We start from the raw sequence: 288,358 nt of genomic DNA on the forward strand, positions 1-288,358 counted from the left end.
CGCCCCTAGTTACGTCACTACCCATGCTTATACCTCCCTCATTCCTTACTATGATCCACCAGAGACCATATAATATTCTATTATATGGTCTCTGGATCCACAATGTCCTTACAGTTTTCCCTACCACACTTTTCTGTCACAAAAATCATCCGACAAATTATTAAATCCCATGTCATTCACGCGCAACCGCGAGTTCGACGCCTGACGCCTGGAAACGTGTTCATTTCGCCCCATATCAGCTCATTCCTCACCACTCGGTATCTTGTAGATTACGGATTGGGTCGAGTGTGCCAAATGGCATCGGCATCACTCGTAAGCTTTTGTAGACTAAAGTAACGGAGACACCCCTTCGTGACCAACTTGTGTTATTCCGGGACAAGCCGAATAGCGACTCTCGTTGGCATTTTGACAACTGGGTTTCGTCTAAGCACAAACAGGCATAGCTAAAAGAATATTGTCAACTCGTTGCGTAATGATTAAGGTAATATACCGCTCGATGCCGAGTTATAGTGCAGGTTACGGAAAGGGGCGAGTGGTGACGAATGGTAGACACCATGTCAACCCGTGACCTTCGTAAGTGTCCGTCACCTATTCGACCCTTTTCGTTCACTTCCGTCTTAGGCATGACTAGGTAAATTTGCTCTTAGTTTCACAGTGTTGACGTACATACGAAATGCGAAATGCAGGAAGGGAATTGCGAGAGAACGCCATGATATAGCGAGGGTACTGCAACTATAGCGACGGCACGCGAATGTTATTTCGAGGGGACGCTGTCATATGGCGAGGAATGCGATAGTGTAGCGTGCGATTGGACGTGATAGTATTGAGAGACAAAGTTATATTGCGAGGGACCCTTGTACGTTTTTTTAACCATGGCAGCTAGGAGATTCCTCAACAACGTGTGATATACTGTTTAATGCAGTGATGCTTATGAAAAGGCATTTGCCATGATATATTGCTTATGTTTCCTCCATGTCTTGCATTTCAGGTGGTAAGGAAAGCCATGTAATGTTGAGCAATTGTTTCCAAACACTAAGACGCACGCACGCACACGCGCGCACGCACACACACGCACACACACGCACGCACACACACACACACCACACACGCGCACACACACACACACACACACACAAACACACACACTAAATCTAAATTCTAAACTAATCTGCACAATAAAACTGCTACTGAAATAGATAAAGCAACTTTCGGCATGTGCCACTTGACAATCCGGGATTCGGAAGGCTAAAGTAATTGATTTTCAGGTCTATTGAACTGAATAGAACTTAGGAAAGCTTTTGACCTCACATGATATACTGTACACCGATGACGTAATAACACAAACATATGTGCTATATACATATGGTGATTGATCGATAACTGGACCAATCCTTTAAACTGGACGCCATACCTTCATTTTTTTCATTTAGAGCGTAACTGTAATATTGTTGTTAATTCTTGTCATTTGACAATACAAATATATTCCTTGATATAGATCCTGTTCTATTTATAATACATATGTAATGGACAATATTTAAGGGAACCCCCTGCCATTTCAGCTGTAAGAATACAACTCGCCTCAAAATTTGCATATTGCACATAGTGGTAACTGGCATGTGCCAATAAACGTCACGACCCGTGAAGATCCGTGGTAGAATAGGTCTTCAGCAACCCATACTTGCCGTAAAAGGCGACTATGCTTGTCACTAACGGGATCGGGTTGTCAGGGTAGCTGACTTGGTTGATGCATGTCATCGTTTCCCAATTGTGTAGATAGATGTTCATGATATCAATCAATTGATTGTCTGGTCTCGACTCGATTATTTACAGACTGTCGTCATATAGCTGGAATATTGCTGAGCGCGGCGTTAAACAACAAACAAACAAACAATAAACATCACAGCCACATGGTTCATTGATCGGCTGCAAAGAAGGTATGAAGAGGTATTATCCGGCAGCAGTCTAAGAGCATGATAGGTACGGTACTGGGAGCATCATGGTCTGAGTTAGCATCACATACGATAATAGAGGTAAAAGTCTGAGACCTGCATCACTTCGGTCTTTCCTCCCACATTTAGCTGACACTGGACACTTATAACTGGAGAACTGTTAAAAGCAGCGTTACACCTAACACACTCACTCACTCGCTCACATACGATAACAGGACGGATCTGATTATCGTTAATGGGAACGTGACTGGTCCAGTTATGTTGACCAAACTGTATGTGCAGTGGCCATCCCACTTGCCCAGTGTGGCTCAGAACTTGAGTTCCAAGATGACAGTGCACATCCCCACAGAGCTCGTGTTGCGGTCGACTGTTTGAGGAAGCAAGGGCTCACAACATTGACCCGGTCAGCCATATCCCCAGAAAGGTCAACGATTGAACATTTTTTGAATGTTCTGGGATGAAGGGTTTGCATCCGACCTCATCGTCCCAAGAATCTGCAACGGCTTGTGCAGGCCTCACAAGAGGAATGGTAAAGGATACCACGGAAGACAATCTTGTGTTTGTTATTCAGTATACCCAGAAGCTGATGTGTCTGCATCGATGCTTTCGGGACATGGGCCCTACTATGAAGATTGAATTCCACACATCATTTCTTTACATATTATTTCTGTATAAATTTAAATAGTGTTCCTGGTATATGTTTATGTTGTACTTTGAACCAAGTGAAGGTAAATGGGGCTTTAATGGGAAGTTCACATCACAGTAAACAGCTGTTTCAGTCACATCACAGTAAATAGCTGTTTCAGACACATCGCAGTAAAAAGCTGTTTCAGTCACCTCGCAGTAAACAGCTGTTTCAGTCACCTCGCAGAAAACAGCTGTTTCAGTCACATCGCAGTAAACAGCTGTTTCAGTCACATCGCAGAAAACAGCTGTTTCAGTCACATCGCAGTAAACAGCTGTTTCAGTCACATCGTAGAAAACCGCTGTTTCAGTCACATCGTAGAAAACCGCTGTTTCAGTCACATCACAGTAAATAGCTGTTTCCGTCACATCACAGTAAACAGCTGTTTCAGTCACATCGCAGTAAACAGCCGTTTCAGTCACATCGCAGTAAACAGCCGTTTCAGTCACATCGCAGTAAACAGCTGTTTCAGTAACATCGCAGTAAACAGCTGTTTCAGTCACATCGCAGTAAACAGCTGTTTCAGTCACATCGCAGTAAACAGCTGTTTCAGTCACATCGCAGAAAACAGCTGTTTCCGTCACATCACAGTAAACAGCTGTTTCAGTCACATCGCAGTAAACAGCTGTTTCAGTCACATCGTAGAAAACCGCTGTTTCAGTCACATCACAGTAAATAGCTGTTTCAGTCACATCACAGTAAACAGCTGTTTCAGTCACATCACAGTAAATAGCTGTTTCCGTCACATCACAGTAAACAGCTGTTTCAGTCACATCGCAGTAAAGAGCTGTTTCAGTCACATCACAGTAAATAGCTGTTTCCGTCACATCACAGTAAACAGCTGTTTCAGTCACATCGCAGTAAACAGCTGTTTCAGTCACATCGTAGAAAATAGCTGTTTCAGTTACATCACAATAAATAGTTGTTTCAGTCACATCACAGTATACAGCTGTTTCAGTCACATCACAATAAATAGTTGTTTCAGTCACATCATAGTAAACAGCTGTTTCAGTCACATCACAGTAAACAGCTGTTTCAGTCACACCGTAGAAAACATCTGTTTCAGTTACATCACAGTAAACATCTGTTTCAGTCACATCACAGCAGGACGAACGGAGTCAATAACCTTGTCCAAGGACACAACACACTGACTTGCATGAAATGGCCTCTTGAAATAGAAGAGTAGAAATGATTATTATATATAAGAGTTAAGACATACTGTTTCTCCTGCGCATGTCACTCTGTCAGAGATTATGGCTTTGCTCATGGAATACTCTGTATTGATGAGAATGGCCAAATTGAGGTCTTTTATTGAGGCTGAATGAAAGTTCTTTTCCAAGTAGTTGAAGGCTGAAGTGGGTTTTGTACATAACATCGTGAGCTTTGTGTTTGGTTTCTATTGAAAACCGGCTCCACCCTTCCCCACCCCACCGTCCCCTTTAATATCCAAATTCTTATAAAAGTTAGAAATAAGCTTGAAATATTGATCACAGCAGCAATAAATGACTTGTTGGATCTACAATACTTCCCAAATTATTAATGTTAATCACTCTGACTACTTTACTGAAGAATGTACAGCTTGTTGAAGTGACTGTTATTTCTCCACCAGACTATTATAACCACGAGCATCACCTCTGCCAAGATGAACCTGCAGCTGCCATGATACACTGACTCTGAACTCCTTGGTTCTGTGCTGCGTGGTTGGGGGCGGCCCTTGTACTATGCCCTGAATATTTGAGGAGTCTGTACCAGCAGCTGCCAGTTCTAATCTAAGCCATCTAGAAATAGTCTCCATAGTCACTGCTCGATCAGTAGCAATAAAACTCATACTAATAGCTTGTCCTCTTGCAATTACTCAGTTCTAGATAATTAAGTATCTTGACAATGTTGGGTGGTTGGTTGTTTAACGCCCACTCAGCAATATTCCAGCTATATGACGGCGATCTGTAAATAATCGAGTCTTAACCAGACAATCCAGTTATTGACATCATGAGCATCGATCCACGCAACTGGGATACGATGACTATGATTAATGATAATGTAAATGGTGTCATGTGACAACCCCTGTCTCTGCAAACACATCTTGACAAATGGCACACCATCAGATGCATCTGTTTGTGAAGAGGATGAAGATATCCTTGGAGGGTAAGACAAGTGTTCTCCATCCTTGCAGAATCAGAATCAGTGGAGATACCAACGTTCTTAATACAATTGGATACCAGTTTTTGCATGTGCCACCTCGGCAGTACCAACAGGCCCTCTGCTCTGTCCCCCCGTATCTTCTGCAACACTGGCCCCTAAACACTGAAGGGAGGAAAGACATATAAAGGGACAATCAGACAAATCATGGCTTGACTATACACTCAGGAAAGCTTCTTGCCCCCTGAAGCACTTTAATCACCTTTTGCTGCTTTCAAAGCATCATACTTTTCAATTTCCAACTGTGCAATAAATAGACAGTGGCCCAAAACACATAACTGTAACTCTAATAATCTCTGCAACATGGCAGATACATATACTGAACAACAAAAGTTCCTGTGACATGGAATAAGTTTTAATGCAAAGTTATGTTTTTTACCAAATCTGAAAACACTTTCGGTTTGCAACAGATAAAAGACTCCTGTAAGTGTTCAAATGGTTTAATTTGCCATACTGACTTCAGAAAATGCGTGATTTCATTAAAAAAACCATGAAAATGCCAAAATGTCAATTTACAAATCAATAGCGTGTGTGTCCACCTCTTGCGATGCAAGCAACAAATCTTCGTCTCATGGAATGAACCAAGCGTCGCACAATGTCCTGTGGGATATCTGTCCATATCTGCTGGAGCATGTTTCGAAGTTCCTGGAGTGTCTGTGGAACACGTGGTTGACGTCGAAGGCGCCGATCCATCTCATCCCACATGTGCTCGATTGGTGAGAGATCAGGGGAGCGAGCCGGCCAGGGGATGACATTCACGTTGTTTTGTTGAAGGGAATCCTGAACAAGTCGAGCAATATGAGGCCGGGCGTTGTCATGTTGAAAGGTAATGCCTGGGCCATGACGACGCAAAAACGGTAGAACAAGAGGGCCGATGATCTCGTCGCGGTAGCGCTCTCCATTGAGATTTCCCTCTACCACTATCAAACGCGTCCTCTGTCTTGCTGTAATCCCACCCCATACCATAACGCTGCCGCCCCCGAACCGATCTTCTTCCATGACAAAAAGATTGACGTAACGTTCACCTCGACGTCGGTACACTCGAATCCGTCCATCGCTGTGGCTGAGTTGAAAACGAGACTCGTCAGTGAATAGAACTTGTCCCCACTGCATGGCCGTCCAATGTAGACGCTGTCTGCACCACTGAGGACGTGATTGACGGTGGTTTCCTGTCAAAATGGGACGTCTGGTGGGTCTTCTGGCGACAATCCCTGCACATCTGAGGCGACGACGTACGGTTTGTGAAGATATTCGTCGAAGGCCAAGGATGCTTCTTGCAGTCACTGTTGCTGGCTGGAATCGATTTCGTAGGTGTGTTGTTCGAATCCAGTTGTCTTGTCGATTATTGGTTACGCGTGGCCTGCCACTCCGAGGATGGTCTCTGACTGCATTCGTCTGTTCGCCAATGTTGCCATAAACACCAAATGGTGTTTCTGTGGCCGTTAAATTGTCTTGCAACATCATATTGACTCGATCCTTCTTCAAGCATACCAATGGCTCGCAGATGCTCATTTTCGGACAGGCGTGTCATTTCGTAATGTTGAATAATTGCGTAATTTTGTTGTTTTTCTGAGTGGTTAGCACGATGCTAAACAATGCATATGGAATCCCGTTAACGCACACGTTATTATACCCATTCTTGGGTAGTGAAATGCATGGGGCTTGCATAAAAGTCAACTTCTGCATGGAATGCATGCTTTTCTGTAGCAGTTTTTGTGTCTTGATTCCATACATGTACTTTAATATTGGAAACCAAACTTTACTTGTTTGAAAAATACAATAAAATATTGGTGTCACAGGAACTTTTGTTGTTGAGTATATTTTGTTCTTTTTACAAATGTCCCGATAATTTTCAAGTCTTTTATTAACTTTGTTATCCATGAAAGATATAGTCATGTTCTTAGCCTCAATGGTGAAACCAAGGAACACAGTCAACTCGCATGGTTTTAACACTGACTTTTCAAAGTTTATCGAGAAACCAAGTTTCTCCAGCTTATATCTAGGGACATCTTCACTTTTCAAATATGATTAGGCTTGTCACTTTGTAGGTATGAATCATCTATGTACGGTGCTGACAGGTAATCAAGACTTTTAATCCACTGAAAACTGGCTTCACTGTTTTGTAAATATTCTTGGAGCAGATATCAACCCGAATGGCAGGTACTGATATTGGTAAGTAACACCTCTCCAAATAAATCGTAGAAACTTTCTGTCTTCAGAAATAATACTAACTGAGTAAAGGGCTTCCTTCAAGTCAATATCAAAAGGTGTAGGGCACACACCTCGTGTTCCATCTTGAAATGTGTTCTTTTATTCAATAGTTTAACCGCTTTAGATTCAAGATTTTGTTGACTTAAGATGGAGAAGGATGTTTGTCAAATACTCACTTCTTTCTTTTTCTCCCAGCCTTGTTCAACAATCCATTAATGATTCAACTTCTTTATCCACAGGTTTGAACACCTTGTACTAGTCAGCAATCTCACTGATACATTGGAATCTACCGGTATGGGCGCAGCTATGAGAGGTGACGTCACAACAACATTGTTAAGGGAGTTAAGCATGTCCTGCCTAAGGCTAAAATTAGCACAGTCTCCATTAATAACCACCTCCACGTTCCATGTCTCTTGATCAGGGTGCTACTGATTTAGTAAATTGTTTACTCTGGACATGCAAGCATCAACTTTTGCCATGTACTTCTGCTGCATAGTATGGATAGAAAGTAACATTTTTGTCATTAGTGCGCTCAACAAGAGTCACATTTATTTGAGAGCAATCTGGGTTCTCCTGTGCAGGGTTTGACCCATATTTACTTGTCACATTATCTACATGATCACAATATAGATTTCAGTCTGCCTGTCTCAAGTTTCCAAAGTTCTAGAGTTATAATTGTCATTGTTCAATCAAGAAATTATTAGAAGCTGCAGTATTAAAGTGACCAAGACAAGGCACACTATGCACAACACTGTTTCCTCACACGCAAGCTCAGGGGACTCACATGACCTGATGCTGAAGGAGAGTTAGTATCAAGACATCACTCTGTCACAAGAAATCAATAAAAAAAACACTGTAACTATATTGAAACTACGGAAACAACTTTTTATAATGTGTGAGCAATATTATCGTTGTGCAAGCATTGTCCATACAATAAATGGACATCTCCATGCTTCTCCTTGCTGACTACCTCATTGTGAACTGAACCCATGGGTTCAAGATTCTTCCCTTCAGTATTCATCCCTTACATGACTGAAGTGGGAAACCTGATGTACAGGACAAGGTTTGCGGGGAACATGACATTTACTGTCACCCGTTTGAAGCATACCAATAACTCTCTGCACAATGTTCAATACTCAGACATTGTCGCCGGTGTGAAATTGTTCCTCCTTTAAGAACCATTTGAGTCTGCACAAAGTAAAAACAGGACTATACTCTATGTCGTTAATAGAAACCAAATGGGTCTACAAACACTAAGAGCCCACAGTATCAACTAGAGAGTATAGTTCACCATATTGCTTTGAAACGTTTGGCCAAGCAAGAAACAGACTCAACTAAATCAGAAATAAATCGTGTGAAAAGCAGTTCTATACGAAGTTCGAGGAGTAACAGTCAAGATAGATATTATTCAACGATCACACGAAGTGTTAAATAGGAAGTTCCGAGATGTTGCAGAGCATATGACAGAAACTATGTCAAGATTATCTGGAAAACGAGAGCAGGTGCAACAACCTTATTTTCTACATGGAAAGACAATGAAGGGGAAACATGTACAGCTTGTAAAGAAATTGTGACACATTATGACAGAGAAGTTAATGTTAACAGAAACTATAAATATTCATAGAGAACTCACAGAATTATGCAGGGAAAGTTGTTATTGTGAGGTTGGCATATGAAAAGGTCAAACATCTTAAGTCCTTAAATGTGCAGGTCTGTACCTCAGTGAAGATGTCTCGCCCTTAGTAATACAGAAAAAAAGGCTTGTTCCCTTGATGATTCAGGCGAGGGAATCCGAAATCAATGCCTTTCGTCGTTGTATATCCAGAACTCCATTTATAATTACTCCTATGACGTGAGTGTAGACAGTCTAATAGTGCTGAAACTAACATGGACCTGCCTCAACAGAGGTAGGGCGCCTGGTCCAACAATGACTAACATATATTGAACCAAGTATTGAACTCAAAATTACAACACAGAAAATTAAAGGGCCTTAAACAGAAGTTAGCGGAGGATGACCATAGTACCTTTTGCATTAAGGGTCATATTATTAATGGGTTTATCGAAATTACGGAATAATGCATGGTGAGGATATTTCCACCATTTTAATATCATCAACATTGTATTAACAGAGGAGGGATTGCTCTGGTGATATCAAGAAGACATGGGTAGACTTTTCCGCTTCCATTTTCATTGCTTGACTTTGGAGAGGCTATTTTATTTGTATGTATATATATTCATCTGGAAAGATCCTCTGTGATACAAGGTCTACAAGGGAATATTTGATACGAGAGGCATTAAAACGGCATCAAACACTTTGTTCGTCAAATAATATTTACATTAAAATAATTTCCCAAAAATATTTAATCAACACCGGCATGTTTAAAACAATATGAACAATATTGGTTTCAATTCATTTCCTTTTTCACATCTTAAACCATGTTTTTGACTGCTATGGTACAGTGCGCGACATTAGATGGAACCCATCCTCTGACAAGGTGTCCAGGATCGGATGGCATTCCGGGATGTGCAGTTCAGTGATGTATTTGATGTGTTGAGACATTTGGTGACATAGTGTCCACAACATAAATACAGTGGCATCGAACATGTTAGTTCAACTTCACTGATGTACAAAATACCAATAAACTTAAAATGTGACAGTCCAGAAAATATATGTTTCCTAAATGTTATCCACGTGGCTGTGGCTAAAGAGGGCATACGTGCACTTTCCACTGTTTCCCACCGACTTTCCTCCGGTTCTTATCAAAGTTATTTCATCGAAATAGTTCGTTCTATGTTGTGGGTGCTACCATTTAGAACTTAATGTAACATAATGTGTGTGTTCCTCAGGTTGAAGTGTGGTATGATGATAATACCAACAACAGTGCAATACTGCTGGACATTTTGTCACATGTTTATAAAAAATACATAATTCATCACAATAAACAACAGGACCTTTATAAATCGTAGATTAATAAAACAAAAACATAAATATACATGAGCTTAAGAAAAGGGATGTACACATCTTAGACTATGTTTCCACTCAAACTCTGCAAATTATTTCCTTGCTTGGGAATCTCATATTTAGTATATCCGTTCAGAAATCAGGAATGTCAAAGAGCGAAAAGTTTGAATTTTCTTGTGAACAAAGCTGTGTCTTCCACTGTCATATGTAAAGCTGTTTTAGGACATGATGCAAGCTGAACATGAATGAGTGAGTAACTATTGCTTTACGCCATATGAGCAGTAAGGCAGCTACTCAACAAGTGTTAAACATCAGTAAACAGGTTCCATGTGCGTCTTTTACACATCTCACTTAAAATTCTTCGCAGCAAGATCGATAACTAATGCTGGTCGGTGACTTGTATTGACTGTGTAAGCACTTTGAACAATATTTAAGTCATACCAGGGCTTGTGGGCTTAGTGTGGGAGGAAAGTCCGAAGTGGTAAGATATTGGCACACCTTAGCATAGCGACCCCACCCACCACCAGACATATTGTTTTCAGAAATACTGTGAAAAATACTTCCTTTGGTATACTCCTACTGCAACCCAACTTTGTAAAAATAGCATCAGTACGAAAGGGGCATTAAGTGCAGGAACTCAAAGTTAACACATGTTGATCCCAAATAAATTTCTCTTACCCACCTAGACACACATTGTTTTCATTAAATAGTTTGAATACTTTCTTTGGTATGCACTACTCCTAATGCGACCCCACTTTGTACAAATAGCATCACCTAATTTCTCTTAGTTTTCTCGGGGCGGTCGGGTAGCTTAGTGGTTAAAGCGTTCGCTCGTCACGCAGAAGACCCGGGTTCGATTCCTGACATGGGTACGATATATGAAGCCCATTTCTGGTGTCCCCCGCCGTGATATTGCTGTAATGTTGCTAAAAGCGGCGTAAAACCACACTCACTCACTTAGCGTTACTGTTCGAATACCACACTGAACAGTTTTCATTCACATTATCCTTGGCTATTTATAACTACATTTACAAAATCTGCAGTAGATAATGTTACATTGGGAGTATTGTTATTGTAAATCACAATTACACTAAGAAAACTTAACAATCTAACGCTGCTTAACACTCAAGTCACACACTAACTGGTAACTGGCAACAGTGGCCAGCCATGACATGTATATTGCTGTGTGCCCTACCTCATAAACTTGTTATCAGTGCAGGGTCAGTCAAACAAACGGCCTGGGGGACACCTACTTGAGGCTAACTTCGTTACCAAATACAAAAACTAAGCCTTTTATCAAACGCACCAGCGACTCTGGTCGGTTGTACCTAAACACTGTTCAGTTAACATTTCCTTGCCAGTTCCTGATAGACTGTTCTATTTGTGGTAAATTGTAAAAATGGCTGCTGCCAGTAAATCCCGTAAATTCCTTCTGCACCTGAAACTGTCAAAGAGAGAGAATTTCCTACACGACCACGAACTCTATGAGATGATGCGCTCTCGTCAGCTGTATAATGTGCACAATGACCTCAGGAAAAAACTAGGACGTACTATCAGAGGCATACAGGATGCAGAAAGGGTCCATGTTGCAAACATTGAATCTCAAAGGATACTTTTTCTCCAACGAGCAGCAAGAAAGGCGAAAGCGAGATTGCGTTTGACAAGCGTAAACGAGAAATCGCCACAGTATTCGCCTGCAGTCAACAAAGGTGGATATAGTGTGGACAATGCCTCACACAGAGATCCAGGAATGGCTGATGTACTCAATCCTCACGAATACAGAAGCACAACCATATATCATTCCAAAATGAAGAAACTCTCTTGTGAAATGAGCTATGCTATGAATCATTCAGACAAAATACATGAGCAACGCTTTTCTACCAAGGGCACACGTTCATCCCAGCCAGAATTACATGAACGAGAATCGGTCAACTGCAACAACAGAGGACCGACTAAAGTTTATGAGAGTAAGGACACAGTCCATGAACTCTGTAAGTTTCAGTTGATGCGCAGTTCACGATTACAGACCATTCGAGAATATACGCAACTTCTGGACAAGCGAGTGCGTGAGTTCCGATGTGCCTACATAACAGACATCCAAAGAACTGCCAACTTACTAAAGTAGGCAACATTGATACACACATAGTTCTACTGATACAGTGTATATATGTATAACTTTTGGACCTATTGGATGCCAAATACATAGGTTATCAAGGTGTGCTTTTTCTATTGGTTTATAGTGAAATGTGTGGTAGATATGGATTGTATTTATTAAAGATATCAAATATATTTTAAAGACGCCTTGAATTCTGACAATTATATATTGAGACAGTTCACCACAATAATAAGGGGCGGACAGTTTGTTTTACTTGGTCAAAATGCACGTTGAGAAAGCTATGTGACTTCCTGGTTCAGAATCAACTGCAACAAGAATAGCATGAGGTCACCATAATGATTCACCAAGCCTCAATGTGTTACTGGTATTCTGCATTCACGGCCAACGTCTGTGGCCTCCAATGAGTAGCAACTATCACTTGACAAGTGCTAATGCAATATTTGCCTTGTAACAGTTTAATAATTGTATTCCAGTTGTTACATATTTTACCTATATTATTATATCTGTGTCACAGATTGTTGTTTCTTTTATAAAACGCTGTTGTGCTGGTTGGGCGTCTTTGGGGGATATTTAACATTGAAGGTGATCCTAGTTAGGTCATTGAGGTTAGTTACCTCTCCAAATTTATATCCCATATATCATGCTTTGGTATGCTTCTTGCATTAACGTTTGCACAGCCAGCACCCACAGTCTCTTATTGTTATGGTCTTCAGCAACCCGTGCTTGTTGCGACTATGTTTGTTGTAAGAGGCAACTAAAGGGGTCAGGCTCGCTGACTTGGTTGATGCATGTCATCGTATCCCAATTGTGTCGATCGATACTCATGATATCAATCACTGGATTGTCTGGTGATGACTCGATTATTTACAGACTGCCGTCATATTGCCTGAACATTGCTGAGTGCGGCGTTAAACAACAAACAAACAAACAATTCTTATTGGTATGCTTTAATGTGTTTGTGGCAAACAAAGTTATTGGTACTTCTAGTCTGGATTTAATCCGGTTTCTGAAAACACATGCTTATTTTATTAGAATTCTGAAACAGAATTCCCGTTGTTCTGGCCGTTGTTCGTTTGTAACCATTTTTGTACTTCCAGTTTTAATGGAATTTGTAATTACGAAAACAGATGCTGATTACATTTAAAAGCAATTCAAACGAGGAAGTATTGTGGCTGATATTGTGTGTACTATCAATACACATTAGATAGAATAACGTTTAGGAGAATGAAGGGGATACAAGTATACAAGTGCTAAGTCAAAAAGAATTTAGTAGAAGGAACGACAAATGCAAATATGTAATGATGTTATCAGCTTAGATTTATTGTATCTGGTGAACTCGAATTTACTTTATATATATTCCTTTTCAGATTTTACTTTTTTGAAGCAGGTGAATTGAACATAAAATACTGAAACATTTTTGTTGTTATTTTTTTATTGTTCTCCGGGATGTACTGGAGTTACATAAAGAGGTGAAAAGATGCATTTGAAGTATAAGTACAAAACTACAAACATTTTGGTGATAAGTGGACTTTTCAATAGTTGAGGTAATTATTTCCTAGCTAACATCATCAACAGTGAAAGCATTCAAGATGATTCTACTGTATTGGCTACAAAAGGAAAATCCAGATAGTTACATGTTTAGATGTACTTGGAAGTGGTTAAGTCCATTATATTTGAGAAGATTTACACTCACATGCATGCAGTGTTATATGAAACCTTCATCGAACAGACAAGAATGAGCAGTGCCTGTGTGGATATACCTTTTTTCACAAATACCCATAAAGTATTTGTTAAAGGTGCCTTAAACAAACAAAAACCAGATCCACGTTTTGTCTTCGCCAAACGCCAGTGCAATTAATTTGTTGAGTGTTAAGTTAAATTCATTCACAATTATAAGAAAAGATTCATTCTGAGCTCCATCAGATGTCACCTATTTGCAAATGTGAGAATATTGTTCAATAAAATGAAGAATTAAATAAAAAAAATACTATCCGAGTTTTTTAAAAGTAATAGGTGTATATTAAATGCAAAATATATAACTGCCCCACATATTAAATTCACTCAGAATAATAAGTACAATAACCGCAAAAACAGCGACAAAAACGAATGTATTGAACGTGCTTGTGAAATAGATATTTGTTTACGCCAGAGCACAATCTCAGTCGTAGCCCGATGTTTACAATTACAGGTCAAGTCAGAATGAAATGACTGACAATACTCGACATTAGCCAATCAGGAGACAGTTTTCTCGAGTTGTACAGCACTAGTTTCAAACTGGAAACTTCTATTCCAGACTTTGCTTTGAAAAATACTTAGACAAAATTCTCGATTCAAAATTTATAAACTGAACAAAAAAACATTCTGGAATGTCTAATAGATTTCCTAAACGGTATGGCTTTACTTCCCACGCCTATGTAAAGTCTGTTCAGATGTTTTTTTCCCTTTGAAGCGAGAGATAGACCGTGATTTTGACAGAATCAGTCGTAAAGCCAGTAAATGTTGTTTGCCTGGTACTCCGTGTTAACCTTTTCGAGGTTGCGACTGTAAGTTTCCTGATCTGGTAAGGGACCCTCTGAATTGTGGGATGAAAGGTCGTTCTGACGTGACCCGTAAAGGGATGTCCTCATTGGTTAGCTGTAGCAAGAACTGAGATCTGATTTTAATGAGATTGCACAGAGCATTGGTTTGCAGGTATATAAGTTGGAAAACTTTTAGGAATGAGTCCCTCAAAATCTTGCGGTCTCGACCTTGTCCAGCATGGTTACTTAAACCAGAGACCATATACCGGTATATGGTATCTGCTTAAACAGTATCAAGGTGTTCTCTTGCCAAACCTCACTTCAACAGTACATCAGTCCCTGTCTCAAAACAAGGTTCCTCCAGCACTGAAAGAAGTGCTGATCATGCCTGTACTGAAAAGGCATCACGAGATGGAAAAGTTCTTAAACACTATCGTCTCAAATCAACCCTTCCTTTCCAAGTTGATTAAGTGGATAGTAGCGACTACACTGCATAAACACATGCATTACAACAATCTTGAAATTTCCTGCAATCAGCACAGAAACAGTTTTGCTACGTGTACAAAATTACCAAGTTGGTAGTTGTTCAAGTTGCTGATTCCAGGGTATCGGCGATTCTGTTCTTCTTGGATCTGTAAGCATTTGACACAATGGACTACTCAACACTCATCAGGAAGCTACATTCGGAGAGGTGGGTGTTACTGGTGAGGCTCTATCATGGTTGACATCTCATCTTAAAGGACGCCACCATTCAGAGATAATTCATAATTCAGTGAGTGAGATCAGATACAAGCGAACTGAAATTTGGAGTGGCACGGAGATCTGTTCTTGGGCCAAAACTTTTCTCCATATACACCCTATAAGTTGGGAGAATTGCAAGATCACATGATGTCAGTTTCCATCTGTATGCTGATGATACACAGCTCTATCTAAGACTCAAACCATTGTCACCATCATCGGTTAGTGAGACATCCCAGAAAGTTCAATTACGACAAACTTTCTCAAATTGATGACAAACTGAAATCTGATCGAAAGTTCAAAACTAATGCCGCCCAAAGATTCAATTTCCCAATATAGGGGTTAAGGACAGTATTGTTCAACCAAGCACTCATGCAGGACATCTAGGCGGATCCCTGATTCAACATTCAGCTTGAGAAACCAAGTGAATAACATCTGCAAAAGTGCATACCATCAGATAACGAATATCCGACAAATCAGGATATATGTGGACAAAAACTCTGTCAAATGCTTAGTCCATGCATTCGTCACTTGAAGGTCAGAGTTTTAGTCTGGTCATTTTGGTCGAAACCTCAAGAAAATTGCAACAGAATTAATTCATACTTTATGTTATTTGGTAGCATGTCAGCTTTCAGGAAAAAAAAAGTCTACCAAAATCAACTCATGGGAATGACCTTTCTCAAGGTCACAAGATATAGGCCTATATAAGTCGTATTTTCGTATTCTTGGATATTTGTAGGAAGGAAGAGATTCAAATTTATTATAGTTTTCTTTCTAATATAACTAAATAAAAGAACAATCTGGGTGTACAACTTTTATTTACTTTATAAAAAATATCACAGGGACAATTTAATTCATTGTAATAGTTTAAGGTCAAATAGAGGACATATATGAAGAGTGGCCGAGAAGTTAAATGTTGCCATAGATTTTCAAATATTGGAATGAAGTCATACATATTATATTCAAATGTAAGATAATCACACTTCATATATCATTTTAAGAACTTAATGTACTAATTGTGGAGGAAATGATTTTGATAAGTCAAGTGTCCTTCAATACAAGTTTTACAATTTCGTACAAGTAATACTATTTTGTCCGTAGAAACGGGTCGTGGCAGAATGTTCCTTTGAATGAGACTCTGCCCGAATTGTGACTCGCGTACAAGGGGAAATGAATATCATATGTTCCAGTATACTTGTTTTAGATTTGAAAGAAAATTATTACCAAACTATTGTCGTATAAATCCCGACTTTTATAAACTCCGATGCTTATTCACAACTACTGATAGTTGAACACTCATTCGTGTAAGTAAGTATATTGGTTGCATATTTCAGAAGTTACATATTTTTTTTGTATAATGCCGCACTCAGCAATATTGCAGCTATATGACGGCGGCCAGTAAATAATCGAGTCTGAACCAGACAATCCAGTGATTGACATCATGAGCAGCGATCCATGCAATTGGGATCGATGACATGCATCAACCAAGTCAGCGAGTCTGACCACCCGAACCCGTTAGTAGTCGCCTTTAACGACAAGCACAGTCGCCTTTTACGGCAAGTACATATGATACTGTGATGTTGTTGTGCTAGATGTAAATAATATAACGTAGCTGTAGTCTCGAAAGATAATCCAGTAATAAAACACTTAGAGAACAATAATCATCTTTAATGTCAATTATATCATGTATGCTATTTCTCATATCACTTTAATACATTGTAATTTGTATGCGTATCATATTTGGGAGAGGCAAAATTTGCTTGTTTGCCAATCCCTCCACTTTATGGAAATAAATATGTTAATATCATAAAGAACTGGAACTTGGTAACGCATGGGTAGTTTGCCGACTATAGTCCATTCTGGTGAAAGGGGCCCCGGCGAAACTCATGTCAGCCGGTTATCTATTACTGTCGCTGACACGCTGAGTGAACACAGGCTATACTGACTATAGATTCAATTTGAGTATAAGTACAAGATAATCATAGACTATTGCATAGCATAGCAATATGGCAAACGCTCAAGTGAGTGAGTGAGTATGGTTTCACGCCGCTTTTAGCAATATTCCAGTTATATCAAGACGGGGGACACCTGAGTGAGTGAGTTGGGTTTGACGCCGCTTTTGACATTATTCCAGTTATATCACCGCGTGTCAGCTTAATGTGGAAGGAAAGCCCGAAGTGATGCAGGTCTTAGACGTTTACCTCTTCGGTGAAACCCATGAGCACGGGTATGGTGCTGACAAACCTAAAAACGTAATTGGGGCGAACCGGGATTCGAACCCACAATCACAAGTTTCTGGCGTGCCCAAGGGACGCAACTCTGCACAGCGAATCGCGGCGCCTTGGACGATTGGGCCACCCGTGCCCCCGAGAGCAATCTCATTAAAGGTTCATTCTCCACTAAGTTTGAATATTTACATAATTTGGTGTCTTTGTGTCATCAAAAAAATGCACGCTGAGTTATGTATGGCAAATTGTTCTTAAAATGTGTATGGTAGCCCTATATATTAGGAGCACATCAAAATCCACCTGTATTGATGATATGAAAGCTATATGATGACCAAACGTAACCTTATTTGTCATTATTTATCGTGTCACCGGTTACATGTATCTCAGTGTAAACGCCCTGGTGGGATTATTTTACTGATTATCTGTGACTGCAAGTACCTAGATTTGGATAAACATTGCAATAAATAAGTTTTATGAACAATTGAGCCGCAAATCCGCGAAGTTTGGAATTTTTTCACTTCAGTTTCTATGTCTTAACATACCCGACCAGATACGTTACTCTTTTTGAGATTCCTGTTAAGAAATACATGAAATCATTGGGGTATTGCTGATAGGGGGTTTGTGTAGGTTATAATATTGACTAGATCGTTGCAATAGCACTTGGGTATTTAGCTTGCGGTCAAAAGCACTGGTGGTCAATATTTTGCTGAGAAAAGGAAAGGTACTTGAGATTTTGACCAAATACGTTACCACAATACCAAATATAGAGCCACGTGTTACCGAATAACTACACTGAATAACTACACATACCACTTGGCCTTATTTTAAACATAGAAAAATATCTGACCGCTGGACCATTTCATAGTTTTTACATTTCTTTATTAGCCAAACCAGATACGTTCCAACCAGATACGTGACCAAAATCGGATATTTGAATTTTGCGCGTTAATGAGTCTCGGCAGCAGCGTGATTTGATGAGACGTCGTCTGCTAGCACACTTCCGGCTGTCAATAGAAATAACAAGACACAATTTGGCAACACTTGGTAAGTATCCATGTTAATCTTAACTACCTAAATGTCATCTTTCATTTGCACTGAAAGGAAGGTATACCTTACTTCTTTTGCAATAGTTTTGTCAACTGTTCCAATCACTAATTTGAAGTAGATGCACCAATTTAATTTCCGTTGAGGGGCAGTTATCCTGTGATAGACAACTGATGGTAACGTATCTGGTTTCACTGGTAACGTATCTGGAATCATTGGTAACGTATTTGGTTTAAGACAGTTACCAATTGATTTTTGGATTTTAACAGATTTTAAGATGATTTTATGTAATTGTGTTATGTTATATAATGTCAATGCTTCATTTCAGGCCAATCATGAGCAAGTCACGTGCAGAGATCCAAAAAGCTTACCGGGATCGCAAGAAGCAAAATGACATGACTTATATGGAAAAGGAAAGGCTCCGACAAACCAAATATCGGGTTCCTGTTGGCATGCTGTCAAAGGCGAAGTTAAAAGCTTGTTGTCTCATAGATAAAGAGTACTCCACGAGGTACAGGTTGAAAAAGCAGAAGCGCAAGCAGGCAGTTGCAAATGCAGTCAATGTTGTGGAACCAACTTCATCACATGGGTCACTTCAATCCAGCGATATTGACCAATCAGCTGAAGTCACCAGTACATCTGAGTCTGTAACTTCATCCACTCTGAAATCTCCACAGACAAGATCACGGGGGACAAACCGTTTGCTTGTGCAACTTCCATTCCCTGTGAGATCTCCGACTTGTATGCGACGATCCAAGGCACTGGCACGGGCAAGAAATGAAATTTGTAAATTGAAGTCTCAACTTGAAACCCATCAGAAAAGTTCAAGGCGTTTCCAAAAACGATATGAACGACTGTTAAAGCGCAAAAACAAAATGGTACCTGGATGTACTTCGGACAACAAAGAGGTTCTTACTCCCAAGTCCAAGACATTACATGACATTAAAAAGTCTGGGATTAGCCCCCGGTCATTGCCAAAATCAGTGGTCCGTCAGCTGCAGATTGGAAACTCATTGGTGTCAGAAATTAGAGCTGCCCACACGGAAAACACTTCACAGAAGCAAAGATCATTCGTCAACACAGTTGTTAGTGGCCGTATTGTGAAGAAATATAGATGTATTAGATACCTAACAAAAGCTACAGGCATAACACGCCATGAATTCAGTGTAACAGGAGGCAAGAAATTGCTCATTACATCTAAGCGTCAACGGTTGACACACTTGAAGATGGAACTACAAAATCAAATCACTTCTTTTTTGGAGAAGGATGAGATCAGTAGGTGTATGCCTGGGAAAAGGGATGTCACAAAATCAAATGGCGAGAAGAAACAAACAAGAATCTTGAACGATTATCTTGGTAACACACATGAACGGTTCCTGGCAGACTATCCTGATGTAAAGATATCCTATTCGGCTTTCTGTAAGATGCGGCCAAAGCACATCCAAGTCACATCTCTGTTATCAAGGAACAAATGCCTGTGCACGAAGCACCAGAATATGGCTTTAAAGCTCAAATGCCTCTCATCACTAGGTATCAAAACCTCGCCTAATCCAGAAGTTGTTGGTAGGTCGGTGTCTCTTGATGACATGAAGGACATGTTGACAGGTGTTCAAGATGATGTGCCAGTTGAATATGAGGAATGGAGAAGTGTTGAGGTTGGAGGCAAGAAAAAAATGAGAATAGTAAAGGTTTCTCAAAGCAAAGATCAATTTATTCAAATGATGTTACAGCAGTATCAGATGTTCTTGGAACATATTGCCCGTGTGGCTGATCAGTATAAATCTCTGCATGAACTGAAATTGAATTTACCGGAAGATCACATTATCATCCAAATGGACTTTGCAGAAAATTTCCTATGTCAAACTAATGATGAGATCCAATCAGCATACTGGAATGCAACAGCAGCAACAATCCATCCAGTAGTGATTTACCACAAATCAATGCAAGGAGCATGTGCGCACACCAATCTTGCATTTGTGTCGGATGTGAATCATCATAATCCATCGGCTGTACTCGCTATATTGAAAAAGCTAGTCCCACATGTTCACAGCAAATTCAGCAAAGCCAAAATGATCCACTACTGGACAGATAGTCCCTCTTCCCAGTACAGGAACCGGTTTATATTCACCATCATTTCACAGCATTTTGAACTTTTTGGTATAGAAGCTAGGTGGAATTATTTCGAGGCAGGCCATGGCAAGGGGCCATGTGATGGCATTGGCGGCACGTGTAAACGTATGGCAGCCCAAGCAATAAAGCAAGGAAAAACAACAATACAAGATGGTCGAGACTTCTACAAGTGGGCAAGACAAAATGAGAAATCAATAGAGTACCAATTCTACACTCAAGAGGACTATGATGAAGCGACGTTGTATCTTTCTAAGATGACAACTAAGCCTCTCAAAGGAACCATGAAGCTCCATGCTGTAAAGACCACTGGAGATGGTAAAATCAGCATCCGGGATACGTCTTGTTATTGTTTGGGATGTTTGCACTGGTCTACACCATGTCAAGGATGGACTGAACGTTCCCTGGTTGAACCAGTGAAAACCATCAACGATGTTGAAAGTGATCATGAGATTATTCAACCAAGTTCAACTGATGATGCTCCTGAATCAGATAATGTTGTACCCAACAATCTGGAGATTGTCCCACCATTCATTCCTACAGTTGGAGAGTTTGTTGCAGCTACCTACGACAACCACTGGTATGTAGGTAGATTTCTTGAGGTAGATGCGACCAACTCGGATGCTTTAATAACATTTATGTCCAAGCATGACGCCAGTGGCAAAACCCATTTGCAGTGGCCCTCAAAATCAGATGAAATCTGGATCCCATTTAGTAAAATAATCATGTCTGTATCCGAGCCACTGCCTGTTGGAAGGTCAAAAAGGTACAACACATTGTCAACTGAAGATTTCGAATCCATCCTTCAGTTTGTAAATACGAAGTGAACAAATGGATTTCGCAGCCAGATACGTTACCATGTGGTGTAGGACTCTTATTTTGTTAAATGCGGCACAGAATGTTTTCAACTTTTTTCTTAATACAAAGTGCCTAAAAAATGATTCATTTGTGTTTACTTGTTCCAGTTGCCATGTTACATACGTTAGGAATGGTAGATGTTAGGCCAGATACGTTGCAATAATTGACTTTGCCTAATGTTCGTTTGAAACTACTGTCTTGAATACCAAGACGTGAGTATTTTATACTAATGTGATTATAAAAGAAATACTTATCAGTTGAATTTTACTGTTATGGTTCAATATGTTCACTGTTATGTCTTACCAGTTAAAGCATTGATAATGACCAGATACATTACCGTTATTAAAACCATATTTGGGTCACTATTATTTCCAAAATTTGCTGATGACTTCATGTTTCATCATCGACATGATATTGAACTTTAATTTAATGGTAAAAACCATCACACTCTCAAGCAGTTAAGTGTGTCGCATTCATAGAGGAGTAGAACTTCACAATATCTGTAAAGTCACTTTTTTTCATTGAGAAAACAACAACCAATTCCTTGTAATTGCAAGCAAGGTAGCGGTCACTGTGGTTGTTCTTTCATACTGCAGTTTACAATTTTTCTGAAAATGAACATAATGAATGAATAGATGTACTAATTAGTCAATCAATACAATGTTCTATAAATACATAATGTAACGTATCTGGTTTTACCCTAAATGGAAGGGTCGACTTTGTTACATTGTATCTTTGGACATATCACACCTAGCATGCATTAAATTTAGCTCTGTAACCATTGAACCTTATTGATTAATTATGTTGAATAAAAATGAAGACATTCATAAGTTTCATCGTGGTCAATTACTCATGCATAATGTGCAACTTTAGGGGAGAATGAACCTAAAATCAGATCTTAGTTCTCGCTACCGCTAAACAAAGATCTGAGGACATCCCGTTACGGGTCACGTCAGAACGACCTTTCTCGAATTTTGACCGACCAGTGAAATGACTGACACTGTGGTTGTTCTTTCATACTGCAGTTTACAATTTTTCTGAAAATGAACATAACGAATGAATGGATGTACTAATTAGTCAATCAATACAATGTTCTATAAATACATAATGTAACGTATCTGGTTTTACCCTAAATGGAAGGGTCGACTTTGTTACATTGTATCTTTGGACATATCACACCTAGCATGCATTAAATTTAGCTCTGTAACCATTGCACCTTATTGATTAATTATGTTGAATAAAAATGAAGACATTCATAAGTTTCATCGTGGTCAATTACTCATGCATAATGTGCAACTTTAGGGGAGAATGAACCTAAAATCAGATCTTAGTTCTCGCTACCGCTAAACAAAGATCTGAGGACATCCCGTTACGGGTCACGTCAGAACGACCTTTCTCGAATTTTGACCGACCAGTGAAATGACTGACAAGAAATCGACATTAGCCAATCAGAAGGCAGCTTTCTCGAGCTTTACGACACTAGTTTCAAACTGGCGACTACGCTTCGAAACATATTTTGACGTATTCTTGATTAAAAAAATTAAAACTGATAAGAAGAACACTCTGGAATGGCTTATAGATGGCCTAGATTGTATGGATATAATCATAAAACCCGTAATTGTCGTTCGGAATACCCCGTGTCAAATATTTCGTGGTTGCATGATTAGAAAACACGTTCCGACTGTCACTTTCATGATCTGGTAAGCGACGCTCTAATTGGTCGGATGAAAGGTCGTTCTGACGCGACCCCTAATGGGATGTCCTCAGATCTTTGTTTGGCGGTAGCGAGAGTAGTAGATATTTAAGATGTATCCATCCACACATCTAAATTTGATGACGTCACAAGTGCACCTAGTAACCTCACGTGACTGATGACGTCACATAACCTTGACCTTGGGGTGGGGTGGGGTGGGGTGGGGTGGGGTGGGGTGGGGGGTTGGTGTTGTTGTCATGCGATCAATGACCTCGTATAACCTTGACCAATAACCTCGTATAACAGTTGTATCAACAAAGCGTTTCCGGACAGCTGAAAGGAAAAACACTTGTGTAAACACGAGATTGTTTTGAAAGGAAATACTTAAATCAACGAGGGCGTATTTGAAACGTGTGGTGGGGGAGGGATGTTGTCAACATCAATGCCTCATTAATATGCAAGATAACTCATTAATATGTAAATGTATAAGTGATGTATCAGGTTAATTGCATGAATACAGGGTCAACTGACCAGATGTAACCATGCAACTAATTACTCGAGCATTCCTTAACAAAGAACAATGGATAGTAATGAATATCCTTATATGGAAACTAAGGTCACCAATCCCTCATTAATATGCAAGATAACTGATTAATATGTTAATGTATAAGTGATGTATCAGGTTAATTGGATGAATACAGGGTCAACTGACCAGATGTAACCATGCAACTAATTACTCGAGCATTCCTTAACAAAGAACAATGGATAGTAATGAATATCCTTATATGGAAACTAAGGTCACCAATCCCTCATTAATAGGCAAGATAACTCATTAATATGTAAATGTATAAGTGATGTATCAGGTTAATTGGATGAATACAGGGTCAACTGACTAGATGTTACCATGCAACTAATTACTCGAGCATTCCTTAACAAAGAACAATGGATAGTAATGAATATCCTTATAAGAAAACTTGACATCGCGCGAGAAATGGAATGCTATTGCGACAGCATTTTGGCGACAGCATTTTGGCGCCTTTTTTTTAACCTTTTCTCCATGCGCATTCGGGGCTGCATCTGCTGAGATTATCAGCCCGGGAATAAGTGTATGATCTATGTCAATATGTGTTATAAAACTCAACGGTAGTGTTGAGTGACTGACATTTTCACTCTCACTTTGCTGACAGATAAGACGTCCGTTTTCAACATGAAGAGAGTTTCAGAGGATATAATTGGACCTACGGTCGCTTTCACAAAGCGTGGCAAGACCAAGTCGAGAAAAACATGTCGGAGAAAATCAATGGCATCAAAGGGGTCACCGAAGAGACTGGTTGCATCTAAGAAGAAAAAGATGACAACCAAGAAGGGGAAAATGACTATACTGAAAATACAACTCGTGTCGAATGTAAAGGCTGTTGTGAAACGAATCCGACCTGCCTTGAAGCATCGCATGGGTGAAGGGTATAAAGAATGGTTCAGACCCTCTCATCGGGCACTTGTATTTGATCACTATGGAGGTTACCACCTGTCCACACTGTGGCAAGAGTTTTACGCGAAAAGATAATCTAAAGAGACATCAGAAGCAGGTGCATAGTTCAACTCAAGACTCGCCTTCTCTTCTCCCTCCTCTGGATAAACACCTTACTCTTCCTCCTCCTCCTCCTCCTCCGGATAAACACCCTCCTCATCATCATCAGGAAATATCTCCTCGTTTGCTTTCATCTCGGGAGCACCAGCGTCACGGACGATACAAAGTTCCTTATACCCTCCAATAGCATCGTTGTTGGACCCAGTGGATGCAGAAAGTCGGTGTTTGTCTTCAACCTATTACGTCATGGATTCGTTCAACCCCTGCCCGACTGTATTGTCTGGTGTTATACTGTGTGGCAACCTCTTCAAGTACGGTTTGTTAAAGGAATACCTTACGATCTCAAAGATGAAAACTTCTTCGATGCCCGTAACCAGAACATGATGGTGTTGAATGACTTTTTGTCTGAAGCAAAGAATGACAATCGGATTTCCCGTCTGTTTACCCAAACCTCCCACCACAAAAATGTCATTATCTTTTTGCTATTGCAAAACCTCTTCCCGAGAGGTAAGGAATCTAGGGACATTGCTCTAAATTCTCATTATGTCACACTTTTCAATTCGCCAGTGGACAGACAGCAGGTGAAGTTATTCGCCAGAAGAATATTTCCTGAAGACATTGGTAAATTTATGACTCTTTATGAAAGGGCTGTTGAAACCCCTTACGGACACCTCACAGTGGATCTCAAACCCGGTACAAGTTAGAAGAATAGATTACATGTCAACGTCTTGACAACCAATGAAAATCAACCTGATCACAGTGCTTCCCAACAACAACAACAACAACAAGGGGTAAAAGATGTCTCTCTAGCATTAGACGTTCAGACAGGCCCTGACATTCGTGCTGATCACACTTCGACTTCCAAAGAAAGGTCTCTTAGCTTTGACGACGATGACGTTGAAACAGCATCCATCTCGAGTGACAACACAGGACCTTTTACCATGGCCACTGCGTGTACTGACTGCGGCGTATTGATAGACAATATGCACGATCTACAGCGACATATCAGATCGTGGTGTCCAGCAAACGACGACTTGAAATGCAAAAGAAAACGTCTCAGATACGAGAGTGACGACAACAGTGACGACAATTAGGAACGACTTCCTGAACAGAAAGGCGAAGGTCTCGCTGTCAAACGTCGTCGCAGGAAGCCGCCAAACACCGACGTGGATGCGGAGGAGCGGCAAAATGTTGGTTTACAACGCATCTGGAATCGCGTGAACAACATCAAGCACGACGGGATGAAACTCAAGAGGAAAAAGTACAGACAACAGGGTCGAACAGAAGAATGGATTGACAGAAAAATGAAACAGATGTGGGAAAGTGAATTGAACGACAGCCTCAATAGTGTCATAGAGTTCGCCCAATATTTTAGACAGGCGCCTCTATTTCAACCCATCCTAGACAGCCTGAGCGATATGGATCCTGGAACTGATCAATCTATTATCAAAAACAAGATCGCTCGTTTCACGAAAACTGTGATGAAAGACATTCTGACTCGTGTAGACATACCCGAAGCAGAAAGTGACACTGAATCTATCTCAGCTGCCGATGATGGTGATGACGAGCAGAGCGAGCAAGAATAAAAAACCTTGTTCTCATGTTACAACCCTTCAGTCGAGATTTTGTGTTACACGCAACAATGACACGGAAGAATCGGTCACCAAGTCGAGGCAAAGGAAGAAGTTTTGGACTTATCCATGTATTGAAAACACGACCTGTCATTACGTCAAAACAGATTTCTCTAAATGACAGCTTCCTGGCGTCAAAGAAACGCCTGGTCGTATACATCAGGAGACCGGTCAAGTTTGGACCTCCATCTATAAATGTCACAAAGTTGGTCGTCTCCATCAGGTGCATCCGAGTGGTGTATTTCATGTTGAGAATAAACGCTTTAAACTTTTCTAAAATCATTCAACCGTCAAGGTTATTAATTATTTTGAAAATCGTTGAAATCACTCGAACTCTACACTTGTAAAGACATACACCCTGTGCTGTTAATAAAAGCCTTATTATAGTTTATATTTTGTTGTTGTTTTAATTCATATTTCTATGATGTCATACATATGGTCAATATGCCTCTGGAAAGCAATTATCTCTGCAAGCCGATCACATGACAGTTTGCTTGTGTTTTTTTAGTGTCATACATTTACTAACACGAACTTGTCTGTCGTAAAACCGCACTGTTAACACTTCAATTCAACGAGAAACGTGAACCTACAGTGAGTGAGTGAGTGAGTGAGTGAGTGAGTATGGCTTTAAGCCGCTTTTAGCAATATTCCAGCAATATCACGGCGGGGGACACCACAAATGGGCTTCACACATTGTACCCATGTCGGGAATCGAACCTGGGTCTTCGGCGTGACGAGCGAACGCTTTAACCACTACGCTACCCGACCGCTACTCCGTACAGATTCACATCATAGATCCTTGGTATTGAATAAGTATCCCACCTCATTCGAGGTGCTCTGACGTCAGAACTTACAAAAAAAGAGCTATTTTCAACAAATTGTCACAGGATAGGTTTTCAATAGCCTTTTTAGGCAGAAATTTGATTGTTAAAACGAACAATTGTCCAGCTTGCCACTCAAGGGGTTAAACTTTTGGAACTATATTTAAATGAGAATCTTGCGTGCCTTGAGACTTTAGAAAATTGGAATCTTTGTAAAACTGTTTTGTGTTAAATATTATTGTTTAATCACGTTTGTATACATGCAACGAATAAATATTCTTGATATGAGTGTATTGTCATTTTTATTTATTTTAACATATACCAAAACCTGATACAAAACAGTCAATAAAGCTTGTGATATTCGCTGCAAGAGGTTGCGAGTTAAAGGTGATGAACACTGTGATGTGACATGGGGAAATAATAGATACCATATACAATAATTGGTATCAATAAACTTAAGAAATTTTGATTTGGTAAAATACAATGTATAACGCTTAAGATTGATTTTTTAAATTTTCCGACTCGCAGACGAACTCGCATTAGTTTTTTCCTTCAAAATCGAAATAGATGTATTTATTAAATCCCAAATAGTATGTACGGATGTTAATCAAGTGCTATTCGATAACTAAACTACGGAAAGATGCATATGAAAATCATGTACACGTTGCTGAGATGATCTCCTGACTTCTGAATACTTTTTGGAAGATATTAGACATAAACACAATTTATGAAAATTATTCTTATAACTGCAAATTAACACGAATATACTCTTATGCTGTAAGTAGGTCAAGGGTCATATGCATTCGGGCAGTGTTTGAAGTAAAATGCTCGAATTTCAACTCGTGAAATAGTCGTTCATTGGTTTCTCCTGTATTTACAAATACTCTGAATGAAGCATAATTGACACATACTTTGGAAGACATCCTCTCTCCGACTTTAATTCTCGTGCATAACACTGTATTCTCCCACCGAATATCATGTTTCCAACTTGATTTTGTTATAACGCACAGAGGCGAGGTTTCCAGCTAACACCCCTGAAATTAATGCTAGGCGTCTTATAGTGAGGGTAATAGCGAGTCGTACACAGGCGTGGGTTACAAGATTACAAGCAGTTTCGCAAATTGCTACTCACTTTTCGTGTAAACTGTATGATGAGATATGATTTTACTTGGTGTGCACAGGAAAAATATACTCCCCCTCCTTTTTTTATGTTTCTGTGACAACTACAGACACCCTCCAATGTAATAAGGACGTATTATTATATATTGGGTCAATGGGTCTGGTTTACAAATGCTAAAATCGAACTTGTTCTTTTTTTAAAAGTGCACAGTTAATAACAAGTTTGGTAATTGTAAGCCGAATTCATTGGCCCACTGACATAGTTTATCATGTTGTCGTAGCATTATGACGGCTTTGTGAAACAGCATCTAATTAAAACGGACACAAACACTATTCAAATTGCTTATTAGAGAGAGACCCGGCGCTTATAAAAGACTCGGCTCTCATTAGACACAGCATCCCGTGTGCGAAATACGCATCAGTCGGAAAGCGCACGTTAAATCTCCAAAGTAAGTAAGTAGACACAGCGGCCGGTAGCCAACCAGCATAGTACATGTACCTCTGCCACAGGCCAGCGCCATGTGACGATTCGTCACATCTTTCACAGTCTATTCAAGATATTGCATATGCTTTTCATCAGTTTCATGTTTGACAAGTCTGCACATTCTCATAAACAATTGTCAAAGCATGGTTACGGTTCATTAAGAAAGTAACCTCATACGTGAAAATCTACTTGTTTTTGCGTAGTTATCCTTTGTTTACATTGGTTGTACGGCTCCACGTGCTCTCATCGAAGCCCAACGGGGAGCTAGCGATACGGACACGGTTGTATCAAAGCCTCATTAACTAATGGCTACATTAAACCCTAATGATACATTAAATGCTTAATGCACCATTAGTTAATGGCATCATTAAAATCGGTTGTATCAAACGTTTATTAGCATATCATTATCTAATGATGCCTTAATGTAAGTGTCTTCATTAACCTGTCATTAAATTCGGTGTTTCCCCTAAATATTTCCCACAATTCCTTGACGTAAACACGTACGCGTTACTTCCGGTCGTCTGTCAAAATGGCATCGTATCCACCTAAATCTAGGAATAGAAACAAGATTTTCGACAGCTCCGAAATTCAGCTTATTGCCGAGTTGGTGGAGAAACACATCTCCATACTTAACAGTAAGTTGTGTAGCACCGTCACCCACGAAAGAAAGAAGGCTATTTGGGCAGAGATAACTTCCAAAGTTAACGCTCTCGGTGTTTGTCAGCGTACAACAAAAGAAATAGAAACAAAATGGACGAACATGCACCAGACGGCCAAAAGGGAATTCAGTAACAGACAGCTGGACATGAGGAAGACCGCGGGAGGGCCCTGTATTGCCACACTTTCCACGACGAGTGAAAAGATAGTGGACATTTACAAGGAATGTCCCAGTTTCACTGGACTCACGGGCATCGAATCGGACGATCTAGTGATGCAAATGGGTATGTCGCCTGCATTCAATAAAATATCGATACACAAACTGTTGTAAGTGTTAAAAAAGTACTTTACATGATACAACGAACAAGTAGCCTAATCAGCTGTTCATACACGTTGAACAAGGCTATGGGGAATCGGGTATTGCACATGATTTGATGATCATTAATCAAAATAAATGAAAAAAGAACATTTAACCAACCTTTTTGACAACACTTTCAATTAAATTGCCGCGTGTGATAAAATACACAGTGCATATTTACATTTGTAATGGTATTTCTCATCCGTTCTCCGACAGGCAGCCATTGTGGAAAGAGAAAGGGGGGGCAACTCTCATTACCCCTATTCCAAACCAAGAAGTTCATGTTGTGTCTTTCGATGTTAAGTTCAAATCTTGACATTCTTCGTCTCTAAATGCAAATTTTATGTGAAGCATTTATACTTTTCATGAGAGAATTTTCTTATGACAACGAAAATTGGTTGAAAAAATATGTCACATTATAGCAGTCATTTTTCTGAAGGTGGCTGCAGACATAAAATAGGCCGTGTCATCACACAAATATATCATACAATTCTAATGTATCATTTCCTTTGGTAATAAAACAAATGATAATAACCCTTGTGCCGTGCCTCTCCCGTTTTAACAGTGTAAAAATATTAATTATATTATTAACTGATGTTCAATAAGTGTGCAAAAAACTTTGTGTGTGCAGGTACGGAAGTCGCCGATGTAATTGGCTCTCCCTCGACTTTACACCTGTTAGCACAGGCTTTAGAAGAAAATGTTTGCGATGTCCCTACTCAGGAAGCGTCTGTGCCCAGTTGTTCCAGCACACAGATCTACCCAGAAGGAGAACTGTCTGTCGACGCATCTGCATTACATGACGACATTAGTACCATCGAAGACTATGTCCTGTTAATTAATACTGGAATCTTACTTCTTGCAGCAATGCTAACAAACATGTAGTACCAAGTCCTTTTCTCTACTCGCCCATCCCTTAGATTGAAACACTCATACTAATTTTGGCCTTTAACACACGCGTATATAGCGTAACATTCACTGTATATACACACGGAGACTCGCATGATCCAAAAACAATGTATTTTTTCAGGCCTTTGGTCCAGACTGGGGGGAAATCAAATCGTGTCACCAAGAGAAAGATCAAACAGGATGACATCACCAGACTGCAGTATGAGGTTTTGCTTGAGCAGAAAAAGAAAGTCATTCAACAAACCATTTACTTTGAACTCATGAACAAGAAGCTCCGATTGGAGTTGGATAGCTTGATGCACCATGAATGAAAACGACATCCTCATCTTTGAAATGTTACTAAGAGTTCATTAAAAAATACAATTAGTTTGATAGTGTGCTATACTGTGTTGTGTTGTATATTGTATAGCTTCAGTTGAACGAACGGGAGATAACTAACACTTCTAATAAATTGTTATCCATCTTCTACTTTATACTACATACAAGTAACCAAACAGTATCACTTCGGTAGATTGCTGGGTGCTCTTTACGTATGTAGCTGTCAATAACGATGAGTTGATGAGATAAGCCGATCAGTTAATACATGATTTCGACGAAATTTATGTAAACCATATTCAATAAAATTAATGTGATAGACTCATTGCTAAAGATACACAAAGAACCTTACATGCTCACCGTGAAGTCTTGGCGTTGTGCAACAAATTCAAACTCATTGTATCCGTGTAGCGTTTAGCTGTATTTTTTCTGAAGGGAAATGTGCACTGTGTACACTGGACAATATTTACGCAGTAATCTAAATTTTAGTTAAACAAAGCTGGGAAACTATATCCCTTTGATTCAACAGGAAAAGACAAAAGTGCACGCAAAAGATTTTGGTTAAATATTTGTAAGATTTATATTTGCACGCATTGGCAAATACATACTGCGAACACTGTCAACTTTTTTCTTCAGTGACAACAGATGGTATCTCTGCATTCTTCTGTATAGTTATGTCATAGTCCTAAAATCATTATAATTAACCCATAATTATAGTGGTCATATTTCAATATGTTTTGTAATTCTCTCAATATTTTATCTTACAGCTAGCTAAACCTAAATATATTTCTGTAGATAATGTTAGTCAGTTGCCATGCACGTAACTAACCGTCACAAACCAGTGACTCTGGATTATGTAACTCAGCCAGGTGGCCAGGCTAGGGTTATGCCCCAGGCTATAACATGCTGTGTTTGGCCGGACGCATCGTCATTTTAGTATCAGATAGGTGGAATATAAAGGATATTACGCGGTCAGTGCGCTCCGTAACTCTCGGATAATTGTAATTAATACGCCACGCATGTAGCAGATTTAGATCATAGTTTCAATATTAGGTAACTAATGCATTCTACAGAAGGCCTGAGTCCCTATTTATACGGAGTCCAGTGGCAGACACTTCACTCTGCCACGAATAAAGACTTCAAGGGACTCAGCAGCCTTCTCTCAGTTTTAAAGGTAAGATAACATTATTTTCTTGTTCAATTCTCCTTGCCTTTAACTTATATTATATCATGTGCAAGCAACTTTATATTTACCATGGTTTGTAATATTTAAGAATAAGTTATATGTCATTCGTTATACCGCAAAGAAACTTGAATGTTAAATTGTATGTGTGTGTTTATATAGATGTCAGTAGATTAGTTCACTTGTACAATAACTGTTGATATGCCAAGTGATAGATAAAGCCGTACATTACATAGCATGAGAAAGAGTACATTGTGGTAAATACCCACGGGTAATCTCACGTAAATACCGTCTCATACGAATATTGGCCATGCTAAGTCTATCATTTGGTTAAGCATTTACGGCATTGAAATTATACAATATGTTAAATACATTTGTATGTAAATACACGAGTAACGCTAGAATTCCGTAAATGTAAATGTTAACAGTTCCTGTATGAAATGTTGTAGCTAGTATAACATGAAATACCTCCCAGTCGCTTATTATTCACAATTCGTTTTTGTACCTTATTTATTAGAACAGTCCTGTTAAGAAAGTTTAAACCAGTCGCTATCAATTCATGTATGGTTGTCAATTATAAATTTAATGTAACAAGTCATTGACTACATCTATCTTGTAATGTAATATTGTTTAAATATCTCTCTCTATATATTAAATTTGACTCTGCCACGAATAAAGACTTCAAGGGACTCAGCAGCCTTCTCTCTGTTTTAAAGGTGATAGCCGAGTAATCAGCTCTACCAAGTTAATTCCCCCACTATCTTGGCCATTGTGACGTAGCAAACGGGACCACGCCCATACAAGGCAAAACGGCCCGAAACACAAGCTACGTCAGTTATATTAAAGCAGAGACAGTTTGATCATTTCAGTTAGTGAAATAGTGCCTTGTGATATAATCACGGATGCCCCGTCCATCTTCGGGACCTGTATATTGCCCTTCAATGTTACTGTCGTCCTCTCCATCAACATCCAGCATGGGTTCACGAAGAATTATCGCCAGATTATGCAACACAGCACAAGCACCTGTGAAATATACTATGATTGTTTAAAGGGTCTACAGTATTGTTATCATTCGATTCTTATGTTATATGAAGGAGTGTTTCCCACTGGTGTTAGCACTTATATATCGGTTATCTTCAAATTTATTTCATAGTTACAGTGTATATTATTATCTTAGTAAACTAACCAATGATGGTGCAAACTCTCTCTGGGCTCATCCTGATTTCACCGTGCAGAACATGGAAACGCCGTTTGAGCCACCCAAATGCTCTTTCTATGGTTGACCTTGTTCTTTTATGGGAAGAGTTGAATCGCTCTTGCTCGGGGCTAGATGGCTTTAGATACGGAGTCATCAAATACGGACGACATGCGTATCCACTGTCACCGAGAACAACGCCGTCTTGTAGAGTCGTATGGTGTGTTTCCAGGTGTTGCCGCACGTTACTCATCTTGAACACGTGGCTGTCATGCATACTGCCTGGCCATCTCGCCACTAAGTTAGTAAATTTACCTACAGAACGAGACAAATGTGGTCAGTGTTAATATAAGTCAATATTACCATCGAACTTGGTTCATAATGCAGCCACTGCAATATAGCTGAAACATTGCTTATCGCTGCGTTAAACAACAAATGCTGAAATCATATCATACTATAAAGATTTGTCTGATAGCTATTTCGTTTAACAACGTGAATGGTGTCAGGGTCGTAAACATATTGTCCTTGTGACTTTGAAGGGAGGACGTGTATGCTCCATGCACAGGTTTAACAGTGACATTTGATTTGTTATTAAAAAATATTTAACACACCTTGGCTGTCACACACTGCTTGAACGTTGATCGAATGGTAGCCTTTCCTATTGACAAAGGCAGGTTCGCTGTCTGATGGTGCCTGTATCCGTACATGTGTCCCATCGATACATCCGATGACTCCAGGAAATCGAGATATATTGTAGAATTCCTTTCTAATGTCGCCTATATCCCTCTCGGACGGCCAGGTAATAAACTTGGGCACAAGAGACGCAATGGCAAGGGAAACTTTCCTCACAACTCGTGAGGCTGTTGATTTGTCTATCCCTATTGTGTCGCCAGTGATTTGCAGGAAACTTCCACTTGCAAAGAAACGTAGGGCTACCAGAACCTGATAAAATGATTATAAAGAGGCTAATGATAGGTTTGACAAATTTTCAAATATTTCCATAATACTTATATCCACTTTGTTATTTATTTGGCTGCGTTTTCACTATTATGTCTCACTAAGTAAAGTGTTAATTATTGATATAAGATGTGCATGCTTTAATTAATTAAAAGGTTCTTTTGGCCGGAATCGAACACGCAAAACTGTTCTCTTCAGTGTGCACGACACATTTAGTTTAAGTCATTAGAGTAACTCCCCCTTATGAAATTGATCATGGCTGACAACGCCAAGTTGAAAACGTATCTTTCTGGAGTGAAGTGAAAGGGATCCATGAATTTACATTACTTTCAATTGTGAAATATATTTACAAGGTTGGTATCATTAGGCTACACATAAGACTTTACCAACACAGACCAGTGAGCTGACCCACGTAGAAGTGCGTTTCATTCATTGTAAAGATTGCCGCTATAAATTTGGCGCTATAATAATATGTTTATTTCAAACTAGCTGAGTTTCTAGTGACGACATTTACCTGTAGTTCAACACTAAGTGCGTGCGATCTTGCAAGATCGCAGATATATCCGATGCTTGCCTTCCCAAAACGGTAGCGTGCCCTTACTTCTTCATCGCTCATGGATTCGAGGTGTTGAGTTCGTTTTCTGAAAACACGGTCTTTCCTTGTGCGTCCTAAGCGTTCAAACAATATGTTCGCGGCCATGTTTGTTTTTAATGACACGCTAATGATGCCCCAGAACCTTCATTAAGTTAATGACGCGCTAATGACACCACGACGTCATTAAAACGTTAGTACAACTGGATTTACTGATGCATTAGTTAATGAAGGTTTAATGACACGTTAATGCATCATTAAAGTTTGATACAACCGGGTCACGGTCACTTTGGTGTATAAATATATATTGTCATGCAACTCACTGTCGCAGGTGCAGTAGCATATCTATATAATTATGCAAGACAATATGTAAAGCGCCTCCTCCCAAATACTTGCATTAGTCCGTTCTATACCTGTTCGCCCGATCCAAAATATTTGCAATTTCTATGTTACTGTTGACAGACGACACATTAGTCGCCATCTTGTCTTGACTATGTTACTGTCTATATAACCAGCAAAGGCGCTAAACCAGTTTACCGTAACGTCAAGGTGAAGGTTGTTTTGCCCAATACCGGTCGTTCCAGTCTGTCGCAGGAACGAACGGGAACCAGTCTAGAGCGATGGTCTGTTGTTAAGACCATTCCCCTTACCACTATTTAAAATAAGGATTTAATTACAGTTGTATTTGTAATGGTATTCTTTTCTAATGTTTGATGCTTTCAATAACTAAAATTATAAACAAAGATTATTGAATCAGATTTTAGTGACATAAATGTGTAAGAATTGCCTTGATGTAAGTTCACTAAACATATATGTTTGGTTCATATCAAACACTTGTTTGAAGGAAAGTATTATCTCAAAAGTCGTGTCGTACAATGAAAATAGACACGAGAAACGTTATTGTGTTTTTGTTCAAGTGGCTTAGCAACAGCATCGGATTATCCTACAATAGTCTAATAAACTTCTATAGTAATCACCAAAGATTTTGGGCCTACGTTTAGAATACAGTGCCACAAACTTTTCAAACACGTGATCATACCCTATGACGTAATTTGTAGTATTTTGTTGCCAGTCACACCGGCGAAACAATGCCTTGTGACGTCAGGGGTCATCGAGTGTGCATAAGCTCCTCCTAGTGATCTATCATCTCTACACGAAATGTCATTGAATACGCCAAGCGCTGTGGAGAGTTTTGAATATTTGTTTACAGCAAACCTCACCGCTTCCTACCAGAAAGCCGTACACGCATGCGCAAAATAACTATGCTAAAAATCATACCATACATGTATGTATTCTAAAAATAGTGTAGGCGTAAACCACCATGCGAAGTGTGTAATGTTGAGATTTAATTAAAGTAAAATGTTTCGATTTTGTTTCCTTTATATTCACGGGGTACAATCGTTGTTATTTAATTGTTATTTGAATTCCATCTGTCCGTTACTCACTGTTGATAAGTTGTGGATCCCGATAAGCTGCGGATAAGAGTAAATAAAATGCAGAACATGTATTTTGTTAGTTTATGTTTATGTGCACTTAGGGATGTTACTTTCACAATATGGTGATATAGAGGCGAAGTAATTTCAAGAAACTGAAGGTGTATTGATACATGAGTAGATATATAATACATATTAAGCTTTACCATGAATTTTATGTTCTGATATGGTTTCCATATCTTATAATAACAAAACCTATAATTGAATACTATTCGGTCGAGTTTTGACTTGAATTAGATGGGATTGCAATGCTATCTCATCTGTGATGATATAAAGGCAGCTAGAAATGCGTTACAGATTTTGCAATTTTCCATTAACAGTATCCGTATCAAAAATATTTCTTGATTTTGTAATCATTTGAACTGTATAAGAATTTTCTGGATCCAGTTGTTCAAACGATCATTAGCTTAATTAGAAATTAATGCAAATTTTATTTTCTCTTTATCTTGAAACTGCAACAATTCATTCAATTTAAACTTTTCATAGCAAAAAGACATCACTCAATCTAGATGTTAAAGTCGCACGTTTCGTTTCGTTTCCGGAGCATAACTCAGAAACCGTTCAATATTTTTTCATCAAACTTTGCAGGTCTGTCAGGTACATGCTGAACTGGTGCCTTTTGCTATTTAGAAATTTTAGAAATTTGTATTTTTTACGTTTCCATGGCAACAAGATGGACTTAGGTCAATTTCCATGACAAGTTCCACCTCGGTTAAAAAAGATTAGGGTTTGTTATAGATTAGGCTAATAATCGTTTGGACAACTCAACCCTGATACATAGGAAAATGTACTTAATATAACGAATAAAGTATTAAAATAAATTTTCTAAATAACTTTCTGAATTATGCGTCTTATTACTGCAGCAGCCTTTCCCCATCCTCATATCACGGTTTAACAGTGATCTCAAAGGCAAGTAATGCCGGAATATTCTAGAAAAGTGTCCTGAAAACGGCAAAAGTTGGCCTAATTGTCAATACATGTACTTCAATATTTTGTTAACAATGCGTGTTCTAGCTTTGAAGAGACAGAATCCGTAGCATATGAAAAAAACAAAACTCTATGACACTAGATACAACCAGATATACCTATTAGTAGAACCCTATCTGGTTCTACCTGGTGAGATATCACTATGGCACTAGATACGACCAGATATACCACTCAGCAGACCCCTATCTGGTCCTACCTGGTGAGATATCACTATGACACTAGATACAACCAGATATACCTCTCAGCAGACAAGCGCTAGTTTACGAAAGCACTTTTATTTTTTATTTATTTTTTATTTCGTTTTTCTCGTAATTCAAGTGGCTAAAAGGGTTATAAATGGGAACTAATATACATATATTATTTTTTCGGTGCATTAATTTTCATTATTATGCACAAGAATGTAGTTTGTTAGGGATATTTAGTGGTGCTGAACACATCCAAATGTCGCCAGTGTTAGGGTAGGTAACCCCGAACTCTACCCTTAGCCCTTAGATCCCCTTTACGATAAATCACCCCTTTACGATCATTAGGGTTTGGAACCCGTTTAGTGGCTATTAGATTACCCTGAGTCTATCCTTAACCCTTGGATCCCCTTTACGATCAATCACCCCTTTACGATCATTAGGGTTAGGGGCTAGGTAATCGTTTAGCGGCTATTATAGATTATATTGACCTTTTTCACACTTCGGTACTTCCGGTTTGAAAGCGAGGCTTGGAGAGCATCGCTGCTTCTGCAGGTAGTGTCAACACACAGGAAGTAATGGCTCACTGTTCTGTCCCATTCTGTACGAGCGATCGGAGAAAAGCAGCTTCTTCGGAATTGTCTTTTTTCAATTTTCCTAAAGACAAGCATCTCCGGAGGAAATGGATCGCAGCCATACGTCGAGATGTGAGCAACTCCTTCCAGGTAGGTGTTGTATATAGTACCTTTCACCCATTGTAAGTGCATTCAGTTAAATTTTGCATCCCCTGTGTAATGAGTTGTCTGCACATGCAGATTATCATGATTAGTCAGATGCTAGCTAGTAATATTTGTGCATAATTTAGAGATATAGTTAGCAATGCAAGTTTGCGTAATATGTTGTGAATGAGTCAATGAACATTATGTGTATGTGTATGGCACATCTACCAATGTTGTAGTTATATACTATACTGAGGGTTTTGTATTGCCTATTGGCCACATGGCAATGTCAGTTATCCATCAGATTAAGTCTTTAATGATGTCAGGTACTGCAGTACCTTTGAAGGTGAACACATATGTTCATAACTAATGTATCACATTAGTAGTTCACAGCAGATGTAAATACTTGATGTTGTATTCTCATTAGCTTATATTATGTACCCAGTTTGGTCTGTTGTTCAAGAATTTTGGGTCATTTTTTTTATGGGGGGAGGGTGTTGTATATAGTACCTTTCACCCATTGTAAGTGCATTCAGTTAAATTTTGCATCCCCTGTGTAATATATTCCGTATTTTCAAGGGTGTAAGTAAATACATGTTGAGTGGCTCGTCCACGGTCTAAGGGAAATCACTCTGTCAGTCCTCTGGAAGTTGTGCCGCTTAGCGCACTGTCAAATTGAATGCGCTTACGTCATTTGCTGACGTCATTGGCTGACGTATCTTTGTCAGCCATGTTTTATCGAACATAAAACAAACGTGACCCAAATTCTTTGTTGTTTTCAGTTTTAAGTCATTCTGAGTGAATGTGACCTGGGTAACATTTGGCGAGCGTGCCAGGATCAGAAGATTCTACGTTACCCAGCACTGAACAACATGGCGGAATGGGAAATCAAGTCCATTATATATGGGTTGAGTCCAACCCGACTGGGTGAGATCCTCGATCGACTAGGAGTAACAGTCAAGTCTACCGAAGATAAAGGACAGTTGTTGACAACAATAGAGTCCTACATTACTGATTGCAAGACAGATGAGAACAAAGGGGCTACCAAGTTAGGCCTACTTCTGACATTCTGTAAGGAAGACAGCATGCCTGTAGACACTGATTCTGGAGTTCATCGTTCCCAAACTCAAGCTTCTTGGAGGAAAGAATTCAAGGTACATGGACAAATCAACGGAAAACTGGGAATCAGCTTTGTTAATCTGGTTAGGCAAATAGATTCTGGGAAACAACGGGGCTATTCTGACACAGAGATTATTGATGGAGTTATCAGAGCAATTAGCACTACAGATCCGTTCCGTGGGTACCTGGAAGGAAACGACAAGTTATCCATACCTGTACTTCGTAAACTGTTACGATCATACTTTCAAGAACGAGGAGCTACAGAGCTATACCAAGACCTAAGCAATGGGGTACAGTCACAGAAAGAAGAAGCCCTAGACTTTGTTCTGAGGATGCTTGATCTCGGCCAGAAGATTCTTTTCTCTTCACTTGAAGAAGGTGCTGATGACATATGATCCGACCTTGGTTCGTCAGGTCACACGAAGAAGTATACTGACTGGTCTCAGAGATCCTATATTGGCTCAGGAACTGAAGAATTCATTTGGTAGGGACCCAAGTGATGAAGAGATTGTTACTCTGGTTAGTAGTGCAGTTTCTTCTCTCAACGAGCGAAATCGCAAACCAAATCAGCAAGTGTGAGAGGAATTCAAGCAGAAAACAGAACTGAAAACCCAAGTACACAGGTGAAAGATGATGCAACTCAAAGCCTGATTAAGGAACTACAAGCTGAAGTGGCTGCATTAAAGATGAACAATACTGCTCAATCAAGAATGGCGCAAAGGAGACCCAAGAGATTATGCGACAGTTGCACAAGTACCGGCAGGAGCTATTGTGATCATTGTTTTGCCTGTGGTTCAAGTGAACATCTGCAGATTGGGTGCAAGAAGCGAAGGCAAAATCGTCGGTCGGAAAACGGGAGCGAGTCAGTGATGTAAGGGGCCCTCTGACTCGTGTGGAAAAGACCCTGAATGTTAGCTGTTGTCAGTGTGAAAAGAACCTTGAAGGATCTAGATATCAGAAATGTTCTAAATGCCATACTACTCCCTACTGCTCCTACAGCTGTCAAGCTGTCCACTGGGACCACCACAAGAGGGTATGCAGTGCCATAAGTGGACTTGAGAGCAAAGCTAACAAGATAGATATGGGTGACACAGCTTCACTAACACTAACTCAGAAGCAGGAACTGGTCAGGCTAGTTGGTAAACAGTGCAAGGTACTCTGCCTATTCAATGGTATAAAAACAGAGGTCTTATGGGACACTGGTGCGCAGGTATCGATAGTATCACAGTCATTTCTCGACCAAAACTTCAGAGACAGTGAAATCAGGGACTTTCATGAACTTCTGGGTGAAGAACTGACAGTCAAAGCCGCCAATGGGGAAAATATACCATTTCTGGGATGGACAAAAGTGCAATTTCAGTTGTTGAGGGGAGACCCTAACAAATCCCTGAACGTTCCAGTTTTAGTCACAAATCTTACAGATTTTGATTGTCCAATCATTGGTTCTAATGTGATAGAACAGTATCTTAGTGATACTGATGCAGATAGTGTTCATGTGATACAGTCTGGTCTGCCGACAGTAGCTAAATCTAAACTAAATGCTATTGTAAATCTATTGAAAGAGGAAAAATCTGATATATTGTTTGAAGTTTTCAGCAGCAAGCAGGGTATCACAGTTAGCGCAGGACATTGTATGCGAGTGAAATGTCAAGTCAAGTCCAACCTCAAAGAACCGATTACAGCTGTGTTTGAACCAAGTAATGATAACTCTTTGCATGAAGATTTAACAGTTTCAGGATCACTACTCCACATCAAGAGAGGCACTAAGGCCAGCATTCCAGTCACTCTGATGAACCATTCTAGTCGGGACATACAAGTTAAGAGTAAAACACTTCTTGGAACTATCCAACAAATACAGTCAGTGACACCACTGAAACCACCAGACAACCTTGAGACCCCACTGCAGGAAGCAACTGAACGTGCATCGGATGATCCTCCATCATCACAGATACCAGTTACAGATGGAGAACTCTGGCATCCGCCAGTGGATCTTGACAACACAGATCTATCTGCAGAAGAGAAGGGGCAGGTACGTCAAATGCTGTATGAGGAATCAAATGTATTTAGTCGAAGTGATGATGACATTGGCACTATTACTGAACTGCAAATGGACATTCGCCTAACTGATAGCACACCAGTACAGAAGAGTTACATGTCTATTCCTCAGCCACTTTATCAGGAAGTTAAGACTTACCTGGAGGATCTTTTGCGCAAGGGGTGGGTGACCCCATCGTCATCACCATATTCAAGCCCACTTGTGTGTGTACGGAAAAGGGACTCGTCGCTGAGACTATGTGTGGACTTCAGGGCTCTGAATCGTAAAAGTATCCCGGATAGATACCCGATAATTCGTGTTCAAGATGCATTGAACAGATTAGGTGGAAACAGATGGTTTACTCTCCTGGATCAAGGAAAAGCATATCACCAAGGATTCATCCGAGAGGAGTGTCGACCATACACAGCATTCACCAGTCCCTGGGGTTTATATGAATGGACACGCATACCGTTTGGACTCAGTGGGGCACCAGGTGCATTTCAGCGATTCATGGACCAGTGCCTTCATGGACTCAGAGATAAGATATGCATACCTTATCTAGATGACATAATCTGCTTCAGCAAGGATTTCTCTCACATAGAAGACACATAGAAGATGTTAGGGCAGTATTACATCGCCTACATGAGCATGGTGTGAAACTCAAAGCTAGGAAATGTAACCTCTTTCGGAAGCAGATACGATATTTAGGTCACATGGTATCTGAACAAGGAATAGGAATGGACCCAGAGGATAAAGCAGCAGTTCTGAAGCTGAAAACGAACAACCCATCAACTGTTGGTGATGTCCGTAAATTGCTTGGATTCATAGGCTACTACCGAAAGTACATTCCTAACTTTGCCAGACGAGCCCAGTGTTTATTTGAACTGTTACGGAAACCCGAAACAAAACCAGCAAAATCTGCAAAGAACAAGTACAAATCTAAGAAAGGATCTGGTCAAGTGTCATCCAACTACAAGATTGAATGGACTAAGAGACATCAAGATGCAATAAATGATCTCATTGATGAACTCTTGAGTGACAGAATCATGTGCTATCCTGAATGGGATAAAGAATACATACTCCAATACTCCATGTTGACGCTTCACAAGAAGGTTTGGGTGCTATCCTGTATCAACAAAGAGCAGATGGGCAGTTGGGTGTTATTGCTTATGGTTCAAGATCGCTATCCCCAGCAGAAAAAAATTATCATTCTCATTCTGGAAAGTTGGAGTTTTTAGCTTTAAAATGGGCAATAACTGAAAAGTTCAGGGACTATCTATACTATTCACCCAACTTTGTTGTCTATAGCGACAACAACCCTCTGACGTATGTATTAACAACAGCCAAGCTGGATGGAACCAGACATCGATGGGTAGCTGAGCTAGCAGACTATAACTTCTCTATAAAGTACAAGCCAGGGAAACAGAACAATGATGCTGATGGACTAAGTAGAATGCCATTAGACTTCAATGAATACATGTCCCAATGCACAGAAGAAGTAAACCCAGATGTTATAGGTACGTCTATTCAGGTAGTGAATGCTAGGGAAACAAATGAGGTAGCATGGATATCTGCAATCACAGACAGTTACAGCAACTTAACAGATCTTGACTCATCAGCTGATGATTCAAAACCCTTCCAGTGCTTTACAACAAGAGACATTCGACAAGCCCAGAGGAATGATGATGCTATTAGTCCAACTTTACAGCTACTGCGCCGCAAACGGAGTAGGAGAGTAGGACGGGATGTTGTCCATGACAAGGCCAACCCTGAATTGAACTGTTTACTCAGAGAACTCAATAAGCTCATCTTTGACAAGAATGGTATATTGTGTCGCAAAACTTCAATCTTTGGTCTTCAAGAGAGAATTCAAATGGTGTTGCCAAAAGTGTACAGGTCATTGGTGTTGAAAGAACTCCACAATGACATGGGTCATCAGGGTATCGAGAGAGTGACTGACCTAATCAGGGAGAGATTTTACTGGCCCTTCATGCAGCGTGACATAGAAAGATATGTGACTAAAGAGTGCAGTTGTTTAAAGCTCTGCACGCTAACGTCGAACCCATTCGACAGAGGTGTCCATCCCCGTGCATCTGACGTCGAACCCATTCGACAGGCGAATAGCATAACAACACCCCAAAATAAAACTCGCCATATCTATTTACCAAGAAGGCTTTGCGTAGCATTTAAATTACGTATGACATGCATAAATGCTCAGCTTGCTCAATATCAAAACGTTCAGTCATTTATTTACCTCAAAAAGAAAATATCGCGAGTTAAAAATGTTTCGGCCAAACTTCTCGGCACACAACTACCAGAAACGGCCATTGTTGACTTTTGGCACTTCACGTTGAGCGGCATGCAGTCCGATATTTTCTTTATAATTTCATCATTTTTCCTATAATAATAATTTTTTGTTTGCTGACGAAAGGAAAACACTAATGTTCCTTTATTTCTAAAAATTAGCAACTTTCGGTGTAACTAATTGTAAACAAAAACAATCTGAATCGTAACATCATCGATTGGATGGAACTTGTACGATCATGGCAACGGCGGTAAACAAACAACTCTACAAGCATAGTTATCCCGTTAGACTATTACAATCATTTTGTTACATCTAACTTAATTTTCTAGAATTATTGACACGTATGTATAAATCTTTGTAAAAAGAATTTCATTTTTAAAGAGTTTTTTAACTTGAACCCGAGTAATGCTAATCAAGATGCTAAAATGAACAGCATAAACGCAACACTTTCAAAAGTCTGGAAGCTTTAATATGTATTCACAAAAATACAAAGCTTGATCAAACAGCAGTGATCAATTTGCCAAAGTTGAGTAATTGAGTAAATAAACTCCTCTCAGCACACAATGCACATTGTATAACACCGCTTACCAATAATACTACTGGGAGGGTGGGTGGGAAATAAACAAGCGTGCTGTGTCGTTCTGCCTTACGTGACGCCATGCATTGCCAGCTGCGCCCTCTAATAACTAGGGGGAGATAACTCTGAGCCACTTGGAACAAAGAATGCAAATTTGCGGTCTAAGGGGAATAACTCTTAGGTACACCGTCAAAATATATTTTAAATAAAATAACACGCAAATGATTTCGTTTGATAAACTTTCCGACACATTGACAAGCCGACAAACGTCAGAGATACGTTTGGGCGTGGCCTAACTCGCGATTTGTTGAGTTGAACAAAGTCAACAAACACTGCGAAAAATGACAAATATTGGATGATACGCAAAATCTGAACTGATATACATTCTAGGTAAACCATTCAATAGCAAAATAATGCATTTTACGAGAAATAATCAAAATACTTGCAATTTTAGCTATCATTTCTGAAACCGGAAACACGTACCGCATGTGACACATGGAAGCAAAATATGCAAAAGTTGGTAAGCTATCATAAAGAAATTCCGAAATAGATTCAAATTCAAAAGAAAATACATAATTTACTATATTTCGTCAACTATTTACCATTTATTGATCTGGAGAGCAGTCTTCACTCCTATTTGTTTCATATTTCTTCGTGATTGTCGCCATCAATTGTGTAAGTCTAAATCCGAAACCGTAATGGATTTCACGCTCGATGATTTTAATTTTTTTAATATTTTCTAAAAACGAACGCAACAGAGAGCGATACAACGTATTGATATTCCATAATAATAACATAATATTGTTATTGGTCTAACATTATAAAAAGAACAATTTAAATATTAAAGATGTTGTTGAAAACTTTCTGAGAACCTCCCGTCCTCTGAACCGATAAGATTTTGGTACACAACGAGGTAGGCTAGTGTAAATATATATAGATTCTAGGCTCCTAAAAATATGTGATTTTGTACCCAAAACAAATTAAATTTTACCCAAAATACTTTGTGAATTTGTACCTAAGAAAATAAGACAATAGATCTATAATTATATTTATGTTTTCATGTAGATGAACAGAACACATGATAAAATATTTCATCAAGTTCCAAATATGATTATGACTGTGATCCTTGAAATTAATTGTTTAGTGTTGAGAGAAAATTGACATCTTGTCACTGAAGGAGAGGCCAGTTATGTTGGTTAAACCTAAGTTAGAATGATATGTTTTGATAGGAAAGTGATATTATGTTAAGTTTAAGACACCAAATTATTGTATATCTTTGAAATAATTCTAGGTAGATCTACAAAATCACATACCCATTTGGGTAACAAATTACTAGAAATTTTGGGTACAAAAGTCACCACTGTACATTTCAACTGATTTTCGTGAATCAATGGGATAAAAAATTTCGTCTGAATGATTCCTTTTCTCATTTTTTCAGACAAGAATTTGTTTTACATAACAAAACAGGCAGATCTAGACGGATCACGTTTAGTCCTAAAAATGTGAAAAATATGGACACCTCAGAAATGAGGGCTTATAAGTATAATTCTACTTAACTAGTCACATGGTTTGACTTAGATCTAGGTCTATCTAAGAAAAGTCCTTATGAAAATCCTTTTTTTAATTTTTTTATGACACTGACATTTCTGGCACTTAGACAAAGAGTATTCAAGGAAAGACAGATATGTTTTTTAATGAAAATATGACTTTCCTTTATAATTCTTTTTTCATGATGACAGGGGAACTTTTATACACACCAGCTGAGGAAGTTGTGATACTGTGATTGCATACAAAGAAAAAACAGGTTGGAAGCAGTACCTGTATGTATAAAATAGACCACATAAGGTGAACAAAAGTAATGGATTGGCTGACTGGAAAAAATACATCTGGCAAGGGTAAACATGTACACAGGCATGTTTCTTTTCATTCCAACCAGAAGACTGAGATAGCATTTTCTAAGAAACCTATGGCAAACTTACCAGCTCATGTGCCACCATGGTTCTTGTGATTAAACAAACAAAAATGTCATGTACTGTTACAAGTACTGTTACTGTAATTAAATTAAATTAATTCCTATTAAATTATATTTCAGAATTGTTTTATTTGGAAACAAACCACATAATGCACAAGATTAATGTATATGTAAAGGATCTGATTTATTCATTATTCATGGAATACTAAAATTAAAATGATGACATCAGAGAGTTACTTATTCACATAGTTGATTTTCAGAGTGCAAGATAATAATTGTTAAATAAATATGTTTAAACTAAAGATAATAATTGAAGTTTGATCAGTTACACTGTGCTGATGCAAAGACTAATATTTACTGTCTCCACACACCATCATTGTGGGACAAATAACTATTAAAATAACTTAAAATTTTAAAACCTGTAAACAGCTGTAAATAATTAAACAATTACAAATCTATCATCAATACGCAATCATGGTGGTCTTCATATTTTTGAATAAATTTAGAAATCCTTCGTGTAACTGTTCTAGAATCATGCTAGAATCTATGAATGTATTCCCGAAAGGAAAACTATTCTAAATGTAATGTGGAACTAACACCGAAAATATGTACGTAGCATTTTATTGCTTATATATACCCTATCATATTCAGCAACGCGGGGATGTTATTTTGAAACACGTTTTGTCAAGTCCATTTTCGCGCACCTGTTGTTGAGGGTGATCTTGCTGATCGACGATATCCATAGACGTATTACGTGGGATACACTTGTTGTAGTGAAACTTATCAGCGTGTACATCGCAGAAATATGAATCATGTCACATTTATATTCACAACATTGAATGGTGATTCTTAAATATCAACAGAAGTTCAAAAAAAAAGATACCGAGAAACTTGCATGTGGCATGTTGATTTATCGTCTACCGTTTCCGGGTCACGGGAGCATGCAAGGTCAAACGGATTAACTATAACGAATTATATCGTCAAAGTCACATTTTTATTTCATGTTAGTGGTGATTACTGATACTGTGTATCGACTTATATCTTTGCTCTATGTGATAGGCGAACTATTTCAAAATTTACTGTAATTGTTTTGTTTCGAAAGCTTATCAGCAGACTACCCCTGTCTGTGACATCACATCCGGTGACCTTTGCACTTATTGAAATAGTGCTGTCAGAATTCACGATCTTTATTTTCATTTCTCTCTCGTCATATTTATTGGAATATGACGAATAAAACATTCTTCGATTGAGAAGATCGTCAACTTTCGCCAAGTTATATTTATAAAGGCAATGTAAACTTTGTTGATATTAAAATAGCAATAAGTTATGCGGAGGTCGGGCGAAGCGCGCCATGTTTGATTTTAGGACGTCTGCTAGCATCATGACACGGGTTGTTTATTTTTGTATATCGTAAATATTCAACTAAAAAGCTTGAAATTAGGATTAGTGAATATTTATAAGTCATTAATTGTTTCCTGCAAATTTTATAACATGACACGTCAGATTAACCCGAATATTCGTATTTCTGCAACCGACATGATGACCTCGAAAATTAAGTTATTTTTCTGTTTAACGTTTAGATAATAAATTCACTGAAATGGTTCATAATTTACCATCGCGCTGATATATGCCGATTATAAAACCCGAATTTTTACTCAATTTAAATTAAGATATCGGAGATATGATTATTGAAATCAATTTGCACAAATGTTACGATATTAAAAGGTTCCTAGCATGAAATGCAAACCACCTTCAAGCCATTTCATCAACAAGGCCAAACTACTAAAAATAGAATTTTAGATACTTCCGCTCTATTTTGGGTTCGCGCATGCGCGAAAAACGAGGGACAAACATTGCCATTTTGTCCCTCTTCCGCTTGTTAGAATCGTAGCGCGGTTTCGGATATTTTAACACGATGCCAGCTAAACACTGTGCGTATGGGATCTGCCGAAGTGACAACCGCTATACGGATAGGCCTGACATGGCAGGGATCCATTTTATTTTGTTTCCTAAGTTTCACAAGCAGCCTGAGAAGTGTACAAGGTGGGTTCGCGCCTGTCGTCGAGAGGGCTTTACGACGGACAAGGTCAACAAGTACACCTACATATGTTCAAAGCACTTTATCGGCGGGAATGGTCCTTCACTTGAACATCCCGATCCTATCCCGGCAACATATACATTTGATCAGGTACGTGTTATTATTTGTGTATTTTTTTCATTATAACGTCAGACACATAGATCTAGATCTATGTCGATACCACCATAGGTAGACTAGGCCTAGAAGGTCAAATTAATGTTCGATGTTCAAAGTGTTTACTGGATATGTCATACCACATTTTGTCAATTTGGTGAACAGTTTTCAGATTTAACAACTGATTTAGATTTATTTAATTAGGAATTATGACAACATTAATTTGGGTTCAAATGTCATGGAAAATTGATTAAAGCAACCATGTGAGCAATAAGTAGATTCTAGGCCCATGTTCCAAACATAGTGGCAGATTTGTGCAGTCCATATATTATTTTTTTTCTAGGTGGTGAAATTTTCTAAGAAAAGAAAGAGCCCTGTGGAGAGATGTCCCCTTCCATGTAAGGTACCCAGGTTGGAGCCCACTTCTACAGCAGGTGATGGCCTATCTTTACTTGCAGTGTGTGCAGCTGACCACCCATACACCTCTAGAAAGCACCTGGAGTGGCAGGAAACAGTCAATACTGAATTGGTATGGACCAAATTTTGTATTGCCATAAATGTATTACATTTGTAAAGTTTTTTTTATTTAAGCTGTAATCAGATGTAAAATGGGCTCTGCAATCATATTTAACCGTGTAAACAATGGTAAATATTAGATCCATATTTTGTTTAAGTAAAAAAAATTATGGTATGCAATTTTGGAATGTAAACCATTAATAATGTTATCCTAAAGGAATATTTTCTTTGAATATAGACATAGTTGCAAGTCAGCGTTAGCTTCAGCAGATAACTTGTTTATGAAAATGTCGCCTTACACCTAACCTTAAAGGGTTAGATTCATTAATGTCATTTCACCATGGCTAGATAATAAGCAGTTGTAATTTAAAAGTTATTCCCTGCCCTTTTCAATTTCATTGAAATTGATAACACTGTTTTCATTGATGCATTAAGCATTTAAGCACGTTGTGTGTTTGTTCACCATTTGTTTATCTTATTAATAGCAGCTGATGCAATCATTGTAATAGGTGGTATTATGGTATTGTTGAAATAATAGATTTTACAAGTATGACCTCAAGGCAACAGGAGGGGCGGTGGGGTAGCCTAGTGGTTAAAGTGTTCACTCGCCATGCCAAAGAATGGTCTCGATTCCCCACATGAGTACAATGTGTGAAGCCCATTTCTTGTGTCCCCTGTCGTGATATTGCTGGAGTATTTCTAAAAGCGGTGTAAAGCCATACTCACTCAGGCACCGGGAACTTACTTCAACCATGACATTGCCACTAAGATACAACAATTTCCTAACCATGCCTTAGATGTTAATGATCAAACATTATGTATCATTAGTTAATTTTTATGTCAACAGGAACAGAATGTCTGTGCTACTGGTGCTGACATAGAAGAGGCTACCTTGACTGAGCTCAGGTCCAGTGATGCTGCCTGCCAAGCAATGCCAACAACGAAGCATGAGTCCAATCAGACTGAGTTTGTGTGTTCCAGCATTCTGGTATCTAAAATTTATGAAAAGATGACAGCACAAGTCCCTGATTCAGATTGTGAAATAAGCAGGGATCTTGACAACAAAAGCTGTGATTTACTATTTAATAATTTGGTATCTAATAAGAAGAAATTCAAGTACTATACTGGCATGAAAACTGTTCATTTTAATCATCTTTTTGCTTCCCTTGGTGACAGTGTAAATGACATCTGTTACTGGCGTGGAAATAAGATAAGTTCCAGTAAACCTGGCAAGTGCCGGGTTTTATCAATCAAAGACCAGCTTGTTTTGACACTTGTCAGATTAAGGAGAAACTTTCCAACAAAAGATTTATCCTATAGATATAACATCAGTGTCGGTTCTGTTTCCTGTATCATTACCACTTGGATTCAGTTTCTGTACATGAAATTTATTACTTTGAAAGATCACATCTTTCCTTCTAGACATCTTATCAGGAAAACATTGCCATCTGTGTTTAAAAGCTTCAAAAACATCAGAGTTATTGTTGATTGTTTCGAAGTGTTTTCTGAGCGACCAAGTGATTATGGTGAGCAAGGTAACATGTACTCTCAGTACAAAACTCACAACACCTTGAAAGTTTTACTTGGTATTTCTCCAACTGGTGCTGTTACATTTTTGTCTGATGCATATGAAGGTAGCATATCAGACAGAGATATTATCAGGAAATCAGGCTTTCTGGAAAAAATTAACCCAGGTGATTTGATCTTAGCCGATAGAGGCTTCAATATCAAAGATCTCCTCATGAGCCGTAGAGCACACTTGAATATTCCTCCATTTCTAGGCAAAAGGGACAAGCTGACTCCTCAAGAAGATATCTTGACTCGATCTATTGCTAGAACAAGAATACATGTGGAGAGATCAGTGGGAAGGTTGAGGGAGTATCGTATATTAAACACAGTTATTCCTCTTTCAATGAAACACTTAGCGTCCCAGATAGTTTTTGTTATAGGAATGCTTTCCAACTATCAGCCACCACTTGTTAAATAGGGCATGAGCCCATTACCATGATTGAATTTATAATACATGTGATAGGAGGTACGATAATTCTAGTCCGAGTAGTTGTCGTTATCGGCTGATTATTTTTCAATATCTCATAAATACTACTTTTTTTTTACAATAAAAAGCGCACTAAAACATGTACATCATGAACCAAGTCATCACTCAGCATCTATCGCCAGGTTCCATTTGCGATGCCATATATCGGTGATCAATCATGACTTGTCACTACCTGCAGCAAGAAATAATAACAAAGAGTAATATTGCGCGTCAAATTTTTATTGACACCTCATGTATATGTCCACGGCTGGCGCTGGTGAACAATTTTAGACTCATGTCTGTTTCAGTTTTCACTGCGTCCTTATCAAATAGCTACTAATTAGTTAATCAGTTTTATTTTTGTGAATGTAGATGTTTGAATCATTCACAATTGTGATCTGTTCTGTGTCATAATGTTCATACATATTATCCCAGAAAATCGTTTTTGGAATCATGCTAAACTTTCTTCAAAGACATGCAGCCATCATCATATGAGCTTTGAACCACTTTAATATTTAACAGCATTGTTGGCTGTAGTACTTCACCTGTGTTATTACATGTCCCTGAAGGTGAGATGTATCGTCATAACTGTTATTAGAATACAAGGTATTACAATTATTTCACTGTTTATCAAGGTATTTTTCCCAACAACTGCAGCATGTATTGGAATGATCATTTGAACATGGTATTGTTGTACAAATTGATATGTCTGTCCTGGGAACAGGCCTGAAACATTGACCCAGTCTCCGTATAGGAGGTATGCACACTTTTGTACAGCGTGAATAATTGACATGTCAAGACTACAAGAGTAAACATTACGGAGGTATCACTCAGCGAGAAGTATGATTCGTGGTTATATTAAAAAAACTACACACTCACAACCATTGTTTCAATTGTAACAGTATCTGCATGTCTCCACTGATCTAGTTTATGATAAAATAATATTCCAACAATGTAACTATTACTTTGAAAATAGTAATAATGAAAAATATTAATAACATTACCGCTGTAGATATGCAAAACATTTTTATGCCTTTCAGCCCAACCATTTTGTCACCGCCATAATTGTTTGTTAAACTCTAAACAATGAAAAATATGTTCTGATTGTGTCAACTTAGTACTTCTTGTTCCTTGAAAACAATAAATGTTTCAGGAAGTCATTACTGGTTTTGTTTTCATGATATGATTGTTTCTATTACATATTATGTATTTTAAACTCAAATGTGTCCTTTTCTCCTTCCTGATTCTGAAGGTACCACATGCAATTTTGAATCTTCGTTACATATGTACGATTTATGACAGTACATGTACTTGCATCAGTAAGTAGTTATGCGACAAAATCTCTTCATGCTGTGTTGATCAAAGTTAACTTGTATCCACATTTGTGAAATACTTAGTCCATGAAGTATAAAAATAATTACAAATGACAGTACTTCACATTTTTGGTAATTTACATGGTTGTAAATCGAGGCAAATAAACACTGCGGAAATCTAAAATTAGTGTTTTTTAGTTATCAAATGTATTCGTAAGAACATAACTTGAATACAGTTAGTTGCTTTGCTAAAGCTGTACACCATGCATACTAGTTATTAACTTTCATCATTCTCACATTGCATATGTACAATTAGAAGTGAAAAAATGTTGAAATGTTAACTAGCTTGAATAATGAGAACAAGTACTAGTCCTCACCATACTAACTGGAAGCAAAGGTGTTTCACTTTCTTTATGAATGCAGCACAAGAAAAATATTCACCATAAGTGTGGTACGATATGGAGCTCACCTAGTATAATGTCAAGTTTACACATGAAGTATATTGTACTAATAATCATGACAACCTCACAGGGATACACTGTACAGTGTATTCAAAAAAAGCTGAATTATACACAGGGATGTGAGCAGGTTTTCCCAAAAGAGGAAAATTCTAGGGGGGTCTGGGGGCATCCCCCCCCCCCCCAGAAAATTTTTAAACATTTGATTGCATTTTAAGCAATTTCGTGCAGTTTGGACAACATTCACACCAAGAAATGTAAAAAGTCAATGGCAAAAGTCAATAAGTCAAATAAACAAGACGGCAGATGCAGTAAAATTTCGAAATAATACATCATGTGATTCAGTTCTATGATCAAAGAAATGTTGAAGTGAATAAATGTAACACACTGACCATTAACTTCTGTGTCTTGTTTTTTATGGACATTCACTCATGTTACATGTTTGTTATGCTTACTTGGACAGATCAAAGGGAAGTAGCTTTCTTGGTACTCTCATTTCAAATATCTCAGGAACTAGAATATTTTTGTAAAATATTTTCAAGAGGCGGTATGTCTGTTCCCAAAATAATTTATTGAAGGGTATTCTTTCTACTGACATACCCTCAGGCGACCATATTACAAAGTCACAAAAAGATTTTTCACAGATGGCCATTTGCATTTGACATTGGAAATAATATTTATGATTCCTTTTCAATTTCAGTCTGCCATTTTCGAAAGTGCTGCAAAATGAATAGTATTGCTTCTTTGTAAGTTTTTCTTTTGCCTCAGTTGGATTAATGTTTTCAAGTACTGATGGGCACTTAATTTCTAAAACACCATCAGCCACATCTGTACTGAGAGACTGTAAGATGCCATCAGGGCTACATCCTAGTTCAGGATACTTCGAATTTATCCAGAAACCACTTGCAAGGCAGGTAAATGTTTCTACATATTTTAATGAATAGTCTTCAAAGGCTTTTTTTTCATTATGTGATCCATACCTCATGTCAACAGTATTAAAACAATCAATACCCCATACATGTGATGATAACAAGCGATATCTACCTCGATCTGTGGATACCATAGAACAGTCTTTACAAATAGATGCTGTCACTCTGTACCACCTGGCATTATGCCACTGATCAGAAATTGCTTGACCCACAGTACCAGGTACTTCACAAGGGCCAACTCCATACTCTGAAATACTTTCTTTCACATTTTCAATGAAAACATCACATTTATCCATGAGATATAACTTCAAGTCATTAGACAATTCATAATCATCATAAGTAATTTCTAGGATACTCTGCCATGAAGTATTTGTATCCAAGGCAAGTGCAGTAGAAATGAAAGCAGTTGCAAAACTACTGTCAGCTCTGTGAGACTGATCTACAACAGGACATGGGTCATGATCAATAACACGGTTAGGAGCTCTCTTTTTGCTGTACTGCAAAGTGTGGGCAGGTTGTGGGTTTCTAGTTTTGTTTCGGGGTTTATTCCAGGAACAAGAGAAAGAAGTACATGAGGGTGCTGTATAGCCAAAGTTGACAGTATAATCCTCTAATGCAAACAACAATCCTGCAATGTGGCTACAACGTCCAGTGGCTGAACCTACACAATCACATGATGCATCCTGGATGACTGCAAAATTATCAAGAGTAACATGTACATGGTACATCATACCTAGTCTGTATGATGGAAGACATTCACATTTAAGATAATAATACTCATTTTTAGAACATGTTTGAATATTTTGTATGTGGCCACTCTTAAAAAAAGCTCGTCCCTTCTTCATTGGCTTTGCAGTGCTGAAGGTGTTGTCCTGATCATCATCATCACTGTCATTGATAGGAGTGACTTGTGGTAGAGGCTGTAGTCTGGCTGATGCAATGATATACTGGTATATATCGCCATATGAGAAGGTTGGTGGGATGTTGCCAGAAGGGAAGGCCTTCCATCCAGTGATAGGTGGTGTGGGAGGTTGCCTCACAGCCGAACACGGACTTGAACTGTAAAACAAAGAGAAAATAGTGCAATACACAATCATGACACATGTATCTATTTGGCTATATAATTCATGCACCATTGCAACATATTATTTTAACATGCAACCTAATATTGATGTCAAAATGCACTACCGTATTCGACGTAATAAGCGCCCAGGGCGCTCTCAAAATTAGGAATAGGGGGCTGTTATTAAAATATTATTTTGGTGAAAAAAAAACAGTTGAAAGATAAATTTCGTGGTTTATGCTGACAGGCTGAAATGTTTATGTACGACAGATATATTTTTCCAGAATTAAATTGCCCATAATTAAGGGTCCATATAACACACGAGTGTGTATTATACGCGAATAAATAAGTCTTGTGTACATTGATCAGTTGGAAGGGGTTCTAATTGGGATTGTTCACTTGCCAATATATTAGCAAATATCGCCGTGGGCGCTTATTGGAGCGGGGCGCTTATTACGTCGAATACGGTAAATGCATGTAAAATTCCAAATTTGTGTGTCTATAAGTCTAACCCTTGTGTATCCACACATCAATCTTGGATCACATTCAATACCTGTACAGTTTATTTACCATACTACATAACTAATCTGTGTTATTTGTAATTTGTCATGATTTCGTGGGCTTGACATTGTCACATTGTGGGTACTTCTAGATTGTGTGCAAATGTTCCTATTACGTTTCACAGCAATAATCCAAAAATAAACAAGACACGGGCAGCAGACCAGCCTGTTTCAACTTTGATATATTTATTGGACCAGGGGACAAGCTGATTTTGTTTGTTGCAACTGGGTTTTCATGTCAACATGCACCTGGTGCAAGTATAATCAACTTCCTTAAAACCGAGCTATGTGACATTGTAATCACATATATGTGATGCAAGTATTATCTTTCTTAAGGGACCAATTATTTGATTTAATTTGCGGGTGGGGTGGGGGTGGGTTCCTGGGATTTCATGACAGAAGACCCAAAGGATATTGTTTTCACAACGCCAATATTAAGACATGAAGCTTTTGAAAATTAAAATATTACGAACATTTTTATGTCAACCTGATGGAAAAATATTTTCGGATTCCTGTAACAAATTGTTTTATGAGTTGATTAATTCAATTACAAATGTATTTAAATGATTAATATAATTTTCTCAGAATAAATATGCTGTGAACAGTAATGGAAATTCCCTTACATTTTCTTTTTGGGTACTTTTTAAATGATGTTCCATTACAAATGTTGTTCACAATATTAAATCCATTTGACAAAAGTTAACAGAATTCAATGCCATTTCAATCCAGAAATGGAAATGCATCAATAATATTTCAACCCATTCTTACGCAGTCTTTGCATTTGGTCAAAGATAAAATCTGGAATTGAAACCTCATAGTTACCTGTTAAGAGATGCCAAAACATCTTGAACCTTTATTTGGTACCATTTCCCATTATCAATGGAAATGGCAATGTTCGTGTTCTGCTGAGCTGTGATGCACTCTTGACATCTGTGTGAAAACAATGGATAAACATCAGTTATGTTACAATTTCAGATATTGATTAATGAGTAGATGAATTCAGTTTCCAACCCCTGAGCATACTAGTAAATGATTGCATGATTACTTTCCATCTATATTATTACTAGTAATATTAGTCCAATCACTTTAATCATTGTTATTGGGTAATCATGATAATAGGATCAAGTTTTTTGCAGAGTATAGTAATATACATACTTTCTTTTTTTAAATAGCAATTTCATGAAGAATACTGACAAGATCAATCACCCCTTTAGGATCATTAGGGTTAGGTACCCGTTTTATTTCGAAAATGCCGAAATGCTCTTACTCGTGACCTGAAGCAATGGTGTCATATACTGAACCAGTTGTCATTTTGAAGTAATAATTATGCATATAAGTAAATAAATTAATTGTATACTTATGTTCACATAGCCCAAGTGTGTGAAGAAAAACACTACATAGAGATGAAAATGGCTATAAATTATATATTTTCGCGTGGAAATTTTCGTTGTGTGGGATTATTTATGCCTTAAAAAATCTGGAAAATAATAGTAATAATAACAAAAACGTTTGCATGTGTAAACAGAATCATTGACAGAGGTACATATAGTATTGGGGCTGCCAGACCAGGTTGTGGTCATCATGTGAGTATAATAAAAATAATATAGTAATTACCGGATTATAGCCCAAGCTGTTAGATTAGAAGGGTCATGGACGCATTAGGCCTAAGTGTCCATGAAATGGTGAAAACTGGAACAGTTATTGCCCTTTTTCAGACGAACGTTTAGTGCCCGAATTCTCTCATCCAGGCAAATGTCATGCTGATAACGAATACGACAGATTTCTATTATTCCCACATACATTTATGGAGTTGAAACACACAAATGTATTTCAGTATTATCCGTTATTAGCATAAACAAATATTACGGAAATCACTTCCGGTTTGGATTTTGATATGACGTCTAAATAAGACGACTTACCTTTCGACGAGTTCGGTCTTCCTTCCTGTCATCGGCAGGCCTCGGCACTCCAACCACCGTTTCAGCTGAACAACTGAATGTCTGTCGACGTCTGGATAAATAAACTGAGCTCCAGGGACATCTTCAGGCAGCAGAGACACGTTAAACAAAGGCGATGTAGAAGCCATGTTAATATGGATGCGGGTAAACGTCAAAACAACTGTCAAATAGAGGCGCGCGAAAAACTGCAATGTTTGTCCCTCGAAATATTATTGTGTATCACGTGACGCGTATGTGCACATAAACTGTGACGTAATCGATGAAATGGCTTATAACGCAATTCAGGTAAGTTCAAGAAAATTTACAAATTTTGTGTTCGCTTTGGTCTTAACCTTGGTATGATTGAAAACATCAGGATATTTTTATATAGAATTGTGTAGTTTTCTATCAGGAATAAATGTGCAAAATATTTCTTCAATTGGCCCTTGTTTAATGAGGCACCGACTGTTTGAAATCACCCACCCTCTTTAGAGCGCCTTATGCTAAAATTAATCCAGCAGGCAGGGGTAAGAAGTGTGAAAATAATTCAGCAGGCTAAAGGTTAAAGGACAAACCACCGACTTTCACTCAAAGAGCTCCGCTTACTCCTATCAGAACAACAGCACCATTCCAAATGGTATCGATTGACTTTGTACATCTTGAAAGAAGTTCTGGTGGATTTGAGTACATATTGGTGATATCTGACCATTTCACAAGGTTTGTGCAAGCATATCCTACACGAAATAAGTCTGGGAAAACTGCAGCTGAGAAAATATTCAATGATTTCGTACTTCGCTTTGGCTTCCCGGAGAAACTTCATCATGACCAGGGTAAGGAGTTTGAGAATGAACTATTCCACCATCTTCAGAAGTATTGTAGGATGGCTCGCTCACGCACAACTCCATACCATCCACAAGGAAATGGTCAAGTTGAGAGACTAAACAGAACGCTGTTGGGAACACTACCGCAGGAAATGAAGAGCAACTGGAAGGATCATGTGAACAAAGTAGTTCATGCTTACAACTGCACCCGCCATCAGTCCACCGGTTTCTCTCCGTTCTACCTTCTATTTGGTAGATCACCCAGATTGCCTATAGACCTTATGTTCGGTCTGAACCAAGATGAAGAAAGTAGGGATCCAAGGAAGTATGTGGAAAAATGGAAATACTGCATGAAAGAAGCTTACGAGATGGCAACCAAGAGTGCAGAGAAGTCCGCTATCAAAGGGAAAAGGAACTATGATCGAAAAGTGAGAAGTTCTGTTCTACTACCAGGTGATAGAGTACTTGTCAGAAACTTATCTGAACGTGGAGGTCCAGGAAAATTACGAGGATATTGGGAATCAAGGATCCATGTTGTAGTCAGAAGAATGTCGGACGATAGTCCTGTATATGAACTGGAAGCTGAAGATGGAATCAGTCGAAATAGGGTGTTACATAGGAACCTACTATTGCCGTGTGACAGTTTGCCGGTTGAAGAAGCTGTCACAGCTCCAACACCTAAACCTAGGAAACTATTACAGAAAAGAAGCGTGTTGGACAACCAGTCAAAAGGTAGCAGTGACAGTTCTAGCCCAGACAACATAGCCGTTTGCAGCACACCCTCTGGATCAGATAATGATGATAAATCATCACATGTTGGCAGTGAGTCAGATGAACAGAAGGAGGAGCATTCCAAACAAGTTACATCTGAAAGGGAAACTGAAGAAGAAAACAACTTGTCAACATCAGAAACTGAACATGGAACACAGTCAGACGTTAATGCGTCTGAAGGGACTGTACAACTAGACAGGCCGAGTGAAACAGTAAGTGACTCTGAACTGGCAGATGATGAAGAGGAAGTTGAAAGACTTGGACAACGTAGACGCATCAGGAGAACACCAAATATTCTGACATATGACACTATGGGCAATCCAAGATATGCACCAAGAAATGTTCGATTGCAACCTGTGCGCGTAACCATGTCACCAGCAACAAGATTTATGTGGTTCTGTCCAGCAAACCCATATCAGAACTTCAGTTCTTTTCTACAGAATTGTCACAGACCAGCGATGTACCCTATATGGTACAGATCAGCTATCCAGTGTTCCATGTGAATAACTCGAGAAACAGTAATGAGTTGTCTGCACATGCAGATTATCATGATTAGTCAGATGCTAGCTAGTAATATTTGTGCATAATTTAGAGATATAGTTAGCAATGCAAGTTTGCGTAATATGTTGTGAATGAGTCAATGAACATTATGTGTATGTGTATGGCACATCTACCAATGTTGTAGTTATATACTATACTGAGGGTTTTGTATTGCCTATTGGCCACATGGCAATGTCAGTTATCCATCAGATTAAGTCTTTAATGATGTCAGGTACTGCAGTACCTTTGAAGGTGAACACATATGTTCATAACTAATGTATCACATTAGTAGTTCACAGCAGATGTAAATACTTGATGTTGTATTCTCATTAGCTTATATTATGTACCCAGTTTGGTCTGTTGTTCAAGAATTTTGGGTCATTTTTTTTATGGGGGGAGGGTGTTGTATATAGTACCTTTCACCCATTGTAAGTGCATTCAGTTAAATTTTGCATCCCCTGTGTAATATATTCCGTATTTTCAAGGGTGTAAGTAAATACATGTTGAGTGGCTCGTCCACGGTCTAAGGGAAATCACTCTGTCAGTCCTCTGGAAGTTGTGCCGCTTAGCGCACTGTCAAATTGAATGCGCTTACGTCATTTGCTGACGTCATTGGCTGACGTATCTTTGTCAGCCATGTTTTATCGAACATAAAACAAACGTGACCCAAATTCTTTGTTGTTTTCAGTTTTAAGTCATTCTGAGTGAATGTGACCTGGGTAACATAAGCAGCCTGTCTGTCTAGTGGTACATGTGTAGAATCACGAAAAATGTTTATCGTCAGTTCACAAGAAGTCCGACTAATTTGTTGTATACAATGATACCACAAAATTATATTTCACTAAAAAATGACAAGAACATCATGTTCTAGGTAAAATAACAATTGTTTACATGTAATTTCAAAATTTACTTCAATATTTCGAGCCATTCGTCACCGATGATCTCTTGACAACATCATCACACGATCAGTAAATGGGTTGATATAAACAGACGGCAAACCTAATGTTATGTAAAAAATGTATTATTTATTTAAATGTTGATAATCTGGAGAAAGATTTATTTGAATGCAATGCCAGTAAGTAACACTGACACAATAGTCGACCTTATACTTGAGAAATAGTTATGTAATAAATATTTGTGGTTTGGGTCCTAGGCTCATAGATCTATATTGACTAAGCATGTCTGTCTCTATGGCTGCCTGAAAAAAATGTAAATATTATTTTGATTAAAGGATACTACAGGTTAATGAAATGTTATGGTTATGGTCCTTTTACTATCCTGCAAGTCGGGGTTATTTTCAGCAATCCTTGTACTGAAAATGTTCATACATTAAGGTAATATACAGGTAACTTCTACCTTATGTTTGCTACTTTTAACATTTTATGGCCATAGATTTTGTAATAATGGTTATCTACATATATGTTTTTTTACAGCTTCACTATTTTGAATAATAGAAACTTAATAACATTGTTAAATATGTTTATTGATGTTAATTTGTTTGTTTCAGATTGGTCGCAATATTACTTTTGTATGCTCCAACCACTTCAAGCAATGTGAAATTAAAAGAGGTCTGGGAGGGCACAAAAAGAGGCTTGTTCCAGGAGCTGTTCCATGTATTTTTACATGGAACAGTGCCACCAAGAGTAGACCAACCAACAAGGTCCAGGACAGAAGGTATTGATTTGACTATCTCTTATTATCATATCAATTATTACATATAATATACAGTTCACTAAAATAGTTGTAATCATAATTTGTCATGACATTAATATTTTATTAAATCATTCATTTCTATTCCAGTGCATGTACTGTACAGTGTGTGACACTGTAAATGTATTATGATTATAATAATGTATAAATATGTTATTGTTATTATAATGGCAGTATTGCTCCCAGACCTGGCGGGTAGCCAGGTGCGCGGAAGCTATGTCCGATTTTTTAAAAGTATTGATTTAACTTCGAAATTTTACTGCATCCGCCATCTTTGTTTATTTGACTTGACTAGACTTTTGTCATTGACTTATTACATTTCTTTGTGTGAGTGTTGTCCAAAATGCACCCAATTGCTTAAAATGCAATCAAAAGTATAAAATATTTATGTCAACCCCCCAAAAGTTTTCCTCTTTTTGAGGGAAAACCTGCTCACATCCCTGATAATATATTTTATGGTACCAAAATTACTATTCTAGGATATGCTTTATTTACGAGGGAATATGAAATGTTCCGTGACTTACACTTTTCAGGTTGGATAGCATGGACTGTGTACCAACAATGCCTACACCGGCTGACACTGCAGATCTGGCTTCGACTACGGCCAGTGACCCGACCCAAACGTCTACTCCCCACCCAACAGCAGATCATGATTACCATGAGAAACAACACGCCACAACTGAAGAAAAATTAGCTTCTGCACATGCAGAGATAAAACGCTTACAAAATTGTGTAAATGTTCAGTCTGCAAAATTATTTTCTATAAGGCGTTTCGCTACCAGTCCTGTGGACATCAATTTTTATACAGGTTTTGCTGATTTCAATGAGCTAGATCATTTTTTTCAGTGGCTCTATCCTACTGCTTCAAAGATGCAAACCTGGACACAGTTTCAGAGAGGCACTGATGTTGACAAACTACACTGTGGATTTCCATGTTCTTTGTCATTGTTTGACCAATTATTTGTGTTTCTCATTAGAGTAAGACAAGGTTACCCTCAAACACACTTGGCACATCTGTTTAATGTCAGTGTTTCAACTATTTGTAGAATAACTATTACATGGGCCAATTATCTGTATTTTTTGCTTGGATGTGTATGCATTTGGCCCTCTAGAGAAATGATAAATGAAAGAATGCCACCAGAATTTAAATGTTGTTATCCTGCAACACGGGTTATTGTTGACTGTACTGAATTGAAATGTCAAACGCCAACCTCTAGGGTTGTCAATTCAGAAATGTTTTCGCATTATAAAACCCACACCACTATGAAAGCATTGATTGGTATTGCTCCCCATGGGCCAATTACTTTTATCAGTTCACTTTATGAAGGATGTATTTCTGATAAGGAAATAACCAAACAGAGTGGTCTCTTTTCATTGTTAGAGGTAGGCGATGGAGTTATGGCTGACAAAGGGTTTTTGATTGATGATCTTCTTCAGTCTACTGGTGCTCACTTGATTATCCCCCCCTTTCTCTCAAAATCAAATGATTATCAGTTTACTAGAAACGATGTAGAAATCACACAGGAAATATTCAGACTACGTATACATGTGGAGAGAGCAATCAGAAGAGTGAAGGAATACCATATTTTTGATGGCATAATTCCATTAACCATTGTAGGATCTGTAAATCAAATTTGGACTGTTTGCTGTCTATTATCAAATTTCAGGGGTTCTCTTTTTTAAGTGATGCAAAGAGAAAACTTATGAAACATAACATGGCTAATGCCTCTGTACCGAGTCTGGTGACGTTGGACCATTACTTGAACCATGTCATCATGGTGTGTCATCTTGATAAATACTCATTAAACAGAAATGTGATAATTGTTTACTGGTACATTACTTCAATATGGTATAGTATGCAATCAGTTTTGCAAGTTCTTGTGTCATAGTTGAATGGCATGGTAATGGGAGAGTGGAAACATCTTTATTTCCTTGTATTACTAATACATTCATGCTGAAACAGTGCAACTAAAGTTTTCAAAACTGAAGTATGTCAATACCATAACAATTTGATCATTCATGAATATGTGTGTACATATCTTACCATGGTTACATGTCTAACACATTAATTGTCAATGTCTCATGTCAGAGAAGTAAAGAAATTCATCCTTCATGAAACACATGAATTACAATGTCACTTGGCTGATGTATGAATCACATCAGAACCCGATTACTAATGTAAAACTTCATTACCCATAAAAATAGACATTTACGGGTTGATATGTCAGTAGGGTCTGTCTGGTTTCCAACCGTACAAGCTACTTGTCAAATTACTTTCCATTCATTACATCAGTCAACTTGCCCCTTACTGATAATATTGTTTAGATTTTACCAAGGATGTAATTTATGAAATAGTTGAAGTAAAACAGATCCAACCTGGTTTTCATTTCATTGCAAAATTCCTCATTGAAATATATTCTCTCCAAGTGGTAATCATCTTTGCACCAAACAAAGAAATCGACCCACCTGGCCCCAGTGAGTAACATTTGACCCATTACTTGATGATAATGCTGGAATGTTTCTTTGAGCTTGTATGTACCTTAAGATGTTAACTTAAGGTAGTTGATATTTGATATGGATTGTGCAGTGGAACATTTGATTTCTAGCAAACCCCAAGGGTCACTCTCAGACGGGTCATATACCTGCCTGTCTGGTGAAGTGGCTAGATATGGACATGTTTGGTTAATGACAATTCCACAAGCATGGACATTAAGCTTCTGCAGCCTTGAATATGCCTCAGCAGCAGAGTCCTCATTCTCCATGCCATACTTCATAGCCTCAGTTTGTCTTTTGGATTTCAGTAGAGAGTCACACAAATGTTCAAAATTATCTTGTCTGGTATGCACAAATTTAAAGTTACTTGAAGATAGGCGATGTGCCTTAAGTTCAAACCACTTCTTTTGCTCACATTGATCTTGTGTTTCCTGCTCGTATAAAGCACTCTGTGTTGATGAAACTGAGTCCATCGAGAAATGTTTGTTGGTTTGATGTAAGTGGGCCATTTAGTTTGCTTTTAATATCAGGCGTTACAAAAGGTGGGGGAAAGGGGTGAGAATGGTTTATGATATGACTTTTGTTTATGTTTGATATAGGAGGCTGTTGAAGTGAAATGGTTGAACCTTTGGGAACTTGACCAAACGCAGATGGTACAAGAACTATATCACTCATATTCGGAATGATTGATGAGAACTGATTAGCCTTAGGATTTTGACCACAAATGTTTTTTAGAGTGGAAGAAAATTCATTATGGTTGATGTCTTTGGGCAAGGGATTGTATAGAGTAGACATCAAACCATCAAGGCGTCTTTTTTTTAAAGGGACAGGTTTCGCATTGGAAGATGATGAGTGAGTAAGTGTAGGAGAAGCAGAGGAAGTGTTAGTAGAGGCAGCAGATGTAGTTGAGGCAGCAGATGTAGTAGAGGCAGCAGATGAAGTAGAGGCAGTAGAAGAGGTAGTATCTGTTGATGACTTAGATGTAACAGATCCACTGGCAGGTGTTTTTATTTTTTGAACAGTGATTTGGTCTACCTTTTTGGCAAAAAGGCCTTTACTTCTTTGTGGAACATGCCATGTTTGTGGCAGCGATGTTTTTGACAATGCAGGTGGCACTGTTTTTAAGTCAAGGGATTGATAGTGTTGTAACAAATACAGTAAACCAATCACGTGATTACATTTGCCCTGGCCAGATTCACAATATCATGAAGTCTGCTCAATGAGAGTTGAATCGGTTGTATTGATCCAGATCTGAAAAATATCATTGGTAGTCTATTGTTATTATTGTTTTATGTGGTAATATCTGCTCAGTGTAATAGCACTCTTTTCTTATGAGGATTAATTGGCCTTGTCCAATTATAACCATGGCTTGAAAATAATTATGCAGGGAACCCAGTTATCTTTCCTAAGCCCTGAGCATACTAAAGGTTTCTTCACTTAAGTGATTGTTCTTCAGACTATTGGTTCAAGGTGTGGGTTTTCAATAAATGAGAATTTTAATTATCTTTCCATCAAAAAGTACTTTTTTTTCACAGCCACAATTGTTTTAAATGTATCTTAACGAGAAAATATGAAACAATTTATTGAGTACAAAAACACAATTTCCTTTCGGTTTTATTCACCTTCATGTGATAAGGGGTTTCATTCTTTTTTATTGACTTGAAGCTTCGAGCTCTGCAAACTGCTCCATCAGGTTGAGGAGATACTATAATCATAAAAGTAATTGAATATCCTGCCTGTTATAATCATGATAATATCAATGTATATTATTGATTTACAACAGGTCTGTAAAATAAACCCTTGTATACAATTTATATCATTCTTTGTTGTATTTAATTTGCCTGTATGTGTTTACTTTTAGTCTGACTCATGTTACCATAAAATGGTGAGTTATTACACAGATACTTCTTTGGATTTATGTGAATGTTTATTGGTCACACAGCAGATCATATGGACACATATTACTCAAATGTGGAGGGTAATAGAACATTATCTGAGCTCCCTGGTAATGTTTAACACTGAACATGAATGGTACATTATGTACAGTGAAAAACAAAATTGATGGAAAACTGTGAAACGAATCTTTACTTAAGGTGAGTTGCTGCTGGTTCTTAGGCTTATGATAATGAAGGGACTTTTTCACAAGTTCATCACCTTTTCTTTGAGGTTACAACAAATGTGAGTAGAAATTTATGTTTTGATAGGTGAATGCACATAACAGAAGAAAGTATTATTTCAGCCAGAGACCATAAAATATGGTATCTGCTTCAGCCTAACAATAGTTATGTCACATATGAGAAAGTCATACAAATCATACAGTGATCAACGCAGCAATATATATTTTTTATCTTTAAATTTCAGTTTTACACATACTGTTATTACTCATTTCATGTTCAAAAGAACACCCAATATTTTTTAATGATTTTTCATTGCTACTACAGTAGGAAGCTATTCACCGCGTTTTTTTGTTTTGGAAAATATTTATACTTCAGGTGGAATGTAAACAATGAAAAAAATCCGATTATTCATTTCAAAAGCTGTTCTTATTTGGACTCGTATCAATAAGAAAACAAATCGAAACAACTTCACAGCCAAATAAAGTGTTGTTTATTGTTTACTAAACAATACTAGGTGTCACATGTATTATAAAAACCGCAAGATGTGTGTTTTTGGAGGACTTTGATAAGATAATATTTAACGGAAAAATCACTTCCGGGTTGCCGACACAACCAAGCCCCTACCTTCAGCATCGAATATGTATCCCTCGCAAAAATTGCCATAGGCTCTTTTTAATACTTTTCTGGGGACTTTTGCAATTTGGTTAACCCAAGTTTCAACAAAACCGGGTCTTATGACCGGGACACAGTTTAAATTTTTGGTCCACACAGTCTTCGCGCTCAAATTGGTGGAAGCCATTTCGATACTGAATCCTTGACACGGAAGCACCGAATGCTCTCCAAGCCTCGTTTTCGATCCAAGATGGCGAAAGTGTGAAAAAGGTCAACAGCGGCTCCTTATATTCTTCCCACAAAAACGTCGAGTAAAAAGGATGAAATGGTTTTATGTCGAATATTTTGGCTACTGGAAACTGTCCTGGAACATTCACACAAGCCACTTTCACCAGCCCAAAAGCGAACTCACCGTTGTGTCGTCACTAGTCATGCTTATTCCTCCATCGTTCCTTACGATTATCCACATCATCCTTACAGTGTTCCCTACCACACTTTTCTGTCACAAAAATCACCCGACGAATTATTAAAGGGGCACTGATCTAACGCAATTCCCCGGGACTGGTTGTTGCCTTTGTTATTGTTTTTTCCCAGTGAGTACCCGGATGTATAGCAGAAATCTAGACTAGTTCGCGACCTCTGCTGCGCCATTCGTAAGCGCATTAGTCACTTTTATGGGTAGTAATTAGGGCGTATGGTCACATTGATCAACAAAATCAAATACAGTTTTCGAGATAATAAGGAAATGTAGGTATCTTTGTGAATAGCATCGGTAATGGTGTCGAAGTTTTGATAAGTCACTTGCTTGGTAATTTTGTGATTTTCGTTTACACTATTTTGACTTGCAAAACAAAGTATATATTTCACCTGAGCATATGCTTTTTTATAGTGTGTATATTTTTTTACTGTCAAATGTGTAACAAATTTATTAAACGTCTAAATATTCAGTTATTTTACAAAGTGACTGAAAAACATTTCCATCTTTATTATTATGACAACGAATTCCAAACATTTTGATGTTTAATGTCATCACCAAGAGACTGAAAATGTAACGTTGAAAAGTACATTTCTAAGTTGTTTGGCTTTTAATCCTACATAATAATCTGTTGTGATGTTTGTAGGCCCTTTTGATCGTCTTGATCAATCTGGACAGATTTTTTAGTCAAAATGACTGAAATATTTACACATTTTATAAATTGCCTGAGAGAATCACATTTTACAAACTGACTGTAATGTTTACACGCTTACAAAGGAAAAGACCTGTGACAACAACGTCTATCGCGCATTGAAGAATTTCCCAACCAAGACGTAGAGAAACAAGAACGAATCGGTTCAAATGAAGGAAAACAAAATGCAGATATCATAATTACAACCTACCAAATTTATGTGTATAAGTTTTAGGCAGCTTCCTTGTTCGAGGAATGTATCCGTGAATATCCACACAAAGGAACAATATCCCACTCGTCTGCAGCTGTACAAAGAAACTTATTCGATGTCACGTGTCTCAGTAACAATCAAATATTTTAAAATATATTTATCGTTTCGGGATATTATAACCCGTGTTCGTTTCTCAACTGATCGCTTGGATTGTTTCAGGTGTTTTACATAGGTGTCAAGTCTCAGTGGTCGGCTGAGAAAGCCCACGTGACAACTATTTTCATAGCGTCCACGGTTCCTAAAAATTCCATTGAGTGATAGATAACAATGATCAATCAATCAACGTATTATCAGTTAACCCTTTGAACAAAGTATGTTGTTTTTACATCGGCACTTCGCGCCATGATATGAGTGTATTCCCTTTGTTTTAGTAAACCTAGACATGTAAACACTCACTCTTGACATATCCACTGTGCAAGATAACAGTGATTAATCAATCAACGTATTTTCTGTTAATCCTTTGATGACTAGAACGATCCGTTGATTTACAAAAAAAGTAAATCAACTGATCATTCATCTCTTGCTGGGCTGCCACGTGCATATTACATAACACACATTTCACCTCACTTCAAACCTGGATTTAGATTGAATAATTACCCCAGACACAATAAATGCCAAATGGGAACCTTTGTCAGGTAATCTAAGTGGTGCTACCACTAATTGTACCTGTAATAAATTCATTAACTGAGCATCAAGTGAATGACGACAAATACACAAGTGTAGGGTTATACGAGAAAACGTGGATGACAACAAGGGAGTAGTAATCGTATTATCGACGCAAGCCGAAATCCGAAAATGCTTTCACTGCATGGATATGTTCTTTTTTTCTGTTTGTTTAGGCTGAAGAAATGAATTAACATGCGCCCTTTGTCGAAATCTTTATAGATCACAGTTAACCAATCAGTGTTCAAAAATGCGTAAAACAAATATTGCCTCCAGCCTCCAAGTTTATTTAGCTGTCCTTGCAGACGGTACCCCAGTCTCTGGTCACGCTCAGTTGCGTTGCGTATCATCCGGGTACTCACGGGGGAAAAACAATAACAAAGGCAACAACCAGTCCGTTAGATCAGTGCCCCTTTAAATACCATATCATTCATGCGCACTCGCGAGTTCGACGTCTGACGTTTTCAGTTCGCGGCATATCGGCTCATTCATCACCACCCGGTATCTTGTAAATTACGGAATGGGACGAGTGTGCCAAATGGCATCGGGATCATTCGTAAGTGTCTGTAGACTAAAGTCACGAGACACCATGCCTACCCGTAATCTTCGTAAGTGTCCGTCACCTATTCGACCCTTTTCGTTCAGTTCCGTAACATCATAGGCATGACTAGGTAAATTTGCACTAAGTCTAACAGTGTGGACGTAGCTCAGTCGGTTAGCTGTCCGGCTAACAATACGAACGAAGGTCGCGGGTTCGCGTCCGACGGATTCTCACTAAAACTGGTTGCTTGGCTTGTGACATGTGACCTACTGCATTCTAAAGGTGCACCAGATTTTGTTTGTATAATTGAACAATAAAATGTCTTACCTTCATCTCATGGTGAAAATCCCGCTCTCCAAATATGATGTGACACTTTTAAGTCCCTGGATCCATATCATGTTTCCCATAATGTTCTATAACTGTCGGTTGCTGATGTTATTTACATTATTGTCGAGGTAGTCTTGAATTTTCTTTTATATATATAGCGTCTATAGTGTCTATAAGATATTTACAAATTTCTTTTGTTCGATCAGTGATTTATTCACTACAAATTCACATTCTAAATAGTACCCACGTCCTCTTCCAATTACTCCTCGAATGAAATCGTTATCAACACGGAAACTCATATCATTTCTGAATTTATCAATTCTTTTTGGGGTACGCAAATCGTACTTAGAAATCACAGGGCCACGGATAGCCATACTATACTGACTGTACTGATTACATTTAATTAATGTAATCAGTACAGTCAGTATAGTATGGCTATCCGTGGCCCTGTGTTAGAAATGATCTCCCTTCCATCCATTTTTTCAAATAAAATATATTCAGATAAAATTAAAAAATATTTCAAAACAAACTTAATAAAATTTCAAAAAACAAAATACACAATAAAAATGATAAACAACGACAGATTTGACTCAGAGGGCGCAAGTTCACGAAGTCATGTTTCTGAACTGAGGATGAATATGGTGGTTACACACCCGAGTCTTGTACGATCCTTCGGAAAATAAATACACACACACACCGTTCTTGCTGAAATGTCTGTGACCTCTCTATTTGCATAAAATGAAAGTTCAATCTTTGATGGACGTCTTGACACACACACACACACACACATACACACACGTCATGATTATATCACAGGATAAATAAGTGAAACCGTTATATTATACTTTCTTTGAGAAAAATCAACTCTTGCAATGCTTAGCAAAGCCCTTAGTCTGTTCCTAAAATCACAATTTTGATACTCTCTCTGTAATGAGTGTGCTGACTGTCCCACGCCTTTTGTATGTACATGTGTATACACTACACGTTTGACATTTGTTAACTATACCTTATTTCCTCAATATCAGAAGCCGGTCTGTATTAGAGAACCGAGTTCTATTGTAGGTAATAGTTGTTATAGGCTTTTATTCTTTCTTCAGCTGATCAGATGACTCTATTAGTGGTTCGGCTTCAAATAGAGGAAATACGGTAAGCCTGCAGCTTTCAAGAGCCGTATAGAATATCGGGAGACACAGCACTGCAGCGTTGTCATACGTTTTGTTGTGTTTTTTGTTGTTGCTATATTGGGTATACTGTTTCAAACCTATTTGTTCCTGTAAAAAACCGTCTGATGTGTTTTCCGAAATGTTGCGAATTCGAAGCTAATTGCTGCTCCCTACTGTCGAAAGGATCTTGACATTGCATCCACATCCCTAGAACTTGAGACAAGCAAACCTTTACATCTGTACACTTTCTTATATATTTGAGATGGGTGGCGACAAGGTGCATTTCTTCTCGACTCATGCATAATAATAAGTTTTGCGTATATTTTAAATAAGATTTTGGGAAGTCTCTTTCAAAAGAGCGAATTTGCGAATCATGGCGTTCACACTAATCTTTTGATGATACTACATCGAATTTCAGATTTCAAATTGGCAATGATCCTCAAGGTCTGAGTAATCAGATTTTAGACTTTAATGTATCTCGTCAAGTGAAGGATATTTTCATCTACTTCCTGTCCGAAATTGACAGTTTCCAACAGAAAAGTTTCTCCATGGCAGACGCAGCCCCGAATGCGCATGGAGAAAAGGTGCAAAAAGGCGCCAAAATGCTGTCGCAATAACATTCCATTTCGCGCGCGATGTCAAGTTTCCATATAAGGATATTCATTACTATCCATTGTTCTTTGTTAAGGAATGCTCGAGTAATTAGTTGCATGGTTACATCTGGTCAGTTGACCCTGTATTCATCCAATTAACCTGATACATCACTTATACATTTACATATTAATGAGTTATCTTGCCTATTAATGAGGGATTGGTGACCTTAGTTTCCATATAGGGATATTCATTACTACCCATTGTTCTTTGTTAAGGAATGCTCGAGTAATTAGTTGCATGATTGCATTTGGTCAGTTGACCCTGTATTCATCCAATTAACCTGATACATCACTTATACATTTACATATTAATGAGTTATCTTGCATATTAATGAGGCATTGACGTTGACAACATCCCTCCCCCACCACACGTTTCAAAAACGCCCTCGTTGATTTAAGTATTTCGTTTCAAAACAATCTCGTGTTTACACAAGTGTTTTTCCTTTCAGCTGTCCGGAAACGCTTTGTTGATACAACTGTTATACGAGGTTATTGGTCAAGGTTATACGAGGTCATTGATCGCATTGATCGTCATTGATCTAATAATTGTAACAATGTTGGATGAATTTATAAAAGACAGGAATATGGTTATCGGTCGTGTTTAACACATGTTCTCTGCTGGTGCGGCCGTAGTTACATAGCAGACGACGCTACACAATTTATGGTTGATGGGCATGTTAGAAGTATATTGGAAGCCAACTGCTATTATTTTCATCATTATTAATTACATTTTTAAATAAATGTGTATTTGTCAACTTACCATGAAATAAAACGGCTCCGTTATCGTTGTTTTTTTCTGAATATTTTCCAATGCACTAGCAGGATCACTACGAATTATCTCCCTTTGCGAGCTCTTCTTGATGTACGGCGACCCGTAGATGCCATATTCTCCTCGTTGGTTTTTATCTTTTTTGATGCGGGAATTAACCATTTCCCCCAAGGTTGATTTTGGTAGACTTTTTAATACAAACTCAAATACATTCAATTAAAAGGAAACAGTCGTAAAATATTCTGTTGCAATTTTCTTGAGGTTAAATTACAGAATGACCAGACTATATTGCAGCCGTTCCTGCATGGCATTCAGCAAAATCACCTGGACATGTTACAGGGTGTTCGAAATAGAGCTGCCAGGCTCATCACAAGATGTCAGGGAATATCTGGATAAGATGTGCTATATAAATTTATCATTTATTATATATGTTGCAGCAAAGTTTTCCAAATGTCGTCACATGGTATTTGCAAAGCTGTGTGTAGCTAAAAGAAGGCCGTCTGTTCATAAAGGCAGGCACCATGATAGATAGAAATGCACCTGCTCAAAATTCAAGTTTTAAGCTTTTGTTCGTTTGAAATTCAATCACAAAATGTTTCAACACGTTTCTAGTCACTTTTAGCAATTTAATGTTTCGGCCAATCAGAAAGTTAGGTGAACTTTCTGTCCCCACGTGCCCCAACATACCACTTGACCGGATACCAAGATATTTGATCTTATCAATAGAACAACATGGTTTTGAATTTAACGGAAGCGTGAGATTTTGCTTAATGCACGTGAGCGCGTGATGTGGGGCACAAAAGCGTGAGTCTCACGGAGATGCGAGATTCTCGCGCGAGATGCATGAGGGTTTACTGGTATCTCCAGGCGGGCTGGGTTTTTAATCTGAAAATGTATAATAATTACTCGTTATACACATGTACCTAGGAAATGTGCCATTTGTCCTCTATGCACCATCTTCCCGAGACAAGTGTGTTCACTGTCCTGTATCCAAGCCAATAGTTTCTACCATATGGGGTAACCTAGTGGTTAATGCGTTCGCTCGTCACGCCGAAGGTCCGGGTTCGATTCCCCACATGAGTACAATATATGAAGCCCATTTTCCGAGATATTGCTGGAATATTGCTAAAAGCGGCGTAAAACCATACTCAATCAGTCAATCTACCATATGCAATTTCATTGCCTACGTTTCTTTGCTCGATCGTGGCGCCACCCCATGTAGAACAAGAGTTGTGTCTCTTATGATGAAAACACGTTCAGATCAGATTAGATCCAATCAGATCGCATTTCTTTTTTTTTGAAAGACCTAACACCAACTTATTACAGCAGACGATCGGTCGATCAGATAACGAAAAGATTTGAAATTTCATCCCTGAGAGAGAAGTTACCACAGGAAAGACACTAATTTACTGATGCATTTCCCTCTCACAATAACAGAGTCATACAGACTAGTGACATTAGTGAGAGTACCCAGTATCAAGTAACACTGCACATCACAACAACGTGAAACGCTTATAATGGTGTCGTCTAAACACAGCACTGCATTCAGTCGCTGCGACAAGTTGTTTGAGTTAAAAAACGACAATGATGTTTGCACTCAAATATATAAAAGTAAAAATTTTCATCCACTTTGAAAATACATATCTTAGCTTATTTGTTTAATAATTTCACAGTTGATTATGTATGTAATCAAATCCAAACATATGATCAAGAAGTTTCGTGACCCTAAATATTTTTGTATACTTTTGTGTTTATATTTTTTAAGATTTTGCAAATACGAAACTACTTTTTAAGTCGCAAACACAAGGGGTGGTGAACCGTCCACGTGTGTAAGGTAGGGAGAATTTACATTTCATGTTTTACATTTTCTAAAGATATAATGAAATGTTCCCGTAGACAACTACACACAAAGTATATAATGAATAAGATATTTCATGTGTCGAGTGAAATATTATGTTTCTCTCATCTCGTGGCTGGGGGAAACAATATCTCCTTTGCCCCCGTTCTCGATGTATTAGCTCACTGACGTCCTTGGAAATGGTTATGGCGAAAACAGCTCCTGCTTCGCGATAACGGCCCCATGACGTGGTGAAAATGATCCCGAGGGGGAAGTGGAAATATGCAGATAATGTAATGAACCCGGTGCTATTTTATAATATATTGAAATATAGTGTAGAGAGGTAAAACAAATAATCTTTTTCTTTTTCTTCTTACGGGGCCGTTTCTAACTCATTATTATATAGCTATTTTGACAATGGGCCCTTTAGGCAGCGTCCTTTGGAAAGGGGTTACGGCTGAAACGGCCCCGTGCGTAAATGGTAAAGAAAAACAGGCCTTATATTAAATGTATATACGTACTCACTTATAATGAAACGTTATAGATGAACACATTTTTTAATTGGATATTATTTCAGATATTCAGATAAACACGTGGTGCTAGAAGTGTGTGTGTGTGTGTGTGCGTGCGTACGTGTGTCTCTATGTGTTGTAACGCCGCACTTAGAAATATTCAAGTTATATATAAAGGCGGTCTGTAAATAATCGAGTCTTGTCTTCTAGACAGTCCAGTGATTAACAGTATCAAACTTTGCAATTGGTATACGATAAAATATGCATCAACGAATTTAAGTCAACGAGCCTGACACTCCGATCCCGTTAGTCGCCTCTTCCGACAAACAGTGCATGACTGCTGAAGACCAATTCTGACAAAGTCTACAGGAGTATGCATCCATCAACTCAAGAGTTTACACCACAAACACCCAGGGAGATTGTGAGTGAGTGAGTATGGTTTTACGCCGCTTTTAGCAATATTCCAGCAATATCACGACCGGGGACACCAGAAATGGGCTTCACACATTGTACCAATGTCGGGAATCGAACCCGGAGCTTCGGCGTGACGAGCGAACGCTTTAACCACTAGGTTACCCGACCGCCCCTGAATGAAACAATAACATTATATATAAAAATTATTATAGTTGGATACACCATTAGAGAATCTCATCCGAGTGTCTTTTGATATCATATATATCAACTCGAGTTGAATTATTTGATATCAAAAGACACGAGGGTGAGATTTTATTTATCATCCAATATCATTCATCAAACATTTTTTAGTTTGAAGACAGTAATATGTAGTATCTTACGTGTAAAAAGTACTGCTGACAGCTTCGGTAGCAGAGCCGTTAGTGATGTCATTTGATTGTAACGTCATAGTAACCAATGACGTTACAATGGTCAGCAAAGCATTGTGATGCAATTTCATTGCAGCGATATCTACAATGTAGATATATATAGAATATTATAGCTAAAATGGATAGAATTATCATTAAACCGCCCGCGTGTTATCAGAAATCAGCGGGCCACTGTAACTTGATAATGCCCTCATATTGCTTGACGACGGGCCATTATCACGCCCGTTGTTAGGTGACGTCATAGGGTAGGGATAGGTGACGTCACGTTCAATAGGGACGTCATCTGGTTTGTTCTATGACGTTTCAATAGTCGTAAAAGTGGGTCAGTGACATTTGTGTTGATTGCAGAAAAGGTTTCAAAACCGATATTGTTGCTTCTTTTTATTTGATAACAAATTCCATCCATTTTAGCTATAATAACGGTAACGCTATTTTTCAGGGCATTATCATTTGCAGAAGCCCTCGGTCTTTTCAACTGCCCTCCTTCGTCGGGGCAGTTAATGGAAGACTTCGGGCCTCTGCAAATGATAATACCCTGAAAAATAGCGTTACCCTTTTCTAAACGAGCTCCCGTGTAATACCAATTTTATGAAACGAGTGAATAGTTGTGGTATCTGACGAGCGAAAGCGAGTCAGATACCACAACTATTCACGAGTTTCATAAAATTGGTTTTACACGGGAGCGAGTTTAGTATTTTATTTATTACTTGCCATTTATAACGTTTTTTGAATTATACTGTTGAGTATGAATAGGCTGACACCTACACGATCCACGGCATAGTCCAATTGAGTTTAACAGAAAAATACTTCAAACACGTCAAAAGTTGAAACTATAAATTTAATACCATACAACGGTCCACCTTTAGAATTTACAAAATTATCGTAGGGCTAAGACTATCGCAACTCACATACTTTAACTTAGACTTACGACTGTCGTTGCGCTACAATACGATCGCCCTGTGGCAGAGCCTTGCACCTCAAAGTTTACAATCACGTCACAATACCCGATGACGTAATTTGTGGAATTTTGTTGCAAGATCCATCGGCGAAACAATGCCATGTGACGTCAGCCTAGCAACAAGGTTGCTGGGGTCATCGAGTGTGCATAAGCTCCTCTCAGTGATCTATCAACTCCACACGCAATGTCGTTGAATAAGCCAAGGGATGTTGAGAGCTTTCAATATTTGTTCGTGAAACGTGTTCCGAGAGTACATAAGCACGCGTTTTGGTATTACACAATGTGTAATACATCTGTATGTTTATCAAACGGGTGATCTCTTCACAGGCAAGTAATAAATATAGAATACTAAACGAGCTCCCGTGTTATACCAATTTTATGAAACGAGTGAATAGTTCTGGTATCTGACGAGCGACATCTTCCCGAGCAAGAACCTTGCCGAACTAGGCTGGTATTATGGAGTTACATTTTGGCTGGACTAACAAGTCTATGAATAGTCCAATCAAATTCGCGCACTGAAATCGAAATCCGATTCGTAAATCGTCACGCAGAGTTCGGTCGATTGCAGGATTTGCAAAACATGTGCACCGCCAGCCCGTTGTCAACAGATATTTTCCAAATCTTTTCAAGTTTTTAATCAAGGTGCTCGCATGATTTGATGCACTTCGTGAAGTAAGACCCGTTTTATCACAATATAGATATTGATTGTTGATCAGATCATCTTGTCTGGGCGCCGCCATTTTGTATGAAGCAAATGCAAGTGATACGAGAGGTGGAATCTGGTCCATCGGAGAGGCATAGAAGGGACATAACTCGTAACAGCCATTGGTGGCGCTACGATTGAGCCCAGGAATTCCAGCCTAGTTCGGCAAGGCTGGAAACTGGACTTTTTTGGTCAGTTAACTCTCTTGACTCGGAAAGATGGACGAGCGAAAGCGAGTCAGATACCACAACTATTCACGAGTTTCATAAAATTGGCTTGACACGGGAGCGAGTTTAGTATTTTATTTATTACTTGCCCATTTATAACGTTTTTAGAATTATACTGTTGAGTGTGAATAGACTGGCGACTACACGATCCACGGCATAATCCAATTGAGTTTAACAGAATAATACTTCAAACACGTCAAAAGTTGAAACTATGAATTTAATACCATACAACGGCCCACCTTAGAATTCAGGCGTCCGTTCCACAAAATTATCGTAGCGCTAAGGTTATCGCAACTAATATACTTAAACTTGGACTTACGACTGTCGTTGCGCTACAATACGATCGCCTTGGAACGGGGTCTTGCACCTCAAAGTTTACAATCACGTCACAATACCCGATGACGTATTTTGTGGAATTTTGTTGCAAGATCCATCGGCGAAACAATGCCATGTGACGTAAGTCTAGCAACAAGGTTGCTGGGGTCATCGAGTGTGCATAAGCTCATCTCACTTTCTTACCCAGAGTTCATTGCGGTCAGCAGCCAGCATAGTACTGAAACCGTCCTTTTTAGGGGACCGTTTATACCTAGAATTGTTACGGGGAATTAACTCCGGGATCTCCACGCCTTCAAAAACAGACAGAGAGGTTTTCAGGCGAAATGCAGGAATGTTTTATTATATGTGACGTCACAATGCAACAACATACATTCAAAACAATTCAGTATTATATTTCATAGTTTAGACATCATAATAAGCAATTAAATAGTACAGCATTAAGATATTGAAATCAATAATTAAGAATGATAATGAGTTACATCATTACAGCATAGTAAAATATTTTCTGGTGCCTTGTTGGAAATATAACAATGATTACATAGTTGTAACCAGGGTAACTGCGGCACAGATACCTGGGGCTTAAGCCGGGCATCACGGTACGTGCACCACGTGAACAATGGCCGGTGGCCAAGCGTGCGTCGAACCGTAGCCTTAACCCTAACGAGGTAACTGCCGACCTTACTTCAAGATAAGGATGATTAAACACTTTAACACTAATCAAAAACTTCTGACGTTTACCAATTATAAGTAAATAACTTATAACATGAGAAACAGTTTATATAAGAAATGCTGGATATTGTATTGTAACTCTTATCTACTAGACTGCCACTGAATTGCCTGTATCTTTATAGACTATTCTACGATATGAAACACAAAATCAACCGGCGCTTCACGATAGTGTGGATGCACTTATGTGATAAATAGTTAAAAGACATTGCCGAATCTGTACGTATTTAGCTACGGAAACAGTGTTACTTTTCGTGTATTGTGTTCTAAACATATACGGTCACAGACTGGTTATCTTTAAATACATACATTTAGCTGCCGATTCTATGCTACTCATTATATTGAAACAAGAAATGTTTCCCGTGAAAATACAAACAGTGAGACGAATAACATGACCAGAAATATAAATGCAGATAATAGAACATGTTGACCACCAAGTCACTTGATACAGAAACGTTATACACGTTGAAAATCGTAGATTTTGAACAATACTTTTTGATTAACTGTAACATAAGTTCATTGTACCAGCAGAGTAACAAAGTTATAATTATTTACAGCACGTTTAACCAAAATGGCAAAGTAATAAGTAAAAGTAACTTACCTTCAAAAACAGACAGAGAGGTTTTCAGGCGAAATTCAGGAATGACTCTATGCCAAGATACCCCTGCATTTATACCCGAGACCTCCAGTCCACGTTTGAAAGCATGTCACTACCCATCTGTCCAGTTTGGAATTGATAACAATGGTTTCCCACATGGTGGTCAAATTATGCAAGTTTTGATGTGCTGACTTACTTAGTTAATTGTTTATTGGCTGGTCAGCTGTGTCTGAATCTGGTCAGCCGGGTCTAGAATTTCTATAGCGCTAGCTGATTAGCATCTGCCAGCTCGTTTGACTGGTCTCGACAGCTTGCATCTCCAAGCGTTACGTATTATGATAGGCGTCCTGTAAACTATGTAGCATTTACTGGCTTGGGAATGTGAAACTTAAAGTAGAAGAATATATTTGATTTTGATAAAACTTGAAGAAAAATATAATGATTTTCGCACTGTTATAGTACCCCTGGACGTCGTGGAGCTTTTGACCGCAAAAGCCTATTAATATTTTCGTTATACAGGTGTTGACGTAAACATAATACAATTGTACACAAAACTACATAAAACATTTTAAAGTAACACAGCAAAAATATGCGAACATGACAAAGGATATGCACTGCTTAGACAGCCCACTTAAAATACCTTTAACATACAGGAAGGATCTAAAATTTGGTATCTACCATCATGAACCATAAGAATGTAGGCAGTGAAAGGTTGATTGAACATTTTCTGGAGTTTACGGGCAGTAAAGAAAGAGACTCGAAGCGTGTTCGGTACCGAGAGAGACGTTTTGGTTAGGAGGTTAGTCACAGTAAAGGCGGGCCATTCAACAGTAAGGGTGTGAAAGAAATATCCAGAGATTCGGAGCTGTTCCACTGTGTATGGGGGTTGAACGTCCCAGTAGGAAGGACAGAGACTGAGAGCCAGAATAGGAACAGAGACACATTCTGGACCAGTGGTGAGTTCAAGAACGAGACCATTGTGAGTCCTAAGATTGCGTTCATAGATGAGAAGGAAGATGCCACAGCAAGTGTGATCACTCCTAGAAGGATTGACACATGATAGTCAGCAAGATCAGACACAACGAAGCTGGGACTAGAAGTGGTTTGTGAATTATAATTTAGTACTGGCGGCTGTACTGCTTTAACTGGCGCCACACGAGTAACCAACAATAGTGCAGCAGAGAGTGCACGAACTTTGAAAAACATCCAAACAACTAAAATAATTGAAAGAACTGACATAGCCGAAGCGGTGATGGCTAAAATTGCATTTGTATCAGGCCAAGAACTTGGTAAAGTGATTTGACCATCAAGCAATGGTTCCGCGATAGACTGAAATATGGTTTGATCTTTTCTTGCCCTTTCAGCAACACGTTTAAGACTGAGATGGGACTTTTGATCATTGGCCAAAACATTGGAAATTTCATGAGAAAATATATCAATTTTTGGAATGGTGAAGTTAACTGCTTTTCTGAAAGTTGTATCACCAGCAATACTAGAGAGGGTAGAATCCTCGAAGAAGTGTTGAAGAAGAGCAAGGTTGACAGGGTGAAGGTGTGAGATCTGGTGTTGTAAAGTGCGACAAGAACCAAAGGGTGCAGGGTAATACAGATCTTCAGTGGACAGAGAACAGTAACATGGAGTAGCAATAAGACAGAAGTTACAACCGGGAATCATACGATGAGTACCAGGACAGGTGAGAGTAAGGAAGGGTATTCTATATACGAGAACATATGAGGTATTAATTGAGATAAGCTGAGGTGGCTGAGGTTTGGTGACATATCGAAAATCACAAAGAGATTTGATCAGACTCTTACTATTTTGAAAGAGTGCAAGGCTACATGATGGTTTGGGGGAGGATTGTAGAGCTATTCTGATAGGACAGTTTATGACGAATTCATCACCAGAGCAGGGCGCTAAGGTAGAGCTGTCCATACTGAGGAAATGACGGGAATCCAAGGATAGGGCAAAGTAAGGAGGAATATCAAGGAGTTGAGTCGAGTGGGATGATGTATTGTTCACAGGCACTGGGAGAGAAATAACCTTATACATTTGGAAAGGTTTAGGCAAGGATGATAAGGGAAAATTAACAGAAACATAGACGTGGGCCTTCGTACGGGCAAAGATGAATTTTGCTTGAGAATAGTAATATGTCGGGTTGGTTTGGAGCAATCGAAAGTTTGGATACTTGTTAGATAAAATTGAGGCAATATGAAGAATAGTTTGTTCCAGAATTTGTGGGGCAATTAGCAGAGGTGATAATTTATTTTTAGCCAATTCTAAAATGCCTAATTTAAGTTCTTCAAGTTGATGCTCCACAGTATTTGAATTTTGAATTTAGTCTATCAAAATTGAAGTAAGGGAAGCAAAAGTAGCTTGAATATTTCTAGCATTATTCTGGATCGCAGTGGCTGTGAACGTAAGGGCATCATGATTGGCCTTAACACCTTTTAGCGCATTCTTAAATCTATTGTCTACCAATTTCATAAATGAAGGGAGATGGGAAGAATGTTGTGTGAGGACATTGGATAGGTTTATGTCATGTTTTGTAAGGGCATCAATATGTTTGGCAAGCAGATTGACGTCGTCAATGGTGGCTGTACCAAACAATGTTTTGGAAAGGGACCCTACGAAACTTAGAACTGCTCGTTTGGAGCGACTTGATGAGGGGACCTTAGATTCAGGGATGAGTTAAATGATTTGGTGCCTAGTTTCATTTAGCAGTGAAACACACCTGGTTTTGATGACGTTAAGGTGCATTTTGATTTGGTGCAGTATAGCACAAGTTCCATTGCCTTGGTGGCATCCACTCATGGTGGGAATGCTTGGGACATGGGGAAGCTTGACCTCGTAGGTATGGACCCAGTATTCAGTTGCAAAATGGACTTGTGTGGTCGGCTTAAAAACTATTCCATAGTTGAGTCTCTGAACAGGGCTGGTGCCGAGGGTAGGGCGAGCAAACAGAGCCATAAGCCACAGGATAATCAAGCTCCAGGATGAACCTTTGATGAAATGAAAAGGGAGCCATTAGAAGAGTTGATCTGGATGAGAAGAATGTTGTGGCCACAAACACCTAAACAACCTAGCACTATGGGACACAGAACACTTGGTAACTGCAAAGGGATGGTCACTCATATCTTATGGCCATGCAATTCACGTCATAAAAGATAGGGGGTAGCTTGATAACACCTATGCAAATGAATCATTGGAAGTACTTATGTCCGTGTTTGCGCTTCTTACCAGACATTGTTCTAGACCTATGGAAGTGCTTGATCAGGGATGGATCAAGATTGGAGGCGGGCTCCCAGGTCGTTTCTGAGTAGCCTAACCACTTGATTTGGTACTGTTTGGTACCGTTTGCCATTTTACATCTGATAATTTTGTCAACAGGATACGTTTGATTATCTTGAGATTTGTCATCCTGTTGGTGGGCAATGGTTGGTGCAGAGTCTGTATCACTGATGTGTGGCTCTGGAAGAACCACCTGTGTGTCTGAGGATGTGTCAGCATCAGCAGACGTGCTGGGAAGAGGGGAATGTGCTTCAGCAGAAGTGCTGGGACGAGGAGCATGTGTGTCCGTTTCAGCAGAAGTGCTTGGACGAGGAGCATGTGTGTCCGTTTCAGCAGAAGTGCTGGGACGAGGAACATGTGTGTCCATTTCAGCAGAAGGGCTGGGACGAGGAGAATGATGACCATGGTTTGGAGTGTGATCTGGAAGGCGGTCGTTGGGAGTGCAAACATTGTGGGGCTTGAGGCGATTGGCATGGATAAGTGCCTTGTGCATCTTGTTCGTTTGAACATGTTGTAGCTTGAAGGTATGATTGGGACCAAGCTCAAGTATGGTGTAGGGACCTACCCATTTAACTGACAGTTTCGGGGACCTACCAGGAAGAACATGGGAATTTTTCATCAGGACTAGATCACCTACTGAGTATTGGGGATCTTTAGCTTTGAGGTCAGTGCGTTTTTTGTTGATTTCTTGAGAAATCTTCATGTTGTCCTTAGCAATGGTTTTGGCTACCTTGAGATTGTCAAGAAGGGTCTGAAGATGGCGTTCCGCCGTTTTGCCTAGAGAGGGCTTGGGAAGAAGAGCAACATCAATAGGGAGATGCATATCTCTGCCAAAGAGGAGATAGAAGGGACTGTAGCCATTGGAGGCACATGGTGCACTGCGCATTGACATCATGACACAGGGGATTAGGTCTGCCCAATTGGACTGTTCAGAGTCACAATAAGCTCTGAGTGCCTGCTCAATGGTCCTATTATGTCTTTCACACATGCCATTGGTTTCAGGATGATATGATGACGTCAGATGGTGCTTGATGTCCAACAATTCACACAGAGCATTGACAAGTTTCGAAGTGAACTGCCGACCTCTATCCGAAAGAAGGGTTTTGGGAGCCCCAAAGCGAGTAATGACCTGGTTGAACAGAATTTTGGCTACCTCAGTGGCATCCTGAGTCTTCATAGCAAAGCCTTCAGTCCAACGCGAAAAAGAGTCAACTACCAGCAGGACATATTTTGAACCATCTTTAGTTTCTGGGAGGGGACCAAGGATATCTATGTGAAGGCGAGAAAATGTGTCCTCTATGGGCATTGGGACCATAGGAGCATGTTTGCTATGGGACTTAGGTTTGATTTTCTGACATACCTCACATGACCTAATGTAATTTTCTATGTCTTGATACATACCAGGCCAGTGGTATTTTGACAGGAGAGCTTGAAAGGTGGAATCCCTTCCAAGATGACAACCACCTACTTTGGAGTCATGATAAGCGAATAGGACATCCTTGCGCTTGATAAGGGGGACAACAAGCTGGGTAATTTGGGGAGGCCTATGGGCTTTGGCACCTCTATGTTTTGCTTGATAGACATGATAGAGAATACCATCCCTGACTACATACTCCTGTGAGCGTCCTACAAGACCTTTGATTTGGGCATCATTGTACGTTGTAGGGATTTCATCTTTGGAAATGTAGTCAATAATTGGCCTGAGGTCAGGGGAATTTCTCTGTTGCGTCAGAAACTGATCATCATCTATGTCGACTGCTGCAACAATGACAGATGGGCCAGATGGTGATGGTTTGTTTGCATAATAGAGATCAACGGCTAGTGGAACACGAGCGTCTGGATCTTGGTCAGAATCAGGTTGGAAGGTTGAGGGTGGGACAGTAGAAGTGGAGAAGTGTGTTGAGGTCGGGGACTTATTGTTAGCCACATCAGGGGTGGAAGGGGGTACAAAGGGAGAGGATGACACAACTAAAACTGATTTGTCTTTTGTGGTGGCAGTGCATGAGGCTACTTGCGCATATGTTCTTTTAGATGGTAATGGAGGTGATGGTATGTCATCTGTGATAGGCACAGTCTTAGCTCAGGGTATTTAGTCCGTGATAAAGCATCTGCATTTGTGTTTGAACTTCCTGGCCTGTGTACTATTTCATAATCATAATCTTGCAGCATAATTGACCATCGTCCAAGGCGACCTGTTTCCTCTTTGATGTTTTTGAGCCAAGTAAGAGCCTTGTGATCAGTGTACATTTTGAATTTGGTCCCCGCCAAGTAAACTCTAAATGTCTTTATCCCTTCTACTACTGCCAAACATTCAAGTTGTGTTACCCCCCAATTCTTTTCTGATGAGTGAAGTGATCTACCCCCATAACAGATGACATGTTCCTTACCATCTGAACCATGTTGCCCTAAAATGTAACCGAGAGATGTGTTGGAAGCATCTGTTGTCAGAATGAAAGGTTTTGTAGGGTCTAGATAGGCAAGGATTGGAGATGTTGTCAGTTTTTGTTTCAAGACAGAGAAAGCTTGTTGACATTTGTCTGTCCAAGAAAATTTAACATCTTTCTTGAGAGTGTCATAGAGAGGTGACGCTATTCCTGAGAAATTGGGAACAAATTTCCTGTAGTAACTACAAAGGCCAAGAAAATGACGAACATCATGAACATTCTTTGGTAGGGGAAATTTGGGTGACTGCCTCAATCTTAGATTGGTCAACTTCAATGCCAGATTTGGAAAATGTGCCCAAGATATTGAACTTGTTTTGCTGCAAATTTACATTTGCTGGGTTTCAAGGTCAAGCCTGCTTGCTTTATCTTTTGAAAAACACATTTGAGATGATTCAAATGTTCTGAAAAGGTTTTGGAATACACGATGATATCATCGACATAAATAAGGATGTATTTCCAGTTCATGTCTTTGAGAGCTTCTGAAATAGTACTTTGAAAAGCCATTGGAGCATTTTTGAGGCCGAAAGGTAAACGGTTCCATTCGAAAACACCATCTGGAGTAATAAAAGCAGATTTGTGTTTGGTTTCTGGATGTAGAGGAATTTGCCAAAAGCCACTAGCACAATCCAAAACACTAAAGATTTTTGCATGACTTTCACCTACTGCGTCAATGACATCTTCGAATCTAATTAAAGGGAAGAACATTGGCTTTGTAACCGCATTGAGACGTCTGTAGTCTACCGCAAAACGATAACTGTTGTCACGTTTTCGAACCATAACAACTGGTGAGTGCCACTCAGAAGAACTTGGTTGAATGATTTTGGCATCTAGCATTTCCTTAATTTGTTTTGAGCACTCTTTTCTAATTTCCGCACTTTGTCGATAAAATGGGCGCCTAACGGGTCTAGCATCACCTGTCTCTATCTTATGTCTGTGAAGATGTGTGTGACCTAGTTCAGACCAATTGTGAGAAAAGGCAGAATGTTGAGAATGAAGGAAAGAAAGAAGCTCTTGTTTTTGCGAAGAAGACAGGTCTGAGTCGGAAAGGTCAAAGGATAGGTCTGAGGGGGGAGTGTGTTTGCGATGCGAAGGGGGCTGGGATGGGATTGTGGATGTGTGTGATGTGGATTCTGATCTACTCTGACCACGTGTGACTGATGCATTGATCAGAGAATGATGTGGGCGTGATGTGACATGGGATGGTCTGAGTTCTGGTTCAGGTGAATCTGATAGCAATGAGACGCTTGATGGGTCAACCTCACACGCTACCGCTAGCACTCTTTTGGTGTTGATATGAATAGGGGATTTGGTAGGGTTGAGGAGGCGCATATAAACACCTTTCTTTGTCTTTGTCACCAAACATCTGCCACCCTGCAGTTTAACTCTTGAAAGTTCAGGAACCGGCTCTAAGAGGAGAATGGAACCTTGCCTATAGCGAGAGATTTGGACAGGGATGTCTACCTGGCAAGAAGGTGGCACTGTGATGGGTTTCTTGGCCCTAACATAGCCTGCACTTGACTCTACCAGGGGAACAGTGATCAGACCTTCTTGAATAATGAAGCACTTGTCAGCTAGGGAGATAGTAGCCTTATACTCGGTGAGGAAGTCTATACCTAATATCAAGGAATGTTGAAGAGATTGGAAAACATAAACTGACTGGGGTAGAAGAAGGTTACCTATACAGATGTCCAAAGAAATAGCACCTAACACCTTGTGTACTTCACCACCTACACCTACGATTTCATGAAGGTCAGATTCTTGTAGGTGACCTAATGTGTAGCCTACCTTTTGAAGGAAGCCAATGCTGACACAGGACACAGAGGCCCCTGTATCAACTAGGGCTGTTGTCTTCACTTGCTTCACCCGCACTAGAACAGTGTTCTTAACTAAGGGAGCCACAAGCGAGACCAAGGGTTTTTCATGCCTGATCCCAGACTTCTGAGAATCAGGCGCGAGTCCCTATTGCCTAGGGTATTCATTCTGTGAATGATATGCCCTCATGCATACACTAGAATGGTGTCCTACTTTATGGCAAAAAGTACATTGTGTGTGGAAATGTGGGCAATACAATCTGTCTAAACAGTACATACCGCATCCTATGCATTTCCTTTGTAGGTACGGGGGTACTGGATACTGTGGGCGTCTCTGTTGTCGGTTCGTGCCGTTGAAGTGTTGAGGGCCCGGATTCTTCTGAGTTAGTTGACTCTGCTGTTGGCTAAATTGTTAAGACGGTGGTGATGACATCTGATAATGGGGGCCATGAAACCGATTTCGTCTGGGTTGAAATGGTTCATGACGTCGAGGCTGGAACTGCAGCTGTTGTTCTTGTTGTAGCTGGTGCTTGGTTGCTGGTGTCCCTGCGGCTTGTACTGCTGGGGCATCTGTCTTAGTGATAAGGGTAGCCACGAGCTCCGACAGTTGGTCCACTTTCATGGCCATGTTGACCTCTCGGGACCTTAGACCCAACTGAGACCTCTCAGCCAGTTCTGCATGGTGCCGAACAGCTTCAAGTGAGGCTGGTTCCTTGTTGATCACCCACTGGCGGATGCTCGGACGGAGGCCATTAACTGCCACTGCCACTGCCACTGCCACAATCATTGACATTGGCAGTTCCTGGTTCCGAGTTGCTCCCTGTATTCTGGTGAGGAAGTCATTGATTGTTTCCGCCTTTGACTGTGCCATCTGGAGGAGGTTCACATCAAATGTTTTTGGCCTGTTAAATCTAGATTTAAAGGCTTCCTCCAGAAGGCCCAGGTCGTTTCTTGTCTTTTCCGCCAGGTCCTGGTGCCAGAGCTTTGCCGTTCCTTCTAGATAGAAGGGAAACAACAAACATTGTCGATCCTGGTTATAATTAAAAAGTTTGACGAAGGTCCCGAACTCTTGCCACCAGGAAGTTGCTTCCTCTTGTCCTGTGTATGGCCTCAGCTTAATATGTGGTGTGGCCATTGTATGGGAGGGAGGTTCAGCTGCTGAAGGAGAGGCTGTTGAAGCAGATGAAGAGGATGTAGATGGCGCTGGTAAGGATGTTGTCCTGGATGTTGATGTCGTTGCTGTTGATGCCGTTGATGATGTTGTTGCCGTTGATGACGTTGGTGCGGGGATGGTTAGGGAGGGGGGGGCTTGAAGGGGTGATTCCTGCGTCTTGAGCAAACTGGTTAAGTTAACTTTTTAGGGGACCGTTTATACCTAGAATTGTTACGGGGAATTAACTCCGGGATCTCCACGCCTTCAAAAACAGACAGAGAGGTTTTCAGGCGAAATGCAGGAATGTTTTATTATATGTGACGTCACAATGCAACAACATACATTCAAAACAATTCAGTATTATATTTCATAGTTTAGACATCATAATAAGCAATTAAATAGTACAGCATTAAGATATTGAAATCAATAATTAAGAATGATAATGAGTTACATCATTACAGCATAGTAAAATATTTTCTGGTGCCTTGTTGGAAATATAACAATGATTACATAGTTGTAACCAGGGTAACTGCGGCACAGATACCTGGGGCTTAAGCCGGGCATCACGGTACGTGCACCACGTGAACAATGGCCGGTGGCCAAGCGTGCGTCGAACCGTAGCCTTAACCCTAACGAGGTAACTGCCGACCTTACTTCAAGATAAGGATGATTAAACACTTTAACACTAATCAAAAACTTCTGACGTTTACCAATTATAAGTAAATAACTTATAACATGAGAAACAGTTTATATAAGAAATGCTGGATATTGTATTGTAACTCTTATCTACTAGACTGCCACTGAATTGCCTGTATCTTTATAGACTATTCTACGATATGAAACACAAAATCAACCGGCGCTTCACGATAGTGTGGATGCACTTATGTGATAAATAGTTAAAAGACATTGCCGAATCTGTACGTATTTAGCTACGGAAACAGTGTTACTTTTCGTGTATTGTGTTCTAAACATATACGGTCACAGACTGGTTATCTTTAAATACATACATTTAGCTGCCGATTCTATGCTACTCATTATATTGAAACAAGAAATGTTTCCCGTGAAAATACAAACAGTGAGACGAATAACATGACCAGAAATATAAATGCAGATAATAGAACATGTTGACCACCAAGTCACTTGATACAGAAACGTTATACACGTTGAAAATCGTAGATTTTGAACAATACTTTTTGATTAACTGTAACATAAGTTCATTGTACCAGCAGAGTAACAAAGTTATAATTATTTACAGCACGTTTAACCAAAATGGCAAAGTAATAAGTAAAAGTAACTTACCTTCAAAAACAGACAGAGAGGTTTTCAGGCGAAATTCAGGAATGACTCTATGCCAAGATACCCCTGCATTTATACCCGAGACCTCCAGTCCACGTTTGAAAGCATGTCACTACCCATCTGTCCAGTTTGGAATTGATAACAATGGTTTCCCACATGGTGGTCAAATTATGCAAGTTTTGATGTGCTGACTTACTTAGTTAATTGTTTATTGGCTGGTCAGCTGTGTCTGAATCTGGTCAGCCGGGTCTAGAATTTCTATAGCGCTAGCTGATTAGCATCTGCCAGCTCATTTGACTGGTCTCGACAGCTTGCATCTCCAAGCGTTACGTATTATGATAGGCGTCCTGTAAACTATGTAGCATTTACTGGCTTGGGAATGTGAAACTTAAAGTAGAAGAATATATTTGATTTTGATAAAACTTGAAGAAAAATATAATGATTTTTGCACTGTTATAGTACCTCTGCCACAGGCCAGTGCCATGTGACGATTCGTCACATCTTTCACAGTCCATTCAAGATATTGCATATGCTTTTCATCCTTTCATTCATGTTTGACAAGTCTACACATTTTCATAAACAAATGTCAGAGAATGGTTATGGTTCATAAAGAAAGTATCCTAATGCGTGAAAATCTACTTGTTTTTGCGTGGCTATCCTTTGTTTACATTGGCTGTACGGCTCCACGTGCTGTCATGGAAGCCCAAGGGAGAGCTAGCCACACTACTTTGCTGGCTTAATTGCTGGCTGCCGGTCGCATGAAACTCTAGGTAGGAGAGTGAGAGCTGGCGATACGGTCACTTTGATGTATAAATATATATTGTTATGCAACTCACTGTCGCAGATTCTATTTTTGTCATAAAATTCATTTTACGGAATGGTTTGTTTTGCAGCCCATTCTTTTAAGAATTTAGTCAGTAGCCTCGTTTTGGCTATTTCCGGTTATGAAAGTAAATGGCGGCAGTTTTTCGCATTGCAATTTTTGCAACTTTGTTTAATCATGGTTGATCTTAGGTCCCTGGGCATGGCAAAAAGTAGGGAAAGACGCAACAACGCATGGGGAAGGCTCAACGACATGTTGGAGGCGCTTAAGTCCAATGAGACGGAGGAAGAAGACGACATTAAAGCTAACGGGGCAGTCGGTGGCTTGCCCAAGACAAAACCGCATGGTATCGTCGTCACGGGAGACCAAACAACGTCAACGCAACACAGCCTGTGCCGGAAATGTACATTAGTGACGACCTTGATGAACTCGAAACAAGTGTGATTGAAATGGAAAATGAACTTAAAGCACTGCAACTTCGTAAGGGTAAGGAAGAACTCCAAAGGAAAATCGACCTTGAAAGAGCTTCGCGACAGGGAGATATGCTGTCCTGACTCCGTCAAGCAGCAGGCGGCGAACACATCGACCAGTCTCGAGGTAAACAGCAAAGAACATTGTTGATTACGTATGGACCTGCCCATTGGATATTCTTGAGGAAACTAACGTGATTGATATTGGCGGGGGTGCAAAGGTGCATGTTGGGGGACCAAGAAAGCAGGCATTGGGAAAAGTAACAGTGGAGCCTCCAAGTCATGATGGAACTGGAGTCAAAGGAACGACCAGGCTATGTGAGTTATATGACAACAGTGATGCGCCTGGCAGCGAACAATATTTGAAAAAGTGTCCTTCTGTTCGATAAAGAATACCGTGAGCCACAGTGCAAAGAGGGTTTTGCGTGGGGTTTGCCACAACCTGATGTCAAGAATTTCTATCTCATTCCTAAACCAAATGGACCAACGAGTGCTGCCCTCCGGGAAATGGGTCAACATAGTCAGTGGTCTAATGGTTGAAATTCTGCTACCCAGTTCAGTTTTCCAAGCAGGCGACGGGGACCGTCTACACCAGATGGAAAGAAAATCTTTCGCAGATATAATGCGGAGGGCTGCAAAAGGGCTGACAATGACACAAGGTGTAGATTGGTACATAACTGCGCCATCTGTTTTGCCCCCTCCCATGGGGCATCAAAGCTCAGATCCCCACCACCCGGGCCGCAAACATCGGACAAGAGAGGGTATCAGTCCGCAAAAAACGGGCTGCCTCAGGAACAGCAGATAGCACAGAGATTGGCTCCCTTCGTTTCGAGGCATGGGAGAGGTTATTGCCTCGAGATGGTGAAGATAGGGAGTTCTTGTTGGAAGAGGTCTGCAATGGTTTTAATATTGTTAATATTGTACCTGATAAGTGTGACGTGAATGTTTTTCAGCAGAACCATAAGTCAGCCTTTGAGCAGAGGGAGAAAGTGGAAGGCAGTTGTTGGTAGAACTTGAATTGAGGAATTATGGCGTTTGTGAAGCAAAACCCTAAATAGTATCGGCCCTTGGTGCTATTCCTAAGGATGATGGGTCTGTAAGACTTATACATGACGCTAGCGTGACAGTCATTGGAGGGCTGAATTCTCATGTTAGTGATAATTGCTTATGAGAGCTAGCCATACGGTCACTTTGATGTATAAATATATATTGTTATGCAACTCACTATCGCAGTTGTAGTTTTAGTAGCATATCTATATAAATATGCAAAACAATATGTAAAGCGCCCCTAAATACTTGCATTAGTCCGTTCTATACTGATTTCTGAAAAAGCGTGTTTGTTTACAAACACGATAAAAGTCCGGTCACGTGATATGCAAATTAGCCTGTGGCAGTGGTGTTATGCTGAGTCACCACTGCGGGTACCCACCACTGCGCCAGAGTGTGAGCTCCTCTCAGTGATCTATCATCTCCACACGCAATGTCGAATAAGCCAAGGGATGATGAGAGCTTTCAATATTAGTTCGTGAAACGTGTTCCGAGAGTACATAAGCACGCGTTTTGGTATTACACAATGTGTAATACAGCTGTATGTTTATTAAACGGGTGACCAATTCACGGGCAAGAAAACTGGGCCTGTCAGGCAGAACTTGATATATACCCACTATTAGTACCAATTAAAAAATATGATTACAAGTCCTATATAGACAACACAACAAATATCCTTCTTAAACATGCCTTTGCAGCAAATATCAATATTTAAGGTCAAAATGTTGGTTGGGTTAAATAAAACAAACTTTTTAAATAGTAAACACAAAAAATGTAATGAATCCACTGTAAATAAACTTCAGTTCAAATGTAAAAATTCATGCAATTATTAAGGGATTCCTATTTATCTAACAGCAAGTTAGGAACACACAGTTTGGTCAAGTCATCTATAAATATTGATAATTATCTTACATATTGTAAAAACAAAGGTCATAGGTCACTTTTCTCAAAACTCCGTTTAAGTAACCACAAACTAAAAATTGAACAATTCTTAGATATACAAAAACACCAACCCCATTGGAACAACGTCTCTGTGAAACATGTGATGTCTCAGAAGATGAGCAACATTACGCACTGTCTTGTATAAAATACATCCAAGAAAGAGAATCACCAATAATCCTCAATCACGATAAAGAATTTGGTACACTCTGTTAAAAGGAACAGTTCTTAGTAATTTTACCAACAGTTATCCAGAAACAACTTCCAAAATCATATCACAATATTACCATAGTTTTGCTCAATTCTCATAGTTTCCATATCATTATAATACACTTGTTTTGAAATAGAATTGTTATAATGTACCTCCTGTGTATGTTGAATGTACCTGTGTTTTTTAATTGTCGTTTATTGTGCATGTATTTTGTAGTTTGTGATAGTGTAATATTGCCACTGTTTCTTCATTGAATGTTCCGCAATACATATCTCATCTAAAACATCTTTGTTGTATGATAGTTTCTTACAGTTGTGTACGGGGGCACTGTTGGCCCAGTCGCCGAAACATAATCGGGGCCAACTGAGATTCGAACCCACAATCATAGGTTTCTGGTGTGCCCAAGGGACGCAACTCTGCAGAGCGAATCACGGCGCCTAAGACGACTGGGCCACCCGTGCCCCCAGTGTGTTTGAATCCCGGTTCGCCCCGATTTTGTTGTCAGCAAAACCCGTGTTCGTTGGTTTCACCAAAGCGGTGAACGCCTAAGGCCTGCATTCCTTTGGACTTTCCTCCCACATCAAGGTGACACGGAATATTTTTCAACGATGTTAAACCCAACTCCCTCGATCACTCACTCTTGTGTACAGTTCCGTTTGGTTAACTGGGTTTGTGTTGTGATTGCTTTCGGTTTAGATTTGAAGTATGTTTAGAAGAATGTTACTATGTTCAACCCAAACATCGTGAAGATATCATGCAACCGTATTATCTTTTAGGAAAATAATTGCAAACTTTAGACCAACCTGTTGATATCTTATGTATCCAGAAGCAAAGAACAAATACGGGTGTATAATCTCTGCCGGAAGTTAAAACAACTGTCAAAGCAATAAACTATGCAGAACCGTAAACCGCCGCATGAAACGGTATGAATCATACATTACATACAGTGAACTATTTGAAACAATACTGTGCTCAACTATGCACAGCAAGGGACATACATGTGAATATGAAGACAACCAATTACAAATTTCTCATATCAAACCCGTTGTTTTACATGTGTTATTTATTGAACAAAGTCATACTTTATAGAACTGGTATTTAATCCTGTTGAACAATATGTTGCAACAGCAATGTGAAGTTGAAAGATTGAGTGCGCATGATATTTGATAGGCTTGACTTAAATTCCTCCGTGGAACCGTTCTTGATATCTGCCTGAATAACGTACGATACATTGCAAAGGTAGTGCGCAATAGAGCTGTTCGGATAAGGGAGATAATCACTCACTCTCAGTGATACAGCTTGAATAAGATACGATGTACAGCATTGCAAGGTCAGTGCTTAATAAAGCTCTATACTACGCCTATAGCTAAAGGAGTTAATCGCTCAGTGCGCAATAGTTTATTCTTACAAAATATAGACCGGTTAAAGGGGCACTGATCTAACGGACTGGTTGTTGCCTTTGTTATTGTTTTTCCCCCGTGAGTACCCGGATGATACGCAACGCAACTGAGCGTGACCAGAGACTGGGGTACCGTCTGCAAGGACAGCTAAATAAACTTGGAGGCTGGAGGCAATATTTGTTTTACGCATTTTTGAACACTGATTGGTTAACTTGGATCTATAAAGATTTCGACAAAGGGCGCATGTTAATTCATTTCTTCAGCCTAAACAAACAGAAAAAAAGAACATATCCATGCAGTGAAAGCATTTTCGGATTTCGGCTTGCGTCGATAATACGATTACTACTCCCTTGTTGTCATCCACGTTTTCTCGTATAACCCTACACTTGTGTATTTGCCGTCATTCACTTGATGCTCAGTTAATGAATTTATTACAGGTACAATTAGTGGTAGCACCACTTAGATTACCTGACAAAGGTTCCCATTTGGCATTTGTTGTGTCTGGGGTAATTATTCAATCTAAATCCAGGTTTGAAGTGAGGTGAAATGTGTGTTATGTAATATGCACGTGGCAGCCCAGCAAGAGATGAATGATCAGTTGATTTACTTTTTTTTGTAAATCAACGGATCGTTCTAGTCATCAAAGGATTAACAGAAAATACGTTGATTGATTAATCACTGTTATCTTGCACAGTGGATATGTCAAGAGTGAGTGTTTACATGTCTAGGTTTACTAAAACAAAGGGAATACACTCATATCATGGCGCGAAGTGCCGATGTAAAAACAACATACTTTGTTCAAAGGGTTAACTGATAATACGTTGATTGATTGATCATTGTTATCTATCACTCAATGGAATTTTTAGGAACCGTGGACGCTATGAAAATAGTTGTCACGTGGGCTTTCTCAGCCGACCACTGAGACTTGACACCTATGTAAAACACCTGAAACAATCCAAGCGATCAGTTGAGAAACGAACACGGGTTATAATATCCCGAAACGATATATAGCTTTTAAAATATTTGATTGTTACTGAGACACGTGACATCGAATAAGTTTCTTTGTACAGCTGCAGACGAGTGGGATATTGTTCCTTTGTGTGGATATTCACGGATACATTCCTCGAACAAGGAAGCTGCCTAAAACTTATACACATAAATTTGGTAGGTTGTAATTATGATATCTGCATTTTGTTTTCCTTCATTTGAACCGATTCGTTCTTGTTTCTCTACGTCTTGGTTGGGAAATTCTTCAATGCGCGATAGACGTTGTTGTCACAGGTCTTTTCCTTTGTAAGCGTGTAAACATTACAGTCAGTTTGTAAAATGTGATTCTCTCAGGCAATTTATAAAATGTGTAAATATTTCAGTCATTTTGACTAAAAAATCTGTCCAGATTGATCAAGACGATCAAAAGGGCCTACAAACATCACAACAGATTATTATGTAGGATTAAAAGCCAAACAACTTAGAAATGTACTTTTCAACGTTACATTTTCAGTCTCTTGGTGATGACATTAAACATCAAAATGTTTGGAATTCGTTGTCATAATAATAAAGATGGAAATGTTTTTCAGTCACTTTGTAAAATAACTGAATATTTAGACGTTTAATAAATTTGTTACACATTTGACAGTAAAAAAATATACACACTATAAAAAAGCATATGCTCAGGTGAAATATATACTTTGTTTTGCAAGTCAAAATAGTGTAAACGAAAATCACAAAATTACCAAGCAAGTGACTTATCAAAACTTCGACACCATTACCGATGCTATTCACAAAGATACCTACATTTCCTTATTATCTCGAAAACTGTATTTGATTTTGTTGATCAATGTGACCATACGCCCTAATTACTACCCATAAAAGTGACTAATGCGCTTACGAATGGCGCAGCAGAGGTCGCGAACTAGTCTAGATTTCTGCTATACATCCGGGTACTCACTGGGAAAAAACAATAACAAAGGCAACAACCAGTCCCGGGGAATTGCGTTAGATCAGTGCCCCTTTAACTTAACGAAATGAGATATATATTTCCTCTAAATATTTTTAGCTCTTTTAAAAACAAAATGAATACATTTCATGGGTTATCTGCATTACGAAACATGACTAAGTCTCAGAATAGCAAGACGATTTTGAAGTATCTCTTATTGCTGGAAAAGAATAGCATCAAGATTCCACGCACATGATTTGTATGTTTCGTTTCGGTAAATGCGTGGCTTGAAATTTCAAATAAACCAACATGTCGACGTACATGCTACCCAATTAACCGTTCCCGTATACTTCCACGCCTTCGGGGCGGGGAAGAATACGCATAGCATTGCATTTTTAGAATAACAGAACTTGCATTGTATCAATAAATATGAGGGTGGTCGGGTAGTCTAGTGGTTAAAGCCTTCGCCCGTCACACCGAAGACCCGAGTTCGATTCCCGACATGGGTACAATGTGTGAAGCCACATTCTGGTGTCCCCCGCCGTGATTTTGCTGGAATATTACTAAAACCAAAGACGCATATATACGTATTTGCTAAAACCCACTCAATTCAATAATTATGCCCATTTCATTTTTGTTAACATAATACATTTAACATAGGACTGTTTTCGCCATTTTATTGTGATTGATTTGGCCATACAGAAGCCAAAACCATTTATAATAAGGTCAGTGAGCTTTAAAGGTAACACATTTGCGTACTGTAGTGTCAGCGATATTTTACTTGTTAAAAACATGGCGATGGTTTTTTGAATGATCTGTACTTCAGCTAGATCTAAATATATCTAAATATATAGTGTGCAGGCTAAAACCGCACCTCAGCAAAACGTCACCGATTTCTCTGGCGAAAACGGCACCGCATTTGGCGAAAACGGCTACTATGTGTCGGGCGAAAACGGCACCTCTATTTTTAATAACGATAACAACGATTTTTGTGGTAATATATATGGTTTATTTACATGGTATTTGATGTATAGGGTACATCTGAAGCCGTAATGTGAATTTCAGATAGGTTTGGTACTCTCATTTCTTCAGCATCTTCTGACTGGAAACTGACATCAAAGCGTATAGTGAATAAAAGTCGGTGAGTAAATTGGAGTAGGGGGCTAATTTCTTATTTGTTTTATTTCACAATTATTTGTGTTTGTAAGAGACGATGTGAGTATAATTTCTATTATCTTTCGTCAAAGCATGTTATGTTTTCACCATACGTTGAGTTGCGTATAAGCAGAGACCATATAATAGAAGCTAAGTTGGATTATAGTTGGAGCAGAGGCTAATTTCTAATGTAAACTTGTTTTAACATCTCACAATTATTGGCCTTTGCAAGTTACAGTGTAAGTTTAATATCATTTATTTGACCAAGGTAAAAAAAATAAGGTGCCGTTTTCGCTCGAGTCGAGGTGCCGTTTTCGCTTGAGTCGAGGTGCCGTTTTCGCCAATCGGTGCCGTTTTCGCCTGGTGACGTTTTGCTGAGGTGACGTTTTCGCTATAACCCGTTTGTGACATATACGACGATAAATTTAGATCATGATCATGATGCTATTTTATGAATGATTGAAATATAGAGAGGGGGTAAAACAAATCATCCTTTCTTCAAGAGGCTCTCACTCACATAGCCGTTTCGCCAGTGAATGGGGCCGTTTCCTCAAGCGAAATATGGGACCGTTTTGGCAAGGAGCAGTTTTAATCCAAAATAATCTTTACCTCATATGCAGAAGAGTTCTCTGTACACACCTTTGAAAAGTGTAAGCTTCAGTGTCAGTCCAACGTGTTGTCTGTATGGAAAGTCTGTGACTATTTCGTGAACAGGTGAATATAAAGCGCTTTTGGTTTGTTGTGTTGGGTTAGACTCGGGAGTTACTGAGTCTGGCTATATTAATGATGTTTTGACTACATTCTAGACTGGTTACTGTTTACTGTCAGACATATGGCCGTATCCTATTTTCGATGGTCGATTTGTCAACAATGCAGCTTACAGTCCGTTTGGCTCCAAATGAGGAAGATGAATTGCAAATAAGCTCAAAATCGGGAATAGTCTATTACCCTCATGGTGCCTGGACGTCAGCCAGCCTGCATACCGCTCAGTGCCGCACTGTGATGACGTCGCTGTTTCAAAAACGTATACATTGTATCAAAAGTGTTACAACGTCTTTATTTCTTCACACAGTGTAACCAAATTGTATAACATGCAACTCGAGTTGATTGTCTTTCCCTCAGTATCTAAAGTCACCAAATCAAAAAGATCTATGCACTGCCTACAGCCTAGCCATCGATAAAAGTGCTGGTATTATAAGTTTCCTACTTTTCTACATTAATCGTAATATGGAAGCACCCGAATATGGCAAGCAAAGTCAAGTAAGCGCCCTTGTTTGAAATCTAATTGTCCAATAATTCATATCATTGGCAAGTACATGTCCTAACAGTGATAGACATATGACATTTATGTTGAAATACACATTCACTGAGAATTTTCCGTGAGTTATATTTACCGATAAAAAATCCCGATGAAATTGTGCGTGTTTTTGACGTCAAAACAAAATTGACGGAAGTGGTCGTGATTAATTCATATGCAGACTGTTTCAAAGATTAAGTCACAAAACGAATGACAGTTTGGAATGTATATCTTGAAGAAATCCCGGTTACGTCCATGTATGTTTCAATGACCGTGCTTTTATTAGTGATAAAAACAACTTCGCGGTAATTGACATCGTACATTTTCAAAGGACAAAATGTGAAAGATCGCTCAACAGCCCTAACAATACTCAAATTGACATCGCTCAATATCGGGCATCATTATTATTTCTTAATAATTAACAAGATTATACTAACGTAATACCACCCAAGAGTAAGTACATGTAGATTCAATCAAAATTGTTGAAACGTTTTCATTGGCAGCAAATATTTTTTTTAAATCTATTTTCGATCACTGTCAACTCGGGCCCCATATGACATTGTTTCACTATGACCACCAGAAAACATACATCCTCGTCTCAGCTAGTATTTCGCACTTGGCTGCCTTACTTAGACCTTTGCTCAAAATAGACTTGTATGGCCAGTCCATGAAATACCACTTTTTCTTTCATTTATTCATTTGATTTATAGATACGACTTTAGAAGTGTATTTACACCTAGCTATAGGTATGTACATGTACATTTAAGGACTTACGTGACAGTTTATTTCCACTTGTTTCTCATTCCATCCCATTCTACTAAAGGAAAAGTTTGAAATAGATAATGATCGTAGGTCAATGAAAGTAATGGAATTATTTGTCATAAAAGGAAAAATATATTCTTGGTATTGAACTTCGAAAATTTAACCAGCAAAATCTTTAATATACTAGTGAATGGTTTTCAGTTGTTATGTCTTTCCTTTTTTTCTTAATTTTGGCCTAGCTAAACTACAGCTTGGAGGGAAGATACAGATTAAAATGGTGAAGAAATAACTACAAGAATGCTTTGATTTTGCTCTTAGACAAATATTTATTTAAAAAGAAATCTATTTCATACTAATGATACAAAACAAAGTAATTACTACTATGTCACTGATCGAAGTATTTGGTAATTTAGATAATGCCAAGTGAAAAAAGACATAAATAAAACTATATAAAGCATCAAAACGAAATCACATTTACACTGAAAACATTTTGTCTTTCAGAAATCGATTATCTATATATTGTGAGTAGATCTAATTACTTTTACTGTTGATGTTATAAATTGAACCATTCGAGATTCTAATAGATAGAAGCTAAAATATGAAAAATCTAGGTTGTTTAATATTGGATCCATTTTGACAGCTATCACTGTAAATAAAATACATTCCCTTACTCAACGAAATGTACATTATTTTTTTGGAATATCAAGCCTTCAAACAGATATGAAAAGCACATGTCAACATACCAAAATTAGAAAACTGTGCCAAATATTCTAACACTTTTAGTCAAATGATAAGCAGTCTCATTCACTCGTCGGTCGCTGTACAAATTTTTAAGTTGTGATGTACTAGATATGCTTTCTAGTTCAGTCAAAGAGAATATTGTTATTTGGAAAATGAAACCACGTGTATCCATTATACTACCACAACATTAGATCAGCTGTTTCATGTGACGCACACCTGTCCAGACGACAAATTCACAGCGGCAGGAAATCACTGACCGTCTATAAGCCTATTCGAATAAAATTGCAGATTGTAACGAAATAAAATTAGTTTATTCATTGCTGACATATCAGAACAGTTAGGGCAAGTCACTCACATGGTCAGGTAGTTCGAGCAATCACGGATGACTCTTGGTCATTTCATATGAAAAAAGTAGCAGTTACTTGTCTGAACGGGCGAGCATGTAGGACAACCGGTAGACAAGAAATCGCAGCACAGATATGATGCGAATGTGTCTTGTCGAACACTTCGGGCTTGGCCATTCAATGCTTAGGTTTTGGTCATGAACTTCCTGTCCATAAATATCCACTTTACCACCTTAATACTAACGATTAGCTATCTTTCCATATCTTTGATTTGAATATTTTCTGTAAATCAGCATCATAAACAAATAGACAATCTGCACTGTCATTTTGTCTCTAGCGCCGTGCTAAATCGCCATGACACACAGTTGATAAACATATGCAATACTTGAACAAAAAACTTCCTTGGCCGTCTAAACGTTAGTACTCTTACCCCAATAACTGTACAGTGGGGACAAGTAAATCTTTCTGACCAGTCCGATCAGATTTCTTTTTCAAATTGGCTGTCTGATATAATAATAGTTACGTGTATGTGACATGGGTGCATATAAAAAAAATGCCTTCATTCGCATGAAGTTCAACATGGCAGAAAAAAATCGAGAAGCACAGTAACCACTTTACTACACGATATTAACGCTGAGATGATTCGGGTGATGATGGTCATAATTTCATTCAATTAACGTCATAAATGTAATGGAAAAATACACTGTCGTTTTCTCATGTGTACCGACCGTTCCGCCATTACCGATAGTCGATAAAAATATACAAAACATGTAAATAAACTTGTTCGTAAAGGAGTGAACAGAAATTTATTTGCGTGAATAAGTATACAGTTGTGAAAAACATGTCTTTCTGACCACACTGGTCATATAATTTCTTATGAACAAAGGGGCGGTCGGGTAGCCTAGTGGTTAAAGCGTTCGCTCGTCACGCCGAAGACCCGGGTTAGATTCCCGACATGGGTACAATGTGTGAAGCCCATTTCTGGTGTCCCCCACCATGATATTGCTGGAATATTGCTAAAAGCGGCGTAAAACCATACTTACTCACTCACTCACTCACTCACTTATGAACTTATGAACAAGGATTTTGTCTGAAAATATTTACGTGTAGGTGACATGGGTGCATAATCAAAATTTGCCGTCATTCTCTTGGTGTTCAAACATGGCAGAGAAGGGCTGAGAAGCGCGGTAGCCACTTTACTAATCTCTCCATATTTCGTAATCTGTAGCATTGTATAAAGTATGAGTTACACGATGTTACAGCTAAGATGATTGGGGTGATGATGGTTATAATTTTGACTTTGTGCACTCAGTGTTTGATATCTAAATTCACGGTTTAAAAAGGGCATATATGGTCCCTTGGCACTATGCGGGTGTGAAAAGTTAGGGATCATATATGGTCCCATGGCACCAAGAGGGTTAAATGTCAATACGGTACATAGCAATGAATACCCTGAGTAGTATAGACAATGACAGTTCTGGACCACTTCTACTGGAGCCAGATTTATATACTTATACTGCTACGACAGAGGGAACTTTTTATGGAAAAATGATGATGCAATTCAACGATCGTCATGACTCTAAACTAAATTGTAATGAAAATATTCTCTATTATTTTTACACATACCATTATTTTGAACAAAGTGATATTCAACATTTTTAAGTTTTTCATTCATTTTACAAGGAGACCAGACTCTTTTTCGAAATTGGAAAGAAAACAATTGATGACCGTATTGGGTTGGTTTGACATCACTGATATAATATAAACCCTGTGGTAATTCTCACTATTTGATTGGCTTGTCATTCTCCATCATTATATACTTATGTAAGCATTCGTTTAAATGTGATCCAACGATAGTAAACAATCTATTTTTTATCTCCAACCAGTTCTTTGGTTTTGGCACGGAATAATTGACGTGCTTGTTGTCTCCCCTGTTCTATGAACTTTTTTTTCTCATCTTCGCTAATACCACAGGTCTTACGAAAATTTGATCGAATCACCTGCTTCATTACGTTGTATTTGGTTGAGTTCTGACAGCACTAAACGAAACTCCTCCTCTGATATCTTACAATCAGCCAGTGCTGTTGAAATATGATCCTCAATGCTGTTCAACTTTTCTTCGGCAAGTATCCGAATATTATCATGTTTTAATGCTTTCTTTTGCAACTTACGAGAAATACATTTTATTGCTATTCCGGCCAGTCCTGAGATTCCGGCGGCTATTTCCATATACAGTGATCCCTCGCTATTGCGCTCTTCGATAAAGCGCTACCTCTGTTACTACGCGCGTTAACGCATGGCTCCCAAAATTTATGTACACTTTTATTACTGAGAGTTTTACACAGACATAATTGTATTGTTGTTCGTTGTTCATTTGCACATAACGCTTCTCATTGCACAATCAACCGTTTATCGCTGAATGGAGGTCTAATAATCTGTTTGAAAACATCCGCGGCAAGTCCCAGAAATACGATTGTTCAACTAGTTAACTTTTCACACTATACATCCTTTGATCTTAGAAGCGCATGCATGCAATAAAAGAGAACCACAAGCGAAGTTTATATTCTTAATTAGTGGGCAATCCAATTTAAGGCTAAACTGTCACACACATGTAGTTGCTGTCACAACACGGCGGTCATTCATTTCGTAATCGCGCTTTGGTAACATCGCCTGTTTTTTTTCCGTAGTTATAAGAAGCGATTTCATTGGATTAAAATTTGTTTCTAATGACGCTTTCTTGCCGAAATCTGCTACAAGTTTCGTGATTGGTCAGTTTTGAGCACGTGACCTCAGGCATCCAATCAAATTATAGCTGTGATACCAAGCTCGTGTTTGATAAATTTCAGAAGTTAGCGAAAGATTTTTTGTTAAATCGTGTTATTCTGAACGTTTTAAGCAGGAAATCACGATATATATTAAAAATTTGGAACTTCGCGAATGTATCGTGCTAGTTTACGAGCTGTGACAAAGATTTTTCATGCATATATTTTTGCATTAAACGTTGTGTCCGAGCCGAGAATTCAAGGCGACGAAAGCCGAGATGTCATTTGACTTACATTACACGCGATCGCACGAAACGATGGAAATAATAACTAAGATGTAAGTTTGATTACTTTTAGATATATTTTTGTTGATTTTATTTATCACTTTGTATAATATATTTAAAGATTTGCTTAAAATAGTCTTTATTTTGCTCTTTGACATGTTCGATGCGGACCCGTTGTCGAAATGTGTGTCCGAGAATTTTATTTTCAATAACATCGCGGGAAATATTGAATAATTTTTTAATTTATTGATAAAAAATGATAAATTAGAATGGAATACGTATTTCAGACATTGTGAAATGTGACAGATTTATTAAATGAATGATATTACAGGTAGATCTAGGTCCATAAAAATATATACTATTTTGACGTGACGTGAGATAAACACATATTGATGATTTGAGATTTGCCGAGCGCGCTCCCCAGGCCTCGGCCTCTGTTAAACGGCTCGTCGTCTATAACGCCCACCAATTATTTGGACCCCATTGGTAGCGTTGTAGCGAGGGACCACTGTAGTTGATAGTAAACCAACACTGGCTACACCGAGTCCCATGCAAGCTGTTACAAGTGCAGTGTCAACTCCTTCAAGAGCATTCACGGCTCTGCGGTACTTTTTATACAATCCAAGTCTCAACTCCCTATCCTTCTCTATTCGATGATTTATGTCGCTTATTTGATGTAATCGAAATTCATCAACAGTATCCATCTTTTCAGATGCTTCATGGAGCGCCGGATATAAACCCATAATGTATATTATTATATCATATAATAGTCTTTAATTGGTCTTGCTTCAATGTTTTGAGAGTATACATCAACCTTATTAAATGTATATTATATGGCATAAATATCTTAGTAAGAGAAATGCTATCACTTTTAATAACTTGGACCCCCTCAAGGGTTGCAATGGGTGATACTCCCATATAAATAATACTGCAACGTTGACGTTGGTGTTTCTCGAGCCATTTAATTGATAGACCTGGTAATATTTCGAAGGCATCTACTGGTACATCTCCAAACAAGACTTCAATAATAAGCATAGAAAGATCAGGTATGGCACTCAAGTTATCTTTTATGTCATTGAATTCAGTAACCAAATTTAAACTAACATTTTTTTATGCCGGACGACTCAATAACATATGACTTGGGTTTTCTAGCAGGGGAGAGACTAACACACTTTTTTGTTTTGATTGGATATAAGCCCCGAGTACAATCCCACTATTTATTATCTTAGTTAATTGATGTGCCTTACCCATCATCACATGATATTCAATAGCCACTCGATTTTTTCTTCGATCAAAGTCTATTTATTATCATCGTTGAGAGTAAGATTGTATGAAGTGTTTTTATTGAGTCTACTAACGTCGACATCACTTAAATCTCTTAGATTACCTGTGAATGTAACTTCTTTCCGCTTGTATACATTATCTTGTAAGTGTAAAGCGTATAACTTACCATCGATACCGGGTTTACCGAACTTTCTGTGTCTCCAAGATCGGAAAGCACAATTGTATTACATTGTCTGAGGTTATGTGCTCCAGGGCCCAATGAATCAACCATTATTTATAATATGGAGAGTTAACTTTTTATATTGTAATGATGAGAAAGATTCCGTTCTACCGCTATTGTATTTTTCATCTTTGACTGGAATAGCTCTTAGCAGAGTTGAAGGACTTTCGAGTTGAATATTATCCATCGTACTGATCTGATCAAGATGGATGCACAACTCTTTATAGGGAACTAAATCAGGTAATTTAACTCCATGTGTTGTTTCGTTGGGTGGTATAGATATTATTCCTTCTCCGTTTTTAAGTCCAAGTGAAGCTGATAAGTATTGGGGAATTTCTACACCCTTTTCTCTAGGGGTTAAAATCAGCATCCCATTCAACTCATTTTGTGTGAGACTAGCTCCCAAAGGCTTAAAAATTTCGTCATTGTGTGAGCATACGCTGTAATACCTATCAGGTATAATGATGGGTTTGATTCCACCATTGGTTTCAATTAGTAATACCATCTCATTATTTCTTGCAGCACTTATATTGGTCCACCGCTGGTAATACGTTACATCACAGATAGCGACTTCAAGTTGACCAGCTATCGATAGCGCGAATAGACTGGCCATTTGTTATTCCTGGGAGTGTAACAAACATAATAAATATACAAAGATACTATATCATAACTTAAATATGAAATCAACTTTCATTTTAGTAAGTGCCTCTGGTGCTAATTTTTTGGTTAAATACCCTGATATCTTTGAAAATATAGGCTCACAGCAACTAGCGATAAAACAGTGCATGATTGGTTCCACAAACAAATGCAATTTTGGCAGAACCAGTTAAACTTTGCCATATGGTGTGCCACAACAGGATGTGGTGTATCTCTTAATGCCCCATGATTTGAACTAAATAAATCTGTTTTATTATTTCACGTGTACCATCAGATTAGACGTATTCTTAAAGAAATTAGTGCCCCATTACCGCAGGATCAAGCATGGAATTCCACAAATAATCCGTACAAAAGGTTCATGATGAGCATATTTGTCAGGAATTTAATATTTCTACTAGTAAAGATTGGGGTATTAAAGGACTAAACCATGGTCGAGGTGTTCCGTACAGCGGAAAAAGAACTGTTAAAGAAGAAAGCGATGATTTAGTTAAAAAAACTCATCAACCATTCAATCCATTTAAGTTGTTACAGAAAAACAATCTTTTTGTAAGATTGCATAATCTTAATCATGGCTGGGAACTTTCGTGTAACGATTGGAGAGGAGATCTTATGAGTTTTAACCGTGGTTTAGCTTATATTGTTACAAAATTTGTGCAACTGAACGATACCGCAAACGCTTGGAATGAATTTCTTAATGATAAAACAGAAAATAATTTTACTAGCCCAGGAGTTGTAAGAGTTAATGAATCAATAAGAACTCATGTATGGGCAATTTTTGGTGCACAATCGCAAACACGAACGGGAATAATTCGTTCTGGGATGGCGCTCGATGCGCAAAAACAGTTTTTTCGCAATTGAGAGGATGCTATTAATTCACCAGTTGACATACCATCTTCTATAAAGTGTTATCAAGATGTATTACAGTACACTCAATCCAAAGTAGATTATGTTTATGGGGCAGGGCTATACATGTCTCCGAGTAATATGGAACTTAAGATCGGTGAAGTGATCGGCTATTATAATAAAATTGTTATTGCTTCCGATCAACAAAAACCAGGTATAAATTCAGATATTAACACCGAATTAATAACGCAAACAAACACAAGTGAAACGGGAATAGTAAAACCACAGACACCACATGTTTCACAACCATCTACTGACGCACAAGTGCCGCCACATATTGCCGCTAAAAATCAACAACATATCGATGAATAAACAGCGCTTATAGTAGGTGGAGTCGCTGCTGGTTTACTCATGATTTTGATAAATAGTCTTTAATGGATAAGTACAACAGCCCGGCGATTGCTACGACCAGTGCCCACAAGTTTTTACTAAGCCAAGTGGTGGTCTTTGCTAATAATTCAAGAGCCAGGAAACTATACTTCCTATTATACTGGGAAGTGCAGATGCGGCTTTCCCAGCGAGCTTTCCCAGTGCTTCTCCTAATGCCTTTAAATGCTTTTTTATCCAATCTTTTACACCACCCTTATCACTAGGTGGTGTGCCACCTCCTGTACCACCACCACTAGTTAACGCGAGAGTCAAAGTCGATATAATAAATCCCAATGCGGTTAAAATACTGGCAATGGTTATCCCCTGTTCTCTGAACAATGTTTTAATTTTATCGGCCAGTGTAGTATCATCGTTGAGGACTTGATCGATAGTTTCTTGAATTTGACTGATTTGTGAACGAAGTGCCTTTCTATTACTCGAAGCCGCTTCAAGGCGGGCAGATCTTTCGTCTTCTAAGTTACACAATCTTTCAGCTGCGCGGCATCTACTGAATTCATTGCCTGCCTGTTCAAGTTTTGTCTTCTCATAAGCTATATGCTTGTCGAGTTCGGATAGCTTGGCTATATTATTGATGAGTTCTCCCCGCATTGTTTGCATTGCCTTGTCAAGGCCTCGTAATTCCCTAATACTGAACTCCGAGGATGGTACCTGTAACGTGGAATTATCGTAGTAGGTATCCGCCGAGGGCCGCTTTGAGCTTTCTTCCAAATTATCTTTATCTATGACACCGAGTTCAGTACGCACAGCCAGAAGAACCTTAGTAGTCTTCACAGAAAGTTTTTCTCGTGAGTAGTCTACAAAACCTAATTCATTACGAACAATATTGATGCCATGTTTACAAGCTATCATAGACAAGGCTAGGGGCTTACGAGTGCGAGAATTCATAAGATCAATATCCGGAGAGCCACGCAGTCGCAATATTCCTTTACTATCTATCGTAAACTTTGAATAGTCACAACCTATTGGAGTTTCTTTTAAGGCATTGTAATAATCATTAACCGTTGATTGCAAAAGTTCATTGTTAAGATTCATAAAGCTGGTTTCCTCAGTACCATCTTTGATTGTACTCGGGTTATCAAAGTCATCTAGATCAAAATCATCCCTTTTTATATTAAACATAAGGGAACATAATTTCAATATAAACAATGTCTTCGCAATACGGACGCAAGTTAAACCTACCATGAGGGGTCAAAGCAATTCGTCACTCTGTAACTATAACTAATAACCCGAGTACCATCGATCAGAATCAAACACTTCTGGTTTGCTTTCCTTATCTCGGCGCACATAATGTGTTAGTTCCGGGAACTGCACGACTATTATTTACAATTAGTTTGAATTCTGCCGACGCCAGCAGAGAGCTGGTTCGGAGCATAGGTCGTGCTATTGTTAAGAAAATCACGATTAAAATTAGCGGCAATGAAGTTTTGAGTATTGACGACAGCGATGTATACTTCTGTTACATGGATCTCTGGAGAACGGCTAAAGAACGGGAAAACTTACAGTACCGAGGTATTTGTAATCAGAACACATTGAGACTGCGTGTAGGTTCTGATAGTGGCGATAATACCATCGTAGAAGATAAGGCCGTTGCTGATGCATTAGGTAACCGAATCTATATCCCGCTCGACTTTGAATTACTAGATAGTCACATGCCCTTCTATCAAGCATCCCTAAGCGATAGGTTACAATACATACTCATTTTTAATGACTACAGCAGAGTAATCAAAGCTACTGAAAATGGTAGCTATTCTATTGACAATATCTCACTGGAGTATGATATGATAACAGATCCTGAATTAGCCAGACAAATTTGTAACCAGTATACCGGAAGTTTAGCCTTTTTGTACGATCGCGTGCTTCGACACCGAAAGATCAACAGGAACAAAAGAGATATGACGTGGAATATCAATCTAAACATCCGCGCTAGATCGTTGAAGGGTATTTTAATGTTGTTCGAGGACCCCTCTGAAGCATTTGCAAGAGATACCGAGGCGTTCTACAACCCCCAGATTACAAAAGTAGAATTGACTATTGAGGGCGTGCCTAATCAACTATATTGTCAAGGTATGCGAGCATATCAACAGTGGGATGAGATTAAAAACTCCCTTCTATAAAACGAAGCCCAGAAGTTTACGCGGTCGCGAAAGATCTATCTCTCGGGGATGTATTGATGGCTGAATTCCTTACCACGAAGTATGCGCTATGGCTCGACCAACTACACAGCAGTGGGCGGAGAACAGAAAATGCCAGCGAGGGTGTTACTATACAGATAACGAAGCACCAGGAAGCAGCTGGTAAATATATTTGTACGTGATTATGGACACGCAACTTAATATACAGAATGGAAGATTCGTGCAAGCGATCTATTAATAATCTTTTACCTAAATAACCGCACTGCGCTATCATCTGAGGGCAAATGGTTTGCGGAAAAACAGCTTTTATTCTAGATATTTTACAAAGTCATTATCGGAATGTTTTCGACCATATTATTATTCTGTGCCCGACTATAAACGTTAATAAAACATTCCTATAGAGAGATTGGGTAATGAATGATCCCGGGTTGTACAAAGTTGATCCGGGCGATCGTTTCCAAGACTGCTTATGAGTATGTCACTAAAAATACAAAGGAGAATCAACCCTTTTCATAATGGACGACTGCAGTGGGAGTAAAGAACTTACCAAAAAGAAATATATGCTTTCATATTTAGCATTCTCTGGAATACATATGGAGCATAGCGTTTGGATACTTACTCAAAAATACAACTCTGTCCTCAAAGATCTCAGAGAGCAGACCAAATGGGTAGCCCTGTTTCATTGCAAAGACTGAGATTCATTTGAGGAATGTCTATGCGAAAATGATGTTATTTCTACCAAGCTCGAATGAGATAAAGTCAGAAAACTGTTAGCGGAAACGAAGCACCATAAACTCGTATTAAAAACCGATCAACCAGCTGCTTATGCAATCGCTTAGCAAAAATATAGCAAAAATAGCAACTGCTAAGCAAAATTATAGCAACTGCTAAGCAAAAATATAGCAAATATAGCAACTGCTAAGCAAAAATATAGCAAATATAGCAACTGCTAAGCAAAAATATAGCAAATATAGCAACTGCTAAGCAAAAATATAGCAAATTTTATCAAATATAGCAAAAATATGATAAATTGAACATTAGTGGTTATTATGTAATAATGTGGTTTCAAATCCTCATTCTTGCGCAACAGTTTATTATTTCAGGCTGTATTGGATATGTCATATTTTATTGTGTTAAACTTAAATATCTCCTTCGGTATTACATTATGGAATGCGACGAAATTATCGAACAAATGCTCAAAGATGAGCCAGAACCTATGACAGATAAATCTTTAGATAAACATAGAAAAAGACTCGCTGCTTTGAGAGCTGGTGGAAAATGTTCCCAATATTTGGGAGGAAATTATACCATCAAAAAAATTGATAACAAGACCGACGAAGAAATTAAAAAACTGTAGCTGCGTTACAAGTCTAGGCTGGGAGCTACCATGACTAAAACAATAGGTTCGGCTATGTTACAACTATACACAGTCGTAGCTAGTACGTTTCTCCCTATTCCGGCAGAGCGTTGCCCATATTTATGCAAATCTCTTGAGAAAGACCCATTCATCGAACACGCTATAAGCGCAGTAAGCTGTGAGTTTTAACATAGATACGGAATGTTCTTAGCTCCGGTGACCACAGCTTTAATAACGGCTAGGTATTGTCAGTTTAAACATATGTGCCAAATTATTAATAATGGAGACGGAAATACAACAAGCGAACGAGGAAACACAAGCGATTGCACCACAAACACAAGTGATTGACCCACATGTCAGAGTGACTAAGAATCCTTGAAAAGTCGCAGCCGGTAGGAAGGGTGTGCTAGCGAGGAAGGCAAAGGCCTACAATACTGAACATAGCCTGATTAAAACTTGGGCTCCCTACATACAAGGGGTTGTTGCTATAGCAGCGGTATGGTTTTATAAGACCGGGGAAGAGAAAACACCACAAGTTAGAAAATTAGATGAGGTTCAATTAGAGTTAAGCCCTCATGTAATGTTATAAAAGCTTGACTACTGCAGTTACAGATGGTAAAATGTTGGTAAACGCAACGTATCATTCAGCGGTGGTCAGTGGCTTGGCCATTGGCTATGCTCATATAGCTAAAGTGATTACTAAAGCCACACCACCCAAGCTAGATTTTAATGGTTATGCTATCGGTATGATGGTTCTCCATATAGGATTAGCAATGGCAACAAAAGATATGCTAATCAAACAGGGGCTTATCCCAGAAGACATAATGAAGTAATTAAACATTTGACTATTTTATAAACATAGTATGGCATCAATTGTGATGATTGTCGGTAGAGCTGTTGTCAATGCTCTAGCTTTTTCGGGGAGTAATTATTTATTTTCTAGTATGAAAGGAGAGGAGCAGAAAAGACATAATAAAGCATTAGAACAACTCGAAGCAGCCAAGTCACAATGGGCCAGGCGCAGAATGGAGAGATTAGATTTTTTTAATGATGAACTGAGTAAACAAAGACATTCAATTCAAACGTTTAAGGATGTTGAATCTGCCATGCACGAACACTTCCTTGTTTATGGAAAGAAACTTGACCCAATGTCAAGGCCAACACTCTCTCAGTTTAATACACCGTCAGAGGCTCAGAAAGACCGCGAGAGGGCGTTTATAGTTTTGGGGTTGACTGGTGTGTCCATATTTAGCTACGTTATTATGCATTTAGACAGATGATATGATAGGTGTATAATCATGAATCCGTGCAGATATACACTTATGGGGAAGTCAATTCAATGTCAGAAACCATGCGTTGGTATATATTGTGGTACTCATGCTTTTTCCATCAGACAAGGAAACGTAAATTATATGTGTTCTGTATGGGGGATAGATGTCAAATGTCGTCGTTGTTTAAGTAAGAAACACGGTGCTGATAGGGTTAGGAAGCAGATTATTTATGCTAGGAAGAGAGATTACATCAACGAGAGGAATAGGTTGGGGAGAATAAGATATATGGAAATATAATCATTTAGACATTTGATTTATTTTGTATATACCACAATGGTTTTCGTCAGAGAGCTGAAAGCTTTGTCAAAACAACGTGGACTACATTGTTATTCTCGAATGAGAAAAGCTGAATTGATTGATTTACTCAGTTTGGAATACAACAAACCGCAGGCAGTTACAGTACTCAAAGCTTGAGCAAAAAACACTGGGTTGAGAGGTTATTCTCGAATAAGAAAAGCTGAATTGATTGATTTACTAGAAAAAAATAAACTGGTTATTGATAAAAATCAACCAGATGATGAGTTAAGATTTGTAGCCACAGACGGTGTGGGTAAACATCTAAGAGGTTGGAAGATGGATATTAATTCCAACATGGATGTTAATGATGTTAAGCCCATCATATCGAGCAAAATTAACAAGGAGTTAGATGATTTAAATAGTATAAAATACCAGCTAACGGTTAAAATGTCATTGAGTAAAAATGACACTGAATGTATCAAACCTTATTTCTGGAGCAATCAAGAAGTTATAACTGAATCTGATACTCTAAACACATCATTAGATACATCAATTCAACGGATACAAGAAACTTTAGAACGCTGGACTAATAGAGGTTCGGGTTGGGTTGTAGATAAAATCGATAGTTTATATTTAAATATAGCAAATTATATGCCTTTCAAAGGTGGATCTTATATAGATTTACCCCCGTATAGAAAAAAGCTATAGTTAATGTAAAAAATAAAGGCGATGGCTGTATAAGAATTACGATAAGATCTGCATTGCTCCCCACAAACAAACATCCGGATAGACCTTCGAGCTATCCCCAAAATGATGGACTCAACTTTGATGGTATAGACGAACCTACACCAATCTCACAAATTGATAAGGTGGAAAAGCAAAATAATTTAGCTACAAATGTTTTCGGACATTCTTCTAAAGGAATTGTTGTACATAGGATAAGCTCCGCCCCAGAACATATTCCCAGAATCAATTTATTTCTAATCGAAAAAGATGATAAATATCATTATACATGGATAAAGAGATTAAGCAGACTATGATGCGATCAAACAAAACATGATGGAAAGAAATATTTCTGCGAAAGATGCTTGTATGGGTTCAGCAGACAAGATCTATTAGTAGCGCATAAAGAAGACTGAAGAGGTGTTGGACAGACTGCTATCAGGATCAATATGCCTAAAGAGGGAAAAAATATTTTAAAATTTGAACATTATTGTAATCAAATGCCAGTACTGTACGTAATTTACGCTGACTTCGAAGCGCTTATCAAACCAATAGAAAATACCGAACACAATACTGAATGTAGTTTTACATACAAAACTCAAGAACATATTCCTTGCGGGTTTGGATATATAGTTGTAAGGTATGATGGGAATACAAACCCGCCCGTGATTTACAGAGGTCCCGATGCAGCAGGAAAGTTCCTAGAATTCCTACAAAACGAAGAGAGAATAATCAGGGAAAAATTCTCGCGTAAGAAACCCATGTGTATGACGAAGGATGATTGGCGGGTCTATAAGAAGTCAACGATTTGTCATGTTTGTAATAAATCCCTGAATGGGAATTCCGTAAGAGATCATTGCCACGTTATGGGTAATTATCGAGGAGCCGCCCATAACGAGTGTAACTTGAAACTAAAAATGAATTCTCAAACAATATCCGTCCCCGTTGTGTTTCATAACCTTAGAGGATATGATTCTCATCTCATTATGCAAGCTATCTCAAAGACCGACAGAGGTTTAACGTGCATTCCTAATAATATGGAAAAATACATCTCATTCTCGTTGACTAAAACTATACATTATACGGACAAGGATGGGAAAGCCAGAACAAAGCAAAGTAATGGACTTAGATTCATAGACTCCGTACAGTTTCTGTTATCTTCCCTGGACAATATAGCTAATGCGAACAATCCCAATGACTTTGCAATAACAAATCAATATACCGATCGATTAACTCGTCATTTGTTGCTGAGAAAAGGTGTATATCCTTACGAATATATGGATGATTGGTCTAGATTCGATGAAACTAAATTACCACCCCTTGAATCCTTCTATAGTAACTTAACAGAATCTAAAATAACCGATGCCGATTATGAACATGCTCTGACGGTGTGGGATAAATTAAGTTGTAAGAATTTAGGTGATTATCATGATCTGTACTTAAAAACCGATGTACTGTTACTCTAGAAAGACATGTTTAAAACAATACGGTTTGGATCCGGCATGGTACTATTCCAGTCCCGGACTATCGTGGGATGCATTGTTGAAGAAGACTGGTTTAGAACTAAAACTACTCACCGATTACGATATGCACTTGTTTGTTGAGAAAGGATTAAGAGGTGGTATAACCTTTATCCAAGGGTTGTTTTGAATGGGTTGATGTGAATGATATCGATGTGATATCGATCCCCACAGATTCTGATAAAGGATACATACTAGAAGTTGACTTGGAATATCCAACTTCGTTGCATAAAGACCATAACAGTTATCCGCTAGCTCCTGAAAGATTAATGGTGAATAAAGATTGGATGTCGGAATATCAACACTCCTTGATGGGTAATACTAGGTTAGCTAACGTAGAAAAACTCCTACCAAATTTGATGGATAAGACAAAATATATAGTTCACTACAGAAATCTCCAGTTATATCTATCGTTAGGTATGAAACTAAAGAAAATACTCAGAGTTCTAAAGTTTGATCACAGCCCTTGGATGGAGCCCAATATAAGGTTGAACACATATTTAAGAAAGATGGCTACCAGCGATTTCAAGAAGAACCAATATAAGCTCATGAATAACTCAGTATTGGTAAAACTATGGAGAATCTAAGGAAGCGTGTTGATGTTAAATTAGTCTAATGAGGAAGAAAGACTCAGGAAACTTATAGCCAGTCCGGCTTTTAACAGAAGCAAGATATTTTTTATAACGACTTAGCCGCTCTACATATGCAGAAGAGTAATATAAAATTCAACAGACTGGTGTACGTTGGTATGAGTATTCCTGACGATAGATGTGAGGTGTTATATACCGACATAAAGATATGGCAGAAAAAATAGATATATACGACACAAGCAATTACCCAAAAGATAATCCACTGCACAGCGTAGTACGTAAATAAAAAGGTGTTAGGTAAGATGAAGGATGAATGTGCTGGGACCCCTATTGCGAAGAATGTCTGATTAAGACCTAAGATGTTTTCTATAAAGAAGTCCGATAATGGAGAGATAAGAAAAGCTAAAGGGGTTAAGAAGTATGTGGTAAAAATACATATCAAACTTGAACAGTATAAAGAAGCATAATTCAATGGTAGAACATTCAAACACGTGATGAACTCTTTAAGAAGTTACAATCACAGGATATATGGATTAAGAATGAACAAGACATCATTATCCCCCTTAGATACAAAGAGATGGATTGATAAGGATGGTGTAACTACCTATGCTTATTTTTATGGTGGTAATACTGTATATTTGGGAACTATGAGCAACTCTTCTCGTACAAATGCCCTGCCCAGTCAATCTTTAAGATAATAAAGAATAGGCTCTCCTTCTTTCATAACCAACCGACTAATGTTATATATCTTAAGGGACCAAATCGGATCGGTTGCGCGACGTAGGCCTCCTTCGAGTTCACCGGGCTGGTATAAATATCTTACGCTTACTCTATACGGAAGTTTTTGTTCTTTACCTCCCCTCGGTGCTGAAGATTCGGAAGTCATAGATTTCATTTTAATTGCATCGGATGGTTTCTTCCCGATTAATCTCGTTACTTCATTATTCAGCGCTGACACAACAGCTGATAATTGTGTTACCCATTCGGTTGATCTTAATCATTCCGATTTCATTTCGATCCCATACTGATAGCCAAACAAGCGTTCCGCTAATGTCCGGTTAAATCTTTCAATGATAGCTTGACTACGGTGGGCCTCTTTTTCACCACGCCTGATTGCGACATCATGCTTTGTTAATAGTTTAGTTACTGATCCCATAAACTCGTGACCAGGATCTACTTGAAAGACCGTGGGCCATTTTAGTGGTCCGCGTTTATAAATGCGGCTCAGTGCATTAGCTACTTCTGTTGAATCTTTCGAGGTAAATGGCCCAGCCTCCTTGTAGCGACTAGCCACATCCACTACGGTTAAAGCGTATTTATACGTTTTGCGTCTTACCTTATCATGGGGAAGAAACAAGAGGTCAGCCTGATGAACTTCATTCATTGTAAAAATATCAAACTTCTTCCTCAGTATATAACGCGGTGCCGGTAAGTATATTTGCCATATGGCTTGTTTCTTTAGCCAATCCTTGGCCGCATCTTTAGATATCTTAGCCGCAGTTGCTAATTTTTGTATTGCTCCTTTACCTTTCCAATATCCTCGTGGGCTATAGTAAATTTTATCCATTATTAATCAATATTGATTATACTTTTAATACGAATCATGACGATTGTTGAATTGCATCATCATTTTGACATAAAAAATTCCCTCTGTAGTGGCGGCATAGGTATATAAATCTGGCTCCAGTGGAAGTGGTCCAGAACTGTCATTGTCTATACTACTCCCTGTACCAAAATATATCTGCTGTTTATTATTTTTTATTCCCATCACCATTGATCATTGGAAAAAGTTGTTTTAGAAACTGTGATGTTGTTATTTATACAAGTTGACATCTGGAATGGAGGGGGCACAACAGAAGGGGGCACAACAGAAGGAGGAACAGCCCAAATACACACATGCTAAACAACAGTACAGGAAAGGACAGCATAAGAGGGGTTGTATCAAGATAGTTTTCATCGCAATCTGACTCGCTCATTTCACAGCCCTCGTTGTCGGAATTGCTTGTGTCACTGCTGATGATTTCACCTAAAGAGGGGACTGTTTTGATGTGTTGATCCCGTCCCATCAATAGACAACATACCAAGAGCTTTAGAAGCTTGTTAAGAGACATACCATGAGCTTTAGAAGCTTGTTAAGAGACATACCAAGAGCTTTAGAAGCTTGTTAAGAGATATACCAAGAGCTTTAGAAGCTTGTTAAGAGACATACCAAGAGCTTTAGAAGCTTGTTAAGAGACATACCAAGAGCTTTAGAAGCTTGTTAAGAAACGTACCAAGAGCTTTAGAAGCTTGTTAAGAGATATACCAAGAGCTTTAGAAGCTTGTTAAGAGACATACCAAGAGCTTTAGAAGCTTGTTAAGAGACATACCAAGAGCTTTAGAAGCTTGTTAAGAGACATACCAAGAGCTTTAGAAGCTTGTTAAGAGACATACTGCCTGCATTACCTGCTTTACCCATCCCTTCGAGGGACAACATTTTTCAGCTTTAGAGACATACCAAGAGATTTAGAAGCTTGTTTCAAGTATTTATTAATGGCTGCCTCACTTTGAAAGAAATCATACACCTTAAGAAAGAACTGCTTGGCAAGCATTGTGGAAAAAGTGATGACATGCTGTGGAGGATGTTTTACACCACCAAGAGGAAGCCTCTTACACCAGTGGGATACAGGCACTCCAACATCATTGTCAGATGTGTGGGAATCTCAGAACAGATTATGCCGAAAAATACACCAACTCCATCAACGCAGTCCATCATGGTTGGGCTCTCCTTTTACATGCCTTCCATAAGATGGGGCCCTCTTTTGGAAAAGCTTCAATCAAAGTTACTCAAAGGTCAAGGTCAGCTTTCAGATTTTTTAAAACATGGTTACCTCATTGTCAGTTTAGAGTTTTGAGGTTATTGTGAAACATGGTTGTCTGGTTGGACAGAAAGTAAGTAGTGGTGTTTTAAGACTTGAGATTCCTTGAGGCAATATGGGCAACATGACTGTTTTTGCAGAATACCTGCAGACACCATGAGTTCACTCTTTAACCTCTCTGCATTTGATCTGCAGTAAGTATGTGGTATGTGGAACAGTATATGACCCTATACAACCTTTAATCTTGAAGTAGACACATTCATCAAATTATTCTGCAGCAGAAATTTTATGTTTATGATCCTAGCAATGTGGTCTCTAAAATATAGTCGCAAAATTCTGATCTGACATGGATTTCATTCGAAAATGTAATAATCATCCATTGCTCAGTCATATGTGCATATACAAATGTTTTTTTATTCACAGTAATTATGTTACGTTTTGTTGAGCATTGTGATATTGTCACAACTGTGACCTTCATATAATCCTATGTCTGCCAAAAGTGCTGTGGTAGTCATGATTCAAACATGTAACTTTAGTCATCTGCATATATCTGTTAATTACTTTTTTGGCCCTTTCCACTGTTAGCAATGGTTAGTCCTTCTCTCACTCAACACACCACTGACAGTTCATGTCAAATCCCCGCCATTCTTAAGCACGCTACTTCCTCTGCTATTTTCCCATCTGCCCCTGAGCTTCCGCTCATGCATGCGCACATGTAGTCAAGTTCAGAGGTCACTTCCAGTACACTCGAATGTAAATATACCACACAATGTGCATGTATCATTGTGTAATTTAATAAACATGCTGTAACAATATCTGTTATTGGAGACCCTTTCTTTTTTATTCCTTATTTCAAACATTGACAAATACATTAGGAAGACATGTTTACTATGTGAAGTGAATTGGACGATTCAGTTAGCGGTATTGTCATGTACTTGAGTTCTTGCAAGTTTGACACAAGTTTAAGAATGCATTTTTGTTTGGTTATTGATGATTAATGTCACTCTAACAAGACAACTGAGTGCTCATGTTCGATGTGTCATATTGTGTATTGAACACTAACAGTAGATATCAGATGGCCTTTACCTCAGGTGATATGTACATTATACATTATACAACCATATAATACATCATACAACTATATATTATATATAATGTTGAGTATTTTGTATGTTTTAGGTTGGTGGATGGTGGGCTTGAGGATGTGAGATGTACAACTTGACTGTGTGTGTGGATTATATTCTGCAGCAAGTTGGCCAACTGGACATTGATTACTTACGCTGGGTAGTATGGCTGACCTACCCTATCATTATTTCGTTCCTGCTGCCACTGATCCTCCTCGTGTTCCTCTATGCCTCAGTCCTGTTTCTGCTTGTGTACAGGCAGAGACACAGACTCAGAGATGCCTATGCTCATGACTTCTGGGATGGAGCAAGGAAAACTCTTGCAGCCTTGTGGGATGGACAAGGTAGAATTTGGCATGGTATGTGTTTATTGGTTGTTTGAGTTTGGTTGAAAGATAATCCTTCTTAAAAGTTCATAATTCCTTCGAATACCCTACCTCTATTACATCACACTATAAAATCCTTTACAGACCTCTTCTTCCCTGCCAGATACCTATGTAGATATATGTAGGTCAATGCAGCTGTGCATGCGCAAGGTGGAAAATGACACTTCTTTCCTGAGTGTGCTGAGACCGCCTCCGTGGTCTAGTGGATAGAGTATCTAGCCGGAGAGTGGAAGATGGTGGGTTGGATCCCTAGCTACTTCATACTAAAAGACTTATAAAGATGGTACCTGATGTTACCCTGCCTGGCACTTGGCATTAAGGGGCTAAAACATGGACTGGCCAACTCGGAATTAAACTGCAGCATGGTATTTCAGTGGGCTAGCACTATAAGTACAAGCAGCCACACACATACATACATGCACATCGCTATATAAGTGCAAATTGTTGAACACAACTTTAAACCTCTTTTCACCTCGCCTCACCTCACCTCACCTGAATGTGCATCTTCCCAAGTTTAAAAGTCCAGTTTCCACCCTTGGACCAATCAGATTCCACCTCTTGTATCAATGCATTTGCTTCAAACAAAACGGTGGCGCCCAGTCAAGATGATCTGATCGATAATCAAGATCTATATATTGTCTTACATCGCAAAGTGCATCAAATCACGTGAGCACCTTGATTAAAAACATGAAAAGATTTAGAAAATATCTGTTGACAACGAGTTAGCGGTGCACATGCTTAGCAAATCCTGCAATCGACCGAAATCTGCATGACAGTTTACAACCGGATTTCGATTTCGGAGCACAATTTTGATTGGACTATGCAAAGACTCGTAAGTCCAGCCAAAATGGAACTCCATAATCCCAGCCTAGTTCGGCAAGGGTGGAAACTGGACTTTTATAGTTAGTTAACTCCCTTGCCTCGGGAAGATGGCATGTACCTGACAGACCTGCAAAGTTTCATGAAAAAATATTGAATGGTTTATGAGTAATGCTCCGGAAACGAACCCTACCCTCACAGAACCTAAGTCCATCTTGTTGCCATGGAAAAGTAAAAAATAAAAATTTCTAAATAGCAAAAGGTTAACTCACTTGCCTCGGGAAGATGCTGCATGTGCTGAAGTGAACACCTTCTTAGACATGCTTTAGTTTGCATTATCACACTGAACCTTTGTAGATTATATTTGTTTCTTGTTTAAAGCTGCACTCAGCAATATTCCAGCTATGTGACAGCGGCCTGTAAATAATCGAGTCTGGACCAGACATTCCAGTGATAGTAGATTATAAATCAAGGCAGATACCTACCCAGAAAGTACCAAAGATTGGTATATGTGCAGTTTCAACCAGATTATTGGGTACCCTTGTCCTACGTGCCATAGGTGCAGTAAAATCATGTGCACTTCTGGAAAAAGATGTTTGTTTTGCTGCCCACTCTCAAAAGAGAAGTTTGCAAACTCCAAGTCACCTTGGACTCCTTAAGTCAAAGTCAACTAGAAAGACTACATTGTCAGACTACCTCCCATTCAAGTTGAATGGTACCTGACGACTTGAAACTAGACCAGGTGGGATTAACCCACAATGCCTTGGATTGCAAGAGGACCTGGTGGCCAAGGCTCATAACCAACCAGCCAACTCATAAGGCCCCCTGGACATCAGCAGGAACCACTTTAACAGAGGCATATGACTCTCTTCGTTCCCATGCATGGAAAGATAAATCAACATGTCCCTACTCGAAAACAGCAGAGATGATTCTACCCTCCCACAGTGCCGTAGTGGAGGAGGTACACCTGTCTGGAGAGGCAGAAGAGTGCTGTACCTGACTTTGTACAAGTACTGTATACTCAGCCAACCCCAGCTAAGGCCAGTCGAGAATCCTGTTTGGACACCATTATCCACACCGGTCGCACCTTCTATCCCAGCACCACGTGATCTTGATAAAATATTATGTATACCTCCAATGATTAATTTTAAGGGTCCCTGCAGGCAATATGAGGGTCATGTAAATTAATGAAATGGTGTAGTGTGCTGTACGTTCACATAACTACTTGAGAGCCTGGGATGAATCAATGATCATGTGGACACTGGTCATGATTGATGGGTTACCAATATCACAAGCAGCAGACACCCATATTAATATTAATGAATGAAGTATACTTATCATGACACAAGTCTCAGGAATACCTGTCCAACCCCCATCTGGATATCACGTTGAGTGCTGATGAGAAATTAGTGAGAGATCAAGAACAGTTAACTCTGAGCGATAACCAAGGGAAAGGGGCACCCTGGAGATGGAAGAGGCACGGTCGGGGTTCTGTGCTATAGGATCGAAGTGAAGAAGTAACTTGCAGAACTACATAGATATGGAACAGTAAACCCATCTTGATGAAGCTTGGTCAAACTGATCAATGACTACACTGCTTGCAATTCAACCAAACCATCAGCAGTGTTTCTGGGATAAAACCGCATCAGGAAATCATCCATCAAATGACAATCATTCCTGATGATTTCTGACCACTTTTTTCAAATTTACATAACCGAAGACTCTTTATTTATGGAATCAATGGATCAAACCTCATGTTCCTTAAGTTCCAAAGAGACACAATACAGGACAACCACATACACGATACACAATTCACACCTGTGGTCATTGGCACCGTGACTTTGGCCGAGTGGATCTCTTCCTTGACATTTTAGATTGTTGACTACACATCTGGATAAATTCTTGATAAATAATGGTTTACAGTTAGGACTAAGTGACACATGGTGTATTGTTTCAGGCTACGAGGTTGTGGGTCTGCATGAGATACCTGACTCCGGACCTGCCCTGGTCATCTATTACCATGGAGTCATCCCCATTGATGTGTACTACATCATGGCCAAAGTCATCCTGGAGAAAGGTCGTCAAATCAGAGCCGTAGGAGACCGCTTCCTGTTTCACATTCCAGGCAGGTGACTCTCTTCTGTCTGACTCTGTGTTCAACTAGTTACTTGATGATGGATCTACAGTGTTTCACAACACTGTAGACTTTATAGAAATTGCAAGATTTTAGGTTTATGAATATGCCAATGTCTTAGAATACATTACCTTTGTTTTGACACCTGTGTAACAAACATGAAGCAAAGATCCCATTGGGTGCGCAGCTATTACCTACATATTTAGGATTCCAAGCCAGAAAGCCTGAAGCCCTATTATAATTGTTTGATTATTAATAACAAATTGTTAGCTCACTTTTACTTATTAAAGTCATTTATTTCTAAGGTCACAGTGAAGGTCATCTTTAAAGTATGTTTGCCATTTTGACTAAAATGCCTATTTCTGCAGATATGTTTTTATGTGTTATGCATGTCATTGTTGCATTTTTTGAATTCCTGTGTGTGACAAGTGATGACAGGTCATAGTGACCTACCTTCAATGAGTATGAGTAACCGAAGGGGTTTAGTGAATGTATCACAAATGCAGGTTGAAGTTCAGATGTCAGTTTAATCACATAATATTTCTAATACACAAAAAAACATTACTATTATAGCTTAACAACAATTATTAGAATCTTATATGATCACATAGTTTCTATGATCAGTATCTAGTCAGGTTTGAATATTTCTGAAGATGCCTTTTGACATGACCATAAGTAACATGTCATGTAACCTACACCAGGACATTTTCTCATAAATAAACTGACAAACATTAGATATATATAAGTAAATAACATGATTATATACAGTAATAATATGATACCACTGTACCCAATGATGTCACCTACGTCATGTACTAGTATCTGATTTGCCAAGGTGAAGCTCCAAATGATCTGAAATAAAACGATTGTGTTTTTGTTTTTGAATACCTGTTTTCCTAGATACAAATCACACGCTCCACAATCAGCTTCCAAAACAAACTTATTTGGGGGTGTGGCCTAAAGGTTCCAGTGCAGTGGTGCGTGACAAACGTTTTCATTGGCTGATAATGATTTTTGGCAGTTAAACATATTCTGTTTCTGCTATTTCTGTTAATCCTACAAAAATAACAACATTGCATACATTGTTGAATTGGTGAAAAGTCACCCTTGACCTTGACATGGTGAATAATTAATATAACAATTAACAATCCTCCATTTTATTCCTCACATCCTGTTTGGGTGTAATAAATAGAGGTTATCACGCGAGTGTGTTTGGGGATGGTAAATATCCTGCATTAGGAATAAACATTGTATTTAGCAAGCCTTGGCGAGCTAAATACATACTGTTTATTCCAAATACAGGATATTTACCATCCCCAAACACACAAGCGTGATAACCTCTTAGTAGTATAGATGATGGGGGGTCTGGCTCACTTCCACTGGAGCCAGATTTATATACCTATACTGCTACTACAGGGGGAATTTTTATGTCAAAATTATGATGCGATTTAATGATCGTCATGATTCGCATTAAAAGAAACATCAACATTAATTAATAATGGATATAATTTACTATAGCCCACGAGGATATTGGAAAGGTATAGGAGCAATACAAAAATTAGCCACCCTTGGCTAAGGTATCTAAAGATGTGGCCAAGGATTGGTTAAAGAAACAAGCGATGTGGCAAATATACTTACCGGCACTGCGTTTTATACTGAGGATGAAGTTTGATATTTTTACAACAAATGAAGTTCATCAGGCTGACCTCTTGTTTCTTCCCCATGATAAGGTAAGATGCAAAACGTATAAATACGCTTTAACCGTAGTGGATGTGGCTAGTCGATACAAAGAGGCTGAGCCATTAACCTCGAAAGATTCAACAGAAGTAGCTAATGCACTGAGCCGCATATATAAACGCGGACCACTAAAATGGCCCAAGTTGTTTCAAGTAGATCCTGGTCGCGAGTTTATGCTATCAGTAACTAAACTGTTAACAAAGCACGATGTCGCAATCAGGCGTGGTGAAAAAGAGGCCCACCGTAGTCAAGCTATCATTGAAAGATTTAACCGGACATTAGCGGAACGTTTGTTTTGGATATCAGTATGGGATCGAAATGAAATCGGATCGATTAAGATCAACCGAATGGGTGACACGATTATCAGCTGTTGTATCAGCGCTGAATAATGAAGTAACAAGATTAATCGGGAAGAAACCATCCGATGGGATAAAATGAAATCTGTGACTTCAGAATCTTCATCACCGAGGAGAGGCAAAGAACAAAAACTTCCGTATAGAGTAAGCGTAAGATATTTATACCAGCCTGGTGAACTCGAAGGAGGCCTACGTCACGCAACCAATCCGATTTGGTCCCTCAAGACATATAACATTAGTCGGTTGGTTATGAAAGAAGGAGAGCCTATTCTTTATTATCTTAAAGATGGATCGGGCAGGGCATTTGTACGAGAAGAGTTGCTCATAGTTCCCAACGATACTGTAATACCACCCTAAATAACCATAAGCATAGGTAGTTACACCATCCTTATCAATCCATCTCTTTGTATCTAAGGGGGATAATGATGTCTTGTTCATTCTTAATCCATATATCCTGTGATTGTAACTTCTTAAAGAGTTCATCTCGTGTTTGAATGTTCTACCGTTGAATAATGCTTCTTTATACTGTTCGTGTTTGATATGCATTTTTACTACATACTTCTTAACACCCTTAGCTTTTCTTATCTCTCCATTATCGGACTTCTTTATAGAATACATCTTAGGTGTTAATCCGACATACTCCGCTATAGGAGTCCCAGCGCATTCATCCTTCATCTTACCTAATACCTTTTTATTTACTACGCTGTGCAGTGGATTATCTTTTGGGTAATCGCTCGTGTCGTACATATCTATTTTTTCTGCCATATCTTTATACACATTCTCGGTTTGTATTTCCATCAACAAAGCATCTGTGTCGGTATATAACACCTCACATCTATTGCCGTATTGCTTCTTAAGTTTGTTGTAATAAAAGTCATACATTAAGTGTTTTGACAAGTCAAGAATACTCATACCAACGTACACTGGTCTGTTGAATTTTATATTACTCTTCTGCATATACAACGCGGCTAAGTCGTTATAAAAAATATCTTGCTTCTGTTAAAAGCCAGACTGGCTATAAGTTTCCTGAGTCTTTCTTCCTCGTTAGATCTGACTAATTTAACATCAACACACTTCCTTAGATTCTCCATAGTTTTACCAATACTGAGTTATTCATGAGCTTATATAGATTCTTTTCGAAATCGCTGGTAGCTATCTTTCTTAAATATGTGTTCAACCTTATATAGGGCTCCATCCAAGGGCTTTGATCAAACTTTAACCTAGTATTACCCATCAAGGAGTGTTGATATTCCGACATCCAATCTTTATTCACCATTAATCTTTCGGGAGCTAGCGGATAACTGTTATGATCTTTGTGCAACGAAGTTGGATATTCCAAGTCAACTTCTAGTATGTACCCTTTATCGGAATCTGAGGGGATATCATTCACTTCGATATCATTCACATCGACCAACTCAAAACCACTCGTGGGTTAAGGTTGACTCATAGCCCATCCGTACAAATTGTTGGCGTCTAGATATAATATGTGCGTATTGGGTTTACTCGAATCATATCCTTCCACTAATTTATTATTAGCCTTAGAATACCTTTTCACTACCATTGATATACCACCTCTTAATTCTTTCTCAATAAACAAGTGCATATCGTAATCAGTGAGTGCTTTTAGTTCTAAACTGGTCTTCTTCACCAATGCATCCCACGATAGTCCGGGACTGGAATAGTACCATGCCGGGTCCCAGCCGTATTGTTTTAAACATGTCTTTCTAAATATCTCGAATATATTGGCGAGTAACAGTACATCGGTTTTTAAGTACAGATCGTGATAATCACCTAAATTCTTACAACCTAATTTATCCCACACCGTCAGAGCGTGTTCATAATCAGCATCAGTTATTTTAGATTCTGTTAAGTTACTATAGAATGATTCAAGGGGTGGTAATTTAGTTTCATTGAATCTAGACCAATCATCTATTCGTAAGGATATACACCTTTTCTAAGCAACAAATGACGAGTTAACCGATCGGTATATTGATTTGTTATCGCAAAGTCATCAGGATTGTTCCCATTAGCTAAGTTGTCCAGGGAAGATAACAGAAACTGTACGGAGTCTATGAATCTAAGTCCATTACTTTGCTTTACTCTGGCTTTCCCATCCTTGTCCGTATAATGTATAGTTTTAGTCAACGAGAATGATATATATTTTTCCATATTATTAGGAATGCACGTTAAGCCGCCGTCGGTCTTTGAGATAGCTTACATAATGAGATGGGAATCGCATCCTCTAAAGTTATGAAACACAACGGGGATGGGTATTGTTTGAGACTTCATTTTTAGTTTCAAGTTTCACTCATTATGCGCGGCTCCCTGATAATTACCCGTGACGTGGCAACGATCTCTTACGGAATCCCAATTATGGGGTTTATTACAAACATGACAACTCGTTGACTTCTTATAGGCCCTCCAATCATCCCTCATCATACACATGGGTTTCTTACGCGATAATTTTTCCCTGATTATTCTCTCTTCATTTTGTAGATATTCTAGGAACTTTCCCGCTGCATCGGGACCTCTATTAATCACGGGCGGGTTTGTTTTCCAATCATACCTTACAACTATATATCCAAACCCACAAGGAATATGTTCTTGAGTTTTGTATGTAAAACTACTATCAGTATTGCGTTCTGTGGCTTCTATAGGTTTGATAAGTGCTTCGAAGTCAGCGTAAATTACATACGGTTCTGGTTTTGATTACAATAATGTTAAAATTTTAATATATTTTCTCCCTCTTTAGGCATATTGATCCTGAAAGCAGTCTGTCCAACACCTCTACAGTCTTCTTTATGCGCTTCTAATAGATCCTGTCTGCTGTACCCATGCAGACATATTTCTGGGTTGTTTGATCGTATAATAGTCTGCTTAAACTGTTTATCCATGTATAATGATAATTTCCATCTTTTTCGATTAGAAATGAATTGATTCTGAGAATATGTTCCGGAGCGGAACTTATCCTGTGTACAACAATTCCTTCAGAAGAATGTCCGAAAACATTTATAGCTAAATTATTTTATTTTCCACCCTATCAATTTGTGAGATTGGTGTAGGTTCGTCTATGCCATCAAAGTTGAGTCCATCATTTTGGGGATAGCTCGAAGGTCTATCCGGATTTTTGTCTACGGGGAGCAATGCAGATCTTATCGTAATTCTTTAACAGTCATCGCCTTTATTTTTTACATTAACTATAGCTTTTTTCTATACGGGGGTAAATCTATATAAGATCCACCTTTGAAAAGCATATAATTTGCTATATCTAAATATAAACTATCAATTTTATCCACACCCCAACCCGAACCTCTATTAGTCCAGCGTTCTAAAGTTTCTTGTATCATCTAAATTGATGTATCTAATGATGCGGTTATAACTTCTTGATTGCCTCGGAAATAAGGTTCGATATATTCAGTGTCATTTTTACTCAATGACATTTTAACCGTTAGCTGGTATTTTATACTATTTAAATCATCTAACTCCTCGTTAATTTTTCTCAATACGATGGGCTTAACATCATTAACATACATGTTGGAATTATGTCTCCCCCAGAATGGAGGGAGACATATTGTTTTTGGCACGGTTCCCGTCGGCGTCGGCGTCGGCGTCGGCGTTCCCACCGTTTCCGGACCATAACTCAGAAACCGTTTAATATTTTTTCGCGAAACTTTGTATACACATTAACCCAGCACTGAAGTGGTGCCTTTTGCTATTTAGAGATTTTTGACATTTTTATTTTTTCTCGTTTCCATGGAGATAACTTGAACATAGACTCTGAATGGGGGTAAGCTTGGTTTCCGGACCATAACTCGGAAACCGTTTAATAATTTTTCGCGAAACTTTGTATACACATTAACCCAGCACTGAAGTGGTGCCTTTTGCTATTTAGAGATTTTTGACATTTTTATTTTTTCTCGTTTCCATGGAGATAACTTGAACATAGACTCTGAATGGGGGTAAGCTTGGTTTCCGGACCATAACTCGGAAACCGTTTAATAATTTTTCGCGAAACTTTGTATACACATTAACCCAGCACTGAAGTGGTGCCTTTTGCTATTTAGAGATTTTTGACATTTTTATTTTTTCTCGTTTCCATGGAGATCACTTGAACATAGACTCTGAATGGGGGTAAGCTTGGTTTCCGGACCATAACTCGGAAACCGTTTAATATTTTTTTGCGAAACTTTGTATACACATTAACCCAGCGCTGAAGTGGTGCCTTTTGCTATTTAGAGATTTTTGACATTTTTATTTTTTCTCGTTTCCATGGAGATAACTTGAACATAGACTCTGAATGGGGGTAAGCTTGGTTTCCGGACCATAACTCGGAAACCGTTTAATATTTTTTCGCGAAACTTTGTATACACATTAACCCAGCACTGAAGTGGTGCCTTTTGCTATTTAGAGATTTTTGACAGTATTATTTTTTCTCGTTTCCATGGAGATAACTTGAACATAGACTCTGAATGGGGGTAAGCTTGGTTTCCGGACCATAACTCGGAAACCGTTTAATATTTTTTCGCGAAACTTTGTATACACATTAACCCAGCACTGAAGTGGTGCCTTTTGCTATTTAGAGATTTTTGACAGTATTATTTTTTCTCGTTTCCATGGAGATAACTTGAACATAGACTCTGAATGGGGGTAAGCTTGGTTTCCGGACCATAACTCGGAAACCGTTTAATATTTTTTCGCGAAACTTTGTATACACATTAACCCAGCACTGAAGTGGTGCCTTTTGCTATTTAGAGATTTTTGACATTTTTATTTTTTCTCGTTTCCATGGAGATAAGTTGAACATAGGCTCTGAATGGGGGTAAGCTTGGTTTCCTGACCATAACTCAGAAACCGTTTAATATTTCAACATTGACCTCAAAACAAACAAAGCACAACCTCTTCTGCAAGAACCCTTCACGCAGCTGATTGAAGAGTCCACTACCAGGAAAGAAACTGTTATTGACCATATTTATGTCAAGGATCTTTCACATCAGAGAGCTGGTGTGGTGCCTTGCTATTACAGTTTCCATGACATCACATATGTCATTGTGTAGAAGACCTGCAGAGTCAGATACACAGGCAATTACATCACAGAGACTTTCCTTTGTGCCATATAATATTGCTACATTATTTCTGATATGTTGGGGATATTAATATAATTCTTGTGAATACCTCACCTCTATCACATCAGTGCCATAAATTCCTGTTTATGCTGAGAACCACACTATAAATTTTTTATAAATTTTCAACAGACGTCCACTACACTGCCAACATATCCATAGTTGTGAGGGAAACCCTATCCCTTGCCAGAGGCGTCACTGCGCATGCGCAAGGCGGGAATCTAGTCACTTCTTTCCTGTGTGTCCAGATGACAACAAGGAAAATATTTTGTTGCACATCCGTACACGTGATTGAGTTCCACCCTTACAAAGCACATTAGATCTTCTCAAGCTTCATAGGCTACAAGCAGTGAGCAGTCTACAAGCAGAGAACGGGGGTATAAGAAGATCGGAAGTTCTAGTAAGTAATTAGTAAGAAACGTTTTGTGGGATGAGATCTTCATCTCAAGGACAGACACCCGTCTGCTCAGGCTGTGGGCAACACCAGATACCTGGTGACCCTCACCCTAGATGTCTATCATGCAAGCAACTGCACACAAAAGTCAAGGTGCAGCTATTGCGAGCCTCTGTCAAAGGAGAAAATTGACAAGCTCTACAAGGCATGTATCAACAATCCTGATTACAAAGATTACTAGCGCATCAAGTAAAAACAAGTGATTAAGCTCTTGGTGGCCATATTAATCACGTGGGTTACAAGCGAGTGTCACGCGAGGGCGCCGTCTCACCTTATGAGGAGAAGAGACCCCGTCGCTCATCCCACTCTCCCAAAAGTTGAGGAGCAGATGCATTTTACCGGTCAAAAAGAAAGTGCCTCTAACTTGCATCCGGCAACGTCTGGTACGGTCGATCATCGAGTTTGGACAGAAACTAACGATTTTCACCCTCTGCCGCGTTCCCCCTTTTAACTTAATTGAGTTCGGAATTCAATGTCTGTAATGATGTATAAAGCGTAAAAGCGCGAGTGTCGCACGAGGGCGCCGTCTCACCTTATGAGGAGAAGAGACCCCGTCGCTCATCCCACTCTCCCAATAATGTTGAGGAGCAGATGCATTTTACCGGTCAAACAGAAAGTGCCTCTAACTTGCATCCGGCAACGTCTGGTACGGTCGATCATCGAGTTTGGACAGAAACTAACGATTTTCACCCTCTGCCGCGTTCCCCCTTTAACTTAAATGAGTTCACGGAAAGAATAACAAAATTCAATGTCTGTTATGATTGACGCACGCATGCAATCTATGACCCGGCTTGGCCATACAGGGGTCGATCAGATTGATAAAAGCGCATGCAATCAATGTCTCAGAAAATCTCATATCTTAAAGAATCTGTCGCACAACCCCGGCTTGGCCATACAGGGGTCGATCAGATTGATAAAAGCGCATGCAATCAATGTCTCCGGAAATCTCATATCCAAAAGAATCTGTCGCACAACCCGGGCTTGGCCAACAGGGGTCGATCACGAGATTCAAGAGACCTAAGGATCTCCCAATAAAGTTGAGGAGCAGATGTACCTCACAGGTTTTTAACTAAAGGGATTCGGAGAAATTAACCAACTCAATGTTGTAATAATTGATAAAAGCGCACGCAATCAAGGGCTCAGGAATAAACTCTAAAAGAATTGATTGCACAAACCCGGCATGACCAAACGGGGATTGATAAGCACGAGATTAAGTGAGATATAAGGCTGAATATGGCAGTACTTCCTCATACAGCAGACAATGCAAGCCTACGCTGTATCTGATTATTATGAGGACACAGGAGAACATAAAAGAGATAGATTACCTCCCTACCACGTACACCATAGGGCAGATCGTGAATCACGGACATTGCATCGCAGTATGCTCAGAAATACACACCATTCACCCTCTAGCCATAAGATAGACGAACTGACAAAGCTCGTGCTAATCAGGATAGAATTCCTAAGCATGCGCCATCTCATACTGCCACACAGTCCAGTTACACGGACGGAGAAGCGAGGGAGATGTTACGTCACTATCACACAGTTATAGAACACGTGATTCCCGCACGGCCAGCCGTAGATCAGACGACCAGGATTACGCTACCCTCAGCTATATGACCCAGTCTCAGCACAGCCCGAGTAGGGGGTGCGGATCTATTGCTAATACTGTTTTTTATACAGTGGGGATTCTACTACGGAGGTTAATTATAGACCAAATAATTATGCCATTAACATATCATTGCAGAAATCTATAAATCTAATGCCCGCCCTTTAAAAACAGATACAAGGACAAAATACCAAGATGACCTTGTTAGAACGTGACGGGTAGGAGGTACCGGTCAGTTGATTCTAGAATTCCTTACCCTTCCCTGTTCGTCATATATTGATGACGTCATCAAGAATCGAATATTCATTAAATGCTACATTCGGCACTTAATGTTAGACTGGGTATGCCTGCCATTAATAAGAGTGATTACACGACACAAGTTGCCCCTGCGCACAACAGCCGAGCATCGTTGAACTTTTCTACTAACGTCATACCCCGAACAATCAGAACGTAGGCCTACACTTAGACACCCCACGGAGATGACACTACAGCAGACCGGATTCATCCACAGCTCACCGGAACACATACTGAAGATGCAGGAAGATCTTCAATCAGCAACCGGACTAACGTCAAGAAGCACAGTTCCTGCTAAAGATGATCATCCCACTTCGCAGAGGAGGAAGCAGAAGCAGTCCCCGAAGGGGATACCACCGGAAATGCCTTCAGACCCTACCGACATCGCTTGCCCAATGGACAACGATTTAGAACTACAGAAGATCAAAGATACGACCACATCGAATCCAGTCGAACTAGCCGGTCTCACAGACATCGACCCAAGTTCAGCAAGGGGCTATCAGCATCTTAAAAGAGTCAGAGACCACTCACGGGTTCTACTCCCCAGTATTCCAGGTACCTACGCTTTGCAGTCAACGGTCAGAGATACCAGTTCAGGGTACTACCATTCGGCATATCCTTAGCCCCATGGTTATTCACCAGGATCACCAATCCCATCATCGGTTTGCGCCCATATAAGCTCATAAGGCTTCTCGTATATAGACGATTTCCTATTGGCCGATCAGGACAAGCGCAATTAGTTTAAACACAGTGTGCCTCACTACTAACACTCTTAGGTTTCCTGGTTCACCCTCTAAAACAGAGCTAGTACCCACACAGGCATCACCTACATAGGCGCAAGATTCTACTCAACAAGGGCATAGCAGCACCCCCAGAGGACAGATATGCAAGAGTAGAGTACATGATAACAAAGCCCACTCGATCAGGCCGTCAAGTCGAGACGCTGGTGGATGTCTCGCCTATGCCCGCTCACATCTATCCAAGATTTAACCTACAGAGGCACAAGGTCTCAGCCTTTACTGAAGGAGGTTACATGTTTATATGCCTTGGTAGACTCAGTGAGTTGCAAGATCGAAGTAAGACACATTCCGGGGAAGCTAAATATACTAGCAGATTACCTATCCCGGAAAAACAAGATAGTACCCACAGAATGGTCACTACATCCCGAGGTGTTCAAGTGGATAACCCAGATATAGGACACTCCAAACATAGATCTATTCGCCACATGTCTCAACAACAAACTACCAGTCTACGTCAGCCCAGTACCAGACCCACTAGCACTCCAAGTCGATGCGCTCTCCATGGAATGGAGGGGAATGTTTGCTTATGCATTTCCCCCATGGGCTCTCCTAGACAGAGTACTGAAGAAAATAGAGGAAACGGATTGTGTCATAATCCTCATAGCCCCGGCTTGGCCCAAAAGGGCTTGGTTTCCGAGACTTCTACAACTCCTGCTAGAAGTACCTCTGAAACTCCCAGTACGTCACGACCTATTGAGACAACCAAAGACGGACATATTTTACGGCCGCCTCGACAACCTCCATCTTCACGCTTGGAAATTATCTCGCATAAGATGCAAGCCGCCGGTTACTCTAAATCAGCTGCACGAAGAGTGGCTAGCTCATGGAGACCAGCCTCATCTGCCTTATATAATAACAGATGGGACAAGTTCGTCGAATGGAGAAGAGGGAAACAGTTACATGGAGATATAACGATACCTATAGTAGCCGAATTCTTGATCCATCTCAGAAACGACAAAAAATTACGACACGGCACTATCGAAGGATATAGATCAGCCCTGTCATCTATAGGTACCCATCCAGTACTAAATCGACTTATGAAGTCTTTTGCCCTGGAAGATATAAAAGTACCACGTACTTTTCGTAAATGGGATCTATCTATAGTATTGTCGGCATTGATGAAAGCACCGTATGAACCCATGAGTAGTGCGACATTACTATCAGTCTCCAAGAAAACTGCTTTTCTCTTAGCCATGGCTACGGCGGCTCGCGTGTCAGAACTACACGCTATTGATATCTCCACTGTAACCCATACCAAAGAATGGAAAGCAGTGTCGTTCAGATCGCTCCCTGAATTTATTGCCAAAAACCAGTCGTCAACCTTCGGCCCACTCGGACATCGGCAATACACAATACCAGCTCTAAGTAAAAGTGTGGACTTCCCGGATAGATTGCTTTGCCCCATAAGAGCCTTGAGATATTTTATCACAGTGACTCAACCCCACAGAAAGCAGAGAAAACGCCTATTTATCTCTTGCAAGCCCTCGCCAGAAAAGGACATCGCAAAGGGCACTGTAGCGGGATGGCTAAAAACAGTTATCACAGATAGCTATAAAACGGCACAAATCTCCACTCCGATTTGGGGTAGCTGCAGACCCCACGAAATCAGAGCACTGGCAACAAGCCTAGCCACATGGAATACTGCTTCCATCGAACAAATCGAGGCCAGCTGCCAGTGGAAGTCCCACAACACTTTTTCAAACTTTTACTTACGAGACATACAGACCGATCTAAATGGACTATACACTCTGGGGCCTTTGGTGGCCGCCCAGGTGATAGTTACCAAGTAAAGTAACCTGTTCCCTCCCTCTTCCAGCAAAGGGAAAAAAGAGGGGGGGGGGGGGGGTGAAGATTTCAGAAGTACCTCAGGAACTCAGGGTAAGTTGTACTTTGTTACTGGACTGCGCTATTGAGTTAGTAAAACAGGGCAAATGTCAACACTGAAATCAGAGATCGAAGGATTAAGTGATATACGGTAATCTACATGATAGGAAGGTTAATGTACTACCACCGGAAGTGACGTCATAGGAGTCATCACACCGGAGAAACGTTAAGATACGTTAATATCACTATCCAAAAGGGCATAACGGTAAACCACGTCATAAGTGATACGGGAGAATAGTGACACCGGAAGTGACGTCACAGATGACGTCATCACCGGAAGTGACGTCACAGATGACGTCATCACAGGAAACGACGTCACTAAAAAGTCTAAGTATCACAAGGGAATATACATATACCCTTCACATGACGCCTTGAAAATTCTATACGTCTAAGTCTTGTAAGTAGACTATTAGACACATCCGTTTAAGACCCCTTTTGGCATATAATCCTTGGTTTTACCACTTCACTAGCCAAATATCTATGGGATGCTAGATACCAGAACCCGCCGGTCCCTCTGGTGTATACTGGCACTGATGTGATAGAGGTGAGGTATTCACAAGAATTATCAAACAATAGTTATCATTGTGAATAATTCTAAGAATACCACCTCTATCACATCAGGAATTAATCCCTCCCACCTCCCCAAATATCTGCATCTAGTTGATGAGAGTATGGGTTGAAAGAAGTGACTAGATTCCCACCTTGCGCATGCGCAGTGACGCCTCTGGCAAGGGATAGGGTTTCCCTCACAACTATGGATATGTTGGCAGTGTAGTGGACGTCTGTTGAAAATTTATAAAAAATTTATAGTGTGGTTCTCAGCATAAACAGGAATTTATGTGATGGAGGTGGTATTCTTAGAATTATTCACGATGATAACTATTGTTTGATATTTGTGTCCAAACTCTATTAGTACTTTAAGTGGATTTTCTACAAATACTTCAGTAACAAGAAAACTGTGCTACTTAGATGACTACACTGTCAGGTGGGTAAATGATTGAGGGATTAGTGGTGTTGATTAGACGCTGAAGTGGTGCCCATTAGTTGTTTGAAATTTCTAGGAGTTCTATTATTGTCTCTGTTATTTAGTAATGGAGGGTGGGAATGAAGAGATGGGGTTTAACGTGAAGTAAACGAATGAATGGGGGTTAGGGGAGTGGGGGGAGACATATGTTTTTACGAGTAAAAACACTTTCTAGTTAATATCCATCTTCCAACCTCTTAGATATTTACCCACACCATCTGTGGCTACAAATTTTAACTCATCAACTGGTTGATTTTTATCAACATCATCTGGTTGTTTTTTATCATCTGGTTGATTTTTATCTAGTAAAGCGATCAATTCAGCTTTTCTCATTCGAGAATAACCTCTCAGCCCACTTTTTTTCGCTCGAGCTTTGAGTTCTCTAACAGTCTGGGGTTTGTTGTATTCCAAACCGAGTAGATCGATCAATTCAGCTTTTCTCATTCGAGAATAACCACGTAGACCAAGTTGTTTTGCCAAAGCTTTCAACTCTCTGACGAAAACCATTGTAGTATATATACAAAATAAGACATTTGTCTAAATGATTATATTTCCATATATCTTATTCTCCCCAACCTATTCCTCTCATTGATGTAATCTCTCTTCCTAGCGTAAATAATCTGCTTCCTAACCCTATCAGCGCTGTGTTTCTTACATAAACAATAACGACATCTGACACCTATCCCACATACAGAACACGTATAATTTACATTTCCTTGTCTGATGTAAAAAGCGTGAGTACCATAATATACACCAACGTATGGTTTCTGACATTGAATTGGCTTCCCCATGTGTGTATATCTACACAGATTCATGATTATACACCTATCATATCATCTGTCTAAATGAAAAGCACATATCGAGTCTCTCAACCAGCCAGATCTATTTATAGCTTGTGCATAATTGTGTAGCTATAAATAGCAACTGCAGACTACCCAAACACTATAAATGCTATCTCACGGTCCTTCTGAGCCTCTGATGGTGTATAAAGCTGAGAGAGTGTATGGATCAAGTGTCTTTCCATAAACGAGGAAGTATTCGTGCATGGCAGATTCAACATCCTTAAAAGTTTGAACTGAGTGCCCCTCTTTACGCAGTTCATCATTAATAAAATCTAATCTCTCCATTCTTCGCCTAGCCCATTGTGACTGGGCTGCTTCGAGTTGTTCTTATGCTTTATTATGTCGTTTACGCTCCTCTTCAACTTCTTTAGCGTTTGATTCCCTCAGAGTAGAAAATAAATAATTACTCCCCGAAAAAGCTAGAGCATTAACAATAGCCCCACCGACCATCATCGCAATTGTTGCCATGATGTTTTGAACTGTGTTCAATAATACTATGTTTATAAAATATTCAAATGTTTAATTACTTCATTATGTCTTCCGGGATAAGCCCTTGTTTGATTAGCATATCCTTTGTTGCCATTGCTAATCCTATATCAAGAATCATCATACTGATATCATAACCATTAAAATCTAGCTTTGGTGGTGTGGCTTTAGTAATCATTTTAGCCATACGAGCATAGCCAATGGCCAAGCCGCTGACCACCACTGATTGATACGTTGCGTTTACCAACATTTTACCATCTGTAACTGGAGTAGTCATGCTTTTTACAACATTACATGAGGGCTTAACTCTAATTGAACCTCATCTAATTTTCTAACTTGTGGTGTTTTCTCTTCCCCGGTCTTATAAAACAACCATATCGCCGTTATAGCAACAACTCCTAGTGCATAGGGAGCCCAAGTTTTAATCGGATGTTTAATATTTGAATTATGCATTAGTTTCGCCTTCCTCGCTAGCCCGCCCTTCCTACCAGCTGCGACTTTTCAAGGATTCTTAGTCACTCTGACTTGTTGTGCTGGTATTTCCTCATTCACAATCGGGGTTATTTCCTCGTTCACTTGTTCACTTGATACAATCAGGGTTTGTACTTGTTGTGATTGACTCTCCATTATTATTAAGTGGGCACTTATGTTTAAATTGACAATACCTAGCCGTTATTAAAGCGGTGGTTACCGGAGCTAAGAACATTCCGTATTTATGATAAAACTCACAGCTCACTGCGCTTATAGCGTGTTCGATGAATGGGTCTTTCTCGAGAGATTTGCATGGGTGATTTTCTGCCGGGATAGGAAGAAACGTACTAGCTGCGACTGTGTATAGTTGTAACATAGCCGACCCTATTGTTTTAGTCATGGTAGCTCCCAGTCTAGACTCGTAACGCGCGTACAGTTTTTTAATTTCTTCATCGGTCATGTTATCAATTTTTTCGATGATATAATTTTCCACCAGCTCTCAAAGCAGCGAGTCTTTTTCTATGTTTATCTAAAGATTTATCTACCATAGGTTCTGGCTCATCTTGGAGTAGTTGTTCGATAAGTTCGTCACATTCCATAATGTAATACCGAAGGAGATATTTAAGTCTAACATAATAAAATATTGCATATCCAATACAACCCGAAATAATAAACTGTTGCGAAAGAATTAGGATTTCAAACCACATTATGTCATAATAACTGCTGTTCAATTTATCGAATTTTTCCTATATTTTTGCTATATTCAATATATTTTTTGCTATTTTTTTCCTTAGCAGTTGCTATAATTTTGCTTAGCAGTTGCTATTTTTGCTATATTTTTGCTATTTTTGCTAAGCAATTGTATAAGCAGCTGGTTGATCGGTTTTTAATACGAGTTTACAATGCTTCATTGAAACTTACAGTTTTTCTGACTTTATCTCATTCGAGCTTGGTATAAATAACATCATTTTCGCGTAAACATTCTTCGAATGAATCTCGGTCTTTGCAATGAAACAGGGGTACCCTTTTGGTCTGCTCTCTGAGATCTTTCAGGACAGAGTTGTATGTTTGAGTAAGTAACCTAAACGCTATGCTCCATATGCTGACCAGAGAATGCTAAATATGAAAGCATATCTTTCTTTTTGGTGAGTTCTTTACTTGCGCTTCAGTCTTCTATTATGAAAAGGGTTGATTCTCCTTTGTATTTTTCGTGACATACTCGTAAACAGTCTTGTAAACGATCGCCTGGATCAACTCTGTGCACCCCGGGATCATTCATTACCCAATCTCTCGATAGGTATGTTTTATTAACGCTTATAGTCGGGCACAGAATAATAATATGGTCGAAAACATCCCAATAATGACTTTGTAAAATATCTAGAATAAAAGCTGTTTTTCCACAACCCGTTTGCCCGCAAATGATAGCGCAGTGCGGTTCTTTAGGTAAAAGATTATTAATAGATCGCTTGCACGAATCTTCCATTCTGTATATTAAGTTGCGCGTCCATAATAACGTACAAATATATATTTAATTTGCCATTGGATTCCTGGTGCTTCGTTATCTGCATGGTAACACCCTCGCTGGCATTTTCTATTCTCCGCCCACTACCGTGTAGTTGGTAATCGTCTGTGGTTCGCATGTCGAGCCATAGCGCGTACTTCGTTGTGAGGTATTCACCCATCGATACACCCCCGAGAGACAGATCTTTCGCGACCGCGTTAACTTCTTGGCTTTGTTTTATAGAAGGGAGTTTTTTAATATCATCCCATTGTTGATAAGCTAGCATTCCTTGACTATATAGTTGATTAGGAACGCCCTCGATAGTCAATTCAACTTTTGTTATCTTGGGATTGTATAACTTCTCAGTATTTCTTTTAAATCCATCGGAGGGGTCCTCGAACAACATTAAAATACCCTTCAACAATCTCGTGGGGATGTTTAGATTGATATTCCATGTCGTATGTTTTTTGCTCCTTATGATATTTCTGTGTCGAAGCACGCAATCGTACAAAATAGCTGAACTTCCTGTATACTGGTTACGAATTTGTCTGGCTAATTCAGGATCTGTTATCATATCATTGAGATACTGTCAATGGAATAGCTAGCATCTTCAGCAGCTCTGATTACTCTACCATAGTCATTAAAAGTGAGTTCGTATTCTAACCTATCACCTAGGGATGCTTGATAGAAGGGCATGTGACTATCTAGTAATTCAAAGTCGAGCGGAATATAGAATCGGTTACCTAATGCGCCGGCAACAGCGAGATCTTTTACGACGGTATTATTACCATTATCAGCACCCACACGCAGTCTCAATGTGTTCTGATTATGAATACCTCGGTACTGTAAGTTTTCCCGCTCTTTATCCGTTCTCCAGAGATCCATGTAACAGAAATATACATCGCTATCATCGATACTCAAAACCTCATTACCACTAATTGTAATCGCGCTTTTCTTAACAATTGCACGACCTATGTTCTTAACGAGCTCTCTGCTAGCATCGGCAGAAATCAAACTAATCATAAATGCTAGTCGGACAGTTCCCGGAACTAACACATCATGAGGGCCTAGATTGGGAAAGCGAACCAGAAGTGTTTGATTCTGATCAATGGTACTCGGGTTATTAGTTATAGTTACAGACTGGCGAATTGCTTTGACCCCTAATGGATCTCGAAGTCTAGTTGTGGGTTTAACTTGCGTCCGTATTGCGAAGACATTGTTATGTTTAAATTATGTTTACTTATGTTTAATATAAAAAGGGATAATTTTAATCTAGATAGCTTTGATAACCCAAGTACAAATGAAGAGGGTTCTGATGAAACCAGCTTTACGAATTTTAACGATGAACTTTTGAAACAGGCCGTAAATGATTATTACGATGCTTTAAAAGAAACTCCTATTGGTCGTGACTATTCAAAGTTTACGATAGATAGTAAAGGAATATTACGGCTGCGTGGCTCTCCGGATATTGATCTTATGAATTCTCGTACTCGTAAGCCCCTAGCCTTGTCTACGATAGCTTGTAAACACGGCATCAACATTGTTCGTAATGAATAAGGTTTTGTAAACTACTCACGAGAAAAACTTTCTGCGAAGACTACTAAGGTTCTTCGGACTGTGCGTGCTGAACTTGGTACTTTAGATAATTTGGAAGAAAGCTTGAAGCTGGCCTTGGACGGACTCGGAGAAATCTTGGATACCTACTACGATAATTCCACGTTACAGGTACCATCCTCAGAGTTCAGTATTAGGGATTTACGAGGCCTTGACAAGGCAATGCAAACAATGCGGGGAGAACTCATCAATAATATAGCCAAGCTATCCGAACTCGACAAGCATATAGCTTATGAGAAAACAAAACTTGAACAGGCGGGTGATGAATTCAGTAGACGCCGCGTTGCAGAAAGATTGCGTAACTTAGAAGACGAAAGATCTGCCCGCCTCGAAGCGGCTTCGAGTAATAGAAAGGCACTTCGTTCACAAATCAGTCGAATTCGAGAAACTATCGATCAAGTCCTCAACGATGATACTACACTGGCCGATAAAATTAAAACATTGTTCAGCGAACAGGGGATAACCATTGCCAGTATTTAACCCAATGGGATTTATTATATCAACTTTGACTCTCGCGTTAACCGGTGGTGGTGGTACAGGAGGTGGCACACCACCTAGTGATAAGGGTGGTGTAAAAGGCTTTAGGAGAAGCACTGGGAAAGCTCTCTGGGAAAGCCGCGTCGGCACTTCCAGGTATAATAGGGAGTATTGTTTCCTGGCTCTTGAATTTATTAGCTAAGACCACCACTTGGCTTAGTCAAAACTTGTGGGCACTGATCATAGCAATTGCAGGGCTGTTGTATGTATCTGCTAAAGATTATTTATCCAAATAAGAACTATTTAATCAAATCATGAGTAAACCAGCCGCGACTCCACCTACTATAAGCGCTGTTTTTTCATCGATATGTTGTTGATCTTTAGCTGCAATATGTGGTGGCACTTGTGGTTGTGCATCAGTAGATGGTTGTGAAACATGTGGTGTCTGTGGCTTGACTATTCCCGTTTCGCCTGTGTTTGTTTGCGCTATTAATTCGGTATTAATATCTGAATTTAATCAGGTTTTTTGTTGATCGGAAGCAATAACAATTTTATTATTATAACCGAGGACTTGGTCGATCTTAAGTTCCATATTACTCGGAGACATGTATAGTCCCGGTGCATAAACGTTGTCTACTTTGGATTGAGCATGCTGTAATACATCTTGATAACGCTTTATAGAAGATAGTATGTCAACTTGTGAATTAATAGCATCCTCCACGTTTGCGACAAACTGTTTTTGCGCATCGAGCGCCGTCCCAGAACCGATGATTCCCATTCGTATTTGCGATTGTGCACCAAGAATTGCCCAACTCCTGGGCTAGTAAACTTATTTTCTGTTTTATCATTAAGAAATTCATTCCAAGCGTTCGCGGTATCGTTCAGTTGTACAAATTTTGTAACAATATAAATTAGACCACTCTTAAAACTCATAATATCCCCTCTCCAATCGTTACTCGAAAGTTCCCAGCCGTGATACCAAATATGCGTTTTTAAATAAAGATCATGTATTCTTACATAAAGTTTGTTTGTCTGTAACAACCTAAATGGATTGTATGGTTTTTGGTGAATTTCTTCAACTAAATCATCACTTTCTTCTTTAACAGTTATTTGTCCATTGTACGGAACACCTAGACCATGGTTAAGTCCTTTGATACCCCAATCTTTACTAGTAGAAATACCAAATTCCTGACAAATACGCTCATACGCGAACCTATTGTACGGATTATTTATAGAATTCCATGCTCAATCCTGTGGTAATGGAGCACTAATTTCTTTAAGAATAAGTCTAATCTGATAGTACACATGAAATGATAACACAGACTTATTTAGTTCAAATCCTGGGTCACAAAGAGATACACCACATCCTGTTGTGGCACACCATATGGCAAAGTTTAACTGGTTCTGCCAAAATTGCATTGGATTGTGAAACCAATCGTGCACCATTTTATCGCTAGTTGCCGTGACTGATTAGTAATGTAAGTTGATTTCATATTTAAGTTATGATATAGTATCATTGTATATTTCATATGTATGTTACACTCCCGGGAATAACAAATGGTCAGTCTATTCAACTGCTTCATACTATCGATAACTCGGATGGTCAACTTGAAGTCGCTCTATGCGATGTAACGTATTACCCACGGTGGACCAATATAAGTGCTGCAAGAGGTAATAATGAGATATGGATAAATGGAGACTATACCTGATGGGTATTACAGCGTAGCAGATACACTTGGATTTTTCAGACAAAAAGTATTAATACGACCCAACAAAACAGAGCGTGGAGTTCCCTATAAAGAGTTGTGCATCCATCTTGATCAGATCAGTACAACGGATAATATTCAACTCGAAAGTCCTTCTACTCTGTTGAGAGCTATTCCAGTCAAAGATGAAAAATATAATAGAGGTAGAACGGAATCTTTCTCATCATTACAATATAAAAAATTAAAGCGTTGTATTATTTCAGACCTCAAAATTTCTGTATTAAATGTAAAACATCAACCTGTACATATCGGATACATGAGTGTAACACTCCATATTATAATTAATGGTTGATTCATCAGGCCCTGGAACACTCAGATTATGTAATACAATTGCGCTTTCCGATCTCGGAGACACAGAAGGATTCGGTAATCCCGGCACCAATAGCAAGTTATACGCTTTACACTTACAAGATAATGTATACAAGCGGAAAGAAGTTACATTCACTGGTAATCTAGGAGATTTAAGTGATGTTGACGTTAGTAGACTCCATAAAAACACTTCGTACAATCTTACTCACAACGATGATAATAAATGGACTATGATCGAAGCAAACATCGAGTGGCTACTGAATATCGTCATTACCCCACCATATGTGATGACGGGTAAGGGACATCAATTAACTAAGATAATGAATAGTGGAATCGTACTCAGGGCTTATATCCCATCAAAACGAAAAAGTGTGTTAGTCTCTCCTCTACAAAGAAACCCAGGTCATATGTTATATAGTCGTCCGGCAGTAAAAAATGTTAGTTTAAATTTGGTTACTGAATTCAATGATATAAAAGATAACTTGAGTGCTATACCTAATCTTTCTACACTTATTATTGAAGTCTTGTTTGGGGATGCACCGGTAGATGCCTTCGAAATATTACCAGGTCTATCGATTAAATGGCTCAAGCAACACGAGCGTCAACGTTGCAGTATTATTTATATGGGAGTATCACCCATTGCAACCCTTGAGGGGGTCAAAATTATTAAAAGTGACAGCATTTCTCTTACTAAGATATTCATGCCGTATAATATACATTTAAAAAGGTTGATGTATACTCTCAAAACATTGAAGCAAGACCAATTAAAGACTCTTATATTATATAATAATATACACTATGAGTTTATATCCAGCGCTCGATGAAAAGATGGATACTGTTGATGGATTTCGATTACATCAAATAAGCGACATAAAACATGGAATAGAGAAGGAGAGGAGTTTAGACTTGGATTGTATAAAAAGTATCGAAGAGCCGTGAATGCCCTCGACGGAGATGACACTGCGCTTGTAACGGCTAGCATGGGACTTGGTGTAGCCGGTGTTGGTTTATTATCAACTATAATCGCCGTGCCTATCGTACTTGGCATGGAAATAGCGGCTGGAGTCTCAGGACTGGCAGGAAAAGCGATAAAATTCATTTCTCGTAGGTTGCAAAAGAAAGCATTAAAACACGATAGTATTCAGATTTTCGCCGAAGCAAGGTTGAACAGCATTGAGGATCATATTTCAACAGCATTAGCTGATTGTAAGATATCCGAGGAGGAGTTTCGTTTAGTGTTCGTTTAGACGAGAGAAAAAAGTTCATAGAACAGGGGAGATTACAAGCGCGTCAATTATTCCGTGCCAAAACCAAAGAACTGGTTGGAGATTAAAAATAGATTGCTTACTATTGTATGATCATAGTTAAACGAATGCTTACATAAGTAAAAATATTGATGATTCTTTTAATACGATCTCATGACGATCGTTAAATCGCATCATCATTTTGACATAAAAAATTCCCTCTGTAGTAGTAGTATAGGTATATAAATCTGGCTCCAGTGGAAGTGAGCCAGAACCCCCATCATCTATACTACTCTCTTTATCATATAATGTCATTCTTCAATTCTGTGCTTGAAAATCGCTCCCCTCACTCACAAACATTACCTAAACATTGCGAGTTTTCCTGGAATGCGTGCATTAATATTTATTACATCACAGGATAAGTGATGTGTCAGTCGGACAGTGACAGTAGCCAATATAGTTCCAACTGAAATCTGTTTCTTATACAGTGGCGAAGCAACATATACCAACATATGTCAACCGGCGTCCGATAGCCAGCCAAGCATTTGACAATAAAACTTCGCATTTCGTCCTAAATAACTGTTCCAATAACTATTTCCATACATAAACATGATTTGTATCTCTTTTCCTTGAATAAAGTTTAATAATTTCTGCAAATAAAGTTGAAATGACCCTCGCCTCAATGCAGATTGTCAAACCACCTGACACGGTAAAACAATCAACATCCGTGAGTAGAGAGCAGGAAGTACCGGTAAGCATTTGCATATTGCACATGTGACCTAACATGTGATAACCGGTGAAGCTGAAATCAATTCCCGCTGTTTTTACAGTTGTATTAACAATTGTTGGAGACTGTGTGTACAAGTGATTGTGGAATAAACACGCTGAATGTGAAGCAAACATAAGCCTAGTTAGTTACAACATAGTTAATTGGCGATTAAATTACTCACCATTGTCTCTTATATGTTATTACTTCATAAATGAATTTTATTTTACGGGCACCAATTTGGTGTCGTACCGTGTAAACACAGAATGGCGACGTGTGCTGGAGTTACACACGCGACCTATCATTGTAGAAAAAAACAACAACGCAAGACAAACATATTTTTATTGCATATATAAGGTTTGTGTGCGCACTTGTGATGTCCGTGTGCGAAATACGCTACAGTCAGAAAGCGCATGTTAAATCTTCTATATCAGTCAGACTTGTGATGTGTTTCAATCCAGGTCGCCTTATACACGGAGTATAGGATTTTGGGTTGATTTTTAAGGCGTGTACAGGGGGGTCGTCTTATACGTGGGGTCGCCTTATACACAGCGATATACGGTACGCAAAACAACAATTGTTTTTACTTGCCTTTCGCGGCAATCCATTGGTCTGTCCGCTAGAGTAACTGCCTTTTTTCAAAGGGAAGCTACTCTAACCCTAGTCTATGAGACATCACGGCCAAGTTCAGACGTTGTTGACAGTCGGCCTGTTCTGTCATAACGTTAAGAAGTTCCGTCAGATGTACACACAGCGCCAAAACGAAACAAGGTAACAATTCATACATATTTAGTCTAAATCCAACTATTTTTATTTGTGGAAAATGTTTCAAGCCGCAGAGGTCTACAAGCACAGAAATGGCTACTGATCCCGCTTGGCTAGGCCTAGTGCCCTCGCAAAATTGTTTCGAAATTTATATCTCCAAAGTTGCCAAAACTTATAAAATGCCTTAGTTACGTCGCAGTTCAACACTGATTTTCAGTATATAAGACTGTTCTTCTGATAATGATAGCAATTATCCCTGTAGTTTATCCAGATCAACGATGGTTAATTCTGACTCGATCGCCACATGGCAAGTGCGATGCCATGTTTGTTTATAAACACTGAAAGTAGTCCCTACTTTACCTTTGATCTTCGCATCTCTATCCTCATATGACCCCAACAGATATTGTTTTTATCCGTTGGCTTTATCCTGCTGAGAAACCTACTCATTATATGATAAATGGTGACTTCTTGCTTGTCCAGCAGCTGGCCAAGGGATAATCCCTGTGGTGTTTGCCCCTGTCCAAATGAAAGTGAAACGGCATTGTGATAATAGATTGTTCAAAAAGTTGTCTTTTCTGCCTCTCTGGGGCATGGGCTAGGTTTCGGTACTTCTTCTTGGGTGGCATCAAACTAACTAGATTGTGATCGCTGGTGTCGACCCACTGCTCAGTGAGATATTTTGTGCTTCATCACAAAGGCATCTTTGCTATTAATGGTGATTTGGCATTCTCATTTGCAATGAATGGAAGTTTGTCGTCTGGTCTAACTTATGGACTTGCCACGTGCCGATCCCTTTAAGAATTGGGAATATCTGTAAATCAACCTGTGCATCTGCCACAGTGGAATACTGTTTCTTGCCTGTAATTCCTTTTATAGCCCAAATCAAACTAAATGATCAATATGTTCACTCACTCTTATATTTCAGAAGTTTTCAGAAGTACAGTGTATGTGAATATAGTTGAGCAATACAAATATTATTGTTATATTTGCGAGATATTCACCAGTTATGTCATATATGAGATCATAATCCCCTATGGTTGTACCCATACCCAGCTACAACAATAGGTGCTGGACAAGTAGGAAGACCCTTACACAAACACATGCATTCAGTCTCATAGCAATCACTCACCCAAATTGTAATCAAAAGCAATACACATTCAGCCCTAACTATAATACAAAGCCCACTAAGTCTGCCCTATTGAGACACCCCTATAAAGTACAATACATCATAACAAACATACCTACAACTTGTCATTATGCAATAGACCCGTGAAGATTCCGGGGTAGAATAGGTCTTCAGCAACCCATGTTTACCGTAAAAGGTGACTATGCTTGTCGTAAAAGGCGACTAACGGGATCGGGTGGTCAGACTCGCTGACTTGGTTGATGCATGTCATCGATCCCAATTGTGTGGATCGATGCTCATGATATTAATGACTTGATTGTATGGTCTAGACTCGATCATTTATAGACCGCCGTCATATAGCTGGAATAGTGCTGAGTGCGGCGTTAAACAACAAACCAACACTATGCAATACGTCCAATATACACAGCTATACATCATCACATGTCAGTTTCACAGTCTGTTCATACCGAGATGTGACACTGGGACCGTAACTTGTGTGGCTGACAGGGCAACCAGACTGGCATACCCCCACACGGCAAGAGCTTCCTGATAGCCGCTCCACTGTCCTTCATGTCCCACAGACTCCCGTCACACTCCTGTCCCACACACTTGATGACAAAACATCATTCATAACATTAACACACTGTCTATGAAAGTGCCAATGATCTATTCACTACAAATATGGATAAAACAATATCTGGAATACAAGCCATTGCATACCATAATATCTGCAAACACACACTAGTTAGACTTGCTAACCATGGAGCATTATCAAACATGTTGTATCATACAATACACTGACTGTTACACTGTACATCCCCCTTACCAATGTTAAAAATAAGCAATTTCAGACTGAATGTTCTATTGTCTTTATGACAACTCTATAACATGCATGATATTACTCAATAATACCAAACACATAGCATGTACTTTGACAACCTGACATAGACATAAGTAATACTGTATACATAAATACTCATGATGATGACAGTGAAGTCACAGTCCAACCAACCCCCACACTAAAGTTCCATACCCCAGGGAACAAAGTCGTGTATCTGCTGTACTGACTAGTCCATTTTCCAGTCTTTTGTATGTGACAAATAGAATCCCCCAAGCTGCTACTGCTTGCTCCCAAGTCTCACTCTCTGCCCGCTTACATCATCCAGTCAATCCACTCATTACTCTGCTTACAACATAACAAGACCATATACCAAGCTCGTCTCACACTAAAAAAAGTGACTTTAACATATGTAAAAACCCTTGTGATCTTGACACCCGTTTTATTTCAGTAAAACTCAGGGAATACCCTCAGTGGCAGATTTTTACATTTGATGGAGGATTTCACCTGTGTTACCCTGACTGGCCTGAGGGGCTAAAACAAGGACTGGTCGGCTCGGAGTCAGTATACTGTGTCTGAGTGGGGTATTCATGTTAAACTGCGGCATGGTATCTCAATGGGCTGGCATGCACACACGCATGCATACACACTACTAAGTGTAATAATCTTGGACGAGCTGTTCGACCCATTTCACCTATCTTCACAAACTTACGTACATGTGTAAAGTATATATAAGCAAACCTTGTTATACCACATTTATGTGAATAACAATACAATTAAAAGAAGCTAAGAAATAATACATATGCACCTGTGTAAACCCTCATAAAACAAACACTAAGACTATAAAAAATAATAGTTATGGTTCTCAGCAATCTCATTAAAATCAGATCTTAGGTTTAGCGGTAGCGAGAACTAAGATCTGATTTTAATGAGATTGGGTTCTCAGGCGCTGCAGTTTTGTTTTTATTTCCATTTTTATCACCCCGGCATATAATGCAGGGGTATATAGCCAAGGGCATGTCCGTCCGTCCGTCCGTCCGTCTGTCTGTCTGTCTGAATCGTTTCCAGAGCAGAACTCGAAAACCATAAAATATTTCTTCATCAAACTTTGCTTTTATATTACTTAAGTAGTGAAGTTTTGTTATTTAGAAATTTTAGAAAACTTTTATTTTTTACATTTCCATGGCAACAAGATGGACTTAGGTTCTGTGAGGGTAGGGTTCGTTTCCAAAGCATAACTCATAAACCATTCAATATTTTTTCATGATACTTTGCAGGTCTGTCAGGTACATGCTGAACTGGTGCGTTTTGCTGTTTAAAAGTTTTCGAAATTTATATTTTTTATGTTTCCATGGCAACAAGATGGACTTAGGTTCTGTGAGGGTAGGGTTCGTTTCTGGAGAATAACTCATAAACCGTTCAATATTTTTTCATGAAACTTTGCAGGTCTGTCAGGTACATGCTGAGCTGGTGCCTTTTGCTATTTAGAAATTTATATTTTTTACGTTTCCATGGCAACAAGATGGACTTAGGTTCTGTGAGGGTAGGGTTCGTTTCTGGAGAATAACTCATAAACCATTCAATATTTTTTCATGAAACTTTGCAGGTCTGTCAGGTACATGCTGAGCTGGTGCCTTTTGCTATTAAGAAATTATATTTTTTACGTTTCCATGGCAACAAGATGGACTTAGGTTCTGTGAGGGTAGGGTTCGTTTCTGGAGAATAACTCATAAACCGTTCAATATTTTTTCATGAAACTTTGCAGGTCTGTCAGGTACATGCCATCTTCCCGAGGCAAGGGAGTTAACTGACTATAAAAGTCCAGTTTCCACCCTTGCCGAACTAGGCTGGGATTATGGAGTTACATTTTGGCTGGACTAACGAGTCTATGCATAGTCCAATCAAAATCGCGAACTGAAATCAAAATCCGGTTCGTAAACTGTCATGCAGAGTTCGGTCGATGGCAGGATTGGCAAAGCATGTGCATCGCAAACTCGTTGTCAACAGATATTTTCCAAATCTTTTCATGTTTTTAATCAAGGTGCTCACGTGATTAGATGTACTTCGTGAAGCAAGAACCGTTTTATCACAAAATAGATCTTGATGGTCGATCAGATCGTCTTGACTGGGCGCCACCATTTTGTTTGAAGCAAATGCCTGTGATACGAGAGGTGGAATCTGATTGGTCCATATGGGAGAGGCATAGAATGGACATAACTCGTAATAGCTACTGGTGGCGCTACGATCGAGCACAGGAATTCTAGCCTAGTTCGGCAAGGGTGGAAACTGGACTTTTAAAGTCAGTTAACGCTCTTGCCTCGGGAAGATGGGTACATGCTGAACTGGTGACTTTTGCTATTTAGAAATTTTAGAAACTTTTATTTTTTACGTTTCCATGGCAACAAGATGGACTTAGGTTCTGTGAGGGTAGGGTTCGTTTCCAGAGCATAACTCATAAACCGTTCAATATTTTTTCATGAAACTTTGCAGGTCTGTCAGATACATGCTGAACTGGTGCCTTTTGCTATTTAGAAATTTTAGAAATTTGTATTTTTTATGTTTCCATGGCAACAAGATGGACTTAGGTTCTGTGAATTTTCATGTAAACATGATGGACATAGGCTCACTATGTGAGTGATGTTAGTTTCCGAAGCAGAACTCAAAAACTGTTGAATATTTCTCCATGTTACTTTTCATAGGTTTAAACTACATACTGAACTGGTGCCTTTTGCTATTTCTGGATTTAATTTTTTTTTCTGTTTTCAGTGGAGACTGAAGCAAATTCGACTTAGGTTCAATTCGGGATGGGGTTCATTTCTTGAACAGAACTGAGAAACTGTGTGATAGTTCTCCACAAAACTTTGCACAAGCATCATCTAGTTTGCATAAAAAAAACCCACAGAAACACACTTGTTTTACTTTCCATTTCAATTTGATGCGACCATGGTGGATCTTTTGTGGATAAACAATGTATGCTTCTTCAAGAACATTCAACTCTTGACTCATTACATACAGAATTGCACATTTACTTGTGGTTACTTTACAGACAGCTGCCGGGGGGATATGTCATCTTTCTGATGACTCTTGTTTAAAAACCTTAAAGAAATCCTTTAATATCCCAATTCCAATGGTAGTCAAATACTGTATTCAAGTATTTTACTCATCAAGGAATACATTTATGTAGGGAGGCCCTTTCCCAGGTTGATTGTACACAACTGTTTATTTGGTTACCCAACTGTTTATGTGGTTACATACTAGTTTGAACAAAAACAAAAAATAAGAAGGAAAAAAGACACCACTCGTCCGCCTGCACTATATTTTCAAAAACCATTGCCTAAGAACCAATTCTTTTTAAAAAATTTTAAGCCTATATAAGAACAAGAATATACAATTCACACACTAACCTGTGACAAACGTCAATTTTGTCCAACCTGGTACAACTTGTTCCTGGAAACAATAGAGAAGTCTGTGCAAATGTAATAGTGAAACAGGCTATTTTGAGGACTTGGACTTGGGGATTCAAATAGAAGCTTCATTAAAATACACTTGATAATATGTACATAATTGTATAATACTACATTCTTCCCATCTCAGGAATATGACGTCTTCATCATTGTGTGTTTTGGCGAGTCAGAATGGATATAAACACTTTCATGAAGACATTCTCAGACTATATTGTTTCTGTAATGTTTTCTTTAATTTAGATATGTTTGATACAGGCTGGCGACTGTTGATGGAGGTTTTCCATGTGACCCCAGGAACAGTCCAGAGTTGTGTAGATGTCCTGAAAGCTGGACACATCCTCACGATCTCTCCTGGTATGTAGTCCATTCATCAGTGTTTAGCATTTCCAGATTAGGAAACTATGTTTATGACTTTGTCTCTTGGGAGACCAGAATTTGGTTGTTTTGTTTTATCATATGTCATATGAAATGACACAAGTGTTTTCATTTAAGGATTGACTTTCACTTTGGAGATTGATTTTCACTTTGTGTGAGTTCATTTCGGAGATTGACTTTCACTTTGTTTCAGTTCACTTCAGAGATTGACTTTCGCTTTGTTTCAGTTCATTTAGGAGATTGCATATGATAAGTTTCAAAAATTTAAATTTAGTGAGGTTAATCTCCAAGTGACCAAACTTTACTTTGAAAACACAGTATGTTTATCTCCATTCTACTATGCATGAATACTTAGGTGCTAGCGAGGATATGAAGCGGCATGGATTGAGTTCAATACAGTCAAGTCTCGTTAATCCGACAATCAGCTTTATCCGACACTAATAATGGCAACTGAAAAATTCAGTGCTGTTTAGACCTGTTAATCTGACAGTCTCGCACACCTAGTCCAACACACCTTATTTGCAATGAATTACTGAAATCACTTATTGAACATAACCGTTAATCCAACACAGCGATCAACGACTCCTTGCTACAACAGCTGCAGAGATAAACTTGCTTAACAATAAACAATTAATGCTTGATATACTGGATTAATCACATGTTTACCTCATTACCTCAATCCCATTAAAATCAGATATAAGTTCTTGCTACCGCTGAGGACATCCTAATTCAGGTCACATCAGAATGACCTTTTGCGAACTTTGACAGACCAATGATATGACTAGCAGTAAGTAGACATGAGCCACTAGGAAAGCAGCTTTGCTTGAGCTTTGTGGCACTAGTTTAAAACTGGCGACTTCCATTCCAGTCTACACTTTGTATTTTCAATTCAGTCATACAGCTTGTAACTGTAGTTGGGAATGCCTTAGAGGTTGCATGATTAGTAAACATATTCAGCTAACAATATAACATGACAATATAAATATTTTCTTTTTCATTATTTTATTACAACATATATGACAGACAGACTGACAGACAGACAGATTTTTTTGTACAAAGGCCAATTGACCCATTGTACAAAATATATATACATCATATTTAGCTAAGAGTTACCTAATTGATACTTTTTTGTGTTGAGAACACGTACATTAGAAATTTTGCAAAATTTATCATTGTATCATTGTTGGATAATTGACAGTCTTTCTAAACAAAAATAATGATGATTAACTGTCTTTGGGATATACATTTCCCTCCGACCTGCACAAAGAGGACAATTGTATATAACATGAAGTTCATCCTCCATTACATGACAGTGTTTACATAAGACGGCGTCATCCTTTATATTAGCAACACCCCTACAAACAAGTTGAATACCAAGAGTATTTTGCCCACATCTAAATTTGGTTAATAGCCTTCTATATTCACAATGCTTAATATTTGATAAATATTTTTCGCAAACGATGAAAGATGTATCCAGTTTATAGAATGAGAGGGTCTTGCTGCCTAGAGATGCATGCCATGATGCCAATCCTGAAGCAAACAATCTTTAACTCTTTCGCTGAACATATGTGTATATAATTCTGCATTGCCAACGCATTGTGCAGCCCACACATCCATGAAACCAAAACCATGATGACTTAGCAAATGTCTAATATGCGATTCCCAGTTAGGACGTTTGCTATCAGCAATGGATAATGACATTTTATTACACTGCTATGGGTATCTGTTTGGACTCATTTGCATTATGTTAAGCCAATATGTAATGCATTTTACATGATAAATAGTATGAAGTGGATACCTGCCACATCCACCATAGGCTACTGCTTTTGCAGTTCTGTAGCCTGTGTGAAGTGAAAAACTGCGGTGAACAATTTCAATTGTATTCCATCTCAGCACCATTAATATCGGAAATTCTTTTTTATCAAATATAAAAATGTTTCCGTAACCAAAATATCATAACCTCTTATTAACGATTTAACTGACCAAAGTGCTTTGCTCACATAAAGTTTTACAAGTCCAAATGAAATTTGGGAGTGAAAATAAGTCCCAAATATTTAAAGGCATTAACTGTTTTCACAAGCTCACTGTTATATTACAGTTTCTCATTTTTTGACAATGGTCTTCCCATTTCAAACTCAATAATTTTACTCTTCTCAGTATCAATAACCATAGCCCATTTATAAGAGTATAAATATAATTCATCAAGACGTTTTTGTAATTTTAATACACTGTCTGCAACAACTATTAAATCGTCGGCAAACAATAGGGCAATTATATTTAACATTTCCTCTGAGATAAAAATAATCATATGTTACAGTTGCTTTAACATGATTATACTTACTTTGGATGATACATAAAAACCTGCCGTGAATACCATTTTGCAATAAAATATGCATTAACTTACTCCTATTAACCATATCAAATGCTTTTCGAAAATCAATAAAAGCACAATATACTTTTTTGCGAGTAATATACTTTTGTATAATAGCTTGCAAAATGAAAATGTTATCAATAGTAGATGATCTTTCTTAAAGCCCCCTTGATGTTCACTAATTATGCCTTGGTAGTCTAAGAAACATTCCAGTCTTTTATTCAAAACATGAGAAAACATTTTACCCGTTATATTGAGAAGTGATATACCACGAAAGTTATTAGGATCACCTTTACTACCTTGTTTATGCAGTGGCATAAATATTCCTGTTAACCAGAATTTTGGGTAATGTCCACTGGACAACACTGCATTTAACAAAATGACAAGATGTGGAGTTAATACATTTTCAACAGGAGTAGTATAGGTAATGGGGGTTCTGGCTCACTTCCACTGGAGCCAGATTTATGTACCTATACCCCTACTACAGAGGGAATTTTTTATGTCAAAACGCTGATGCGATTCAACGATCGTCATACAGGATTCTTAATATTCCCTCGTAAATATTCATGAGGGAATTCATGAGGGAATCGAAAACGAGGCTGACCCGGCGGGTACGCGGAAGTAAATAGTTCAGAATATGGCGCGCTCGCAATCGGACATGAACGATTTACGGCATCTTCCAAAGCTGACGTTCTCCTTCATGGAGAAATACGCCGAAAGAAACAGCACCATTTCGGGAAAAAGACACAGTGAGAGCTATGTGCATACCATTCACAGTGAGTATTATTCTGAAATCAACCTGTTAAATCGCGAATGACACGGGATGGGTTAGGCAATGTTCGACAGCTATTTATATTTCACCTAAAAACAGATCGACATAGCTATAAAAAAAATTCTGACTCACTAGATTCGATTAAATATCATTAAAATTATATTCTACGTATAGGAACATCAAATTTTATGAAAAGATTCATCATATGCGACTTTGGGTTCACTGTAAACATGACGAAATCAGAGTGATGCCCCTGAGCTATTTGTGTATTCAATTAATATTTTAACCGGTCATCTGCTGATCATTTCGTTCAAAGTTTAACAATGTCATCAAAATGTATCTCGTGTATCACAGAGGCAGGGGCAAATCTCATATTCATGATCGATAATTAGGAATGCTCTAAATTAGCACCCCTTAACTAAAATATTAATACCATCATTAATTACCACACATATAAACAGGGATCGTATCATGTATACATAATCTAATGTTTAAGTCTGTTTTCAGTCGTACAAATGGGTATCTCTCATACCCTCACGTCTAGTCGCACGTTAAAAGGAAGCCAGAAGCTGGAATGTAAACATTAAACTTGTTTCTGGTTGCGCACGCACCTCCCTATGACATGTCACAAATCTCTCAGCGCGCCTCTGAGCTGGTCGCTCGAGAAAGTCTTTCGCGGTAGACTGCTAATTTTTATTCTACAAGTACTTATCGCTTGTCTACAGTTGTTGTTCTAATAAAGTAATAATAATAATAAATATGTCTTACCTGTAGACTCCTGGAATGTAATCCTTGGCAATCCATTGTTTGTGTTCAACACATGTTTCACTGTTTGACTTGATTATACACGTGGCCACATTTCGGGCATTTGTGCCTCGTGTCAAAGAAAACTGTCTAAAGTAGACCCTGCATCATTAAGGACGGGTTTTCAACGTGTCCGTGGGATAAACGTTGTAAAGAATGTGAGCAGAATGTGGGCTGCTGACCAGCGCTACAAGCAGAGAAGGTCATCAGGCGGATCCTTGGACTCTGCACCCTCCACATCCAGCCCTGGGGGTGGCGAGTCGGCCACACCCAAGAAATCAGTTGATAAAGACCCGCCTCAATCAGCTTCTGTTTTCGACAAGACACGTGACCGTTCGCCTGCTGATGATACTACCAGCACAACTGATCTTCGTCAATCGGTTGATCGAGAGCGTCACTCAGCCTCCCCAGTTACGACGGGACCGGGTGGTGACGAGTACCATGAGGGGACTACGGTCCCCAGTCGGTCCATATCGCGTTCTACCAACGACGATAGGGACGCCGTGCGGGACGACAGTGGACACAGAAGTCGTTCCCGTTAAGTCGGGACGACAGGTCGAGTGCCTCGTCGAGAGACAGTAAACGACACGAGGGCGTTCATCGCCTTCGTGGTGGTCAGGAGTACGATTTGGACGATAACTACGATGGGGATCGTAGTACTTCTACAGTTAGAGATCGTAGCCCTCGTCCCCTAGAGGACGTGCGAGTCTCTTCAGTTTTCTCCTCCCGATGCCTTCAGAGCCATGGCTCAAGATATGGACCAGAACTTTGCCTCTGCTCTGCCTGGGCAGAGTTTCTGCAAGCCGCCTCGTCGTTCTCGTTACCCGATTTATGGCATGCCGTTTTCGTCACCCATGAGTAGGGACTTGGATTGGGGGCTACTTTTCAAGAAACCAGCGCCCTCCAAGATTCTAGTAGAAGACAGGCATTTGGAATCCATGGACACTGTTGTTCGTCACCAGCTTCAACCGCTTGCTATGCTGTCGACAGCGATTGAGGCCCTCTCAGTGTACTTTGAGGAGAAAGAACCCCAGGACGAGGACGACAGGATGGTGCCATCGGTCCTCACCTGTATGCAACAAGGATCTCGGACGTCCTCGCCCAGTCCCAATCTGTATCGGGCCAGATTACTACGGCACGTCGCAATGGTTACTGCATCGACTGCACTGAACTACCTGATCGTCATGGCAGGTCACTCTTACGGGCCCCGTGGTCATTGCAACAGTTGTTTGACGGTCGTAACAACGAAGAAACAAGAATGTGCCACGGGCCTTTCGTAGGGACATGCCTCGACAGCCTTCCTGCAAGAGAGATTTAGACAGGAAAGGTCGCCAGGTCTCCTTTTCCAAGTATCCCAGAGGGGGAAACAGCCAGCGGGGGAGGAAGTGAGGTCCCTTCCCCCGCCGTCACAGTCATTGGAGTCTCCCCCGGTGACACTACCTTTAGACGAGCTACCGGTAGGGGGGAGACTTCATCACTATGCCCACAAGTGGGCTTTCCTCAACGACCCTTACGTTCAGAACATTTTGACAACAGGCTACGCCCCACGCCTGAGATCGACGCCACCACTGACGTCATCCCCGACATTCCACACTCCACCAACGGATCGGCTGACGGAGGCCATCGATTCGTTGGTGGAAAAGGCGGCCATACTTCGCCTAGGGACATCGGCACCATCGCCGGAGTACTACTCGCCCATCTTTCTAGTACCCAAGAAAAACTCCACAAAGACGCGGCATATTTTCAATCTCATAAAGTTCAACGCAAAATACCTCCAACAACCCGACAAATTCACCATGATATCCCTCAGCTCTCTGTGTCGGATGATATTATCGAACGACTTCCTCGTCTCGAAAGACCTTCAGGATGCATATCTCCATGTACCAATAGCTTCCGAGTTCCAGAAGTACCTCCGATTCATCTACCAAGGTCTTCATTACCAGTGGGCGGCCCTCACATTTGGAATTTCTACGGCCCCGTGCATTTTCACACGGATCATGAAGCCGGTCGTAGAATGTCTCCATCGGCAGGCAATCAGGGTCGCCTTCTACCTAGACGACGGGCTCCAAGCTCACCAGTTCACAGAAGCCCTTCAAGAAGAGTTGGCGACCACCCTGAGTCTACTACGGTACCTCGGGTGGATCGTCAACCTTCAAAAGTCGGACTTGGTACCAACTCGGGATCTACAGTACATCGGGATACGCTTCCAGATGGGGGTCAATCAGGTAACGGTACCTCAAGACCGTTGGGAAAAGATTCAGCAGAGTTCCGAGACTTCTACATGCCCCGGCGCCGGTGCACAAGTGGCAGGAAGTCCTCGGTCTGTTGACATTGGCCCAAGACCTGACTCGCCGAGGTCGTCTTCAACTTCGTCCGCTGCAGAGATTGCTGTACCCCCACCTGGAGTTTCCCAATCTCCTGGTTCCACTCTCGGCACAGCTACGTTGTCATCTGGAGTGGTGGCTCCAGCCGTCAAATGTTTGGCGAAGGCGTCTTTATGATCAAGCCTCCTTTCATACTACACCTATTAGTAGACGCGTCATTGGAAGGCTGGGGAGCGCACTTCGGGGACGACCAAGCGGCTGGGCTGTGGTCGCCAGAAGGAAAGGTCCTCCATTAGACAGTCTTTCATCTGCTGACAGATCGACTCTGGTTGCCCCAAGTAGATCTCTTCGCAACCCAGTACAACAACCGCCTCCCTCGATTCGTGTCGCCGGTTCCAGACCCACGGGCATGGGACCACGACACTCTAGCCATATCGAGGGAGGGTCTAGACGCTTACGCGTTTCCGCCAACGGTGCTGTTACCATCGATACTGGAGAAAGTTCGTCAAACAGCCAACCTACGTCTGCTTTTGGTTGCGCCTTATTGGCCGGCCAGAACGTGGTTCCCGGAACTTCTTCAGATCATCGATCAGCCACCGTTCCCGTTGCCAGATTGAGACGACCTCCTTCTTCATCCTCACACCGACGACTTGCATCCGGGGATTAAGAACTTCCAGCTTCACACCTGGGTTTGCTTAAGACCTCGTTAATGAAGAAAGGATATTCGGCTAAAGCGGCAGCGCTTGTCTCGTCGGCACATCGAGTTACGACTTGTAAGCTGTACGATGACAAGTGGACCACTTTCTCCATTTTCGCCAGGTCTCATGGCTTCAACCCGGCGGTAGCAACCCCACCACAGGTGGCGGAGTTCCTAGACTATCTCCGGTCATCTCGGCGTCTGAAAGGGTCGACGATCTCGACTTATCTGGCAGCTTTGACGTCAGTGGTGCCGTCTCCTACGGGCGACAGGCTCACTAAAATACCAGAGTTGCAGAAGATTCTACGTGCCTTCATGGTGAAGATCAGTCACGTGAATTCCGACTGCCAGCCTGGGACCTCAATGTCGTTCTGCGCAACCTGTCTAGTCAGGCTTACGAGCCTCTAGATCAGGTCGCGTTCGACTTATTGTCACAGAAAAAGGCTTTCCTTCTTGTGCTGGCTACGGCAGCGAGAGTATCGGAAAAACATGCCATTGACGTCGGTCGGATTACCTTCGATCAGCGTAACCATGGCAACGTTCATCTTGGTCTCTAATGGGATTTTCTTCCTGGCCAAGATTCGAGAATGTTCCACATTCCTTCCTTGTCTGCCATTATGGGCCCTCATGATCACGCTGATCTCACCCTGTGCCCAGTTCGTGCGCTTCGTATTTACCTGCAGCGATCTGAACAGCGACGACAACTTTTTCGACGGCCGTTCATACCGCTCTCAACCAATGCAAAGAAAGAGATTACACGTAATACTCTCTCCTTTTGGTTGAGAGCGGTAATTCTCAGAGCTTACGAGGCGCAAGGACTCGCACCTCCCACACACTCTCATCCACACGAAGTTCGAGCCATAGCTTCAACATTAGCACTCCTCAGTAATTGTTCGCTGCAAGCTATTATGGAGGGCTGCTTTTGGAGATCTACTTCAGTGTTTGCTTCGCATTATCTCAGAGATATCTCAACAGAAGATGTTGAAGGACTCAAACAGTTTGGTCCACTCATGGTGGCACAACAGATCTCTCAGAAAAGACACTGAATTTAGCTTTATTCACTTTGGACTTTTTGCTCGACACTTCGTGCCTTATAACATGTTACAATAAAAGCTGTTGGTGAATGTACACATTCTTATGTTTTTTTGTTGCGTGCAGTACTTCGGCTTTTTTATTACGGTTATTCGGTGTATGCATACTTTATACTTTAAAGTACTGCTCGTATTTTTTAGTTACCTTGTATACTGCGAGTTGCTCTGTAACTAAATTATGCGCCGAGCACACTTCGATCGCAGTTCAACTGACGTGTGCAGTTGTGCTGTCGCATCGATAATTAGTTGTGTGTCGAAGAGCATTAACCATGCTATTTTTAGTTACCTTAACTACAGCGAGTTTTTCTGTAACTAAATTTTACGCTGACCACACTTCGATCGCAATTCAACTGACGTGTGCAGTTGTCCTGTCGCATCGATGGTTACTTGTGGGTCGAAGAGCATTAACCATGCTGTTTTAGTTACCTTGTATACTGCGAGTTGCTGTGTAACTAAACTATACGTCTACCACACTTCGATCGCAGTTCAACTGAAGCGTGCAGTTGTCCTGTCGCATCGATAATTAGTTGTGCGTGGAAGAGCATTAACCATGCTGTGCGTTCGTGATAAACAACTTGTCTCGTCCATGCAGCTGGTCGAATGTTCTATTGTCACTACAGGGGTGAGGAACTTGGTACATTCGACGTGAAAGAGGTCACTTCCTGATTACTTTCCCGACCCTCCTTCCAGTGTTCCGTCGAATTCTACCCATTTGTACGACTGAAAACAGACTAAAACATGGATTTTTCAGATTAAAAACGATGTTTTATTGGTCTGTTTTCAGTCGTACGTTCACCCAGCCATCCCCACAGGGAAGTAATCCAGTCCAGTCCTGCTTGATGACTTATTCTTCGAGAATTGTGACATGTCATAGGGAGGTGCGTGCGCAACCAGACGGAAACAAGTTTAATGTTTACATTCCAGCTTCTGGCTTCCTTTTAAATGTGCGACTAGACGTGAGGGTATGAGAGATACCCATTTGTACGACTGAAAACAGACCAATAAAACATCGTTTTTAATCTGAAAAACCCATGTTTATGGTATGTTTTTTTCTTCTGTGATTTATATTAGGTCTCCTTAACAATAAAGTGTAACACTGTGCAAGATTGAGTTTTTCTCTGCAAATCATGTATTTACTTCAGTTTAAAACAAACAATTTAAATATTTGTTCAGGTATTCCTTGCTGATGATGCCAACAGTGGGAAAGTTCTCAAGGCATGCTGTTCCTGTACTATTGGACAGAGTGGATCCTGTTGGTCATGTTGTGGGCCTGCTGTATCAACTGGCTAACTACAAGATTTTAGGAAGAGAGTCAGTTCCAGTAAATGTAGCAAAGACATCACTACCCCAGACTTGGCACATCCTACGAGGCGACAAGATCAGAGGCCCGACGGTACAATCCCTGCAGGTGAGAGGCCAGAATAGGAAAGAAGAGTCGAGGCCATTGAAGTCTACCCTCTACAACCCATTGGGAACACCTTTGCCGGACCTTGCAGAGCATGCATCATCGTTGCTATCTCTTGATAGTTCTATTTCATTATTGACAGTTCTTCCTGAGTTTCCTTGTCATCAACCAACAGTAGCGACGGATCTTGGTTCCTTTCCTAAAGGCAGTCCTTTGAGTTATCAACAGAAACTTCACAGTGATTTTGTTATGAACATATTCAACCCTATTCCTTTTCCTGATTTACCCTTATCTGACCACATGATGCCAACCTATAACAGGGTGCTGTTGGAGAGTCGGTCTGTATCTCTATCTGCTTTGAGTGTGACACAAGATGAGTCAACAGAGATTGAACTGAGCACCCGCCTCCAGTCCAATCAACCAAAGTGGCATGCACTGAGGAGAAACAGAGTCACCGCTTCACATGCAGGAGAAATCTTCAAAAAGCAAGGTGTGTTCAGTTTTGTAAAGTGAATTTGTACCACATAAATCTAATTTGGTAAAGTATCCCTTAATTGTGTTTTAGTGACAAAACAATTGTTGACCAAATTTTTCTCTGCCATAGTTTCATTTCAAATCAGTTACAGAAAATATCTACAATAGAGTTTGAAGTTAAACTGTACAATACTATTAAGTTGATTTCACATTCTATGTGAGATAATTCATTTTTTTAACATTACCATTGCAGATCGAGAATCGTTTGCTGAGCACCTGAAGACTACCCAACCTAGACGTGGTACCAATCTTCAATTTGGACTTGACAACGAGCCTGTTGCTGCCCAAGCCTATAGTACTCTCAAGAATAAGGAAATAAATATCTACCCATGGGGTGTTATAGTGAATCCCCATTGCTACTGGCTTGACGCATCCCCTGATAGGAAAGTTTACGACCCAAGTGCTGACCCTCCTTTTGGTCTCTAAAACCCCCATTACACCGGACGGCGACCTTTCTGCGATCGTTCTGCGTTCTTAAGTTTTGCCAGGTCGGCGTTGAAGGCAGAGGGGTCGCAGAACGGTCGCGTAGAGCGCACAAGGGAGGCAGAGGGAACGCTCAGCCATCGCCAAGAGCGCCACTGTCGCTGAAAAGTTTTGAACCTGCTTAAAACAGTCGCAGTGAGATCGCCGTCGATGTAAGTCGCTCAAGGGAGGCAGAACGGAGGCAGAGGGAACGCAGAAAGGAGGCAGAGGCATCGCCATGGTCGCAGAGAGAACGCACAGAGGTCGCTGAATGGTCTTCATATGAATCTGTGATGTAATCCTGTTTACCTTGTGCCTTCTCTCTGCGACCTCTCTTCGCCTTTATTCGCCGACCATAACGACTCTTGTACGTCCTCGGCGATCCCTGTGCCTCCTTTCTGCGTCTCTTAACGACTGATGTTATTATATATACATTCTGGAAACATATTGTGTTGACTGTTCCTACGGATGTGTATTGATGCTTCAATAATTGGTGTTGTTTTACATTTAATTAGCGTTATATTTGAACTTCAAATATATCTATTTTCTCTTTTTTTTCATTTCAGTGTTCAATTTATTGTAAACTTTCATTAGAGTGTTCATAGCAATGCTTGCTATGCTTTTTCTGATTAAATAAAGTTTATTAAAGCATGTTTCACTTCACTTATTCTAAGAGTATGTTTCATTTGTTATGAAATTAATTTAAACATTCTCAACACATTTGTTTTAATAATTTATTTAATAACATTAAAAACAACAAATGAATTAATATGTTGGTAACTCAGAGAAAATAAATAATAAATAAAGACAATAACCGTTTCCAAATGTACAAAATGCTACCAATTTAAAATTTATCAGTTAAGTATGATTAACTCAATACCAAGTGTCACATAAATGTTCAAATCATGCGTTCCTGCCAAGGTACAGATCCAGCTGCACTGTTAAAATACAACTTGAGATACTCTCGTTGTTGTTTACCTGCTCGTGTTGCACAGTTTGGTCCGACTACTTGATCGACATCACACATGTTTACTAGCTGTCGCCAGTTTCCAGGAATAAGGTTATGATTCTCATCCTCTGTATCAAGTGCTGCATTTTGTAGAGCTGGATATCTCGTGCGCATTAAATTGTGCAGACAGATGCATGCTTCTACAACATCCTGTACAAATTTGTTGTTAGAAATACTTGAAAACGCTGAGCTAAAATGCCGAAAGCATTCTCTACCACGCGTCTACCACCAGAAATACGGTAATTGAAGATACGCTGCTCTTTAGTCAGTCCTCTTGTAGAGCAAGGTTTTATCATGTATGTCCTAAGAGCAAATGCGTCATCACTTAGAATGAAGAATGGAATGTTCATGTCATCATGTGGCAGAGGCTCCGAAACTGGAAAATTGATTGTATCGTCTTCAAGACATTCCTTCAATTCAGATTCATTAAATATCTGGGAATCTGACATCGAACCAAACCCGCCAACATCACACCATAGAAATTTGTAGTTAGCATCCACCAACGCAAGGAGCACAATAGAAAAGAATCCTTTGTAATTGTAATACAAGCTTCCTGTGTTTGGGGGACATCGCAAGGTCACATGTTTTTTCCATCAATAGCACCACATGCATGAGGTACATTCCATCGGTTCTTAAAGTCATCTGCAACTGTCTTCCACTCATTGGGGTTTCTTGGACATTGGACAACTTCGTTCTTGTACTCTTCTCGGATTGCTCTACAAACCTCAGGTACAAACACAGAGATAGTGCTACGTGATACACGATACTGGTATTGTAGCGAAGGATACTTGTCTCCTGTAGCAAGGTATCGGAGAGTCACAGCAAGTTTAAGACCAGGGTCCAAACTTTCTCAGTAATTAGTATTTTGTCTTAATATTCTTGGGCTTACTCTTTAAAGTATTTCATCAAACATTCTTGGTTCCATTCTAAGGTAATTGAATAATGAACCTTCGTCCTCCAAACGTAGCTCGTAGCAACAATTGGCTATAATGTCCGAATTGGAACCTTCTTTGATGCGTCAACCATGGGCGAACCCACCAGGTTTTCATTTTCCTTCTTCGTCTGTTCAGTTTGCGTTCCATTATACCAATACTCATTTGGTATAACAACAGTGCTTGATAACCTTGTATGATAGCAATTTTCAAGCGCTGGTTGTCCATCACTAGTTGCATCACCAGGAGCTGACATAGACTGATAAAAAATCGTCTGCAGATGAGCATTTTATAGTCAGGATGTTCAGCTGTCGCAAAGAAGGCAGAAGCATCGCTGAAAGGTCGTTGAGCGATCGTCATTGGTCGTAGAGGGGTGGCAGCGCGGTAGTTAGTTGCAATAAGGAGGCAGAGGGAACGCAGAGGTGACGCAGAGGGAGCGCAGAGATATCGCACAGTGAACGCCTAGGTCGTTCAGGGAACACAGTGACACTGACAAAAGTACCATATTTAGTCGCAGAAGGAAGGCAGAACGGTGGTAGGAGCGATTACACCATAAGAGAGTTTTCTTGAGTATGGCGACCCCACTGCGCTCTAGTCAAATTTTAGGACGCAGAAGGAGCGCAGAGCGATCGCCGTTTGGTGTAATGGCCCCTTAAGAGATCAAAAGTGTTGTAGCTCCAAATTTAAATAATGTAGCTTACCTGCAGAGGAAGGATGGTGTGTTGTCCCTTAAGGAAAATCATAACCATTATTTTCAGGTTCAAATGCAACTTGCTGTTTCAGGTTTAACATGGTGTGACCTTTTTGTTTGGTCTCAGCAGGAAACCCATTTGGAAAGAGTAATATTTAATTCTGAAATGTGGTGTAAACTTCTAGCTAATTTAGATGCATTTTTTTTTTAGTATTACCTTAATGAATTTATACAAAATTAACAAGGAATAATAAATTATCTTTCCTCTGCAGCTATTTTACAATTTCCCATAGTAATACTAGAATCACCATAAAACTGAAACATAAAGAACAAGATAAGGTCAGTCAACATAAAGTTTATTTTCATCATGATCATTAGACCACAATGATTTTAATATAATGACCAGATTATCATCCAAGTATTATCATAAAAATGTAGAGGGATGGCTTACACTATGTATTTACTTTTTGCAGAAAATATTTTCTATGAAACACAAACTTTGTGTGTGTATTCAAAACAATAAGGATCCATGACAGATGATCCAATCTGATTTTCCCTTGATAGCTCATGTGGAATATTCATTTTATATATATATATACTTGTCATGTATTCAACATGTTCATCAACAGTTGCAAGTTGAATGATATAGACTTTTTTGTATCTGTCAGAGTTATACTGGTATAGAAACTTTCTCCACTTCTGTGGTCTAAAATTATGATCCAAGGGTCTAATAATTACAGGGGTACTGACATTTATGATGTTTGTTTGTTGTTTAACACAGCACTCATCAATATTCCAGCTATATGATGGTGGTCTGTAGACAATAGTCTGGACCAGACAATCCAGTGATCCACACAATTGGGACTGATGACATGCATCAACCAAGTCAGTGAGTCTGACCACCCTATCCCGTTAGTCACCTCTTGCGACAAGCATAGTCACCTTTTACGGCAAGCATTGTTGCTGAAGACCTATTTTTTACCACGTATCTTCACGGGTCGACATTTATAATGACAATATTTCCAATAACTGCTGAAAATAAAGAAGTAATTAAATGTAATGAAGCAGAATTCAGGAGTGTACAACACAGTAGCCTCATATTTGTCATGTCAGTAACAACACTATTCCAGCTTGTCCAGATTTGAACCAAATTTCAATTATGGTTCGTTTGTTGTTTAACACCACACTCAGCAATATTCCGGCTATGTAACGGCGGTCTGAAAATAATCAAGTCTGGCCCAGACAATCCAGTTATTGAAATCATAAGCATCGATCTATGCAATTGGGATATGATGACATGCATCACCCAAGTCAGCGAGTTTGACCTCACAATAAGCAAGCATGGGTTGCTGAAGACCTATTCTAACCTGGATCTTCATGGATCTTTAATTATGGTGAACAGTGTGCTATTTTAACTGCTAACACTGTTTGAGACATGTACAAACTTTCTTGAATTATATACACAATACAATGTATTTTGAAATAATAATAATAATAATAATAATATAAAAAATTCTTTTAATTCTGACTTTTTAGTTATTTTACAGTTTTATGGTGCTGTATACAAGTAGCAACTGATACTATTTTAACCTATCTTGTATAAGTGGACCTTCATAGTTGGTAAGAAGATCAGCTACTGTCCAAAGTTGGTTGATGGATCCAACAAGATTAAGGGGAATAATGCTGTCAAATATATGATTTTCTTTTACTCTGCGGATGGCTCGCTCAACATGGATATGGAGGGAGGCAATCATTTCTGTTTGTTCAACCTCGCTCTTACTAAACTGACCATGAGAATGTAAGAATGGTGGGATGTTGAGACCAACATTGATTTCACTTAACTTGTTGCCTATGTCAGCCAGGACACTATCACCAGGCTCCAGTAGATCTAATATTCCACTCAATTGAACAATTTCAACATCAGACATACACCTAGCATATAAACAAGATACAAAAGTGACTGCACCGTGTGGAGCAATACCTAAAAGAGCTTTAAATGTATTTGTTGTCTTATAATGTGAATAAGTTTTAGAGTTTAGATTCATAGAGGATGGGTACTGTGCTTTAATTTCTGTGTAATCAATGATTACTCGTGAAGATGGGTAAGTTAATTTGAAACATGAAGGCATATATCTATCAATTAAAGCCCTAGAGGGACATATGGGCATGCTACCAAGTACAATGTACAAAAAAATCACCAATGTAATCAATTTTCTACTCACAGTACTTATATGGGTGTTAAAACATACAGATAAATCCAGTTCTAGCAGACCAGCTCTCAGTCTACATAAAAACATAAAAAACTAATCTATGAGCAGCATTGACCTTGGTCTACCAGCAAGAGATACAATTTCACTTGGAACATAGTATGCACTTTGCATGTTGGAGGCACTAGGCTGAATGAAAGAGAAAAATGCACAAAACAGAGCATATGTTCAAAAAACCAGTGTAGAATCGTATCAAAGAATTATCAGTGCTAAAACGGTTAACTCCAAACTTTTCAAGATATATCTTATCTTTAAGTTCTACATGTGGTTTTTTAAGTTCACAACATTCCTCTTCTTTCTTGCGAAGTGCTTCTTCGGTTTCCTTGAGTTTTTTGTGTAGTTCATCAAGCTGATCAACCTGGTCAACATCATCTGCTGCTTCATCTGTGCCCATTGGTATGTTTTGCCTGTAATATCAACATGATTGGTAATATTATTCATATATATCATTTATGTTTTCAACACACACCTCATGACTGACATGTATTTTGTTTTCTCCATTAAAATTAGAACAACAATATTTCTGTTTAGAAGATGTTTGGAGTTTCATGGGAAGATAATATTATATCAATATAATTATATTCATTATAAATCAACAAAAAAGTGATCAATTTTACTTTTTTTTAAGAGAATTCATTGTAATTACCGATCTGTGAGGACTTCTGCTAAATGTTCCTGGACTGGCTGGATTGCAGGTGTGACCTTTGGACAGCTGGTTTCCGCTGTGGGGTGGGGTTGGACCATGTGAAAATAGAGGGCACAGTACCTATAAAGTATCAGTCGAAAATCTTATACAGTGCAAACATATCAGACAAATTCATATGTGCATGATGTTGAAAGGAAACATTTATTTCATTGAGATTAAATCATAAAAATATATATGTTTGAAACTGACACAACTTCGGAACCATAACACACACATAGATCTAGCCTATAAATTAAATTAGATGGTAATTAAGATTAACATTAAAAGAAATGCCTGGTGTCAAGAGTGTTTTACAGATGGTTTTTCTTTTCTCCTCCTCTCTGAAGTGTTTACCACAAATGACAGTGCATTTTGTTATCTGAAATTGGAATAAATGCACGTCAACCACATTATCAAGAATGTACTTCGATCAACACAGTACTAGTCACTAGATGTAATTTCAATGCTACACACTAACTATTAATCATCAAAGTTGGTAGTTAATATGTCCCCAAGACATTTGGTGAATAGTTCGATAGTTGGATACATGTTATAAATTACTTATTTATGTAATCATTTATCATTATTCAGTTCGTTCAACAACGTTCACATTTGTAGACTTGGACAAAAGAAAACACTTCCGCATTGAATTACATAATCGTAGGTCAAGGAGGTATGCAGGTCACTGTCAAAGTACCTTGAAAAACGGGCCCTCGTCTTTTCGAATCGATATAATCCATTTCCTCCGCCGATCTTCTGCCTTGGGGAACGAGTGAAAGCTGATATTGGCTTCGTAGCGCGAATCGCTTGAGCATTGCGGGACACACCAGTGAAATTTACTCGAAGGACGCGCCGTTTCAGACTCACTCTTCCTGGTCGGTCGCGCGCCAGGTCAGCCTCGTTTTGGATTCAGTTGGCGGAGTTATGCATAAATATTGAGAGTTCCGTATGAGACGTATTAAAAGAAACATCAATATTAATTAATGATGAATAAAATTTACTATAGCCCACGAGGATATTGGAAAGGTATAGGAGCAATACAAAAATTAGCCACCGCGGCTAAGGTATCTAAAGATGTGGCCAAGGATTGGTTAAAGAAACAAGCTTTAACCGTAGTGGATGTGGCTAGTCGATACAAAGAGGCTGAGCCATTAACCTCGAAAGATTCAACAGAAGTAGCTAATGCACTGAGTTGCATATATATACGCGGACCACTAAAATGGCCTAAGCTATTTCAAGTAGATCCTGGTTGCGAGTTTATGGGATCAATAACTAAACTGTTAACAAAGCACAATGTTGAAATCAGGCGTGGTGAAAAAGAGGCCCACCGTAGTCAAGCTATCGTTGAAAGATTTAACCGGACATTAGCGGAACGTTTGTTTGGATATCAGTATGGAATTGAAATGAAATCGGAACGATTGAGATCAACCGAATGGGTGACACGATTATCAGCTGTTGTGTCAGCGCTGAATAATGAAGTAACGAGATTAATCGGGAAGAAACCATCCGATATGTCGTGCAACCGATCCGATTTGGTCCCTTAAGACATATAACATTAGTCGGTTGGTTATGAAAGAAGGAGAGCCTATTCTTTATTATCTTAAAGATGGACCAGGCAGGGCATTTGTACGAGAAGAGTTGCTCATAGTTCCCAACGATACAGTATTACCGCCATAACCATAAGCATAGGTAGTTACACCATCCTTATCAATCCATCTCTTTGTATCTAAGGGGGATAATGATGTCTTGTTCATTCTTAATCAATATATCCTATGATTGACACTTCTTAAAGAGTTCATCTCGTGTTTGAATATTCTACCGTTGAATAATGCTTCTTTATACTGTTCGTGTTTAATATGCTTTTTTACCACATACTTCTTAACACCCTTAGCTTTTCTTATCTCTCCATTATCGGACTTCTTTATAGAATACATCTTAGGTCTTAATCCGACATACTCCGCTATAGGGGTCCCAGCGCATTCATCCTTCATCTTACCTAATACCTTTTTATTTACTACGCTGTGCAGTGGAATATCTTTTGGGTAATCACTCGTGTTGTACATATCTATTTTTTCTGCCATATCTTTATACACATCCTCGGTTTGTATTTCCATCAACAAAGAATCTGTGGTGGTATATAACACTTCACATCTATCACCGTACTGCTTCTTAAGTTCGTTGTAATAAAAGTCATACATTAAGTGTTTTGACAAGTCAAGAATACTCATACCAACATACACCGGTCTGTTGAATCTTATATTACTCTTCTGCATATGTAGTGCGGCTAAGTCGTTATCGAATATCTTGCTTCTGTTAAAAGCCGGACTGGCTATAAGTTTCCTGAGTCTTTCTTCCTCGTTAGATCTGACTTATTTAACATCAACACGCTTCCTTAGATTCTCCATAGTTTTACCAATACTGAGTTATTCATGAGCTTATATAGATTCTTTTCGAAATCGCTGGTAGCCATCTTTCTTAAATCTGTGTTCAGTCTTATATAGGGCTCCATCCAAGGACTTTGATCAAACTTTAGAACTCTGTGTATTTTCTTTAGTTTCATACCAAATGATAGATATAACTGGAGATTTCTGTAGTGAACTATATATTTTGTCTTATCCATCAAATTTGGTAGGAGTTTTACTACGTTAGCTAACCTAGTTTTACCCATCAAGGAGTGTTGATATTCCGACATCCAATCTTTATTTACCATTAATCTCTCGGGAGCTAGCAGATAACTGTTATGATCTTTGTGTAACGAAGTTGTATATTCTAAGTCAACTTCTAGTATGTACCCTTTATCGGAATCTGAGGGGATATCATTCACATCGATCCACTCAAAACCACCCGTGGGTAAAGGTTGACTCATAGCCCATCCGTACAAATTGTTGGCGTCGAGATATGATATGTGCGTGTCGGGTTTACTCGGATCATATCCTTCCACTAATTTATTATTAGCCTTAGAATTCCTTTTCGCTACCATCGATATACCACCCCTAATCCTTTCTCAATAAACAAGTGCATATCGTAATCTGTGAGTAGTTTTAGTTCTACACCGGTCTTCTTCAACAATGCATCCCACGATAGTCCGGGACTGGAATAGTACCATGCCGGGTCCAAGCCGTATTGTTTTAAACATGTCTTTCTAAATATCTCGAATATATCGTCCAGTAACAGTACATCGGTTTTTAAGTACAGATCGTGATAATCCCCTTAATTCTTACAACCTAATTTATCCCACACCGTCAGAGCATGTTCATAATCGGCATCGGTTAATTTAGATTCTGTTAAGTTACTATAGAAGGATTCAAGGGGTGGTAATTTAGTTTCATTGAATCTAGACCAATCATCCATATATTCGTAAGGATATACACCTTTTCTCAACAACAAATGATGTATTATCCGATCGGTATATTGATTTGTTATTGCAAAGTCATCGGAATTGTTTGCATAAGCTAAATTGTACAGGGAAGATAACAGAAACTGTACGGAATCTATGAATCTAAGCCCATTACTTTGCTTTATTCTGGCTTTCCAATCCTTGTCCGTAAAATGTATAGTTTTAGTCAACGAGAATGATATATATTTTTCCATATTGTTAGGAATACACGTTAAACCGCCGTCGGTCTTTGAGATAGCTTGCATGATGAGATGTGAATCATATCCTCTAAGGTTATGGAACACAACGGCGATGGGTATTGTTTGAGAATTCATTATTAGTTTCAAGTTACACTCATTATGCGCGGCTCCCTGATAATTACCCGTGACGTGGCAATGATCTCTTACAGAATCCCCATTCAGGGGTTTATTACAAACATAACAAATCGTTGACTTCTTATAGGCCCTCCAATCATCCCTCGTCATACACATGGGTTTCTTACACGATAAATTTGTCCTGATTGTTTTCTCTTCATTTTGTAGATATTCTAGGAACTTTCCCGCTGCATCAGGACCTCTGTAAATCACGGGCGGGTTTGTTTTTCCATCATACCTTACAACTATATATCCAAACCCACAAGGAATATGTTCTTGAGTTTTGTACGTAAAACTATCTTGATTGCTTCGGACTGTATTTTCTATAGGTTTGATAAGTGCTTTGAAGTCGGCATAAATTACGTACGGTACTGGCATTTGATTACAATGATGTTCAAATATGTTTTTCCCTTTTTTAAGCATATCAGTCCTGATAGCATTCTGTCCAACACCTCTGCAGTCTTCTTTATGCGCTTCTAATAGATCTTGTCTGCTGTACCCATGCAGGCATCTTTCGCAGAAATATTTCTTTTCTTTATGGGTTGTTTGATCGTATAATAGTCTGCTTAACACTCTTTATCCATGTATAATGATATTTACCATCTTTTTCGATCAGAAATGAATTGATTCTGGGGATATGTTCTGGAGCGGAGCTTATCCTGTGTACAACAATTCCTTTAGCAGAATGTCCGAAAACATTTATAGCTAAATTATTTTGCTTTTCCGCCTTATCAATTTGCGAGATTGGTGTAGGTTCGTCTATACCATCAAGGTTCAACCCATCGTTTTGGGGATAGCTAGAAGACCTATCCAGATTTTTTACTACCGGGAACAATGCAGATCTTATCATCATTCTGAAACAGTTATCGCCTTTATTTTTATCCCCCCGGCATATAATGCGGGGGGATATAGCGATCAGCCAGTCTGTCCGTCCGTCTGTCCGTCTGTCCGTCCGTAATCATTTCCTTTTCCAGGGCAGAATTCCAAAGCCATTCAGTGTATTTGATAGAAACTTGGCTAATTTATCAGGCACATACTGAAGTGGTGCCTTTTGATATTTTGGGATTTTTCTAATTTTTATTTTTTTAAATTTTTATGGAATGAAGTTAGACATAGACTCAATTGGGGATGGGGTTCGTTTCTGGGGCAGAAATCGAAAACCATTCAGTGTATTTGATCGAAACTTGGCAAAGCTATCAGGCACATACTGAAGTGGTGCCTTTTGATATTTTGGGATTTTTCTAATTTTTATTTTTAAAATCTTTTATGGAATGAAGTTGGACATAGACTCAATTAGGGATAGGGTTGGTTTCCGGGACAGAATTCGAAAACCATTCAGTGTATTTGATTGAAACTTGGCAAATCTATCAGGCATATACTGAAGTTGTGCCTTTTGCTTTATAAATTTTTATTTTTTTATGTTTCCATGGCAACAAGTTGGACTTAGGTTCTATAGGGTAGAGTTCGTTTTCCGGAGCATAACTCAAAACCTATTCAAAACTTTCTAACAAAACTTTGCATGTCTATCAGACTCTTGCTGAACTGGTGCCTTTTGCTATTTAGGAATTTTATAATTTTTTATTTTTTACGTTCCCATGGCAATAAGATGGATTTAAGTTTTAATATAGGGTGGGTTCACTTATGGAGTGAAACAAATAAACTGTTAAATATTTCCTTGCCAAACATTGCATATATATATATATATATATATATATATATATATATATATATATATATATATATATATAAAGCACATACTGAACTGGTGCCATTTGATATTAAGGAAGTTAATAAGTTTTAGAAATGTTTATTTTAGAATTTCCATTGCAGATGTTTTGAAATGGGCTAAAAGAAATGTTGGGTCACTTACCTGGTTTGGGCGGGGGATATAGATGACTTCGTGACAGTACGCTTGTTTAGTCATTGTTTCTTGTAATTTGTCATTTGTTTGCATAAAAAAAAACCCACAGAATACAGAATAGCACATTTACTTGTGGTTACTTTACAGACAGCTGCCGGGGGGATATGTCATCTTTCTGATGACTCTTGTTTACATTAATTATGGCTTTTTTCTTCTTATAATATGGGGGTAAATTTATATAAGATCCACCTTTGAAAGGCATATAATTTGCTATATCTAAACATAAACTATCGATTTTATCCACACCCCAACCCGAACCTCTATTAGTCCAGCGTTCTAAAGTTTCTTGTATCCTCTGAATTGATGTATCTAATGATGTGCTTATAGTATCGGATTCGGTTATAACTTCTTGATTGCTCTGGAAATATGGTTCGGTATATTCAGTGCTATCGTCTGCGTTACTTTTACTCAATGACATTTTAACCGTCAGCTGGTATTTTATACTATTTAAATCATCTAATTACTCGTTAATTTTGCTTGATACGATGGGCTTAACATAATTAACATCCATGTTGGAATTAATATCCATCTTCCAACCTCTTAGATATTTACCAACACCAGTTGTGGGTACAAATTTTAACTCATCAACAGTGGGTTTATTTTCATCATTGAGTTGATTATCATCTAAAAAATCGATCAATTCAGCTTTTCTCATTCGAGAATAACCTCTCAGCCCACTGTTTTTCGCTCAAGCTTTGAGTTCTTTAACGGTCTGGGGTTTGTTGTATTCCAAACCAAGTAAATCAATCAATTCAGTTTTTCTCAATAAAACCCTGTCTGATGTAAGAAGAGTGGGTCCCACAGTAAACACGCACACATGGCTTCTGACATTGAATAGATTTCCCCATGAGTGTATATCTGCACAAATTAATTGTTATACACATATCATATCATTTGTCTAAAAGGTAAATCACATCACTGGTGAGTCATAGCTGTCATTGCTATTTATAGCTCATAGCTTATGTGTAGCTAAAAATAGACAACAGTCATCGTTACATATCTGAACAGCCAGTAAGCGCTATTTATAGCTGAATTGTCATCGCTATTTATAGGTTCATTGATACGTAATAGCTAAAAATAGACAACAGTCAGCCCTACATAGCTAGACAACCAGTCAGCGTTATTTATAGATTAGCAGTCAGGGTGACATGGCTGATAGATCATGGTTTATGTGTAGTTATTGTATAACTGAAAGTGACAATGACTGATAACCCAAATATTATAAACGCTATCTCGCAGTCTTTATGAGCCTCTGACGGTGTATAAAACTGACTTATTGTTGGTCTCGGTATTGGGTCAAGTTTCTTTCCATAAACAAGGAAGTATTCGTGCATGGCAGATTCAACATCCTTAAACGTTTGAATTGAATGTCCTTGTTTACGCAGTTCTTCATTAATAAAATCTAATCTCAACATCCTCTGTCTGGCCAATTGTGACTGGGCTGCTTCGAGTTGTTCTAATGCTTTATTATGTCGTTTATGCTCCTCTTCAACTTCTTTAGTGTTTGATTCCCTCAGAGTAGAAAATAAATAATTACTCCCCGAAAAAGCTAGAGCATGAACAATAGCTCCACCGACCATCATCGCAATTGTTCCATATTTATATGAATATAAAATATTCAAATGTGTAATTACTTCATTATGTCTTCTGGGATAAGCCCTTGTTTGATGAGCATATCTTTTGTTGCCATTGCCAATCCAATATCAAGAACCATCATACCGATATCATAACCATTAAAATCTAGCTTGGGTGGTGTGGCTTTAGTAATCATTTTAGCTATACGGGCATAGCCAATGGCCAAGCCGCTGACCACTGCTGAATGATACGTTGCTTTTACCAACATTTTACCGTCTGAAACTGGAGTAGTCATTATAACATTATATGAGGGCTTACCTCTAATTGAACTTCTTGTGTAATCGAGGGGGACGTTTTCTCTTCTCCGGTCTTATAAAACAACCTTACCACCGCTATAGCAACAACTCCTAGTGCATAGGGAGCCCAAGTTTTAATCGGACGACTATGTTCAATATTTGAATTATGCATTAGTTTCGCCTTCCTCGCTAGCCCACCCTTTCTCCCAGCTGCGATTTTCAAAGGATTCTTTGTCACTCTGGCTTGTGATTTTGCAATCGCTGGTATTTCCTCATTCACTTGTTATGATTTCAAAATCGGGGTTATTACCTCGTTCACTTGTTGTGATTGTGATTCCACAATCTGTGATACAATCGGGGTTTGTACTTGTTGCGTCTCCACAATCTGTGGTGTCACTTGAGTCTCAATTATTAGTAAGTGGGCACTTATGTTTAAATTGACAATACCTAGCCGTTATTAAAGCGGTTGTCACCGGAGCTAAGAACATTCCGTATCTATGATAAAACTCACAGCTCACTGCGCTTATAGTGTGTTCGATGAATGGGTCTTTCTCGAGAGATTCGCATAAATACGGGCGATGTTTTGTCGGGATACGGAGAAACGTACTAGCTACGACTGTGTATAGTTGTAACATAGCCGAACCTATTGTTTTAGTCATGGTAGCTCCCAGTCTAGACTCCTAACGCGCGTACAGTTTTTATACCCCGCCGGGCCAGAATGGCCGAAGGGGGATTATGTCATGGCGCAGTCCGTCCGTCTGTCTGTCTGTCTGAATCGTTTCCGGAGCAGAACTCGAAAACCGTTAAATATTTCTTCATCAAACTTTGCAGTTATATCACTTAAGTGGTGAAGTTGTGCCTTTTGCTATTTTGGAATTTTTCCAATTTTTCTATTTTCCAATTTTCATAAAAGCATGCTGGACACGGGCTAACTTTGTGAGTGATGTTTGTTTCCGGAGCAGAAATCCGAAACTGTTAAAAATTTCTTCATCAAACTTTGCATTGATATCACTTAAGTGGTGAAGTTGTTCCTTTTGCTATTTTGGAATTTTAGAAATTTCTATTTTTTACGTTTCCATGGCAACAAGTTGGACTTAGGTTCTATAAAGGGTGGTGTTCATTTCTGGAGCGTAACTCAAAAACCGTTAAATACTGTCTTACAAAACTTTGCATGTCTACCAGGCACATACTGAACTGGTGCCTTTTGCTGTTATTTTTTATGTTTCCATGGCAACAAGTTGGATTTAAGTTTTAATATAGGGTGGGTTCACTTATGGAGTATAACAAATAAACTGTTAAATATTTCCTTGCCAAACATTGCATGTCTATATATATATATATATAAAGCACATACTGAACTGGTGCCATTTGATATTCAGGAGTTTTAGAAATGTTTATTTTAGAATTTCCATTGCAGCTATTTTGACATTGGCTAAGAGAAATGTTTGGTCAAACCTGGTTTGGGACCATAATGTGTTAAAATGGGTGGGGGATATAGATGACTTTGTTGACTTTACGCTTGTTTAGTTATTGTTCCTTGTAACTTGTCATTTGTTTGCATAAAAAAACAACACAGAAACACACTTGTTTTACTTTCCATTTCATATGGATGAGACCATGGTGGATCTTTTGTGGGTAAACAATGTATGCTTCTTCAAGAACATTCAACTCTTGACTCATTACATACAGAATTGCACATTTACTTGTTGCTACTTTACAGACAGCTACCGGGGGGACATGTCATCTTTCTGATGACTCTTGTTTCTGATGACATAAACAGTGTTTCCGTTCTCCGGTATATGCCGGCTTTTGGCCGGTAAAAAAAGGCAAAGACCGGTAAATGTTTAGTGTGACGGTCCCAGTGTCCGGTAGAAAGAATGTAAGAAAAAAATAACTTCAACTGAGTCTCTGTCTTCAACAAGGTGTTAAAACTTTGTTCACTCAACTCTAAAATCAGTCCGTGTTTCTCTTCCACACAGAAAGGAATTCCCAGTTTTCTAAAAATAAACTGGACTCGACTCGTTTCATTTCATTCAGATTGCATCTTTATAACTTTGGTATCTAGACACAACAAAGCTATAGTAATCAAGTAACAGATTTAATCGATATTTTCCGAATGATTTCAGAACCATATGCACACACATGCGCAGTGATGACTTCACATTGCACCATTGCCATTGCCATATTTGCATATCACTATCACGTGACTGAACTTTTTTTGTGTATTTGTTAACAAACACGCTTATTCTGGAAACAGAACAGACTGGCCTTATGCAAGCCTTTGGTTAGCTTTAGATATTGTTTTTTTAAAAATAATATAGATCTAGATATGCTACCACAAAAGCGAAAAGTGCATGACAAAACATTTTTGGGCTCTATGTGCTGTCATCGACACCTACGGAGAGCTATTGCAATGCGGTCACTTTAATGTGTAAATATGTATTGTCATGCAACTCACTGTCGCAGTTGTAGTATGTATATAATTATGCAAAACAATATGTAAAGCGCCCCCAAATACTTGCATTAGTCTGTTCCTTTCCATTTCTGAAAAAGCATGTTGGTTTACAAACAAGAGAAAAGTCCAGTGACGTGATATGCAAATTAGCCTGTGGCAGTGGAGCTATGCTAAGTCACCACTGCGCCGGAGTGGGATCCAATGTGAACAAAGAATAAATATGCAAATAGTAATAGTTTTTCATGTTTCATGATATTTTCTCAATGAAACTTACTTACACAATCTAAGACATATGTTTATCTAAATAGATAGGCTCGTCAAAAATGAAATAGATAAAATACACAATATTTCAGAAAGACAATCTGAATCTCGGCATGATAAGTCAACCTGCGACTCATTGCAAAGATTGCTAAAAACACCAGGAGAAACTGAGCAATCGTTTATTGACAACATCACAAACGGCGTATTTCGTGGTGTGAAAGTTGCAGATGCACGTTCGGTGCAGGCTTTTCAAAATTCACGTGCAGACTTCATCGATATATTTTGCAGTACACAACATGCCAGATTTCCTGAAGACAGTCTGTCTACCCTTACTTGTCTTGACAAAAAAACCAATCTCACTTCCCAGATTTACGCGAAGAATTGAATAACTATAGAATAGATTCCCAAAATAAGCTGATTACCCATTTCAGTCCTGTGATTGGTCCAATAGATAATGACGTCACATATATCATAGATGGCGACCGGGCCAATCGTGATTTCGCCAGCTACAAAACTACAGTTGTGGGACTTGGTACACACACACTTCAACAGAATTGTCGAGTTATCATGGCTGATTATGAGGATATTTATCCAGATTTTGCTGTTATCGCAGCTGTAGCCATGACGATACCTGTCAGCAACGTACCAACCGAACGAGGCTTCAGTCTACAAAACCGCATTCATACTGCAAGTCGTAACCGACTTTGCCAGCGAAGATTAAATGATCTTGAACATGCATTCTGGTGAAAAAACACCTTCCTGCAGCAAATCTACAGTTCAGAAATAAAAAAGAGAAAACTCTGATCAAAAGGTATGTTTTTACACTGTAAGATTGGGGACCGTCCGAAAATGATAAGGACTGGTATATGTTTAGTCGGCCGGTCAGATGACTGGCGGACAAAAAAGCTAACAGAAACACTGGACTTTGTTGAGAATTTATTGAAAATCACACCTAAAGGTATGCCCTCCACCGTACTGTCCAATAAAGAGGCATTAAGGAGTAATGCAGGATAAGTTTTAAAAATCTAGTAAAATCTAGATATTTTTTATATTTGTATACTTATCCTGCATTGCTTGGTCTAAAGTGGCCCACCCATCGCAGAGCTGCCTCCCCACGATGCGTTGAGATGTTCCGTATTAGTAGTTATGTGCTGTTCATTTACGTCATCACTTCCGTGGTCATGTTATACATGTAGCTGTGTGATGGGATTAGCCACACAACTAGTTGGAACAACTTCTTCTTCAGCAAGGTGAACTCCCTGTCAATCTGAAGCTCAGGGTAAACACAAATTTCAACATTCATTTTGGACAGGTCAGCAAAATTGCATAATTTAAAAAAAAATTAATTTGATGAAGCATCACTGTTCTTCTTATACAGGTGGTGTGCGAGAGGCTCTTTTTGGAGATGAATATTATCACGTCATGTGGGCAAAAAGAACTGGATTTGCCAAAGTTGCTTTGCAAGCTAACGTAGTAAGTATTTTTGATAGCAGATATGATACTTGGAAACTTCAGAGTGAGTATAAGTCTGCAGTCTGTGAGGAAGGTCTCATTGGAGAAAAAATATCAAATTGACACAACTTTGGACAACATATTTTGTTATCAAACATGTATTTGTACATTGTACATTGTACATTTGGACATTTGTACAGTTGTACATTTGTACATTGCCACTCCATCCTCTCATGAACTAATCCTGCAATGACAACAATATGTTCATGCACCTGCTCCTGGCCAAAAGGCCATATTGTTCTTCCTTCATCAGGCATTTTGAAATACATTAATTGTAACTCCACCTCTAGAATACAAAAGCCTTATTCTCATGTCAAGGAGACTTACAGGAGTCTGTGTTTTGTTCACTGGGTTACTCCCCTATCTTAATTTGTTTATTTTGATATTTGAGTAAGGCTACTACACCAAGACATGACAGGGTGTTCTATGTGTACATGTCTACCAAGGATTATCTTCTCACCTGTACCAAGTGTAGTGACAAGGAGTGATATGATATAACTAAGTCACGATACAATACATATTGCGATGTGCATATTTACATCAAATCACATGGAAACTTCATCACAATAAAAGGGGACAGGGGTAGGTTGCTGGGATGTTTGACTTGTCTGTGTCAGTTGTACAAGGGTAGGTTGCTGGGATGTTTGACTTGTCTGTGTCAGTTGTACAAGGGTAAGTTGCTGTGATGTTTGACTTGTCTGTGTTAGTTGTACAAGGGTAAGTTGCTGGGCTGTTTGACTTGTCTGTGTCAGTTGTACAAGGGTAAGTTGCTGTGATGTTTGACTTGTCTATGTCAGTTGTACAAGGGTAAGTTGCTAGGATGTTTGACTTGTCTGTGTCAGTTGTACAAGGGTAAGTTGCTGTGATGTTTGACTTGTCTATGTCAGTTGTACAAGGGTAAGTTGCTAGGATGTTTGACTTGTCTGTGTCAGTTGTACAAGGGTAAGTTGCTGGGATGTTTGACTTGTCTGTGTCAGTTGTACAAGGGTAAGTTGCTGGGCTGTTTGACTTGTCTGTGTCAGTTGTACAAGGGTAAGTTGCTGTGATGTTTGACTTGTCTATGTCAGTTGTACAAGGGTAAGTTGCTAGGATGTTTGACTTGTCTGTGTCAGTTGTACAAGGGTAAGTTGCTGGGATGTTTGACTTGTCTGTGTCAGTTGTACAAGGGTAAGTTGCTGGGATGTTTGACCTGTCTGTGTCAGTTGTACAAGGGTAAGTTGCTGTGATGTTTGACTTGTCTATGTCAGTTGTAGTAGGGTAAGTTGCTGTGATGTTTGACTTGTCTATGTCAGTTGTACAAGGGTAAGTTGCTGGGCTGTTTGACTTGTCTATGTCGGTTGTATTTTGGAGTTCAAGTGATAGACTACATTGAACTACAGTTAACCTTCTCATCTCTTTCAATCTTAATAATGTCATTTTAATCAGTAGCAAACATTCATGTATCATTGTGAATTGAGATATGCAGTAAATAGGTGGTGTGCTCAGTGACATGTGTTTCCTTTAATTCAATTATTTAGACACATTTTCATAGTTTCCTTTCCTCTGCCCATTGAAATAGCTGTCTTATTTTACAACCAGACTATACACGGGATTCTACACAGGCCTCTTTTGGTTGTTGTCATTCTAATCTGTACATAATGCCTTCAGCAGGGAACTAGCCTTTGACAGATTATACAAGCAAACTGGCAAGCAATACTTATTGTTTGCAATAACTTGGTATTTGTGTGCTGCTTAGGATGATTCAGTACTTTAGTAGTTAAACAATGTAGACAATGTTATTTAAGAGATTGTTTTTCATAGTTGGATTGACAATAATTACTTTAAGGTTCATTTCCTTTGACACCCTATATTAAAAGTCCCAGCTTACTTGACATTAATATATTAACTGCTTTTTCAATAGAAATATTTATTGCAATTTTTTGGCTCATACAAAGTAATTTTGGTTTTATGCTGAATTGACTTAGAACATTGGGATGCTATTTTATGTATTAAAGGGCAGGTAAATGATGTCTTTGGGGTAGAAATAGACCTAAAGAGACGTCATTACCAAAAAGAGGAAGTGACGTCAGAACAGGTAATCGGTATTATAACTTACCGGGGGTATATATCCAGGTTCATTATGGTCAAAATCAGCAAATATAACGGTAAATCTAGTGATAATATCGCATATTTGACTGATTATCGACTTAGTTTCTGATTTTTAAGTCATCAAGGGGAATTTCAGAGGAAATTATCTCAGTAGGATTAGAATCAGTACAATATAGTTTCCAGAAGAGGATTGCTGTCAATTACACAGGGAGTTACTAGAGGCGGATCCCACCGGGGTCCCTTTGGTATATTCTGGCAGAGATGTAATCGAGGTAGAAGTTCTGTAAGAATTATCGAACAATAGTTATCATTGCTTATAATTCTAAGAATACTACCTCTATTACTCCCTCCCACCTCCCCAATTCATCTGCTTTTAGTAGGAGATGAGGGAAAAAAGTGAGGCTGCCGCCATTATGACATCATGGCCTGGGTCGTTGCGAGACTACTTGGCGACAACTAGTTGTGTGTAATTGACAGTGAAAAGGACGTCTGTTGAAAATCTGAAAATTTTAATTAGTGTGATTGAAGCCAAAATAAAGGATTTACCGTATTTTCTTGAGTATAGTGCGCACTTTTTTTCGAAAAAACACAGCTGTGTAGGAGGGGGTGCGCATTATACACGAATTATGAGTTTGGATGTTTTTTTCCCCCATGGAAAGACATTACCGTGAGCACGAAACACCGGAAATACCATGTCAACAAATCCATACTGAAGTACACAAAATAATCATGTAATTACACTGTCTGGCTATAAAAAGTGTTCTTTGTATATCTGGACTTATGTTTGTAACTTATTTCATTGATTTTATTCAAAATTCCTTATAATATTGTTTTTATTAATTTCTGCGAAATCGTGTGTGAAGCGATCGGAAGATCGCACAACTCACCGTTATTAACAGCAACCACGGTCAGAATATCGCTATTGACGCCTTGAAACAAACTTTAGTTGACAGAGAATGGACACATATATCATAAATGACATACTTTGACTCGTTAAAAGTCATATTTGTTTTTGTTCGACGATTCTATGTCAACATGAAATTCTCGCTATCACGTGATTACGTGCGCGTGAGCCTTGACGGTGACTGGTCAGACATGTTCCATGTAAAAAATAATACCCGGGAATAGCGATCAGCTGCTTCGCTTAGGGTTATTATTATTTTAAATATGTTTAGTAAAGGTTGCATATAACTAAGAAAATAATGGAATATATTATTCCTGATAAATAAAATAGTTTCAGATACAAATGTTGCCGATCCTTGCATTAAAAATCTTATAAAGTTATATCATTTGGTGGGTCTTGACCGAATCACCGGTCGATTCCAAGAAAACGTGTGTACAGCTGATTGCTGTTTCCAGCTTAGTTTACGAGAAAATACGCAAGGTAATCTTAATCCCTAAATATAAAACAATGCCTAGCAGAACAATAAATACTATTTAATCGGTAAATAAACATGTTTGGTAATTTTTTTATCTCAAATTTCGAATTTGTACTGACGAAGTTTCTCATCACCCGTTCGTTTGCCGGACTTCGCTGAAAGGGTACGGTGTAATTTTTTTCTGCGCATAATATTCAAATTTCTTTTTTTTCAAAATATTGAACCCGCTAGAGGGGGGTGCGCATTATACACGGGTGCGCACTATACTCAAGAAAATACGGTATGGTAGTATTCTTAAAATTATTAACAATGATAACTATTGTTCGATGATTGTGGGTTCGAATTCCGGTTCGCCCCGATATGTTTCTCGGTTTGTCAGCACCATACCCGGGGTCGTGGGTTTCACCGAAGTGATAAACGTATGGGACCTGCATCACTTCGGGCTTTCCTCCCACGTTAAGCTGACATGCCATGATATAACTGGAATACTGTTAAAAGCGGCGTTAAACCCAACTCACTCACTCACTCACCGATCAACACAACAGCAAACTCTTCGTTCATCAAATCATTTATATGCAGTAAAATAATTTCCCAAATATATTTAATCAACATGATTAATATTGGTTTCAATTCATTTCCTGTTTTACATCTTGAACCATGTTTTGGACTACTATGCGATTACCTCCCTTACATACTGAATTTGGTAAACTATGTCTTTCCACTTGGTCAAGACGCATGTTGCTTCTGATGAAAAAGTATTATAACTGAATAACTAACATCATATTGAGAATGCGAATTCCCTTACTATTGTATGCGGGGAACTAAACGTGCCTATCTTGATATGAAGAAATAATTCAAATAATAAATTTCGGGGAACAAAACGTGGATCTCTTCTAAAAAAAGATGAAGAAATATAAATGTGACAAAATTAACTAAATATGATTCTCACAATCTTTTGCTATCAACCTATTAGCCCTATTTTGGCTAGCATTGTTTTGTCCTATTGCGACATCCTATCTTAAATAACATGTTCTACTATGTCCTACCTTGACAAGCTATAAAACGAAATTGTTCAATGTACGTCCTATCGCAATGACATATCAAACCAATCTGACGAATGAACGTTCTATCGAGCCGAGCTATCAAACCAAAGTGAACTTAACTGAAGTAAGTCTGATTTACCTCGTTTTGCACGTGCTTGGACAGCATGTGCCATGTCATACTTTTGTTTTATCCGAGAAGCAAGATGCTTTCCCGCTACCTGTTCCAGCTTAATATGTCTTCACACCATACCCCCTTCCATGATTGACTTCTGTCAATCATAGATTGTAAACTATCATCCTGAAATCTAATCAAGACCATTTGTTTCACTTGAAGATGTCCATTGAACATACTTTGTTTGCTGGTCTTTTCACTACTGACTGTCTTGTCTTAACATCAACAACAGGAACATGGCCATCTTTTCCTGGATAGACCTTCAATATTTTGCCAAGTTGCCTGTTTCCACGAGGCGTGTTGGGAGATATTACTAAGACAACATCTCCAACTTGTAAATCCCTCTGAGGAGTGTGCCATTTTCTTCTGGTGTTGAGGCTTAGTAACCATTCTCTTATCCACCAGCACCAAAGGGACGAACCAATTCTTGAAATCTTCTCCACTGCTTTCGTGGATAGAATTCTGTTGTGTCAACTGTGTCAGGTGCGAACACGCCACCAATCTGGCCATGTAAGAAGTGATTTGGCATGAGAGGTGTACTGTCTTGTGGATGAGCAGATTGGTACGTCAACGGACGAGAGTTGATAAGAGCCTCTGCTCCAGTGAAAGCTTTTCAACTGTGACATCACTGGCACTATGGATTCAAACACCCCTCCAAAATGTGATGAATGAGGAGGATTGAAATGCCATTTGATCCTTTTGTTGGCAAGTGAACGTCTGACTGCATCCTCATCAAGGAGCCGGAATGGCTTCTTCAATTCCTTGACTGAACCAACGAAGTTGGCACCATTATTAGATACTACCAACTCAGGGAGACCTCTTCTGTTAACCATCCGATAAAAGGCATTTAGAAAAGAGTCCATATCCAATCCATAGGCCATTTCCAAATGAACGGCTCTGGTCAACAAGCATGTAAACAGACAGAGGTAACATGTCTTTGTATACCTCGACCTTGAATGGTCATGAATGGCCCAGCATAATCTACCCCAGTTTGTGTAAAGGCTCGAAGTGAAACTGCCATTCTCATTTTGGGCAAAGGAGCCATAACTGGTTGAACTGGCCTTGCCTTATTCAATAGGCACCGTGAACATTTCATTTCCAATGACCGAATTGCTTCTCTACCAGAGATAATCCAGTATCTCGTTGAAAGTGAAGCTAATGTTTGGTTCGTTCCAGCAACATGCTTACCTTCCTCATGATAATGCTTGACATTAAGCGTTGTAACCCAGCTGTTTGGGGGCAGAATGATTGGGAATTTTGTATCTAGAGGTAAGTATTCAGCATACTCCAAACATCCCTTCAACCTCATGAGCCCATTGTCATCCAGTTGAGGATGAAGGTTACCTTGATGGTAATAGCTTTCTGGACATCAATGATGAATAGTCCTTTGGATAAGATTCCCTCTGCACATCCATGATGATTCTGTTTTCAGCGTCACTTATCTCATCTGGTGATAATTCTCCTTCAACTTTATGACCGCCTCCGTGGTCTAGTGGTAAAGCGTCTGCCCGGAGAGCGGAAGGTCCAGGGCTCGATCCCCAGCAGCGTCATACCTAAAGACGTTAAAAGATGGTACTTGTTGTTACCCTGTCTGGTGCTCGGCATTAAGGGGCTAAAACAAGGACTGGTCGGTTCGGACCAAGACGTTCTAGTGCAACATCATAAGCTACTGAAATGTGGCCTAAAGACTGAATTGCTTTCAACGCAAAGAGATATTGGTGTAATTGCAACTACTTGTACTCAGGTGTGGCTGGGGACTGATCAATGCAAGTCATAAAGGCAGCCTTCCAACTTTGATATGTTTATTTATATCATCTGAGAATGCAGGTATCGACACACGTTTCAACTGTTTCCACATGTCGTTCACTATGGCCTTATTATCAGACTTATGTAACCTTAGGTTTCGGGTACTTTACCCTTCTACCTTTGGTCACTTGTACTTATCAACCACTCCTTGTTTCTGGGGATGATGTAGCTCTCAAAATCACAAGTCAGCTTGTTTGCTCAAGTCCTTTTTATTTATGATAGAATTAATCATAAATATACACACGTGGTCCTCATGGCCTGTATAACTTAAATACAACACATACCTAAAGGATGCATTGAAGAGCCTGATAGCCTTTCTGATCTACTGTTAACTCTAATATTTTTCTGACCCGGAATTCCAATCTATAGAGAGAACCTCTCCGTTCAGCCGCGAGTTTCCGAATCCCAGCACCACTCCCGGACAACTCATAAAATACCCTCGATGATGATTTTATCTCTCCCCACCGAAATAATGTTTCAAGTCATACCGAAATGACTCATATGCCCATTTCAACAGAAGCTTATTTCCAATCTCCAAATGGCAGATTCAGTTTGTGCTATCAAACTCCTCTTGTCTAAAATAACTCAGTTAACTTTATAAATTCATCAGTCAATCGAACATAGTTCATGAACCTAGGATGAAAGCCCTATACTATGTCAAAGTGGTATTTACTAATTTACCAAGACATCCTTAATCAGATGCCAATCATGCAATAATTCATACAATATTGGGTCACTTCAAGACTGATTGTCTGTACCATCTTTTCATTTCCTCTCTTGTACTTATGTTACAAGACCAGATCCTGCTAATTCCCTTTTACTGATGAGAAGTTGTTCCTTAGAGCAATAGAATCGATACGCTTTTGACCTCTTGGTTGAAACCTCACCCAGTACAGTCACCTCTCACATGTCCCTTTTGTACTTTAACCTAAGCCTGATAGAATTTCATAAACCTCATTTTAAATTAATAGTAAAAAACACTTTTTCCCAAAATACCCTGGATATACTTACCAGGGCATTTTGTTATACCAACAAGCAATGCTAGCTCATCCTTCTGACCATGATTGTGTCCTTCAGAGACCAAATGTTCACGGTCGGCTACTTCAGATTGCTTGTCAGATACAACATTTAAAAGTATAATTTTCAAAACTTCCCAATGTAGCTCAATGTGTATTTGTGCACTCCCACTTTTATCACCAGCTATGACGTCATATGCTTTATGACGTCCAAAGCATAACATTGACTGTCACCTAGGACTATTTACTTCTCCCTCTATTGTCACAGTTACATCATAGGTATTAAGACGCCACAAAGACTACTGTTATGCGTCGCCTAGGACTACAGTGTAAGTTAAAGTTTTCATTACACCTGAAGAGTTTTTGAACGTTTATCTTGTGTAGATAAAGGAGTTTTGACAAGCATGAATATCTGGACTCTGTATAATGACACTGTGTGCGTGCGTGCGTGCGTGCGTGCGTGCGTGCGTGCGTGCGTTTCACACATCACAAGATTCGAAAGGGAGGAATGTCACAGAGCGACATGGTCAATACAGGGGTACAGGGGTACAGTGGCCAGCGCACCGACCCATCACAGTGGACAGCGGCCAGCACACCGACCCATCACAGTGGCCAGCGCACCGACCCATCACAGTGGCCAGCGCACCGACCCATCACAGTGGCCAGCGCACCAACCCATCACAGTGGCCAGCACACCGACCCATCACAGCGGCCAGCACACCGACCCATCACAGTGGACAGCACACCGACCCATCACAGTGGCCAGCGCACCGACCCATCACAGTGGACAGCGGCCAGCACACCGACCCATCACAGTGGCCAGCGCACCGACCCATCACAGTGGCCAGCACACCGACCCATCACAGTGGCCAGCGCACCGACCCATCACAGTCGCCAGCGCACCGACCCATCACAGTGGCCAGCACACCGACCCATCACAGTGGACAGCACACCGACCCATCACAGTGGCCAGCGCACCGACCCATCACAGTGGACAGCGGCCAGCACACCGACCCATCACAGTGGCCAGCGCACCGACCCATCACAGTGGCCAGCACACCGACCCATAACAGTGGCCAGCCCACCGACCCATCACAGTGTCCAGCGCACCGACCCATCACAGTGGCGAGCACACCGACCCATCACAGTGTCCAGCACACCGACCCATCACAGTGTCCAGCGGCCAGCACACCGACCCATCACAGTGGCCAGCACACCGACCCATCACAGTGGCGAGCACACCGACCCATCACAGTGGACAGCACACTGACCCATCACAGTGGCCAGCGCAACGACCCATCACAGTGGACAGCGCACCGACCCATCACAGTGGACAGCGCACCGACCCATCACAGTGGCCAGCACACCGACCCATCACAGTGGCCAGCGCACCGACCCATCACAGTGGCCAGCACACCGACCCATCACAGTGGCCAGCGCACCGACCCATCACAGTGGCCAGCGCACCGACCCATCACAGTGGCCAGCACACCGACCCATCACAGTGGCCAGCGCACCGACCCATAACAGTGGCCAGCGCACCGACCCATCACAGTCGCCAGCGCACCGACCCATCACAGTGGCCAGCACACCGACCCATCACAGTGGCCAGCGCACCAAACCATCACAGTGGACAGCACACCGACCCATCACAGTGGCCAGCCCACCGACCCATCACAGTGGACAGCACACCGACCCATCACAGTGGCCAGCGCAACGACCCATCACAGTGGACAGCGCACCGACCCATCACAGTGGCCAGCCCACCGACCCATCACAGTGGACAGCGGCCAGCCCACCGACCCATCACAGTGGCCAGCGCACCGACCCATCACAGTGGCCAGCGCACCAAACCATCACAGTGGACAGCACACCGACCCATCACAGTGGCCAGCGCACCAACCCATCACAGTGGCCAGCACACCGACCCATCACAGTGGACAGCGGCCAGCACACCGACCCATCACAGTGGACAGCGGCCAGCCCACCGACCCATCACAGTGGCCAGCGCACCGACCCATCACAGTGGCCAGCGCACCAAACCATCACAGTGGACAGCACACCGACCCATCACAGTGGCCAGCGCACCAACCCATCACAGTGGCCAGCACACCGACCCATCACAGTGGACAGCGGCCAGCACACCGACCCATCACAGTGGCCAGCACACCGACCCATCACAGGGGCCAGCGCACCGATTCATCACAGTGGCAAAGCTAATCAATCACCTTGACACAGAATAAAAGAAGTTGCTATCTATAAGAATGTCATGTATTCATGCTATTCCAACTTCTAAATGCCTATCAAATACTACTTGTTGAGATTGGGACTTGCTAATAGCATCAGACTTGAAGTGCACAGTTGCTTGTAATGATTTCTGGAGCTTTCAGGACATGACGATGAAGGAGCTGCTTCTTTTTAAAAACTTGCAAACAGTATCCTTGGTAACGGTAATCATAGATGCAAGCTCACTTAGACAAAAGTTGCCATTCATCCAAACAATTTCAAATATGAATTCGACTGATGTTTTCTGGAAACTGACAATGCTAAATAATTATTTTTGTTTCTTGCCAGCCTGTCATTCCAATGTTTACTATGAATTCTCGGGAAGCCTTCCGCACCCCTGGCTGGGGAAGATGTAAGTATGTTGATTCCAATTTACACTGGAAATTTGCTGGAATTTTCCAACTGCCTCTCTGAGTTGTTGCTACATTAAATGCATATCATATCAATGAAGCACAAGGCTTCTTCTCTGCTGTGTGACACTGCACGGTCATCAGCTGGTAAGAGTCAGTAGTCTCATGAGAGGCAATGCTGATACACATCTATGCATGCTGATGCTTAGCGCAGTCTTTGTGTAGACACTTCTTGTGCACCAATATATATACTATCTTACATATGTTCATGGTATACCATTGATTTGCACAATTTTAAATATTTGATACCTATTGTTTTAGAAAATTAGCCCTAGGTAATTAGGGTGCTCTCTAGGCCTACTATGTTGACAGTGTTATTTTGGAAATGTTTTTATGGTGGATCATGAGGACTAAAGCTTGTTTACATTGATACTTACACACCCTAATAACTAACCTGGCAGTCATGTTAAATTCCACCATGAATTTGGAAATTACTCAATTCTGATTGGTCAGTCAGAGGCTATTAGATCAAAATAATCCCCCTCTGATTGAAACAGCTGGTTTGACGGCCGCATCACCACAGAAGCTAATATTCATAGAATAGTACTTTTTTCAATCATTGTCGGTAGGCGTATTTATATAATTATACCTACAATTATAGGTTACAAAATGCAAAGTAACGGTTACTACAAATTTCAAAGGATGTGTATACATTTAGTTATTAAAAAAACCCATAAGAAATGATGAAATCGTACTTCATAAAAAAGAGGTAATAGAGAAATGGATGGCCCTATCTAACCTATAACTTAGTCCTTAGATTCCAACATTCCCCTGATTGTGTAAGTGTAATTTGACTAATGTTGCACCATTATTAATGGGGCACTAGCCTTGTCATCAAACGTAATGAAATACAAAAAAAATAACACCATTCTATATGACGTCATGGCTGGTTATATTTCTTTGATAACATCGGAGAAAGACGACACTGGTATTTTGATTAATATATATCTCCCCTAATTTTCGTTCATGGTATGGAAAATCTCGATGTGTAAAACGGAATTTGACGCTTTTTCGACACAACATAAAATGACTGCTTTCACCAAATAAATAATGTCTTGAATATGTAAACAATTAGATAGTTTATCATGTATCTTAATTGGACAAGACACGCACCTGTTTGGCATCAATGTACATAATGAAATACCCAAAAGAATATTTCAAAATAACCAAAATTATATTCAATATTGGACTTATATTTGTTCATTACTATGTTATTATTTCTCTTCATCTCGTCTCAGAATTATACAATAAAAGATGCGAAGAAAGCTTTATTGGTATAGAATTATCAGGATAATCATATAAGGTTGAACCAACGGGGTACCTGGCATGGATTTTATTTTTATACATTTTACAATTCCTGGAGAAATAAAGTAAACAGTTTAATATCCTGTGATCACAGTATTGAAAATAGGATGAACCCATTGATTATATAATGCAAAATGAGAGGAATAATTCGAAAATTGTTTGTGACTAACGCATTAGATATCGCTGTTCTGTGTATCAAAGGACATAAAAAACAATTCCAAGACCAAGACAATTCTTTCAGAAATGTGTGCATATATTTTAATGAAAAATATTATCCATTTTGTTAAAGTAATGAAATGGCTATTCATGGACATTGGTTATATGAACTTATAATATTGACTATTGCACATCCCTAAAAATATGAACATGCTGCAGTTACATTTACACTTCATCTTGTAACACTTGTCCAGGAAAGAAATATCGTAATCGACACTAAAAACCTATCAATTATCAATTGTTATGTAAACAATGTTCAAACAAATAGGAGATTAGCAAAGGTTCATTCATACATGTTGTGGCCTATATTATGTATGATATCATTTTGAACATTGACAAATAACCAAAGTGAAATTAATTGTGTATGCAAAATCTACATCATAACTGAAACTGTAAACAGCATGATACAATGATCGTGTGCACTCTCATTCAAGGACCTTCACCTCAAAGAAATTACCAAATTTGTACAACAATGTTGACATATGACATCACTACCTGTGACCGACTTTTACAAAATGGCGTGTTCACTGTCAACAGTACGTGGGATTTTACGAGGGACCTTTCCTTGATTCAGGGATCGTATATACATAAATGTGATGAATAGACGAATGGATAGCTCAAAATAGGAGAAAATGCTACACTGTGTAAAATCTGTATTTTGCGTTGTTTACATTTCAAACAAGTGCAGTTTTTCGAGCACAGCGTTCGTTTTCACACCTAACTTATTTTGCTTGATTTCACCCAGCCACTTTGTATTGGTGACAAAGACCATTAGTCATTTGATTCTAAAATGTATGAGGAATTCAAGGATGTGTGTATCGCAGCTAAGGTTGAAATATACCTGATGTTACAGGCGCCTCATAACCGGTGTACCTGAAACGTGATTTTGTAAACACTATCCAATATGGCAGAAAGTTCACTTCGGCATTTGTCTTTGCGTATTTTCCAAAACATTCTAAACGATTCTAGGGTTATTGGAGACGTTTTGGAATGATCATTGGTGTTTCATAAAAGACAGATACCCGTGATCACTAATATGCTATTTTAGAAATTCATTTCCGCGAGTAAATATCCGAAATTTAGATCTCAAAACATGCTGTAAATAATGCAGTGAGTGGTGATTTAGTAATGTGTAAAAAATGGAGACAGTTACAATGTACCTAATTTTCAGAGGTCATTTTCAGTACTTTTGCTTGGCCTAAAATGCCAGTGGATGATATCACAGAACAGGGAATTTCCCACCTTATTCAAAACTGTGAAGTGTATTTGTGTGGGTGATTTATTTTGAATTTTATTTGACTTCAAAGTGAGGTTTGTAGAGGAGGGACATATATGTCCCTGTGGCATCCATGGGGATAACCAAGCCATTTTTTTGGTAATCAAGGCTTTGATAGACACTGACTTCCAATCCAATTAAGCTGGAGATTAGTTCATTGTTACTCATCCATAAGAAAAACACATGCTCTTTCTCTCCAATTTGTCTCCATTAAGAAAACAAGACTGAAGCCAGCCTACTCTGCACATCACTTGCATTGTCAGCTTCACTGTGTCACACTCAGAAATTATTTCATGCATGATTTAAAACTAAGAATCATCGGTATACTATCCCTTTAATTTTAGCTCGATTACTCTCTTCAATGTGCCTCTAATAAGAACATGACCAAAGCCAGTTATTCTGCACAGCACATGGGATGTCTGCTTCTGTGTGCGGAGCTCTGTTGTTTTGGTTTGAGAATTGAATCATGCCTGAACTATAAGTGTGAAATCACACACAGAAATTATTTCATGCATTATATAAAAACACCCTTAACTGTGGTTGTACTGGCCCTTTTGTTGTAATGTTTTATATGTTGGTGATTTAGAACATTGTAAAATGATACTCTATTTAATACAAAACATAGTGTTATGTGGCAGTTTATATTGTAAGTTTTTATTTCGGATGATTGAAGCAAATATTAGACTCTTGTAAAATCTTAAGCTTTGGAAGTGGCTCAGGCCAGCTCATATACATGGAGTGATCTCCCTTGGCTGTTGTGGTTGCAAGCTCTGTCCCTGCGCTGGACACCTTGATTACTCTCCCAGTGTTATGAGAGCTCTGCTGTGAGGAGTTTGTCTACAGACATTCATTCACTTCCAGGACAGACTACCTCATTTGAGGCATTTCTCATGGTTAGTTTCCAGGGCTATGCCTATATAAAAGCAAGATATAGACGATTTGAGAGCTCCTATGACCTGACTTGCGATTTATCAAATTACCCAGAGCAGACAGGATACTTATCGAAAAACGTTGACTCATTGCCTGCTTTCAAAACTGTTTTCTGGCTTCAAGAATTGAGAACTTGCCTCATTCAAGACCTTCGACAAGTTCTGGACATTGATGATTCCACAGAATGCTCCTTAAGTATGAAAGCAAGAAACCTTCGAGTGATCTTTGATTCTACACTCAGTGTTGAATCGCATGTTAGCAATGTCTGCAAATGTGCCTTTATGAACATAAGGAACATCAAATAAGACAATTCATCAATGCCAAAACTTTGCCTGTGCTTGTCCAAGCCTGTCCTATTTCTCATCTTAACAATAGTAATTCTCTTCTTCTCAGCCTTCCAAAACACCAGATTTTCAAACTCCAAAATGCAAAATTCTTCTTAACTTGTAATTAAGAACATATCACTTCAGTTTTGAAGGATCTCCACTGGCATAAAATTTAGGACAGAATCAAGTTTTAAGTACTGACTCTTACTTTCTGAGCACTCCATTCTCAAGCATCTGCATATCTCACCGAGCTTTTCCAGGAATAGAACCCTTCAAGAGAATAAGGAAGCATTTACTGACAGTACCCTCATCACATGCATCACTTGACAGATGCTTTGGGAAGACAGACCCGGTGCTAAGTAAGAAACTCACTCCTAAATGAAATCCAAGGTTCACAGAAGTTAGAAACTGTTAGATGTCTTCTGAAAACTCACCTATTCAAAACCTGTTACTACTGACTTGCAAACAAAGATGTCTAAGTTAGGACATCATCATACCCTTAGATGTTATAACCAACTGTATTATATTCCTTCAGCTTGGCATAACACTGATTGAAACTGTCCATACAGTCATCCCTTTTATCTAGGTATAAGCAATACTTTGGCTTGTATCCTCTGTTCAGAGAAAGAGTCTACACTATTTTACAAAAAGTGCAGTTGACAACTGGAAAAATAATACCGACATAAATAGTCCATGGAAAGAATCTTTATACAATATTAAAAATGAACAAGAGATAATAAGGAGCTTGAATTCCAACATGGATTCCTTCAACAAATAGTCTTTACTAGATGATAATAATGATTCATAAGATAAAACTTGTCAATAAAAAAAGCAACACAAACTCAGAAAAGTGTTCTTGCAAACACCTTTCTTGTTTTTCGAAACCCCTTTTAACAATGACTGAGAATGAGTACATTCCAAAAAATACTAGTTTTGGCAGTGAGGCGGACGTCAAGTCAGCTGTTTCAATCAGTATTGGCTATGGTATTTCCCACTTCTGATTGACCAACAGGAGTAAAATATTTTTCCAAATTCATTGGAGAAGTTGTGTAAGAACCTGCAAACTGGTCAATAGTGACCCTTGCCAAAACCGCCTTGCTTGATCTCATCTCCTTCACAGCCCTACCTAATGCTATGTTTTCCTATTTCAGCTCTCTTGAGAAAATTTTATGAGATTACAAGATTGCCACTTGTTCCTATTTATGGATTTTTTCCAGTAAAACTGAGGTAAGTTGAAGCTGATCCTCTCCTGTCCTGCAATGTTCACCTGTCCCAAGTGGAGTGACCTGATCAGGACCTGGCATTCAGTCTCAAGCCAGCTGTGGGCAATCTGTAGTGTAGGCTTTTTGTCCATCTTGTCTTGATGACATGTCATAAGTATTCCAATCTTCTCTCCAGATAAAGTCATTACATTTTGGTGCTATAATCCTCGCCATTTGAATCGAATCAGAAAATATTGTGATTATCAATTAACGAAGTTAGCTTCGTGTGTACTAATACTTATACAATGGAAACAAGCCATGCCAGCTCTAAGGAATGTGATTTATAGTAATGACAAAAATTGCAAAGTGCACTTTTCAAGAAACAGCCATTTTGCTGGTGATAAACATGATCATTGAGTTATAATCACGTGGGTTACAGTCCGGGTTGGGATCGGCAGTCAAGTGACTGATAAAGACTATATTTATCAGTGTGTTCAGTGTACATACATTACCAGCAAGAAATGAAAGAAGAAAATGTACAGAAATATATATGTATTTAAATCGTTGTTGTCGTTGTTGAGATGCATGCATTGCCTCATATAACCAAATAACCATAGCTGAACTGTAACTATGTGATCAAAACTTGATGATGTTTATCGCTAACAAAATGGATACAGTAAACTATGGTTATAACAAACTCAAAGGGACCACTTATTTATGCATATATACAGCATAACTACAGCAAATAGTCGGGACAAAAAAGTAAGTTTGTTATATCCCTCAGTTTGTTATAAGTGTGTTCGTTATAACCGTAGATTACTGTATTTCTTTGTTTCAAAGTTATCCTGCATTACGCATGTGTTTTCCCAAACCCGATATCATGTCATGGAACCAGCAATGCTTTTGACTTGTGTTTCTGGTAGCTGGAGTCAAAGGACTGCTTTAGACACTATTAGGAATCCAAGGTGATAGATACATACTGCTCAGTTGGTCAGCTGTCGCCCAATATGGTAAAGTAAAAATAGTTCATAGCACATAATTCTGGCGGAAAATGGTTGGGGTTTTCTGGAGAATGGATGGGGCCACTTCTGTTTTTGCATGTAATACAAAGACAAGAGTTTCTTGTTTGCTTTTTCCTATCTATTAGGACAGATAAGATACGGTAAACATCACCTTGAAGTGAAACATTCTGTCTTGAAGTCTGTCTGTAATTGCCAAATTGAAGTGTTTCCAACTTGGATCTTGGGCATATCTTGATTTTGTATCTTCTGTTGCCCATCATTATGTCATAATGATCATGCTGTTTAGTTGTGCCGACACTTTTGTCATTTAATTTTGCATATTCTTGTTTATGATGACTACCTTTATGATAATAGTACAAATACAATAAACTACGGTAAATACAAACTCAAAGGGACCACTAAGTTCATTTGTTATAACCGTAGTTGTTACTTACTTACTTACTTACTTTGGAGATTTAACATGCGCTTTCCGACTGATGCGTATTTCGCACACGGGCCCGGCCAGGCCATTTAATGTGTTTCCGAAAGGGGCAAAAGTGGTCTGTGCAACCCAAGAGGGGGGGTTTTAGGGGTTGCTTATATAGAATTTGGGAATTTTGAGATTTGGAATAGATGCCGATGGGATTGGGGAGGAGAACTAAGGGAGCTGGGTATGGTGGATGTTTGTTTGTTTATGTGATTTTGATTTTGTAGGTTATTGTGTTTTTAGATGCGTTTTATTAGTTCCGTTTTTATTAAGAATACGCCTAAGGCCTTGAAGTTTTTCTAGTTTATTTTGTGGGTTTAGTATTGCTTCTAGAGTTAGAGCCTTGTTTAGATTGAGGGTGGTTTGTAATGCGGTTCGATGTGTTAGGTAGTGTGTGCAGTGGATGAGTGCGTGTTCTGGGGTTTCTGGTTGTTTGCAGTGTGGGCAGTTACCTGTAGTGTGTTTTTTAAATTTTTTTAGGTGGTTATTTAGGTTGGTGTGTCCTGTTTGGAGTTTAGTGATTACTCTGTCGATTTTTTTGGATGGATGGAGAATTTTTGGTTTGGTTAGTGGGCCGTAGTTTTTTTTATAAGTATATATATATAGCAAATGTCCGGGACCAAAAAGTATGTTCATTATATCCGTCATTTCGATAAATGCATGTTCGGTATAAACATAGTTCATTGTATTAAAGAACTATTCCGCAGAGGTGCATTCTGTTTGTATGTTTATGTGTCAATATGTTCATATGTGTATTTCCATTGCCTGCAGAACCTACTTGGGGAAACCTCTCTACCCATCATCAGATGACACACCTGAGACATTTGCTTCAAAGGTAGGAGGAACAAATTCGGATATTTTCCCCGTTTTTTGTTCTACTTTCTTGATTTTCATGGTCGGCGGATCTCGTAAACCAGTTGGAGTGTATGACCTTGAGAGTGTATTTGACCTTTAATATCCATGACAAGTACTATGCAAAGGGCTATCCAGTATATAAACAAAATATGCCCTAGGCAAAATAAAAGCATACTGATTGCAAGTAGGTCAGAGTGACCTACCACTGATATCATGGGATTGTCATTACTTGCCATACACTCCAAATATTCAAATATTATCACTACATGCAAAAGACTAATAATTATCAGCAAAAAAGGCATGTTAGTGAAAATGGAAATTCTACTTTACTAATAACCCTCACTGTGACGATGACCTTCCTCGTAAGTCACTCAGGGTCATATCAAAGAATTTTGAGCCCGTTTGGTTCTGCTAACTCATTGCGGAATTTTTCACATTTTGGCATGCCTCAGTCCAGTGAGTTTTTCCTGTGCCAGAGTGTTTCTTATCAACAATTTTATGTTTCCAACACATCTTCGAACCTTAGGAAACGTGTGTAATATATATCTTGCTGGCATTCATGTTCGTGATATAGGCTCTTCAAAGCGTTGTGATTTTATCAGCACCTCTGTAGACTAGTGGTTCACTCACTCGGCTGTGAGGGTGAAACGATACACCGACATTCCGATGCATCGCGATACTTGACCCACGATACGATATACGATAAACGTGGGCCCATTTATCGATACGCCACGATACGGAACGCAAATCTCAAATACAGCGTTTCCTCACTATTGTGCCTTTCAATAAACCGCTAACTTGGTTATAGCCCGCGGTAATGCATGGCTCCCAAAAAACGTACTTACATTTTTAATAAGCTCAGGTTTTACACCGACAGATGTTTTTCCCCATCTCAAAAAACATTATCAGCTGATCACCGCAAGCACATAACACCGAAAATACCAGTCAGCAAATCCGAACTGAAGTACGCAATTCAATACAATTATTATAGTATCTTGTTATTAAAATGTGTTCATTGTATATCTGGTCTTGTGTTTGTAATATATTTTATTAATTTTATTCAAAATTTCATTTCATATTGTTTTCATTAAGTTAGGTGAAATCGTGTGTGAAGAGATACAGCAACCACGGTCAGATTACCGCTTTTGCCGCATTGAAACGAACTTTAGTTGCTAGAGAACGGATACATATATTACAAATGCCATACTTTGGCTAATATATGTCAACATAACGTTTTTCGCAATCAAAATACCTGTAGCCCGGGAAATCCCTAGGGTGACTGGTCAAATTGTTCCATACGTAAAAATATCCTGCAACAGCAATCACCAGTAACAAAATGCTACACTTGTGGTTCTATAATTTTTAATATATATATAGTAAAAGCTGCAACTAAGGTAACACGATATTGGAATATATTATTCCTGATAAAACAATAATTTCAGATACAATTTCTTCGACCATTGCATCAAAATTCTTTGAAGTTGTATCACTGGTGGAGTACATTAATTATTTTCTGGTGTTTGAACTTTGAATTGAAGGAAAGTTAGAGAAAGTTCCACTTTGAAGCTGAACAACTTCAGTAGTCTTGTTATTATAAAATAATTTTGACTGTTCCAAAATCATGAAAGGTTCAATCTTGACATGCATTAAGTCTTGTTTTTTTGGTGTTTTTTTGCGTATCGAGATACGTATCGCATCGTGACCAGAATATCGAGATGCGTATCGTATCGTGTCCTTCCTGTATCGTTGCAGCCCTACTCGGCTATAATCAAAGTTTCAAAGTTTGATCCCATTGAAATATAGGCAATGACTTAGTGCATGTTGTATGAGTTTGCATCAGTCTGCACATTTCCGTAAGTTAGCATGGTAATGTGTGTTCTATAGATTGTGTTCAATAGTAAAATATATGTCTAACTAAGAACATTCAAAATATGTCAAACCCACTTTACAGGTGTTCCCTCTGGAAGGCCAAGGGGGATTCCCTGTAGAATAGCCCTGAACAGAAGGATATTCTGTAGAAAAACCCTGCAAAGAGGCTATTCTGTGAAAACAAGGTCCCATAAATATTTCAGGATGGCGTCACTAAGGGTTTATAACTGTTAATTGACCTTAACTTGGAGGTATCCAGTGCAGTCATCCAAATGTTTACCTAGAGGGTCAATTGCCAAAGAATATTAATGAACAGTTGAATGCTGTATTTAAGGAGGCTGCCCCATCATATACTACAGTTAAATAGAGAATTTCAACTTGGAGAGAGAGAGAGATAAATGCAACCCATTTCATTCAAGGCTAGTGACAAGTGATGAGACCTGGATCACTGGATCCGAAGAGTAAACCAGAATCCTTGTAACTACCATCTGTTGTTTCATATGTGAAAAGGGCGGTCGGGTAGCCTAGTGGTTTAAAGCGTTTGCTCGTCAATGTACAATGTGTAAAGCCCATTTCTGGTGTCCCCCGCCATGATATTGCTGGAATATTGCTAAAAGCAGCGTAAAACCATACTCACTCACTCACTCACTCACTCACTCACTCAAATGTGAAAAAAACACTTGTGTGGCTAGAGATGTAACTAATTTTAGGAATCTTACCAATCTCACCAGGATTTAACCCTCCAAAAAACACTGGGATAACTGCCCTAAAGGTAAAATTGAACAAGTATATTGAACTGCAAGGCGACGATTATGGGTGGCCCGCGGTCCAAAAATAAAAAGTTGAAATAAAGGACAAAAGTATGCAATAATGGTCAAATGTTACAAATAAAGTATTAAATGTTACTAATGGCCGAATGGCCACCCATAGACGATGTCAACAAATAATTAAAGCTCACAAGAATATTTTTGTTCTCTGTGTGCAAGTCTTAAAACTTTGTTGTGGTGTCCAGCACATATGTTCTGTTTTCAATCCCCTTCTAAACCAGGCTCTGTCCATCTTGCCTTGTGTATGGATTTCAAATGTGTAAATACATGTAAATTATATACAGTCCTCCAAATTGGTGGATATTGACAAGGTAATATGTTATTATTAGTGAATGACGGTGTTGTGAGATGCTAGCCCCCTGTTGTACGTGTTGCAGGTCCAGAGGGCTGTAGAGGCACTGATCAAACGTCATCAGCAGGTGCCTGGAAGTGTTGTCAAAGCACTTTTAGACAGAATGCCATGGAAGATAAAAAAGAGTTGACCCTTCAAAAGGAATATTTATATTTTTAGGTGTATAAAGTCAACATTTTTGTGTGTTTAATGAATGTCTTTGCTCTTACTAATTAATGGACTGTGATTTCCTGCTTGGCTATTGTTATCCAAATAACTCTTGATGTTGGTAGAAAAAGCTGTAGAAATTATCCTGGAACATAGGATACAATTGTCTGTACATTTATTCCACTTCTGTACATTTCAATCAACAGGTCCAACTGACAATAAGAAACAGAGATACAATGGACTCGGCCTTTTGGAACACACCATCCCTCTCGCACCTGTTATCCAAAACTTAACTGCCCAACTACGTCACATAATGACAATCTCATAGAATCTATATACGTACACAAGGAACATAAGGCATCCAGGGATAGGAACAAGGATACTACTCAGGCCTAAAAACAGAAAGGAAGACTGTGCTGACTGTGCTGACTGTAGGCCACTAGAAAATATCACCAAAAATATAAATTTACAAAGCCAAGGAAAATTTATAAAGAAGATCATGTTTTCTGTAGCTTAACACTGGTAGCAGGGACTGGTCTGATCCACACATTCATTGTGCCCATTTCTCCTCATATGATAATGATTGTCATCCAATGTATAAATTTTCCCACATTTTAGGCACACCTGACTGAAAGTCAAGTGAGCTTATTTCATGGCTTACTTGTCCTTCTCAGAAATCCCTTGACCAATGTAACAAACTGCACATGTTCCCACCAATAATGACAGGCCAGTTTGTTCAAGAGGTGTGAATCAACAACTTTTTATGCGATTACTCAGTAATTTTTGTTCTAAATGTAATGAAATTTGGTATGAGTGTAGTTAGAAGTGGGCCTCAACATACATGTCAGATTTTTGCAATGTTTTATGTTTTGACCTTTGAACTTTGCTCCTACATGTTCTCAAAATGTGTTTCCTTGCACTGTAAACATCATTGGTAGGAACACCCATGTGAGGTTTCATCTACATTGGTAGGAACACCCATGTGAGGTTTCAGCTACATTGGTAGGAACAAGCATGTGAGGTTTCAGCTACATTGGTAGGAACACCCATGTGAGGTTTCACCTACATTGGTAGGAACACGCATGTGAGGTTTCAGCTACATTGGAAGGAACACGCATGTGAGGTTTCAGCTACATTGGTAGGAACACCCATGTGAGGTTTCAGCTACATTGGTAGGAACAAGCATGTGAGGTTTCAGCTACATTGGTAGGAACAAGCATGTGAGGTTTCAGCTACATTGGTAGGAACACGCATGTGAGGTTTCCTTGCACTGTAAACATCATTGGTAGGAACACGCATGTGAGGTTTCAGCTACATTGGTAGGAACAAGCATGTGAGGTTTCACCTACATTTGTAGGAAAAAGCATGTGAGGTTTCAGCTACATTGGTAGGAACACGCATGTGAGGTTTCATCTACATTTGTAGGAACACGCATGTGAGGTTTCAGCTACATTGGAAGGAACAAGCATGTGAGGTTTCAGCTTCATTGGTAGGAACACGCATGTGAGGTTTCAGCTACATTGGAAGGAACACGCATGTGAGGTTTCAGCTACATTGGTAGGAACAAGCATGTGAGGTTTCACCTACATTTGTAGGAACACCCATGTGAGGTTTCAGCTACATTGGAAGGAACAAGCATGTGAGGTTTCAGCTTCATTGGAAGGAACACGCATGTGAGGTTTCAGCTTCATTGGAAGGAACACGCATGTGAGGTTTCAGCTACATTGGTAGGAACAAGCATGTGAGGTTTCACCTACATTTGTAGGAACACCCATGTGAGGTTTCACCTACATTGGAAGGAACAAGCATGTGAGGTTTCAGCTACATTGGAAGGAACAAGCATGTGAGGTTTCAGCTACATTGGTAGGAACAAGCATGTGAGGTTTCAGCTTCATTGGTAGGAACAAGCATGTGAGGTTTCAGCTACATTGGTAGGAACACGCATGTGAGGTTTCAGCTACATTAGTAGGAACAAGCATGTGAGGTTTCAGCTACATTGGTAGGAACAAGCATGTGAGGTTTCAGCTACATTGGTAGGAACAAGCATGTGAGGTTTCAGCTACATTGGTAGGAACAAGCATGTGAGGTTTCAGCTACATTGGTAGGAACACGCATGTGAGGTTTCAGCTACATTGATAGGAACAAGCATGTGAGGTTTCAGCTACATTGGTAGGAACAAGCATGTGAGGTTTCAGCTTCATTGGTAGGAACACGCATGTGAGGTTTCAGCTTCATTGGTAGGAACACGCATGTGAGGTTTCAGCTTCATTGGTAGGAACACGCATGTGAGGTTTCAGCTACATTGGTAGGAACAAGCATGTGAGGTTTCAGCTACATTGGTAGGAACAAGCATGTGAGGTTTCAGCTACATTGGTAGGAACACGCATGTGAGGTTTCAGCTACATTGGTAGGAACACGCATGTGAGGTTTCAGCTACATTGGTAGGAACAAGCATGTGAGGTTTCAGCTACATTGGTAGGAACAAGCATGTGAGGTTTCAGCTACATTGGTAGGAACAAGCATGTGAGGTTTCAGCTACATTGGTAGGAACAAGCATGTGAGGTTTCAGCTACATTGGTAGGAACACGCATGTGAGGTTTCAGCTACATTGGTAGGAACAAGCATGTGAGGTTTCAGCTACATTGGTAGGAACACGCATGTGAGGTTTCAGCTACATTGGTAGGAACACGCATGTGAGGTTTCAGCTACATTGGTAGGAACAAGCATGTGAGGTTTCAGCTACATTGGAAGGAACAAGCATGTGAGGTTTCAGCTTCATTGGTAGGACCACGCATGTGAGGTTTCAGCTTCATTGGTAGGAACACGCATGTGAGGTTTCAGCTACATTGGTAGGAACAAGCATGTGAGGTTTCAGCTACATTGGTAGGAACAAGCATGTGAGGTTTCAGCTACATTGGTAGGAACACGCATGTGAGGTTTCAGCTACATTGGAAGGAACAAGCATGTGAGGTTTCAGCTTCATTGGTAGGAACACGCATGTGAGGTTTCAGCTACATTGGTAGGAACAAGCATGTGAGGTTTCAGCTACATTGGTAGGAACAAGCATGTGAGGTTTCAGCTACATTGGTAGGAACACGCATGTGAGGTTTCAGCTACATTGGAAGGAACAAGCATGTGAGGTTTCAGCTACATTGGTAGGAACACGCATGTGAGGTTTCAGCTACATTGGTAGGAACACGCATGTGAGGTTTCAGCTTCATTGGTAGGAACAAGCATGTGAGGTTTCAGCTACATTGGTAGGAACAAGCATGTGAGGTTTCAGCTACATTGGAAGGAACAAGCATGTGAGGTTTCAGCTTCATTGGTAGGAACAAGCATGTGAGGTTTCAGCTACATTGGAAGGAACAAGCATGTGAGATTTCAGCTACATTGGAAGGAACAAGCATGTGAGGTTTCAGCTTCATTGGTAGGAACAAGCATGTGAGGTTTCAGCTACATTGGAAGGAATCAGCATGTGAGGTTTCAGCTACATTGGTAGGAACACGCATGCGAGGTTTCAGCTACATTGGAAGGAACAAGCATGTCAGGTTTCAGCTTCATTGGTAGGAACAAGCATGTGAGGTTTCAGCTTCATTGGTAGGAACACGCATGTGAGGTTTCAGCTACATTGGTAGGAACACGCATGTGAGGTTTCAGCTTCATTGGTAGGAACACGCATGTGAGGTTTCAGCTACATTGGTAGGAACAAGCATGTGAGGTTTCAGCTACATTGGTAGGAACACGCATGTGAGATTTCAGCTACATTGGAAGGAACAAGCATGTGAGATTTCAGCTTCATTGGTAGGAACACGCATGTGAGGTTTCAGCTTCATTGGTAGGAACACGCATGTGAGGTTTCACCTACATTGGTAGGAACACGCATGTGAGGTTTCAGCTTCATTGGTAGGAACACGCATGTGAGGTTTCAGCTACATTGGTAGGAACACGCATGTGAGGTTTCAGCTACATTGGTAGGAACACGCATGTGAGGTTTCACCTACATTGGTAGGAACACGCATGTGAGGTTTCAGCTTCATTGGTAGGAACACGCATGTGAGGTTTCACCTACATTGGTAGGAACACGCATGTGAGGTTTCAGCTTCATTGGTAGGAACACGCATGTGAGGTTTCAGCTACATTGGTCCAGTGGTTCCTCAGGTGATGTTTACAGTGTGAGGAAATGCATTTGAGAAAATGTAGGAGCAAAGTTAAGTGCAAAGGTCAAATCAATGCAACAAGAGAGATTTCCCAAGTGTTTTCACTGATAGGGGGACCATAAGGTGTTGGTTCTCATTGTCTGAATAAACCTATCATTTAAAGGTGATTATAAATATGTGTCGGATAGGTGCAGAAGTGAATTCATTAATTGAATACTGTTGTCTATCAATCTATGCAGGGATTAGTCGACTCCTTCATTTTGTTCACAAGGATGTGAAGTAGAGAGGATATTCTATCACAGACATGCAGTCAAAAACTCAGTGCAAGTAAAAATGATTTTAGTGTCAGTGATCATTACAATGGTTCTGTATTTATTCATGCTTGAGAATTCCCAGGGGTTTCCCAAGTAATGTGGAATTAGTCCCTCTGGGTTTCCTATGATACAGTCTCATAAATAATGTGTTGAAATGAGTTATTCATATTCCTTATGAACATCCGTTTCTTGGTAATGCAACTTGTCTCTCATTCAATGGGAAATCTGTATATTGTGTAAACATCACATTAAAAAATGGTTTAACAAAACACTTATGTTTTTCATACAAATTACAATGAATGACAAAATAGAATGTCCTTTGAGTTTTTTCCACATTTGCAACTGGCATCATCACTAGTATTCAAACTGACACAGAACTGATCATAATTCAAATCAGAAAGTACAAGACTGATGATTCTGTTTTAAGTAAATCATTTCAAGTTTAAGAAAACCATAAATATACCCTGAAGACATGAGTGTCCATAGCCATACCGACCATGGTACTTGACCATGGTACCACGTCAATGGTTAAGGCTTTGTCACTCAGCAACAAAAACATACTTTTACAATAACAATATACTCAGCAAGAAAAGGAAACGCTAAAGTAGTAAAATCGTAAATATCTGACAGAATGTTGCCAACATCCTTACAAAATTAATACCAAAAATGAATTGGGCATTTCTACATGGATTGGGATTGATTTGTGATGAAAGAATGTGGTACAGCAGAATTTGTGAAACGATTCAAAACAACCATGTGAGAGCCTGGTGCCAAAACACGCACATGCAACACCACTTATTGGGCTCTAAAAACATTGGGTTTTCATTTTCATGCCATCACAATCTTACAAGTGAACTGCAAAAAAATGCCATATCTGATGGAATCACAATGCCATCGGCCGACTGCAACAGGAGAATCGTCTTCAGCTGTAGCCAGGTTTTTCCAGGTTGCACCAAGCACCATTACAAGACTGGAAACGTTTACAGACACACAGGACCTTCCAAGATCCCATGGACCATGTATCACTACATGAGCACAGGACAGATTCACTTACGTGAAAAGGGGCGGTCGGGTAGCCTAGTGGTTAAAGCGTTCGCTCGTCACGCCGAAGACCCGGGTTCGATTCCCGACATGGGTACAATGTGTGAAGCCCATTTCTGGTGTCCCCCGCCCTGATATTGCTGGAATATTGCTAAAAGCGGCGTAAAACCATACTCACTCACTCACTCACTCACATACGTGAAAGAACCACCACGGCCACAGTCAACCAGTACGGCAACACCTGGATTGCGTAGGATGTCAGCCCAGTCCATGTGGAACTGTTTACGGGCTGAAGGCTTTCGGCTGACGGACGACCTGTTTGAGGTGTCATTTTGACAGACCTGCATCGTCTGCAGTGATGTCAGTCGCAGAGTATGGCCACAACTGTGATGGAGACAAGTTTGATTTAGTGATGGGTCACGGTTTTTTTATAAGATTTTACCACGTTTTATGATAGAGGTCGTGTTTACAGGTGTCGCGGGAACGTTATGCACGAAACTGCATACAGGAAGTGGACAGATTTGGTGGTGATAGTGTTATTATGTGGGCTGCTATCTCCTACACTGGTAGAACAGACTTGGTGAAAGTTCTAGGGAATTTAACAGCACAACTTTACATGGATGACATTATTCGTCCACAAGACCTTCCCATTATGCAACAAGCGAACATCACTTTCCAACCAGAAATCGCCCGACCCCATACCGCCTGACAACAACCTCTTTCAGGAATCACAACATCCAGGTCCTGCCATGGACCTAAAGGTCTCCAGATTTATGGGATGCACTGGATCAACGACTGCGAGCACGTCAACAACAACCACAGAACCTCAGACAGTTGGCACAAGCACTGCAGGCAGAGTTGGTGAACATTCCCCTCGCCACAATTAGGGATTTGATTGCTTTCAAGGGACGACGATGCCAATCAGTTTTTTACTCTAATGGTAGTAGTAGTAGTAGTAGTAAATCAAAAGAATTCCCATTGTTTCTAGCTCAGTTTATTACAAAGGTAATACTTCCGCTCACTTGTGGTTTTGGAAAACATTAGAACTTCAAACGAGAAAGTATTGTGACTGTAGCCTACTTTGTCACTTAGTGATTAGTACTTCCTGTTTGAATGAGGTCACTTCAAGTACCCGAAAATGGATGTCTGCCAAATGAAAGTCCCGTCTCTGTAACTAGTATATGGCAAAGCTATTTGTACTTCTGGCTTTAAGTGTCTCACTTCCTGTTTATAAATAGCGTGTGAACCTCAAGCCAAAAGAACCCACCCATCAAGCCCAGTCAGCAAACTTGAAAATTCCAAGACTGTAGGTGGGTAAAGTACAAAGTTAAAAGTAATTCCCGTTATGAGGTGTAAATTGTCACTTCCTCTTTACCAACAAGGGGGAACGGGTAGCCCAGTGGTCTAAGGCGCAGCAATTCGCTTCCCATAGTAACGTCCATTGGGCACACCAAATACCTATGATTGTGTTCGAATCCCGGTTCGTCCCTATGTTTCTATGTTTGCCAGCACCATACCGGTGCTCAAGGGTTTCACCAAGGTAGTAAACTCTAGAGATATGCATCACTTAGGGTTTACCTCCAACATTATGCTGACATGCCGTCAAATGACTAGAACAATGTTTAGAGTGACGTTATAAACATCCAATATACCAATAAACAACATACGTTTACAATTATAGATTCTCAAAAATAAAATTGAGAAAACCTCAAGGTTTTTACTTTCTTCAACACCTGATCCTCCACCAGTGTAATGCAGAAGAAGCGTCGATAAAATACGTTACAAAACACCGTTCACTGGGACGAAGGATCTGGTGTAAAGTCAAACAAATACATATGTAACTGTTTGTTTGAAGCTTTATTTGTAAACGTATGCTTGTAGTTTGCAGTAAAAAGGAACTCATCACAAAGAACTCGTCCCTCAAGCAACAGTCATCAAGATTAAAAATTCCGTGGCTCCAGCTAAGTTCCAAAGTTAATGGTACTCCAGTTTATGGCTTTACTTGTCACTTCCCCTTTCGCAACAAAACTCATACATTTATTGTAATCGGCTTTCAAAAATAAACTACAAAGGTTATTGCTTTATTTTAAACCTGGCCCTCCGTTATTGGCAGGGCAATAAACAGTGTCAATAAAATGCATTACAAAACAGTCTCCACTGCCTCCGCTAACGGGGGATCGGGGACACACAAGAAGAAATCTTTTCACTTATATACCTTTATACTTATATAGTAGTTCTTGAATTTTCTTGCAGATACTGAATCTAAGTTATCTGCAAGAAAATTTATGTCGGAAAAATGAAAGTCTGGAAGTTTTCTATACACTTGGTATTCACAGCGGACATACACAACAAACATTTGGACACAATCAGACCACAAGCTCTTGAATGACAAGTGACGATAAAACTCCATTTGAGCCCCCCCCCCCCCCCCCCCCCCCCCAAAAAAAAACAACAAAAAAACAAAAAAAACAACAACAACAAACCAAAACAACAACTTCTTTCAGTATGTTGACAACTGTATTTAATCAAGAGTCAGATAAAGAAAAACTGAAAAACGAATATACTCGCCAAGTGGCGTTACTTCTGACAAAAGAAAATGTGCACAGTACAATGTTTATACATACTGCAAACTTTCAATGTTTGTATGCATATCATAGGTGAATTTACGTCGGACCATTGTTTGATGTAGCAGGTATGGAAACCATATAGGGGAAATTTAGATGCCTTTCAACAGGGAGGTTCAGAAGAGAACATTGCCAACGACGTTATGTGAATAATACACTGATTATCTTTAATCCAAATTTTCTGCCATAGTACCTGACCTATGACCTTAGTCAAAGAAAAACGTGACTGGCACGTGACGATACTACAATCTGCTAATTTTGACGGATGAGCGATTGAGGAGCAATAGGTTAAAATAATGTCGTTGTCAGGAACCATGTTGTAATTGTTTCCCCTAAGTCTTGGGAGTTGTGAGTGTTCAACATAGTATATAATAAATCTGGACAAAGTTGGACCACTGGTTTTGGGGTCACAGGTGGTTTTAAAAAGTTCCATGTTAGACTCAACAACAGACCACAGAAACACCATATAACCCGTTTTGTTCACTAGAAAGGATAGCAGAAAGGTCATATAAATTCATATGTATACTAGTGTATGTTGTATTTTCCAACATGGTTGGTTTCGTACCCGACTGGTCAAAATTCAGTAATCTGCACGACTGTTACAAATCCGTCTGGATAAACGGGGTTCCACCGTCCATCGTTAACCTTGACTTATTATCCACACGGTGTACAGTCGGTACAAACACCGGCATTGCAGAACTGCATCTGATGTTGCACTTTCCAATTACCCATGTTGTGACAGTGAGAGGCCCGACGACAGACCCATGCTGCTATGGGAGGAGGCTGTGTCATTTAGTTTGACTGGATGCTGCAAAGGTACGTATATCCTGACACGCATCACACGTTGAAATGTACTCGACAACATCGTCACTTGCACCTTTACCAAAATCCGCAATGAACTCAGAAAACACAATAATCGTACACTTAGAACCTGTAGTGCAGTGAGTGGTAGTTGCAGATGATGACTTGCTAGTCAGGTCTTACTGCTGCCACACTCCAGAATTCATCTGCCCCCAACCTAACGCAAACTTTGTATTTTAGCAAGCAACCTAATGTCAGTGGTCACAAAGAAGACACAATTTATGGATAACAACTTCTTTAATTTACTATTATAACGTTTCGGTGTAAATCCTCATACCGTTGTCACGTGAGACTGAGCATGGTACAGAATTATATATGGTAAGTGTAGGGTTAACACTAACAACAATTTACATACTTCAAAAAGATTAGGGTTAACAGTAACACCAGACGGATAATATTGTAACAACATTAATGGACAGAGAACACAATAAGACACCAGAAACCTTTTTTGTTATGTTTTGAAAGCTTTAGCATGGCCCAATATCCTATATATTTATGGTGATGTTTCAACGCACATTTTCAATGTTATTGTTAATTAAAATTTTGACAAAGGGCCAATGTCTAATTCCATAAGGACCAAAGTCAAAAGTATAGACAGAGTAATCCCGAAAGATTCTTGCTGTATAACCCTGATTTGTTTGACATTGGTTATTGGCGAAAATAACTTTATCCATTGTATTCATCAACATAAAAGTTATCATAATGTATAAGATAGATTTACTGAGAGTGTTTTATGCATAGGATTATGGCACTTACACACATTATAATAAAGCCAGCCTGTTGTTGGTACGCATGCAGTTTTTTTACGAACCCGTAAAACTATTTAGTACTTATCAAACATATTTATGTGCTTCAACATGCGAGAGTCAAAAATACCATAGTCCCACTTTGGCCCCTTTTACATTAGAAGATTTTATTTTATTTAATAACAAAGAAAGAAGAAGCCAAATTTGGCATAATAATTTTCAAGCCTTTTTTTTTCATTTAGGCATGAAATATTTCACATCTTATTTTCTGAGAGTATGGACGGAAAGGACTTATGTTTTTCTGTCTGACTTCAGTACCTTTTGAGTCTGGTATCTTCACATGATGAGGAAGCCAATTACACAGGTTTAAGTAGGCATGGTTGTAATTATGGATAAAGGAGATGGAGCTATTGCTTAATGAGTTCAAAGTAGGCGGGTGGGATGAAATAGTTGAAATCTGTTGATTGATGGCTTCTAGAGGCGATGGTATTGTCTGATTTGACGGTTGAAGTTTTGTGCTCATTGATGCTGATGTTGATGGGACGGAATGTTTCACCTACATAGGATTTTCCACAGTTACCTTCAATTTCATGAACTGCACATTCAGGTAGGTTCTTGGGGTTTGGTGGTGTTTCTGATGTCGGCTCTTAATACGGTATTGAGTGAGGTTTGGACTGGTGAAGTGTGTGTCTCTGTTTGTTTGCAGTTTGAGGGGGCGGCTGATGATGCGGAAAAGCGCAGGTTTAATGGTCGTAGAGTGTAGTGGAAATGACTTGACAGGTTTGGGTGGATAATTGTTGAGATGAGTCAAGAGCGAGGTTGGTCAGCAGAGGAAAGGTTGATGGTTTATTTGGTGAGTGTAGACGAGTAGCATAGGTAATAGGGGTTCTGCCGCAACTCCACTGGAGCCAGATTTATATACCTATACCACCACTACAGATGGAATTTTTTATGCCAAAACGCTGATGCGATTCAACGATAGTCATAAGATTAAGTTAAATTGACTCTAGCTCACCACTACCTTGAGTCAATCAATGCTACCATTAGTACAAAAACGATGATGAGACTAAGCTAAATTGTAATGAAAATATTCTCTATTATATTTATTCATACGTATACCATTATTTCTAACGAAGTGATATTCAACATTTTTACTAAGTTCTTCGTTCATTTTACTAGGAGACCAGACTGTATATTCTTCTTGGTAATTGGTAAGAAACAATTGGTGACCGTATTTGGTTGGTTTGACATCACTGATATAATATATACCTTGTGGTAATTCTCTACATTTGATAATTTTGTCCTTGAGCATAAATTCCATTATTATATATTTTTGTAAGCATTCTTCTAAATGTGATCTAATGATAGTAAGCAATCTATTTTTAATCTCCAACCAGTTCTTTGGTTTTGGCACGGAATAATTGACGCGCTTGTTGTCTCCCCTGTTCTATGAACATTTTTTTCTCGTCTTCGCTAATACCACTGGTCTTATGAGAATTAGATCGAATCTCCTGCTTCATTGCGTTGTATTTGGCGAGTTCTGACAAAACTAAACGAAACTCCTCCTCGGATATCTTACAATCAGCCATAATGATTGCTGTTGAAATATGATCCTCAATGCTGTTCAACTTTGCTTCGGTGAGTATCCGAATATTATTTTGTTTTAATGCTTTCTTTTGCAACCTACCAGAAATGAATTTTATCGCTATTCCTGCCAGTCCTGAGACTCCAGCCGCTATTTCCATGCCAAGTACCATAGGCGCAGCGATTATAGTTGATAATAAACCAACACCGGCTACACCGAGTCCCATGCCAGCTGTTACAAGCGCGGTGTCAACTCCGTCGAGAGCATTCACGGCTCTGCGATACTTTTTATACAATCCAAGTCTAAACTCCCTCTCCTTTTCTATTCGATGTTTTATGTCGCTTATTGATGTAATCTAAATCCATCAACAGTATCCATCTTTTCAGATGCCTCGTCTAGTGCCGGATATAAACTCATAGTGTATATTACGATCATACAATAGTCTTTAATTGGTCTTGCTTAAATGTTTTGAGAGTATACATCAACCTTATCAAATGAAAATTATACGGCATGAATATCTTAGTAAGAGAAATACTACCACTTTTAATAATTTGGACCCCCTCAAGGGTTGCAACGGGTGATGCTCCAATATGAATAATACTGCAACGTTGACCCTTGTGTTTCTTGAGCCATTTAATCGATAGACCTGGTAATATTTCGAAGGCATCTACCGATGCATCTCCGAACAAGACTTCAATATTAAGCGTAGAAATATTAGGTATTGCACTCAAGTTCTGTTTAATATCATTGAATTCAGTAACCAAATTTAAACTAACATTTTTTACTGCCGGACGACTATATAACATATGACCTGGGTTTTCTGGCAGGGGGGTGACTAACACACTTTTTCGTTTTGATGGGATATAAGCCGCGAGTATGATCCCACTATTTATTATCTTAGTTATATTATGTGCCTTACCCGTCATCACATACGGTGGGGTAATGACGATATTCAGTAGCCACTCGATGTTTGCTTCAACCATAGTCCATTTATTATCATCGTTGAGAATAAGATTGTACGAAGTGTTTTTATGGAGTCTACTAACGTCGACATTGCTTAAATCTCCTAGATTACCTGTGAATGTAACTTCTTTCCACTTGTATACATTATCTTGTAAGTGTAAAGGTATAACTTGCCATCGGTACGGGGTGTACCGAATCCTTCTGTGTCTCCGAGATCGGAAAGCGCAATTGTATTACATTGTCTGAGCGTTCCAGGGCCTGATGAATCAACGGTTATTTATAATATGGAGTGTTACACTTAAGTATCCTATATGTACAGGTTGGTGTTTTACATCTAATACAGAAATTTTGAGGTCTGAAATAATACCACGCTTTAATTTTTTATAATGTAATGATGAGAAAGAGTCCGTTCTACCGCTATTATATTTTTCATCTTTCACTGGAATAGCTCTGAGCAGAGTTGAAGGACTTTCAAGTTGAATATTATCCGTCCTGCTTATCTGATCAAGATGGATGCACAACTCTTTATAGGGAACTAAATCGGACAATTTATCTCCATGCACTGTTTTGTTGGGTGGTATTATTATTGCTACTTTTTCGTCTCCTATTACAAATCCAAGTGTATCTGCTAAGCACTCGACAAGAACTACTTGATTTTCTCCAGCGCTTAAAATCAGCATCCCATTCGACTCATTTTGTGTGAGACTAACTCCCAAAGGCTTAAAAAAATCATCATTGAGTGAGCATACGCTGTAATACCCATCAGGTATAGGGTGCCCGTCTCCACTTATCCATAACTGAGTATTTCTTCTCGCAAAACATATATTGGTCCACCTCTACGTTACATCACATAGGGCGACTTCAAGTTGTCCATCCGAGTTATCCATAGTATGAAGCAGTTGAACAGACTGACCATTTGTTATTCCGGGGAGTGTGACAAACATATTAAATATACAAAGATACTATATTATAACTCAAATATGGAATCAACCATTATTTATAATATGGAGTGTTACACTTAAGTATCCGATATGTAGAGGTTGGTGTTTTACATCTAATACAGAAATTTTGAGGTCTGAAATAATACAACGCTTTAATTTTTTATATTGTAATAATGAGAAAGAGTCCGTTCTACCACTATTATATTTTTCTTCTTTGACTGGAATAGATCTGAGTAGAGTTGAAGGACTTTCAAGTTGAATATTATCCGTCCTGCTTATCTGATCAAGATGGATGCACAACTCTTTATAGGGAACTAAATCGGGTAATTTAACTCCCTGTGCTGATGTCTTGATTACTGTTATATCTACGAGTGCAAATCCAAGTGTAACTGCCAAGTTCATGAAAAGCTTTACATCCTTTTCTCCAGCTTTTAAAATCAGCATCCCATTTGACTCATTTTGTGTGAGACTAACTCCCAAAGGCTTAAAAAATTAATCATCGAGTGGGCATATGCTGTAATACCCATCAGGTATAATGTGTCCTTTTCTATTTATCATTATCTGATTATTTCTTCTAGCAGCATTTATATTGATCCACCGCGGGTAATACGTTCCATAGGGCGACTTCAAGTTGACCAGCCGAGTTATCGATAGTATGAAGCAGTTGAATAGACTGACCATTTGTTATTCCCGGGAGTGTAACATACATATTAAATATACAATGATACTATATCATAACTTAAATATGAAATCAACTTACATTACTAATCAGTCGATTTTAGTAAGTGCCTCTGGTGCTAAGTTTTTCATTAAATTCCCTGATATCTTTGAAAAGTACAGGTTCACGGCAACTAGTGATAAAATGGTGCACGATTGGTTTCACAATCCAATGCAATTTTGCCATATGGTGTGCCACAACAGGATGTGGTGTATCTCTTTATGCCCCAGGATTTGAACTAAATAAGTCTGTTTTATCATTTCACATGTACTATCAGATAAGACGTATACTTAAAGAAATTAGTGCTTCATTACCGCTGGATCGAGCATGGAATTCCACAAATAATCCGTATGATAGGTTCGCGTATGAACGTATTTGTAATGATTTTAATGTTTCTACGAGTAAAGATTGGCCTATTAAAGGAATTAACCATGGTTTAGACGTTCCTTACACAGGGAAATAACCATCAAAGAAGAAAGCGATGATTTATTTAAAGAAGTTAACAAAGGTCCATTTAATGCGTTTAAGTTGTTGCATACCAGCAAACTTTACATAAGAATGTATGATTATTTTCTAAAAACCCATCATTGGTATAAAGACTGGGAACTTTCGAGTAACGATTGGAGAGGGGATATTATGAGTTTTAAGAGTGGTTTAATTTATATTGTTACAAAATTTGTACAACTGAACGATACTGCAAACGCTTGGAATGAATTTCTTAATGATAAAACAGAAAATAATTTTACTAACCCGGGAGGTGAATGAATCAATAAGAAATTATGTATGGGCAATTCTCGGTGCACAATCGCAAACACGAACGGGAATAATCGGTTCTGGAACAGCGTTGGATGCGCAAAAACAGTTTGTTGCAAATGTGGAGGATGCTATTAATTCACCAATTGACATACCATCTTCTATAAAGCGTTATCAAGATGTATTACAGTACGCTCAATCCAAAGTAGACTACGTTTATGCGCCGGGACTATACATGTCTCCGAGTAATATGGAACTTAAGATCGGTCAAGTGATAGGCTATAATAATAAAATTGTTATTGCTACCGATCAACAAAAACCAGGTATAAATTCAGATATTAACACCAAATTAATAACGCAAACAAACACAGGCGAAACGGGAATAGTCAAGCCACAAATATCTACTAATACATCTACTAACGCACAACCACAAGTGCCACCGCATATTGTAGCTAAAAATCAACAACATATCGATGAAAAAACAGCGCTTATAGTAGGTGGAGTCGCGGCTGGTTTACTCATGATTTGGTTAAATAGTTCTTAGCGAAATGATTTGGATAAATAGTCTTTAGCGGATACGTACAACACCCCTGCAATTGCTACGATCATTGCCCACAAGTTTTGACTAAGCCAAGTGGTGGTCTTAGCTAATAAATTCAAGAGCCAGGAAACAATACTCCCTATTATACCAGGAAGTGCAGACGCGGTTTTCCCAGCGAGCTTTCCCAGTGCTGAACCTAATGCTTTTAAATGCTTTTTTATCCACTCTTTTATACCATCTGACCTCGGGGGGGTGTCACCTCCTGTACCACCACCGGTTAACGTGAGAGTCAAAGTCGATATAATAAATCCCAATGGGTTAAAATACTGGCAATGGTTATCCCCTGTTCTCTGAACAATGTTTTGGTTTTATCGGCCAGTGTAGTATCATCGTTGAGGACTTGATCGATAGTTTCTCGAATTCCACTGGTTTGTGAACGAAGTGCCTTTCTATTACTCGAAGCAGCCTCGAGACAGGCCGATCTTTCATCTTCTAAGTAACGCAATCTTTCTGCAACGCGGCGTCTACTGAATTCATCGCCCGCCTGTTCAAGTTTTGTCTTCTCATAAGCTATATGCTTGTCGAGTTCGGATAGTTTGGCTATATTATTGATGAGTTCTCCCCGCATTGTTCGCATTGCCTTGTCAAGGCCTCGTAATTCCCTAATACTGAACTCCAAGGATAGTACCTGTAATGTGGAATTATCGTTGTAGGTATCCAAGATTTCTCCGAGTCCGTCCGAGGCCATCTTCGAGCTTTCTTCCAAATTATCTATGGTACCTATTTCATCACGCACAGTAGTCTTTTCGGAAAGTTTTGCTCCTAATGAGTAGTCTACAAAACCTAATTCATTACGAACAATGTTGAAGCCGTGTTTACTGGCTATCGTAGACAAAGCTAGTGGCTTACGAGTAGGAGAATTCATAAGATCAATAGCCGGAGAGCCACTCAGTCGCAATATTCCTTTACTATCTATCGTATACTTTGAATAGTCACGAACAGTAGGACTAACATCTTTAAAGGTATCGTAATAATCATTAACGGTTGATTGTAAAAGTTCATTGTTAAGATTCATGCCACCAAAGCTGGTTTCATCAGTACCCTCTTCGATTGTACTAGGGTTATCAAAATCATCTAGATTAAAATCATCCATTTTTATATTAAACATAAGGTTACATAATTTCAATATAACAATGTCTTCGCAATACGGACGCAAGTTAAACCCACAACTAGGCTTCGAGATCCATTAGGGGTCAAAGGAATTCGTCAGTCTGTAACTATAACTAATAACCTGAGTACCATTGATCAGAATCAAACGCTTCTGGTTCGCTTTCCTAATCTCGGCGCACACGATGTATTAGTTCCGGGAACTGTCCGACTAGCATTTACGATTAATTTGACTTCTATCGACGTTAACAGGGAGCCTGTTCAGAACATAGGTCGTGCTATCGTTAAGAAAATCGCGATTAAAATTAGCGGTAATGAGGTTTTGAGTATCGACGATAGCGATGTATACTATTGTTACATGGATCTCTGGAGAACGGATAAAGAGCGGGAAAACTTACAGTTCCAATGTATTTGTAATCGGAAAACACATTGAAACTGCGCGTAGGTGCTGAAAATGGTGATAATACCATCGTTAAAGATCTCACTGTTGCCAACGCATTAGGTAACCGATTCTATATTCCGCTAGACTTTGAATTACTAGTTTCCCACATGCCCTTTTATCAAGCATCCCTAGGCGATAGGTTAGAACAAGAACTCACTTTTAATGACTAGGTAGAGTAATCAAAGCTGCTGAAGATGCTAGCTATTCCATTGACAATATCTCGTTGGACTATGATATGATAACAGATCCTGAATTAGCCAGAATTTTTTGCATTATGGTTAACTTATTTCAATTATTCCCCAAGCATGGAAAACAGCAATTAAAAAACAATTTGATGTAGATTTATACTTTTACATGTATATTCTTCCATGTTATCAGGACTTACTGAGTTGTAAAAAAGGTTCAAGACTCTTTTATGATAAACTTATTTTTTCTGACTCACAACCTAAAATATGTAAGAAATGGGAAATTGAATTTGGTGAATGCTTAGAATGGGCTAATTTTTTTGTCTCTTTTAGAAAAGACATTAGAGACGTAAAATCGATAGATTTTCAATTTAGATTTCTGCATAGAATGATATATACCAAAAAAGAACTTTATAAAATGAAACTTGTCGATGATGATTTATGTGAATTTTGCAAGATAGAGAAAGAAAACTTGATGCATGTATTTTATGACTGTGAATATGTGTTCGAATTCTGGCAAAACTTGGAGTCTTCTTTTAATTCTGTTGAAATAATCATGTACTTTTTACAAGATTTAATGTATGTTTTGGTGAAATAAGTGCAAAACCTGCAAATAATCATATTATTATGTTAGCTAAGAGACACATTTTTATTTCTAGTTTAAAGAAAAGGAAACCCTCAATGGATGTTTTTAAACAAGTATTAAAAGATGCTATCTATTTGGAATATCTGTCAGCAAAAACTAATAATAAGCTTAGCACTTATAACAGAAAGTGGATATTGTATTGTGGTTTACATGATGCCTTGAATCTTGCATAGATTGCTGACTGTGTGTTATTATTGATTGTTTCCAATCACTTTGACTCTATTGCCAAAGAAAAACTGCAATGTTTCTCCAAGATAATGATTACAAAACTATATTTCAGTACTGTTTATTTTTTTATTATTAGCTTATCTTTCTACGATTGCTCATAAATATGGTATTAACTACTTTCATGCCAGAACATCTTGCTTGATCCTTCATGATCAAGGCCTATCCTCCAAATATGCGGTGTCAAAATGTTAATAATGCTATATATGTATATATCACTGTGTATGTAACCACTGAAAGTGGAATAAAAATTATTTTAAAAAAAAAAAAATCGTAACCAATATACCGGAAGTTTACCCATTTTGTACGATCGCATGCTTCGACATCGAAAGATCACAAGGAACAAAAAAAGATACGACGTGGAATATCAATCTAAACATCCCCACGAGGTCGATGAGGGATATTTTAATGTTGTTCGAGGACCCCTCCGATGCATTTAAAGAAATACCGAGAAGTTCTACAATCCCAAGATTACAAAAGTAGAATTGACTTTCGAGGGTGTTCCTAATCAACTATATAGTCAAGGAATGCTAGCGTATCAACAATGGGATGAGATTACAAAAAACTCCCTTCTATAAAACGAAGCCAAGAAGTTAACGCGGTCATGAAAGATCTGTCTCTCGGGGGTATATCGATGGGTGAATACCTCACCACGAAGTACGCACTATGGCTCGACATGCGAACAACAGACAATGACCAACTACACGGCAGTGGTAGGAGAATAGAAAATGCCGGCGAGGGTGTCACTATACAGATAACGAAGCTCCAGGAATCAGCTGGTAAATTAAACATATATTTGTACGTGATTATGGATGCGCAACTTAATATACAGAATGGAAGATTTGTGCAAGCAATTTATTATTAATGTTTTACCTAAAGAACCGCACTGCACTATCATATGCGGGCAAAGGGGTTGTGGAAAAACAGCTTTTATTCTAGATATTTTAGAAAGTCATTATCGGGACGTTTTCGATCATATTATTATTCTGTGCCCGACTATAATAAAACACACCATTATTATTCTGTGCCCGACTATAATAAAACATACCTATCGAGAGATTGGGTAATGAATGACGACGGGGTACACAGAGTCAATCCGGGTGATCGTTTACAAGACTGTTTACGAGTATGTCACGAAAAGGAGAATCAACTCTTTTCATAATAGACGACTGCAGCGCGAGTAAAGAAATCACCAAAAAGAAAGATATGCTTTCATATTTAGCATTCTCCCGCATACTCAGCATAGCATTTGGGTACTTACTCAAAAATACAACTCTGTCCTGAAAGATCTCAGAGAGAAGACCAAATGGGTAGCCCTGTTTCATTGCAAAGACCGAGATTCATTCGAGGAATGTCTACGCCAAAATGATGTTATTTATACCAAGCTCGAACGAGATAAAGCCAGAAAACTGTTAGCAGCAACGAAGCACTGTAAACTCGTATTAAAAACCGATCAACCAGCTGCTTATGCAATTGCTTAGCAAATGTAGCAAAATTATAGCAAAAATATGGCAAAATTATAGCAAAAATATGGCAAAATTATAGCAAATTATAGCAAAAATATGGCAAAATTATAGCAAATATAGCAAAAATACGATAAATTGAACATTAGCGGTTATTATGACATAATGTGGCTTGAAATCCTCATTCTTTCGTAACAGTTTATTATTACGGACTGTATTTGATATGTCATATTTTATTATGTTAGACTTAAATATCTCCTTAGGTATTACATTATGGAATGCGATGAACTCATCCAACAAATGCTCAAAGAACCTGATCAACATGCAGAAGAACATACAGATATATCTTTAGATAAACATAGAGAAAGACTTGCGGCTTTGGTAGCCGGTGGAAAATGTTCCCAATATTTGGGGGAGAATTATACCATCGATAAAATTGATAACATGACCGACGAAGAAATTAAAAAACTGTATGCGCGTTACAAGTATAGACTGGGAGCTACCATGACTAAAACAATAGGGTCGGCTATATTAGAACTATACACAGTCCTAGTTAGTACGTTTCTTCCTATCCCGGCAAAACATTGCATGTATTTATGCGAATCTTTCGAGAAAGACCCATTCATCGAACACACTATAAGCTCAGTGAGCTGTGAGTTTTATCATAGATACGGAACGTTCTTAGCTCCACTCACCACAGCTTTAATAATGGCTAGGTATTGTCAATTTAAACATACGTGCCCACTTAATAATAATGGAGACTCAACAAGTGACACCCCAACAGATTGCGGAAACACAATCACCACAGATTGTGAACGAGGAAATAATAACCCCGTTTGCACAACAGATTGTGGAACCACAATCACAACGTGTGAATGAGGAAGCCAGAGTGACGAGGAAGAACCCAAAAAAAATCGCGGCTGGTAGAAAGGCTGGACTGGCGTGGAAAGCGAAACTAATGAATAATTCAAATATTGATCCGATTAAAACTTGGGCACTAGTAGGAGTTGTTGCTATAGTGGCGGTATGGTTGTTTTATAAGACCGGAGAAGAGAAAACATCACCCCCGATGTCACAACAAGTTCAATTAGAGGTTAGCCCCCATATAATGCTATAAGAAGCATGACTACTCCAGTTACAGACGGTAAAATGTTGGTAAACGCAACCTATCATTCAGCGGTGGTCAGCGGCTTGGCCATTGGCTATGCCCGTATAGCTAAAATGATTACTAAAGCCACACCACCAAAGCTAGATTTTAATGGTTATGATATCGGTATGACGATTCTCGATATTGGATTAGCAATGGCAACAAAAGATATGCTCATCAAACAAGGGCTTATCCCGGAAGATATAATGAAGTAATTAAACATTTGAATATTTTAAATTATTGAACATTTGAATATTTTATATTCATATAAACATGGCAACAATTGCGAAGATGGTCGGTGGAGCTATTGTTAATGCTCTAGCTTTTTTCGGGGAGTAATTTTTTATTTTCTAGTATGAGGGAATCAAACGCTAAAGAAGTTGAAGAGGAGCGTAAACGACATAATAAAGCATTAGAACAACTCAAAGCAGCCCAGTCACAATTGACCAGACGGAGAATAGAGAGATTAGATTTTATTCATGAAGAACTGTGTAGACAGGGACATTCAATTCAAACGTTTAAGGATGTCGAATCTGCCATGCACGAATACTTCTTTGTTTATGGGAAAAAACTTGACCCAATGCCAAAACCAACAATGAGTCAGTTTTATACACCATCAGAGGCTCAGAAAAACAGCGAGGTCATATTCATAATATTTGGGTTGACTGGTGTGATGATTTTAGGTTACACAATAACTACGCATAAACCATGACCTAGTTAGGGCGGGCGAGCAAGTCACTCTGACTGCTAATCAATAAATCACCAGTGGAGATGTGATATACCTTTTAGACAAATGATACGATATGTGTATAACCATGAATCTGTGCAAATATACACTCATGGGGAAATCGATTCAATGTCAGAAGCCATCTGTGGGTATTTACTGTGGTACCCACGCTTATAACATCAGAAAGGGTTTTAAAAATTACGTTTGTTCTGTATGTGGGATTGGAGTCAAATGTAGTTACAGTTTATGTAAGAGTCACGGTGCTGATAGGGTCAGGAAGCAGATTATTTACGCTAGGAAGAGAGATTACATCAATGAGAGGAATAGGCATAGGAGAATACGTATTTATATATGAAAAAGAACCATTTAGACAAATGATCATTTTGTATATACCATGGTCACAATGGTTTTTGTCAGAGAGTTGAAGGCTATTGCAAAACAACGTGGTCTACATGGATATTCTCGAATGAGAAAAGCTGAATTGATCGATGTACTCGGTTTGGAATACCCGGTACAACAAACCCCAGACTGTTAGAGAACTCAAAGCTCAAGCAAAAAACAGTGGGCTGAGAGGTTATTCTCGAATGAGAAAAAGCTGAATTGATCGCTTTACTAGATAATGATAATAAACAACATGACGATGTTGATAATAAACAACAAGATGATGTTGAATTAAAATTTGTACCCACATCCGCCGGCGTTGGTAAATATCTAAGAGGTTGGAAGATGGATATTAATTCCAACATGGATGTTAATTATGTTAAGCCCATTATATTGAGCAAAATTAACGAGAACGATTAAAATGACGATTAAAATGTCATTGAGTAAAAGTAACACAGACGATAGCACTGAATATACGGAACCATATTTCTGAAGCAATCAAGAAGTTATAACCGAATCCGATACTATCAACACATCAATAGATACATCATTTCAGAGCATATACAGGAAACTTTAGAACGCTGGACTAATAGAGGTTCGGGTTGGGGGGTGGATAAAATCGATAGTTTATATTTAGATATAGCAAATTATGTGCCCTTCAAAGTTGGATCTTATATAGATTTACCCCTGTATTATAAGAAGAAAAAAGCCATAATTAATGTAAAAAATAAATCCGATGACTGTTTAAGAATGATGATAAGATCTGCATTGTTCCCCGTAGATTCTAAAATTGCAAATAGACCTTCTAGCTATCCCCAAAACGATGGGCTTAACTTCAATGGTATAGACGAACCTACACCAATATCACAAATTGATAAGGTGGAAAAGCAAAATAATTTAGCTATAAATGTTTTCGGACATTCTACTAAAGGAATTGTTGTACACAGGATAAGTTCCGCTTCAGAACATATTCCCAGAATCAATTCATTTCTGATCGTAAAAGATGGAAAATATCATTATACATGGATAAAGAGTTTAAACAGGGTATTATACGATCAAACTAAATATAAGGGAAAGAAATATTTCTGTGAAAGATGCCTGCATGGGTACAGCAGACAAGATCTATTAGAAGCGCATAAAGAAGACTGCAGATGTATTGGACAGAATGCTATCAGGATCGATATGCCTAAAGAGGGGAAAAATATATTAAAATTTGACCATTATTGTAATCAAATGCAAGTACCGTACGTAATTTACGCCGACTTCGAAGTGCTTATCAAACCTATAGAAAATACTGAACACAATAATCAAGATAGTAGTTTTACGTACAAAACTCAAGAACATATTCCTTGTGGGTTTGGATATATAGTTGTAAGGTATGATGGGAAAACAAACCCGCCCGTGATTTACAGAGGTCCCGATGCAGCGGGAAAGTTCCTAGAATATCTACAAAATGAAGAGAAAACAATCAGGACAAATTTATCGCGTAAGAAACCCATGTGTATGATGAGGGATGATTGGAGGGCCTATAAGAGGTCAACTAGTTGTCATGTTTGTAATAAACCCCTGAATGGGGATTCCGTAAGAGATCATTGCCACGTCACGGGTAATTATCGGGGAGCCGCGCATAATGAGTGTAACTTGAAACTAAAAATGAATTCTCAAACAATACCCACTCCCGTTGTGTTTCATAACCTTAGAGGATACGATTCTCATCTCATTATGCAAGCTATCTCAAAGACCGACGGTGGCTTAACGTGCATTCCTAATAATATGGAAAAATACATATCATTCTCGTTGACTAAAACTATATATTATACGGACAAGGATGGGAAAGCCAGAATAAAGCAAAGTAATGGGCTTAGATTCATAGACTCCATACAGTTTCTGTTATCTTCCCTGGACAATTTAGCTAATGCTAACAATCCCGGTGACTTTGCTGAGAAAAGGTGTATATCCTTACGAATATATGGATGATTGGTCTAGATTCGACGAAACTAAATTACCACCCCTTGAATCATTCTATAGTAACTTAACAGAATCTAAAATAACCGATTCCTATTATGAACACGCTCTGACGGTGTGGGATAAATTAGGTTGTAAGAATTTAGGTGATTATCACGATCTGTACTTAAAAACCGATGTACTGTTACTCACCGATATATTCGAGATATTTAGAAAGACATGTTTAAAACAATACGGCTTGGACCCAGCATGGTACTATTCCAGTCCCGGACTATCGTGGGATGCATTGTTGAAGAAGACCAGTGTAGAACTAAAATTACTCACCGATTACGATATGCACTTGTTTATTGAGAAACGATTAAGAGGTAGTATATCGATGGTAGCGAAAAGGTATTCTAAGGCTAATAATAAATTAGTGGAAGGATATGATCCGAGTAAACCCGACACGCACATATTATATCTCGACGCCAATAATTTGTACGGATGGGCTATGAGTCAACCTTTACCCACGAGTGGTTTTGAGTGGGTCGATGATATCAAAGTGGATGATATCCCCTCAGATTCCGATAAAGGGTGCATTCTAGAAGTTGACTTGGAATATCCAAATTCGTTACATAAAGACCATAACAGTTATCTGCTAGCTCCGGAAAGATTAATTGTGAATAAAGATTGGATGTCGGAATATCAACACTCCTTGATGGGTAAAACTAGTTAGCTGTAGTAGAAAAACTCGTATCAAATTTGATGGATAAGACAAAATATATAGTTCACTACAGAAATCTCCATTTATATCTATCGTTAGGTATGAAACTAAAGAAAATACACAGGGTTCTAAAGTTTGATCAAAGCCCTTGGATGGAGCCCTATATAAAGCTGAACACAGATTTAAGAAAGATAGCCACCAGCAATTTCGAAAAGAATCTATATAAGCTCATGAATAACTCAGTATTTGGTAAAACTATGGAGAATCTAAGGAAGCGTGTTGATGTTAAATTAGTCAGATCTAATGAGGAAGAAAGACTCAGGAAACTTATCGCCAGTCCGGCTTTTAACAGAAGCAAGATATTCGATAATAACGACTTAGCCGAGTTGTATGTGCAAAAGAGTAACATAAAATTCAACAGACCGGTGTACGTCGGTATGAGTATTCTTGACTTGTCAAAATACTTAATGTATGACTTTTATTACAACGAACTTAAGAAGCAATACAGCGATAGATGCGAGGTGTTATATACCGACACAGATTCTTTGTTGATGGAAATACAAACCGAGGATGTGTATAAAGATATGGCAGAAAAAATAGATATGTACGACACAAGCGATTACCCAAAAGATAATCCACTGCACAGCGTAGTAAATAAAAAAGTGTTAGGTAAGATGAAGGATGAATGTGCTGGGACTCCTATAGCGGAGTATGTCGGATTAAGACCTAAGATGTATTCTATAAAGAAGTCTGATAATGGAGAGATAAGAAAAGCTAAGGGTGTTAAGAAGTATGTGGTAAAAAAGCATATCAAACACGAACAGTATAAAGAAGCATTATTCAACGGTAGAACATTCAAACACGAGATGAACTCTTTAAGAAGTTACAATCACAGGATATATGGATTAAGAATGAACAAGACATCATTATCCCCCTTAGATACAAAGAGATGGATTGATAAGGATGGTGTAACTACCTATGCTTATGGTTATTTAGGGCTGTAATACCGTATCGTTAGGAACTATGAGCAACTCTTCTCGTACAAATGCCCTGCCCGGTCCATCTTTAAGTCAATAAAGAATAGGCTCTCCTATACCTTTCCAATATCCTCGTGGGCTATATTAAAGTTTATTCATTATTAATTAATATTGATGTTTCTTTTAATACGACTTATGACTATCGTTGAATTGCATCATCATTTTTGCATAAAAAATTCCCTCTGTAGTGGTGGTATTGGAATATAAATCTTGCTCCAGTGGAAGTGGTCCAGACCCCCATTACCTATAAAAATTTATATCATAGAAGCATTGATTGACTCCAGGTGGTGGTGAGCTAGAGTCAATTTAACTTAAACTCATGACTATCGTTGAATCGCATCATCATTTTGGCATAAAAAAATCCATCTGTAGTGGTGGTATAGGTATATAAATCCGACTCCAGTGGAGTTGCGGCAGAACCCCTATTACCTATACTACTAGACATTCTTTTAAACATTGGATAATAAGTTTCTTTCAACATGAGCATTCCTAATGTCTTTAGCTAAATTAACTACAGTGTTGGGAACTTGCGATGATAAATGGAGGTTGAATTTGTGATAGTTTGGATGGAGATAGATTTTGGTTTGAATATAAGTTTGTCTTAAGTTATCAAACACGTGGCAGATAAATATAAAGTGGTATTCCGTTTCAACACAGTTTAAGCTGCATTACTTACATTTACGTAGATTTCAGCTTAATCGAAATGTAGAAAGAGCAGGTTTTAGCTTAACTGACGGCATGAGTTTCAGGTAGGTTTCAGAATTTACCAAAGGTCTGAATTGTGCATAATAATGCATTTTTTATGAGGAAAGTAGTTCACTATGCCATGTGTGTTGAAAGTTGTCTCTCACACGTTGTTGAAATATTTTTAGAAATATTGTTTTGTTTCCATACGTTTGGGAAAAAAACACACATCGCCAAATACTAGTTTACACATACAATTTCTTAACTTTGTAAACCCAATCTATCTTACCTTGTTCATCATAGATACACATCATATTATAACATTTGATTGGTATGCGACATTCAGACATTGTGGGATATTTAGCCAATATTTAACATATTTATAAATGGCATGAATCGGATATTTACCACATTCCCCAAACACTCCATTGTTTGATGCTGACGTGTCTTCAACAAGAACGTTTTAACGTTTTCAAACCCTCAAAATTCAGCACTGTAGAGCAGTATAGGCAGAACTTTTGCATCGAATATTTTAAAGTAGAAATCATAGGAAAAAGGACGTAGGGAATTTACATTGCTCAAAGAAGGTACCCAAACCCGTTTAGCTTGTAAAGCTATACTATCATTTGAGATGTCTTGTTCGTCTTTGGTTTATTCATTGCTATTCCCAATAACCCATGAATCTGACTGGAACGAGTCCGAAGAGACCGGAGAACAGTGTAGTGAAATATACAGTCCATTTACCCGGAGCGATAGGATTATGACTGGGGGTACGACCAGACAGACGTCTGACCATGTCCCCAAATCGATTCGAATTATAGTAGTTTATTCAATTAATTCCTCTCTGGTACGTTGCTGGTGTAGCTCCGATTTTTTTTCTACAACTAGATCTACATTCATTACGAACTCTGTTGTACATGGCTTAGTGTTTAGGTGTCTTAGTATTTCGGAAAGTATTGAGGCATGACAACGTTCCTGCTTTTCAACAAGACACGTATCGTCATGCCACGGGTAGTTACGTGTGCTTCTTGTTTCCATTTTGATCTCTCGCCCAAACAAACTGGCAGAAGAGAGTATAGCATCGGTAACCAAACCCACTGCTTCAGACATCCGATAAAGCCATCCGTGCTGCATTGTCCAACATATCAGTAACACTATATCCCTTAGTGCCAATAAACGCGAAATCGCCGGACTCTCGTCCGAATCTGCCATTAAGTATATGAATGTCAAGAATTGTACACATTTCTAAGAGGGTTTTGCCAAAACAGTTAACTTTAAGTCACAGGAGAGTCTTGGCTCATCAAATCTTGATAAAAAATCCCTCAAATTATCATCTCCTTCAACGAAACAGATAATATAGTCTGTGAGGTAATCTCGATTTCTACCTGTTCTACTATTCAGATCGCCGAACACAAGGGTAGAGGCATCAGAGTGTTTCTCCAACACACTAAGCAGGGTGTGCAATAGTTGCTCCACACCATTAGGTACTATCTTGTTTGTTGTACCATGCCTAGCCCTCCGGTTGAACATAGCTAAATACACATAATATGTGGCTATCATAACCAAACATTTCCTTGTCAAACAACACAGAAACAACATCACTTATATATTTTAGCAATCTAATTTAACTAGAATTAAACTACCCCTGGAATAACGACCAAACTCTTGTTTGCAGGTATACAAAACGTTTTATATTGTTGAAATTGATTGAGAAAATCAGTCTCAGGTGTCCATGTGTCATACAATCCTATAATGTCATACCTGCTAATGAAAGTACAAAAGTCGTTATCATGGAGCTTACCGCGAATATTCCAGAAGAGGAAACAAGGTTTGATGGGAATCGATAGCTCGTCACGGCCCTGTATGGAGTCTGAGACGAAGGCGTCATCTGGTGGCTTTACCTAAGGGAGCAAGGGTTCTAGTGAGGTGCTGGGCAGTGTCTCTGGGACACGTTCTGTACCATGCTCTCTCTTGCTTGACAACAGAATAGGAATTAATTAACCCTCTGGATGCCGAGTTTTTTTCTGACGCACATTTTCCTAAGATCGGAAAAGTGAAGGTTGTGCGAGAATTGCGCTATATATTTACGCAGAGGTGGAGAATATTAAATTTCGTATTGGACGGGGTAAATTTAACTGCAAATATTTAACCGGTTTAAAAAAAAAGACACTTCCAAGTGTTGTCCGAGAATTTATTCTGCGTTGAAAAACAGTAAATATCTCCGCTTTTTATCGTACACCGATAAAAGAACTGTGCGACGATTTTTTTATTTAGAAGCTTTACGGAAACTCTGAGCGAACAAAATACTGCCTAATATCTGAACGACATAACAACATATATGCGTATGTATAACGACATAAATTCAATGCCAAAAATAGCATGACGAAAACTGATTTTTCTCTATGACGTCAATAGGCGACAGAGAGGTTACACACGTACAAAGACAAGGGGGCATAACTCCACTATACTAAGCACTAGTTTATTGTAACTCAGGTCACTTGTTAAGAATTAGCTGTGGGTAAGGATAATATATTTTCGTGGTGTTTCGTTCACGAGGAACCAAACTATTCCAACACAAATATCCATATAAAATATACCCATAAGAAATGATGAAATCGTACTTCATAAAAAAGAGGTAATAGAGAAATGGATGGCCCTATCTAACCTATAACTTAGTCCTTAGATTCCAACATTCTCCTGATTGTGTAAGTGTAATTTGACTAATGTTGCACCATTATTAATGGGGCACTAGCCGTATCATCAAATGTAATGAAATACAAAAAAAACTAGAAAGTGTTTTTACTCGTAAAAACATATGTCTCCCCCCACTCCCCTAACCCCCATTCATTCGTTTACTTCACGTTAAACCCCATCTCTTCATTCCCACCCTCCATTACTAAATAACAGAGACAAAAATAGAACTCCTAGAAATTTCAAACAACTAATGGGCACCACTTCAGTGCTGGGTTAATGTGTATACAAAGTTTCGCGAAAAAATATTAAACGGTTTCCGAGTTATGGTCCGGAAACCAAGCTTACCCCCATTCAGAGTCTATGTTCAAGTTATCTCCATGGAAACGAGAAAAAATAAAAATGTCAAAAATCTCTAAATAGCAAAAGGCACCACTTCAGTGCTGGGTTAATGTGTATACAAAGTTTCGCGAAAAAATATTAAACGGTTTCTGAGTTATGGTCCGGAAACGGTGGGAACGCCGACGCCGACGCCGACGGGAACCGTGCCAAAAACAATATGTCTCCCTCCATTCTGGGGGAGACATAATAACACCATTCTATATGACGTCATGGCTGGTTATATTTCTTTGATAACGTTGGAGAAAGACGACACTGGTATTTTGATTAATATATATCTCCCCTACTTTTCGTTCATGGTATGGAAAATCTCGATGTGTAAAACGGAATTTGACGCTTTTTCGACACAACATAAAATGAATGCTTCAGAAACCAAGTAAATAATGTTTTGAATATGTAAACAATTAGATAGTTTATCATGTATCTTAATTGGACAAGACACGTACCTGTTTGGCATCAATGTACGTAATGAAATACCCAAAAGAATATTTCAAAACAACCAAAATTATATTCAATATTGGACATATATTTGTTCAATGTCATGTGACTATTTCTCTTCACCTCGTCTCAGAATTACACAATACAATGATGCGAAGAAAGCTCTATTGGTATAGAATTATCAGGATAATCGTATACGGTTGAACCAAAGGGGTACCTGGCATGGGTTTTATTTTCATACTTTTTACAATTCCTGGAGAAATAAAATAAACAGTTTAATATCACAATCACAATATTGAAAAAAAGAATGAACCCAACGATTATATAATGCAAAACGGGAGGAATAATTCGTAAATTGTTTGTGCAAATGTGAGAAATAATTTGAATTTTGGTAAAATGTCATTTCAACCTGTGTAGGATATTAAGACCGAAACCTCAAACTGCATTCTGCTTTTGTTGACACTAGCGTGGCGTAACATCAGGCCTAAAAAAACTTTATAAGGTCATGATTCAACTCAATTTCTCATAATTCAAATTATATTATCAGTTGCTACTCATAATTCAAATTATATTATCAGTTGCTACTCATAATTCCAATTATATTATCAGTTGCTTTTTTTCTAATAATTTGATCACATTTGGTATCCTCATCGATTATATATATTGGTGGGGTTGTTTTTAAAAAAAAGTCAGATATACTTTGACCGACATAAATGCACATAAATAAATGTCGTCCGTTGCTTCTATTTATTTCGTATATTTTGTTTCATAAGTGTCATTAAGAAAAAACAACAACAATTATCAAAGCATATAAAACAAGACTTTTTACATGCATGAGTAAGTGAAACCGATTTCTAACAGTCGCTCAGGTTCATTCGTACTTTATCCTAAAAGATAAGTGCCAGTACAGCAACAACATTCTTAAATCATAAAAGACAAAAGTCATTTGAAAAGAAGTACAGTCTGACTTTCCCATATTTGTTCTTGCATGGGTATATATCGGATGAAACTGAGGTATTCGTCACCGATTTAGGGTTGGTCCATTTTCTACACACAGAAAATGGATCCTGGTTACTTCTATTATGGGGTACACATAATTTCTTACACCGATTTGGAAATGTGCTAAAGTTGTCTTGGGGGGATTTGTGGTCAGGAGAGAACACCACTGGTCATCGTTAACAGAAATTTGACAGCTCAGCGTTACATGGTTAACATTCTCCGTCCGATTGTCCTTCCATTTCTACAACAGCTGCCACGTGGAGTCCTTTATCAGTGAACGCCAGACCCCATACAGCCCGCATCGTACAGAACTTCCTTGCAGCCAACAACGTCAACGTGTTGCCGTGGCCTGCACGGTCCCCAGACATGTCCACCATAGACAACCTCTGGGATGTCATGGATCTTTCTGTTCGACAGCGACCACATCCACCAGCCAAACGACAAGAACTGATCCTGGCCCTCCGAGAATAATGGCGTCGTGACCTGACGACTAACATTTTCTGTGGGCCGATGTGTTTACGTGTCTTGCAGAAGGGGGTGGGCCATTCATACTATTAATGTGACATGTCATTGAACTTGATCGATTTTTTTTAGATATGTGTGCCCTTCGCCAATTACGTTTGTTTGTTTGTTATTTAGGCCGCATTCAGCAATATTCCAGCTATATCACGTCGGACCAGACAATCCAGTGATTTACGTCATAAGCATAGATCAACCCCAATAACGTTGAAAGCTTGTGTTTGCTACCACACCTCAATTCAACTGTCATGCCAATATCGGATGCTGTGTGAATGTCATTTTTACTGTTGATTTTGTTGAGCTTTAATCTTCGCCAATATATCAAAAACCCGACTCTCCAATTCACACGTGTTTACTCAGATGAGGGACAAAAATACCAAACAGGGATTACAGTAGAAACGAAATGCGAATTACGCGAAAAGAATACAAACGAAATGCGATTCAAATACGATGAAGAAAAAATAGAAAATGAACATAGTGGTGCGACCACTTTCTCCTCTTTCTTTAATGTCAATGGTGATCACTAGAAGTGTCTTATTGCATCAGCCACTCTCCAGAACTTTGCCATGCTGGTGGGTGTCGTGTCCTTGTGGATTGTCTGAGCGGCTGCACTGGAACCTGTCTTGGGTTGTTCTGAATCTCATGTTGGACGATGTCTTTGTCCTCATCACTATCCTCATCAGTGCTGTGAGGATTGTCCTTTTCAGTTAAGCCTCTTATTGGCTCATTAGTTACCACAGATTGTGTTGACGGTTTGATCGGGTAACAGCAGACAATGGGAACATCGTAAGTTTTTGATCGGAATTGAGTCTTTGTGAACTTACGAAGTTGGCATTTGTCTTTTGTAATGTTGACAACCATGTATTTGTCTCTGGCATTTGTTTTCTCCTTCTCCCCCTTTATATATACGAGATCGCCAATTTGTATGTCTGATCGATCAAACAGAGTTTTGCCATGAGCCTTTGACTTACTGCTATACGGATGGTTGTTAAGGCGGGTAAGATGCTGTTTCATGATGATGTCACGATCATCCATTGGTAGCTGTGCGCCAGTTAGTTGGTCTCGCTGAGTGAATACTTCTCGGGCGGACATTCCACTCTGCCTTAGTCTGCTGTTGAGATTAGCTGTTGCAAGTGCGAGAGTGGATCGAGACAAAGGACCTCCCTCGGGTGAGAGGTTTAAGCACTCTAAGCCAAGTTCAGAGATTGCCTTTTCTGCAACAGGATTCTTGTTGGGGTTTTTGCAGGAGCCAATATCAAGAGTTATCCCATGTTTTGACAGAACAGGATCTCTGACCAGAGCCTGAAACCCAGGTGCTGGATCAACTCGTATGATGACTCCACTTTCACCGAGATTGCGAATATCTGCACAGAGACACAGAAGGGCGTCACGTAGTTCGATATGTCGCTCATTTTCTACAAAACATGTGAGAGTGAAAGAGGATACTGTTTCTCGTAAGACACAGATAAGTTGGCCATATCTTTTCATGATATCAGCTGCGAAGGATGACCCAATGGATGGAGGTGGGGTGGTTGAGCTTTGCGGAAACAACTGTGCTGGAATGGTTTTGAGGGACGCAAAATGATGACAGGAGGAAGATACTTCTTGTAATGCTTTGTCGAGGTCCAAGGCATGAAAGTATCTACGAAAAAGCTGTTTTGTTTGGTAGACACTTGGGTGGCTGAAGCGGATGTGTATAGCAGTCAGCAGACCATGAAGAACTGCTCTTGGGACAACCACACGTTCTCGTACTTTGTTGAAAGGCAAAGTGTCACGCACCACCAAAAGGCCATCTGAAGCAATGCACACTTCATTGAGATATCGCTTAACATCTGGGATATTTGTAGCCTTTTTACCGGGTCTCGTGCCTTGAGTTAAGTGAGAATGAGTTCGACGTAAATCTGGACACTCATGTTGTGTGACATGCCAGGCAGTTCTGCTTGTAAAAGGCATGCGTATTCCTCCTTCAATAACGTCCTTGACCGTTAACTCTCGAATGACAGAGTCTGAAAATTCGTTCACAAACTTGCACACCTGACATCGTTGATCATTGCATTCTATGGGATTCCTGCTACTGTAGTCTGAGGGGATGTTAGTAGCTCCAGCGATGTGTGTAATCAGTACATTGTAGCGGCTGATGGTCGACAGGAATGTGGTCACTCGTGAACTGTTTGAGAACTCTCCCCGTTGAAGTTTCTCGTGTGCTTGAACACAGGGCCGACTATCAGTGAGGATTTGAGTTTTCTGAGAGGAGGTCATGATGTACGGGGCAAAGTGTTTCACTGAAGCTCCTATTGCTAATGCTTCAACTTCACAGGGTAGCCATGTTACCTGATAATGTTTTAGTTTTGCATTATAAAATCCAGCCAGCATGACCTTGTCATCTCTTGTAGTATACAATGTAGATGCGATTCCATGAGATTTCACGGATGCATCAGTGACAATAGTGAGGCTATCACTAGGTCTGGGTATCGTGATGCATTTGTGATTTTGTAAAGAGTCTTGAGCCTTTTTGAAGGATGTTAGTGAAGTATCAGACCATCTTATTTTTTCAGCCGATGGTCGTCCAGCAGTCATCAAGTCAAGAGGATGGAGAAGATCTGCATAGCCTGGTAATACTCTGCTCATAGCCTTGTAGGCACCTACAAATGAACGTAACCCCTGGATGGTTGTAGGTGGTTCAATCGAAGCAAGGGCAGCTATTCTGTGGCTACTTGCTGTCAATGTACCATTTTTCCACATCCAACCAAGTATTGTGGTAGACAGTGGACAAATGACTGTTTTTGGAGCAGATATGCGCAAGTTGTTTCGGCGGAGAGCATCAAGAACAAGCCTCCAATTTGAGAGAACTTCTTCAGGTGTATTCCCTCCACAAAACAAGTCATCTGCCAGTTTAACTACGAGTCCATCCTGAACAAGGTGGCCTAGAACTCGACACATCAATTCTTCCAGACAGGTTTCCGATCCTGGCATTCCCATTGCACTTCGAGTGTAGACTCTAACGCCCTTATAGGGAGTGACGATACCACAAAAGCGCATAGAAGAGTGAGATAGTGGAATCTGATAAAAGGCTTGCAACAGGTCAGTTTTGATGAGATATTTCCATTTTCCTATCTCGCGTAGGACATTGTCAACATTGGGCATAAGCGCTGGCTGAGGTTTGCTGTACTTAGCAACTTCATCAAATGACGTAACCAATCTGTAGCTGCCATTAGGTTTTTTTACCAGGAAGGATAAGTTGAGATACTCAACGTTGATATTAACTTGTTCTGGTTTGGCAAACACACCCATGTCTTCAAGTTCATCAAACTTGTCTTGGAGGGCATTGAGCATATCTTTGTTATAGTGAGGAAGCCTTCCCTTACGTTGTGGTGGGAGAGAGGGGCCCATGTTGACAACAGCCTCTAGCTTTCCACTTGCACCGTTGTACTTCGACACCTTTGGGTTAAAAACATCATCAAACTCTCGGTGCAGAGCAGCAAACTTATCACATATGTCAGAAGATAGACACCCATCAGGATTGAGACACACAGCAGCAGAGTGTGGACCAGCAGCTTGATGGTGAGTCACAGCTGGACGTGGAGTGTCTTGTGGTGTTTCTGGACATACAATAGAACGAATTTGACAAAGGTGTTCATTGCGTTTGAGAACAATAGGTTCATCTGTTGAGTTACAAAGTCTGATAGTGTGACCGACAGAATCTACCTCTTGTACCTCTGGCCAAGCTTGTTCAGGTTTTTTGTCTTGATTACTAGGACAGTCAAATCTGGGCTCTAAAGCCCAACTGGTATCGGGATCTGCACACTCAGGTGTATGGAGATCGATGAACTGGCAGTTTGAACTGGAGGACCTCTGAGAAGGTGTGCCTGAGTGCGACGTATGGTAGCATGACGATTTGGTTGTGGACCATAATGGATGACCTTGTGACCTCTGATGACAATTTGTCGTTTAGCAGGACGAGTTGCGATGTCGTTTGTGACATGGAAAGGATTACCAGCAAGTACATCGACATCCAATTGTTTAACAACGAGGGCATCAAGTGTGAAGGTGTCATTCTCTCTGGTAAGGGTACAATGGACTTCCCCAATGACATCAAGGGGTGTTATTCCATCAGCCTGACGAGCCATCTGAGATGCAGGTGTTATGGGTAAGTTAATAGCCTTGGCAAATGATGCTTGTACCATGTTTGAAGATGCTCCAGTATCAAGGGTTAACCTTACTGGATGTTGTTCATAATAAGCATTGAGGAAAGGAGACTGAATAACATCAACACGGCTGACGGTTGGTGTATCAAGTAATGGGTTTAGAGTAAAGTCACTGTCAGATTTAGCTGCAATCTCATCATCCACTTGCAAGTCAGGTTCTTCCTCAGCATTGGCCAATCTTGAGTTGCTAAACAGTTGGCGTTTATCAGTGTCAGGAAGATAACGGCATGTTTTCAGGCAGTGGGTATTGTAGGCTGGCCTACCTGCAGTCTTGCATAGGCTGCAACTTTTGACAACTGCTTTGTTCTTTGAAAAGTTCTGCTTCTGAAAAGAGGAATAAGCAGCTGAACGCAGAACCTTTGAGTCTTCAATGCTTTTCAGTTCATCCAGGAGAGAGCAAAGCCTGAGATATTTCTGGCTTGATTGATGATATAGTTTGGTTACGCAATTCGGCACCATACTTTTGTTTTACAAGATTGGGCAATTGTGGATGGATGAGAGAAAGCCAAAGCATAACAATGGTATTTTCAAGTGTTGGGGTCAAATCTTCATCTACATCTGGAACAAGGCCGTGATGTGTTATACCGCCTTGAGTGGTGAGAAGATTGTCCTCGAAAAAGCTGTGAGACGCTGGAAAAGGTCCTCATGGCGTTCTCCAGGCATGAATTTAATGTTAGAGAGGTTTAGGAAATTAGCACCGGTTGACTGGAAGCCATAATGTTGGCGGGTTTTCTGCCAAATGTCTCTCACTGATGTTCAATTCTTGATGATGGTGTTGCGGCTGATCACATTGCAAAAGTTGCATATTTGACCCAACATTAGATCAAGATGAACATTTTTCTGGGCTGCTGTTTTGCGTCTGGCTTCGGGTATAGCTTCGCCATCGTCGTGTAGGCCCCTATTTGGATGGGTAGTTGTTTTCTTCTCCCATAAAAAAACCATCAGCCAAAAATGGAGCAAAATTGACATCAAGTGAGAGAATATATACCAGATTTTGACGCCAGTTTTCAAAAGATGTGATGGTCTCATTTTTTGTTAATTGCCATTGTTTGGGAGCGCGAGGAGTAGCCATGATTACAGTCAATGCAAAAGAAACGTTTGGGTACCAAGTTGATTGATTTTCACTGAACAGGAACGGTGTTTTTCACAGGTAGCGGATTCAAGTTACGACCGAAAGTGTTTCGTCGATCGTTTCACGGCGAGTGAAAATGCCTTGTCAGAAGGTAAACTGGCTTATTGTGTGTATTCTTACTTGGAGGTAGTTATGGGTTAAATCCTTCTGTGTGTCGAAGGCGTTTTGGGTGGATTAACCGCTGCCACCACGCCAATATATCAAAAACCCGACTCTCCAATTCACACGTGTTTACTCAGATGAGGGACAAAAATACCAAACAGGGATTACAGTAGAAACGAAATGCGAATTACGCGAAAAGAATACAAACGAAATGCGATTCAAATACGATGAAGAAAAAAAATAGAAAATGAACATAGTGGCGCTTTTCAATACATTTTCCTTCATGCATCTATCTTTTGTGACTTTTAAACTAGAGTAATTCAAAACTATGGTAAAGTTTCTTTTGGTCGTCAGAAACACACCCTTCCATCCACTCACACACTTCCATCCACTCACACACCCCTCCATCCACTCACACACACGCACCTCCATCCACCGACACACACCTCCATCCTCCCACACACCCCTCATCCACACACATCCATCCATCCACCCACACACCCCTCATCCACACACCCCTCCATCGACCTCCATCCACTCACACACCCCTCATCCACGCACACTTCCATCCACCAACACAACCCTCATCCACACACACTTCCATCCACCCACACACCCCTCATCGACACACATCCATCCTCCCTAACACACTTCATCCACACACACTTCCATCCACCCACACACCCCTCATCCACACACCCCTCGATCGACCTCCATCCACCCACACACCCCTCATCCACGCACACTTCCATCCACCAACACAACCCTCATCCACACACACTTCCATCCACCCACACACCCCTCATCGACACACATCCATCCTCCCTAACACACTTCATCCACACACACTTCCATCCACCCACACACCCCTCATCCACACACACGTCCATCCACCTACACACCTCTCCATCGACCTCCATTCACCCACACACCCGTCATCCACACACATCCATCCTCCCTAACACACCTCATCCACACACACTTCCATCCACCCACACATCCTTCATCCACACACACTTCCATCCTCCCACACACCCCTCATCCACACACACTTCCATCCACCCACACACCCCTCATCCACACACATCCATCCATCCACACACCCCTCATCCACACACACTTCCATCCACCCACACACCCCTCATCCACACACATCCATCCTCCCTAACACACACCTCATCCACACACACTTCCATCCACCCACACACCCCTCATCCACACACATCCATCCATCCACCCACACACCCCTCATCCACACACATCCATCCTCCCACACACCCCTCATGCACACACACTTCCATCCACCCACACACCCCTCATCCACACACATCCATCCTCCCTAACACACCTCATCCACACACACTTCCATCCACCCACACACCCCTCATCCACACACATCCATCCACCCACACACCCCTCATCCACACACATCCATCCTCCCTAACACACCTCATCCACACACACTTCCATCCACCCATACACCCCTCATCCACACACATCCATCCATCCACCCACACACCCCTCATCCACACACACTTCCATCCACCCACACACCCCTCATCCAAACACATCCATCCTCCCTAACACACCTCATCCACACACACATCCATCCTCCCACACACCCCTCATCCACACACATCCATCCTCCCACACACCCCTCATCCACACACATCCATCCTCCCTAACACACCTCATCCACAAACACTTCCATCCACCCACACACCCCTCATCCACACACACTTCCATCCACCCATACACCCCTCATCCACACACATCCATCCATCCACCCACACACCCCTCATCCACACACACTTCCATCCACCCACACACCCCTCATCCACACACACTTTCATCCACCCACACACCCCTCATCCAAACACACTCCTCCATCTACACCCACACACCCTTCAATCCATCCACACAACCCTCCATCCAACTACACACCTCCATCAACCCACACATCACTCATCCACACAAATCCCTCCATCAACACCCACACACCCTTCCATCCACCCACACAACCCTCCATCCACCTACACACTTCTATCCACCCACACCCACACACACCTCCATCCACATACACACACGTCCATCCACCCACACAACCTTTCATCCACTTACACCCACACAACCCTCCATCCACACACACACCTCCATCCACTTACACCCACACAACCCTCCATCCACCTACACACTTCTATCGACCCACACCCACACACACCTCCATCCACATACACACACGTCCATCCACCCACACAACCCTTCATCCACCTACACCCACACACACCTCCATCCACTTACACCCACACAACCCTCCATCCACCTACACACCTCCATCCACCCACACCCACACACACCTCCATCTACCCACACAACCCTCCATCCACCCACACCGACACAACCCTCAATCCACACACACAACCCTCCATCCAACTACACACCTCCATCAACCCACACATCACTCATCCACACACATCCCTCCATCAACACCCACACACCCTTCCATCCACCCACACAACCCTCCATCCACCTACACACTTCTATCCACCCACACCCACACACACCTCCATCCACATACACACATGTCCATCCACCCACACAACCCTTCATCCACCAACACCCACACAACCCTCCATCCACACACACAACCCTCCATCCACCTACACAGCTCCATCCACCCACACCCACACAACCCTCCATCCACCTACACACCTCCATCCACCCACACCCACACACACCTCCATCTACCCACACAACCCTCCATCCACCCACACCGACACAACCCTCAATCCACACACACAACCCTCCATCCAACTACACACCTCCATCAACCCACACATCACTCATCCACACACATCCCTCCATCAACACCCACACACCTTTCCTTCCACCCACACAACCCTCCATCCACCTACACACTTCCATCCACCCACACCCACACACACCTCCATCCACATACACACACGTCCATCCACCCACACAACCCTTCATCCACCTACACCCACACAACCCTCAATCCACCCACACCGACACAACCCTCAATCCACACACACAACCCTCCATCCAACTACACACCTCCATCAACCCACACATCACTCATCCACACACATCCCTCCATCAACACCCACACACCCTTCCTTCCATCCACACAACCCTCCATCCACCTACACACTTCCATCCACCCACACCCACACACACCTCCATCCACATACACACACGTCCATCCACCCACACAACCCTTCATCCACCCACACCCACACAACCCTCCATCCACACACACAACCCTCCATCCACACACACCCACACAACCCTCCATCCACACACACACCCCTCATCCACACACACTTTCATCCACCCACACACCCCTCATCCAAACACACTCCTCCATCTACACCCACACACCCTTCAATCCATCCACACAACCCTCCATCCAACTACACACCTCCATCAACCCACACATCACTCATCCACACAAATCCCTCCATCAACACCCACACACCCTTCCATCCACCCACACAACCCTCCATCCACCTACACACTTCTATCCACCCACACCCACACACACCTCCATCCACATACACACACGTCCATCCACCCACACAACCTTTCATCCACTTACACCCACACAACCCTCCATCCACACACACACCTCCATCCACTTACACCCACACAACCCTCCATCCACCTACACACTTCTATCGACCCACACCCACACACACCTCCATCCACATACACACACGTCCATCCACCCACACAACCCTTCATCCACCTACACCCACACACACCTCCATCCACTTACACCCACACAACCCTCCATCCACCTACACACCTCCATCCACCCACACCCACACACACCTCCATCTACCCACACAACCCTCCATCCACCCACACCGACACAACCCTCAATCCACACACACAACCCTCCATCCAACTACACACCTCCATCAACCCACACATCACTCATCCACACACATCCCTCCATCAACACCCACACACCCTTCCATCCACCCACACAACCCTCCATCCACCTACACACTTCTATCCACCCACACCCACACACACCTCCATCCACATACACACATGTCCATCCACCCACACAACCCTTCATCCACCAACACCCACACAACCCTCCATCCACACACACAACCCTCCATCCACCTACACAGCTCCATCCACCCACACCCACACAACCCTCCATCCACCTACACACCTCCATCCACCCACACCCACACACACCTCCATCTACCCACACAACCCTCCATCCACCCACACCGACACAACCCTCAATCCACACACACAACCCTCCATCCAACTACACACCTCCATCAACCCACACATCACTCATCCACACACATCCCTCCATCAACACCCACACACCTTTCCTTCCACCCACACAACCCTCCATCCACCTACACACTTCCATCCACCCACACCCACACACACCTCCATCCACATACACACACGTCCATCCACCCACACAACCCTTCATCCACCTACACCCACACAACCCTCAATCCACCCACACCGACACAACCCTCAATCCACACACACAACCCTCCATCCAACTACACACCTCCATCAACCCACACATCACTCATCCACACACATCCCTCCATCAACACCCACACACCCTTCCTTCCATCCACACAACCCTCCATCCACCTACACACTTCCATCCACCCACACCCACACACACCTCCATCCACATACACACACGTCCATCCACCCACACAACCCTTCATCCACCCACACCCACACAACCCTCCATCCACACACACAACCCTCCATCCACACACACACCTCCATCCACTTACACTCACACAACCCTCCATCCACCTACACACCTCCATCCACCTACACCCACACACACCTCCATCCACCCACACAACCCTCCATCCACCCACACCCACACAACCCTCCATCCACCCACACCCACACACACCTCCATCCACCCACACAACCCTCCATCCACCCACACCCACCCAACCCTCAATCCAAACACACAACCCTCCATCCACCCACACCCACACAACCCTCCATCCACCTACACACCTCCATCCACCTACACCCACACAACCCTCCATCCAACTACACACCTCCATCCACCTACACAACCCTCCATCCACCTACACAACCCTCCATCCACCCACACCCACACAACCCTAAATCCACACACAAAACCCTCCATCCACCTACACCCACACAACCCTCCATCCAACTACACACCTCCATCAACCTACACAACCCTCCATCCACCTACACAACCCTCCATCCACCCACACCCACACAACCCTCAATCCACAAACAAAACCCTCCATCCACCCACACCCACACAACCCTCCATCCACCTACACACCTCCATCCACCTACACCTACACAACCCTCCATCCACCTACACAACCCTCCATCCACCCACACACCTCCATCCACACACACCCACACAACCCTCCATCCACCTACACACCTCCATCCACCCACACCCACACAACCCTCCATCCACCTACACATCCCTCCATCAACCTACACACCTCCATCCACCTACACATCCCTCCATCCACCTACACAGCTCCATCCACCCACGCCCACACAACCCTCCATCCACCTACACATCCCTCCATCCACCTACACACCTCAATCCACCCACACCCACACAACCATCCATCCACCTACACCCACACAACCCTCCATCCAACTACACATCCCTCCATCCACATACACACCTCCATCCACCTACACCCACACAACCCTCCATCCATCCACACAACCCTCCATCCACCTACACATCCCTCCATCCACCTACACAGCTCAATCCACCCACACCCAGACAACCCTCCATCCACCTACACATCCCTCCATCCACCTACACATCTCCATCCACCTACACCCACACAAAACCCTCCATCCACTAACACCCACACAACCCTCGATCCAACTACACACCTCCATCCACCTACACAACCCTCCATCCACCTACACAACCCTCCATCCACCTACACACCTCCATCCACCTACACCCACACAAAACCCTCCATCCACTAACACCCATACAACCCTCCACCCACACCCACACCTCCATCCACCCACACACACCTCCATCCACCTACACATCCCTCCATCCACCTACACACCTCCATCCACCCACACAACCCTCCATCCACCTACACACCTCCATCCACCCACACCCACACCTCCATCCACCAACACACACCTCAATCCACCCACACCCATACCTCAATCCACATACACACACCTCCATCCACCTACACACACACCTCCATTCACACACACACACCTCCATCCACCCACACAACCCTCCATCCACCCACACAACCCTCCATCCACCTCCACATCTCCATCCACCCACGCCTAAACCTCCATCCACACACACAAACCTCCATCCAGCCACACACACACCTCCATCCACACACACACACCTCAATCCACCTACACACCTCCATCCATCTACACCCACACAGCCCTCCATCCACCTAAACACCTCCATCCACCTACACCCACACAACCCTCCATCCAACTACACACCTCCATCCACCTACACAGCTCCATCCACCCACACCCACACAAACCTCCATCCACCTACACACCTCCATCCACCTACACCCACACAACCCTCCATCCAACTACACACCTCCATCCACCTACACAACCCTCAATCCACCCACAAAACCCTCCATCCACCTACACACCTCCATGAACCTACACCCACACAACCCTCCATTCACCTGCACACCTCCATCCACCTACAGAGCTCCATCCACCCACACCCACACAAACCTCCATCCACCTACACACCTCCATCCACACACATCCACACAACCCTCCATCCACCAGCACCCACACAACCCTCCATCCAACGACACATCCCTCCATCCACCTACACACCTCCATCCACCTACACCCACACAACCCTCCATCCACCTACACAACCCTCCATCCAACTACACACCTCCATCCACCCACACCCACACAACCCTCCATCCACCTACACACCTCCATCCACCTACACCCAGACAAACCTCCATGCACCTACACACCTCCATCCACACCACACAACCCTCCATCCACCTACACACCTCCATCCACACACACCCACACAACCCTCCATCCACCTCCACATCTCCATCCACCCACACCTAAACCTCCATCCACACACACAAACCTCCATCCAGCCACACACACACCTCCATCCACACACACACACCTCAATCCACCTACACACCTCCATCCATCTACACCCACACAGCCCTCCATCCACCTAAACACCTCCATCCACCTACACCCACACAACCCTCCATCCAACTACACACCTCCATCCACCTACACAGCTCCATCCACCCACACCCACACAAACCTCCATCCACCTACACACCTCCATCCACCTACACCCACACAACCCTCCATCCAACTACACACCTCCATCCACCTACACAACCCTCAATCCACCCACAAAACCCTCCATCCACCTACACACCTCCATGAACCTACACCCACACAACCCTCCATTCACCTGCACACCTCCATCCACCTACACAGCTCCATCCACCCACACCCACACAAACCTCCATCCACCTACACACCTCCATCCACACACATCCACACAACCCTCCATCCACCAGCACCCACACAACCCTCCATCCAACGACACATCCCTCCATCCACCTACACACCTCCATCCACCTACACCCACACAACCCTCCATCCACCTACACAACCCTCCATCCAACTACACACCTCCATCCACCCACACCCACACAACCCTCCATCCACCTACACACCTCCATCCACCTACACCCAGACAAACCTCCATGCACCTACACACCTCCATCCACACCACACAACCCTCCATCCACCTACACACCTCCATCCACACACACCCACACAACCCTCCATCCACCTACACACCTCAATCCACCTAAAACCAGACAAACCTCCATCCACCTACACACCTCCATCCACACCACACAACCCTCCATCCACCTACACACCTCCATCCACACCCACCCACACAACCCTCCATCCACCTACACACCTCCATCAACCTACACCCAGACAAACCTCCATCCACCTACACACCTCCATCCACCCACACAACCCTCCATCCACCTACACATCCCTCCATCCACCTACACACCTCCATCCACCCACACAACCCTCCATCCACTTACACATCCCTCCATCCACCTACACCCACACAACCCTCCATCCACTAACACCCACACAACCCTCCATCCACTTACACATCCCTCCATCCACCCAAACAACCCTCCATCCACTTACACATCCCTCCATCCACCTACACAGCTCCATCCACCCACACCCACACAACCCTCCATCCATCCACACAACCCTCCATCCACCTACACACCTCCATCCACCTACACCCACACAACCCTCCATCCACTAACACCCACACAACCCTCCATCCAACTACACACCTCCATCCACCTACACAACCCTCCATCCACCTACACAACCCTCCATCCACCTACACACCTCCATCCACACACACCCACACAACCCTCTATCCACACACACACCTCCATCCACTTACACCCACACAACCATCCATCCACCTACACACCTCCATCTACCCACACCCACACACACCTCCATCTACCCACACAACCCTCCATCCACCCACACCGACACAACCCTCAATCCACACACAGAACCCTCCATCCACCTACACATCCCTCCATCAACCTACACACCTCCATCCACCTACACATCCCTCCATCCACCTACACAGCTCCATCCACCCACGCCCACACAACCCTCCATCCACCTACACATCCCTCCATCCACCTACACACTTCAATCAACCCACACCCACACAACCCTCCATCCACCTACACCCACACAACCCTCCATCCAACTACACATCCCTCCATCCACCTACACACCTCCATCCACCTACACCCACACAACCCCCCATCCACCTACACAACCCTCCATCCACCTACACACCTTCATCCACCCACACCACACAACCCTCCATCCACCTACACACCTCCATCCACACCCACCCACACAACCCTCCATCCACCTACACACCTCCATCCACCTACACCCAGACAAACCTCCATCCACCTACACACCTCCATCCACCCACACAACCCTCCATCCACCTTCACAGCTCCATCCACCTACACAGCTCCATCAACCCACACCCACACAACCCTCCATCCACCCACACAACCCTCCATCCACCCACACATCCCTCAATCCACCTACACAGCTCCATCCACCCACACCCACACAACCCTCCATCCACCCACACAACCCTCCATCCACCTACACATCCCTCCATCCACCTACACAGCTCAATCCACCCACACCCACACAACCCTCCATCCACCTACACATCACTCCATCCACCTACACACCTCCATCCACCTACACCCACACAACCCTCCATCCACTAACACCCACACAACCCTCCATCCAACTACACACCTCCATCCACCTACACAACCCTCCATCCACCTACACAACCCTCCATCCACCTACACACCTCCATCCACACACATCCACACAACCCTCCATCCACCTACACAACCCTCCATCCACCTACACACCTCCATCCACCCACACAACCCTCCATCCACCTACACACCTCCATCCACCCATACAACCCTCCATCCACCTACACACCTCCATCCACACACACCCACACCTCCATCCACCCACACACACCTCCATCCACCTACACATCCCTCCATCCACCTACACACCTCCATCCACCCACACAACCCTCCATCCACCTACACACCTCCATCCACCCACACCCACACCTCCATCCACCAACACACACCTCAATCCACCCACACCCACACCTCAATCCACACACACACACCTCCATCCACCTACACACACACCTCCATTCACACACACACACCTCCATCCACCCACACAACCCTCCATCCATCCACACAACCCTCCATCCACCTCCACATCTCCATCCACCCACACCCAAACCTCCATCCAAACACACACACCTCCATCCACCCACACACACACCTCCATCCACACACACACACCTCAATCCACCTACACACCTCCATCCACCTACACCCACACAGCCCTCCATCCACCTACACACCTCCATCCACCTACACCCACACAACCCTCCATCCAACTACACACCTCCATCCACCTACACAGCTCCATCCACCCACACCCACACAAACCTCCATCCACCTACACACCTCCATCCACCTACACCCACACAACCCTCCATCCAACTACACACCTCCGTCCACCTACACAACCCTCAATCCACCCACACAACCCTCCATCCAACTACACACCTCCATCCACCTACACAACCCTCAATCCACCCACACAACCCTCCATCCACATACACACCTCCATGAACCTACACCCACACAACCCTCCATCCACCTGCACACCTCCATCCACCTACACAGCTCCATCCACCCACACCCACACAAACCTCCATCCACCTACACACCTCCATCCACACACATCCACACAACCCTCCATCCACCTACACAACCCTCCATCCACCCACACCCAAACAACCCTCAATCCACCAGCACCCACACAACCCTCCATCCAACTACACATCCCTCCATCCACCTACACACCTCCATCAACCTACACCCACACAACCCTCCATCCACCTACACAACCCTCCATCCAACTACACACCTCCATCCACCCACACCCACACAACCCTGCATCCACCTACACACCTCCATCCACCTACACCCACACAACCCTCCATCCACCTACACAACCCTCCATCCACCCACACCCACACAACCCTCCATCCACCCACACCCACACACACCTCCATCCACCCACACAACCCTCCATCCACCCACACCCACCCAACCCTCAATCCAAACACACAACCCTCCATCCACCCACACCCACACAACCCTCCATCCACCTACACACCTCCATCCACCTACACCCACACAACCCTCCATCCAACTACACACCTCCATCCACCTACACAACCCTCCATCCACCTACACAACCCTCCATCCACCCACACCCACACAACCCTAAATCCACACACAAAACCCTCCATCCACCTACACCCACACAACCCTCCATCCAACTACACACCTCCATCAACCTACACAACCCTCCATCCACCTACACAACCCTCCATCCACCCACACCCACACAACCCTCAATCCACAAACAAAACCATCCATCCACCCACACCCACACAACCCTCCATCCACCTACACACCTCCATCCACCTACACCTACACAACCCTCCATCCACCTACACAACCCTCCATCCACCCACACACCTCCATCCACACACACCCACACAACCCTCCATCCACCTACACACCTCCATCCACCCACACCCACACAACCCTCCATCCACCTACACATCCCTCCATCAACCTACACACCTCCATCCACCTACACATCCCTCCATCCACCTACACAGCTCCATCCACCCACGCCCACACAACCCTCCATCCACCTACACATCCCTCCATCCACCTACACACCTCAATCCACCCACACCCACACAACCATCCATCCACCTACACCCACACAACCCTCCATCCAACTACACATCCCTCCATCCACATACACACCTCCATCCACCTACACCCACACAACCCTCCATCCATCCACACAACCCTCCATCCACCTACACATCCCTCCATCCACCTACACAGCTCAATCCACCCACACCCAGACAACCCTCCATCCACCTACACATCCCTCCATCCACCTACACATCTCCATCCACCTACACCCACACAAAACCCTCCATCCACTAACACCCACACAACCCTCGATCCAACTACACACCTCCATCCACCTACACAACCCTCCATCCACCTACACAACCCTCCATCCACCTACACACCTCCATCCACCTACACCCACACAAAACCCTCCATCCACTAACACCCATACAACCCTCCACCCACACCCACACCTCCATCCACCCACACACACCTCCATCCACCTACACATCCCTCCATCCACCTACACACCTCCATCCACCCACACAACCCTCCATCCACCTACACACCTCCATCCACCCACACCCACACCTCCATCCACCAACACACACCTCAATCCACCCACACCCATACCTCAATCCACATACACACACCTCCATCCACCTACACACACACCTCCATTCACACACACACACCTCCATCCACCCACACAACCCTCCATCCACCCACACAACCCTCCATCCACCTCCACATCTCCATCCACCCACGCCTAAACCTCCATCCACACACACAAACCTCCATCCAGCCACACACACACCTCCATCCACACACACACACCTCAATCCACCTACACACCTCCATCCATCTACACCCACACAGCCCTCCATCCACCTAAACACCTCCATCCACCTACACCCACACAACCCTCCATCCAACTACACACCTCCATCCACCTACACAGCTCCATCCACCCACACCCACACAAACCTCCATCCACCTACACACCTCCATCCACCTACACCCACACAACCCTCCATCCAACTACACACCTCCATCCACCTACACAACCCTCAATCCACCCACAAAACCCTCCATCCACCTACACACCTCCATGAACCTACACCCACACAACCCTCCATTCACCTGCACACCTCCATCCACCTACAGAGCTCCATCCACCCACACCCACACAAACCTCCATCCACCTACACACCTCCATCCACACACATCCACACAACCCTCCATCCACCAGCACCCACACAACCCTCCATCCAACGACACATCCCTCCATCCACCTACACACCTCCATCCACCTACACCCACACAACCCTCCATCCACCTACACAACCCTCCATCCAACTACACACCTCCATCCACCCACACCCACACAACCCTCCATCCACCTACACACCTCCATCCACCTACACCCAGACAAACCTCCATGCACCTACACACCTCCATCCACACCACACAACCCTCCATCCACCTACACACCTCCATCCACACACACCCACACAACCCTCCATCCACCTCCACATCTCCATCCACCCACACCTAAACCTCCATCCACACACACAAACCTCCATCCAGCCACACACACACCTCCATCCACACACACACACCTCAATCCACCTACACACCTCCATCCATCTACACCCACACAGCCCTCCATCCACCTAAACACCTCCATCCACCTACACCCACACAACCCTCCATCCAACTACACACCTCCATCCACCTACACAGCTCCATCCACCCACACCCACACAAACCTCCATCCACCTACACACCTCCATCCACCTACACCCACACAACCCTCCATCCAACTACACACCTCCATCCACCTACACAACCCTCAATCCACCCACAAAACCCTCCATCCACCTACACACCTCCATGAACCTACACCCACACAACCCTCCATTCACCTGCACACCTCCATCCACCTACACAGCTCCATCCACCCACACCCACACAAACCTCCATCCACCTACACACCTCCATCCACACACATCCACACAACCCTCCATCCACCAGCACCCACACAACCCTCCATCCAACGACACATCCCTCCATCCACCTACACACCTCCATCCACCTACACCCACACAACCCTCCATCCACCTACACAACCCTCCATCCAACTACACACCTCCATCCACCCACACCCACACAACCCTCCATCCACCTACACACCTCCATCCACCTACACCCAGACAAACCTCCATGCACCTACACACCTCCATCCACACCACACAACCCTCCATCCACCTACACACCTCCATCCACACACACCCACACAACCCTCCATCCACCTACACACCTCAATCCACCTAAAACCAGACAAACCTCCATCCACCTACACACCTCCATCCACACCACACAACCCTCCATCCACCTACACACCTCCATCCACACCCACCCACACAACCCTCCATCCACCTACACACCTCCATCAACCTACACCCAGACAAACCTCCATCCACCTACACACCTCCATCCACCCACACAACCCTCCATCCACCTACACATCCCTCCATCCACCTACACACCTCCATCCACCCACACAACCCTCCATCCACTTACACATCCCTCCATCCACCTACACCCACACAACCCTCCATCCACTAACACCCACACAACCCTCCATCCACTTACACATCCCTCCATCCACCCAAACAACCCTCCATCCACTTACACATCCCTCCATCCACCTACACAGCTCCATCCACCCACACCCACACAACCCTCCATCCATCCACACAACCCTCCATCCACCTACACACCTCCATCCACCTACACCCACACAACCCTCCATCCACTAACACCCACACAACCCTCCATCCAACTACACACCTCCATCCACCTACACAACCCTCCATCCACCTACACAACCCTCCATCCACCTACACACCTCCATCCACACACACCCACACAACCCTCTATCCACACACACACCTCCATCCACTTACACCCACACAACCATCCATCCACCTACACACCTCCATCTACCCACACCCACACACACCTCCATCTACCCACACAACCCTCCATCCACCCACACCGACACAACCCTCAATCCACACACAGAACCCTCCATCCACCTACACATCCCTCCATCAACCTACACACCTCCATCCACCTACACATCCCTCCATCCACCTACACAGCTCCATCCACCCACGCCCACACAACCCTCCATCCACCTACACATCCCTCCATCCACCTACACACTTCAATCAACCCACACCCACACAACCCTCCATCCACCTACACCCACACAACCCTCCATCCAACTACACATCCCTCCATCCACCTACACACCTCCATCCACCTACACCCACACAACCCCCCATCCACCTACACAACCCTCCATCCACCTACACACCTTCATCCACCCACACCACACAACCCTCCATCCACCTACACACCTCCATCCACACCCACCCACACAACCCTCCATCCACCTACACACCTCCATCCACCTACACCCAGACAAACCTCCATCCACCTACACACCTCCATCCACCCACACAACCCTCCATCCACCTTCACAGCTCCATCCACCTACACAGCTCCATCAACCCACACCCACACAACCCTCCATCCACCCACACAACCCTCCATCCACCCACACATCCCTCAATCCACCTACACAGCTCCATCCACCCACACCCACACAACCCTCCATCCACCCACACAACCCTCCATCCACCTACACATCCCTCCATCCACCTACACAGCTCAATCCACCCACACCCACACAACCCTCCATCCACCTACACATCACTCCATCCACCTACACACCTCCATCCACCTACACCCACACAACCCTCCATCCACTAACACCCACACAACCCTCCATCCAACTACACACCTCCATCCACCTACACAACCCTCCATCCACCTACACAACCCTCCATCCACCTACACACCTCCATCCACACACATCCACACAACCCTCCATCCACCTACACAACCCTCCATCCACCCACACCCACACAACCCTCCATCCACCAGCACCCACACAACCCTCCATCCACCTTCACAGCTCCATCCACCTACACAGCTCCATCAACCCACACCCACACAACCCTCCATCCACCCACACAACCCTCCATCCACCCACACATCCCTCAATCCACCTACACAGCTCCATCCACCCACACCCACACAACCCTCCATCCACCCACACAACCCTCCATCCACCTACACATCCCTCCATCCACCTACACAGCTCAATCCACCCACACCCACACAACCCTCCATCCACCTACACATCACTCCATCCACCTACACACCTCCATCCACCTACACCCACACAACCCTCCATCCACTAACACCCACACAACCCTCCATCCAACTACACACCTCCATCCACCTACACAACCCTCCATCCACCTACACAACCCTCCATCCACCTACACACCTCCATCCACACACATCCACACAACCCTCCATCCACCTACACAACCCTCCATCCACCTACACACCTCCATCCACCCACACAACCCTCCATCCACCTACACACCTCCATCCACCCATACAACCCTCCATCCACCTACACACCTCCATCCACACACACCCACACCTCCATCCACCCACACACACCTCCATCCACCTACACATCCCTCCATCCACCTACACACCTCCATCCACCCACACAACCCTCCATCCACCTACACACCTCCATCCACCCACACCCACACCTCCATCCACCAACACACACCTCAATCCACCCACACCCACACCTCAATCCACACACACACACCTCCATCCACCTACACACACACCTCCATTCACACACACACACCTCCATCCACCCACACAACCCTCCATCCATCCACACAACCCTCCATCCACCTCCACATCTCCATCCACCCACACCCAAACCTCCATCCAAACACACACACCTCCATCCACCCACACACACACCTCCATCCACACACACACACCTCAATCCACCTACACACCTCCATCCACCTACACCCACACAGCCCTCCATCCACCTACACACCTCCATCCACCTACACCCACACAACCCTCCATCCAACTACACACCTCCATCCACCTACACAGCTCCATCCACCCACACCCACACAAACCTCCATCCACCTACACACCTCCATCCACCTACACCCACACAACCCTCCATCCAACTACACACCTCCGTCCACCTACACAACCCTCAATCCACCCACACAACCCTCCATCCAACTACACACCTCCATCCACCTACACAACCCTCAATCCACCCACACAACCCTCCATCCACATACACACCTCCATGAACCTACACCCACACAACCCTCCATCCACCTGCACACCTCCATCCACCTACACAGCTCCATCCACCCACACCCACACAAACCTCCATCCACCTACACACCTCCATCCACACACATCCACACAACCCTCCATCCACCTACACAACCCTCCATCCACCCACACCCAAACAACCCTCAATCCACCAGCACCCACACAACCCTCCATCCAACTACACATCCCTCCATCCACCTACACACCTCCATCAACCTACACCCACACAACCCTCCATCCACCTACACAACCCTCCATCCAACTACACACCTCCATCCACCCACACCCACACAACCCTGCATCCACCTACACACCTCCATCCACCTACACCCACACAACCCTCCATCCACCTACACAACCCTCCATCAAACTACACACCTCCATCCACCCACACCCACACAACCCTCGATCCACCTACACACCTCCATCCACCTACACCCAGACAAACCTCCATGCACCTACACACCTCCATCCACACCACACAACCCTCCATCCACCTACACACCTTCATCCACACCCACCCACACAACCCTCCATCCACCTACATACCTCCATCCACCTACACCCAGACAAACCTCCATCCACCTACACACCTCCATCCACACCACACAACCCTCCATCCACCTACACACCTCCATCCACACCCACCCACACAACCCTCCATCCACCTACACACCTCCATCCACCTACACCCAGACAAACCTCCATCCACCTACACACCTCCATCCACCCACACAACCCTCCATCCACCTACACATCCCTCCATCCACCTACACACCTCCATCCACCTACACAGCTCCATCCACCCACACCCACACAACCCTCCATCCACCTACACAACCCTCCATCCACCTACACACCTCCATCCACACCCACCCACACAACCCTCCATCCACCTACACATCTCCATCCACCTACACCCAGACAAACCTCCATCCACCTACACACCTCCATCCACCCACACAACCCTCCATCCACCTACACATCCCTCCATCCACCTACACAGCTCCATCCACCTACACAGCTCCATCCACCTACACCCACACAACCCTCCATCCACCTACACACCTCCATCCACCTACACACCTCCATCCACCTACACATCCCTCCATCCACCTACACAGCTCCATCCACCTACACAGCTCCATCCACCTACACCCACAAAACCCTCCATCCACCTACACATCCCTCCATCCACCTACACACCTCCATCCACCCACACAACCCTCCATCCACCTACACACCTCCATCCACCTACACAACTCCTTCCACCTACACAGCTCCATCCACCTACACCAACACAACCCTCCATCCACTAACACAGCTCCATCCACCTACACAGCTCCATCCACCTACACCCACACAACCCTCCATCCACCTACACAACCCTCCATCCACCTACACACCTCAATCCACCTACACCCACACAACCCTCCATCCACTTACACATCCCTCCATCCACCTACACAGCTCCATCCACCCACACCCACACAACCCTCCATCCATCCACACATCCCTCCATCCACCAACACAGCTCAATCCACCCACACCCACACAACCCTCCATCCACCTACACATCCCTCCATCCACCTACACAGCTCAATCCACCCACACCCACACAACCCTCCATCCACCTACACATCCCTCCATCCACCTACACACCTCCATCCACCTACACCCACACAACCCTCCATCCACTAACACCCACACAACCCTCCATCCAACTACACACCTCCATCCACCTACACAACCCTCCATCCACCTACACAACCCTCCATCCACCTACACACCTCCATCCACACACACCCACACAACCCTCCATCCACACACACAACCCTCCATCCAACTACACACCTCCATCCACCTACACCCACACAAAACCCTCCATCCACTAACACCCATACAACCCTCCACCCACACCCACACCTCCATCCACCCACACACACCTCCATCCACCTACACATCCCTCCATCCACCTACACACCTCCATCCACCCACACAACCCTCCATCCACCTACACACCTCCATCCACCCACACCCACACCTCCATCCACCAACACACACCTGAATCCACCCACACCCATACCTCAATCCACATACACACACCTCCATCCACCTACACACACACCTCCATTCACACACACACACCTCCATCCACCCACACAACCCTCCATCCACCCACACAACCCTCCATCCACCTCCACATCTCCATCCACCCACACCTAAACCTCCATCCACACACACAAACCTCCATCCAGCCACACACACACCTCCATCCACACACACACACTTCAATCCACCTACACACCTCCATCCATCTACACCCACACAGCCCTCCATCCACCTAAACACCTCCATCCACCTACACCCACACAACCCTCCATCCAACTACACACCTCCATCCACCTACACAGCTCCATCCACCCACACCCACACAAACCTCCATCCACCTACACACCTCCATCCACCTACACCCACACAACCCTCCATCCAACTACACACCTCCATCCACCTACACAACCCTCAATCCACCCACAAAACCCTCCATCCACCTACACACCTCCATGAACCTACACCCACACAACCCTCCATTCACCTGCACACCTCCATCCACCTACACAGCTCCATCCACCCACACCCACACAAACCTCCATCCACCTACACACCTCCATCCACACACATCCACAAAACCCTCCATCCACCTACACAACCCTCCATCCACCCACACCAACACAACCCTCCATCCACCAGCACCCACACAACCCTCCATCCAACGACACATCCCTCCATCCACCTACACACCTCCATCCACCTACACCCACACAACCCTCCATCCACCTACACAACCCTCCATCCAACTACACACCTCCATCCACCCACACCCACACAACCCTCCATCCACCTACACACCTCCATCCACCTACACCCAGACAAACCTCCATGCACCTACACACCTCCATCCACACCACACAACCCTCCATCCACCTACACACCTCCATCCACACCCACCCACACAACCCTCCATCCACCTACACACCTCAATCCACCTAAAACCAGACAAACCTCCATCCACCTACACACCTCCATCCACACCACACAACCCTCCATCCACCTACACACCTCCATCCACACCCACCCACACAACCCTCCATCCACCTACACACCTCCATCAACCTACACCCAGACAAACCTCCATCCACCTACACACCTCCATCCACCCACACAACCCTCCATCCACCTACACATCCCTCCTTCCACCTACACAGCTCAATCCACCTACACAGCTCCATCCACCCACACCCACACAACCCTCCATCCACCCACACAACCCTCCATCCACTTACACATCCCTCCATCCACCTACACCCACACAACCCTCCATCCACTAACACCCACACAACCCTCCATCCACTTACACATCCCTCCATCCACCCAAACAACCCTCCATCCACTTACACATCCCTCCATCCACCTACACAGCTCCATCCACCCACACCCACACAACCCTCCATCCATCCACACAACCCTCCATCCACCTACACATCCCTCCATCCCCCTACACAGTTCCATCCACCCACACCCACACAACCCTCCATCCACCTACACATCCCTCCATCCACCTACACACCTCCATCTACCTACACCCACACAACCCTCCATCCACTAACACCCACACAACCCTCCATCCAACTACACACCTCCATCCACCTACACAACCCTCCATCCACCTACACAACCCTCCATCCACCTACACACCTCCATCCACACACACCCACACAACCCTCTATCCACACACACACCTCCATCCACTTACACCCACACAACCATCCATCCACCTACACACCTCCATCTACCCACACCCACACACACCTCCATCTACCCACACAACCCTCCATCCACCCACACCGACACAACCCTCAATCCACACACAGAACCCTCCATCCACCTACACATCCCTCCATCAACCTACACACCTCCATCCACCTACACATCCCTCCATCCACCTACACAGCTCCATCCACCCACGCCCACACAACCCTCCATCCACCTACACATCCCTCCATCCACCTACACACTTCAATCAACCCACACCCACACAACCCTCCATCCACCTATACCCACACAACCCTCCATCCAACTACACATCCCTCCATCCACCTACACACCTCCATCCACCTACACCCACACAACCCCCCATCCACCTAAACAACCCTCCATCCACCTACACACCTTCATCCACCCACACCACACAACCCTCCATCCACCTACACACCTCCATCCACACCCACCCACACAACCCTCCATCCACCTACACACCTCCATCCACCTACACCCAGACAAACCTCCATCCACCTACACACCTCCATCCACCCACACAACCCTCCATCCACCTTCACAGCTCCATCCACCTACACAGCTCCATCAACCCACACCCACACAACCCTCCATCCACCCACACAACCCTCCATCCACCCACACATCCCTCAATCCACCTACACAGCTCAATCCACCCACACCCACACAACCCTCCATCCACCTACACATCACTTCATCCACCTACACACCTCCATCCACCTACACCCACACAACCCTCCATCCACTAACACCCACACAACCCTCCATCCAACTACACACCTCCATCCACCTACACAACCCTCCATCCACCTACACAACCCTCCATCCACCTACACACCTCCATCCACACACATCCACACAACCCTCCATCCACCTACACAACCCTCCATCCACCTACACACCTCTATCCACCCACACCCACACAACCCTCCATCCACCAGCACCCACACAACCCTCCATCCAACTACACACCTCCATCCACCTACACAACCCTCCATCCACCTACACAACCCTCCATCCACCTACACACCTCCATCCACACACATCCACACAACCCTCCATCCACCTACACAACCCTCCATCCACCTACACACCTCCATCCACACACATCCACACAACCCTCCATCCACCTACACATCCCTCCATCCACCTACACAGCTCAATCCACCCACACCCACACAACCCTCCATCCACCTACACATCACTCCATCCACCTACACACCTCCATCCACTAACACCCACACAACCCTCCATCCACCTACACAACCCTCCATCCACCTACACACCTCTATCCACCCACACCCACAAAACCCTCCATCCACCAGCACACACACAACCCTCCATCCAACTACACACCTCCATCCACCTACACAACCCTCCATCCACCTACACAACCCTCCATCCACCTACACACCTCCATCCACACACATCCACACAACCCTCCATCCACCTACACAACCCTCCATCCACCTACACACCTCCATCCACACACATCCACACAACCCTCCATCCACCTACACATCCCTCCATCCACCTACACAACCCTCCATCCACCTACACACCTCCATCCACCCACACAACCCTCCATCCACCTACACACCTCCATCCACCTACACACCTTCATCCACCCACACCACACAACCCTCCATCCACCTACACACCTCCATCCACACCCACCCACACAACCCTCCATCCACCTACACACCTCCATCCACCTACACCCAGACAAACCTCCATCCACCTACACACCTCCATCCACCCACACAACCCTCCATCCACCTTCACAGCTCCATCCACCTACACACCTCTATCCACCCACACCCACAAAACCCTCCATCCACCAGCACACACACAACCCTCCATCCAACTACACACCTCCATCCACCTACACAACCCTCCATCCACCTACACAACCCTCCATCCACCTACACACCTCCATCCACACACATCCACACAACCCTCCATCCACCTACACAACCCTCCATCCACCTACACACCTCCATCCACCCACACCCACACAACCCTCCATCCACCTACACTACTCCATCCACCTACACAACCCTCCATCCACCTACACACCTCCATCCACCCACACAACCCTCCATCCACCTACACACCTCCATCCACCCATACAACCCTCCATCCACCTACACACCTTCATCCACACAAACCCACACCTCCATCCACCCACACACACCTCCATCCACCTACACATCCCTCCATCCACCTACACCCACACAACCCTCCATCCACCTACACACCTCCATCCACCCACACCCACACCTCCATCCACCAACACACACCTCAATCCACCCACACCCACACCTCAATCCACACACACACAGCTCCATCCACCTACACACACACCTCCATTCACACACACACACCTCCATCCACCCACACAACCCTCCATCCATCCACACAACCCTCCATCCACCTCCACATCTCCATCCACCCACACCCAAACCTCCATCCAAACACACACACCTCCATCCACCCACACACACACCTCCATCCACATACACACACCTCAATCCACCTACACACCTCCATCCACCTACACCCGCACAGCCCTCCATCCACCTACACACCTCCATCCACCTACACCCACACAACCCTCCATCCAACTACACACCTCCATCCACCTACACAGCTCCATCCACCCACACCCACACAAACCTCCATCCACCTACACACCTCCATCCACCTACACCCACACAACCCTCCATCCAACTACACACCTCCATCCACCTACACAACCCTCAATCCACCCACACAACCCTCCATCCAACTACACACCTCCATCCACCTACACAACCCTCAATCAACCCACACAACCCTCCATCCACCTACACACCTCCATGAACCTACACCCACACAACCCTCCATCCACCTGCACACCTCCATCCACCTACACAGCTCCATCCACCCACACCCACACAAACCTCCATCCACCTACACACCTCCATCCACACACATCCACACAACCCTCCATCCACCTACACAACCCTCCATCCACCCACACCCAAACAACCCTCAATCCAACAGCACCCACACAACCCTCCATCCAACTACACATCCCTCCATCCACCTACACACCTCCATCAACCTACACCCACACAACCCTCCATCCATCTACACAACGCTCCATCCAACTACACACCTCCATCCACCCACACCCACACAACCCTGCATCCACCTACACACCTCCATCCACCTACACCCACACAACCCTCCATCCACCTACACAACCCTCCATCAAACTACACACCTCCATCCACCCACACCCACACAACCCTCCATCCACCTACACACCTCCATCCACCTACACCAAGACAAACCTCCATGCACCTACACACCTCCATCCACACCACACAACCCTCCATCCACCTACACACCTTCATCCACACCCACCCACACAACCCTCCATCCACCTACATACCTCCATCCACCAACACCCAGACAAACCTCCATCCACCTACACACCTCCATCCACACCACACAACCCTCCATCCACCTACACACCTCCATCCACACCCACCCACACAACCCTCCATCCACCTACACACCTCCATCCACCTACACCCAGACAAACCTCCATCCACCTACACACCTCCATCCACCCACACAACCCTCCATCCACCTACACTTCCCTCCATCCACCTACACACCTCCATCCACCTACACAGCTCCATCCACCCACACCCACACAACCCTCCATCCACCTACACAACCCTCCATCCACCTACACACCTCCATCCACACCCACCCACACAACCCTCCATCCACCTACACATCTCCATCCACCTACACCCAGACAAACCTCCATCCACCTACACACCTCCATCCACCCACACAACCCTCCATCCACCTACACATCCCTCCATCCACCTACACAGCTCCATCCACCTACACAGCTCCATCCACCTACACCCACACAACCCTCCATCCACCTACACACCTCCATCCACCTACACACCTCCATCCACCTACACATCCCTCCATCCACCTACACAGCTCCATCCACCTACACAGCTCCATCCACCTACACGCACAAAACCCTCCATCCACCTACACATCCCTCCATCCACCTACACAGCTCCATCCACCTACACACCTCCATCCACCCACACAACCCTCCATCCACCTACACACCTCCATCCACCTACACAGCTCCTTCCACCTACACAGCTCCATCCACCTACACCCACACAACCCTCCATCCACCTACACATCCCTCCATCCACCTACACAGCTCAATCCACCTACACCCACACAACGCTCCATCCACTAACACCCACACAACCCTCCATCCAACTACACACCTCCATCCACCTACACAACCCTCCATCCACCTACACAACCCTCCATCCACCTACACACCTCCATCCACACACACCCACACAACCCTCCATCCACACACACACCTCCATCCACTTACACCCACACAACCCTCCATCCACCTACACACCTCCATCCACCCACACCCACACACACCTCGATCTACCCACACAACACTCCATCCACCCACACCGACACAACCCTCAATCCACACACACAACCCTCCATCCACCTACACATCCCTCCATCAACCTACACACCTCCATCCACCTACACATCCCTCCATCAACCTACACACCTCCATCCACCCACGCCCACACAACCCTCCATCCACCTACACATCCCTCCATCCACCTACACACCTCAATCCACCCACACCCACACAACCCTCCATCAACCTACACCCACACAACCCTCCATCCAACTACACATCCCTCCATCCACCTACACACCTCCATCCACCTACACCCACACAACCCTCCATCCACCTACACAACCCTCCATCCACCTAAACACCTCCATCCACCCACACCACACAACCCTCCATCCACCTACACACCTCCATCCACACCCACCCACACAACCCTCCATCCACCTACACACCTCCATCCACCTACACCCAGACAAACCTCCATCCACCTACACACCTCCATCCATCCACACAACCCTCCATCCACCTACACATCCCTCCATCAACCTACACAGCTCCATCCACCCACACCCACACAAGCCTCCATCCATCCACACAACCCTCCATCCACCTACACATCCCTCCATCCACCTACACAGCTCAATCCACCCACACCCACACAACCCTCAATCCACCTACACATCCCTCCATCCACCTACACACCTCCATCCACCTACACCCACACAACCCTCCATCCACTAACACCCACACAACCCCCCATCCACCTACACATCCCTCCATCCACCTACACACCTCTATCCACCTACACCCACACAACCCTCCATCCACTAACACCCACACAACCCTCCATCCAACTACACACCTCCATCCACCTACACAACCCTCCATGCACCTACACAACCCTCCATCCACCTACACACCTCCATCCACACACATCCACACAACCCTCCATCCACCTACACACCTCCATCCACACACATCCACACAACCCTCCATCCACCTACACAACCCTCCATCCACCCACACCCACACAACCCTCCATCCACCAGCACCCACACAACCCTCCATCCAACTACACACCTCCATCCACCTACACAACCCTCCATCCACCTACACACCTCAATCCACCCACACAACCCTCCATCCACCTACACACCTCCATCCACCCATACAACCCTCCATCCACCTACACACCTCCATCCACCCACACCCACACCTCCATCCAACCACACACACCTCCATCCACCTAAACACCCCTCCATCCACCTACACACCTCCATCCACCCACACAACCCTCCATCCATCTACACACCTCCATTCACCCACACCCACACCTCCATCCACCAACACACACCTCAATCCACCCACACACACCTCCATCCACCCACACAACCCTCCATCCACCCACACAACCCTCCATCCACCTCCACATCTCCATCCACCCACACCCAAACCTCCGTCCACACACACACACCTCCATCCACACACACACACACCTCAATCCACCTACACACCTCCATCCACCCACACACACACACACACGTCCATCTACCCACACAACCCTCCATCCACCCACACCAACACAACCCTCAATCCACACACACAACCCTCCATCCACCTACACATCCCTCCACCAACCTACACACCTCCATCCACCTACACATCCCTCCATCCACCTACACAGCTCAATCCACCCACACCCACACAACCCTCCATCCAGCTACACCCACACAACCCTCCATCCAACTACACATCCCTCCATCCAACTACACACCTCCATCCACCTACACCCACACAACCCTCCATCCACCTACACAACCCTCCATCAACCTACACACATCCATCCACCCACACCACACAACCCTCCATCCACCTACACAACCCTCCATCCACCTACACAACCCTCCATCCACCTACACACCTCCATCCACACCCACCCACACAACCCTCCATCCACCTACACACCTCCATCCACCTACATCCAGACAAACCTCCATCCACCTACACACCTCCATCCACCCACACAACCCTCCATCCACCTACACATCCCTCCATCCACCTACACAGCTCCATCCACCTACACAGCTCCATCCACCCACACCCACACAACTCTCCATCCACCCACACAACCCTCCATCCACCCACACATCCCTCCATCCACCTACACAGCTCCATCTACCCACACAACCCTCCATCCACCTACACAACCCTCCATCCACCCACACAATCCTCCATCCACCCACACAACCCTCCATCCACCCACACATCCCTCCATCCACCTACACACCTCCATCCACCCATACAACCCTCCATCCACCTACACATCCCTCCATCCACCTACACAGCTCCATCCACCTACACAGCTCCATCCCCCCACACCCACACAACCCTCCATCCACCCACACATCCCTCCATCCACCTACACAGCTCAATCCACCCACACCCACACAACCCTCCATCCACCTACACATCCCTCCATCCACCTACACACCTCCATCCACCTACAACCACACAACCCTCCATCCACTAACACCCACACAACCCTCCATCCAACTACACACCTCCATCCACCTACACAACCCTCCATCCACCTACACAACCCTCCATCCACCTACACACCTCCATACACACACATCCACACAACCCTCCATCCACCTACACAACCCTCCATCCACCCACACCAACACAACCCTCCATCCATCAGTACCCACACAACCCTCCATCCAACTACACACCTCCATCCACCTACACAACCCTCCATCCACCTACACACCTCAATCCACCCACACAACCGTCCATCCACCTACACACCTCCATCCACCCATACAACCCTCCATCCACCTACACACCTCCATCCACCCACACCCACACCTCCATCCACCCACACAACCCTCCATCCACCTACACACCTCCATCCACCCACACTCACACCTCCATCCACCAACACACACCTCAATCCACCCACACCCACACCTCAATCCACACACACACACCTCCATCCACCTACACACACACCTCCATTCACACAGACACACCTCCATCCACCCACACAACCCTCCATCCACCCACACAACCCTCCATCCACCTCCACATCTCCATCCATCCACACCCAAACCTCCATCCACACACACACACCTCCATCCATCCACACACACACCTCCATCAACACACACACACCTCAATCCACCTACACACCTCCATCCACCTACACCCACACAGCCCTCCATCCACCTACACACCTCCATCCACCTACACCCACACAACCCTCGATCCAACTACACAGCTCCATCCACCTACACAGCTCCATCCACCCACACCCACACAAACCTCCATCCACCTACACACCTCCATCCACCTACACCCACACAACCCTCCATCCAACTACACACCTCCATCCACCTACACAACCCTCAATCCACCCACACAACCCTCCAACCACCTACACACCTCCATGAACCTACACCCACACAACCCTCCATCCACCTGCACACCTCCATCCACCTACACAGCTCCATCCACCCACACCCACACAAACCTCCATCCACCTACACACCTCCATCCACCTACACCCTCACACACCTCTATCCACACACACAACCCTCCATCCACCCACACCCACACAACCCTCCATCCACACACACACACTTCCATCCACCCATACACCCCTCATCCTCACACACTTCCATCCACCTACACAACCCTCATCCAAACACACACCTCCATCTACACCCACACACCCTTCCATCCACCCACACAACCCTCCGTCCACCTACACAACTCCATCCACACACACACACACCTCCATCCACACACACACACACACCTCATCTACACCCCCCCAAACACACGCCTCCATCCACCCACCAACTCCATCCACCTACACACCTCCATCCACCCACACCCACACAAACCTCCATCCAACTACACACCTCCATCCACCCACACAACCCTCCATCCACCTACACAACCCTCCATCCACCCATACCCACACACCCTTCCATCCACCCACACAACCCTCCATCCACCCACACAACCCTCCATCCACCTACACAACCTTCCATCGACCCACACAACCCTCCATCCACCCACACAACCTTTCATCCACCCACACAACCCTCCATCCACCCACACCCACACAACCCTCCATCCACACACACACACTTCCATCCACCCATACACCCCTCATCCTCACACACTTCCATCCACCTACACAACCCTCATCCAAACACACACCTCCATCTACACCCACACACCCTTCCATCCACCCACACAACCCTCCGTCCACCTACACAACTCCATCCACACACACACACACCTCCATCCACACACACACACACACCTCATCTACACCCCCCCAAACACACGCCTCCATCCACCCACCAACTCCATCCACCTACACACCTCCATCCACCCACACCCACACAAACCTCCATCCAACTACACACCTCCATCCACCCACACAACCCTCCATCCACCTACACAACCCTCCATCCACCCATACCCACACACCCTTCCATCCACCCACACAACCCTCCATCCACCCACACAACCCTCCATCCACCTACACAACCTTCCATCGACCCACACAACCCTCCATCCACCCACACAACCTTTCATCCACCCACACAACCCTCCATCCACCCAAACAACCCTCCATCCACCTACACACCTCCATCCACCCACACACACACACCCCTCCATCCACCCACACAACCCTCCATCCACCCACACCCACACAACCCTCCATCCACCTACACACCTCCATCCACCCACACACACACACACCCTTCCATCCACCCACACAACCCTCCATCCACCCACTACACACCTCCATCCACCCACACCCACACACCCCTCCATCCACGCACACACACCCTTCCATCCACCCACACAAACCTCCATCCACCCACACCCACACAACCCTCCATCCACCTACACATCACTCCATCCACCTACACACCTCCATCCACCTACACCCACACAACCCTCCATCCACTAACACCCACACAACCCTCCATCCAACTACACACCTCCATCCACCTACACAACCCTCCATCCACCTACACAACCCTCCATCCACCTACACACCTCCATCCACACACATCCACACAACCCTCCATCCACCTACACAACCCTCCATCCACTCACACCCACACAACCCTCCATCCACCAGCACCCACACAACCCTCCATCCAACTACACACCTCCATCCACCTACACAACCCTCCATCCACCTTCACACCTCCATCCACCCACACAACCCTCCATCCACCTACACACCTCCATCCACCCATACAACCCTCCATCCACCTACACACCTCCATCCACCCACACCCACACCTCAATCCACCCACACACACCTCCATCCACCTACACATCCCTCCATCCACCTACACACCTCCATCCACCCACACAACCCTCCATCCACCTACACACCTCCATCCAACCACACCCACACCTCCATCCACCAACACACACCTCAATCCACCCACACCCACACCTCAATCCACACACACACACCTCCATCCACCTACACACACACCTCCATTCACACACACACACCTCCATCCACCCACACAACCCTCCATCCACCTACACAACCCTCCATCCACCCACACCCAAACAACCCTCCATCCACCAGCACCCACACAACCCTCCATCCAACTACACAAACCTCCATCCACCTACACACCTCCATCCACCCACACCCACACAACCCTCCATCCACCTACACAACCCTCCATCCACCTACACACCTCCATCCACACTCACCCACACATCCCTCCATCCACCTACACATCTCCATCCACCTACACCCAGACAAACCTCCATCCACCTACACACCTCCATCCACCCACACAACCCTCCATCCACCTACACATCCCTCCATCCACCTACACAGCTCCATCCACCTACACAGCTCCATCCACCTACACCCACACAACCCTCCATCCACCTACACACCTCCATCCACCTACACACCTCCATCCACCTACACATCCCTCCATCCACCTACACAGCTCCATCCACCTACACAGCTCCATCCACCTACACCCACAAAACCCTCCATCCACCTACACATCCCTCCATCCACCTACACAGCTCCATCCACCTACACACCTCCATCCACCCACACAACCCTCCATCCACCTACACACCTCCATCCACCTACACAGCTCCTTCCACCTACACAGCTCCATCCACCTACACCCACACAACCCTCCATCCACCTACACAGCTCCATCCACCTACACAGCTCCATCCACCTACACCCACACAAACCTCCATCCACCTACACACCTCCATCCACCTACACAGCTCCTTCCACCTACACAGCTCCATCCACCTACACCCACACAACCCTCCATCCACCTACACAGCTCCATCCACCTACACAGCTCCATCCACCTACACCCACACAAACCTCCATCCACCTACACAACCCTCCATCCACCTACACACCTCAATCCACCTACACCCACACAACCCTCCATCCACTTACACATCCCTCCATCCACCTACACAGCTCCATCCACCCACACCCACACAACCCTCCATCCATCCACACATCCCTCCATCCACCAACACAGCTCAATCCACCCACACCCACACAACCCTCCATCCACCTACACATCCCTCCATCCACCTACACAGCTCAATCCACCCACACCCACACAACCCTCCATCCACCTACACATCCCTCCATCCACCTACACACCTCCATCCACCTACACCCACACAACCCTCCATCCACTAACACCCACACAACCCTCCATCCAACTACACACCTCCATCCACCTACACAACCCTCCATCCACCTACACAACCCTCCATCCACCTACACACCTCCATCCACACACACCCACACAACCCTCCATCCACACACACATGTCCATCCACTTACACCCACACAACCCTCCATCCACCTACACACCTCCATCCACCCACACCCACACACACCTCGATCTACCCACACAACACTCCATCCACCCACACCGACACAACCCTCAATCCACACACACAACCCTCCATCCACCTACACACCTCAATCCACCCACACCCACACAACCCTCCATCAACCTACACCCACACAACCCTCCACCCAACTACACATCCCTCCATCCACCTACACACCTCCATCCACCTTCACCCACACAACCCTCCATCCACCTACACAACCCTCCATCCACCTAAACACCTCCATCCACCTACACACCTCCATCCACCCACACAACCCTCCATCCACCTACACACCTCCATCCAACCACACCCACACCTCCATCCACCAACACACACCTCAATCCACCCACACCCACACCTCAATCCACACACACACACCTCCATCCACCTACACACACACCTCCATTCACACACACACACCTCCATCCACCCACACAACCCTCCATCCACCTACACAACCCTCCATCCACCCACACCCAAACAACCCTCCATCCACCAGCACCCACACAACCCTCCATCCAACTACACAAACCTCCATCCACCTACACACCTCCATCCACCCACACCCACACAACCCTCCATCCACCTACACAACCCTCCATCCACCTACACACCTCCATCCACACTCACCCACACATCCCTCCATCCACCTACACATCTCCATCCACCTACACCCAGACAAACCTCCATCCACCTACACACCTCCATCCACCCACACAACCCTCCATCCACCTACACATCCCTCCATCCACCTACACAGCTCCATCCACCTACACAGCTCCATCCACCTACACCCACACAACCCTCCATCCACCTACACACCTCCATCCACCTACACACCTCCATCCACCTACACATCCCTCCATCCACCTACACAGCTCCATCCACCTACACAGCTCCATCCACCTACACCCACAAAACCCTCCATCCACCTACACATCCCTCCATCCACCTACACAGCTCCATCCACCTACACACCTCCATCCACCCACACAACCCTCCATCCACCTACACACCTCCATCCACCTACACAGCTCCTTCCACCTACACAGCTCCATCCACCTACACCCACACAACCCTCCATCCACCTACACAGCTCCATCCACCTACACAGCTCCATCCACCTACACCCACACAAACCTCCATCCACCTACACACCTCCATCCACCTACACAGCTCCTTCCACCTACACAGCTCCATCCACCTACACCCACACAACCCTCCATCCACCTACACAGCTCCATCCACCTACACAGCTCCATCCACCTACACCCACACAAACCTCCATCCACCTACACAACCCTCCATCCACCTACACACCTCAATCCACCTACACCCACACAACCCTCCATCCACTTACACATCCCTCCATCCACCTACACAGCTCCATCCACCCACACCCACACAACCCTCCATCCATCCACACATCCCTCCATCCACCAACACAGCTCAATCCACCCACACCCACACAACCCTCCATCCACCTACACATCCCTCCATCCACCTACACAGCTCAATCCACCCACACCCACACAACCCTCCATCCACCTACACATCCCTCCATCCACCTACACACCTCCATCCACCTACACCCACACAACCCTCCATCCACTAACACCCACACAACCCTCCATCCAACTACACACCTCCATCCACCTACACAACCCTCCATCCACCTACACAACCCTCCATCAATCTACACACCTCCATCCACACACACCCACACAACCCTCCATCCACACACACATCTCCATCCACTTACACCCACACAACCCTCCATCCACCTACACACCTCCATCCACCCACACCCACACACACCTCGATCTACCCACACAACACTCCATCCACCCACACCGACACAACCCTCAATCCACACACACAACCCTCCATCCACCTACACACCTCAATCCACCCACACCCACACAACCCTCCATCAACCTACACCCACACAACCCTCCACCCAACTACACATCCCTCCATCCACCTACACACCTCCATCCACCTTCACCCACACAACCCTCCATCCACCTACACAACCCTCCATCCACCTAAACACCTCCATCCACCCACACCACACAACCCTCCATCCACCTACACACCTCCATCCACACCCACCCACACAACCCTCCATCCACCTACACACCTCCATCCACCTACACCCAGACAAACCTCCATCCACCTACACACCTCCATCCATCCACACAACCCTCCATCCACCTACACATCCCTCCATCCACCTACACAGCTCCATCCACCCACACCCACACAACCCTCCATCCACCCACACAACCCTCCATCCACTTACACATCTCTCCATCCACCTACACAGCTCAATCCACCCACACCCACACAACCCTCCATCCACCTACACATCACTCCATCCACCCACACACCTCCATCCACCTACACCCACACAACCCTCCATCCACTAACACCCACACAACCCTCCATCCACCTACACAACCCTCCATCCACCCACACCCACACAACCCTCCATCCACCAGCACCCACACAACCCTCCATCCACCAGCACCCACACAACCCTCCATCCAACTACACATCCCTCCATCCACCTACACACCTCCATCCACACACATCCACACAACCTTCCATCCACCTACACAACCCTCCATCCACCCACACCCACACAACCCTCCATCCACCAGCACCCACACAACCCTCCATCCAACTACAAACCTCAATCCACCTACACAACCCTCCATCCACCTACACACCTCCATCCACCCACACAACCCTCCATCCACCTACACACCTCCATCCACCCATACAACCCTCCATCCACCTACACACCTCCATCCACCCACACCCACACCTCAATCCACCCACACACACCTCCATCCACCTACACATCCCTCCATCCACCTACACACCTCCATCCACCCACACAACCCTCCATCCACCTACACACCTCCATCCACCCACACCCACACCTCCATCCACCAACACACACCTCAATCCACCCACACCCACACCTCAATCCACACACACACACCTCCATCCACCTACACACACACCTCCATTCACACACACACACCTCCATCCACCCACACAACCCTCCATCCATGCACACAACCGTCCATCGACCTCCACATCTCCATCCACCCACACCCAAACCTCCATCCACACACACACACCTCCATCCACCCACACACACACCTCCATCCACACACACACACCTCAATCCACCTACACAGCTCCATCCACCCACACCCACACAAACCTCCATCCAACTACACACCTCCATCCACCTACACAACCCTCAATCCACCCACACAACCCTCCATCCACCTACACACCTCCATGAACCTACACCCACACAACCCTCCATCCACCTGCACACCTCCATCCACCCACACCCACACAAACCTCCATCCACCTACACACCTCCATCCACCCACACCCACACAAACCTCCATCCACCTGCACACCTCCATCCACCTACACAGCTCCATCCACCCACACCCACACAAACCTCCATCCACCTACACACCTCCATCCACACACATCCACACAACCCTCCATCCATCTACACAACCCTCCATCCAACTACACACCTCCATCCACCCACACCCACACAACCCTCCATCCACCTACACACCTCCATCCACCTACACCCACACAACCCTCCATCCACCTACACAACCCTCCATCAAACTACACACCTCCATCCACCCACACCCACACAACCCTCCATCCACCTACACACCTCCATCCACCTACACCCAGACAAACCTCCATGCACCTACACACCTCCATCCACACCACACAACCCTCCATCCACCTACACACCTCCATCCACACCCACCCACACAACCCTCCATCCACCTACACACCTCCATCCACCTACACCCAGATAAACCCTCCATCCACCTACACACCTCCATCCACCCACACAACCCTCCATCCACCTACACATCCCTCCATCCACCTACACACCTCCATCCACCTACACAGCTCCATCCACCCACATCCACACAACCCTCCATCCACCTACACAACCCTCCATCCACCTACACACCTCCATCCACACCCACCCACACAACCCTCCATCCACCTACACACCTCCATCCACCTACACCCAGACAAACCTCCATCCACCTACACACCTCCATCCACCCACACAACCCTCCATCCACCTACACATCCCTCCATCCACCTACACAGCTCCATCCACCTACACAGCTCCATCCCCCCACACCCACACAACCCTCCATCCACCCACACATCCCTCCATCCACCTACACAGCTCCATCCACCCACACCCACACAACCCTCCATCCACCTACACATCACTCCATCCACCTACACACCTCCATCCACCTACACCCACACAACCCTCCATCCACCTACACCCACACAACCCTCCATCCAACTACACACCTCCATCCACCTACCCAACCCTCCATCCACCTACACAACCCTCCATCCACCTACACACCTCCATCCACACACATCCACACAACCCTCCATCCACCTACACAACCCTCCATCCACCCACACCCACACAACCCTCCATCCACCAGTACCCACACAACCCTCCATCCAACTACACACCTCCATCCACCTACACAACCCTCCATCCACCTACACACCTCCATCCACCCACACAACCCTCCATCCACCTACACACCTCCATCCACCCATACAACCCTCCATCCACCTACACACCTCCATCCACCCACACCCACACCTCCATCCACCCACACACACCTCCATCCACCTACACATGCCTCCATCCACTTACACACCTCCATCCACCCACACAACCCTCCATCCACCTACACACACCTCAATCCACCCACACCCACACCTCAATCCACACACACACACCTCCATCCACCTACACACACACCTCCATTCACACAGACACACCTCCATCCACCCACACAACCCTCCATCCACCCACACAACCCTCCATCCACCTCCACATCTCCATCCACCCACACCCAAACCTCCATCCACACACACACACCTCCATCCATCCACACACACACCTCCATGAACACACACACACCTGAATCCACCTACACACCTCCATCCACCTACACCCACACAAACCTCGATCCAACTACACAGCTCCATCCACCTACACAGCTCCATCCACCCACACCCACACAAACCTCCATCAACCTACACACCTCCATCCACCTACACCCACACAACCCTCCATCCAACTACACACCTCCATCCACCTACACAACCCTCAATCCACCCACACAACCCTCCAACCACCTACACACCTCCATGAACCTACACCCACACAACCCTCCATCCACCTGCACACCTCCATCCACCTACACAGCTCCATCCACCCACACCCACACAAACCTCCATCCACCTACACACCTCCATCCACCTACACCCTCACACACCTCTATCCACACACACAACCCTCCATCCACCCACACCCACACAACCCTCCATCCACACACACACACTTCTATCCACCCATACACCCCTCATCCTCACACACTTCCATCCACCTACACAACCCTCATCCAAACACACACCTCCATCTACACCCACACACCCTTCCATCCACCCACACAACCCTCCGTCCACCTACACAACTCCATCCACACACACACACCTCCATCCACACACACACACACACCTCATCTACACCCCCCCAAACACACGCCTCCATCCACCCACCCACCTCCATCCACCTACACACCTCCATCCACCCACACCCACACAACCCTCCATCCAACTACACACCTCCATCCACCCACACAACCCTCCATCCACCTACACAACCCTCCATCCACCCATACCCACACACCCTTCCATCCACCCACACAACCCTCCATCCACCCACACAACCCTCCATCCACCTACACAACCTTCCATCGACCCACACAACCCTCCATCCACCCACACAACCTTTCATCCACCCACACAACCCTCCATCCACCCAAACAACCCTCCATCCACCTACACACCTCCATCCACCCACACACACACCCCTCCATCCACCCACACAACCCTCCATCCACCCACACCCACACAACCCTCCATCCACCTACACACCTCCATCCATCCACACACACACACACCCTTCCATCCACCCACACAACCCTCCATCAACCCACTACACACCTCCATCCACCCACACCCACACACACCTCCATCCACGCACACACACCCTTCCATCCACCCACACAAACCTCCATCCACCCACACCCACACAACCCTCCATCCACCTACACATCACTCCATCCACCTACACACCTCCATCCACCTACACCCACACAACCCTCCATCCACTAACACCCACACAACCCTCCATCCAACTACACACCTCCATCCACCTACACAACCCTCCATCCACCTACACAACCCTCCATGCACCTACACACCTCCATCCACACACATCCACACAACCCTCCATCCACCTACACAACCCTCCATCCACTCACACCCACACAACCCTCCATCCACCAGCACCCACACAACCCTCCATCCAACTACACACCTCCATCCACCTACACAACCCTCCATCCACCTACACACCTCCATCCACCCACACAACCCTCCATCCACCTACACACCTCCATCCACCCATACAACCCTCCATCCACCTACACACCTCCATCCACCCACACCCACACCTCAATCCACCCACACACACCTCCATCCACCTACACATCCCTCCATCCACCTACACACCTCCATCCACCCACACAACCCTCCATCCACCTACACACCTCCATCCAACCACACCCACACCTCCATCCACCAACACACACCTCAATCCACCCACACCCACACCTCAATCCACACACACACACCTCCATCCACCTACACACACACCTCCATTCACACACACACACCTCCATCCACCCACACAACCCTCCATCCATCCACACAACCCTCCATCCACCTCCACATCTCCATCCACCCACACCCAAACCTCCATCCACACACACACACCTCCATCCACCCACACACACACCTCCATCCACACACACACACTTCAATCCACCTACACACCTCCATCCACCTACACCCACACAGCCCTCCATCCACCTACACACCTCCATCCACCTACACCCAGACAACCCTTCATCCAACTACACACCTCCATCCACCTACACAGCTTCTTCCACCCACACCCACACAAACCTCCATCCACCTACACACCTCCATCCACCTACACCCACACAACCCTCCATCCAACTACACACCTCCATCCACCTACACAACCCTCAATCAACCCACACAACCCTCCATCCACCTACACACCTCGATGAACCTACACCCACACAACCCTCCATACACCTGCACACCTCCATCCACCTACACAGCTCCATCCACCCACACCCACACAAACCTCCATCCACCTACACACCTCCATCAACACACATCCACACAACCCTCCATCCACCTACACAACCCTCCATCCACCAACACCCAAACAACCCTCCATCCACCAGATCACACACAACCCTCCATCCAACTACACAAACCTCCATCCACCTATACACCTCCATCCACCCACACCCACACAACCCTCCATCCACCTACACAACCCTCCATCCACCTACACACCTCCATCCACACCCACCCACACAACCCTCCATCCACCTACACATCTCCATCCACCTACACCCAGACAAACCTCCATCCACCTACACACCTCCATCCACCCACACAACCCTCCATCCACCTACACATCCCTCCATCCACCTACACAGCTCCATCCACCTACACAGCTCCATCCACCTACACCCACACAACCCTCCATCCACCTACACACCTCCATCCACCTACACACCTCCATCCACCTACACATCCCTCCATCAACCTACACAGCTCCATCCACCTACACAGCTCCATCCACCTACACCCACAAAACCCTCCATCCACCTACACATCCCTCCATCCACCTACACAGCTCCATCCACCTACACACCTCCATCCACCCACACAACCCTCCATCCACCTACACACCTCCATCCACCTACACAGCTCCTTCCACTTACACAGCTCCATCCACCTACACCCACACAACCCTCCATCCACCTACACAGCTCCATCCACCTACACAGCTCCATCCACCTACACCCACACAACCCTCCATCCACCTACACAACCCTCCATCCACCTACACACCTCAATCCACCTACACCCACACAACCCTCCATCCACTTACACATCCCTCCATCCACCTACACAGCTCCATCCACCCACACCCACACAACCCTCCATCCATCCACACATCCCTCCATCCACCAACACAGCTCAATCCACCCACACCCACACAACCCTCCATCCACCTACACATCCCTCCATCCACCTACACAGCTCAATCCACCCACACCCACACAACCCTCCATCCACCTACACATCCCTCCATCCACCTACACACCTCCATCCACCTACACCCACACAACCCTCCATCCACTAACACCCACACAACCCTCCATCCAACTACACACCTCCATCCACCTACACAACCCTCCATCCACCTACACAACCCTCCATCCACCTACACACCTCCATCCACACACACCCACACAACCCTCCATCCACACACACACCTCCATCCACTTACACCCACACAACCCTCCATCCACCTACACACCTCCATCCACCCACACCCACACACACCTCGATCTACCCACACAACACTCCATCCACCCACACCGACACAACCCTCAATCCACACACACAACCCTCCATCCACCTACACATCCCTCCATCAACCTACACACCTCCATCCACCTACACATCCCTCCATCAACCTACACACCTCCATCCACCCACGCCCACACAACCCTCCATCCACCTACACATCCCTCCATCCACCTACACACCTCAATCCACCCACACCCACACAACCCTCCATCAACCTACACCCACACAACCCTCCATCCAACTACACATCCCTCCATCCACCTACACACCTCCATCCACCTACACCAACACAACCCTCCATCCACCTACACAACCCTCCATACACCTAAACACCTCCATCCACCCACACCACACAATCATCCATCCACCTACACACCTCCATCCACACCCACCCACACAACCCTCCATCCACCTACACACCTCCATCCACCTACACCCAGACAAACCTCCATCCACCTACACACCTCCATCCATCCACACAACCCTCCATCCACCTACACATCCCTCCATCCACCTACACAGCTCCATCCACCCACACCCACACAACCCTCCATCCACCCACACAACCCTCCATCCACTTACACATCTCTCCATCCACCTACACAGCTCAATCCACCCACACCCACACAACCCTCCATCCACCTACACATCACTCCATCCACCCACACACCTCCATCCACCTACACCCACACAACCCTCCATCCACTAACACCCACACAACCCTCCATCCACCTACACAACCCTCCATCCACCTACACACCTCCATCCACACACATCCACACAACCTTCCATCCACCTACACAACCCTCCATCCACCCACACCCACACAACCCTCCATCCACCAGCACCCACACAACCCTCCATCCAACTGCACACCTCAATCCACCTACACAACCCTCCATCCACCTACACACCTCCATCCACCCACACAACCCTCCATCCACCTACACACCTCCATCCACCCATACAACCCTCCATCCACCTACACACCTCCATCCACCCACACCCACACCTCCATCCACCCACACACACCTCCATCCACCTACACATCCCTCCATCCACCTACACACCTCCATCCACCCACACAACCCTCCATCCACCTAAACACCTCCATCCACCCACACCCACACCTCCATCCACCAACACACACCTCAATCCACCCACACCCACACCTCAATCCACACACACACACCTCCATCCACCTACACACACACCTCCATTCACACACACACACACACCTCCATCCACCCACACAACCCTCCATCCATCCACACAACCGTCCATCGACCTCCACATCTCCATCCACCCACACCTAAACCTCCATCCACACACACACACCTCCATCCACCCACACACACACCTCCATCCACACACACACACCTCAATCCACCTACATACCTCCATCCACCTACACCCACACAACCCTCCATCCAACTACACACCTCCATCCACCTACACAGCTCCATCCACCCACACCCACACAAACCTCCATCCACCTACACACCTCCATCCACCTACACCCACACAACCCTCCATCCAACTACACACCTCCATCCACCTACACAACCCTCAATCCACCCACACAACCCTCCATCCACCTACACACCTCCATGAACCTACACCCACACAACCCTCCATCCACCTGCACACCTCCATCCACCTACACACCTCCATCCACCCACACCCACACAACCCTCCATCCATCTACACAACGCTCCATCCAACTACACACCTCCATCCACCCACACCCACACAACCCTGCATCCACCTACACACCTCCATCCACCTACACCCACACAACCCTCCATCCACCCACACAACCCTACATCAACCCACTACACACCTCCATCCACCCACACCCACACACACCTCCATCCACGCACACACACCCTTCCATCCACCCACACAAACCTCCATCCACCCACACCCACACAACCCTCCATCCACCTACACATCACTCCATCCACCTACACACCTCCATCCACCTACACCCACACAACCCTCCATCAACTAACACCCACACAACCCTCCATCCAACTACACACCTCCATCCACCTACACAACCCTCCATCCACCTACACAACCCTCCATCCACCTACACACCTCCATCCACACACATCCACACAACCCTCCATCCACCTACACAACCCTCCATCCACTCACACCCACACAACCCTCCATCCACCAGCACCCACACAACCCTCCATCCAACTACACACCTCCATCCACCTACACAACCCTCCATCCACCTACACACCTCCATCCACCCACACAACCCTCCATCCACCTACACACCTCCATCCACCCATACAACCCTCCATCCACCTACACACCTCCATCCACCCACACCCACACCTCAATCCACCCACACACACCTCCATCCACCTACACATCCCTCCACCCACCTACACACCTCCATCCACCCACACAACCCTCCATCCACCTACACACCTCCATCCAACCACACCCACACCTCCATCCACCAACACACACCTCAATCCACCCACACCCACACCTCAATCCACACACACACACCTCCATCCACCTACACACACACCTCCATTCACACACACACACCTCCATCCACCCACACAACCCTCCATCCATCCACACAACCCTCCATCCACCTCCACATCTCCATCCACCCACACCCAAACCTCCATCCACACACACACACCTCCATCCACCCACACACACACCTCCATCCACACACACACACTTCAATCCACCTACACACCTCCATCCACCTACACCCACACAGCCCTCCATCCACCTACACACCTCCATCCACCTACACCCACACAACCCTTCATCCAACTACACAACCCTACATCAACCCACTACACACCTCCATCCACCCACACCCACACACACCTCCATCCACGCACACACACCCTTCCATCCACCCACACAAACCTCCATCCACCCACACCCACACAACCCTCCATCCACCTACACATCACTCCATCCACCTACACACCTCCATCCACCTACACCCACACAACCCTCCATCAACTAACACCCACACAACCCTCCATCCAACTACACACCTCCATCCACCTACACAACCCTCCATCCACCTACACACCTCCATCCACCCACACAACCCTCCATCCACCTACACACCTCCATCCACCCATACAACCCTCCATCCACCTACACACCTCCATCCACCCACACCCACACCTCAATCCACCCACACACACCTCCATCCACCTACACATCCCTCCACCCACCTACACACCTCCATCCACCCACACAACCCTCCATCCACCTACACACCTCCATCCAACCACACCCACACCTCCATCCACCAACACACACCTCAATCCACCCACACCCACACCTCAATCCACACACACACACCTCCATCCACCTACACACACACCTCCATTCACACACACACACCTCCATCCACCCACACAACCCTCCATCCATCCACACAACCCTCCATCCACCTCCACATCTCCATCCACCCACACCCAAACCTCCATCCACACACACACACCTCCATCCACCAACACACACACCTCCATCCACACACACACACTTCAATCCACCTACACACCTCCATCCACCTACACCCACACAGCCCTCCATCCACCTACACACCTCCATCCACCTACACCCACACAACCCTTCATCCAACTACACACCTCCATCCACCTACACAGCTTCTTCCACCCACACCCACACAAACCTCCATCCACCTACACACCTCCATCCACCTACACCCACACAACCCTCCATCCAACTACACACCTCCATCCACCTACACAACCCTCAATCAACCCACACAACCCTCCATCCACCTACACACCTCGATGAACCTACACCCACACAACCCTCCATACACCTGCACACCTCCATCCACCTACACAGCTCCATCCACCCACACCCGAACAAACCTCCATCCACCTACACACCTCCATCAACACACATCCACACAACCCTCCATCCACCTACACAACCCTCCATCCACCAACACCCAAACAACCCTCCATCCACCAGATCCCACACAACCCTCCATCCAACTACACAAACCTCCATCCACCTATACACCTCCATCCACCCACACCCACACAACCCTCCATCCACCTACACAACCCTCCATCCACCTACACACCTCCATCCACACCCACCCACACAACCCTCCATCCACCTACACATCTCCATCCACCTACACCCAGACAAACCTCCATCCACCTACACACCTCCATCCACCCACACAACCCTCCATCCACCTACACATCCCTCCATCCACCTACACAGCTCCATCCACCTACACAGCTCCATCCACCTACACCCACACAACCCTCCATCCACCTACACACCTCCATCCACCTACACACCTCCATCCACCTACACATCCCTCCATCCACCTACACAGCTCCATCCACCTACACAGCTCCATCCACCTACACAGCTCCATCCACCTACACCCACAAAACCCTCCATCCACCTACACATCCCTCCATCCACCTACACAGCTCCATCCACCTACACACCTCCATCCACCCACACAACCCTCCATCCACCTACACACCTCCATCCACCTACACAGCTCCTTCCACTTACACAGCTCCATCCACCTACACCCACACAACCCTCCATCCACCTACACAGCTCCATCCACCTACACAGCTCCATCCACCTACACCCACACAACCCTCCATCCACCTACACAACCCTCCATCCACCTACACACCTCAATCCACCTACACCCACACAACCCTCCATCCACTTACACATCCCTCCATCCACCTACACAGCTCCATCCACCCACACCCACACAACCCTCCATCCATCCACACATCCCTCCATCCACCAACACAGCTCAATCCACCCACACCCACTCAACCCTCCATCCACCTACACATCCCTCCATCCACCTACACAGCTCAATCCACCCACACCCACACAACCCTCCATCCACCTACACATCCCTCCATCCACCTACACACCTCCATCCACCTACACCCACACAACCCTCCATCCACTAACACCCACACAACCCTCCATCCAACTACACACCTCCATCCACCTACACAACCCTCCATCCACCTACACAACCCTCCATCCACCTACACACCTCCATCCACACACACCCACACAACCCTCCATCCACACACACACCTCCATCCACTTACACCCACACAACCCTCCATCCACCTACACACCTCCATCCACCCACACCGACACAACCCTCAATCCACACACACAACCCTCCATCCACCTACACATCCCTCCATCAACCTACACACCTCCATCCACCTACACATCCCTCCATCAACCTACACACCTCCATCCACCCACGCCCACACAACCCTCCATCCACCTACACATCCCTCCATCCACCTACACACCTCAATCCACCCACACCCACACAACCCTCCATCAACCTACACCCACACAACCCTCCATCCAACTACACATCCCTCCATCCACCTACACACCTCCATCCACCTACACCAACACAACCCTCCATCCACCTACACAACCCTCCATCCACCTAAACACCTCCATCCACCCACACCACACAATCATCCATCCAACTACACACCTCCATCCACACCCACCCACACAACCCTCCATCCACCTACACACCTCCATCCACCTACACCCAGACAAACCTCCATCCACCTACACACCTCCATCCATCCACACAACCCTCCATCCACCTACACATCCCTCCATCCACCTACACAGCTCCATCCACCCACACCCACACAACCCTCCATCCACCCACACAACCCTCCATCCACTTACACATCTCTCCATCCACCTACACAGCTCAAACCACCCACACCCACACAACCCTCCATCCACCTACACATCACTCCATCCACCCACACACCTCCATCCACCTACACCCACACAACCCTCCATCCACTAACACCCACACAACCCTCCATCCACCTACACAACCCTCCATCCACCTACACACCTCCATCCACACACATCCACACAACCTTCCATCCACCTACACAACCCTCCATCCACCCACACCCACACAACCCTCCATCCACCAGCACCCACACAACCCTCCATCCAACTGCACACCTCAATCCACCTACACAACCCTCCATCCACCTACACACCTCCATCCACCCACACAACCCTCCATCCACCTACACACCTCCATCCACCCATACAACCCTCCATCCACCTACACACCTCCATCCACCCACACCCACACCTCCATCCACCCACACACACCTCCATCCACCTACACATCCCTCCATCCACCTACACACCTCCATCCACCCACACAACCCTCCATCCACCTAAACACCTCCATCCACCCACACCCACACCTCCATCCACCAACACACACCTCAATCCACCCACACCCACACCTCAATCCACACACACACACCTCCATCCACCTACACACACACCTCCATTCACACACACACACACACCTCCATCCACCCACACAACCCTCCATCCATCCACACAACCGTCCATCGACCTCCACATCTCCATCCACCCACACCTAAACCTCCATCCACACACACACACCTCCATCCACCCACACACACACCTCCATCCACACACACACACCTCAATCCACCTACACACCTCCATCCACCTACACCCACACAACCCTCCATCCAACTACACACCTCCATCCACCTACACAGCTCCATCCACCCACACCCACACAAACCTCCATCCACCTACACACCTCCATCCACCTACACCCACACAACCCTCCATCCAACTACACACCTCCATCCACCTACACAACCCTCAATCCACCCACACAACCCTCCATCCACCTACACACCTCCATGAACCTACACCCACACAACCCTCCATCCACCTGCACACCTCCATCCACCTACACACCTCCATCCACCCACACCCACACAAACCTCCATCCACCTACACACCTCCATCCACCCACACCCACACAAACCTCCATCCACCTGCACACCTCCATCCACCTACACAGCTCCATCCACCCACACCCACACAAACCTCCATCCACCTACACACCTCCATCCACACACATCCACACAACCCTCCATCCACCTACACAACCCTCCATCCAACTACACACCTCCATCCACCCACACCCACACAACCCTCCATCCACCTACACACCTCATCCACCTACACGCACACAACCCTCCATCCACCTACACAACCCTCCATCAAACTACACACCTCCATCCAACCACACCCACACAACCCTCCATCCACCTACACACCTCCATCCACCTACACCCAGACAAACCTCCATGCACCTACACACCTCCATCCACACCACACAACCCTCCATCCACCTACACACCTCCATACACACCCACCCACACAACCCTCCATCCACCTTCATACCTCCATCCACCTACACCCAGACAAACCTCCATCCACCTACACACCTCCATCCACACCACACAACCCTCCATCCACCTACACACCTCCATCCACACCCACCCACACAACCCTCCATCCACCTACACACCTCCATCCACCTACACCCAGACAAACCCTCCATCCACCTACACACCTCCATCCACCCACACAACCCTCCATCCACCTACACATCCCTCCATCCACCTACACACCTCCATCCACCTACACAGCTCGATCCACCCACACCCACACAACCCTCCATCCACCTACACAACCCTCAATCCACCTACACACCTCCATCCACACCCACCCACACAACCCTCCATCCACCTACACACCTCCATCCACCTACACCCAGACAAACCTCCATCCACCTACAAACCTCCATACACCCACACAACCCTCCATCCACCTACACATCCCTCCATCCACCTACACAGCTCCATCCACCTACACAGCTCCATCCACCTACACCCACACAACCCTCCATCCACCTACACACCTCCATCCACCTACACATCCCTCCATCCACCTACACAGCTCCATCCACCTACACAGCTCCATCCACCTACACCCAAAAAACCCTCCATCCACCTACACATCCCTCCATCCACCTACACAGCTCCATCCACCTACACACCTCCATCCACCCACACAACCCTCCATCCACCTACACACCTCCATCCACCTACACAGTTCCTTCCACCTACACAGCTCCATCCACCTACACCCACACAACCCTCCATCCACCTACACAGCTCCATCCACCTACACAGCTCCATCCACCTACACCCACACAACCCTCCATCCACCTACACAACCCTCCATCCACCTACACACCTCCATCCACCTACACCCACACAACCCTCCATCCACTTACACATCCCTCCATCCACCTACACATCCCTCCATCCACCTACACAGCTCCATCCACCTACACAGCTCCATCCACCTACACCCACACAACCCTCCATCCACCTACACACCTCCATCCACCTACACATCCCTCCATCCACCTACACAGCTCCATCCACCTACACAGCTCCATCCACCTACACCCACAAAACCCTCCATCCACCTACACATCCCTCCATCCACCTACACAGCTCCATCCACCTACACACCTCCATCCACCCACACAACCCTCCATCCACCTACACACCTCCATCCACCTACACAGTTCCTTCCACCTACACAGCTCCATCCACCTACACCCACACAACCCTCCATCCACCTACACAGCTCCATCCACCTACACAGCTCCATCCACCTACACCCACACAACCCTCCATCCACCTACACAACCCTCCATCCACCTACACACCTCCATCCACCTACACCCACACAACCCTCCATCCACTTACACATCCCTCCATCCACCTACACAGCTCCATCCACCCACACCCACACAACCCTCCATCCATCCACACATCCCTCCATCCACCAACACAGCTCAATCCACCCACACCCACACAACCCTCCATCCACCTACACATCCCTCCATCCACCTACACAGCTAAATCCACCCACACCCACACAACCCTCCATCCACCTACACATCCCTCCATCCACCTACACACCTCCATCCACCTTCACCCACACAACCCTCCATCCACTAACACCCACACAACCCTCCATCCAACTACACACCTCCATCCACCTACACAACCCTCCATCCACCTACACAACCCTCCATCCACCTACACACCTCCATCCACACACACCCACACAACCCTCCATCCACACACACACCTCCATCCACTTACACCCACACAACCCTCCATCCACCTACACACCTCCATCCACCCACACCCACACACACCTCCATCTACCCACACAACCCTCCATCCACCAACACCGACACAACCCTTAATCCACACACACAACCCTCCATCCACCTACACATCCCTCCATCAACCTACACACCTCCATCCACCTACACATCCCTCCATCAACCTACACACCTCCATCCACCCACGCCCACACAACCCTCCATCCACCTACACATCCCTCCATCCACCTACACACCTCAATCCACCCACACCCACACAACCCTCCATCAACCTACACCCACACAACCCTCCATCCAACTACACATCCCTCCATCCACCTACACACCTCCATCCACCTACACCCACACAACCCTCCATCAACCTACACAACCCTCCATCCACCTAAACACCTCCATCCACCCACACCACACAACCCTCCATCCACTTACACACCTCCATCCACACCCACCCACACAACCCTCCATCCACCTACACACCTCCATCCACCTACACCCAGACAAACCTCCATCCACCTACACACCTCCATCCACCCACACAACCCTCCATCCACCTACACATCCCTCCATCCACCTACACAGCTCCATCCACCCACACCCACACAACCCTCCATCCACCTACACATCCCTCCATCCACCTACACAGCTAAATCCACCCACACCCACACAACCCTCCATCCACCTACACATCCCTCCATCCACCTACACACCTCCATCCACCTTCACCCACACAACCCTCCATCCACTAACACCCACACAACCCTCCATCCAACTACACACCTCCATCCACCTACACAACCCTCCATCCACCTACACAACCCTCCATCCACCTACACACCTCCATCCACACACACCCACACAACCCTCCATCCACACACACACCTCCATCCACTTACACCCACACAACCCTCCATCCACCTACACACCTCCATCCACCCACACCCACACACACCTCCATCTACCCACACAACCCTCCATCCACCAACACCGACACAACCCTTAATCCACACACACAACCCTCCATCCACCTACACATCCCTCCATCAACCTACACACCTCCATCCACCTACACATCCCTCCATCAACCTACACACCTCCATCCACCCACGCCCACACAACCCTCCATCCACCTACACATCCCTCCATCCACCTACACACCTCAATCCACCCACACCCACACAACCCTCCATCAACCTACACCCACACAACCCTCCATCCAACTACACATCCCTCCATCCACCTACACACCTCCATCCACCTACACCCACACAACCCTCCATCAACCTACACAACCCTCCATCCACCTAAACACCTCCATCCACCCACACCACACAACCCTCCATCCACTTACACACCTCCATCCACCCACACAACCCTCCATCCACCTACACATCCCTCCATCCACCTACACAGCTCCATCCACCCACACCCACACAACCCTCCATCCACCCACACAACCCTCCATCCACTTACACATCTCTCCATCCACCTACACAGCTCCATCCACCCATACCCACACAACCCTCCATCCATCCACACAACCCTCCATCCACCTACACATCCCTCCATCCACCTACACAGCTCAATCCACCCACACCCACACAACCCTCTATCCACCTACATATCCCTCCATCCACCTACACACCTCCATCCACCTACACCCACACAACCCTCCATCCACTAACACCCACACAACCCCCCATCCACCTACACATCCCTCCATCCACCTACACACCTCCATCCACCTACACCCACACAACCCTCCATCCACTAACACCCACACAACCCTCCATCCAACTACACACCTCCATCCACCTACACAACCCTCCATCCACCTACACAACCCTCCATCCACCTACACACCTCCATCCACACACATCCACACAACCCTCCATCCACCTACACACCTCCATCCACACACATCCACACAACCCTCCATCCACCTACACAACCCTCCATCCACCCACACCCACACAACCCTCCATCCACCAGCACCCACACAACCCTCCATCCAACTACACACCTCCATCCACCTACACAACCCTCCATCCACCTACACACCTCCATCCACCCACACAACCC

General features: G+C 42.1%; 6 protein-coding genes across 25 annotated transcripts; 3 read left to right on the plus strand and 3 right to left on the minus strand.

Annotated features, from left to right (window-relative positions):
* Positions 1 to 2,257: 2,257 nt before the first annotated feature.
* LOC125381921 lies at positions 2,258 to 4,429 on the minus strand. The gene is made up of 3 exons (XM_048399280.1): positions 4,267 to 4,429; positions 2,711 to 3,529; positions 2,258 to 2,316 (listed from the first exon to the last, which is right to left on the minus strand). The coding sequence occupies exons 1-3, from the start codon at positions 4,427 to 4,429 to the stop codon at positions 2,258 to 2,260; spliced, it is 1,041 nt and encodes a 346-aa protein (XP_048255237.1).
* On the minus strand, positions 2,673 to 67,176 carry LOC124128662 (putative nuclease HARBI1). 4 transcript variants are annotated; one of them, XR_007222216.1, is made up of 5 exons: positions 35,061 to 36,264; positions 34,201 to 34,531; positions 33,581 to 33,904; positions 30,169 to 33,417; positions 2,673 to 3,802 (listed from the first exon to the last, which is right to left on the minus strand). XR_007222216.1 is itself a non-coding variant. In XM_046492092.2 (5 exons), exons 1-5 carry the CDS (start codon positions 67,063 to 67,065, stop codon positions 33,260 to 33,262), a joined length of 900 nt encoding a protein of 299 aa, XP_046348048.2. In that variant the 5' UTR covers positions 67,066 to 67,176; the 3' UTR covers positions 23,564 to 33,259. The 4 variants fall into 4 exon arrangements, 3 of the variants coding, with proteins under 3 accessions (XP_046348048.2, XP_046348049.2, XP_046348047.1); XM_046492092.2 differs by lacking the exons at positions 2,673 to 3,802; positions 35,061 to 36,264 and adding exons at positions 36,584 to 36,610; positions 67,006 to 67,176 and having other exon boundaries at positions 23,564 to 33,417; XM_046492093.2 differs by lacking the exons at positions 2,673 to 3,802; positions 35,061 to 36,264 and adding an exon at positions 67,006 to 67,176 and having other exon boundaries at positions 23,564 to 33,417.
* LOC124128661 lies at positions 38,314 to 65,678 on the plus strand. Of its 3 annotated transcripts, XM_046492090.2 has the most exons (4): positions 47,847 to 48,282; positions 57,822 to 57,835; positions 61,169 to 61,335; positions 61,905 to 65,678. In XM_046492090.2, the coding sequence occupies exons 1-4, from the start codon at positions 48,267 to 48,269 to the stop codon at positions 63,052 to 63,054; spliced, it is 1,347 nt and encodes a 448-aa protein (XP_046348046.1). In that variant the 5' UTR covers positions 47,847 to 48,266; the 3' UTR covers positions 63,055 to 65,678. The 3 variants fall into 3 exon arrangements, with proteins under 3 accessions (XP_046348045.1, XP_048255769.1, XP_046348046.1); XM_046492089.2 differs by lacking the exons at positions 47,847 to 48,282; positions 57,822 to 57,835 and adding an exon at positions 38,314 to 38,525; XM_048399812.1 differs by lacking the exons at positions 47,847 to 48,282; positions 57,822 to 57,835; positions 61,169 to 61,335; positions 61,905 to 65,678 and adding exons at positions 38,389 to 38,525; positions 39,302 to 43,847.
* LOC124145981 lies at positions 48,289 to 53,116 on the plus strand. Of its 2 annotated transcripts, none has more exons than XM_046515987.2 (3): positions 48,289 to 48,715; positions 49,062 to 49,247; positions 50,082 to 53,116. In XM_046515987.2, exons 1-3 carry the CDS (start codon positions 48,443 to 48,445, stop codon positions 51,219 to 51,221), a joined length of 1,599 nt encoding a protein of 532 aa, XP_046371943.1. In that variant the 5' UTR covers positions 48,289 to 48,442; the 3' UTR covers positions 51,222 to 53,116. The 2 variants fall into 2 exon arrangements, with proteins under 2 accessions (XP_046371943.1, XP_048255768.1); XM_048399811.1 differs by having other exon boundaries at positions 49,177 to 49,247; positions 50,082 to 50,260.
* On the minus strand, positions 53,269 to 57,821 carry LOC125382054. The gene is made up of 3 exons (XM_048399810.1): positions 57,512 to 57,821; positions 56,415 to 56,522; positions 53,269 to 55,028 (listed from the first exon to the last, which is right to left on the minus strand). Exons 1-3 carry the CDS (start codon positions 57,676 to 57,678, stop codon positions 53,492 to 53,494), a joined length of 1,812 nt encoding a protein of 603 aa, XP_048255767.1. The 5' UTR covers positions 57,679 to 57,821; the 3' UTR covers positions 53,269 to 53,491.
* A 30,272-nt stretch (positions 67,177 to 97,448) lies between the features above and the next one.
* LOC124127664 (transmembrane protein 68-like) lies at positions 97,449 to 204,582 on the plus strand. 14 transcript variants are annotated; one of them, XM_048399815.1, is made up of 11 exons: positions 97,457 to 97,572; positions 115,804 to 115,820; positions 116,219 to 117,230; positions 118,430 to 118,733; positions 121,537 to 121,704; positions 150,916 to 151,014; positions 178,716 to 178,810; positions 188,928 to 188,991; positions 194,254 to 194,329; positions 196,564 to 196,627; positions 199,721 to 204,582. In XM_048399815.1, exons 4-11 carry the CDS (start codon positions 118,460 to 118,462, stop codon positions 199,823 to 199,825), a joined length of 945 nt encoding a protein of 314 aa, XP_048255772.1. In that variant the 5' UTR covers positions 97,457 to 97,572; positions 115,804 to 115,820; positions 116,219 to 117,230; positions 118,430 to 118,459; the 3' UTR covers positions 199,826 to 204,582. The 14 variants fall into 14 exon arrangements, 4 of the variants coding, with proteins under 4 accessions (XP_048255770.1, XP_048255772.1, XP_048255773.1 ...); XR_007222222.1 differs by lacking the exons at positions 115,804 to 115,820; positions 116,219 to 117,230 and having other exon boundaries at positions 97,449 to 97,572; positions 199,721 to 203,900; positions 203,935 to 204,582; XR_007222224.1 differs by lacking the exons at positions 115,804 to 115,820; positions 116,219 to 117,230 and having other exon boundaries at positions 97,449 to 97,572; positions 199,721 to 203,900; positions 203,969 to 204,582.
* The last annotated feature ends 83,776 nt before the right edge of the window (positions 204,583 to 288,358 follow it).

This window comes from Haliotis rufescens, unplaced genomic scaffold (assembly GCF_023055435.1).
Source record: "Haliotis rufescens isolate VD_foot unplaced genomic scaffold, xgHalRufe1.0.p SCAF_2, whole genome shotgun sequence".
NCBI classification, from domain to species: Eukaryota; Metazoa; Mollusca; class Gastropoda; order Lepetellida; family Haliotidae; genus Haliotis; species Haliotis rufescens.

Bases quoted from the DNA above. Each gene is read 5' to 3' on its own strand.
- LOC124128662 (XM_046492091.2), bottom strand. From the start codon at position 35,246: ATGGCCGCGAACATATTGTTTGAACGCTTAGGACGCACAAGGAAAGAC. The intron at 33,905-34,200 runs GTGTGTTAAATA...CTCGTTCTGTAG, and splicing joins AGCAGTGTGTGACAGCCAAG to GTAAATTTACTAACTTAGTG. The intron at 33,418-33,580 runs GTTAGTTTACTA...TATATTTCACAG, and splicing joins GAGAGTTTGCACCATCATTG to GTGCTTGTGCTGTGTTGCAT.
- LOC124128661 (XM_048399812.1), top strand. From the start codon at position 40,720: ATGGGTGACACAGCTTCACTAACACTAACTCAGAAGCAGGAACTGGTC.
- LOC124127664 (XM_048399813.1), top strand. From the start codon at position 118,460: ATGTACAACTTGACTGTGTGTGTGGATTATATTCTGCAGCAAGTTGGC. The intron at 121,705-150,915 runs GCAGGTGACTCT...TGTTTGATACAG, and splicing joins CTTCCTGTTTCACATTCCAG to GCTGGCGACTGTTGATGGAG. The intron at 151,015-178,715 runs GTATGTAGTCCA...CTTCTTATACAG, and splicing joins CATCCTCACGATCTCTCCTG to GTGGTGTGCGAGAGGCTCTT.
- LOC125382054 (XM_048399810.1), bottom strand. From the start codon at position 57,678: ATGGCTTCTACATCGCCTTTGTTTAACGTGTCTCTGCTGCCTGAAGAT. The intron at 56,523-57,511 runs GTAAGTCGTCTT...GTTTTCACACAG, and splicing joins AAGACCGAACTCGTCGAAAG to ATGTCAAGAGTGCATCACAG. The intron at 55,029-56,414 runs GTAACTATGAGG...TTTGTTTTACAG, and splicing joins GTTTTGGCATCTCTTAACAG to TTCAAGTCCGTGTTCGGCTG.
- LOC125381921 (XM_048399280.1), bottom strand. From the start codon at position 4,429: ATGGAGACTATTTCTAGATGGCTTAGATTAGAACTGGCAGCTGCTGGT. The intron at 3,530-4,266 runs GTGATGCTCGTG...TAACTGAAACAG, and splicing joins GCAGGTTCATCTTGGCAGAG to CTATTTTCTACGATGTGACT. The intron at 2,317-2,710 runs GTGATGTGAACT...TTCCTCAAACAG, and splicing joins GACTGAAACAGCTGTTTACT to TCGACCGCAACACGAGCTCT.
- LOC124145981 (XM_046515987.2), top strand. From the start codon at position 48,443: ATGCCAGCTAAACACTGTGCGTATGGGATCTGCCGAAGTGACAACCGC. The intron at 48,716-49,061 runs GTACGTGTTATT...TTTTTTTTCTAG, and splicing joins CAACATATACATTTGATCAG to GTGGTGAAATTTTCTAAGAA. The intron at 49,248-50,081 runs GTATGGACCAAA...TTATGTCAACAG, and splicing joins AAACAGTCAATACTGAATTG to GAACAGAATGTCTGTGCTAC.